Raw genomic sequence first — 250732 nt, forward strand, 5'->3', positions numbered from 1 at the left:
CACAGCTGGTCATTCACAACTAAACGCTCTAATGAAATAACACATACTCTTTTTAAAAAATAGGTATAGTTCTAAGAAATGTATGTTTGTGGCAAAAAAAAAGAAGAGAAAAAAGCGGTTGAATCTTGCTGCGATGCACAAATACTGCTCAAACACACACATGGCATCACTTCACACTGTCTGCGCGTGTTTATGTGTGGAGGTTCAGCGGAGCGGGGAGGAGGTATTTTGTCACTGTCACACTGGAATTTCCATCTGGAGATTAAAAACCACAGTGCCAGGATTACACCTCTGTAATCCAGTTTGGTCACCTAGTAATATTGTCTGAAAGTCTAAAGCTCAAATTTAAGTAGAACAGATTTCTGCAGAGGTAGATATTTTATTGCAATGGCAAAGGTGCAGAGGCAGATGAGGGCCTTCACAGACCGCAGACCTCCGCCAAGACCGGTAATCCACTCTTCTATGACTAATGCATCCACGATATAAATATATATATCTGTATGTGTGCGTGTGTGTGTGTGTGTGTGTGTGTCAAAATATGGTTGTGCCTAGCTGAGGTCTTATTATCTAAGCTGTGACTTGACATCGGAAATATTTCACAGACATTTGTGAAAACCAGAAAACGTGTACGCAGTTGTTAGTTTGATAGGGAAAAGTATTTAAAGTCATTAGTAATTAATAAGTTAATGAACGTCAGCTTTGATGGAGTATTAAAAAAGATGTAAGCGTGTCAGACTTTAGCAAGAAGGAACGGCGGTGTGTTATGTTTGGTCCTTGTGGTTGGGACCCCTGGTGGTTTACAGGCTGAAGTACACCCTTGGTATGACATTTCCTATATTTGCAATGAACGGCACTGCTGGTTTAAAAAAAAAAGTGTTGTCATTAGATTCTCCTTGGTCCAACTGAATGAGCTCTGCGCTGGTCTGAACCCCCCCCCCCCCCCCCCCCCCCCCCCGCTTCACTGTGGCTTTATTTATAGCACTCGTAATAAAAACACTCACACGTGTCTGTTGATCATTTTGCACCGACAGACCTCCAATGCGAGTTGTTAAAAGGGCATTGACGAATTAAAGTGGGTGGAGCGGCTATCAGGAAGGCTCTAGAAAAGCAAACCCTGGTCTTTTGCCCTGACTGGATGTCCTGAGAAAACACCAGTGGTCTCCATCATTGTAAAATATCCCCCAAATACTTTTCACCTCAGCTCTGTGTCTCTGAGTGTCGGGAGGACAGATCCGGCCCTCCTTCTGTCTCTGAGCTCTGCCCCGAGTGTGAAACACATAATCTGCCTTCTGGAGGCTCCAGTTACCTTAAAGAAGCTCATCTCTGTTTCCCTAAATGTATATTTAGAAGTACATCACATACTCTGCAACTCACATGGCACATTCCAAAAATCAGTCTGTTGCCCTTGTCAATGCACGGTGACACGACTTATTATTACTCACAGCACTAATTATGATGGCAAATTTAGTCTCTGTGTTTAAACATACGAAATGTCCTATCCGCAATCTGGTTTGTACTTTTGAGAGTTTTCTTTGAAGCACTGTCTGCAAAAACTCTGGTCCGCAGACACTCTCACACTCTCCAGCCGTTGAGTTGGCAAGGCTCCACTGTATGTTCCAAAACCCTGGACGCATAGAACTGCACACCAGGGCCGCAGCTAACGATTATTTTCATTATCGGTTCATCCGCAGATTATTTTGGCAGTTTGGTCTATAAAGCGTCACAGAAAAATGTGAAAAAATGCTCTTCACAATATCCTAAAGCTCAAAGTGAACTCTTCAAGTTGCTTCCCTTTGTCCAACCAACACTCCAATGACGAGGACGAGCAGCACAATCCTTATATTTTTTTCGAGGCTGAAAACCAGCAAATGGTGACAGAATTATCAAGAAGAAACCATCACAGTAATCTTACAATCTTTTATATCAACTATTACAATCTGTAACATGTTTTTTTGCACGTCTATTGGAGATGTATGGAAGAAAAGCAGCACATGGTCTCATTGTTGCCCACGCTGATGCTCGAAATACCGTCATATACCTGCCTGGCATCGCTGCAGATATTTGTGGCCTAATGATCATGATGATGGTTATTGAGGGTGACCGGAGTGTGACTTGACGTCCTGGTTTTTTAGTAGCTTCCCAGCTGCTGTGTAATCCGAGCCATGGATAGCGACAGCCGGGGTGGGCGACAGTCGGGGTGTTTGGTGGAGGGATTTAGGGCTCTTCCTCTCTGTCTTTACTCCCTCTCTTTCTCTCAGACTTAATATTTAAATATAGTGCAGTGCTGTGCGGTGGAGAGGTCTTGGAACATGATGGCAGCGCACGGTTTTGGGATATTTCTTGGAGTTGTGGCTATTCTCGGGACTTTGGTGGTTCAGGGTAAGTGGCGCAGTGGCAAACTTTTGGCACACCCTCATCGACTGGCTGAACGCCTTCTTGTCTGTCAAAATGATCTTATGCATGTCCTGTGCAAGGGCAGCTTGAAAAAGCACAACAGTAAGTTGCCATGCCAGATAAAACTTACTATACTTTAGAACTTCTTAAGACTTGCAAAAACAAGTGCAAACTCACGGCTGTATATTAGCAAATTAATGTTGATTATTTGAATTCTTTCCTACTACTGTTGACAGCATATCTACAATTATACAAACAGTATATCTACTAAATATATATATAGCAGGGCTGGGCAGTGATTTTCCCTGTCTGACCTCTAAAGATAGGAAATAAATGTGTTAAAACAATGCAAACAATTCTTGTTTTTTGTCCACTTTATTAGTTCTCACAATTATTAAACATGACAGTTAAGCAGTATTATTATAATTGTTAAGTGTTAAGCGCAGGACGGGGGAATCAGTGCACCTTTTAAATCTTAGAAGTAGGATGTCAGTTTGATTATTTGAACAGCCTGGGTTTGAATGTTCATGGTGAAATTTCTGCACTTGGCAACGACTAAATATTGATCAATGGGCCACAAAAAGGCTGTTGAAGGGCCACATCCTGCCCACAGGCTGCCTGCTGAATAGGTCTAATATATTGTATACATGTCCAGTAAATGCTGCTTCACTTAAAGTTTGCCGGGGTTTTTTCAATTTGGTACTGAACCCATTACAAAGCATTTTGTGGTTTTGTCTGCTTGTATACACTAAGTGCACATGTCGATGCTGAGGAGGATCATCTGTTCCCCAGACTGTCCCATGATTTAGTGCTACTCTGAGTGTAGTGATGTGTTTTATAAGATGGGCACAGAAGTGTGAGTCAGCATGAAGCAAGGCAGGAGGTCGTCGGTGCCGACAGTCACGACAGCATGTTAAGCTGTTCTGGTGGGCAGGAAGGCCACAACTGCAGTGGAGGTAGAAGTAAAAGCTTGTGATAAGATTATAAAAAAAATATGATTTGTGTGTGCTTAAACGAGTCTGCAAATCCATTTGGCCACTAATACCTCTCCTCTCCCTGTGCGACCGGTCGATCTCAACAGTTGTGGGGAAACACTTCTTCGTTCCATCTCCTTGGTAGAGGTCACCGTGGGGTAGTTTATAATCGCTCGTCGGCAAGGTCTTAAGCATTACCTCCTCACTTGAATATCATATAGATATTCCAAGAGGAACAGCACTCTCTCTCTGATTTTAACACACTTACTGACAAACACAGCGGGACAATTATACAAAGTCAGCACAGGGAACAATCACTCCACAGTCGCTACCTATAACAATTTTGTTTGACATTATGTCCGTCATCATCATCATCAAGTTATGATGATCAGAATGTGAGCTGGAATGCAGATGGCTGATAATAGGAAGGACGGTGTTGTGGGGCTGAAAGAAAAAGGATGCATGTCATGTTCAGAGTGGTCAGAGTGAGCTGGACGAAGGGGCACGGTCAACTGGGGTTAGCTTGGCTCGCTTTCAGCCCGGTCAAATAGAGATGGTGCAATGTTTACCTGTGTGGCCATGTTGCTCTGACCCATGATACCAACTGGTCACTTTAAAGGGTCAACTCAGCTGTATCACAAAAAAAAACAAAACTCTTTATTTTCACTGTTGGCCAGCGCTATCTAGTGACATAAAGATCAGAGTCCACATGCCTGCAGTGGTCACTTGCAGCTCTGCCGCTAGTGTCCAATCATCACTCTCCTGCTCCCCTCATAACATTATCTGTACTTTGTATCCACAGGATAATAAAACTTATCCACTTAAGTTGCTTGACAGGACTTTATTTAGAATAACATGGCACACAAAAAGTTGCCACTTTAAAAGTATGTTGTAAAAAATGTGTATTGGGTATTTCTTGCTTGTGTGTTTGTTTAAAATGAAACCCCTAATCTCACTGCACTCTCACTTTCTAGGTGATTGTGTCTTACATTAAGTGTACTGAAATATATGCAAAGATTTTGAGTTTCTGTTCAACTGACATGGCACACTTCAAGGATGCATTGTGTGAGAATTTAAGTAGAAAAAAAAAGAAGAAGAATGAACTCAAATTCTAAACAGAATGTGAACAAATAGGAGTTTTGACATCACATCAAAGAGGTCAAAGAATTGTGTTTGTCAGGATGTCTACAGAAGTAAGCATGCCATAACAAGCCAGCCCAGACCCGTCCTGTCTCGTGATACCACACTGAGCTCCCAGTCTGGACCGCTAACTGCTGTTAGCTGCAGCTGCTGCTGTTAGCTGGTTAGCTCAGGTAGCCATGCAGCTAGTTGTTACTATGATAATATGCAGCCTCGTATTAGTTTGGAGTACAGTCTGAGTCAGCGTATTTCTTTCTGTGTTGCAACACGACTTACTTGTTTGAATTCTGGTACGAAAAATATGCAACACCATTATTGTTTGCAGCCAAATATCCTACCCTAATATCTTGATAATTATCTTAATAATAATTAGTAGATGAATACAGTGTGCTATTCCTATTTTTTGGAAATACTGCAGTATAGCCGAAGAGACACAGTGTGCAGGGTGTCATGAGGTCAGCAACTGCAGCGTTACGAGCCTCATGTTGATTTTTCATAGTTTATTTTAGCAGGGCTTGCTGTCAGTGTGCAGTCTCCGTTTCAAGATTTATATTCTACGGGATCTTTTTATACCCCCGTCATATAATCGCCCTATTATAAGTCTTTGTTTTCCCCTGTGATGAAACTGGAGGAAGTACTACCGATCTGTTTACAAACAGATCAGAAGGGGAGGACACGCGGCATACCGCTGCATTCTCACGCTTCAAATTTCCATGGCTGTCATACAGTTTTTCTCATCCGTGCGTTCAGTGTAATATTTGAGGACAATTGATTAACAATTGACAAAACCTTGGGAAGTGAGGCATCGACAGTGTTGCCATTACACAGCCTACAACAGGTATTGTCCAGTGGGAGAATTATGATTGCAGCTCACATCTATGTGACACATTGGACCCGGCAGACCTGGAAACGAGTCGATCATGGGAGACGACATCTTTACTGCTGTGGAGTTCATGCTACTGTCACCCTTTTTGCATGATGGCGATATTGATGATTATTGTAGATGACCTGACTGTGACTTGAAGTGCGAGCGTAGAGTTTCCCAGTTGCTGTGTAATCTGAGCTATGGATCGTGACAGCTGGGGAGGGAAGAGGCAACAAGTTCGGAAATAAACCGCTGCCTTTCCCTCTCTTAGTCTCTCTTGGAGTTTATACTGACATAAAGGGCAACCAAGGAGGACGGCGTGATGACAACAGGCTGTGAATGTGAGGTTTTGGGTTGGTTGTTATTTTTTTTAGACTACTGGAATAACTTCATGGATATCTGCGATAAAATCAAATGAAATGTTTAAGACAGAAAATGCTACACCGTCTTAGGAAAGATTAACCATTGGTTACAGGAAAAAAAAAAAAAAATTGAAATGTTGCAAAGCTTGTTATCCCTCATGGAATGCCTCGTGGGAATTTAAATTCATCTGGCACAGCGTCCACTTGGACTTAAGGATGAACTGATTCGAATTTGGTGATTAAAGGGCAAAGGTCACAAGTCACTGTGACCTCACATAACTCGAGGATTCATACGCTGATTACACACAAATAGAGATACAGCGGACCAAGATCAACAAAACTTGATAAAGTCAAATTATTTATACAAACATATACAGCCATGAGCCAGTAGTTGTAGCAGTTGGCACAGTTGAGCCTATTTCCAATGTTTCTCCCGCTCCTGTTGGGAAATATCAATCAGGCAAAATTCCTCACTAACTCCATTTCTCGTCTATGTTTCCATGCAGTGCGGTGTAATGAGGAGAAACACCTGATGAAAGACTTGTTCACGGGCTACAGCAAGAATATTCGCCCGGTGGTTCATCCTGAAGACAAGGTGCAGGTTCAGATCAAGATGACCCTCACTAACCTCATCTCTCTGGTGAGGGCTCAACTCGTACAACGTTTGGCTGGAACTGCTCCGAACAGCAAATACACACATTTTTAAGATAGGTGCATGACCGCAAGTTCACCATTAATTCCCACAGGACGATAGCGTTAATCGTGATTCCTGGTGGGTTTAGATACGACGATGATCACGCTGTTAGCTCACTGCAGGATTAACTTAGCAGTGCTTCTTCTTAACTTATACCACAGAATGAAAAGGAGGAGACGCTTACGACCAATGTGTGGATTGAGATTGTGAGTTTTTCCTCTCTTTATATTTTGTTGTTGTGTATTTTGGTATTGATGGAGACTTATTATGCTTTTTTGTTTATTTCCCTTTCCTTAATTATTATCATTTATTTTTTTTTACATTGGTTTCTATGCATGTAAAAGGTTTTGTTAAAAAGCCCAAAGTCGGTGTGTTGTGTCGGGTGTGTGTAAACTGACCAATAAGTGCAGACTGGGCTGCAGCACAGGACAGTGTGAGAAACCTGATGTGTTTTTGAGATTTAAAGCTTGTGAATTATATTATGAACCTGAATATGAGCATAATATGTCTCCCTTAAAGACTCAGCCCCTCTCACTTTTTCAGCCTTCAGTTGTGTCTAGCTTTCACGACACAGGTGACCTTTCTCTCAAATGTCATCCACAGCAATGGATTGATTATCGTCTTGCCTGGAACGCATCCGATTATTATGGAATTGAGATTATTCGTGTCCCGTGCAACACTGTTTGGCTTCCTGACATTGTCCTTGAGAACAAGTAAGGCTGCAACAAAGAGCCATTACATCGTTTTTTTGTTGTTGTCCGGCATTAACAGTTTCTGTTCCTTATCCTCACTCTCTGCAGCATTGATGGCAAGTTTGATGTGGCTTACTATGCCAATGTGTTGGTAAGCAACAATGGCGGGATGTACTGGCTGCCACCTGCTATCTATCGAAGCACATGTGCCATAGAGATCACCTACTTCCCGTTCGATTACCAGAACTGCACGCTAGCTTTCAGGTGTGGTACAATTCCATCATTTCTTAATATATGTACTATATATAATTGCCGATTTATTAGTTTGTGCTATTTCGTACATTCCTCGTCCTATGATGGGCTTCTCTGGTGATTTAAAGGCAAGACACCTGCTCATAGAACTGGAGTTACATCCAGGTTGCCACTTTTTTCTGTTCTAATCCATCCTCATTGCCACGACCTCCAGATCCCAGACATACAGTGCCAATGAGGTTGACCTCATCTTGGCTGTTGGAGAGACAGAGGAGACTATCGAGTGGGTGGACATCGATCCGGAGGCTTTCACAGGTACAGTTCATCCGCGATCATTAAACTCCAATATTCAAACACGCAATTCATCTACAGCTTCCGATGTTCCCACCCTTCAGAGAACGGTGAGTGGGCCATCGTCCATCGTCCAGGCAGGAAGATGATCAACAAACGGTATTCCCCGGATGACCTAGAGTACCAGGAGATCCTGTTCAATCTGATCATCCAAAGGAAGCCCCTCTTCTACGTCATCAACATCATCCTGCCCTGCTCCCTCATCTCTTCACTGGTCGTACTGGCCTACTTTCTACCTGCACAAGGTCTTCAGTAGTTTTTTTTTAATACCCTACAACTATTATTCATAGAGTGGTGTTTCAAAAAGGGCATTATTATTGAACTAGCTTCTGAAGTGCCTGAAATGCCTCATCCTAGCCCCGCCTTTCATTCCGTGTCTTCGTGACATCACGCTATGTCACTATGTCATACATTTGCATAATTTGTGCCTAGCTGATAGTTTGGCATGTAAGAACTGATTTTGACGGTTGCTCTATTGTTGGTGATGGTACTGGCTCAGGCATGTGTGAGCTGACCAATCAGAGCAGACCGGGTATTCAGGAAGGGGGGGGGGGCTTAAAGAGACAGAGCATTTCAGATGAAGGGGGGAATAGAGTATTGCTGCACTGAACAGTGTGAGTAAACTGGTGTGTTTTTTGAACGTTAAAGCATGTTAACGTATTCTAGTAGTAACCCAACATAAAACTATTCACCTGAATATTACTATAATACTGTATAGTGTGCGTACAGGGAATGTGCTCAAAGTATTGGGTCCTTAAACTGGTTTGATTATTGCATTTGGTTTGGTCCTTCTCCTAAGTCTCTATTGTCGTCTTCACAGCTGGGGGACAAAAGCTGACTGTGTCCATCTCTGTCTTGCTGGCTCAGACTGTCTTCCTCTTTCTTATTGCTCAAAAGATCCCTGAGACATCTCTCTCTGTTCCTCTCATTGGCAAGTGAGTCAGTGTGTGTTCAATGCTGACCTCTGCTGGGGGTATCTGGTCTTTAATAATTACGTCTTCAGCCCCCTGTCCAACACAGATCTCCTCTGATGTCCTCCTCAGGTACCTGATCTTTGTCATGAGTGTCACGACCCTCATTGCCACTAATCAAATTGTGGTGCTGAACTTCTCCCTGCGCAGCCCAAACACTCATACCATGTCCTACAGCATCAAACATGTAAGTACACTATGTTCAGTTGAGTCATGTGTATTCAGGAGTTACTTGAGGTGAACTAACTACTGCTATCTTCTCTGCCCTGTGTTTCAGTTGTTCCTGGAAATGGTACCTCGCTTCCTGGGCATGTCCCCTCTGCTGGAAGAGGGTGAGGTGACAGCAGAGGTAAATGGAGTGAGGGAGCGGCGGCGCAGCTCCTTTGGCCTCATGCAGAGAGCAGAGGAATATGTGCTGAAACAACCTCGCAGTGAGATGATGTTTGACAAACAGAGAGAGAGGCACGGTCTCACCAGATCAGTTGGTAAGACATGTATTTTAAAAACTATTTTTTACCACTTTGCACTCAGGGTACATTAATAAACTGTTAGTTAATACAGTAGTAGGCGGATAGCTGGCTAACCTTTGGTCAGCACAGTTGGCTGTAGAACCATTTTTACATTTTCCTTTTTTTTTTACAGATCTTATAAATAATTTTATGTGTAGTTTGTGTCACATCACTGTGAGCCATGTCCCTTTTATTAGCCATTCATGTGTGTAGTACATGCATATTGTGTGTCGTTCAGCACCTTTTATGGTGCCCGTGTTTGCTTTAGATAATGCAGTGGCATACTGTCGACTAATTGTCTGTGTTTCCTCCCCCCCCCTAGTGGATAACATCGATGTCAGCAGCACAGCCAACTTGTATAAGAGTTTGGCCCAAGCTGCACCTGAGATCAAGCAATGTGTGGATGCCTGCAACTTCATTGCCGAGAGTACAAGACAACAAAATGATATTGGATCTGTGAGTGTTAAACATTATCTGTCCACTTATTACATATATCTATATTTTTCTAGGCAAGTTGTCATCTTAGTAAGTTTTTATCTCAAATCACTTTATTTCTGTCTAAAGGAAATTGAAAGCTGGGTCCTGATCGGGAAGATGATTGACAAGGTTTGCTTCTGGGCTGCCATTCTCCTCTTCATCATTGGCACAGTGGGGATCTTCTTAACAGGACACTTCAACCAGGCGCCTGATTTTCCATTTCCTGGGGAGAACAAAAAATATGTCCCTAGTTAAATTAAATCTACTTGCCGTAAGGAAACATTACCAAGGGTCACTGTGCCTCATGCTGTCCCTACAGCTGAGAGGTCTTGCTCATTGAGTCCAAGGCTCCGATTAAGGGTTGAGTTAACAGAGACGTAACAACAAATCTATCTGTGTTCACACTCGAGGCTCAGACTTGCCTTTATGAGCACTCGTCAAGCAGCTGAAGGTTTTCATTCAAACTCACAAGTTAGTTCTGAGTTTTCTGTGTTAATGTATGTTCTTTGGATGTGTGCATTGAATGGGTGGACCAGGTGTAGTTAACGTACTTGTGTTTTAAATCATTGCCATCATCATCATCATCTAAATCATACCAAGTTTCATTATATTTATCTATTTTGGGCTATAAAACAATGTTCGGGTCAAGGCAAGTCAGCACCATGCTGAGAAAGAAAGTCATTGCTGTTGCACTGAAGAACTTTTCAGATTAAAACTGCTGCAGCGTCATTTTGCCATAAGCACACATACACTGTGTGTATTCATACATAGCAAAAAAGAATAAACTGATGATCTGATTTCATTTACACGTGGTCTGCACAACTTGTTCATCGCTCATGGGCTCACAAGAATCGTCCACATATCACACTGAGAAACACATCTGCTGATGTCTGGATAGGTTTCCCTGCATGTACTATGTCTTATATGAAGAAACTGTGCATGTAACTTGAGCCAGTGACTCTGAATCAAAGCCTTATTCTTCTTACTATGACTTATTTATTAGGAAGTCTTGTTAGGGTTAGACGGCTCAGAGGCATATTGTCTTTATTCATTGTGCCATGTTTTTTAAATAAATATTTTATTTTGTGCACTGAGACTTGCTTAATCAATTTATTTCAAGTGTGAGCTGTGTGAAAGCCCCCACACAAAACTTGAATTGAGTGTTAGAACACATGTTTTACGTCTGATTGACACCGTACACATCTCAGAAATGTTTTCAAAGAGAGGAAACAATCATCTGCTGATCTTTGATGAAGAACCTTTTCAAGTTCATCATCTCCACTTTCTTTGTGTCCAGCTGTGGTCAAAGCTACATCAGTGGAAACTTGAGAGAGACATTCTTAGAAAATGCTACCACAGTCTGTTTATGTGAGAATCATAAGCTTACATGCACTGAATGAATTTGGATTTGTTTCCAGGTTATATAATTTTTTATTATGTGTATATAAAATATATAAAATAGATACTTAACAAATATTTTTCATGGTAAGTGCAACACAACATAAGGTTAATTATCTTTAGGTCAACACAAGCAAAATAAATAATAATAATAACACATAATGACTTCATGATGACATAATATAATAATAACAATATATCCTCAGAAAAAGACACACTGGACACCTAAAAGGTAAATAAAGAAAACACAGAGAAAACATTCATTTTTCTCATGAGGATCTTGATTTAAGTCCATAGAGCTTTTGTGAAAAGTGTTGTGGTAGTTGAGCATCCCCATGTGGTGGGAGAAGGTACTGCACCAAAGTAGGGCTTACTTCCTTATTTCATAACCGGTGTAATTGTACATTGTCTGGGGGTCTGAATTGTCACCAAACTGTTCAGTTTTTGCTTATATCATGTAAGTGTTTTCTCATATCTAGTGAATGTTCACACAGTTTCTCGCTCAAAAATAAGTCAGTTTGTCTGAATAGTCTAAAATATTGCAATAGAAATAAAATAAAATAATTAAATTAAATTAAAAACTCATTAAGAGGAAGGGGTAAAAAAGCTCACTCAACAATAAAATTTGATCAGATAAGGAAATAAGTCAGGAAGATTAGATATATCATGTTCAATAAAATAAGAAAGAGAGTCCCAGAAAATAGTTGTACTAATGCAGTCAAAGATCAAACATGTAATAGTCACAGTACTTCACTGGTAATCTGTGAAGCAATTAAAATGTATGAAAAATCCTTTGTAACCACGCTCTGCAGTGGTCTTGATAAGGGTATGGTTGGATGTGATAAGACTGGTGACATGCAAATCACGACCCAGATTTCGGCCAGTTTGCATGTGTCACCGCGACAGACCACTTATCAGTCTGCTCTCTCTTGTCTGTGCGTGGTGATTAAATAAATACGCTCACTGATGTACGTCTCGTATTACATAAGAATCGCTACAGTCCTTTCTACTTAGATATTTCTTCTATCTTGAGAGTTTACCAAGAGTCAGAAAAGAAGTCAGCGTACCTGAAGTTAGCGCGACATGTACTTCCGGTGTGTCCACTTCCTACTACTTTAAAAGCCTCGAATGGCGGTGTCGTCTACTTTTAATCAGGGATTGTGGGTCACGTTTATGAAAATATATCGGCACAAAACATGTGTCTGTTTCCACAAAGATATACCAGAGGTGAGCTCGGTGTTTAAACAAAAAAATCCGCGACATCTTCGCGAACACGAGTTTTATTTAGAAAAAAAAAAGCTGACCGGAGATCTCGTGATACGTTGCGTGATTCCCGCTTGCTCTTTCAACCACCCTCTCTACTCCCCAGCGTGTCTACATTCCTACATGTGTGATGAACCGGATGGCGGCCCAGTCTGGACTTGTCTTGTCCCCTTGAAAACAAAAGTTGATGTTTTCGTGTGGTGGCAGACCATATGAACACAAACAGCCATTAACCTCACCTGTTCACCTGCTTTCTGATATACAGCTGCGCTATTTTAGCAAACGACATTACTGACTATAACACCTCTTGATTTTGTAAGCAACACAATGTGATTTTTAAAGACGAGAATTGAACATGCCGGGCACGACCTGCCTCTAGCGACTAAACTGCGACATTTCCTGAGTTTCTCTTTTCCTGCATACTGTCCCACTGGACACCCGGTGGGAGGGACTTAAGTGCACATCACCTACGGGGAATACAAATGAGCTCCTCCGGCTGGAATACGATGAAACAGTAGTATTAACCCGGATTTATGTGTTATCTTCCTGTCTAACGGGTGGAATAGCTGTGCGTGAGGAGCCTCGGTGCTGCTTGAACTGAGAGTAAGTATTTTTAAGGCGTAACTTTGACGCATATTTCTCTCCTCAATGTCGCAGCACTGCCGACCGAAGACTTGTCCATCAGCAGATTTTAACATCCCTGAGGCACGGACACACCACCAAGCTGCCGGGGACGTTTACACGTTTTGTTACGTTGTCGCCTTTTGTGGCTTTTTTTCTTTTTTTTATATTCAGGTGTAGTTTTCGTTGTGACATGCGCCACTTTAGCAAACCAGAAGATGGGTGGAGACGACTGAACTTAGCCTTCAGCATTTGTTAACCTCCGCAGCGAGCAAAACTTTGACATTTAGGGTTTTTTAAAGCTACATTTAAGAAAATGGCTCATACATTACAATATGTATATATATATATATATATACATTTTTTTTAAAAAACGTGTCCTGATGGAGCAGCGCGCCACACAATCCATCACGTTATCCAAACTTCCACCAACTCTCAAAAACGTGCGGGTCAAGTCTCTAAATGTGTCTCAAACATTACAAAACTAGTATATGTTCACTTAATGGGTTAATAGCCTAATGTCGTGAAACGTTGAAACAATGAGGGAGAATTCCCTATTTTGGGCGACAATTCAGTGCACATTTGGGGAAATCCGCTGGGGACCAGCGCAGGCAGGGGTTGAGTCAGCAGTGTTGTTTTAGTCATGTAGGAATTTATGACACACTCAGATCCTGTCATTTAGCACGTTTTAGAGTCTAGTGCCAAATGTTCTGCTGTCTTTCAAAGCCCTCCCCGTGAAAGACTGCTATGTTGTATGGTAAAGATCATAACTTTTTTCCTTACAGCTGGGAACATAAATCCAAGTCTAGGTCAAGATAATCCTTTTAAATCTGTGGTGCACCGCTCGTACCACGTTTCCTCTACAAGAATGTGCAAACAGAGCAGTCACCTACATGTATTACCATTTTACAACTAGAACAATGAATGAATCAGATCATATTCAGATCTCTGACATGTCAAATAAAGCACGTTTTGTGATGGTTAGACCCACAGAAACACAATCCTCTATGCAGCAGTGTTACTGACATCTTGTGTGACGCATTGTCAGAGGTGCTCAGTTTCACCTGTAACCCAGCAGTGGTGTAAAGGTGTACTAACCACACCCTGAGTGCACATCTACATCATTGAGAACAACTATTAGAGATCTTTTCAGCAGTAAAAAAAAAAAACAAACTAAATCTTCAGCTGCTGTCAAATTCCTCTTGAAAGCCCCTATGTGTTGTACTTTCATGTTATTATAGCAACCTCTAATTGTCATGGTGGTTTCGCTTCTTGTTTGTTGAAAAAATAGATAGATCACGATGAAAACAGGTCAGTCCGTGCGTTGCTTGACCATTTTCATATCTGTCTAAAGGTCGCCATCTGTATTCCCTCCGTGTCAGTCGGGTATCTAAGTGTGAAGTCATCAAATTCTTCATAAAGGGGCTTTAAATCTCTCACGGCCTCGTCAGTCTCGCAGCATAAAGTGGTAACTGATCCACACACACAAAATTTGCACTCATGTGACTATCTGGTGTGTAAGGTGTGGCTTGCAGTGATAGAACTCCCTCTTGGCAGTTTGGCCTGTGTTGTGGAGGGACCCTGGGTGGATGTAGTGCAGTATTACACAGGTAGGACACCTGAGTGAGCAGAGAAGACAAAAGAGTTTCACACCAAAAAAAAACCAAAAAACAAGAACATCTTATCAGGTCAAAGGGTAAAAGTATATTATCTCCGGATTAATCTCACTTGGTTGTGGTCCGTACGAAGACATCGGCCTCATCTTTTTTATTTGATTGTATTTGACATTATCTCTGCTCAGTGGCACATAGCCTTTCATCAGACAGTAAAGATGGATCAGGGATAAAAGTGTTCATTATATTTAACAAACCAAAGAGCCTGATTGGAAGAATACTGTTTTGCCAACATATCTGCCTCACCAAACAGCTGCGAGTGAGGGTTTTAAGGTCACCTCACATGGCTGCATGGCCTGAAAAGATCCAGCATTATAAGCGGAAGCAGCAACAAAAACACAGAGCCGTGACCCATTACAAACTTATAGCTGCACAGGTCATAAGTTCAGTGCTTTATTATGTGCAGTGTATTCACTAAGACATCATTCAATGGAATTATGTTGTTATCTGAGATCTGAATGTACAAAGTGTGAAGGCGAGCCTCCTGTTATTGAGCTGCTGCACATTATCTGAGCTTATTAAAGGCCGCCAACCCAAAGAGTCGCTATTTGACAACCTGGGAATGAGACTTTAACTGAAATCCCTGACGTCCAGAAAGACCCTGAACACAGCAAAATGTAATGTTGATTAATCTTTCCATTATTTTCTCAACCAGTCAATCAGTTTTTTTTGTCTATAAATTGTGACAGTGGTGAAAAAACGTCGATCGGTGTTTCCCAAAGCCCAGCGTGACGTCCTCAAATGTCTTTTCTTGTCCATATCCTAAATATGTACAGTTTACTGTCACAGAGAAGTATAGTAAACACAAAGCAGTGAACACGCTGATTTATTTAATAGTTCACAACTGTTTGAAGAAAAGTGTGATATGTAAGATACTTAATTGTTAAGTCTCATCTCCAGGATGTCACATACCGACATTTTTAATTGGCGGCTGGCACGACCTACACGCAGCATCAATATTTGATGACCTGGGAATGAGACTCAGCAATCAGCGATCTTTCTTTAGTTTTAGGACCTTGTTGCTTCTCAAAAGATCCAGAATTTTTCCCCAAAACTCTCCATTGATGTTTTTTAAACTCGGCTCAAGGTTGTGATCATTTACGGTACACCAGCAAGGAGCTGGGAGGAAGCATTCGGGATTCGTGGTCACCATAGGGTGCGATAACAACAACAAAAAAAACATTCGTAGTGAGATTTATGTGTTTACAATGACTGATGATTGTTTCATTGCAGTCTGTTTTCATTGCCACTCCTTGAGTCTTTAGATGCTGCCAATAGCCTTTGGCTCGTACAGTACAGGTGAAGTACCCACCCATCATTCAGGCCCTTGTGTAGTTGCTCCTGCATGCTGTGTGCAGCTGGGAAACACTCTGGAAAGGCAGCATAAAGTCTGAATTAATATGTGCCTATATGCACGGTAGTAGCTCCGGTGAAGCCTTGGTTTGCTGACATGTTTGAGATTCTGTTCCTTATCTTTGTAATGTACGTGACATGATTTTGGCAAGCACTTCTCAAACCTTTCTCACTGTTTGACGATTATTCAGTGTTGCACTGACAAATGTCACACATCTCGACCCAGAGCTCCACCACTAAAATTAGGAAGTTTCAGTCAGACGTGTTAGTAGAAGTTCCACCAGGCAGGTTCAGTGATAATGCTGACGTTAAATGGAAACGTTATAAAGTGCAAATAGATGTAACAGTTTTCTTTTTTAACATTAAAGACATTGAAATTTGCTCAGTTGTTTTCAGAAACTATTACTGCCTCAAATTACTGGGTGCTTTCAATTTTCAATATCTGTCCCTCTCCCTCTCCTTTTCTCTCTCTCTCCTTCACTCACTCACACACACACACACACACACACTCACCCTCCTCCTTTTACTCGTTTCCTAGGAGACATTCAGCAATTCATTCAAATGCTTACCAGCGCACTATACAAAAGGGTTTACACACAAACACACACACACACACACACACACCCTTTTCTCTCACCGGTCGCCGTCTCCCAGACTTCTCGTATGTCGCAATGTCGATGATCTGTTCAACAGGTAAACAGCACAAGACGCCTGCAGTGTGTGAAAGCTCTCTCTGTGTGTGGCATTTTATCAGCGGTACTACTGACAGTACATCGTCTGTTTTTGAGTGCCGTGATATGTCGCTTTCCTCGAGGATAAGCAGAAACCTGCTCGTCTGCTTATTGTTTCACTGACTCTTCCGCTTTCTCAGACACTCTAACTGAATCTCGAGACTATGCTGTATTATTATTATTATTATTAAATCTGATTCTTGTATTGTCTTAATAATTGTACCGCTGCTGCTTTTACAACTACTGGTACTCAGTGCAGCAAATGCAACTGATGCTGCAGCTGCTGCTGATACTAACACAGCTAATGCAAGTACTGCTGTGGCTGCTGATTATGCAAGTAGGCATGAGATGGTATGAAGATTTCATGTCACGATTATCCTGGTAATCATCAGCTATGGCACTAAAACATACGGGGACACCTTTTTATTGCATCACAGACAGGACGTACATGGTTTGAACATCTTCACATCCCTATTTGCAAAAACTGACACACCTGCATCTGCACAAAGTACCACTAGGCGTGTCATGATGATTATGCTATCGACTTATTTTGCATGTCTTATCAACTTATCAGTCAACAGTTTACAAACACTAAAGAAAATGTATATCATGGCAGTCTTCATTTTTCCATTGATTTCTACAGCTCCCCTTTTTTCTGCGATGAAATGAGAGGAACACACAAAATCATTCATGAAGTTTGCTTTAAATCTGAATTCATGTATGGGTCCTCTGATAATGTGGCAGAATCTGCTGGCTCAGAAATAAACATCAGTAGTTGTAGTATTTGGTTCTGGCAGGCCTCTGGCTGAATTTTTAACAACTCATGACAGAATTGGTGTTCAACCAGATTTGTTGGCTTCCCGGCATGGACTTGTTTCAAATCAGAACTTGGACATGACCCAAAATTAACCTATTGTCCACTGACAGAATGGTTTCTGAATTGTCAAATGTTGCCACCCATACTATACATCGTCACCGGTTTTTGTTTTGGCTGGTGAGTCCAGTAAATTTGTCAGCCATTTTCATATTATAACAGCGTTTGGCTGGTGGCTGGTGCTACTTTTGAGGCCAGTATTAATTAATTGTAAACAGAATCTTCATTATGAAACCATTGTAGATTTAATATAATCGTATTATTTAATGCACCTGATACTTTGTACATTCAGTCTATTGAGTGGTTGTTATAAGTTGCCTTGCTGCCTGCAAACTGAGGCACGTTTGCCTTTACTGGAACAATAAAGCACTTTCTTTGTTGTCTGATGTTTGCTGAGGTGATGGAATACTGTGAACTCCAAGTTCAGTGCTCTAAAATCCCGATCTGCTGTGGTGGTTGTGAAGAGATTGGTCGCAGTTAAACGTCTGTTTGATCCCTACTTTTCTCATGCATACCACTGTGGTGCACATTATGTATGTTCAGTGGTGAGAAGGCGTGCAAACTCTGGGCTGTGAGTGTAAACCCCCTTTATCTTTTGTCTTTGCAGAAGGAAAGAGTGGCATTTGTAGCAACCGTGCGATGGACAGTCCAGAGGATGTGATTGAGCCAGTGGCTCAAAGCTCGACAGCCCAAAACCTGGGCAGACGGCGTTTTATGAAAGACCTCAACGATCTGACTCCAGACGAGCTAGATGGGCTCATGTCCAGCAGTGGTAAGAACGCAGTCCCTTTTATAGATTCATTTACTTAAAGTTATGGGCTGCCAATTGAAACTGTAATAGCTGTATCATAAAAATGTAATTGCAATGTTTTAATCTCCCAAATCGCAGATGGCCGTCCTTTCCTTGTGGTGCATCGTCTTCCTGAACTAAAGGAGCAGGGTGTACCTTACTTAATACCTGGCATTCCTGTTACATGCAGAGTGGACAACACAGAGAAATACACTACTCGCTCGAAGGTACATCAGTTTATCTTAACTCTGTATATAGAAAATCAATTTCATTCAGCCTCTTGGTGCTTGTAAAGGATTGCGATATTAACAGAAAGCTTCAGGTGACACGTTAACTTTATTAGTCACTCTCTATGATCATGTCTTACTTCAGTTGTATTTGCAATCTTGGCTAAAAAAAACCCTTGAAGTTAAACTCTACTGCCCTTTCCCATGATGACACTTATCATATTGTCATATTGAAACTGTGCAGGTCCTGAAATATGCATGTCACACCGCTCAGCATTATTGTGGTTTTTATAGTGATGATTTGTCATTTTAAACTGCTAGGCTCAGCTGTTTTTTTAGCCTGTAGTTCAGGTAGAGACATGTTTAGATTCTTTGTGTTGAGTTTAAGTATAAACTGGTGAGTGTAGTGTTTAGAGCAGCGATCCTCAATAGGCGCCCCCCGGGCCGCATCCGGCCTGCCGGCCTCCTGTTTGTGGCCCCCGAACTTGTATTCCTTCACCATGGGTTTTGGTTGGGTCAGCACGTGTGCACCGGGACTTGTCTCCATGCCAACGATACAGAGACAGCTGGGTCACTCACCGCTGCCAGCGCAACTTTTAACTTTCACTTTCGTTTTCGGAGCAGTTCGCGTATTCACTTTTTGCCGGTGGTAAAAGATTGAAAATGGCGTGTTTCCAAGTAAACTGCTATTACAAATTGGACAGTGAAAATCCGGGAATCAGAGAAGTTGGGATTTAAAATTTGCATTCATTCTCCCTCTGACCAGGACAAGCCCCACATATTTTACAGTGCAGCAGTAACAAAGGCCAGACATAGTTTAAGTAGTTCTACCCCATTTCGTCATGTAATATTAATCACGCAAACATTGTAACGGACAGGGAGTTTCTCCCAGAAAACACCCTTTCACTCACTGTGCCAAAATGTTCATCATCCTTGTTAAAACTCAACTCCATTTAATCAAAGAACAAATGACGTGAATTAACCCACAACCATCTTACATATCATCTTATTCACAAACACATTCACGAACCATAATTACACCAACACCAGCAGAATACCCATGAGTCATTGCGCCACAGTCCACAAGGGGCGTTACAATATGCCAAGAGAAGCTGTGATGAAGATTTCCAATTTGAAACGGCATTATGAGACGAGGCATAGGAATTTTGAAGAGACATTTCCTCAAAATTCAGAGATAAGCACAACACAAATAAATGCACTGAAATCCTCATATCAAGCTGCAAGCAGGATGCTTGTCACATCTATGTCACAATGAAATAAAATAATGCATGACTGAAGTGATGGACACAATGTTTGAAGGCAAACAAAAAGAGGAAATATTCAACTATCTATTTCAATTTATGTTAAAATGGAAATTAAATTTTATTTTAGTTCGTATTTTGTTGTTTAGAATGAAAAGGACATTTTGTTTTGAATATTACAGTATTATTGCATGTGGCCTGACCGACCTCAATACATGGACCTTTGAGTCATTGAAAAAAATCTTTGTGGCCCTTTAAGATTTGTATTTGAGTACCCCTGGTTTAGAGGGTCAGAGGAAATTGGTGTTTCAGGGATGCCAGGTTTTACTGCAGGGGCCTCTGAAGGTCTGTGAGTTTTCAGGAGCACACTTTATAACTACGACACATTAAAGCTGTCAAAAAGTATCGATACTTCCAATCCTTTTTCAATACAGTGTGATTTGAATCAATGTGATATGCACATTCTATAGAAAGCAATAATGCTTTCAACCTATGGCTGCAGTAACCACTGACATTATTAAACATATGTTGGTGTGTTCAGTGACATTTACTCAACCAGCAATGTGTACTGTGTCTTCTTACTAAAAGGCTTGCCTTATTATGTTTGCCTAGCGCCTGTTTTTGCTATCGAAAGACAGTAATTCCAGTATTGTATCCCAAGTTCTAAAGGTGTAGTATTGTGACAACCTCCTGACACATCGACATTCACACAGTCTCTCTTCTCACCATTTCATGCTATATATATACATGAGTATTTACACAAACAAACAAGATCATGTGTAACGGTATCCAGCATGGAGCCAGAGAAGCACCACACGTTGTGCTTTTTACGTCTCTCACGGAAGAATGTGCGCTAATTGGTAACAGCTGAGATAAATATGCAGTAGCTCAGTCGGTTTTTATGTCCGTCCTCCATCTTTGTTCTCCATTTGTTTCTCCCGCAGTCCAAAAACCAAAGGCATGTCAGGGAAATTGGTAACCTAGAAATATCCCCATGTGCTTGTGTTCTTAACCAGTCTGCATGCTAACAATATTGGCTAAACAACTACTGTAAATAAAATGTTACTGAAACTGCTCAGTATAAGTGCCCATTAGCTCTGGAAGAACTATAGTTCATGACTGCTCAACCCTGATCCACTGCCTTCACTATACGCTGGTTTACAGAGCAGCAGACAGCTGTATAACTGACTCTTTGGGTGTGTTAGCTTCATTTCTAACTCTTAAAGAAGTTATTTAGAGATAAAACCACCTGGCTTTCTGAACTCTTCCCTTATCGGTGTTGAGGTCAAGCTGTGGCTGCTGATGTTACCCAACCAAACACTGAAGAAAAATGTGCCCATAACTGATAAGAAGGAAAGCAGAATAACATGAAAGTAATACCCAGGTTCATTAGATAAGGGTTGAAATAACAATTTAAAATCCTGTGAATTCTATTCTGTCCTTTGATTTTCTTCAAAACTAGTTTTATTTCACATCCTTTCAATAATACCCCTCCAGGTCCACGTGGGCACCCTGTACACAGTGCGGCTAACACACGGCCACTTCCACTGGACAGTGAAGAGGAAGTACAAGCACTTCCAGGAGCTGCATCGAGACCTTTACAAGCACAAGATGATGCTTCACCTGCTGCCTCTGGCAAGGTCTGTGCACAGGCCTGTTTGTCGTAATCGTGCAAATAAACCTCTCAATCTCTCTTAGGGATGCGTGATCCAATCTCTCAGGTTGCATTGAGTTTTTCATGGTCAGTATTCATGTTATTTGAATATTCAAATTTTCTCTCATAGGTTTTCAAAGGAGAGGCAGCAGCTGAGAGCCATGTCGGAGGAAATGCCCAGCCTGCACGGGACTGAACGGACCAGAAGGACCTCCAGCAAAATGGTATCAAACAAACCAGTCCAATACATATAAAGTACATACAGTACATACTTTTATTTTTAAAATTATATAGTGTATTTTCTCAGATAAAGAAAAAAAGGGTTCTTTAATGTAAATAATAATAGTTTTGAATTATATCATGAATATATTGTAACAGATCAGCTCTACACAGCAACACAATTAACTGGTAACTGACCGTTCTGTGATGAAAATTGTAAAACTACAAACTGCTTTTCTACTGCAGAAATACCTCGAGGAGTACCTGAATGGCCTGCTGGAGAATTCGTTCTGCAGGAATGATCACAGCATGGTAACAGCTTTAAAACAAAGACGCGCACAAAGTGGACGTCACAAAGCATAATAACATTTTCTCATCTCCTTCTCTTTCAGCTGGAATTCCTCTCTGTCGGTGCTCTCTCCTTCGTCACCGATCTGGGACCCAAAGGCCTGTAAGCAAACCTTTTTAGAGCATATGAGACTCGAGGAAAAGTAGATCGTAAGGTGTGTGATAGATTTTTATTGTGTCAACTTGTCTCAGGGAGGGACCAATCTTCAAGAGGTCAGGGGGCCATCGGATCCAAGGGCTGAATTGCATTGGCCATCATCAGTTCTGTTTCCGCTGGTCACGGCGCTGGTTGGTGGTGAAAGACTCCTTCCTGATGTATATGAACCGAGACAACGGCAGGATCAACTTTGTGCTGCTGTTCGACCCGGAGTTCAAAGTGAAAGTGGGCCGCGCTTACACAGACACCAGATATGGAGTCTGCATCGAGAACTTCACTCGGTAGGTCAGCTGTGTGTTTGCCTACGCGCTCACAGCTCCGGAGTATGATTTATGCCCGGGGTTATTTTGTGTTTGTGATGCATGCGTGGTCTGCTTGTTGTTCAGGAGTCTGATCATCAAGTGCAGCAGCTACAGACAGGCTCATTGGTGGAGCCATGAAATCAACCGGCTTGCAGAAACTTGTGACTTCCTCAAAGTTCAACGCTTTGACGGATTTGCACCACCACGTGAGAACATTCTCACCAAATGGTAAGAAATAAAGTCTAACTCAGAGATACAGCTTTCTGTCTACAGGTGTCATTCTCGTTTACTAACATTTTATGGTTCATGATTGTTGTTTTGAAGGTATGTGAATGGAAAAGGCTACTTTGCGGACCTGGCTGATGCTCTCGAACAAGCCAGGGAGGAAATCTTCATCACAGATTGGTGGTAAGTGTAATGTGGTGATGAAGTGGCTTAATTTTAGCAAACAGAGGGTTGCTCCGTTGACATATTTAAGCTACATATAAAGTGTTGATAATGTCAACAACAAAAAAATATGAAAGAATATTTGTCCTTCCTCGTAGGCTCAGCCCTGAAGTGTTCCTAAAGAGACCAGCGACTGAGAACTACTGGCGCCTGGATGAGATACTCAAACGCAAAGCAGTAATGATTCTCTCTTTCTTTTAGTCGATTTGAATTGAATTACAACTTAAATTTCACATCATCAGTGCTGATCATTTTTGTCTCTCTAAACCTTTTTCCTGGCAGGAACAAGGAGTCAAAGTGTGCATTCTGCTGTATAAAGAAGTAGAGCTGGCACTCGGCATCAATAGTGAGCACAGCAAGAGGACGCTTATGGATATGCACCCAAACATCAAGGTCTGTCTGTGATTTGATATACAAGCTACTTCTGCACAATTAACAGAGGCCTTGTATTGTGTTTTAACACTGACTCCCACCCCCTTTGCCCATCAGGTGATGCGACACCCTGACCACGTGTCGGCCGTGGTGTTCCTGTGGGCTCACCATGAAAAGATGGTGGCCATTGACCAAACAGTAGCCTTTGTGGGGGGGATCGACCTGGCCTTTGGGAGGTGGGATGACAGCGACTACCGGCTAACTGATCTGGGTTTGAAAGAGATGGCCAACGGTGTAACCGAGGAGGTGCCCAAAGGAGATACAGTAGTAAGAATATGTTCCTTTTAGTCATTTCATTGCCACGATTAAAATGTTCACAGGGTTCATACAAAGTTTGGAAAATGCTCAATCGTAACCAGTATGTTGACTCAGTGGTGGTTCTAGACCAGTTTTAATAGGGGGGCCAGATTGGGGCCGGCTTTTTTGTAAGGGGAACCCGGGAAAAAGGATAAATCCCTCATTCAGACAAAGCAGTGTTTACATTTCAGCAATTTTGATTGGGTAGTAAACTGCTGAGACACTTTATTTCTGCCTTTCCCTTCAAAACAAAATCATTGCAAGAAATCTGTCATTATGTTATTAATACAGACTCCCTGTCAGGGGGGCCACAGGGGGGTCCAGACTCAGAGTCACTGGGGCACTGGCCCCTGTTGGCCCCCCCCCCCTAGAACCGCCCCTGTGAATATTCAACATAGTCTGGTGGGTCTTCTTTACAATCAAAACAAAATCTTGAATTGTTTTAAATTAATCGAACCCATCGTCATATTTGTTTGTAGCTTGGCAGCAGCTGGTAACCATTTCTATTAATATAAAAATTATAAAGGAATATAAATGGGTTTCTTTTGTTTCACTATTGCATGTACAGTAACAGTCTAGATTTGATGATAAAGGCTTTGGCCTTTGATTTAGGTGCCTTGAAAGTGCTTGAAAAGTGCTTGAATTTGACTCTTAAGAAGCGTTTTACAGGCGGTCATGAACCAGTGTGCTTTGAATATGTCACACTGCCAGCAAAAGCTAACAGATAACTGTGTCGACCAGGACAACGGTGTGGCTGATGGTCCAAAACCGTCAGATCCAGACACACAAGCAGAGCCGGAGTCTGATAATCTGACTGCCAACACTAAACTGTGGCTTGGCAAAGACTACAGCAACTTCATCAGGAAAGACTGGGTCCAACTAGACAAACCGTTTGAAGGTATATTATCTAAATCTCCTTCAGTATCACACACACTCATGCGGATAAACAGAGAGGCTGTGTATGCAGAGCTGAGCGGATCGCTTTTTATATTCTTTCAGATAACATCGACCGTACTCAAGTTCCTCGCATGCCTTGGCGTGATCTGTCTGCAGCTGTTCATGGCCCTGCTGCCAGAGATGTAGCCCGCCACTTTATCCAGCGCTGGAACTTCACCAAGGTAAGACTCGACTGTTGAGTCTTTTTTAAGCTACTGTACCTAGGTTTTATTTTCACTGTTTTGTTAGCACGGTGTTCCCCATAATTTAAGAGGCTGTAACATGAGTGGTCTGATCTAATTAGCTTAGAAAATATGTTGCCATGGCCCTGTTGGAATTTGTAGGCCCTTGTCCACATTATCTATCATGTTATGCTAACCTGTTTTAGCCACAACTACAACAATATGTCTCAGGTAGGAAGCAGTAAGGTAATCTTATTTGAACTTTTAGATGAGTTTTCTGTAGGAAACATGAGTTAAAGGAAGGTCTGAAATCTGGCTACAATTCATTCATTTTGTCTCCTCTAGATCTTCAAAAACAAGTACAAGGACGAGTTCTACCCTTACCTTCTCCCCAAGTCTCACTGCACAGTTGACTCGCTGTCATACACTGTGCCTGGGTCCACGAAGGCTAAAGTGCAGGTATTTATGCACACACATTCACCACAAAGGCTTTTATGTCATTTGGAAAAAATGAAAAACAGTTATGTTTATCTCACAGTCAGTTAATACTGGACAATGTGCATGCTAAATAATGCTATTTAAAGGGACAGTTTCAAAACAAAAACAAGTCACCAAGCTTCCAAGCTTGCCGAGCTTCAGAGGTTACTGCCATCTCTCAGTCATCATAGAACCAAGTGGACATTCGTCTTGTGGTGCTTAAAGCACCAGAAATACAACTTCAGCAGCAATGTTTCTTTCCAGAAATCATGACCGGTTACTAAAGATGGATTATCTTGATTTCCTTGACCTTGTTGTGAGCAATTCCATGTGGGAACTACTTTCTTTCCACCAAACTACAACTGCCAACTATATCACTGTACAGAAGAAAATGCATTTACTCAAGGATGAGAGGCTGTCATGTTCATCCTCCTTGGCAAGGTGTAAAGTAAGCTAAGTAAGACAAGTTCGCTAGCCTTTCCTCCATGAGTAGGTGCTTACTTCTGCGCAGTGATATTGAAAGAATATAGTTTCACATGAAACTGCCCACAACAAGGTTTGTGTATTATCTTAAGTAACCAAATCATTATTTCAGTATTTTAGCACTATCTCATTTAGCACAAATGTGAGTTAGTGACAGCAATCTGAATATGTCTATATCATCTACAACCCGACATGATTGGAAACATGCCTTTGAGCCAGATCAAAGTTTAGAGGTTGTTGTAAGTCAAAGTTATTTTCTTGGTATAGAACTATACTATTATTTGAGATAACGTGCTTTTTAGCCTTCACACATACAGAACGTACCGTCTCTTATACCAAGGCTGTTCCCACGTGATGTTAGTGTTCCGGATAAATCAGACTCTCTCTCTACTCTCCGTGGGCGGCAGCTTTGCCAAAGAACAGTGACCAGTTGTGAAACAAGCTCAGCAAACATTAAAGAGAACGCCAGAGATAGGCTTCACATTAGAGACAGCCAGATACCTGTGCCGCATAGAGAAATCAACCTTTTACACACATGATGACAACACAGAAGTATTTATGGATCTTTAAAGTGGCTGTTCAGTGTATTCACACACTTTGCATTCATAAAAGAAATCACACTGCTGGTCACCTCCGTGTTAATTTAGAGGAATTAGTAAAACGTAATTACTGTAAACAAACAAGACCACTGCCAGGAGGATTGAAAGCCCCACTGGCTTCTGCACTGCGTTTACATTGTGTGACACCAAGTCAGATGTAGCAGGAAATCAGATGGATTTCTCTCCAGTACAACAAAGAGACACTGTTCTGGCTCTTGAAGTGGAGTTTTTTTGCAATGGCAGATGGTGGAACAAGAGTGAAGCCTGTGGTGAAAGAAAAAATCACTTCCAACATGTTTGTCCTGTTTAGTAAAGCCAGAGAAAACAAACGGCCTGCCAAAGACGAGAAGGGAAGACAAGTAGTAGCATAGTATTTGCAACAGGCTTCATGGGAAATGTGGTCCATCCTCTTTGAGTATCGTATGCTATGTCTCTGAAGTGATCTGACAGTGAGCGTTGGGTTGCTGTGCCTATTTCTTATTCTATCACGGGCGGTGGCCTGTAACCCTAACCAGCCCTCGCTCTCTATTGTGCTGTAGCTTTCCTATCGGGTGTTGTTGGTCCCTTGTTAAGGCTACAGGGACAGTGCCTCAGTTGTCACACTGTGATAGAGCTTTAAGTGAAGCACCACTTTAAAAAAACCTTCATTTATTGCAAAAATGATGGCAGCAGCTTCAGGTTTCTTTTTTGTTGCAAGTATGAAATGCAGCTGAAGCTTTAAAAAAATCACTAATAATAGACTGTATTTATATCAAGTGATAACGTGTGTTAAACCCTTCACAAAAAAATACCATAAATAGTTAACTACATTTCACTTAGATTGTTGCTTATTTAGCCATGAATATGTAGCATTACAGAGGCAGATTCACTTCAGATTTACTTCAGGAAACAATTAAGAGTTGAAAGACACTCCCAAACTGTGGTTGTTTAACTACATTTTCCAATAGTGAGATATATGCATGACCTGTACGTGCAAGTTGAAGTGGTGGGAAATGCTTTTTCTGAGGACCGCCTGTGGCTCAGCAGGTAGAGCGGTCGACCAATCGGAAGGTCGGTGGTTGGATGATGACGATGGTTAAGATACTGAACTCCAAACTGCTTCCAGGGTTCTTCTAAATGTGTATGAATGGTTATCACTCTTGCTGAGCGGTGGCATGGTAGCCTCTGCCACCAGTGTATGAATGTGTGTGTGAATGCTGACTTGAGCTATAATGCGCTTTGAGTGGTTGCTAAGACTAGAAAAGTTCTGTACAGTTACAGTCCGTTTACTATTTAGTCCATTTAAGTAGCTTAAGTTAACCAAATTAGATTTATCCTTTGGGTAGCTTTGCATTAATTCTTCCAAATTAGCTTCCACAACACAAGGGCAGAAACTGTAGGAAAGGCAAAACTATAGGATATTTAATTTTAAATGTGGTGAAATGATTCACCATAATTGTATTTTTTTTTCAGGTGTTGCGCTCTGCTGATCGTTGGTCCACCGGAACGTGTGAAAGCTCGATCCATAACGCCTACGTACACACCATCGAGAACAGCGAGCATTACATCTACATCGAGGTAACGCAGGAATGACACCGTCGGTTAAAGACAAATATGCACCTTTTTAGTATAGAATGAACTTTGCTTTAACATATAAGCTTTTAATGATTTAATTTACATTTCAACAAGTAAACAGTCAAATCTAGTTTAAACCATTTGAGTCTGCCCTGTGTAAATCTCCCATAGTCCTCCTCATGATAGAACCGATACATTAAAAGAGCAGACATGGCATAAACTGTCATTGTGACCTTGAAATGTTTTAGTTGCAACACCCAAGATGGCACTTCCTTTATTTCTGATATTTCAGCATGTGATTCTTACTTACTTACACGCCATTTGACTCATTAATTTCATACTTCACTAAGAAATTCTGTAGACAGTGTGTGTTATCATGAGGATTCATGAGTCTGAATGCAATCCCAGCTCCATCCCTTGCCAGCTACCTACCTAACCTGTTTTAGCCCTCGCCTCATGCCGAGCCACCATCTGCCTTCTCTCTGCCCTCAGAACCAGTTCTTCATCAGCTGTGCTGATGGAAAGACCGTCCACAATGGGATTGGTGATGCAATTGTGAACCGAATCCTGCGTGCACACAGGTCTGGTTTCAGTGTAGTAGCCAGACTTATGTGGCTTATTATTTATTTTTTTTACACACATTCTTTAACCTTGAAGCAACAGAGCACCCATTCATGAAACCTGTGCTCAAAATGTGTTTTTTTTAAAACAAAATATGAAAATGAATAGAAATATGAGTGAAAGGAATAGTCCACTCCTAGACAATGTGCATGTTGAAATTGTGTCTCATTGCAGAGAGCAGAAGAAGTACAGGGTGTTTGTGGTGATTCCTCTGCTTCCTGGGTTTGAGGGAGACATCAGCGCAGGAGGTGGAAATGCCATCCAAGCCATTCTGCACTTCACTTACAGGTGAGAGCCTTTTCCTGCCATTACTATTTTTCACTCAGCCCACAGACCAGAACAAACACGACAAATTATGACAGCCGTTGGATAACTCAACCAGTCACAGATTTCCTTTGCATCCGTCAGATTTCCAGGTGTAATGTCACTGAAGACACTCATCATTAATGTTTCATTCTTTCTATAATTTCTTGTTATGTCACTGTCCTCATTTTAAATGTCATTTTAATGTCTAAGGACCATGTGCCGAGGAGAGCACTCCATCCTGTCAAGACTGCGCGAACGTGAGTTTTTTTCGGCATCTATCACATCTCAACAAAAATCCACCTGAAGTCACATAATTCCACCTGTTTCCTCTCTGACATGTGTGTCTTTCTCTCTCCTTATTTTGCTCCTTTAAACTGAAGCCACTGGTACTAGGTATCTTCCCAGTCTCCCTTTTCATCCTTTACTCGGCCATCTTCTTTTCACATCTATTCTGACAGGCTACATGTTAATGTGAGATTTTTAATAAATCTTCACTCTATTTCTGTGTTGCCTCTTGTTAATAAATGTGGGTCTGGTTTTTCCTCCCCAGTTGAGGACAAGTGGACAGAATACATCACACTCTGCGGTCTCAGAACACACTCTCAGCTCTCCGAGTCGCTTGTCACGGAGCTCATCTATGTTCACAGCAAGACCCTAATTGCTGACGACCGTTGCTATATCATTGGTGAGTCACCTTGAATCATCATCGGGCGCCATGGCGAAATAGCTCATCCGCATCGACAGCACCGCATCGACTTGCTCGACAGGAGTACAGACTCCTGTTGAAATATTTTAATTGATGTATTATAATCTACTCCATGCTTCTAATGAAACCATGAAATTACATCAGTACATTCTAGCACCGTTAAAAACAGACGGATATACCTGTGGGTAAATTAATTGCATGCAAGTCAACAAACGCATGGACATTAATTTATAAGAATTTATCATTAAGAGTATGACGTTTGATATTTACAAGTACAAGCTCCTTAAGTAAGGTGAACTAAAGCACAGTGGCGGAGGGCAGTAGATCAAGTGGTTAATGACAGAGTATGAATATTGAAAAACTAATACGAGGGAAGATTCTGTCGTTATTATAAGTATTTAATTAACCGTAAAGTTATGATAGTAAAGATTTTAGATTTTGTGTAGTTTTTGTCAGCAAGGCATGCAATGTATTTGCAACTTTCGGAATTATTTTATAGTAATCCATTTTTACTGGCGGGGTTGAGTTTCCTATGCAGAATACTTTCAGTATCATTTGTTATTTCATTCTGATAATTGCTCCATGATTGCTGGTTAGACGAGAATGATGCCTCTGAAAAGGACAGATCATAAATGTTTGTGCTTTCCTCGTGTGCTCCAGGATCAGCCAACATCAATGACCGCAGCATGCTGGGCAGTAGAGACAGCGAGATGGCAGTGTTTGTGGAAGACGAAGAGCGGGTACCATCCGTCATGGGAGGGGAGGAGTACCAGGCAGGACCTCTAACACTCGCTCTGCGCAAAGAGTGTTTCCGGTCAGCACAAAATATACAACTCTTGAAATGACGTTGTGTTAATATAAGATTACTGTACCTCTAGATGTGATACAGGAGTTTATCACCCATCTTGTGAAAAACCTATATAGTTTCCTTTTTGCTTAAGAACTGATAAGAACCATATTATGATGGTCTACAAGAACAGAGCCTTTGTGTTGTTACAATGCACTGTCACTGCTACACTTACGGCCGTTTATTTTCCCTTCCAGTGTTCTTGTTGGAGCTTCTTCAGACCCCAGTATCAGTGTTGATGATCCAATCAGCGACGAGTTCTTCTTCTTGGGCTGGAACGCAGCTGCTCAACTGAATGCCACCATTTATGACAAGGTATAATCTAAACCAGAAATGGTGTATCAAACAGTTACTTGTCACATTTAAGGATTATTCCCTACCGCTGAAATGTGTACGTTTCAAGTGTTCTCACCACTCCTGTGTTCTGGATGCAGGTTTTCAAATGTCTCCCCTTCGACTCTGTGCACAACATGCGAGAGCTGAAGGAGTACTCTGCCGAGGAACGCCTCTGCGACACCGACCCCGAGCAGGCCATAGAGGAGCTGAAGGCCGTCCGAGGTCTGCTGGTCTACTTCCCCCTGAAGTTCCTGTGTGAGGAAAACCTGCTGCCTCCACTGGCCACTAAAGAAGGCATGGCTCCTGTAGGGCTGTGGACATAACCGCACATCAGCCCAGATCAGGCCACTACGTAGCAGCTGAAGGGCTGCTGAACCACATTCTCCTTCCTGTAGTTCCAGTTCACCCAATGTTCAGCACAGTGAAAGCCCTGACGCTCCATTGGTGAGGGAAAGACATCACTTTAACACAATCTATTTGTCACACATTGATGTTTTTATATTGTCTTTTTTGACTGACAATGAGATAGTCGAAGCATTACCACTGAAATCTAGATTTTATGATGACTATCTGTCAGAACAGTACACGAACCAGCACAGGCCAGTTTATTCACAATAGCAGAGTCTGCAACACGACGTGAATGTATGAGTCAGGAGAGGATTGCGATGTTGTATTGGAAATCAAGCATCTCACATGATCTGGGAACATAGTGTACAGTTATTGGTGCAAGGTTTTTGGGTGGGTGGGTGGCTCTCTCTGTCTCTCTCTCACGCTCGCTCTCACTCTCTCCCTCTGAGGCTTCACCTCTCACTGCAGTGCCAGCAAATCTGTCAGAACATTGTGGTTGTTATGGTGACGGGATATAAAGAGATGACTGGATCATAGCTGAAATAAAGACTGGATGGGGCAGAGAAGGGAGGGTACTGATAAGAGGGATAAGTTACTAAATCAGGATGTTGTAGAGGGGGATAGAAGGTGATATGTTGAAAGAGGACTGGCTGTCTTCTTTCTCCGGAAGTCAGTCATTTTTAATAGTTTCTGATAAGTGATCAGGTGGGAAAAGTGTGGGAGGGAAAAAAAAAGGAGGACAAGATAATTCCAGGGTGTTATGTTGATTTACTGTTAATTGTTGCTTTTTTTTTTTTAAGTCACCATGACAACCAAGTGAATTATTATTTGTCAGCAGTCGAGAACAGAACATTCGACTATCCACTTGGCTTAGAAAAAGCTGTGTGAAGCAGAGACACAGACTGTTTGACCACTGCATATTTCCATGTGGGCTTTACAATTCTGTATCCAGGTGCCATGAATGTTTTCCATATCTGTACTATGTTGACGTCCCTTGCAGTTGTACAGACACATTACATTCAGCCATAACACTGTGACTGAGAAGTGATATAATCAGGCTTTTGTTCGTGCTGCAGATATCATAATCAAGTCATATCTTGAACATAAGATGCAAAGAATTTTAGGTGTAGTTTGATATAAACCCACATCAGTTACTCTCTTGACACCTGTTAATTCCCTTCGCTGAGCCGCAAGGAACTGAGTGACTACTATTGAGCAATCTAAAAAAGTCTTGCGTTAGACAAATATGTAGCACAGGTGGTGGATGTAGACTGGCAACTACTGATTTGGAAATATCATGAAATAATTCAAAGGAGCGTAAAAGAAGATGCAACATTCCTCGTGTTAAACAAAATGAGTTATTTTTATGCAATAACAAAATGTTCTAAGATCCTTAGTTGTAAGAGATGGATGACTGGAATGGAGTTTGACCTAGATGAGGGGAAATAATTAATTATCTAACCCGACACTTGGGCTAAATGGTTTTACTCAAAGCATTTTTACATCTTTGAAGGTTTCTCACGTTGCACAAGTTTAACAGTGCCTTTGTAAAGCACCGGTGTCGTGCCAAAGCTTTTAGAAAGCAGCCAGCAGAGAAGCATCAATAGGCATCATGTGATGCTCCTGGACCTAATGTTTTATATTCTTAGCCTTTCAGAGGTGTTCTCATTGGATAATGCAAGTTGGGGGAAAAAAACCTTGTCCCTTCTATTTTAAAGAGACCTGCATGTTGACGGATAAAATTGTACGGACTGCCTCATAAGTAGTTTCTTTGCAACTTGTCTGTGAATGTGACAGACAATGAGTGTCCCACATGATCACCACCTCGCCCTACATGCAGCACCTTTTGACGATGAGCTAGTAAAACCATCTGTGTTTAGAAATCATGCATTGCTGACTTCAGAATGATCCAGACTTTCCTTTGGAGGATATTAAAAAAACACGATGAGCCCTTGCACACTAGAAGCTGGGAATATAGCACAAAATGGTCGCCTTGAGTGATATTCTTTGTTTAAAGATTCTGCTGAATTGTCTTTGATGTACTGAGAAGTGACCTTAAACTGTTTTTTATCATGAATTTTATTTTTATGAGACCACTGAACAGCATTATCAATATATTTGTATGTATATATTATTAATATTCTAATTTCTAATTTTGTGTTTTTAACTCATCCCTATAATCCCTAACATTCACCATGTGAAAGCCTGTGTGTATGCAGATCTGTAGATGTAGGTCATCAGCTTAAAGTTTCTGATGTATAAGTTACTAACACTCAGGGGTAGAGAGATCATGAATATTCTTGCTGAACTGCTTGACAACAGTTGTGGACAACTTGTACTTAAACGCATGTTACTTCTCTTGTTTCCTTAATAAACTTGTTTTTTTAATAGAGTTTCGAATTAGCTTTGGTTTAACAAAGGTTAATCAGTCAAAATATCAAACTGTGTAAAACATGTAGTGTTTTTGTAAGACTACAGTAAAATTGTAATGCTTGTGGGTAAATATATAAACATGATCAAAGGCAATTAAATATCAAGTATGGAAATAAGGATGAATTTCCATGTAATGGTATGTCTACTTTCAAACAATACATAGATAATTATAATGATATTCATGATGTTCCTAAGATCTTGACAGTAGCATCTGTAAAAATTCCTCACTGCCAGAAAACACTGATATCATCTGCTGAGAATTTCCGAGAGAAAAACAAATCTCTGTTATTGTACTCAATCATGAGGTGAATATCCTCTGTTAACCTGTGACTATCACTATTCTTGTAAATTACTGCAACCATCCTTTGCTGTTTGTATAATCCTGGATAATAAAAAACAAAAATCTTCTTTCAGAGAACAAATTGGAGAACACAGAGACTAAACATTTTACAGGAAGTGAACATTATTCAAAACAAAAATGAAATGAAATCCATGTTTTCATATACTGAAATGTTTATTACAACTCCATTGTGATCCCCAGGTTATTGCCATATACTAGCTTCAGTTTTCTTATGACATACCGGATTGTCCTCTTGAGCTCATGGTGAACAAGCGTCATGATCTACTGGAGATAAGGAAGGCCTGTCTTAATGGAAAAATTAGTATAGCATAGTTAAAGCTGTAAGGGTGGAAGGCACATGAGGGCAAAAAGCAAAAACAGGAAGTAAGCAACTCTAAACTGAGATGAGGTGACAAAAGACTTATGAGTAATCTTATATTGCAGTGATTTTTTTAAATTTATTTATTTTTATTTCGATTGAACTTTATCATGGTGTGCGTTGACTGATCACGTAGGTCAATGCAGGACAGGTATGTGAGAGGATGACCTCAGCGGTGCAGCTCAGAGCAGACAGGCAGTTGCGTAGGTTGAGTCCACTGTACATTTTTCAGGTAATTTGTCCCATATGAAGCACCGTAGCCCTCCAAGAGGCGAAACCACTTGAGGAGTGTTTCGTGCAGCCAATCGTCAGTACCAACCCCGCAAGACTACAACAAGGCTGGGAGTGGGAGGGAGGACTTGGGAAGCAAAACATGGCGAAATAACAAGTTTGGCTGTCAGCTGCAGTTTGAAATTGCACCTTATCTGTCGGGTTGGAACTACAACTACAAGTTCATACAAATCTGGACGCTGGGGAACGAAAACAACGTTTATCTTTAAATAGTCGAGGGCCACAGTTTACAAGTATTACGGTGGCTGGAGAGAACATAGTCCCTGCCTGTCTGCCTGTGTTTTCCCCGGAAGGTTGGCGGTGCTAGGCGCGACTGTCAACAGAAAATGGATGAAGACGGAAAGTTTATTCTTGAAAAGACAATTTAGTCCGCTAGCTTAGCTGCGTTAGCTAGCCAGTTACCGTTGGACCGATCACGCGCACCTGACTCGGAATTCGGATTACAGCGCTCTCGAGCCAAAAATTTAGGAATATTTAAGTCGTGTTAACAAGTTTGACAACTGAGGTCACGAAGAAATATATTTCAAACGAGGACATAATTTTCATTTTCCTCACTTACCCCACAGTAATATTCAGGTAGGACTTAATTAGAGGCGAGTAATGAGAGCCTGACGGTTGGTTCTGGTGCGGTGCGGACGGACCCGGACGCCATCACATCAGACATTGCGTTCTCCTCAAAAACAACCGCTGCGTTTGCTGTGCTGTAAATGATATTTTACACCACATCAGTCCAACAAGGATTTTTTCCGGTGGCACACCAGACGTATGTGGTAGTTTTTTTTTTTCCCGCGACACGCATCTTTTTTATCAACATAAGATTAGCTGGGATGGTGTTCAGCAGCAGAGCCGCGGCGTCTTGTCAAAATGAACGCAGCAAGGTGTTCAACAACAGTGGAGGTGCAGCGCATTGAAAACCTGCCAGCTGTTAGAACAGCACCGATGACCGGCTAACGGTGACGTTAACTGTCTGCTGAAATCTTTTGTTTTTAAGTTGAATGTGTTATGCTCACGTATTGCTGCCGGCATTTCTGTAAAACAACTGCGGATAACATAGCTCTCGGCCGGAGTTGACGTGAGCTAGTCAGCTGGGTGCGTCTGTGGCAGCTCTATCTGCGATGTGTTTGCTAATCTAAGTGCTACCGTGTTGTTCCGCAACAGTTTCATCATACAGGACTGCCCGCTTGCTATATTTTTACTCTATAGATAAGCCCGCACAGGCTCGTTTTAGCAGCCACTCAGCCCAAGTACTTCTTATCAAATCACGGGCTAACTTGTTAGCTAACGTACCAAGTTTCGCCAGCTATGTCTGAAAACGCCCCCACACGAAGCCTGGATGACATAGACCTCGCAGCTCTCAGGGTGAGTATTGTTATTACAAGATAAGTGTGCTGCACTCTATTCATGTAAAATGATGGCAGACAAACGCAGTAGATGTTATGTCATATGAACCGGAGTGTTAGTTTGTCTCTGATACAAGCACGACCACATTACACCCACGCAACAAAGTTGAGGTGGGATAAACATCCCTTGGCCTGGCCTTAGCACACATTCCCATCAAAGAAATTGTCTCATTTCTCCATCTAACAAAGAGCCAAATTGTCCAGTATTGCCAACTTTTCGTGATTCGTGTGTTAATATCACAATAAATGAATGAAATCATGGCTGCTCCTGTATGCAGGGCTATAGGCTAACACTTTGTGATTGCCATGTCGTTATTTTTTATTATGTACACAAACATGCTAAACATTTTTTTGTTTCAATCGGCTGTGTTTTTTTCTATTTTTTAGAGATAGCAATGCACAAACACGGTCTCCTTTGTTTAAATGGTTGTTGTTTTGGAAGTGCTTTTTCATATGGGGACCTGACAGATCCCAACTTGAATGAGAAATCCTGTAAATATCCCTTTGGAAAACTGGATCTGGTCTTTCAGGTTTAGTTGAGTTTGGTTTGGATTACTGTCAGCATTCTCATGCTGCATGATGCTGTATGTAACAAATCAAACTTTGTCAAGGTTAGAACAAAAAGGTCCTGGACTTTGTCCCCTATGATTTCAGTGGTCAACCTTGAAAGCCTGAGTCTAAAGAAATCTACCTGGCTCTTTTGACCACCTTCCTCTAACATTAGAACAGCTTTGCCTGACAGGAAATGAAGTCAGATGGAAAAAAACAAACATGCTCATACTATTCCCATTTGCTGTAAAAGGGTAGAGTTTCTGAATCAAGGCCACAGATCTTTTACTCCCTTTTGATGTATCTCTACATTTCAAAGGCAGGTGTCAAAAAAAAAATTTTTTTTTGCAGCAGTCAGTTCCCTTAAGACAGACCCATATTAGCATTATAAAGACATGTTTTATGCATTCAGTCACTGTTTTTTTTTTTTTGCATGGATTACAGCCCTGTCCCTTTTTTCTTATCTACAGCTTTTTAACATAACCATAGTATTCACTTTTATATTAGAGGGCCTTTATAAATCTCTTGTCTAGATTTAAAGAGACCAAAATATTTCTGAAAATATGCATCTGGCACCATTAAAACTCTAATGTAAGAACTAAGAATACGAGTTCATAACTGTGACAACATCACTAACATAAGGAAATCTCAGGTAGAAATTGTGCTGTTGAAATTAAAAACATATTTGAAAATACAAGCTATTCCAAGAAATATACCAGAGGAAAAGTGAAATTCCCTGTACCCTTCGAAAATATCACGAAACCTGGCAGCACTTTGGTGTAGCCTTAACAGATTTGTGAGGCTTAACAGGAGATCAGGGGTAGTTTATCCAAATCCTAGTTTGTTGGGTCGGTGTTGCCTCTTTCCTTGACTCAGAGGAGAGCTCACCTGAGAATCCCTCAATTTTTAAAATCCGAGTTCTTTATAATAAATCTGTATAAAGTGGCAAGTTGTGAATATAGCCCACATTGTATGAGTGTGTTTATCTTCAATGGAAGAACATTCACTTGATTGAATTTTGAAATTGGATTATCAGTCTGGAATCTCACTGTAACACTGTTTTGTTGTGGATATTTTGGCGCAAGTGACTGCATTTTTTTAGTGACTGTTGTCAAATGGCATTGCAGTTTATGTACTGCTGTATTGTACATTGTCTTGGAATTATGTTTGAATATAATTTCTATTGGTTAACAATATGCCCATAGGGTAGGCAATGGTACAGGGTTAGATACTCTATAGTGTCATTGGCGGCTTGGCTGAACAGTCCACTGAACACAATTGAATGTGTATGTGTTTGAGAAACAAGTTAGAGATCTTGTCCTCATCGCTACACTGGCAAATCCTGATTTGTTGAGACTGTTGAGTTAAAGAAATCCTTTTACCTCCTCTTAATATTGAGGTGGCAAAAGAGTCCATGCCAGAATATGCATGGCCAGCAACTGCTAGAGATAAGTGTGAAACTGTCTTTGTGATGTGGGTGAACTGACCATTTAAAGGTGCTCTATGGAGTTTTCTTGTAAAAAAAACAAACTTATGTTTATTTTAAGTGTTACTCAAAAAAATGCATCGTACTCTATTGAGCACTAATAAATGTGTCTAATTAATTTCCCTCACATTTGCAATGGTAATTTTATAAATTTAAATCCTGTGTTTACGTCCATGAGCGGGCAGCCTTCTTCTTCTCCATCTTTGTTGGTGCAAATCTTGGCTGTTACTGCCACCTGTTGATCAGTGGAATAGTGTGAAACCATTTGCAGGACTGTGCACCATATCACCTACGTGTGCATGTATGCATGTGCGTCTTTGTGCGCGCACCTGAGATAAACAAAATGGAGACCCACCAGAGTAAAACAATTCCATAGCACTAAAAGAGTACAAAAACTCCTCAGGGAACCTTTAAATGGCTCAATCACAGCATTTCTCAAGTTTGCTAAAGAGTGCAGAAGGACTCCAGCATTACATAACGCCAGTCAACAGAAGACAGGCAGCAACAAATAATTTGTGCAGACACTTTGTTCTTATGCCAGTAGAATTGGATAAAACCAAACCACCTACACGATTGTAGTGATTACAGATGGCCTAATAAGCCCTCTAGGACTAAAACACAAGTGAAAAGGTCATAGTCCAATAAAAATGTCTGCTGAATTTCACAGTGTTGTTGTAAATTTGCAACAAAAGGAAAGTTACTTCTGCGATTATTTTAGTTTAAAATAGAAACTTTGAGAGTGTGATGAATTTTGAATGCTCCTCAGTGGTCACTAGCCCTCTGGAAATAAACCTCATGAGAAATTGAGTCTTGTGATTTTGTTTTATTGCAGTGAAACAGCCTATCCTTGCTGGTGCACTATGGTGTAATATTAAGAGAAGCTCTGACTAGAATTTACAGCTTCACTGTAAATACAAGTAAAACATTGGATATTAAATACCTACAACTACCTTTCTAACACGTTAGCTTTATTTCACATTGACGAACTGTGAATGTTATCATGTAGGCCCAAACTGTTTGGATGGGTGAAATGTAGGCCATTTGCTGACACAAGGCCCATAAAGGAAGCATAATTCAACTACGGCAGTCTTGATAAATTTAAAAATGTAAAATGTATGTGAGGTTGCTGGAAAACTGACATACTGTTGGGGTTAGTTTGTTGAATTCGACTTTTGACCTCTTCTCCAACATAAGCCCACGTTTTATTGTTATATTAGTAAAATACTTGTTATGGAGGCATAAAAGAAAGGTCCACAGAAAATTATTCTCTGATGATATACAGGGAATGCTTTGTTTGAGTTTTGATTTAGACGATTGTTGCAGCTGTGTAACCACAGATAGGGTAGGCTTTTTTTAAAAGACTTCCTCTGTTAGCTAAGTTGACACCCCTGCAGGAAATGTGTGGTCAGCGTCCCCGTGGACTATTGCCAGTGTCTTTTAGAGTTCATACCTCGTTGAACTGACAGGCATGCTGGACATTTTTTGAATGTTCATAGCATTATTCCCCAATGTTCTCTAATATATTGAGTTAACACATTAACACAGCAGCATGATATCCACAAGAAGTGTCAGAGCTGCCACTTTGATAATTTAGGCAGGCTGCCTGTGGATTTGTCCTCCAGCCGTTTTACTGATTCTTTGCGTTTTTTGCAATCATCGCTGATGATTGGTTTGACTGCTGATGCTGTGTTTCTCCTGTAACATAACTGTACCCTTCCCCTTCTCTCACTTCATTCCTCTCATCCCACTCTCAGCGCTGGACGTGGGTGAAGCTCCCGCCCCTGCCTCGCCACCCACACTATCATTACATTATTCTCTTCATACCATCATTCTCCTGCCTCCTACTTGACGTCACGGTCCCCCCTCTTTTGTGTCCTTCTACATAACATGCTTCAATATGTTGCCAGTGTGTTTATTTCATCATATGAGCAAAAGTGTGGCCATTTCCCACTTTTACTGCCGGACTTAACACAAATATATAAGTGCTTTTTTCCTATACGTTTTCCTTGGCTCAAAGGAATGTTTCCCCTCCTTGTTGAAAGCAGAAAACCCATCATTGGAAACAGATGAAAGCAGGATAGGTCATGCTGTACATTCTAAACCTAAAGCTGCAGTCTCACCACCCACACATCTTCGTAAAGCCATATTGAAATTGCATGAAAGTGAACTGCTTGTCATTTTCCCCTGTCTCTTGGGGGAGGGGGTTGCATAATTATGTCAAAGCAACCTGCTCATTATTAAAGTAATATGTGTTCAGTGCATTGAAATGTCAAATGAACAAATCTGGAAAAGGCCAGATGTTGTTTCAATGTTGTCAGAATTCATCATTGTATATCTGATGTACTATCAACGTTTAGTGTATCTGCTTGTCTGTTTCTTGTCTTGAGGGTGGGCGGTAAGTCTGTGAGTAGGTGGGCGGCTAGGAGGATTGAGTTCAGATGATTTGTATGGAAATTCAGAATAGTAGTATTGGATAAAAATTTGCTTAGGAACGGTTGCTATTTCTTGTTTTTATGTATGATTTATATTCTACTGAAGCTGATGTTTATCTTTTTGTATCTATGTAACAGTGTTCTTGAGGGAGTCTATAGATATTTAGGGCGGCTATCCTGTAATGATGTTAACATCTGTTGCACAGAATAATTCTAAATGCAACAGTTTGTCTTACTAAATACTGTATTAGATCAAAATAATATACAAATATTTTGAAAGAAAATGAAAGAAAAATTACTCAAACTATCTTGGCCTGTTTTTTTTTGTTTGTGTGTGTCCTCAACAGTTTTTTTCGATTCAGACTTTAATTTAGCCATAGTGCTGAATTAACATTACGGAAGCCAGATTGCAGCAACAGGTGCAGTCCAGTTGGATTTTAGTAGTCAGGGACCACTCTTAACTGAAGAAACATGAGTGTAACAACATGAAATACGACCTCCACTTAGGGTTGGCATTGAAGTGTAGATGTGTAGGATTCAAAAAAGAACAAAGCATCATCACCCACTTGAAAACAAAAATAAATATGGTGTGCTTTTGAGTGTAGTCTTTTTAATTTCACCCCCCAAATCTGCAAAAAAAAGACAAAATGAAATGCTGTTTTTGTATGCAGCGTTTTGTTTCATGTAAACGTTGAGCTGATGTGACATAGCAAGACGGAAATCATCAATGTCCTTGTGTATTTGACCCTCTTCTGTCTCCTCTCTCTCTATCTCTCTCTCTCCCTATCAAAGGATCCAGCAGGAATCTTTGAGCTGGTCGAGGTTGTCGGCAATGGGACATATGGACAGGTGTACAAGGTGAGACCTGATGTATGCGTCACATCTGGATGATGTAGGACTTTTATCAAACACATATTTTTTCACTTGGTGATGTGTTGCTGTAAAACTAAGCAGGCTGGAGTGTGGCTATAAAGCCCACTCTAGCGTCTGCTCTTTTGTTAAATGTTCTGTGCATTAATTTCTCAGATTACAACAGATTTATCTCCCTGCTATGTCAGTCATTTTTCAGGTGGCTGGGTCAGAAAGATGAGAGACTCCAGTTAAAGAAATTGTAATATATGAAGGGTGAAATGTGGTGATAAAACAATTAGCCACACTTAACAGGCAAAACTCAAAGAGTTTCAGAAATGGTCCCAGGTTAATTTTAAACTGCTGACCACTGTAACCATGATCCAAATTGTTGTTGAATCAGGGCCGTCACGTGAAGACAGGCCAGCTGGCGGCCATCAAGGTGATGGATGTTACAGAGGAGGAAGAAGAGGAGATCAAAGCAGAAATCAACATGCTAAAAAAATACAGCCACCACCGCAACATTGCCACATACTACGGTGCCTTTGTCAAGAAGAGTCCACCAGGACATGATGACCAACTTTGGGTCTGTCTACTCTTATGCCTGGTTTGATCATGTTAAACCAATACGCCTGATTGATTGTGCTCACTAAGTTTGCGTTTGTCTGCATATAGCTGGTGATGGAGTTCTGTGGGGCGGGATCAGTGACCGACCTTGTGAAGAACACTAAGGGCAGCTCTCTAAAGGAGGACTGGATTGCTTACATCTGCAGAGAGATCCTAAGGGTGAGAAATCTTCACTCAAACGGAATCTGATGAAAAGATTGCCTTTTACTGACCAATTTTTTGTCTCGCAGGGCCTTTCTCACCTCCACGCCCATAAAGTTATCCACAGAGACATCAAGGGCCAGAACGTGCTACTAACAGAGAATGCAGAGGTCAAACTTGGTATGTTGAAGGTCTTGTGTTGTTTCGTTGCAAAATGCATGCTATCCCTCACTGTCTCACACCCTTTCCTTTTGTCTGATCCTTTGTCGACTCTCAGTTGATTTTGGGGTGAGTGCTCAGTTGGACAGAACCGTTGGGCGTAGGAACACCTTCATCGGCACACCGTACTGGATGGCACCTGAGGTTATTGCCTGTGATGAGAACCCTGACTCTACCTATGACTACAGGGTAACAGCAGCACTGTGTTTGTGTGTGAGAGCACTATGCTGTGAGACCATATGAAAGACAGACTGACCTGGCTCCTTGTGTGTGTGTTACAGAGTGATATCTGGTCCTTGGGGATAACAGCGATTGAGATGGCTGAGGGAGCTCCTCGTAAGTGTGCCTGTTTTACTTGTTCTTGGTTATACCATACATTTTTTGTACTCAGCAACAGATCATGCCTCATCCTTTCAAAATTCATTCTGAAAGACCTCATGAATGAGTCCTGTCTTGCATATGCAGCCTTGTTGTCTGTGCCTTCAGATGGACAGCTGACTCACTGTAATCAAGGTAGTGTAGTCGTGAGCTGGCAGTTATCGTGTGGAGGCTGATTGCACAGATCTCTCTCTGGTCTGTCTGCCTTGGGATTTGGTGTCAAACCTGACTAAGAAACAGAAAATCTCACTTAAGAGTAGAGGCAAAATACATTACCTCAGCTGCGGTAAGGAAAATTCATTTAAACAGTGGTTCACCATCAGTGAGTTATCATGCTTGGTATACTGCTACATTTGACCAGCTGGCCGTTGTTATAAAAAGACTGTTATAACCCTCCCTGCAGCAAGATTCGACTTACACTCTTTACCTATTGGTTTACTAAGTATTGTATTTGAGTTAAAAGTAGTAGTAGAAAAACACTTGCAATATGGAGCTGACGTTTATGAGCTCTGCATTGCTACAAAATGTGTCACGCTGTCTGAATTTTACAGACGCCTGCAGCTAATTGTTGAATTGGGGACATGGTGATCTTTTTTTAACAGAAACTAAGATAAAGTCAGATTGATATTCCTCCTCCACTTAAATCTTTCAAAACCTTTGCTTTTTTATATTTTACAGTGTAGAATGATATATTTGCAAGGATTAAGACTTAAAGACTGTTTTTGCATTATTTTGTTGAAGGAGGAAAGTTAACTTCAGTGTCAGTTGAAGGCATCAGCCCACAGATATGATAAACTGGTTTGGAAGCCAATCATGTTCCAATATGCAAGTGTGATGCTGAAACTTGTTGCCCTCATGTAACATACACTGAGACACTTCTATGTAGTAGTTAAACTTAATAAAAAAATATATCTATTTGCCTAGATTATAGATTTCTCATTGAGTGAAAAGGGGTAAATGTATTTTTAAGAATTCTTAAGGGAATGGGAAAAAACATAACAGACACAAATCATTGTTCCAAGCAGTGAGTATTTTTATATTCCTCAGAGGGGACCTTTAAGCTTAAAGGTCAAGTGGAGTCTGGTTTTCTGAGTCAGAATAAATTTCTACTAGTGGCACAACATATTAATGTTCTTTTTTTGACCATGTTGATGCTGCTGTGAATGACATAAGGCATACAGGCCAACTGTCAAGCTGTCATTGATGTGTCATTATGAATTATGCAGTGTTAGTTACTCACGCTATCAGTCTCATTACTAAAGTATGTTTCTGCTAAGTTACAATGTTTGTTGTTTTTGGACGTGCTTTTCCCCCCATTGGTAATGTTGGTACCATTTGCCAATCGATAGATCAACTATCAACAGAAAACAATGGAAAACAGTTCCTGTTCAATAAAATAGGCAATGTCCAGAAACCACGTGTCAGATAACTGGCTGATTATTTGTCATTAACTACATAAAGTCCGTACATAGATGTTTTGACTTTTTTAAATTAGTTAATCAGTTTAATGCTTACAATCATTATTAGGTGCAAACTTAGTTGTTGCCTCTCTTGTGTTTATTAATTTTATCACCATGATGACAATGATAACAACCAGTAGATGTTTTTTATTGAGTGTATAGTTACAGCATTAGTCAGTTTTCAATAAACAACTGCAATTGAAATTTGCTGTCAAATCATTCCTGAGAATGTCTGTATTCCTCCTACATATGAAACTTCCTTTGTGTCCTCCATGATGGAATTGGGGAAGGTGTCAGTTTATCTATAGAAAAGAAAAAGACAGGACTGAACAAAATGTAAAAGTGATATCTGTCATAATTTAATTAAGATGTGTTATTGTACCAGTTCCAATAATGTATTAATTAGCCTTACAGTTATGCATCAACATTGCTTGCTTGTCAGCAGGTCACATGAAATCTCATCTTATCAGATATTATAGTATATTTCTGCTTGACTTTTGAAAAAAATGTTTGTATATCACACACAGCAGGTTTTATGTATTTTAAATTTGACGATGTGTTTTTGATTAATTTGTCCAGTTGTTTTGTATCAGTTTTCTCAAAATGGCATTATTTAACCAAAGGTGTTAGTGCAACACTGTTTTGAATATGTGACTTAAAAGTATGAGGACACATATTTCCTACCGAGCCACATATCATTTGCACAACAAGCTCAAAAAATAGACTTAAACATTTGTAACATGTGAATTATTAGCATTTTTCAAACACGTTTGAGCTTTCCGTTCATTTGCAGTTCCAGCACTTGCTGTCCAAATCTTGTCTGTTTATTCAGCTAAGGTCCATGAATCCTTTCCAAAAACAAAAACAAATAGCCGTCAGTACAGTAAGATAAAGCTTTTGGACTCTGTACAATTGAACTGCTAAAATCTAAACAAACTGAATAATTAACCGTTTAATGAAACATTAAATGAAACGGCAGTACAGTATATAACTCTGTGTACATTTTAAAATAGCCCTCTGTTTTAATGTGGCTTTTTTTAAAATGCTGAAATGAAATTTCCTCTTGTCTTTGGCTCTCTCAGTCACGTTGCATATGGCCTAAAGACTGCGTTATAAAAGCCTATTCACTGTCAAAGTGTAAAGCTAACCAGTCAGGTTTAGCTACCTACGCTGGGAACACAGTGACTCACAGGCCTTGCTCTTACATTCAATGCAACATAAGCCTGGGGCACCAGGAAATATTGGGTAACAGCATGTTTGATACAAAGAATATGTATAATGGTGGATAGTATTACAAACTGCCATGTGTGGGTATATATTGTATTCTGTCTAACATATAATTTATTTTGATGTTCCAGTTTTTTCTTCTTAGTGCTGTAGCTCTAAGCATGGGTAGGTGGATTTAATAATACCTAACAGCTCTCACTATCTCGTTATCTCTGTAGCCTTGTGTGACATGCATCCGATGAGAGCCCTCTTCCTGATTCCCAGGAATCCCCCTCCCAAACTTAAATCGAAAAAATGGTGAGTTATCAATCAACCTGCTGTCTCATTATGCCCAAAGTCTTATTTACATGTATAATAACATAGACATATAACGGGCTTCCTTCACATGATATTAAATGTGTTCATACATATCTGCTCTGCAAAATACACATCCAGTGGGAGTAATTTCTATTTCAAATACTTTGGTTTTCTGATGGCGTTCCCTAATTCTGCATTAATTCAGGCGATTACCATTAACTATCCATCGATGCCCATCAAGACCTTATTTTGATTCAGCCAATCAAATCTTGCATGCAACAGTATTGTCCACCTTCTGTCATAGTCGGAGCAGACGGTGGCATTAAGCCAGACCACAAACCTTCAACCATCAACGCACGTCTTGCTCTGCAGCTTAGCTTGTTGCAACATACAGATGAGCAAACATATAAGGTTCACAGCTAACACCACTTTGTACTCCTAGTACACTTCAATACAAAAACAGGCCCACGATATGTAGCTGCAACACAAGCTTGTTAATTTTGTCACTCATTTCCTACAGTGTAGCAAAGGCTCTCGACTGGCCGCCTGCCAGCCTCTGTCAATAAAACACAGTCTGCAACACGCCCCTCAAGGTGGCCGAGAGAAAAAGGAGCTTTTCCAGGGTCTTGTCAAAAACACCCAGTTTTGCTACCAAAAACACTGCTGGAGATGTATCAACTTTTTGTCAAAATTATCTGGTTTCATCGACACAAACACAACTCCATAAATATATCCAATGTTGTCACGCTTACAAATGTTGAAGCACAGCCTTGAACTGCAGTCAATTCTCACTTTCCCCTCCACCTCCCGATATGAAATTCAAGTCATATACATGTGATGTCAACGTGATATGGCGTGCTTTGTAATAATGCCAGTATCGTCCATTGGCCCACAACAAGTACAAATGTGACTTTTTCTTAAAATAAAAATATTCAGTTTTGACTACAAACAGATATGGCTAAATGTGATAAGTAAGACTTTAATTCAATGATGAATGTATAATTTTCACTGTCTGGTACTGTGAAGTTCATTACATACTGTAGTAGATAAGTTCTGATCCAGTGTTTATCCCTATCACATCAAATGGAAACATTTGCATGTGATGCATCAGACGAACATTTGAACAAAATGATTCTTTGTATTAAAATAAAACATTTTCTGCAATAATCAGTTAGCTAAATCTATCAAAAACATGCTGTATACAAAAGTGGAAAAAATCAGGTCATGGCTGGAGAGCACACTTACAAGCAGTGTAGTGACTTGGTTGCTCTGTTTACTTGATGTTTGAGAAAACGGGTTACTGCAGAGCAACAACAACCAGGCTATGTGGATATAAAAAAAAAAGATGCTTAATGAGAGCAGCGCTGAATGTAAAGAAAGCTACGTCAACAAGAACCAATGCAAAATGTGTGAGTGTGACGGGTTACTTTGGTTGTATTTGTCCATCGATTAGCAAAGACATCTGAGTCTGCTGTCCCTCACTTAGTATGAGAGGTCGTGTGCTTTGTTCCAGTATGGAGACACATATGATTGTGAGAAAGACAAGAAGCTGTTGACATTTTAAACTAATTTGTCATATTCTTTCTCCTACCCTGTGTTGTTGCTCCTATTACTCTCCCTGCTACTCGTTAATGGACCCACTTAGTAGAGTTTATGCTCCCACTGCATTCAGAATACATTGTTTCTTTCACAGTGATTTATGTAATTCTAATCCTAAAGAAATGAACAATTATTCAAATACATAAGTCTAAGTAAGAGATGGACACAATAACATGAACACAAAAGAACATTATTGAACTCATACAGGTGATATTCTTGCATGATTATTGTAATGCATTGAATTGTATTTGGTGGTGATGAGTTGCTCACATTCTAGTTTCAGAGAAATTAAGTGAGAAGAAAGTAGCAGATTGGAGTGAAGTACTTCAGATTGTTAATGTACTATTCACTCAGTTTACTTGAGTCTGCTGGCAGCTTCTAGCTCCCCTGTCAATCAAATAATTTCCATAAAGACATTACCAGATAAAAAGGGTCAGTGCAGAATGTTGTGATTTTATTTCTCAGTTCGACACAAGACTGTGAGCAAGAACTGGGAACCTTAATGACTTTAGTTCACACCTGTATTTCCTACAAATGTCACACACAACATTCCTCATGTAAGAGTGGCTAAAGACAGACGTTGTCCCACTTTAATCTCTCTGGTTGTTGTTGGATAAGGGTTCTGGGCAATCACAGCCCAGCTGCCAACTGTTCCATGCCTCCCAACCCTCCCACTATCCCTCACTAGTTTATCATCCTCTAAACTTCCCCTTCATCCCAGGTCCAAGAAATTCATTGACTTTATAGAGGGCTGTCTCGTGAAGACATATCCCAGCCGACCATCCACAGAGCAGCTGCTCAAGCACTCCTTCATCAGAGATCAGCCCACTGAGCGCCAGGTCCGAATCCAGCTCAAAGACCATATTGACCGTACACGCAAGAAAAGAGGAGAGAAAGGTAAGAAAAAATTTGATTGAAAGCCATCTTATATTTTCTTGTCATGGACAGTGATCAACTGGAGCATATTGTTGTTTTTTTTTTCGTATAGAAGAGACAGAGTATGAGTACAGCGGTAGTGATGAAGAGGATGAAAATCGCGGAGATGACAGAGAGTCAAGGTAATTACAATTTATTGTCTCTATCACAGAAGTATGAATCGTTGACATGAGTTCTCTTGTGCTAATCAATGTCCCAAAATCCTTTCCCTCATTAGTTCAATCCTCAATGTACCTGGTGAGTCCACCCTGAGGCGGGACTTCCAGCGTCTGCAGCAGGAGAACAAAGAGCGCTCGGAGGCTCACAAGAGGCAGCAGGCCCAACTGGCTGCTCAGCGTAGGGACCCCGAGGAACACAAGAGGCAACTGTTGCATGACCGACAGAAACGCATTGAAGAGCAGAAGGAACAGCGTCGTCGACTTGAAGAGGTATGAATCAGCCAGGGAATTCATATTATTTCTGTGTACTAATTATCAAGGTAGAGCTCATGCGCACTTCATAATAATATCAGCTACTACATTTACCCCACATTTCTCAAAGCTTATTGTCTTGGTTCGTGTTTTCGTTTCCTGTTGTTGGTTTCCATACACTTATTAAAAACAAGCGTATGTGATTTTGCCAGATAGATCAGTGGTGTTGTCGACCTTATTCCCATCGTTGACCTTGTTTTTGTAATTAACTATAATCCTGCACATTTTGCCAGAGGCTCATTATACTACTACATAATGCAACACGACAGTACATTTTTAGTTCAAAGCAAAGCTCTACCAAGCAACCAAAATCTCAGGTTCCTTGTCCGTAATGTGTCTGCTGTTGTCCTACCTTCAGCCACTATTTGCTCTTGCCCTTTAGATTGACCTTCATCAACTCTCTTGTCTTGTCAGTTTTGTACACAGCATTTATGATTCTATTGTGTGCTCTAGTAAACCTTTTAATATAAGATAATGTGAATGTTAAAACTATGACTGTAAATATTCAAGTAATAGTAATTGTAGCTTGTAGAAGTCACAATGTTTACGTAGCTTAGATTGTGAAATTTGGTAATAAATTAATAGTTAGTTGACAGCCCAAAGATGTAAACAGAGATTTTTTTAGGGAAAGACACCTTTATTTGAAAGTAGAAAGACAGGAAATGGGAGAAGAGGAGAATGTGACATGGACCAAAGGTCCTCTGGCCAGGATTCGAACTGGGTTCCACTGCATATGTGGCATGCGCTCTTAACCACCTGCGCACACGGTTTTACCTTTTAAGGAGTACAGAGATTAGTGAGTTGTATTAGATTCCTACTTTCTCCAAACTAAGACCACGTATCTTTTTGTTTTGAGGCTGTGAACCAGCACTGCAGACTAAATATAATAATTTGACGACAAAATGCATAACAACTATATGACATTATTATATTGTAGAATAAAGCATGCTAAGTAATGTTTTTAAGGTAGTCTGTACAATGTGTAACACCGTTTGCACCCCACTGTATAGATGAATACAAATTCCCACTGACTTTCATAAGTAAAATGCTTTCAAAGTACAATTATTGGTGAAACAGTTAACATGAAGTCATAATGTATACTTAAAATGATGCTGATATTTCACCACCCCTGAATATTAACATGTCATATTCTCTGCCCAGAAGGAAACTGAACTGTCTTTGAAGTTGTATCTAATATATAGCTGACAAGAAAGGTTTCATCATAGTGACAAATGGGGAGGAAAACAGCCCTGTTTAAAGCTCTGCTGTACTGATCCTTCAAAGGTGGTTCTCAACACTTGTGTATGGAGGAAGGATATTTTGCAGTAAACTTATAATGGTGCTAGAAACAGTTTACATCGTGGGAATTTAAAAGTTATTCACTAAAGCAACTTTTTGTGCGTAAGAATCTATTAAAAAAGACAGCATTCATATCAGCAAATATTGGGCAACATATACACCAATACTGATGTATATGTGATAAGGTTCGGGTTATGATAGTGATTTCCCTGCAGAATTACATGATTCTGATCATATTGCCACATGCATCAAACAAACAAACTTTACAACAATGTCACTCTCCAAATCTTACTTTATATTGATGCAGAAGTGAAGACAATGAAAATAGATAAAGATGTTGCATTTGTGCTGTGATTTAAATGTTAGGATTGAAGTAACACATCAAAACATGCTTTTAGACATTATTTAAGTAAAGGTTTTTCAATGTTGCTGAAGATTTTGAAAGACATACGGTACCTATATAACTCAGCTCATTGGTGCAGCTGTGAAGTGTTTGAGGAGTTGTAGGTAATTTGAGTGAAGCGTACGCTATTGCAAGTATTGTGCCGTATCGGTAAGGTATTATACTGCAGTGAGACTGAACTCCCCTAATATACCTCCACCTCCTCTTCGATCTTCTCTGGCTCCTGCTCATCTGCAAATTGCCAACAGCAGTTGAGTGAACTCAATAGAGCTGAGTGTTTTGTGTCACTACCAAGTGGGACGTTCTCATTTCACCACTAAGGAGAAACTGTTGTTTCCATGTCCCTTAAAACGGCATATAAAAACTGTTCCATGCCAAAAGCGAAAAACTGTGATCAGTTTGAGTTTTAATCAAAGCAGCACAGTCAGAAGATAATTAGTGTGTGTGTGTTTGTGTGTATATGTGTGTGTGTGTGTGTGTGTGTGTGTGCGCGCGCGCGCGTGCGTGTGACTCACAGCCCTGCAGCCCTGCTTCCTTCCTTTATTTTTTTTATTTATTTTTTTTACAGCTCTTACAGCACAGAAAACAAGGGAAGGTTTGCTTTTAAGCAGGCTATCCATTATAAATTCCCCAGTGCATTATAGCATCTGTGCTCATTTCTCTTTTTCCTGTCACCCTTCTCTCCCAGCAACAGAGAAAAGAACGAGAGATGGTGAGGCAGCAAGAAAAGGGTCCCCATCGGAGACTCGACGATATGAGACGGGAGGAAGATAGAAGGTTGGCTGAGAGGGAGCAGGTAACCAACCACAGGAGACGTGGGGCTACAATCAGCCTATCAGTGTGAAGTGTGGGTGTGTCCACTGGCAACACTGTGCAAGTTGCTCTGGTGGTGAAATTCCACGAGTAGGTTGCCATAGCAGCAAGGGTCTAAATTAGTGTATTTATTCAGAGATGAGTTTTTCTGTGGGTGAGCTCTCTGCGTCTCTAATGCTCTGTTTCCAGTCTCCCCTCAGTAACACAAGAGTCTGGCGTCAGAGCACCATTACCTGTAGTGCAAAATACTGATTTTATGTTAGTATATTAGCTTATTATAATCTCAATGTACAGCTACACATTAGAATTATTCTTAATGTAGTAATGTCTCACAAGTTCTATGTAGTGTTGGGCAGTTATGTTGTTTATAATGTTACTTTTATTTGTCTCTCTTGTACTTCTAAACAGGGATGATGTCTGTCTTGTCAGGAAATTTCAGTGTTCGAGTGCTGATTGTTATCAGGGCAACACATAGTTTCTGTTGTTTACTGGAATGACATTACATAACTGTACATAACAACCCTTATCATCTTCCCCTCCCCTGTATATTTTCATTTCCCTTTTTCCACCTTCATATCTGTCATTCCTGCCTTCTTACCTTTCCACAGGAGTTTATCAGACATAAGTTAGAAGAAGAGCAGCGGCAGTTAGAAATCCTCCAGCAGCAGCTACTTCAGGAGCAAGCACTGCTTATGGTAACGAGTCCTAACTACTCCTCTATCATTTCTTGCTTTAACTACAGAAACATCCATGTCCTATAGGTTATTATAACTCTTCTGTAAAGGAGAACACTGTGTGTACTCACAACAATATGCTTGTTCAAACCAAGGTATGATGCAACAAGATGAATACTTTTGCAGCACTTAATTGTATCGTTACAAAATAAAGCAGATTCAGGTTGTAGATGTGCAGCCTCTTGATGTAGATATGTTCTACATTTTGCAGAGTGTGGGTGCATATCCCACAATATTGCATATCTTGGAAAGGCATGCACTGACCTAGATTTATGGGGCAGTTTTGGGCTGACTTCAGAGGAATTTCCACACTCCAGTCATCTATGTTTGAGCTAGCTCCTGTGGAGCATGGAAGTTGCTATCATTAGAATTGAGCCATAGCATAAGTTGTTCACTTATCATTCCTAGAGGTTTGTAACAGATACACATAATCTCTGTGTATATGCATATCTGCATTAAGACCAGAGCACACTCACAAGGCAGTATCCCTGGAGTAGTTTATGGGGTTCAGTGCCATGCTAAATTTGGACATTTTCTGGTATTGCTGTCTGTGAGGCAATAAGTTCATTTCAAGACAATGAGGCTACTGTATGGCCATAATCTTTCAATAGAAACCTTGGAGTTCAACACAAAAAGGAGAATTTGGGCCTTCCTTTTGATTGATTAATTTTGACATGAAAAAAGTTAATAAAATCACTAGCCTGTGCTTTGCTGCTTCCCTTTGCTGCGTGTCACTCCCCCTCTCTCTCACCCTGTTTCCTGTCATATCTTCAGCTGTACTATCAATAAAGCCATAAAAGGCCAAAAAAATACTTAGAAAAAAAAAAAAAAAGAAATTGAATATATCCATGTTGTACAGCAGGGCAGTAAGCTTTTATCTCCTTTTCCACAGGAGCTTATTCAGTGTCCCTCTGAGAGATATACCTTACTGTAATCCGTCAATTGTATCCTCGGTCAAGTCTTAAGTCTCCTCCTACACAGGGAAGCACCTGGTTGAGGTATCCTTACCAGGTGCCAGACGGTGCTGTCTCACTGTGGAGGAACACCACTGTGGTTTCTCGAAAAAGATCCTTTTCTAAAAAAACAGAACAAACATATTTTTGTTGTTTTTAACCACAGTCATTTGCTTTTGCTCACCACCCAGACCATGTGTGCCATATGTGAGCATCAACATGAAGATTGACTTTGAAATCTAGTGCTTGCTTTCTGGCCCACAGTGATTTGCAATCTAAGCAGTGAAGAAGAAGAGCAAATGACAAGTATTGCACTTTCTGTAAACCCAATCTCTGCTGTTAGATAAAACAATGTGAAATGAATCTACATGTTAGGGACTCGTGGTTAAAGCCATTTTCAATTTTTTTAGATTTCTTGTCTCCTTACAAACGCAGTTTGCCTACGACTAACATGAAACAAGATTATATGTCAACTGACTCACTTTAACACTGTTTAATATACAGCACAATATGGTAGACGCGATCAATATTCCTTTATGTGGGTTGGTAATTGACCGCTGCACTAAAAATAGGAGTACACTAGAGATGATAAAATCTGCCCAAAACAGTTATTACTTCACTGGATGAAATCGGTGTTAGGTCAGCTAAATATGCAACCCTCTGCCTCCATTTTCACTGAATGCAGACTTGCTGTTTTGCAGATGTAATAGTTCATTTTTGACCAGCCTGACCTGCCTGTTGTCCAGTCTTCACAGCTGTGTCTTGCTTTTCTCAGGAATATAAGCGGAAGCAGTTGGAGGAACAACGTCAGTCAGAGCGGCTGCAGAGGCAGCTGCAGCAGGAGCATGCCTACCTGGTGTCTCTGCAGCAACAGCAGCAAGAAAAGAAGCCCCAGCTCTACCACTATAACAAAAACCTGGAGCCCAACAACAAACCGACTTGGGCCCGTGAGGTAACAATGCTGTCTACATTTAAAGCACACACCACAATGAAACTTCCACGCACCAGCCTTACAGAGCAATCCCTCCTTTACTGTCACCCTTATTTCAGGTGGAGGAGCGAAGTAAGCTCAACAGACAGGGCTCACCCAAGATCTGCACCACTGTCTCTGACACTGCCATCCAGTCACGCTCTGACTCAATCAGCCAATCAGGAGTGGTCCAGTCTGCTCAGACCCCACCGATGCAGAGGCCTGTTGAACCCCAAGGAGGGCAGGGCAAGGTGGGTGTTAACAAGTGTTTAAAAGTCTGTTTAGTTAAACCTCCTAAATATAGGAGAGAAGACACAACAGCTTGTGCGTTTCTACCCCTAATTTTTAAGCTGCTTTACCCTTTATTGTCTATGCTACCTTATTCACTCCTTCTTTTTCTTTTCTGTCCTCCTACTGTGTCTCCTTTCCCTCTCCTCCCATTTCAAATCGCTTATAACTGGGGGGAAAAAAAACCCAACAAACATCACCTTGGAATACAAAACAACCTTGCATTCTTCTCCACTTTGGCCTGTTCCTCCAACTGTCTTGCGCCTTCTTCCTTCTGCTCGGCTGCTCCTCCTTCCTGGTGTGCTGCTGCTGTCCTCTGCAGTTCCAGATGGCTCACTTGGTTCCACTGAAGCCTTACGCTGCCCCTGTCCCTCGCTCCCAGTCCCTCTGTGACCAGCCCACTAAGACCATGTCTGCCTTCCCCACCCAGGATCCCTCGCTTACCCCCACACCCCGTCCCATTCACTCTAGAGAGCTAGTTCGTCAAAACTCAGATCCTACTTCTGAAACCCCTGCCCCACAGGCACACCAAATCAGAGAGGATCGTGGCCCCTGGATACGCCTGCCAGATGTGGAACTCCCACCCAAGGTGAGATCTGATGACTGGTTTGGAATTGGCCGTAAGTGCATGTGTGTTTTAAACAGTTCTCCCATATCTTCACACAGATAGAAAGATAGCTAAACTACAGTAAGTAAACTGATATTGAGGTCTAATTTTATAGGTCTCATGTTCCAGTCATTTACAGGTTCCTACTTTTATTTTTGGTGTGTACTAGAAATGTTAAAAAAACAATGTAATATATTGTATAATACCACCTATTGCTGCAGCACCTCTATTCAGCCCCTGCTGAAAATCTCAGTTTTTTGTTTTTTTTTCTTTGAAGCAAAACACATGTTTCGTCACTCTGAGGTACTGTTTTTATAAAATACTGGCAAATGTAAGACTATGACATTGCTCTTTTAGATTCCTCAGAGGACAGCATCCATCGCTACAGCTCTCAACACCAACCTGTCCTCGGGCATAAGGCATCCAGTAAGAGCCAGGTATTAAAGAGAGAGCTGAATTATTTGATCAGATATTTCCTTAAATTAATGCCTCCTAAATGGCAGTAGATTTTAATGACAACCTGGGCTAATTCCTCAAATGTATCCTCATGGCAGCAATCCAGATCTCAGCCGCAATGATCGCTGGGAGAGAGGAGACAGTATGAGCATCATATCTAATCTGCCCCAGACTGGCTCTCTAGAGAGGCATCGCATCATCAGTGAGTCCCTGCTTCCTCAGTGCTATTTCTCTGCAGACTGCTGTCGCAGTAAGTCTGATTTCAGAATTATAACTACACTCTACAATATTGCTATTTGCAGGTTCCTCCAAAATGGATTCACCCATTCTTTCCCATGATAGCCGTCATAAGCCAGGGGAGTCTCGCACATCCTCACGCCCTGGGCGCCCTGCTGTAAGTGGTTCTCTGAAACAGACAGTATGTTGGCTTTGCTCAAGGGCTGCATGCAATACATAATATTGATCAGATTAAAGAAGTTGCACACTGAAAAGCACTAACTTACTGTACTCAAACCCACCTGTTACTAACTGAAGGTTTTCTCCTGACGTTACTTTTCCTTTATGTACTATATGTACTCCACACGTTCACTGTTTCCCTTCATGTTTCTACTCTTCTCAAATCCCTGTTTGTTGACTTTACCGCAAAAAAATGCAGAGTTACAAGAGAGCTATAGGGGAGGTCAGTATCAATGTGTCTTCCTCTTTGACTTCTGCATGACTTTCGACTGAACTGCATGCTCTACACTTTCCGTTTACATTTGTTGGGTTAATCATGCTTTGTCTTTAAATTAAATTCCGATCCTTCTGAATGCATTTACATTGGTTCTGTTACAATGTGGACATCCTACACCCAACACAGGCCTTTTAACGATGCCTCAAAATCATCCCAGAATATCATCAGGCAACAGGCTCTGAATTCTGACAGTATTCAGTCTCTGAGCCCATCCATCCTTCGCCTTCAGTTGTGTTTGGATTGTTTTAAAAATTAGTTTTTCATAAATGTTTTGGCTACTTTCTAAAGTTGATTAGATGGTGTTTACAACTTTTAGGGAATTCTTTCTTAAAGTAAATGGTGTGTTTGTGTGTAGGACCATGGCCTCTTTGCCAAAGAGCGTGCTGAGGAGCAGCCAAGGCCCCCAGTCAAGGCAAATGATTACTCCTCCTCCTCAGAGAGCAGTGAGAGCAGTGAGGAGAGCGAGAGTGGTGAGGGAGCAGAGGAGGAAGAAAGCCCCACAGATCGGTAACATCTACAAACACTAACAATTCAGGAAGAAAATATATATTTTTATATATGAACTCTTCTTTAAATTAAATATTCAATACTTCCCATGACACTTGAGGTCCTGCTGTATGTCATCCGTGATGTCTCTTCATCTTTTGATCTCAGTCACAGGGATGCAGACACTGACTCGGTCAACACCATGGTGGTTCATGAAGATGAAGGCGAAGGGGGAGAGGCAGAACAAGCTGGAGGCTATGGGGATCAGACCATGCTGGTGCAGAGGGTGAGTCATCTGTATACATAATGATGCTTAAAATGCATTGTGACTTGATGGGGAAATCAACGCAACACATGTAAGAGCAGAAAGTGACTAAGCACCAATTTTTGGTGCCAATTTTTATGCATGCTCGATGAATCAAGATGTCAATCGCACTGTCACTCCACTGAACGTCACAAAACAGATTCAACACTTTGCACCAATGTTCAATGTTTGTGTGAGAATTTAGCTGAAGCAACATTCACATGAAGATCTGAGTTTGGAATTTCCTCCCATTTTGGCTGTGTGGCTGAAAACAGGACTGGGCAAATCATAGGAACTCAGCCCAAGGTTGACCATGAGAAATTTTTGCAAGCTTGTCATACATAGTTGCACTGTAAATGTGTGTGAGTCAGTAATGCTGCAGCTGAATATTGTTTTTATTTTGTGAGCTGCCTGAAACCACCCTGTGATGGGCTGGCATAAATCTTTGATATTTCGGAGACACAGTAATATGATTCAGTGACAGACGGCAAGCATTTTGCAGGTGGCTCATGATTAGTTGAGTGTGGGAAGTGTCACCTTCACTGAAGTGCAATTGCAAGTGTGTGTGTTTGTGTGTGTACATTATGGAATATCAAAAAGATATGGAGTTATTAATTTATCTGCCATGATTATACAGTACATACAAAGAAGAGGAATTTTGATTACTTTCACACATACAGTAAATATGCCGTCTGTCTTTCAAGCAAGTCTTCAAACATGTCTCGATGACAGCACACACATTCAGGTGCATGACATTAGAACAGCGGCAGTCCTAAATTTATGTCATCCACTTAATAGGAAAATTAATATTATCTTCAGGGGGGCATGCGTAATGGCACTGTACAAATGAGATAAATGCCATTTACCACTTAGTAGTGTAGCAACAAAGATTATTTTCATAGTCGATTAATCTGCTGATTATTTTGTCATACAATCAGTTAGTTTTCTGGCTTACAGAATGTCAGAAAAAAATGTCAATCAGTGTTTCCCAAAGCCCAAGATGACTTCCTCAAAATGCCTTCCTTTGTCCACAACCCAAAAGCATTTAGTTGACTGTAACAGAGGATAAGCCTAGAATCAGATACATTATATTTTTTTTATTAAATAAATACTCAGAACAAATTATTTAATTATCAAAATAGTTGTTAATTAATTTACTAGTTGACAACTGATCAGCTTTATCTCTACCACTAAGTTAACCTGACGTGGTTTTAAGGGAGACAAATCGACAGGTATAAATTATCATTAGGAAATTCAGAATATCATATACTGTGGGCACATAAATCATTCCAACATTTTGCCTGTTCAGTTTTCGTTATATATGTGGCTGGGAAGTATCCACTGACATTAGTTTGTGCGCAGCAAGGGAAGTATACCAAGGACTGGTGCTTTTTGGTACCAGCTCCTAATTGGGTCAGTACCAGGGTACCGTTAAGATTCTGGACAAACGGTACTGTTATCTGTATTTTTTAAAAACTTTTTTTTGATGATTTTTTTAATCATTCTTTGACGTGGATGGTTTTTGAACTTCTACCCAACTGTAATGACTACAAACTTAACAACAAACTCTGTGACTTGACGTCACAGAAATGAAACCAGGTGCCGCTGCCAGGGTGCTGCAGTCTTTAGCTTCATACTAGGCGCGCACCCCAAGTGTTTGGTGATGTTGCTTACCCCAAATTTCCACTGGATACTGTCCGCTGCGTTATGGCTCCGATCCGGTTTTCGTCCGCTGTCCGGTAACCCCCACCGGTTGCATTTTGAGTCCACCAAGGCGCAGTACGGTAGACAGCTGGCGTCACGAGGCCAAAGAGTTTCCGCAGGAAGTGTTCCCGACCGAATGATTAGCAGAAGAGCTTGTGTTTGTCTCTTTTTAGAGATTTGTGTGCTGGTCTCAACACGGAGTGTTTTATTTTGAAAAGTAATCGGATATTATATTGTTATTTCATTGCTTGACTTCCTGCCTGCTCGGTGCTAAATTCAGCTGAACTGCTGCATCGTGCTCCTGCATCCGCCAGATATAAAAGTCCTGGTTATCTGTTCCGGAGTATTTGTAATTGCATAGCTTCTGTTCTGTTGAAGCTTTATTATTACCTTGTGGTGATAAAAAGAAGGTTGAATCTTTTAACATCTTGTTTTTTTACACAAAATTACATGTTGTAGTATCGATAAGAGTATCAATAAGTATTGGTGCCAATAAGGAGTATCGGTATCGGTATCGATAAAATCCTAACGATATACATACCTATGCGCAGCAAATGAAGCCTGGACAAGTCAAATACGTTTTGGGAGTCCTCAAGACAATGGTGACAGAAAGCGGAACCAAATTCTGCTGTGTGCAAATCAATAGTGAAGCATCAGTGACATTTGACACAAGTAGCTGGTTTCCCAGTGTTTAATGGAGGTACTGCTGTGGAGGAGGTTGGCAGTAAAACAGCAGATGCACTACATCTAGAATATTTTCACCCTTTTAACTTGCCGTCAGACAGCTCTCTGCGATGTGAAACTGAGCCCTTATATCGCTCTCTCCAAAACCACCAGCCCTTTTTTTTATAAATCCATTAATTTTACCTTGCATAACATGGGAGTTTTAGGTCTGCTGCTGCCTCAAATAGCTTGTTTGTGTAATAATGCGACTTTGGCAAAATTTGAACTAGCCCTTTAAAACATAAATTGAAATAATAATACAAACTAACTCATCAAAGCAGTGGTAGACCAGTAATTCCTGTCTTTTGCAAGGTAAAATGTCGAATGAGTCAAATGTGGCTTTGAGAGACAATAGATGGATACAACGCCTTCAGGTTCCCATCATAAAGGGCTGTCTGATGGCAAGGTAAAGTGGTGAATATATTCTAAATATAGCGTGCACTTAACCTGATATCCATGTGTTTCTTACGTGGGCCTTTTTTAAGGTGGCTAAAACAGATTTTGCTGCTGCCCCCATCGACAGCAGTACATAGCGGTGCTTCTATCTGCTTCTCCAAACTGCAGGCGTTCCGGTACACCGACTGTGGATACCCCATACAACCCTACTTCAAAACACCCAAACTATCCCTTTAACAACACAAACTTGACTTTTTAAAGCAAGTTTGCTCACAACTGTCACTTTACTTCTCGTGGTTACTGTGGCATTTTAACCAAAGAGGTCATACCCTGGTAATTAGTGCAGCAGATTGGCCTAGATCCAAGTACGTCATTGACGTTATGTAATACGTGTTTGTGTGTTTGTGTGTGTGTGTGTCTTTTACCTGAAAGACCCCAGAGAAGAGGAGCCATAATGGGTACACTAACTTGCCAGATGTGGTTCAGCCCTCCCACTCCCCCACTGATTCAGCCACTCACTCCTCCCCTGGGAAGGACTCTGTTTATGATGTGAGTTTTACTGATGCTAAGTATATCAGTCCTGAATTCCTAGTTTATTTTTATGTGTTCCCTATCTGCCATCTTTCCAGCCAAACAGTCCAGTAACAGCACACTATAACACCATAAGAAAAAACACAGATTTTAGAACTGCTAAATGCCACATAAGCAGATAAAATATCAGTATTTAACATATTTTCTGATAAACTAAAAACTCCATAGACATGATGTTGACTTAAACTACACTGTACAACTCATACACCCTCTCTGCTCCACCAGTATCAGTCCAGAGGTTTGGTTAAAGCATCTGGCAAGTCCTCCTTCACCACCTTTGTGGATCTGGGCATGTACCAGTCACCAGGAAGTACAGGGGATAACATGTCCATCACTGGTGAGTCAGAATCTTTTTCCAACTTGCAGCAGCGTCTGGAACATTCTTGAACATTTAACAAAGGGAACTACATCTAACTCCAAAAGTATTAAGAATCTTAAGCTTTGACATTATTCTTGTACAGTGAAAATACTTCATAAAAAATTGAATTCTACAGTTTTTTGCTCAAGAATAACAGAATATTTTCTCTTACACAACAACTTGAATTATATACAGTTCATGTGTTACACAAAAAAATAATGAATGAGAGATTTGTGTCTAGTTCCAGAACTTTTGCCATATGTTGCCGTGGTTGTGTTTTCCTTTGTCATCAATATAAGAACAGAGTCTGCATACCAGATAATGCTCCCACAAATATTTATCGCCTCCACTTGTGATGTTTTGGAATCTGAAGAAGAGCTTGAGCTCAAATCGTCACATGTGAATGTAATTAATATTCATGGGAGCATTATTTAGTGTGCACACTCTGTATTTATATTTTTTTCTTTTAGCTTCTGTTCAGCACAGAGTGTTTACATTTTTGGGTGTGTGTGCTTTGTGCTTTCATCAACTTTGTGCATTCCTTCCTACTCAAGAGATTTCTGTTGTTACCTCTCTATGTAGGCTCCAGGTTTGAACAGCTGAAGATGGAGGTGAGGAAAGGATCCATGGTGAATGTCAATCCCACCAACACACGCCCTCCCAATGACACACCTGAGATCCGCAAATACAAGAAGAGGTTCAACTCTGAGATCCTGTGTGCTGCACTCTGGGGTGAGAACAGATTCGATACTAGAGTGTAAATGCCAAAAATAAGAAACACCAAGCAAGATTAGATACCTAAAGCTAACTTATTACTCAAAATATGATTTATCTTTGGAGTTGCCATACTCTGATTTCTATGTACTCTTAGTTTTCAACCAGTCAGATTCCTGATTTTTTTTAACCTTTCTTGTCTCTGGTTCAACATCCTGACAAATGTCCACTCCAGCAGGCTTCTGGTTGCAAATATGACCAAAACTGAAAACCTGTCACATAGAAATTAAATTTGAGTCTTCTGCTGTTCCTTCAATTACATTAATAACTCTTCACGAGAGAACATAGTGTCTCTGCTTTGATTATTAAAGCTACTTTTGTCAAATCAATTGCTGCTCTTCAAGTCTTTTCTCACAAGGTGTCTTTGCATCATGAATGAGGGAAAAAGTTAAAGTTTTCATGTGCCAAACAGCATCTTTTAGTCAATGGATGACATCATAAGATTACAACATTACAGTTTTTTCTTATTTCTCCCCCAAAGAAAATGAAATGTCATGGCGTTAGAGTTCTGATGTGGAAATAATATTGGAAAATTAAAGCACGTATACTACATATATATGTAGCTGTGGCTCATTTAATTGTGTGTATGTGTGCCCCCAGGTGTGAACCTGTTGGTGGGCACAGAGAACGGTTTGAAGCTGCTGGACCGCAGTGGTCAGGGCAAGGTTTACCCCCTCATCAACTCTCGCAGGTTCCAACAGATGGACGTCCTAGAGGGTCTCAACCTGCTCATCACCATATCAGGTCATTACTGCTGCTCATTGCCAGTCTGCTCTCACTACTACAGTTGGTTAAAGCTGTCTCTGCTTTTGGCAAAAGTCTACTGTCTTTAATGGGATGCCAAACACTAGATGCCAAATTATGCTCATGCCTTTAGAGGGATTACTTTGCATCACAGGTTGACTTTGGACTTCAAAAACCTCTTTTTCAACAGGGTGTCAAGCCAATTGAGCTCTAAAAATGGGACAGAATATAAATTGCAATACACTGTATTACCACAGATGATATTGGATATTTTCTGAGGAAATCCTGCATATTATATATTTATTATGGTTAAACCTGCAAGGATGAACCATATAAATGACGTATTGATATGATACATTTAAATAATTATTGAACGGGGACCCTTTGTATTTGATCATTCACTGTGTCTATGAAGGCAAGAAAAACAAAGTGCGTGTCTACTACCTGGCCTGGCTGAGGAATAAGATCCTCCACAATGACCCCGAGGTGGAGAAGAAGCAAGGCTGGACCACTGTTGGGGAGATGGAGGGCTGTGTGCACTACAAAGTTGGTGAGTGACAGATGATGTCTGTTTATTGCCGCTGTCTATTCCATGACAGATCAACTCTCATAAATGCATCTGGCCCAGTGAATTATTGATTACAAGTATCTGATGTCAGATGGCCTTGTGGTTGTTCTGTCTAGTGAAATATGAGAGGATAAAGTTCCTGGTGATTGCTTTGAAGAATGCGGTGGAAGTGTATGCTTGGGCGCCTAAGCCTTATCACAAATTCATGGCCTTCAAGGTAAGTCTCCCCTTTCCCGCGAGCTGGATTACTTATGCAAGATCAGTCAACCAGTCAAGCATTCAAGTCGATTATCTTCTCACGCTCACTTTCGGCCCGCACCCCCCTCCCCTTCTTTAAAACCAGTCTTTTGCAGACCTGCCACACAGGCCTGTGCTTGTCGACCTGACAGTGGAGGAGGGTCAGAGGTTGAAGGTCATCTACGGCTCTTGTGCTGGCTTCCATGCCATCGACGTGGACTCTGGAAACAACTATGACATTTATATCCCCGTTCATGTAAGTTGTGCAGCTGTCAGATGGCAGTGTTTTGTGTGATGTGAAGCCTACGGGAGCTCATCCCTTCTGTTTTTGTATCAAACAGATCCAGAGCCATGTGACACCGCACGCAATTGTGTTCCTGCCCAGCTCAGATGGCATGGAGATGCTGCTATGCTACGAGGACGAGGGTGTCTATGTCAACACCTATGGACGTATCATCAAGGATGTGGTCCTGCAGTGGGGCGAGATGCCCACATCTGTTGGTGGGGGTCTAATCCAAAAACAGATAATAATTAGGGCTGTCAAAATGAACGCGTTAATAACATGTTAACGCAATATCCTCTTAACGTCGTTAATTTTTTTTAATGTGCGATTAACGCTCAGTATTAAAAAAAAAAGAAACGCGCATTGTTTGATTTACGGCCATCAATGGCACCTGTAGTCTTGATCCAGAGGGTGGCAGAAGAATAAGAAAGGGAATCAGAGGAAGAAGAAGCAGGGTTGGCATTAGGGAAAAACACGGTGGACTGAAAAGCGAAAGCGAAAGGAAATGGAGAAAGGACTTATGAACGGCAAATTTACTTTCAAAACACTGCCAGATGGTTCGGTCGATAGGACAAAAGTTATCTGCACGTACTGTCGACATGAAATGAATACCATTGAAGTATGTCGAGTCTCAAATATCATTTGCAAGCCAAACACACGGCAGATGCAGAGAGCCCACCGTCCACCCCCTCACCAAAAGCAGACATCACCATGTTTTGATCCCATTTAGGGTGAGGTTATATTTTTTGAGCCTTTTATTTTCCTGCATGATTTGAAGTGTTGAATAAACATTTTCATAAAGCAAGCATATTTGCCCTTTCTTATGTTGCTTAAAGTATTAAGAACATGAAAAAAATACATTAAGGTACATTTAGAACAGAAAAAAATGTGCCGAAAAGATTGCTATTAATTTGTGATTAATCGCAAGTTAACTATGGACAAAATGCGCTTAATCGCGATTAAAAAATGTTATCTTTTTGACAGCCCTAATAATAATACATAAAAGTGGATGTGTTATGTGTTGAAGCTGTCGGGATGCGCCAATTTATCAGCCGACATTGGTATAAGAAGTCATTTTCCTTTTTGGCTGCTAACAGCAAGAAAGTTTGACATTAATTGGTAGCAGTTGCCAATGTTTATCTGTCACATCGCATCAGTTTTGTGCTGGCAGATTGCTACTGGCTCATGACATCCCTGCCATCAGTTTCTAAGTCTACAGAAGTACTGAAATTGTTTTATCAATGTTTATATTAGGTTATTAGGTTATATAGGTCATTTCATAAGAGCAAATCTGTGTTATTTCAAATATGGTGTGTGGAGGCCTGAATGACTTTAAACAGATGGTTATTTTGTTATAATGAAAACATGTCTTTGTGTCACTGGCACAAATCGGGGAATAACTGAGATAAACAATGAAATCAACAACAGCAAAAAACATTGGTACCAGCATTGGCTAAAGGTCAAATTGTTTCATAAATCTGGGTACCGGCCCTGGATCGCACAGTCAATGCATCTCTGATAAACTGTAATCAGCATGCCTAATGCTAATATTAATAATACTATTTTGCCTTGCAGCTCATATCTGCTCAAATCAGATAATGGGATGGGGAGAAAAGGCCATTGAGATCCGTTCTGTGGAGACTGGTCACCTGGATGGTGTCTTCATGCACAAAAGAGCTCAGAGGCTGAAGTTCCTTTGTGAAAGAAATGACAAGGTAAGAGAGATGCAGGACAGTCAGGTCAGTCATAGCAGGTGGATTTAAAAATGTTACTGACACATATGTCCTTGGTGTCCGTGCTGTTCCTCAGGTGTTCTTTGCCTCAGTTCGGTCCGGAGGCAGCAGCCAGGTGTACTTCATGACCTTGAACAGAAACTGCATCATGAACTGGTGAAGGAACAGCTGCTCTGGTCAGTGTGTGGAACCCCGCACGGTTTGGATAACGAAGTGCATCCGAAATTCTCACAAAACGCATGCACACAAATGTGAACAGCTCTTATCTTTCTCCCCAGCTCCCCCCTTACTCACTCAAACACTCATAGACAAACACACACACATACGCAAACACAAACAATGTCTAAATCCATTCCAGCCTGCACTCCTTAAAGATACAGTTTCTACTGAGGCCCCGCTGATAACATTCTCCCCTGAATCATCATGAAAAATCACTGATGAGCTTCACATGTTAATACCATCTCTTAATTTGTACTGTAAATATCCTTGTCTTGATTTACTTTACTTGGTGGACATGTGTTCAGTTGTGACTATTTAGTTCCTAATTGTGAAGTTCGTTAAAAACATTCCGTGATGGTTCTACAGTAGGTTTTGAAGAAGGCATTATTTACCAATACTGTATGTTGAAATGAAGCTGTAAATAGGTAGCACCTTACACTTAGATCTGAATCATTTCCAGGCCTCTTATATAGCCTCCATTCAGTGTGCTGCCACCTGACACGTGGACTTCAAATAAGGAAATGCTGGAATGTCCATCGGCAGTGGCTTGTAGACCCCCTTATTGTTTTGTTTCAGTGGAGGCTTAAAGGAAGGATTTAGTGCAGAAAAACATTACAAAGGGATGCTGAAGTCAGGACAAAGTAGCTTGTTTAAATATTTTTAGTTATCTAGACAGTAACCTGAAGTCCTGCTTTTTGCTAACTTTTCCTGACATGAATGGCAAATGATGTTGCAACTCTTAATCACAGCAAGTGAATGCTTCAAAATAAAAATTTGAAAATGAATAAATAATGAAAAAAACAAAAACAATCAGACGTCACATACATTTGCAGTACGCATAATCAGTACTGTGAAATCTTCTGCTTTGCCTTTTTTTCTATGGTTCAAGTGAAAACCATCAGGCTTGTATCTAAACTTTGTTTTCATAGATTTACAGAATACAAAAATTTGTTATTTATATGTAGTGATTCTGTATTGGTATTAGCCTACTGCTATCCTTAATTTTACTGTAATTATATTGCTATTATATTGCAATATACGCTATTCTTGTGGAGTCTTTGTTTGAAGAGGGGAGTTCATGTTTTCGGCTGTTAGTGATGATGTATGGGGACGTAAGGAAAACATGAAAGTAGGGTGTCTCTGAGATTATAGTGATTAAGGGGGATCACCTTCAGGGGGCCTTTCACCCTCTTACCACAGTGATCTACTCTACTGTATTATATTTCAGTTCTTAGACTATTTCACTGGTGTGGATATTTCTGTGAGACGTGTTTGTCCAGGGGATTACAGTAGAACAGCTCTTAGTGTGGAACAGTTCATATTGGTCTCGGGCCAGTGGAAAGATTTTAATGTACAGTCAGTACGGTGACTCTGCAATACCACAGAGGGCTCCATCTCATCAGGCACTTTGGAGAACATGGCTGGAAACATGAGACTTAATATATTTTGTATCTATACATTCTGCCAAAGTTCACAGCATTAATCTGCAGCGGGGAGTATTAGTGTAAGCCAAAGGGGACAGTAGAGATTTGAGAACTCTTCCTACAGATCGCCAACCAATGATCCTTTCAATGTATACATCCAAAATTCAGCTGACTGCTTTTTTTTTTTTATAGCTTCTTTGGATTTCCTATAGATTACTTGTTCTGAGTTGTTTGAGTAGTTTGTGGGTTTCACCCCCCTTTTTAGGGGAATTCTGCTGTGTCCTCATACACTAGGCAGTACGGTACAAGTATAAGGCAGCGTTATCAGGAAGGAGCTTCTGTCAGCAGTGGATAGGTCAACACATGATTCACTCCACTACAACAACATGCTGCCACAGCACTTTTATATGAACAGTCAGGATGGTTTTTCTTCACTCATATCAGTGTGAAGTTAGTTCATCTGCTTATAAATAAATGCTGACATGTTGATGTTGAGAGAATGCCTGAGTGGTATTCCAGTTAAACTGCGAGTATGACAAGCTTTTGTATTTTTGAAAGGAATCTTGGTTGGTGATCAGTGGTGAAGTCTCCTGAAAGACGCTTTTTGAGCTAAGGAGGTATATTTTATATAGTTCAAAGGAAAGCTATTAAGAGTGCCGTATATATAGTCAGAGCAGAGAGCAATTAATCAAAGATGATATAAAGAGATGGCTAATTTTATGGTGAGATTATAAAAAAAAAACGTAGATGGGCATGGAGAGCACTTTCACGTCAGTAAACATACATTTACAGATAGATCTCGAGCAGATCCTTTTGGTGTGCATGTAAGCCATTGAAATAGAGTATATAGTACTGTATCAAAGTTGTTTCTCCCCTTTAGCGAATGTGTTTTTATGCTTAGATATCTGTTATGTGCCATGACGTCACAGTTACAATCCACCGGGAGCTCTGGCACTCATGCTTTTTATGCTCAAATCATCATTTTTTATCAATCTGCCATGTTTACAGTTTAAGCAGTGCCTTGGAGTTGGAAAGGCGAAAGTTTTGAGGATGGGTTATTAGCCCCCCCCCCCCCACACTCACACTCACACACACACACACACACACACACACACACATGTACACACATACACATACGTATACAAACACACACACACACACACGTCTCTTACTTGAAATCTCACATAGAAGAGGCATGAACCATATTTTGCTCCCTCATTCTGATCATGTGATTTATGTCCTGTGCCAGTTAAGTGCACTTAAGTCAAATCCAGAATATCCCTGTTGTTGGACTTGAAATGCTTTTTTGGCACCACATAAATAACCACAAATGATCAACGGACGATAATCTCATTTAGAAAGTTGCAATAACAAAGAAGTTAATATGCATCCGACTAATCCAGAGTGATATGTAAAAGGATCTACTGACAGTGGGAGCCAGCATAGAGAAAAGCCATACATATAAAACGTGTTTGTAGAGAAAACTTAGTACAGATCAAATCTTGTGTGTGACGTCTGCTCAGAAAAATGTAGGTTCTTGCAGCAAAGATGAGGTAAGCGCTTCTTCTTAAACGATGTTGATTGTGTGATCTTAGTAGTGAGGAAATTAGCTTGACATATTCTGAGAAGCCTATTTTATAAAATATGTAAATTAGTCTATATTGAGAAATAAAAAGTGAATGTACATCTATAAGACAGATTTGTATTTATATAAAAATGTGTACCGCTCTATTAATCAAAGCACAATGTATTTCATGGCAGAGAGATCAGAGTAATAAGTGAGCGTAACAGAGGTGGAGTTTCTTTTTCCTCATTCACGCGGTATGTAATCAGTCCAAGTCGTAGGTTGTGGTGAATCGAGTCGTCCGCTGAGACAGCTGCCTGTATGTGGACGGTGCAAACATTACTGCAACATTACAGTAAAGTAGACCAGACTGTCCTCTCGTAAGAAGAGTCGACTGCGGCTGTGATTCAGACACACGTGGTGACTCACAGTTTGGTGTTTGATCTCGCCTCGGGTGTAAATTGCCTGTGTGGGGTTTGACAGGCTGCTAATATGCTCAGGTGATGCAGTGGTGATGTGAGGTCATTGGCTCTTGGCTTTTTGGTATCAAAAATAGAGCCCGACCGATGTATCAGTTGGTCGATATTATGGGCCAATATTGGTCTGACTCAGATATATCAGTGTCGGCCTAGGTGTTGTGCGATTTGCGCTGATAGGAAAACTTTACTTTTTTAATTATAAAGCTGAAAAAGACGCCTGGGGCAATTTATAACCATAAACTACCAAGAAAAGTTAATTATCTCAGTGTATTGATAAAGTTACTCGTTTAATAACCACATTTTAAGGGATAATTGTGCGTATCAGCTCATATATTGATATCAGAACATTTTACTCCTTAGTGTCGGTAGTAACGTCGGCCTCCAGACATCAAGTCTGCGTCGGGCTCTAATCAAAGACGACATTGTTAAAGTGAAAAGTGCATTGATCGATTAGTGATAATTCCAGAATATGAAGACATTTAGTCAGCTATCATTTCTTTAGAAGTTTAAGTTTGATGCACTTTTGTCACCAGGTATAAAAGTCTGTTAAGGGGAACTCCACCGATTTAGAACTGTTCTTGTACAACATGGTCGGATTCTCGAGTAGTTTGAAAGCAAAAACTGGCGCCTACATTACCCACAATGCAACTTGACTTCTGACTTCAGAGGTTTGGCTGTGTTTTGTGCGTAGCAGCTGTTGTAGCCCCAGTCTTCTAACAGATGAGAAACGACCAGTGGTCTTATAGAGTCAACACCTCCAGATGTTTTTTCCAAACTTGTAGCCATCAGCTCCTAACGACACTGCCTTAAGTGACATCACATGAGGCAGACATCCAGCAGCTCTGTCTGGAGCCACAAAAGACTTCATGTACAGTAGTACTTCCTGAAAACAGACTTTTGATGTGTAAAGATCAGTGGAGTTCTCCTTTAACACACATATTTGCATAATAAGTTTCATAATACCAAATTTACTTGGAATACTTAAATGTATTTCTACCTCAGCTGTACTGCTCAGGCTCAGTGCGGCACATCAGACTACTACATTTGCAGTTAAAGAAGATAAGATGTCTGAAATACACAGGCGATATTCAAATGTTCATTAAAAACAATGATATAATAAATAGCAGGACATCGGAATTATTTAATCGTCGTTATTGGCTTGATTGGATTTGTGTAAACAGTTGAGTGGCATTGAAAGCAGATCATTTGATTTAGTTAAAACAGTTTATTTTAAAGAATACACTCATTTTACTAATCTAATAAAAATGTATCTCAAAGCCTTGTGATAAGTCCTCTGCCTCTGGTGTCTGGATGAGGTCAACATCGGTCACTCCCAAATATTAAGCTTGTTGTCAAATGTTATGCGGCAGAAACTCCGATAATGGGGTCTTTGTATCACAGTAGAGCAGTTATGGGTGGTTATTTCTCTAAAAGCACCTTAAGGTGTAAAAGTGCTATTTAATTTTTTTCTGCCAAGAGCCATTAAAAGACCTGAACCTCACAACTCATGAGGGAAACTTTGTGTCATGAACACATTCGATAGCTGAATTTATGTAACTCGAGTAACACAAAGTTTATCAGACAAGAGGAGGCACCACTGAGTCGCAGGTGGATCGCTGAAGGTGTAGTGCATCGCCCTGAGAGACAGCTGTCTTGTAACACGATGACGTGTAGTTTTTTTTTAGAAGCAATACAAGCATTTGAACAAATCTTCTCAGCGAGACTTGCATGAGGCGATTCTTCAGTGGCCTTTGGCAGACTGAATGTCGGCAGGTTTTCGTGTCGCTCGCTACAGAAATTGTTCTGTACTTCTTCGACTTGTAATCGCAAGAAAGAATGGCGTCTCTCTGTCGGTTTAACGCGATCACCTGTGGGGATGCTTCTTCTTGTTTGGCTGTAGTGAAATCCCGGAATCTGCCTTTCTGAGCTATCGATACACAGATAATAGATATTCTGACAGGCACTCCTCTCTCATAGCTTGCATTTCTAATCACTGACGTATGAATGGATTAGCAGCTGTAGCTGGGAGTGAGGCAGATCAAACTTGGGGAGCTCTAAAGCGACGGAATCTTTGGAAAGGACTACAATATCTATTATTCTTTTTTCAATAACTTTTTTTTTGTTTGTTTTTTTTAAGACGGTGAACATCTTTTGCAATGTTTTAGTGTGTGTGCGCGCGTCTGTGTTACTTGTGAGAGATTAACTCCAGATTGTATTTCATAGACTGATAAACTTTAAACTTTCAAAAGATTGTGTTGGATGAATTCATGTCTTAATACAGAATTGTTTGAAAAATAAAATACGTTGATCTCAGTCTTGTCTGTTTCATTTCTTTGTATTCTAAATGACGTTTCTTGAACATGTTGTTACTGGGGGGGTCTGAGTTCGACACTCCAAAATCATTGTCCCCATACTTTTTAAAGGGCATGCATGAAACCCCCAGGTTCTCCTTCTGATCAGATCTATGCTCAGGATGAAGGTGGGCCGAGCTGCTGGGATTAAGTTTGGTCACTGGACTCCGATGTACTAATATGATGAATGATAAAGGTGTTTTGGTAAAGGTTAAAAGAAATATCAATCCTGAGAAGAGGCAGACTAATTAAAATCACCTGTATGGGTTCAACATGACTATGTATCCATTAAATATTAAACATTTTGTGAGCACATTAAAAATAAGACCGTGTTCGACCACATGATGGTGCTAAAATCTGGTTGTCCCTGTTTCCATGTTCCATATATGACACTACTTCGCTTTTCTTTAAAAGTCACAATTGTTATTTCACATGAAACATAAGTTAAACGTTGATCAATAAATAGATATTACTAAAAGGTAATCGATTGGGAGGATCCTGTCATCATTTTGTGAACCTGAGATGCCGGCTGAGCTGCTCCCCCTAGTGGCTGAAGGCAGAAACACACAAGGTACATCTCTTCATGTGAGGCGGTGCGTTACAGTCCTGTGCCTTGTGGCCTGCTGCCTTTCATGTGTGCGATGTTTCCCTGCTCCAACACACCTGATGCAAATGAGCACTGATGTAAGGTACAATTTAAATGTGTGGAACTGTGAATGTGTTAAAAAAAACAAAAAAACATTGCTTTTTGGGGGCCTTCATCAGAAACCAATTTAAGTTAAAGGGGAGTACCTTTAATCAGAAAATAAAGATCTTCGACAGTTTTTTCATCCCTAAACAAACTAAATGAAAAAAACAAAGCTATTTGTTTTGATGACTGAATGAATCTCATAAAGAATCTGAGCTGAAAGGACAACGCAATGTCATACTGTTTTACTTTGTTTATATGTGGCGGACCCTGCCACCTTTCTAGCTTCAAACAGTGTTCTGGGAACCTTATTTTCCTCTGAGAACAGCTTGTTTATTCACTTACGTAAATAATAAATAGTTTGGATCATTACCTCATTAATGTTGTAAATATTACCTTTCCTAGTTTCTATTTTTTTGTTTCTTTAACTCTTTTGCTTAATGTTCGATAGTAAATTAAGTATAATAAAGTAGATTTCTGCTAAAAATGTACCTAAGCCATTAAGAGTTACCATACCATACCATACCATACTAGACCATCTTTAACTGAACAGTGTAGGTGGGTGTATGTGTTGCCACTCAGTACCTGAAAAGACATTTTGTTAAGTCATATACCAAGTGTATGAAAAAATATCCCATCATCTTCAACAGTGCTTTAAAGAAAGAAACCACAATCACTGGCAGGAGAGGCTATTATTTATTAATATTATGTACAATTATACCGTCGTAATGTCCAGATAATACATTGACAGAATCAAAGTATGAATACTGGCTCCTGCTTCATTAAGATGTGTCTTATAATGCTTTTATTTTCCACCCGACCTCCTGAATCTCAGATTCTTCATTTTAATTGTTTGGTTGGTTTTTTTTTGTTGTTGTTTTTTTTTTTTTTTTTTGTTAATTTAACTTCATCAATATTCTCTATTAATAATCCTTAAAGTGTATCTGAGGCACACAGGGAGAAACATGAATAAAATAAGTGTAAAAAACTGAATGAAACTAAAGCTTAAGAACAGATGCACTGAACTGTATGCGGGGGTACGTATCTATAAAAACAGTGACTGCATGATGTGTGGAGCCAGATGAAAATAAGAGCTGATATTTTCCTCCGACTCTGTCCATCAGCGGTCCATCCTGCCTGTCAGTGGTTATTTGTTTTTCAGTATTAATGGACTCACATGATTCTCTTCAGCGGCCGCTCTTCCTTTCACATTAGCATCACTGAGATATGTGTGGTACCGAGACAAAAATAGTACAGAAATATTTGTCTGAAGTGCATTTTGGACTTCATTGTAAACAAAGACAGAATTGTCCAATAACGTCTTCCCTCCCCTGTTTTAACTCGAGGAGCAGTGTCTCTCAGGAAAAAGTGTGTGTGTGTGTGTGTCTGTGTGTGTGTGTGTGTGTGAGCGTGTGTGTGCGTATGTGCGTGCGTGCGTGCGTGTGTGTTAGACGTGTTAAAAGGCTTTAGGTTATAGTGGCATTTGTGTGTTTCTTTTTATTTCAGCAGCTGACGATCCAACTGTATTTGGTCACATTTTTACATTTGACAGATCGTGTGTGTGCAGTGTGTGTTTGCGTGTGTGTTTGCATGTGTGTGTGTGTGTGTGTGTGCGCGTGTATGTACTGTAGGCTCGCTGCTGTGCACTTAAATCAGCTGTAGGTAGTGTGTGTGCGTGTGTTCAGCTTGTGTCGTCTTGTCCTGCATACAGCGTGTGTGTGTGTGTGTGTGCGTGTGTGAGTGTGTGAACTCATACCTCATACCTAAGTCATATATATTATGTACAGTACAATGTTGCAGTTTGTCTGTTGAATCTTACATACAGTGAATACAGGGTGCAAACTGTGGCCCAAGATGGGAGCGGTGTCTGTCTGTCGAACGCGCGTGTTTGTGTGTGTGTGTGTGTGTGTGTGTTTGCGGTTTTATGTGCATGGCTCAGTTCCAGATCTTCAGGAAGCTATCCCAGGACCCGGTGGACACCGCCATGCCGTCATCCGTCACGCCCAGACAGCTCACACGATTGTCATGGCCGGCCAGGACTCCTGCAGGAGGGACGGGGACGAACAAAAGAAGACTTGTTACCGTCAAATGTTTCGCTCTCCAGGCTGTGAGGAGAAGTTTTTTTTTTTTTTTTAAAAACCACTCGGAACACAGCGACCTAGTGTTCATCACGGCTTTAACTCGCAACAAAACAAGGCATGAGGCGAGCGGATTCATCGCTAAGTCCAGTTAAAAATTCCCCCCAAAATAAATCATGATGAAATAGTTATGGTTATTTTATGTTGTATTTTGTCAGCACGACTTGCAGTTACAAATCACAGTTGTTTTTTTGCGCGCACCACCAGACAACTCTGGAACCATTAGGAGGATTATTGTGGGTTTTTTTTGGTCTTTGTCTCGTAGGAGTGTGTTTGACTCACAGCTGCTTCCTTTCTGACTGTGACTTATTGTAACGTTTTCAGTGACATTTAGTGATTTCTACACTCTTATTAAAGGCTTGCATTTGGTTTTTCTTCTTCTCCAACAGTGAAATGTCTTTTTGCTTCCAGTTACAATTCCCTTTTTAGATACATAAATCCACACGGCTTACGCTGATGAGTTCATTTGCAGGAAAGCAGAGCTCCACAGTGCTCAGCGGAGGGATATTTTCGTATCACCTCCATCTTCTGGCGGTTTAACCAGATATATTGCAGTGATCTACATTACCCAGAGATTCGTTTGAAAATGCATGATATAACTGCAATTCTTTTTTTATTCATGCACACATTTTTGGAATTCCTTTTAGAGGTAAATGACGGGTACCAACCGATATATGAGCTGGACATCAGCATCAGCCGATATTCAGCAAAACAATGACTTCAACAGATGTGTTTCTGAGGTGGCACATCCTTGTTGTGCTGACAAACTTGTGAGAAGTCTTTTCATGCACTAGGCAGGTGAATAGCGGGCTAAGAAGGCTTTTGAAGCAGTCACTTTAAAAAATAAAGGATCTTTCACACCAGCAGCACCTGTCGGCTGAATTGTCATTTCAAATATTGGTATCACTGCATCCCCAGTAAATCAGCCGCTGGATTGGATTTTTCAAATCAAACATCACGTCTTAATCAAATTCCGTGTCGCATGAGCTATGTAACAAATCTGAGAAAGCAAATCATGTTGGGTTTTTTTTCAGTCACTTATTTTGTAACTTGGTTTTTGAGCAGAATTTAGCAGCTGAAGGTCAGACACGAGTCAGTCTCACTCTGCAGGGACAAATACGGTTCTGTGTGGGAATACAGATATTTTTAAACCTCACTTAAAGCCTGTCTATCCAGTCTGGCTGTTATGTGCTGTTTTATAATGTGGGTTTCAGTGTTTATACATGTTTAACTAAAGTTCTGTCATCATTGTTAAATTATATATGTATCAACATTTTACTGTCTACCATTATGATTACAATAATATTTCATTTTAAGAATACTTTTCTGCGTAGTTAGTTAGAATTTCACTGGTATTGATAATTCATCTTGCTTATTTGTAGTTTACTATAATACCAACCCACATTGTATTGCTGTCTTGGTGTGCATTAGTCTCAAAATCCATTCTTTATTGTTACACATCCCATCTTTTTTCAATCTTTCGTGAAGCATTTGCATTTTCTTTGGTTTTAAAGTTGCTGCATAATTGAAGGCCTGTTTGAGTTGATGGTGAAGTGTATAGGCTGCGCACTCGCACCGAAAACTACAAATCAAAGCTCCAGACATATGAAAAGACTTGTGGTGTCGCCTCGTAATGAATCCAAACCTCACGTGAGCTTCAGGTTGACCCTTTTTTTTTCCCGTTCCACCCACCTGCTCTGTCTCCCTTCATGGCATCCCAGATGTTGCAGTTGAAGTCGTCGTATCCGGCCAGCAGCAAGCGGCCGGAGCGTGAGAAAGCCACGGAGGTGATGCCGCAGATGATGTTGTCATGGCAGTAGAGGCTGAGCTCCTGGTCTGCACGTAGGTCGAACAGCCTGCAGGTGGCGTCGTCGGAGCCTGTGGCGAAGGCGCTGCCGTTGGGGAAGAACTTTGGGGAGGAGCAGAGGAAGATGGATGAGAGAGGCAGGAAGCTCCAACTACACTGAGAAACAGAAACTAATAGAGAGGGTGTAAAATGACTCCTATTGGCTCTGCTCTTGGACTGATCGGTCTGAGTGATGCTCCCCGTATCTACATACCGAATGTGTCCCACGGTCAGACAACCTGTGCGGTGCATCAGTCCAGACTCCACCTGGAGACCGTCTCGGTCGGCGTCGGGACTGATGCAGGATGCTCAGATATGGTGTTAATTGATAATCTTGTTAATCCTCTAGCTTGCTCCCAGTTTTAAATCCCTCCCAAAGCTGGAGACAAGACAGCGCGTGACGTCACCGAGACAAATCCCAGAGCTGCTCTGTGGAGAGTGTATTAGACAGCACACGGGGGGGCAGACTGCCACTTAAGATGCCAGCTGGGTTGACGACTGGTGAGTTATATGGAATTTAAATTTCTAATAGGTCTGTTAACAGACAGCACATCATAATCACCGGGTTTACGTCGGCAGAGTTATTACTGGGATTACAAACCATGTCGTGGTTGTTTATCTATTTTCTTTCGAGTTGCACGCTTTACCATCCACTAGTTAGCGAGGCCATGAATAATTTGTATTGACACAGATAAGAGCATTGTGTGGTTTATACATTGTTATCAAAATATGTCCATCCACAAGTTTCCTGGCGACGTTTCTGGGGAAAAGATAATGGCTGATGCATCCGGTCTTAATAACTGACTCACCAGCAGCACTTTCAAGGTTTCAGAGGCATTAGCTAAGTGGGCTAAAGCAATAAAAATTAGTGTTTGTGGTATTCGCTCAATGAAGTCGCTAACCTAGATGTTCATGAATGAATGATACACTGTACTAATCGCTCTAGGAGACGGAATAAGCGTCCGGTTACCATAGAAAAATGTTGGTTCCGGTAAAGTGACTGGACGCGCCAGTAGTGGCACACATAATTTGTGTTGTCAGTTATCATGGGGGCTCAAAAAAGGTGGATTAAAAGTAATATTCCAACAAAAAGAAAAAAGAAATGATTCAGGTTTCGCTTCAGTGTCCTGCACTTCATGTGTAAAAATAGACGGAGCGCCCCTTTAAACTGTGATTCCATTTGATAACAGTATGGGTGGAGCTACATATTCGGCACCCTGTCGTTGCCCTGAGCACACTCACACAGATGGCGTTGATGTCCGACTCGTGGCCTGTGAAGGTCTGCCGGCACATGCTGTCCCTGATGTCCCACAGTTTGACCGAAGCGTCGCAGGCTCCTGACACAAAGGTGCGGAGGTCGGGCGACAGGGACAGACTCATGACGTCGCCGCTGTGGCCCGAGAAAACTGTAGTCTGCTGACTCGTCTCGATGTCCCACAGTGCACTGGGGCAGAGAGCGCAGGGTTAAAGACACTGATCGGGCTCAGATAAAAAAACATGTTTGCACATCTGTGTCTGGATCTGCGCGGCTCACCATGTGGTGTCTCCTGAACTCGTGATGATTTGATTGTCATCGATGAAGCGGCAACATGACAGGTAACCTGAGAGGAGAGAAAGCACAGGTGTTGAGTTTCTGTCATGGAGCCGGATGAAACTTGAATATCAAAGGTGAGTAGGTGATGGTGGAGTGGTATTACTCACATCTACTGTAACACAATAGGGACAAAAAAGGCATATTTTTCTGACCGTTAACCGACGCACAAAACACCAGAGTGCGGGCGGAGAATGAGCATCTTCTGTCTGGATCAGTAGCTGATCAGTACACGGACTTTGTTTAGAGGGATTTTAATGTGAGAGGGACATGTTCTTTCAACCCACGGTGGAAATTACAGTCCGACATACAAGACATCTTTATATTAATTTGTGTCTCATTTGGAAAAATTGACATCGTAATTGCCTATTCATTGTTGTTGGTCGATATATGGAAGCTCACCGCCGCCAATGTGGTGAGAAAAATAAAGATTCTGTAAGTCATCATAATGAGAAACTTTATCTAAATAATAATTTACTATCCCAAAATAACTACTCACCTAATTCAAAATCATGACTTAGTATCCCAAAATAATGACTTGGTTTCCCAAAAGTATGACTTAGTATCCCAAAATAATGACTTGGTATCTCAAAAGTATGACTTAGTATCCCAAAATAATGACTTGGTATCTCAAAAGTATGACTTAGTATCCCAAAATAATGACTTGGTATCCCAAAAGTATGACTTAGTATCCCAAAATAATGACTTGGTATCCCAAAATAATAACTTAGTATCCCAATAATGAGAAACCTTCCAAAAATAGTCACTTTACTCAAAATAATGACTCCCAAAGAAGTCACTTAGTATCACAAAATGTATATCAAAGCGTTAAGAATCATAATAGTCATAAAATTGAGAGATACTTAGTCATTATTCCCTGAAGGTTCCTCATCCCAAAGACTTTCTGGTTCTTATGTTTCATCAGATTGGCAGAAAAGGGCTTCCATGGCTTAAATTATAGCGAGGAGACTGTAAATGACGTGTCCTTGCGCTCATTCACAGAAAAAAAAAAAAAAAAAAACTTCCAGTCACATGAATGAATTAATTTAGCACAGAATTGTGTTCAATCTAATAACGTACAGCAGCACAGCAGCTACAGTGTCACAAATCAGAGTCTCACAGGCAAGAGTTGATGTCTCAGCTCATTAAGACAGTGTTGCCCTGCGATTAATTAACCATGTAAATGAAATCTTCATTGTTTAGCGGTTTGGGAGCCGAGCTTTCCCACGAGGCAGGGGGTGGGGGGGGGGGGCTGGTACATGCTCGTTGGAAATGTCTCATCGGTTCGACTCGCAGAGAGGAGTCGCACAGAAATAGCTGAGAGTGTCGAGGTTCTCTCACCTGTGTGGCCAGGTAGTTCCCTGCTGACCCTGACGTTGCCCTCGCGAGTCTTCAAGCAGTAGATGGAGCAGATATTATCGAGGCCTCCGCAGGCTACGTAGTTCCCAGAGGGGGCGTATGCGCAGGTCATCACCCAGGAGGAGCGCAGGGGGATGGCATGTATCTACGAAGGGAGAGATATTTTAGGCAGCAGACATTAAAGTTCTGGAGTAGAAGCCCCAATCCAAACCCTTCATAAGAGCGGAAAAGTGGGTTAGTGCCACCACTTAAAAATCTGATGCTAATGCCACTGTAAATGTTACAGTAAGCCACGGCTGTAAAGGAAGCAGTTATGAGTCAACCACCCTCACACTACAAGAGAAAGACTTCACTCCACTTTCACTTCCAGTTCAGACGGAGGCCAAGGGTGACGAGGCTGAGGAGGATAGTTATTCGGCTAACTCTACCTTGTTGGTGGTGTAGCTGTCCCAGACGATCAGTTTTCCATCTTGAGAGGCGCTCACCAGAAGCCTGCCGAGACAAACATCCAAACATCGATGGACCTTAATTTAGGCTCGGTGTCAAAAAGCATGCGTTAACGCAAAGCGAGTGAAACCGTCAAATGCCTCAACCGCAATCAAAGTCGCCAATATGAAACGTTTGGTGCAGCGTAGGCTCACCTTGAGTCTGTACCCCAGTGCATGGCGTAGATCTTAGCGAGGTGGCCCCGGAGGGTGCGTCTTGTCCTCATCTGAATCCTCCCCACAGGATCCAAGCCAGCAGTAATCTGGGTTAGAGAGGAGAGGTTAATCAAAGTTCAATTCGTTCTAATGAAATCCACCCTTTTTTTTGCTAATAATAACTGTGTGTGATACGGGAGGTTCCACAGGGAAGTTTCTTTAAATGTTAACAGAATGGAAGCTAAGACGAGAACAACACGGGAATAGCTAACATCCCGTGTCAAATTAGATTATATGAATACATTTATATTGAAAAATATATTTAAAACATTATATTATTTGGGAATTTGGAGAAGATGTTCACTTATGGTGAAAAAATGGGTATAAAACATCAATTTGTCATAACATTTTTGTGTAAAACAGATTTTAAGTAGTTGCTCTGCTTTTTACACTCACAGGCCTTCAAAACCTGCCAAGTTTCTCCCATGAACTGACGGTCATTCAGCGATGGCAAACACCAGAATCGAGACCCCCAAAAAAGATTCATAGACATGTATAACCTTTGCCTTTGTTGGTTGGTTGGTTTGTGGGCAGGATAACACAAAAACTACTCAACAGATCTCCGTGAGACTTGGATGGGGGCTGAGTCTTGGCCCATAATAGTCCCCACCAAGTTTTGGTATGGATCCGGATACAGGGACAGAATTTTTTTCTAACTCCTTTTAACATTGTGTGGTGGAGTTGTTTTTTGCCATTGCTATTACTTTCTCAGGGTATAATGCATAGATCGTAAAATCTGGCGTATTTAAATGTCCGGTATCTATGAGTAAGTACAATTTAACGTGCCTCGTAATTAAAATCAGGCAGATAAATGTTCTATTTGATAGTGTGTTAGGCCTGATTGAATTAAAGGAAACTGTTGGGCCTTGGCGGAGGTATGCGCTCTACTTGGTCCCATCCCGGTATCATCTACATCTCACATTCCTGGTACATGTGACGGCACTTACCTGTGTCAGGGTTGAATCCCCGCATGCTTTCCTGGCATCCTAAAGGACATAAAAATGAAGTCATTACACAACAGCTAAAAATATCCGCACCATTCTGCTAAAAGGTGAACTACAGGAATGTTTGACTTACTCTAATCTGGTTCCTTAGCTGCTCGGCCTCCTGGCGAAGCTGCTCCAGCTCACTCATTTTGGATTTGTCCAAGCCTGTTCAAACATCACACTGTGATTAACATAAAGTATCATCTGAAGAAATGCATAAAAATGACCGCCCCTGTGTGTATATTAGGGAGGCCCGCCCGCTGAGATTAACATAGTTTTGTGCATTCGTAATCCGGTAATCCAGGAATCCGCTCTCATCTAAAAGTGAATCAATTAGGCAAAATAATTTACTTAAAAATACTGCTTGTGGCAGGAAAGAGATATTAATAAACACACATTTTAATCTCCGAGGTTTACTGAACCCACACAGTGCGAAAAAACCTTGTAATCTGTCTATGCCTGGTTTAACTGAGGAGAATAATCTGAAATGACTGAACTGCTATCGAGCAGCCGGCATCGCAGATACTGACGCGAACACTCCCTTCAAAGCTGGGGGGGGGGGCTCATCACACTGTGCACTTACAGGTCGTGTATCAAGTCAGAACTTGTGCTAATGCTAAACACAGTAATCTTTATTTCCTGTCATCTGTGGTTCCAACACTGGCAGGAGATGTATCCTTCAGCTGTGGGCCAACTGGGGTCACACACACACACACACACACACACACACACACACACACTGTACAGTACATCACATCACGCTTTCAGTAGGAATAGGAGCACAGTTACACATGCAAACAGCCTCCCGACACAGGGAGCTTTTTATTTGCATTTTTGAGAAGATTCAAATCCGACGCTCTGCAGCAAACATGCACATACAGTGCACGCTGCAGAGGAAGAGCAATTAGCTACAGTAGGTCACTGTTCCCTGGAGGGACCTGCGACCAGATGGATCACACGGCGCTAATGGAAGCCAAAAGGGGTGCATCATGGGTCTCAGTCTCCTGGCACAGCTGCTCATTTAGCCAATGAGGAGGAGAAATGCTGAAGGGGGGGAGGGGGGAGGGGGGGGATCGGGGGTTGGGGTGTGGAGGGGGTGATGCATCAGAGAGATCAGGCCTGGATGGGTCCAGCCAGATGCTCGGATGTGGATGCTTTTTCGTTGCCCTGTGAGCATCAACCGGGAGGACGTGCAAAGGGAAAGGGTGTCAGAAAGGCTCGCATATCACCACACATCAGGCACACACACACACACACACACACACACACACACACTCCACCAGGCTGAACCCCCCTTCACGCTGATGATGCCGGCTGGCAAAGCGAGCGAGGTTAATACATGGGCGTCTATGACAAGCATGTGTTATAACAGAAGCAAGGCAAGAAAAACTCAAAAGAGAAACAGGATGCCAAGTGTGAGTGGGGCCCCACCCCTCTGGATGCACATCTGATGTGCAGCTCCACCAAACATGGCATGGCTACATCTGCATCTGGAGGAGGAGGATGAGCGGAGACTGTGCATGTTAGGAGGGGGTAAAATGTTAATGGGAAAAAAAAAAAAAAAAACAACCGAGAGGCTCTGGTTAACACATGCAGCAGGCCAGGGCTGGAAATAAAAAAAAAAAAAAAAGCCGCAGTAGAGGAAACAAAGATGCAGGATTTTTTTTTTTTTTTTTTTCCTCCAACACCACTGTGTGCAGGATTCAGATAAGGCACACAGGCCCCTAACCAATGCAGGCTACATCACATATTGATCAGCAGCACAAGAGGAGTGCTCGCTGCTGAAGGCCCCGGCCACATCTCGTTTCAGAGATCGGCTCCTAGAATGCGGATGTAGCTAAGTTAATTTAGTCGAAAATGATGCCATGAATAGGCGCATCATCACCCAGCCATCTTACGCTCAGCGAGGGCCGGCCTACAGCGGCTGTCACAGCATTGATAATGGGCGGCTACCTGTTAATTCTCCCGATGATTTTGGCTGCTTCCTTTTTTTGTCCTCCTTTTTTCCTCTCTCCCTCTCTCTCTCTCTCTCTTTCTCTTTCTCTCTCTGCTCCTGAAGGCAACGTCTCCAAGTCACACCAACCAAAAAAAAAATGAGGAAAAAAAAAGAAGAAAAATCCCACTATGTGTCTTTTTCACGCATTTAGAACAAGAAAAAAAGAAAAAAAAACACACACACACAAAGGGGAAAGAGATGCAGCAGGAGGAGATCCACTTCAGGCTCCGTGTGTCACGATGAAGGCTTGCCTCCAAAAAATCCTTCAGCAAACAGGCGAACGGAGGAGGAGGAGGAGGAGGAGGGCTCCGCACATTTCCATTTCTCTGCTTTAGCGGAGCTCCTGAAAAAAGATGAGATCTGCTGCTGCTGCTGCTGCCGTCTCTTCTCCTCTCTTCTCGTCTCTTCGTCTCTTTCCTTCCCTCTTGTCTTTTTTTTTTTCACACCAGGCGAGTCAACAAAAACATATCCGTCCGCGTAAACAAACACGATGGTTGAGCCCAGCTCGGTGCCCCGGCCCGCATCAAGGACTGTCCATTAAAACACCGCTCGGTCCGGGCGCTAAATTTTTTTATTTTTTTTTTACTCCGACTCTGCTTCTCGTGACGTTATCCTCGTTTCCTTCCTCTCTCTCTCTCTCTCTCTCTCTCTCTCTCTCTCTGGTTTCCTCCTCCCTCTTCTGCCACCGACACTTCATCAGGACACAGTCAGCACTGAATTAGGCTGCTGCGAGAGAGAGAAAAAAAATGTGCGAAGTCTCGTTTCGTTTATAGAATTCGATTTAAAAAAATAAATAAAATTAAAAAAAAAAGAAAGAAAAGAAATCAGGCCTGCAAAGAAATCAAGCCATTAGCACACGATTCCTGATTCTTTCTTTCTTTCTTTGTTTTTTTTCTCTCTCTCTCTCTCTCTCTCTCTTCTGAATATCATCATTCAGAAACAGGCTGCCAGATCACGCGGTGCGCTCTTTCGCAAAGGGGAAGGATCCTCTAAAAAAATCCGGGCATGGAGCATGTTTCAACCACACCCATCTCTTAAATACTGCTAAATCCCATGACCCCCCTCTGATCAGACCACTGTGCAGCCAGGCTTACACACACACACACACACACACACACACACACACACATACACACACACACACACACACACACACACACACACACACACACACACCCTAACCCTGAGTAAAAAGGGAAGATTTTGTGTCCAAACATGAATTTGTTGAAGGCGTCACCTGCTGGAGTTGAGTGTAGTAAAGTGGGCCTGTCTGATATTAAAGGGTAAGTTCAGCCCAAAATGATGTCAGTCGGTTGAAGTTTCGTAGTCCGCGAACACATTTTCAGGAGCGGCAGTGTTGCAGTATTCTCCTAAACAAATGATGTAGACGGGGACTTTAAACGGATCCATACGGGCAGAATCCGAGTCTCCCAAGATCCAAAAACCTCCACCTGTGGTTCAGCCCGTGCTCCCACTTCAGATCAGGTGCAGCAAGATTTCACCTTTAAAAACAAAAAAAGGTGTAAATAATGTCTTGACAAATCAATCTGGGATCTCAAAACCTCCAGCTACTTGGATTGCATCATTTCTTTTTTTTTCTTTTTTTTCCGTTTTGAAACAAGTCCCCATCTACTTCCGCTGTTTAGGAAAATGATGCAGCGCCGTTTGTTTCCTGGTTCCACCAGAATTTATCTGACTTTTTGATCTGCATGGAGCTGAATAGACAATGACAAAATGTTTATTTCAGGGTGAACTCATCCTTTAATCTGTACTTTAGAATAAAAAGTAGTTTTCTGACAGTACAGATACTCAATCAAAGTAGGTTACAAGTAAAGATTAGTTTCTACACATACTTAAAGGTTTATGTACACTGTGGGTTGGATCCACTATTCGGCATTTCTCTGATTATCAGTGTTTTGTTTTCTAATTTATTGCCAATAAAGTAAGAGTATAAAAACAGTACAGTATTACTCCATAATGTAGTGAAGTGGCAGTACAAGTAGCAGAAAACGGAATTACTTGAGTACCTCAACACTGTACTTAAGTACAGTAGTTGAGTAGATATACCTACTGGAAAGCCGGGCGCGTGCACGTTCATCCTCTCTGCTTTGAATGGGAAATTTCCATAGGCCAACAGATAAGCTGCACATCTCCCTGAACGAGACATCAGAGCATCAAGAGCTGAACTGAAGGATGGCTCATGTGACATTTTCACATTTGTCCGCTGAGACTGATTGAGTTAGTGAGACTGAGGACTCATAGAGATTTAGCACAGGGTGTTAAAAATAACTTGTGACTCAGAATTCCCCCCAAAATTGTATTAAAATCCAACATCGCTGTGACTGTGTCCTGAGTTCTGCCATTGGTCTGTCTGAGGATGAAGGATTTGTCACAACATTTAAAAGTCCTCCCCCTCAACATGTGTCCAGCTTTTTGTTACTTCACATGACAGGTCGACCATTATTGTGCAGCAGGATGTACAGTATGCTTGCATTACGCTCATTCACTACTCATCTTAAATCTGCAATCTGCAGTGTAAGCAGTCAAACTTTTAGAAATTAAACCCCTACAATAATTTTCAGTGAGGGAGAAGGAGCAGATGTAATTTTTGAATGTGTTTTACTTTGGATCTTTTTTTAAAAAGTTTTTACACTGACTATTGTTTGAATATTATTTTACATGGTAGATGTCAAATTCAAGAAAGAAACATTTACATTTGCTCTTTGGCCCATTTTGAAATGGCTAAATCTTTTACAAATTGAGTAAAAATGACTTAATTCAGTTCTTACAGTCCAGCAGGTTTATTATAACAGGTTAAATATATGGAAATTAAATGTCAAACAGTGGAAACAGTGTGATTATAAAAAATATGAATTGAATTATTGCTTTTTGTGTTAATTTTCACTCAAATAACTAACTGACGTATGGAAAACAACATTGCTAATGTAGAATAAAATTGTGATTTTCAAGTTTACATCCCTATTTTTAAAAAGTCCTCTGTAAGCTTCCATACTAATGCTTCTGTATTTCTTTATAGGTGACTTTTGTTGTTATGTTTTTGTCTGCTAAGATGTAGCTACAGTATTATGAACCATCTGTTGAAGTAATGGGAGCTTGTGATGTCTCCTGGAGGAGATGCTGCACGTCCAACAAGTGGTTGACTGACATTGTAGAGACACCACCCTGCTTTTTTTCTCTAATAATCCTCCTCATGCAATCTCTTCTTTTAACACGCGACTCTAGTTGTATGATGTATGTTTTTATATTGTTGCCTGTGTTGATTTTATGATATTTGTTTCTAATGTGTATGCCTTTATGTTCCCATGTAAAGTGTCTTTGAGTCTCACGAAAAGCCCTATACAGATGAAATATATTATTATTATCTTTATTATTATAACCTCTTTGTTATTTTTGTATGTGTTCTCTGCTGGGTCATTACGTATGCTTTGATTATAGCTCTTCTGTGGATAAATGTAATTTTTTGTATTTTAAAACTTTTTTTTATTTACAAGATTCTAATTTACAGACGGTAAGGTAACAAATAATGACAGTTTTAGAGTAAACAGATGCTTCTTAAGACGAAACAAGACAATGGATGGATAAAACAGTGACCCAGAGACAATAACAAAGGGGTAAAAACATGGGGAACATGTAAAACTAATAAAGAATAAAACATAAAATAAAATCAAGGCCTTACATTGGTGATATCATCTAATAATACAATGGATGGAGATGTTTCCTGCAGCATGACGATCCCTCACTGAGTCTGCACGTCATCTCTGTCGCAGCAGTGACCCCTGGTGGACGGAAGTGTCATTACACTCCAGCCTGCAGCGCAACTTTACATCAAGATGCCCGTTTACAGTCTGTGTGTGCATTAAAGTTTCCTCCTGGTTCGTACAACAGACTCAAACAACCCTATATGTCCTGTTATCTGAAGTCATTTATAATTCACTGGTGATGTTTCACAGGGTTTGAACATCAGGGGCGTGGTTATATTTTAGGACAGGCACCACCTTTGCTCATATTCGCGGAGTTTCTGCCTCAGCCCTCCCTCTCTGACAGTCACATGGCCGCCTTCTGCGCTCCCGTGACACTTTTGAACAAATAATAGGGGAACGAGGCGTGCCATGGCTGCCGTGTTGTTATTGGGCAGCGCATCGTTTTCACAGCAGCATCCAACTCTCGGGACAGCTCGGCTCAGCCCCGGTCCTCCCCTCCTTCACCGGTCACAGTCCAGCGTCCAGCGCATCTGACCCGGGACATCTTTTCAACCAGAGCCGGGAGGAGTCGGTGAAGAAGGGGTTCAGAAGGGGTTCTGAAGCCGGAAGTGGGTGAAGCCGTCTGGAGGAGACTCTCAGCTGGGTGAGTTTGACTGCCCCACTCGGTGTTCCGGGGGTTTTGAGTCTCAGCTTCTGGTTCTGAATGTCCTGCATGTTTTGCCTCTTTGAATGACACCGTGCAGAAGAACTTCACCCGGGCGGTATTTGCGTCATGACAGCCGGCGTGTCCACTTCCTGCCGCGAGACACCCGTAAACAGACATTTTACCCAGGATGCAGCGGCAGATGTGGCGCATTATGCATCCAGTCTTTCACCTTTTTCCGGCCCTGTAAACACGTAAAGTTTTCATGCCGCAGCTGCTCCACCCTCCTGCAACGTACATGTGACGGAAACGGGCATTTATTTTGGTATCCGATTTGTTTCAAAAGTAAGGTCCGCGGACCCCGAGAGGGCCTTTTTCTGTAAAGGTGCTTTGAAGCTGCACATCAGCTTAGTGCTTTCCTAACAGCATCGTGCTGAGTGGACCTTTCAGCACCAGCTACAGAGCATTTCATTACCTGATGTGGGTCTGTGTCTGGGCTCAGTTCCCACGGAACTGTTCAACTTCCTCTTAACCGCTCAGTCAGCTCACCATGATGCCGCTGAGAGAAGATCTCAGCAGGCTAAAAATGTTACTCACAGACAACTAAATGTTGTGCAACTGTATTGAAAATAGCTAACTCACCAACTGCTGTGAAAGTGCCTCTATTTAGCCAGTGGTGGATCAGAAAGCCTTTACAGTGTTGCATCAGAGAAATGCATAAATCAGTCAGATCGGCCTGCAGAAGTCCTCTCAAAAGCACTTCATAAATGTTGGGACTGCGCAACAAAGTCAAATATCACAGTATTTAGGCCCTACTATGATACGGATACTTCCACAGTATGGTAGCGAGGATTATTGGGACTTAAACGAAATACTAACATCTTGGGATTTCTGAGCAATTATCTTCAGTAGTGTGAATATAATGATTTTTTATTGATTAATCATCTTATTCAGATTATTTAGTAATTTGCAATTTTCTAGAGACCTTCAGATGGTGTGTTTACAGATTGCAACCAACTGAATACTCCTCGTCTTATACTTCCCTACGGTGGTTAAAGTGTTTCGGTGTTTGGTTACTGTAGAAATGTGGCAGTGCAATATGGCGGACCTCATGGAGGAGCGCCAATCAAGCCCCCAGGAAGTGCGCCACACTTTGAAACCAATTTGACATAGTGGCCAAACCGTATAGCTACAATGTCATCTGATGCACAATGGTCCGCAAAGCAACAGTGACGGTGGGTCAATTTGCACGAAATGGCCTTCTTCACGATCAGAATTTGAGCATTTCAGTCTGATAATATTAGGAAAATCTACAAGAGCCACATGATTAAACCATTTCATCTTCTTTCAAGTAAGCAGAAGGCAGAACGAGGAGTTAGCTGCTCAGCTGATCTGTCTCTATGGGCTGTACAATGAGGAAGATCCAAGTAATTTTACACCAGGGGAGTTTTTTAGCTTCACGTGCCACTGAGCAGCTTTCATAGGAATGAACGGGGCTCCACCTCCAACGCTGTATCCAGATTTGACTTATTACATCAAATTCTCACGTCTGAGAACCAGTGAGTGTGTGACTTTTTTGCTTGAAATAGGACATTTGTGATAAACCATTTATCAAAAAACACAAACAAAAGCTGCTTCATTATTTCGGTCAAAACAATGTGTAAATATTACATAACAGCAGTTACAGGGTGTGGTCGCTGTGATTATTGAGAGCTTTTTGTCCTTCATGTCCCGTCAGGTTTTGTTGTGTCAAACTCATGTGCTAGTTTCCGATTATGTAATTCCTGTAGATGATCTAATGGCAGGTGGAGAGGGGGAGTCTTGAGGCTTGTCTCAAGAGGGACAATGCTTGCTTGCTTGTGGAGACAGAAGATGATCGCCGGCAACAGAAAACAACCAAGGTCAACCGCACGCGGGGAGTCATGCTCCGGTTGCTCAGCTGGGATTTGTTGTCCGCTCTTTGGTTTGAGTTTCGTGTAAAAACAGACAAGCAGCTGTGAATCAGCTGACTGCAAATACCAGCCTGAGGTGTGAGCAGCCAGAAGCTCTCATTAAGAGTCCCAAACTTCACTCCCCTCTTCTCCTTGGTGGTGTGCCAGTCAGGGGCGGTTCTGGGGGGGGGGGGGCCAACAGGGGCCAGTGCCCCCGTGACTCTGAGTCTGGACCCCCCTGTGGCCCCCCTGACAGTGAGTCTGCATTAATAATACAATGACAGATTTCTTGCAATGATTTTGTTCTGAAGGGAAAGGCAGAAATAAAGTGTCTCAGCAGTTTACTACCCAATCAAAATTGCTGAAATTGTAAACACTGCTTTGTCTGAATGAGGGATTTATCCTTTTTTCCGGGTTGTATGTGCCCCCTAACAAAAAAGCCGGCCCCAACCTGGCCCCCCTATTAAAACTGGTCTAGAACTGCCACTGGTGCCAGTGCTGGATCTTTGATGTACGGTGTAGTTGAAAAAATCTCTTCCCCGTCACGAGGGTGTGCAACAAAGAGAAATCGCTGTCATGTGGTTAAAAGTTACATAAGCAAATAGAATAAATAAAATAAATAATCCGGCACTGTGGCACCAGGTGATCATGCGGCACCTGCTGATGAACCGAATCTGACTCTTTAGAGGAAACTGTGTATCTGACACAAACAACGCAATGCAAAACGATTGCTACTGAGCACATGATAATGCTCATTTTAAGGAAGCGCCAGGAGGGGTTGTGTGTGCGTAAGTGTGAGATGGCAAATGCCTGATTGTGTGTGTGTGTGTGTGCGTGTGTGTGTGTTTGTTTATTTGACTTGTTGCTACGTTTGAAACAGAGAACAATGCATCAAAAAATCAAAAGAGGAAGAAGTGCTTAACACACACTGGGCACAACCACCTAAAGTGAGTATGGACGTCAGTGAAGCCACACCTTAAACATACCCCACTTTATCATCTGTTATACTCTCAATGGAACCATCATTTATGACTAGGAGGCTCTGTTCATAGTTTTTCTAGTCAGTGCCCCATTGTGAAGCAGGAGAGCTGTGCATTAGAGATAAATTAAAAGATAGCTGCCCGTGGGTCTGTTTGAAACCTATCCTCATTGATTTCTCTTCCCACAGGACGAGCAGACCAACTCCTCTCCCCAGCCATGTCAAACGAACGCACCCCTCTGATCAACTCGGGGGTATGCTGTCTGGCCGGGACCGCAGTGGCGTGCGGCGGCGAGTCGGACGCCACACCAGAATCCGGCCAGGGGTCGCCGAGCAAAGACCCCCGGAAACTGAACACCTTTTTCGGGGTGATGGTGCCGACCATCCTCTCTATGTTCAGCATCATTCTGTTCCTGAGAACAGGTGAGCCAATTGTGTGAAGGGATGAGGAAACTAAAAAAGCTGTTCAGGGTTTTGCAGACAGTGGAGGCTTACAGTATGACTGAGTCATTGTGCTGTGGTGACTAACACTGACGTCATCTCTCCTGCAGGGTTTGTGGTGGGTCACGCGGGACTGTTACAGGGTCTGTTGATGCTGATTGTTGCCTACACTATTATAGCTCTCACTATACTCTCCATCTGTGCCATTTCCACCAACGGAGCTATACAAGGAGGTGGAGCCTACTGTATCCTTACAGACAAAAAACAAATGGTCAGGATGTTGTTTATTTTATTCTTCACGCAAACCTGATGAGCCTCGTGTGCCTTCCGAACTAAACAACGTATTGAATGCAGTGGGGAAGTAGATGTGACTTGTGTTGACTGGTTCGAGTTGAAACATCGACCTTAACCTGAACCCAGACATGATCAGTCGCTCTCTGGGCCCAGAGTTCGGAGGTAGCATTGGTCTGATGTTCTTCCTGGCCAAAGTGTGTGCGTGTGGAGAGTACGTTCTTGGTCTTGTGGAGGCGATTCTTGACGTGTTTGGTTCAGACCCTGGTACGTTTCTGGTCCTGTTTGTCATGTGAAGTTTTCTAGCCGACTGAACTTCTCCACTTCCTCAGTTTTTTCGACCTGCTCTCCTCCTGCTATAGAGTCGCCTGTCTCTGGGGGGATACGCGCGCTCCCTCAGGGTTACTGGTACACGGTGCTGTACTCCTCAGTAGTCCTTCTGCTGTGTCTGCTTGTGTGTCTGGTGGGCGCCCACATCTATTCCCGCACCGCCTTTGTCATCCTGTTGGTGGTCACCGTCTCCTTGCTGTCCATCTTCATCAGTTCAGTGGCGGTCAAACCTCGCGATTTTGTCATCACACACAAGGGAGCGGGCAACCAGACGGTCCACTACAACGCCAGCTACACCGGCTACAACGCCACCACTCTGAGGCACAACCTGGGCTGTGAGTGCTGGGGGCAAGAGGATGTGAAAGTACAATTCACACATAAAGCCGCATGGTGCTTGTAAATTTAGCAGCGTCTTTTAATTGTCTCGTTGTTGTTCCTCTTTTTTTTTTTTGTCGCTGCAGCTGGTTACTCTTTGGACTACAGCACCAACTCTGTCATGTCTTTTGCCACCGTGTTCGCCGTCATGTTCACCAGCTGCACAGGGATCATGGCCGGGGCCAACATGTCAGGTTAAAGCTCAGTTTGATTACCTTCAAGTCATGCACACGACATCAAGCAGTATCATTTCAAAACACGAGGGCTGTTTATACACGTCACTGCTCAGTAAATCATTGTGTGTGTTGCACAAACACGAAACACACCCTGATGTTTGTTCTTCCTCCACGTGTCTCTGAAGGGGAGCTGAGGACTCCGAGTGTTTCCATCCCTAAAGGCACCATCGTAGCCGTTTTTTACACTTTCACCGTCTACGTCCTCCTCTTCATCCTGGTCAGCGCCACCTGTGACAGGTATGAAATGCTTCATAATAGTGTTTGATATTAATACTTAAAGGGTAGGGCCACCAATTTTACTCATAAAGTGTGTTTACAGGTCTTGGGGAGTACGTTGCATATCTGAAAAATGATAGTTCAAAACCTTTTGTGGCTCCAGAAGAAGCTGCATGTAATCTGATAAATTGCCTCCAGAGATGTCACTCAGTGACTGTTGCATTGTGGGTAACGAGGCACCATGTTTTCAAAAGCAGCCCACTGTCGGACTCATCATGGACAGTTTAAAAACAAATGACTTGAACAGCAGAAACAGAGATATTGCCTTTGTTATTCGAAACGCATTTGTCTTCCTTTTCGAAAACCTGGTGCCTACATTACCCACAATGCAACTTAGCCACTGAGTGACATCACTAGAGGTTATTTATCACACACAAAATCCACATAAAATTGGTGGAGTTAGCCTTAAAGGAGAAGTTGACAAGCAAATAAGCAATTGACGTTATGATACAATTCAGTAGGCTTCTTCTTCTTCAGGACCCTGTTGATTCAGGATTACGGGTTCCTCCAGAAAATAAGCATCTGGTCTCCGTTCATCACCATCGGGATTTACTGCGCCTCTCTCTCAGCTGCCATGTGCGCCATGATCGGGGCTTCCCGTATCCTCCACGCTCTTGCTCTGGATGACCTCTTTGGTAGGTTTTATTCTTATATCAGTGCCTTTTTTTTAGTACACAAATTGTTTTTCTCAGAGACGTTGGTTTTCTTCGCAGGTTTGCCGTTAGCCCCAGCAGCTGTCACATCGAGCTCGGGGAATCCCTGGGTGGCGGTGCTGTACACCTGGGGTCTGGCACAGGTGGGTTTCTGTGGTGTGTGTGGTTGTGTATTTTCAGAATTACAACAACATGTCCTGAGCTGTGGTTTGTGGTGTGTTTTTGTGTTTCAGTGTGTAGTGTTTGCGGGCCAGCTCAATTCTATAGCGAGTTTGGTGACTGTTTTCTACTTGCTTGCCTACGCTGCAGTCGACCTGGCCTGTTTGGCTCTTGAGTGGGCGTCCGCTCCAAATTTCAGGTAATATGAGATCAATTGCTATTGATAGAAATTAGATAAGAAGTCAGTGAAGTTTGCTGACCTCAATCAGTGGCACACATGCATTGTGATAATATTTTTCAATGGCCTGTAATTGAATCCAACAGCGAAGTCCACATTTTTTAATATAATCGCAAAAAACAGCTACTTTTGGGGTGAAATATCACAATTGAGATACATTTTCAGTTTAACCTCAAAGGAGGGCGCCAGGATTTTTTCTCTGCTGGTGCTAAGGTGCGGCTTGACCAATACACAGGGAGCTTAGAAAATACAACCTTTTCTTGACTTCAGAGTCACTTATATAGAAATATTTGTTTTTTCAATAAAAGATTCAACATAAATGTAGTGTATAATTGAAATTAGCAAAAGAATATACAAAGAAAATATTTATAGTGCTGCCAGAGCTAATAACAACAAAATACATTCAAACTCCTACAGTAAAAAGTGAATTTGTGTAATCAGACAGCTATACTGTTTTGGATGGTGGATATCACAACGCAAGAAACTACACTGAAGTGCAGCCGCAGTGAGAAGTGCATGCAGCACTACATCTCTTGTGACGAAAATATGAATTCGTACAGTCCTACATTACCTGCGGTGATCCTCCAGCAGCAGAAACTGTTCCCCCTTCGTGCTTTTACGCACACTTTTAGTCGAGTCTAATCCTATTTTGGATACATTTAAAAAAAAAAAAAAAAAAGAACACCTCACACTAACATTAAAGCACACCCTCGACACGCTTAAGTGCCGTCTCTGCTTCCTCACCCCTCAAAAATGACATCAGTGCAAATTTGGCATCTGAAACATGTGTTTAAAGTGTACTATTACTGAAGGCACAATGTACCCTACACATCGAAATGTGCTTAAGTCTCAAGATGTTGGTGTAATATATGTAACACTAAAATCATGGATATTGACAATCCCATTAGAAAATCTAGACATAGCTCTCGAAAGTGTTTTGCATGACCCTGGAAGATGGTTTCCTCCATCTCTATATCACCATGGATATCAGAAATACTTTATTGTATGAGCAATATTAGAGAAAATCACCTGCATTCTAGGGCTTGATGAATTATAAAGATCTGGAAGCCTCTCATTGAAAGTATTGGAAATGTTAGCTCGATCAACTGCGGAGTCCCTTTAACATTTGAACCAGCTGTCATGTATCCTGATGCTAACATCCAGATGTAAACATGAGGTATCAACTACTGCACAGTTTGATTGTTCATGGTATCACTGATTAATCAGCAGGAATAAGTTATACTGTTCCTGCATATTTTAAAACTCCTACATTTTCCAAATAAAAAGCTGAAAACACAAGATGTTTCCTGGTGGTCAATACATGAGATTTCGAACTAAGCCAGAAATGTTCACACCAGTCGTCACATCATATAGATTTATAACCTTCTCAGCCTCACTTGGGTATATCACTGTCGTATATTTCACGGGACAATAAACGTGATGTTTATCGCCTCTCTGCGCTTCTGTTTTTTTCCTCGTCTCTGTGTGTTTAACAGACCGACGTTCCAGCTCTTCTCCTGGCACACCTGCCTGCTGGGGATTGTGAGCTGTTTAGTGATGATGTTCGTCATCAACCCCGTGTACTCCTCAGGCAGCATCGTCCTCCTGTTGCTGCTGCTGCTTTTCCTCCACTTCAGATCGCCCACCAGCAGCTGGGGCTACATCAGCCAGGCTCTCATTTTCCATCAGGTATCTGGACTCCTGCAGACAACACACTTGCACACACACACATTTATCAGACACACAGTTAGACAACAGTGCCGTGTCCCTTTTTTCTTTTTTTTTGGTTTAGGTGCGCAAGTATCTGTTGATGCTGGATGTGAGGAAAGACCACGTGAAGTTCTGGAGGCCGCAGGTGTTGCTGATGGTGGCCAATCCTCGCTCTTCCTGTCAGCTCATCCTGTTTGTCAACCAGCTGAAGAAGGGAGGGCTGTTTGTGTTGGGCCACGTGCAGCTGGGAGACCTGGGTAATTCTCTGCCTGCGATGGCCATCTGCAGCTCACAGTATTGAATTATTCTTATCTTTGAATCATTTTCCTCTATGGTTTCATCACCGCCGCTGGAGCTGAACTCTCTTTTACCTGAAGTCCACTGGCTCCATCATAGACGGGCAACCTGTTGGGGCTTTCACTTCCCATCTGCTGCCTCTCTTGCATTATTGATCAAAGAACACGTTTTCTCTACACCACTGTTGCGTCACGCCTGAGAGTTAAAACCAGCCAGATGTGTAGCTCATTGATTATTTTTACTAAATAGACACATATTCTTTCCAAACCATATGACAATACATTATGTGATTCACCCCAAGTATACAGAGAGAGTCATGCACTAACACTAATACTCACACAATCTGCCCCCTGGTGACCGTTGAGACACATTACAAAGTCATCAAGTTCGTAATTAATAGATCATTTACTTGCAGGGGTGGGACATAAGTAAGTACATCTGCTCAAGTACTGTTTTTAGATACAAATGTGGGTTTTATGCTACCTTATACTCCACTACATTACATTATTACTTATATTTCAGATTAAGAAAAAAAAAAAAAAGAAACAGGACAAATGATACAAAAAAATTATGACAACAGTTTATTTCCTTTCAATAGCAAAATTCATTACATTATTTAAAAGCCAACCAGGGGTTACCAGTTCTCCTTTTTGGCCCAGGACAGCTTTCATAGAGGTCAAATTATCCAGTTTTTCGGAAAAAAATAAATGAATCAGAATTTCTGTTTTTCTCCTTTAGTAATCTAATCAGTATTTTGCCTACTTTCTGAGGTGTCATCTTTCATTTTTCTGGAAGCATTTCTTCACCAGAAGTCATACGACATAGATTTGTTGGGTTTAGTGTGTTTTGCCCTACATCTCCCATTGACCTCAATACATCTGACACCAGTCTTGTGTCGTAATGACTTTTCCCTCTTCTTTGAGATTACTGGTCTGATGAGAAAATGTATGGTCCCCCTTCCTTTCATCACTGCCCCCAACATATGCAACCCTGTGCGTCCAACGACTGCCAAAATGAAACTGCATAATGTATCAAAACAAAACATTATAATGTGCCAACAATAAACATAAATGGCTCCACAAACTGTACAAAAAGTGATCGGAACTGGTTCCACCTCAACAAGCAACCACAGTGAAAGGTTACTTATGCAACAATTCGGACTAGTGACCTAATGATGTGATGTATAATAATAGATCAGATCTCAGGAACATTTTACTACAGATTGAATATTGTTACTTTCAGTAGTACTTCATCTACCACTGTCTACTTGCGTCCTTTCCACAGTTCTGCTGAAATGTGTTCTGCAGTATTGCATCTCTTAAATGAAGCCCTGCATTGAAAGACTGCTTGTATTATTCAGATCTATGCAGTAATCTGATTTCTGCCTGTCCTGTGTTTCAGACTCTCTGCCAGCAGACCCGGTCCAGCAGCAGTACAACTTCTGGCTGAGCCTCGTCGATAAACTCGGGGTGAAGGCCTTTGTGGACCTGACGCTGTCTCCCTCTGTCAGACAGGGGACACAGCATCTGCTGCGCATCACAGGCCTCGGTAAACTCTACGTGCTCACAGTCACAGGTACAGATAATGTTGTTGCTTTTAACCTGCACCCTCTGACTCTTGTACTCCTCTCTTCAAGGTGGCATGAAGCCAAACACGCTGGTTTTGGGTTTCTACGACAGCTGCACTCCTGAGGACTTCTTCCTACAAGATACCGCCTTCTGTGACTCTTCACTGGGACGAACGAATGAGGGAGAATACAATTTCGGGGTCGACTTGCCTTCATTACAGGCGCATTTCCCTCCTGTGCGACATGTGGAGAGCCCACGGTGGCTATCACCGGAGGAGTACGTAGGGATTATTTCCGACGCCCTTAAAATGAGCAAGAACGTGTGCCTCGCCCGATATTTCTTCCAGTTAGAGGGAGAGGGTAAAGACAGCAAGGTGGACGGTTCAGAGCGGACTCTAGATGTGTGGCCTCTCAACCTGCTCCAGCCAGGCAGCCGCGATTATGAGGACGTGTGCAGCCTCTTTCTGCTGCAGATGGCCTGCGTGCTCAACATGTCCAGCAAGTGGCGCAATGCGAGGATGAGAATCTTCCTGAACGTGGAGACTGAGTCCAGCGACCAGGGCTGGGTGGTGAACGAAGAAACGTTCCGAGAGCTGCTGAAGAAGTTGAGGATCAGGGCGTCGATAAAGATCGTGCCGTGGGACTCGGTAGTGCAGCACCACAGTCAGGAGGACGTGGAGCCAACGCGAGCTCTGTCCGAGGACTTCCTGTCTGCAGTGAACTGTATGTTGATGGAGCACAGCTCGCAAGCTGCTGTTCGCTTCCTGTATTTGCCCCGACCCCCCGCTCATCACAGCCAGGCGCAGCAGTACCTGGCTCAGATGGAAGCAGTCACCAATAATTTAGGGCCGACGCTCCTGATTCACGGTGTCACACCTGTCACTTACACTGACTTGTGAGCATGAGTTTTGTTCATATTGTGTCATGCAGTAACATAAGTTAAACCTCTAGTTCCATGTTAAATTAACACATAATGTAATGAAAAGTGGATCCAAAGTACAGTTTGTAGCGCCAGTGACTAGACTTTCACCTAATGCAGCTTTCTTTGTTGTTTTACTGAAGCTTAGAGAAAGTTCCAGGTGTTTTTGAAATATGCCACGTGAGGTTTTTGCATTCAAATAGGATATCTTCCTTTTGTCATGTACTTGAACTGGCTGGAGCCAACAAATGGGAGAATACTAACATTTGCAGATATGATTTATGTTGATATAACCTCTTGTTTGCATTAGCTTTAGGCCTGTCTTTTGAGGTAAGGCAGAAGTCAAAATGTGTCAAAGACACCTCAGAACAAAAAAACTGTTTGTTTTTGAGTAATACGGGTTGTTAAGGACATTGAATATAGAAATGTCTATATATGATTTCAGGAATGAAATGATGAATTTGTGGTGTTTTATAATAACCACTGACCATAGTTACAACTTACTTTTGTGGTTCCATTTCTGAATGCTAATGTGTCGATGCATCACAACTGTTTGTTTTCTTTTTGCTGCTTCCTTTTCCCCACATTTCTGCTGGTTACCGGACCAATTGATCCAAAGACTTTTTGAATCTGAGCTGAGTTCTGATTTTTGTCTTCCACGCACCTAAAACACGTTTGTTTTTACTGTTGCCTGTGTATCATGTCTTCACAAAAGGGAACCATTTAGTGTGTTTCACCTCCTGATAAACAGCATTTGTTGCTGTTGTATGTGCTTATTTAAAAAAGAGTGTTGGATTTCTGTTAAAAAAGGGTACCAGTGATGGTGGTTCGGTCAAGAGTTGTCACATTTTTACAACATTTAAAGCAACGTGATGTAGAGGTTGTGCAATTTGGCGCTCCCCACATTTTCTGAGTGCAACACCACTGTCGTAAATACAAATCACAAGTCTGTACAAATTTGTCAGACATCACAATGTTATGTGTTGAAAACTTGTACGTTGAACTAAACATGTATGAAACAAGTGGTAGAGGGGCGGAGTGGCTGAGACAGGCGCTGTACCATCAAAACTGTTATTTTAAGGAAGAAAAAGTTACATAATGAAGCCTTAATTTGCCATATTTACAAAATACGGAATTAACTTTTACTGCAGGCTTGACCTGTTTAGTTATACATGGTTGATCATGCACATTTTAAACAAAAACACAGGTCAGAAGTTGCTAAAAAAAGCCATTTGCTGGACTTTGCTTTGCCCTTTTGACATGTTCCATGTTGAGCTGTGGTTAATGGGTCACTGAGAAAGCCTTAAAAGACTGACACGTGTCTACTAACGGTCCGTAGTTGTACATATTTAATCGCTGTGTGTCACAGGAGAAATGCCAAATGTACTGTGCATTGTTACCTTTGTAACTGTAATAATGTAAAATGAACAGAACATATGTATTTAAAAGATGACTTTAATGCAAACAGAGATTGTGTTTGTAATGTAAATATGAATATAAAAAAGACACTCTGGTATGCTGCCCTACTGATACAATCATTGAGAATAAATAAATACAGTTTAACAGTTTTTACTTGTATAATATGTCCTATGCATTACAGAAACCTTGCTATGGTATTACATTTAATGTATGTGAAAAGTGAGTAATGCCTATATTGAGCTCTAAAAGTCACAATCATGTGAGTAATCTTCCTTCCCTGCAGATGGAGGCAGACGACTACTCCTCCTTTTCTCTCTGCCTCTCCATTTTTCTTTGATATTCACTGACTTCTGCGAGTTTGCTAAGCTTTTTGATGACGGGTGTGGACATACGCAGCCAGTCAGGCAGGAGTATTGAGATCGCTGCATCCTGTAGAATGACAGGAAGGGAAGAGGGAGGCATTAAAGACGCTGCAGCAGCTGGTAATGTGTAACGTCACGCAGCACTCCGTCGTATCTCTGACCTGGAGGGCGTGGGACAGACAGCCGCTGGTGTGGCTGGAGTAACCCACGGTGTTCAAGGCGTCTCGGACGAATCCTGGAGCGCTCTTCACGAAGCTGTTGACCGGCATGTTGTGCGTCATGTTGGTGGACACCAGGAGAGGGCTGACACACTGGGGAAAGATGGTTGGACAGTTTGAACCTCCCTTTAAGTCATTTCAAGGTAAGACACAGGTGAGCACAGTAAAAAATGCATTACCAAGAAACTTTCCCAGTTTACTCAAATAGACGAAGACAAACTGAGTTGGTGAGAGCAGCAGCTGGGGGGTAAAGGTTCATTTAATAACCTGCATGTTTGTTCAACCAATAAAATCACAATAAAAACTGCTTATTTTCCACCTGTTTAGAACGCTTAAGAAAGGTCAATAAATAAAATCAAAATGAATAAACCAGAAGATACTTGGGCATTCAGATTGATGGGGGTTGGTCTGGATAAGATCTGGTAAATTCTGTCATTGTACCTGTCACATCTGGCTCATATACCTCTACATCATCATACATCATACACATCATCACTGTTACTCAGTGTTGGTGCATTAAGTGTTAGACTTTGTTCTTCTGGGAATAAGAGTTAGACCGAAAACAATAAAGGCTGATATTGTTGGACAATTTATTTATTATACTGGCCTAAATGTTAGCAGCTAGGTAACAAAAGGAGAAAGAAAGCTATAAGCTATGTGTTTTTAGAAAATGTCCTCATTTCACGGTTTGTCCACCAGAGAGCACTGACAAGTTTTGGTTTAAGTTTTTTCTTTTGATAAATAAAATTCTCATTCACAAAATAATTTAATGTATTTGTTTTTTTAACACAAGAATTGGCCTAAAAAATTACAGTCAATCATCCTTGAAATGTGGCTGAGAAAATATTAATGACACTGACATTATTTTTAAGAAATCTTGTTATAGGTTGTTTTAGTGATTTAAAGGTAAATGATTACTTCATAATATGATGACTTGGTAGTATTTTGAATCCCCTCCAGCTTGAGTACATGCGAATGAGCTTTGTAATTTTGAGAATTCAGTGTCAAAAAATTTACCTGAACCGTGATTCCCTTCGACTTGTACTCCGCGTGCAGACAGTGAGAGAGATGTGTCACAAAAGCCTGAAATACAGAAAGAGAGTCGGTCATAAAAACAAGCAGAACCAGCTGACGAATGTTGTCATGAACTTGTGCACCTATCACTGAAGATGTAGGAGGGATCTGGTCGGCATGTGTTAAAATGAATGTATGCGTGTGATTAACAGGATATCTGGACGAGAAAGTACCTTTGTGGCAGAATAAAGGGACAACAAAGGCTGTGGATGGATGCCCGCTTCAGATGAGATATTAATGATCAGCCCCATCCCTCTAGCAAGGAGATGGAAGACAACAATCAATAAACACATCCTATGTTCTTATTACTTCATATCAGTCATTAACATCTGGAGCTTTGTGACGATACCTTTCAACCATGCCCGGGAGAACAAGTCTGGTCATCTGAGGGAAGACAATATAAATAATTTCTTTTTTTTTCATGAAGGCAAAAAGACCAAACTGTGTTCAGATACAGTGGAGAAGGTGACTGAACAAATACGCAATGTAAATATTCAGAGATCTCTCACCTGAGGGACCGACAGCATGTTACAGTTGATAACCTGGGTAATTTTCTGGTGAGTAAAAACACGCAAGAAACTGAGTTACAAGTCAGACACAGACGTGAACAGCCTCAGTCAGGAGAAATAAATCATGCAGTGTTTTGTCTTCAGAAAACTGACATTTGAAGACGCAAAAACGTACCTGTTCAATATTTGGTATTTCCAGGAAATAGGCAAAATGATCAGAATAGGTCATCCCCACATTGTTAACTGTAAGACACAAACAACAAGAACCTTTGTTAGTGAACACTGAGCTCATTAGAATCTTGGGAACACATAACCATGGGTGCATCTTGGGAACATATGGGAACATGGGACTTCGTGAGCATAGGGCTCAGGGAACATATGCCCTGGGAACAAAGGACCCTGGGAACATAAGACATAGCATATGAGACTGGGAATGTAAAATCTTGGGAACGCATAACCATGGTTGCAAAAGCCCTCGGGAACATAGTACACTGGGAACTTAGATCTTGGGGAACAAAGGACACTTGGAACAAAGTAACTTGGGAACATAGGACCCTTAGAACATACTTCGGAATTTGGGAACATAGTACGCTGGGAACAAAGGACCCTGGGAACATAAGACATAGCTTATGACACTAGGAACGTAAAATCTTGGGAACGCTTAACCATGGTTGCAAAAGCCCTCAGGAACATAGTACACTGGGAACATAGATCTTGGGGAACAAAGGACACTGGGAACAAAGTAACTTGGGAACAGAGTAACTTGGGAACATAGGACCCTCAGAACATACTTAAGAATTTGGGAACATAGTACGCTGGGACCAAAGGACCCTGGGAACATAAGACATAGCTTATGACACTAGGAACACAAAATCTTGGGAACGCTTAACCATGGTTGCAAAAGCCCTCAGGAACATAGCACATTGGGAATATAGATCTTGGGGAACAAAGGACACTGGGAACAAAGTAACTTGGGAACAGAGTAACTTGGGAACATAGGACCCTCAGAACATACTTGAGAATTTGGGAACATAGTACACCGGGACCAAATGTTCTTTCAAGTTTGAAGCTGTCACCTCCTTTTTTTCAACTATTTCTAAACTTAGAAAGCATCTGAATAACTTCACAAGCTTGTTATTTCTCATTACCCAGAATTCCGATCTCTAGTCCTTGCAGTCCTTTGGCTATAGCAGGGTAGATACTGTGGCCGTCTGTGAAGTCGACTTGGATGGTGCGAGTCTTTCGTCCATACTGATCCTCTGAAGGAGACAAAGAGCACTTTGGATTAAATCTGCCCCAGAACAGCACAATAAATGACACATGCATCTATTGTGATGGGAACATTGCTGTAGCACACTAGTATTTTTTACATTTGACTCACCTATCTCTTTGGCAACCATTTGAAGCTTATCATGACATCTGCCCACCAGTACAACATCCAGGCCTCTACGCGCCAGCTGGAAGAATACATGCAGGCAAACAGGGTCGGTGGCATTCAAAACTCTGCAAGACTCTTTGAAACAAATTTGAACTACCTCTTTCCATCCTAACATGAAATTTGGACCAAATAATGGATCTGTTTTTAAAAAAAGGGAATTGGAGACTCACCTCTGTGGCATAAGCTTTACCAATGCCAGATGTGGCACCAGTGACAACTGCACGAGGGAGAAGGCACATGTCAGGAATCCATTTTATAATCATGAAAAACAAAATTATTTACATTTGTTTTATGATTTTTACATCAAGTCGTGATGGAAGTTCACAAGATATGTACTTTGCAACCAAGACACATTGCTGCCACATTCTTATGTAGCCATTAAGGCTGGTGCAATATTTCCTCTGGTGTAAAAAAAATGTGTAATCTAGAACTTTTGACACAGTGACCGCAAGCTCTTCAGCCACTTGTGCAAAAATATAAACACATCAGTGCTAAAAAAAACGCTGATGGCAAATGTGAGCCACATGGATGCAAAATATTCTAAGTGTAAACCAGAGTCAACTGTAGTCTAAGTGTTTAGGCTCCTAAGAGCACATGGGAGAGGAACAGTGAGAGGAAAACATCCCCTGTTGCTTCGCCAGAGGAAAAACACTCCCTTCTGCAGTATGTGAATAAGATCCTGGTCATTCAGACGCCAGAGACGCATCTTCTTCTGCGTGTGCTGTTGGGACCCCAAATTAGTTTTTCCAACAGCAAAAATGTCAGAAACAAATAAAAAATGTACTCTACATTTAAACTGGTGCTGATGTCTATCTGCAGAGTATTAAAATGCTTGCAGGCAATGAGACGGAAATGTCCCATCAAGCAGGAATGCGAACAGCTCCTTTACAGGCAGGAGGTCCGTTTTTTGCTGCTGATGGCAATTAACGTTCCGAGAGAATATTCCCAGAACCATTCTGCCCTCTGTCATTTACTAACAGTCTTTTAATAAGATTAGCAATCATACACCTGTGCTCTTGTCTGCACTTGGCCCTTCACATTCACACACACACACACACACACACACACACAGAGAGAGAGAGATTTAGTGGCTATGAAGGCATAATGCATTAAAAAACCTTTTCTTTTACGTTACCTGCCCATTGCCCATATGTTCTTAAATCCACTTGCCAGCGCTCTGACAGAATATACTCTCTGAATCCACACCAACATCTCCAGGCCAGTCTCAGCAGGTGGAAAACAACAACGAATCCTCCAACAATGGTCAGTGCATCAGTGAATGACATTTTGCAGCAGAGCTCCGGACTGAGCAGAACCGCCTCATAGCACGCGTTTAAAAAGGTGGTCAATCCTAATTTTATGTCAGAGGATATGACAGCTCTTACATGTAGTGCTCCTCCTTCACTGCTCCACCCCTCCCTCTGTGTGTGTGTGTGTGTGTGTGTGTGTGTGTGTGTATGTGTGCGTGCTGCTGTCATGAGGGTAAAACTTGAGCAACACCCCCGTAGGCCACATGCTGCACCTGAGTCTTGCAAGCACCAGACTCAGCTGAAATCAAGAAGATATTTTACCTTAACAGGACACTTCAGAAATTTAGCATTTCACCTCCGCAAAGTTGGACAACTCACAGAGAGCAAAATGTTGATAACAGATCATTGAAAGCCATCACCAAAGCAAGTAAGCTGAACTCGGGGTGTACAACTAGAGGGATGCTCCTTTAACGCGCTATAGGATATAGCGTGGGGGCCACAAGAGAACATTCACTCAAATAAACGCATCGTCATTGCTCGCATCTAATCACTAAAAGCCAAGACAAAATTGTGACTCCTCCAGCAGCTGCAGTGCAGATAATAACGTAGTTGTGAACATGGCACAGTCATTGTGTCAGCTGATAAGTCTTCACCGCGTCGCAATCTGTCAGGAATGAGCATCCGCAGAAACAGTCCTATCCTTTTTCATTCAAAACAGAGTCTGTACTCTGATAAACTGAAAAATGCTCTTGATTATAAGCCCGAGGGATAATGTTTGAGATAGTGCACAAATTCTAGCAATACATAAATCATTCAGTCAGTTTGGTTGCGTGCTTTAGTTTGTCTCGGGTGCGTTGTTTTCTTGACCTTGAGCACTGAACAACGTAAATAACCTGAAAGACACAAAACATTTTCCCAGCCTCTGATGTCACCAGCAGATGTATGGTGATGTCAGATGAATGGAAGTAATTGTGTTGTTATAGTGTGGATTATATGTCTGACATAAGGGAGCACTGTGGCCAAACACCCCTTAGTTTCTTACACGTAAATAGGATCTTAACATGTGTGCATTTAGTACTTAGGTGAAGAAACACGGAGCCATGTCAAGCTGGGGGTGAAGTGACAAAGTGAGCACAGTCTCTCACTCCTGTGGTGTTATGTGAGCAGCATGTCTTGCATTGTGTTAAAGGAACAGTTCATCCAAAAATGACATTTCACTCACTATCTACTCGTAAAAAAAAAGCTTGAAAAATCATATAAAATGGCTCCATACAGTTTGTCCAGTGAAGTCAAAGCCTCCGGGACCCTCAAGATTGGAATTCTGATTTGAAAAGATATCATGTACACCCTTTCTCTAAAGCCTAAATCTTCACCGCTGTCAAGCTAAATGAGCCAAATTGGGTGCTTGAGCTTGGTCTCGGTGCTTCCGGAGATTAAGCGGGACTGGCCGTGTGCTGCCATTTAGCTAATTTGTTTTATTTTCCAGCTGTTTTCTTTTACATTCCAGCACATATTCCCTATCCACTTCTGTTGTCTTGTCTCAGCTGAGCCTGTCCTTAAATGCCTTCTCTATTTCTAAGCAGGTTGTGCCCACTAAGCCCTCTAAATACTAACTAACGGGGTAATTTTTGTTTTGACAAGCTGGCTAATCCGGTGGCCAGGTGTTTTTTTCTGATGCAAGTTTAACAGAGAAAAACTAGCAGCATTCACAGATGAAAAATCTAAATGTGAAATATCAGTACATTCATTTGTTCTTCCTTGTCACAGCCAGCTGCACCTGCGCTCTTAGAGCAAACAGAAGAGCGAACATAGGAGATGGTAAAAACTACTTTACAGAAATGTCTTTTAATGCCCGCTGTCAAAGAGAGAGGGCTGTTTAAAGGGTCGTTAGTTTATATAATCAGACTCAATTTCTGAACTAAAATTAGCTGATGTTGCTCCCTGTCACATCTTCTGGACTGTCGAGACTCGAGCCCTTCACAAAGAACTCCACCTATCAGGAGGAAACAACTTAAGCACATCGTCCGCAGGTTTGTAAAGGCAGCAGAGTGAGACGGGGACGGTCTCGTTTTTCATATCACAATGTCACAATTTGCTCACGTGAAATTGACTGATGTGCGTAAATGGCTACAAATTATGACATGGGTCCCCTTTAAACTGATAGTGTCTGCGGTCAAATAGCTGTGAACCAGCAGAGGGTGCTGCAAGCTCCCCTACAGTCCACGACTACACCTGGACGACACCAACACACAGACATCGACAGTGGGACATGATGGTTCGCCCAGGAAACACATGATGTCTGGAGGGTGTGGAGGTATACACGATGGGACTTGAGGGAAATAAGCCTCACTCATTTACTCTAGTTTGGGTACATTCACATGTGATTTCTCTTTTATTCTTTTAAATTGCACTTTGTAGGAAGACCATCCCATGTGTCTGCGAACACAGACAGGAGGTTTCCTTGATACCTACTTGCACAGTTAAATAACCCCTATCAAATGCTTTTCAGGGAAGGTCCAGGGAATCCGGCGATCCTGGAGCGATTTAGTGACGTCACACGGCGGAGGCAGCCAATTTCATTTGCACGATCACTTATATGAGGTCACCGAGGAGTCAAGCCTCTAAGCTCCTACATTTTCCCCCCCACGGGGTGTTTTCCCGCATTCGATTGATTAACGCTGACATATGGCTTCACAGAAGAAAGTTAAGAATTCCAGGACAGATGTATTTATAAGTCAGCAAATCGCATGAAGCTTTAAAATGTCATGTGACCAACACGTGCCAGTCTCACACTGTCTGCTGAGGAGGGAGGTCATTAAAATGTAGATCGAGCGCATTTGGACGGATGCAGCAAGTCTACAAACACATTTTGTCACATTGTTCAACAGATACTGAGCGCCCCGTCTCTTTACACGGCTATATGGCTGTGTTTCGGTAGTTTAGGCTACAGATTAATAACAACAATAAAAAGAGAACGACAGATCAGCAGTGTTGGTCCTCCTCCTCTCAGTGCTGTGCAACATTACTGTAGCATCCTAGCTCTTTTCTCAACTTGGCCAGCTCTACGTCTGACCTTGCTTTGAAGTGATCTCTGTCAGTGCCGTTAGCCATGTCGCTAAGAGGCTTGCAGGCAGCAGATCAGTTTAGCACAGCCTCACCTGTCTAATCTGATTACTTCAACAAGGGTGCAATCAATGCGCAAGGCAGGGCAAACAAGTACACACACATCGTCACACTTAACGGAGACCATCTTCATGTTTATTAAGCTTGGCAGAGGTGACCGAAGCTGTGACGGATGTTTCTGCTGTATCATCTCCATAGTTAAATGTTTTCTCAGTGTGAGGGTTACTTGTCCCTTGATAAGCTTAAATTCCAGCTGTAGACCTGCAGTGTACTCGACATAGTGCGGGGTCAACAGAGCAACAGCAGACTTTCAGTGGCTTACCATGAGATATTTTCGGCCCTCGGCTCCGGCTCACATAGTTCTTATGCTTTTATTAGCACCGCTCCCCGTATGCGAGATGCTCATGTCGATCTTTGCTCTGTGACTCTTATCATGCCCAGTATTTGAAGCTTAACCTCAAGAAGGGGAGGGAGGCTGTGGAGATGTCAGCAGGGTCATGAAGCCTCGGATGATGTGAAGAAATATGGACGTGTTAAAGATGCCTTGACATATTTTAATGAATGTGACAAAAGCTTTATTCACTGTGAACATTTTCTGGTATTTTATCAGGTGTGATGTTCAGATTAGTGAGGAATGATTTATGCAACCTAAAACAAACTCTGAGCATCGTCAGATTTATTTGATTGATGCACTGAACTGCTATTTTAGTAGTCAGAGCTTCGAACAACTAAGTCCCTCCTCTACAGTGGCGGTTCTAGACCAGTTTTAATAGGGGGGCCAGGTTGGGGCCGGCTTTTTTGTAAGGGGGGCACATACAACCCGGAAAAAGGATAAATCCCTCATTCAGACAAAACAGTGTTTACAATTTCCGCAATTTTGATTGGGTATTAAACTGCCGAGACACTTTATTCCTGCCTTTCCCTTCAACACAAAATCATTGCAAGAAATCTTTCATAGTATTAATAATGCAGACTCCCTGTCAGGGGGGCCAAAGGGGGTCCAGACTCAGAGTTACGGGGGCACTGGCCCCTGTTGGCCCCCCCTAGAACCGCCCCTGCTCCTCGACGTACCCAGAACTGCTATTTAATGAAAGAGAGTACCTCAGATATCTGCTGTCTTATCCATTATGGAAAAACAGGACCACAAAAAGGATTTCATCTTGTGTGAAACTCATCATTCATTTCAAGAACCTAACCCTTCCAGAACTTCATTTCGGGTTTCACTTCCTTGTCGTCTGCCATCATTCACAAAACTCCCTACTTTATTCCTCTCAGCTTTGAATGTGCCCAAAGTAAAGAATATAATTAATTTAATGAAGCTCCTCACACAAAGCCGACTATCACTGATGGCTACCTTGAATTAAAGGATTGCATTTAAGAACCCAGGCAGGTGCTATGATCAAGGCACCTGTCGCCTCATATAACCCTGCTGCAGCAGTTTAAATGCTCTGCAGACCCTCACTCCCGCTCTTTCCTGTTCCCCTAATCTTACAGTAGAGATGCTAAAGATGCTGACTGAACTTCAGCATGGCTCAAACACCAATAAATGGTTCATTTACCCCATTATTTTTTGCCAATTACAGCTCAAATTGGTTGTAAAGTGGTTTTGAAGATTTATAGATGTTTTCTAGGCTACATTGGCACCAGAGTCTCTACTTTCACCTTCTTAAACATCTCCTCCAGCCCTCCCCCTACACACACTCTTCCCACACTAGTATGGATTAAAAGCTAAAGAGGGCTGAGAAGTCAAAGCTTACCAGTCCTCCCCACTCCTCCCTTTCCTTTTACCTGTTACCTCTCCCCAGCTCTCTGCCAAGCTATTTTTTACCAATCCGAACTGGTTCAGGCTTGCGCCTCTTCTCACGCATCGTCCCATGCTCTGTGGTTTGGGGTAGGTCCCAGTCCAAAAACAGGGACTGCAAGAACTGAAGACCAAACCACTGGAATGAGGAGATCTTTCATTTCTGAGGAACTTAGATGCAAGGGGAGATAATTTTATTCTATTTTCATTTTTTTTTTTACTTGTTATGCCATTCGGATTACCTATGATATTTTTTCCCGATGGACGAATAAAGATAACTGCTCCTGCTGTATACTTCTGTATACTTATTCCATCTGGAATTTGAATGGTGCTATTCGACAACAGGCTCCAGCGCTGACATGGCACCCATGTAGAAAAGCTACTTCAGGTCTGAATTGCTTCTTATCAAATATATATTCACTGTGACTTTTTTAGTATTGTGGGTTGTAGAGGTATGATTTTGTTAATGTCAATAGTTCATCCATCATTCTGTGTCATTGTAAGCTTGTTTAAATCTGTTGCAGCCGACCTATCCGCTCCAGAAATGTTGGGATGTCCCTTTATACCTTATCCCTTCATGCAATTCTTAGAGACCTTCAGAACATTGCTCTGTACATTTAAGGTAAAAGGGGCTTTGAGGGATTAGCATAATTTGACCTATTTATTATTTTCAGAGAAGTAGTTAGTGTGAGACTAGAATATTCGCCAGTGCTCCTCTTAACCTATTAGCAACTAATAAGCCAAGGTGAGTATTAGCCACTTTAGGAGGCTTGTCAGTCGTCACTGTCTTGCTGCATCTCAGCTTGACAACGAGGAAAAAATTCAGGCCAGGTTGTATTTAGTGGAGTTAATATGTCATATCTGACCCCCAAGTGAATTTACAAGAGCCAGACTGTTAAATCGTCCAGGCCTTACACGGGCCAATATCAGCTTATGCAGATATATACTGTACATCGGTATAAGCGTGTGTGACGGCTCACAAGTAAAGAGAAGTTACAGGATGTAAATGCCACAGTGATTGAGTCCATTTAGGAACGTTATCACACACAGACTGCCAGAATGGTCCCTTTATGTATCTATGGTATATACTGTGATAACTGTGATTCATGATGTCATCCCAATAAGCAACCAAATGTTTTGTTCGGAAACACATTTTTTTATTGCATCACCTGACACTACAGTGTTTCTTAGTGAAAAACAAACAAAGAATGTTAATTGAGTCATCATAAATCATAAGGTCCACCTGCACAAATGGGTACAATGTGCAGGCCATGCCCTCATTTATGGTGACAGGCTCAGACAATTGAAAACAAATCACCTTTTGAAGTTGTCTTCATAAACCAACATTGTATTGGCTGGAGAAGCTGAGCTTACAATGATCTGAATTTTAGAATCAGCTACAATAAAAATCCTCCTCACCACAGGTAGGTTGGTCAAGTCATTTGCCAAGATGTCATGTCAATACTTTTGACATGGGCAGCCATTTTTAAAAAGCATGTCTCTGAATACAGACTGAAGCTTCGGCTGTTTTTTTTTAGTAAGTTATGAACAGGATTTAGAAGTAGGTTTTCAAACATAAAATCATGTCAGTTCCCATGGTTACATGATTATTTTTTGTGGTAAGAGTAAGAAATGCACAATATTCTTGTTCTAGTAGTCTGGTCCAGTAGTTATCATGTATTATTTTTTCAGCTGTTTTCAGTGTCCTTACCTTTTAAAAATACAGTCTCCAAATTCAGTTAATCTTTGAACACTGATAGGACCTGACTGTCTTTTTTCTTTTTTATCTAACATGAACACCAGTGTTATCTTAATTATACTCTGATTTAGTTTTGAGATATTTCTAGCAGGTAACAATAACTTAGATAATGTTTTCAAGAATCCCAGGGGTGACTTGACTTGAAGAAGAGGAATCATCCAGAAACTGAGACCTGGTCAACTGAGAAGATGTCAAAAGATTGACTTTAGAAGGGAAATGAGACCAAATAGTGACACAGAGGCCAGATTTAGTCCCACGTTACCTTGCACTTGATTTTATAAACTCTGTGGTCCCAGCAGAGCTAATCAGCTTGCCACACACATGCCATTAATTCCCTTGGCAGGAGCACTGGGCATTCTGGGCAACTCTGTCCTAGGCGACAGATGGAGGTTGATAAGATTCAACATCACATTCTGTTAAACAAAACAGATCAGCAAGAAGCAAGTTGAGGTCAGGCATCGTGTCTGTGTTCTGAAGACAGTTGAAGCCCTGAGACTTCACAGAAACAGAACACACTGAGTTGTCACGCTACTAATTTTCTTTCTCTCCCCCTTTTTTTTCTTATTTTCTGGAGGTAGTGATGGCTTGGGGTCGTTTCGTCAGCTGTCCAGTTTTGGACTAGAAGTCTGCGTGCCAAGGGAGACAGTCTCATCCATAAAGACACACTCACTGTCACACCAATCACCATAAACTCTGCACTCCTCTTCGGTGTCCAAAGCATCAGAATAGCAGTGTGAGGAAATGGCAAGTCACAGAGACCCTCGCTTTCTGCACAACCTGTCCTACCATCCACGATGGCAGCATGACTCAATTAAAGTGAAGAGAAAAAGACATATGCGGACAGTGGCTACAAACAGTTCCAGTGAATATAGTCTGTCTAAATCAATAGAAGCTTCATCATCATTGTCATCAGGACCATCTAAACCACAGTTGCCATCATCCAAATGCTTTCGGAGCTGCTGGGGAAACTGGTTTCTTTTGCCCTTAGTCCTATTCTTAATTCTGCCCTGTCAAGCTTGGGCGACCACTTTCAAGGTGGCCCTGGTAGGACCGTGGACGTGTGACCTGTTATACTCAAAAGCCCTCCCTGACTTGGCAGCCCGCCTTGCCACCAGCCGCATCAACAAGGACCCCTACCTCAACAAAGGCTACTGGTATGACTACACGCTGATCAATGAAGATTGCAAGTCCTCCCGTGCCCTTGCTCGCTTTGCTGAGCTGGATGGTTATGGTGCTGCTTTCCTGGGCCCCGCAAACCCGGGCTACTGCTCATCAGCTGCCCTGTACACAAAGGAGTGGGATCTTGGGATTCTTTCCTGGGGTTGCCTCAAACCTAACATGAACAAAGGAGGGATGTATCCGACATTTCTGCGGCCGCTGCCACTTTCATCCCGTGTCCTCTTCTCTGTGTTGCGGTACTTTCATTGGGCCCATGTGGCCATAATCTCAGAGGAGACAGACCTGTGGGAAGCCACAGGGCAGGAGCTGGCCTCATCCTTGAGGGACCTTGGCCTACCTGTCAACCCTGTGGTCACGATGGGGGACGACAAGGAGGGGCCTCGGAGAGCCCTGACATTGGTGCGGGAAGCAGACCGGGTTAGAGGTGAGTTAAAGAGTTAAAGATTTAAAGATGATTGAAAGACTTTTATTCCACATCGATCAAACAAATGAGTGAGCTTTATATCGTTCTTTTCTCCAACAGTGATCATTATGTGCATGCCTTCTGTCCTGATTGGTGGTCAGTCGCAGTACCAACTTCTGACAACAGCCTTGGCCATGCGTATGATTGACCGTGGTTACGTGTTCATCCCATATGACACCCTACTTTACGCACTACCCTACAAGGATGCACATTACTATTCATTAGGCAATGACACCAAGCTGCGGAAAGCCTATGACGGGGTCCTCACCATCACTATGGATTCTGGAGAACGCAATTTCCAGGAAGCCTTTAGAGATGCTCAAGACAGCTACGAAATCCGCAGCAGCACCCCACCAGAGCAGGTGAGACTCTACCGAATATTGTGATGATTAAGTGATATAGAAAAAGATCTTAAACAAACTAATACAAACATCACATCACTATCTTTTCTGTCAGGTTTCTCCATTCTTTGGCACCATCTACAACATGATATACTACATAGCTATGGCAGCTGAGCAGGCCCGTGCCAATGGAGGCCGTTGGGTAACTGGTCAGATCCTGGCTGACAGCAAGGGCGGCTTTGATTTTGAAGGCTTCAATCAGCCCTTGAAGGCTGGCAGGAACGGTGAAGGCATGCAAGCTCCCTATGTAGTGCTCGACTACAGCGGCATCGGCAGCACGCTTTATTCCACTCATACTCTGCAGGCTATTCATACAGATGGCAGGACTGGGAGCTTGAAATATATTCAATCGATCCATTTCGCAGGCAGCACGCCCTACACAGACTCAGGCTGTTGGTTCAGCCCATACTTTGCCTGTACTGGAGGTGAGTGCACCAGATGTTGGTAGGAGCTCTTGCTGTGTACGTTGCTGGATTTTGTTCATGCAAATCAATTAAAATTCTGTTGTTTCTTCTCTTCTTCTCTTCTTAAAGGCATGGATTCAGTGACAATTTTATTTTTTTCCCTTTTGTTCATCTCATTGATTGGATTTGGGGTGAACTTCTTTGGTAGTCTCAGGTATGTACAGCAGAATATCAAAGAACGATATCTCATCCAGTTCAATCTTTCTGAATTTCTCTAAATATTGGAAAAAATTGTGATCGTTTTCTTGTCGTTGTTTCAGGAGAGGTGGCAAAATTGGGTTCAGCTTTGGAGGTGGTGATGGATCATCGAAAGTAGTTTTGACCCTGGATGACCTGGTCTTCATCAACACTCAGATCAGCAAACGGGTCAGTGTCTCCTAGAAAACTGAAAGTATTCTTTACCTGTTAACTGAACTCTGTTCGCCTGTAAAAGATCATCTGATTGAAGTTGCCCTTTCCTCTTTTGAACTGTGTGTGTGAGCAGAAGCTCAATGACGAAAGTATCTTGAGAAGCCAGCTGGACATGAAGACGCCTCACCATTCAGTGTCTGGCCGCAGCTACTTGGCCTCCACACCAGACAGTTCGAATGTTGCTGTGTTTGAGGTGAGGCGAGTTTATCTTGACACATTCAATGAACTCCTGTTTTACCACTTTGGCGCCTTTGGATGCTGTTGGTCTCACAAAGTTGTGAAACATCTCAGGGTGACTGGGTTTGGTTGAAGAAATGCCCCGCTGGAGTTGTATCAGGTGTTAACAGCAGCACGGAGAACCTCTTTGTCAAGGTAAGTGAAAATACAACAACTGACAAAGTGTACCGACAGTGTACCGTTCTGTGATCACACATGATGTACTTCCATCTGAATTTGAAGCTAAAGGGATGTTGAAAAACATATCAAGCTGAGTGATATTCCTTTTGCAACATGTAGTAACATCCATGACACAAACCTGATACAGCCTCTGTGATTTTTTCATCTTCCCATCAGCTCAGAGACATGAGGCACGAGAACATCAATCTGTTCTTGGGCCTTTTCTTTGACTCTGGGATCTTTGGTATTGTGACCGAGCACTGCAGCAGGGGCAGCTTGGAGGATCTGCTGAGCAGCGAGGAAGTGCGTCTTGACTGGATGTTCAAGTCTTCCCTGTTAATGGATCTGATTCGGGTAAAGACAGACAAAACGACCTACTGTTGTTTAATTTCCCATCGTGTCATGTTTTTCTTTACTTAAATGTTTCCCACAATCTATCATCAGGGAATTAAGTACCTGCACAACCGCGACATCATCCATGGTCGGCTCAAATCCCGTAACTGTGTGGTAGACGGGCGCTTTGTGTTGAAGGTGACGGATTATGGGTACAATGAAATCTTGATTGCCCAGAGCATTGACACAGAAGAGGAAAAGCCTGAAGGTGAATTCATGCACACCCACAAACGGAATTTAGCCATTTTTCTGTGACATTTTTGATGTTCAGGGTGGAAAGCTCACATGTCGTACTGCAGTGTTTTAGCTTGCAAGTAAAGGTAACATGGGGAATCTGACAATCGGACCCATTAGCTATCATAACAATTCAACCACTTTCTAAAATTGCTGTTTGATTACATCTAATGAACCTTACATCAAGACTTAAATAAATGTGTATAAGATTTGTGTTGATATTTTAGAAATTAATTTAGCCTTTCCTATTGTATCATGTAACACTATCAAAAAAGAATATTAGCCAGGAAGTGGCTGAACGTTAACGTTAGCCAGAAGCTAAAAGGTAATTAGAATATGTGGTTTTACCTTGAAATAGGGCCGGAAGTCCCTCCAGATGTTCCCTATCGAACCTCATTTCAGTTGCCGTTCAATCAGTCACAGTGAAATGATAATAATTTGTCAGATTCTCTATTTTCATGCAACTTACAACTTGGAACAGGAATTTGACAGACATTTGTGCTTCCCATTCTGAGCATGGAGTCAGTGGAAAATGGCCACCGTGTGACTATGGTCTACTGTGCACCTTTTTCTAAATAAAGATCTGCTTTGGACGGCTCCTGAGCTGCTGCGGAATCCTGGTCAGAGGAGGAGAGGCACCTACGCGGGAGATGTCTACAGCTTTTCCATCGTCTCTCAGGAGGTCATCTGCCGCTCCTCACCTTTCTGCATGCTGGATATGCCTCCCAAGGGTGAGTGATGTGGCTTCAATAACCCCAAAGATAACCCAGAGAAAAAAAAAACGTGGAAGATGCTGGGGCCGTGTGCATTTTCTGAATACTTTTGGAATATCTGTGTTGCTAACTGATGTGTTTGCCCTGGACTTCATGCTCCCCACCCGAGAGCTTTTTTATTCCAAATTACGCAAAATTGCACAAAGTCACATTATAAACAATTGATTTTTTTAGTTTAACGTTTTCTGTTTGTGCCTCATGTATGTGTGTCCCCTTCTGTATGGTCGTGATCGTATGTGTGTGTTGACAGAGATCGTCAGCAAGGTCAAAGATCCTCCTCCATTGTGTCGGCCTGTTTTGTCAGTGGACGAGGCCCCGGTAGACGTGATACAAGTCATGAAACAGTGCTGGAGCGAAGAGCCGGAGAAGAGGCCGACCTTTGAGGAGATTTTCAAACAGGTGAAAACACTGTAAACACGCTTTGATCCAGATCTACTCCTCTTTATACAGTATGGTGAGATGACGTCTCTGTTCTGTCCTTCTCGTGTGACAGTTCAAGAACATCACCAAGGGAAAGAAGACCAACATCATCGACTCTATGCTGCGCATGTTGGAGCAGTACTCATCCAACTTGGAGGATCTGATCAGAGAGAGGACCGAGGAGCTGGAGGTGGAGAGACAGAAGACAGACAAACTGTTGGCTCAGATGTTGCCCAAGTGAGTGTCCAGCAACGTAAATTGTCACATAACAGAGATGATAAAACTGTGGCGTCAGGCTCTTATTCATCAGGCATCAGCACAATTACAATAGAATAAATACATGATGCTCTTTTTACTTCCTCAGGCAGGTCAAAGTTCAGAGACAGCATATTTATGCATCATGGAGGCTGCTTCTTGACATATAGGAGTGGTACTAAGGTCTTCTGCAGAAAGTTTACAGTACTTCTCATGAAATGTGGAGATCAGACCAGCTGTGGCAAATGCAGCAGAGTCGAGGTCGCAGAGAAATCATTTTAAGATTGTTATAAAATTAAGTTTTCTTTATGTTTTTGTCTCAATGTAGCCGTTGTTCTAATGCATTGAGCAACTGTCGGAATATTTTCTGGCTCATATTGGTTATATTCTATTTCACACATAACAAAAAATAACGAAATATACTGGAAGTGGTGTTTAACCTCAAATTCTCTGTATAAAATCACCACATTAAATCAACAAACTGTGTCCTGTTTTAAGATATTATCCTATAATATTGCTCACGTTTAATTTTCATAATGAATCAGTAACCAATTTATGTCCTAAATAAAATATACGTTTACAGTAATGTGTGTACGAATGAGCAACTGATCACTAAAACTGTTTCTGTCTCAGATCAGAATTGTCCTCATCTAAAAGACCATTGTGTTTACATTAACTGTGAATCCAGTTGAATCTGATTTAATTTAATAAATATTATATCAGATCTAATTTAAAATGCTTTCCTGTATTACGCCACTCACTGCATATTGAGAGGGGAGAGTCATTGCACTTTAAGAGACTTCATTTTGTCTTTTTGCAATCAATAATAACAGTAAAAGTGCTAATTAGATTGAATCTCTGATGACCGTCGTCCACTCATCATCTTCCTCCCTCAGGTCTGTGGCTCAGGCACTGAAGACAGGCAAGCCCGTCAAACCCGAGCATTTCAGCGAGGTCACTCTGTACTTCAGTGACATCGTGGGCTTCACCACCATCTCAGCTCTCAGCGAACCCATCGAGGTGGTCGACTTGCTCAATGACCTCTACACACTCTTTGATGCTATCATTGGACTGCATGATGTCTACAAGGTGACTGCTATTTTTGGGGGTTTTTGGTTGAATGTCTTTAAATCATTTTTCAGTTGATTGAATATAACAGACAAACAGACATTTTTTTAAAAATTTCAACTGTTAATTCTATAAATCAATAAGTTCTTGTTTCAAGTTTTTGATTTTTTAATCGATGCACCCAACATTTATTAAATTCCCTTTTTTTTGTGTGGTGGCCAGTACTTTCAAAATTTGCAGTGCTGGACTACTGAGAAAAAAAAAACACCTTGTGTGTATTGAACCCCTGTTTTTTTTCTGTATCTAAGGTGGAAACTATCGGAGATGCCTACATGGTAGCCTCAGGAGTTCCCAATAGGAACGGCACCCGTCACGCAGCTGAGATGGCCAACATGTCTCTGGACATCCTCCATTGCATCGGGACCTTCAAGATGAGGCACATGCCTGATCTCAAAGTCAGAATCCGTATTGGTCTGCACTCCGGTGAGCAATATGTTCATCCTTTCTGTGCTGTGATAAACTTTGCTCTAATCATCGCGATCTACACCAGCATGCTGCGGATGTATATTTCTTTGCTTTAAAGCAACATTATGCAACTCTTGCCAATGACCAGCTGTTCATGCACTATGTAACTTGAGTTGAGGGGGTATTTAACTCCTGCGAGAAGTGTGTAGATAAAAACAAACTGTGTGACTTACGTGACGGACAGAAAGCCTTCCTTTTTGTTAAAGTAACCGCTAACTGTTGCGACCTTTAGCTGCCTTTAGCTAGTTAGCTTCGTTAGCTGTGCAGCTAGTGGTCCTACTAGCAGACTCTGCTTGGATTGGGGGCTTATATCACCGTGGGAGTGTTGGTGTTTACGCCCCTAGCACAGCAGCTTTTAACGCTGGAGGGGGAGTGCGGCAGTGGAAAAGCAGGCGGGGAGCGATTAGACAGGGGGAGTCACCTTATAGGACTGCGAACTGCACCATTATCCGTCACCTAGGCATCAGGTAAAGCTACCTGTCCATAAGGAAGTTCCTTAAATCCCCAGCCATAGAACATCAGAGGGAAAACATAAAAACTTCTTCTACTAAACTATGATCCAGTGACCAAATGCCTTTGAGCCAGTCACTAGCCACAATTTCACCCATTTAGAGCAGCTTCTCTGCTATTTGTGCCGTTTGTTACTGTTTTTCAGACATATTCTCGATTAGAAGTGGCTATATTAGTGAAAGTGGTGTGGAGAAAGCATTGCTTTGTACAATTTTTCTGGCCACTGACTGTGGTCGTTGCTTTGTATTCAAGTGCAACTTTCTGTAGGAGACACAGGCAACGTGAGGCAAAGCAGTAGTTTGCTGGCCATTTTCACTGCTAGTTCTTTTGAGGTCATTCTGCAGTGTCTGAGCCTTGAGCCTACAGTGGTGGAAAAAGTGAATACCACTTTTTAAGGGGGTGCCAAATCTACCAATTCTTGCATAATGTTGCTTTAAGAGCCACTTGTATGTGCGTTATAATGAAAAAAGTCAATGCAGGGGAACAAGAATCCAGGAACCCAAGCCTTTAAGACAAGGAGGTATTTTTACCTCCTTTATCCTTGTCTGGAACTTATTCCTGGAACAGTGAAACACTATCCACTTAGAGCGCTGTCATCCAATTAAAACACTGCATACGCTGGATTTCTAATTCTTTGACTTTCTTTATGCACGCAGAAGTGGCAGTGCACTCTCGTGTGGTCAGAAAAGTGCACAAAATGGTTTATAATGTCATACATTGCTTGCGAAATAGATGTGTCCTGCTCAGACCTTCTTTCACACTCTGTTTGCAGGCCCAGTGGTAGCAGGAGTCGTGGGTCTTACAATGCCTCGGTACTGTCTGTTTGGAGACACTGTCAACACAGCATCTCGAATGGAGTCCACAGGGTTGCGTGAGTATCTCGAATATCATTCTATACATCAGAGTAGTTGCTGTACCTGTTCTTTTTTTTCACATTTTGACTAAGTGAGGACGCCGGGGAAGTTGGTGTGCACACTGCTTGAGGCTAAACAGGGCTTTGAGAGAGCAGTCCTCACTAATCCTTTAAGGCTATCAGCAGAATTAGAGGCCAATTGGAACTTTCAGTGTAAATGTCGTCAATAACTAAGTTTGCCTCAGGTCCCCTCTGCATTTGGTCTAAATCAGGTATTCTATGAACTCCTCCTACTTGCGTTTGGAAAATAAAACTCTCACATTTGATGTGCGTCACCGACACAAAGGCCTAATCCGTTACAGTCAGATGGCAGAGATGACTCCACTTCTGTCAACGGATATAAAGTCCTGCGCAATCCTGCTGGATAACATAAGAAACAACTGAAAATAAACATTAAACAGCTCCATACAAATCTTCCTGCCATAATCCAAGTCTCCAGAAGCCAAGAGATCCAGAATTGATTCACAGAGACATTATTTACACCCGTGACAGGCAGTCGAGCTCATGCCTGGATCTCAGGGCTTCTGGGTACTTGGGTTACTCAGGGCGAGCTGTATGGAGTTATTGTAATGTTTTGTTTATGTTCATTTGCAGTAGTGTGTTTGTTTGTTTTTTTACCTTTTCAAACAAGTCCCCATCTACTTCAGCTGTTAAGGAGAAATGATGCAACTCTGTTTTGCTGTGAAGCTCCAGAAATGTTTTGTCGACTACGAAACTTCGCCTGACTTTGCATGAGCAGATACAGGCTGAACTTTCAATTATTTTGCTGAACTTATCCTTTAATAATAAAGACTGGTGTCAGTCTAGGGTTAACGCAATTGGAACTGGATCACAGAGTATCAGCGGACATACTATATACTGACAAATTACTTTGAACCCTTTCGATCTAAAAACTGAGCAGACTGCAGAGGGCACAAAGAAAAATGGGTTCCCAAAACATTTAGAGACAAAATGCATCATTGCGTTTCAATCATTGATTTCAGTAACTTTCACTTTTCACAGAATCAATCAAACACTGGCTACAGCATCGTTTTCCCCTGACGTGTTACACCATGGGACTGTGGCTTTCTTAGCTTGATTATTCTTCCTATTTCAAGTTTAAATAATACATTTGGTGTCTGAATTATTGATGAATTGTTTTTTCATACTAAAATAGCCATTATTGAGGAAATGAAGAGAAACAAACTGCTGGATACTTGTGCAGCTCCCTGAAGATCATACTGTAATAAATCAAACTATTTATATTTAATGAAAGCTGCAAAAACTTAAAACGTTTCTAATTAACAGTTGTGCATTTTCTGCATGAGTGTACTGATTATGAGGGATAAAGCAATCATGAGTGGTCTACTACCACCCAGTGGCTTCATACAGAATGACAGCCTGACTTACACATTTCTCAGTTAGAATCACTTTAAACGTTGGAAAAGTCCCACAGCCAGAACAGATTTGTCAAGTACACCTGATGTCAAAGCGATGTCAGCGCGCACATGCTGAGGATGTTTCTTTTACTTGCTTCCACAGCTTACAGGATCCATGTCAACCAAAGCACAGTTGATGTCCTGAACAGCTTGAAGCTGGGATACAAGATTCAAACCAGAGGCATGACCGAGTTAAAGGTAAATAAAAATTGATATGACTGTTATATGCACCAAAAAAAGGCAATGTACCTACTGTGGCACAGCATCGTAACACTTGCTAATGAATGCTAATGATAATTCTTTTAGGGAAAAGGCATTGAGAACACATACTGGTTGGTAGGGAGGGATGACTTCACCAAGCCTCTGCCTATACCTCCAGACCTTCAAGGGTAAGTGACGGCTTTCTCCGTTTTTCTGTTATCTCCTCCACATGTGCGTAAATGTGATTTGCCTGATTGAATCTTTGCAATTGAACTGTGTGATCTGAGATTATTATATCAGAAGTTAAAGGTCCGATGTGTAGGATTTAGGGGGGGGATTTGGGGAAGAAGTGGAAAAGAATAGTATAGACCTTAAAGTAAGATCACTGTGTTTTTGTTACCTTTGAATGAGCCTTCAGAGGGAGAGGGTCCTCTTCCACGGCTTTGAAAGGACAAAACTTACTCTGGCTCTAGAGACGGCGTCTCGTGTTTCTGTATTTTTTGCAGTTTTTAGCGACTAGGTTCGTTTGGTTCCAAATCTGCAATCGCACCACTACAATCCTACTCACTGGACCCACTGGACCCCAAATGTAACAGTATTATGTTTGTGTTGTACTCCGAGTCACAGTATATAAAAAGCTGCATTTCTTATTACAGGGGAAGCAATCACGGCATTTCATTAGAGGAGGTACCTCCCGACAGAAGACAGAAGTTCCTGGATCGACAGAAGAAGATGGGCTAGCCTCATGTTTTTGTTGTTTTGTGTTTTTTTTAACTGGTGTTCCAGAATGAAATGTGAGATTTTTCCACCGTGAAAGAATACAAAGAGAGAGCTGTGCGAATGGCAATGTTGAACATCGCAACATTCAGCTACAGTCTACTACAGTCTACTACAAATTTGCGCGACGCTCAACATGAAATTCAGCAGCAGTAACATGTGAATTCACACTTTTTCCAAATGTTGAAATCTTTTTTTTTTAATACCAATATAATCTCGGAGATTCTCTCAGTTCATAGTTTTAGCACATCGGTGCCACAATATAAAACCTGGCGCCAAGATGCAAAAAATAAGAACTGGAAAGAGGCTTCTGTCTATATTATACTTGTTCAACAGTTGTTTTTTATACTGAAAATCAAGGTAATCACACAACACAATGAGCATACTAAGCCTGGATACAGGTGTTGGTTTAGAGGACAGTAATCACCCAACAAGAAAAAGATTGTGATTGATGTCTGTTGCATGTACTGTATGTATTTGTACTGATCTTTGTGCTTCGTAGAGATAAAAGAGGGATTTTTTTCATGAGCACTCCCCACACTGCTTCACTCCACTTTTCATACAATGACACAGACATCTCTATTGTAATTAAAGCCGGAGAGCAGCAGGCAGGTCAGTGTAGGGTTGAGAGCTCAGGTCAAACTGGACGAACGCAGCTATATTTTACAAAAAAAGACCAGTCAAACTATTTTAAACAAAGCATCTGTTTTATTCATTAAATGTTAGATTTAATCATTAATGTAAAACTTAAAAAAAAGAAAAAAAATGCACTATCTACTTTTATTAACACTAACACCCATTACTATGATAGGAGTGTTGATTTGACTGATAAGACCGATCTCACATTAACTTATCGATTCAATTGAACGGATCTCAAAACAAGAATGTGCTTTAAAATTTAGTTAAGGTGACATGTTCCGAAGATGATGATAAAAAAAAAAACCAACAGACCGAAACAAAAAAAATTCCAGCATGTAGTAACAAATCAGCACAAAACACAGTATAGATTTCGAAAGATTTATGTGCATCCACAGTGTGTTTCTCTCCCTGATCGTGGTAGAGATACTGCATACAGTATGTATTGTTTTTAACGATGTGTGTATTGCTTTTAAACATCATGCTGACATGTTCTACCGAAACATAGAAGACGTACCCAACATACAAACGAGACCCAAACCATTGCTCGCTAACGGCAGCGTGGCTTCACCTCCGGTACATTCCTACCGTAGCCCATTACTGAAACACGCTGCATGCATGGCTGAATGTGTTTTTAATAGGACAGCAATAGGACGACCTGATTGCTGTGTATCTGCAGAATGTCTGATACAATTGACTGGAAAATGATCATCTCTGATAATGTGCTCCGGCAGATTGAGCCTTTTCATGTGTGTCTTTTCAAGGGAAATGTCTGGCTGTGTCTGAGTTTTTCAGCCATTATCTTAATTTTTTGGGGGGGGCTCTCCTGGACCCCAAACAGCAGCTGTGTCTGAACGTCCTCTGAGAAACAAACAAATGTTGAATTGAACACAACCTATGGGGGGGGGTTGCATTCAAAAAAAGGGAGGATAAAGTCTTCTGAGTCGTTTCTCTGCAGCCTGGGGGTGTGTATATACTGTATATTTGTACAAAGTTAGTTTGTCTTTGTGTCCTGTGCAGGGTTAGGGAGTTTTTCTTTCTTGCTTGGCTTCCCTGAATCCCTGACACAAAAGGAGATATCAACAAAACACAAGGGTTTAATCACAGTGCACACAAAAAAGCAAGCAGCCGCATTGTTCGCTCACTCTCCGTCGGCTCGCTAATTGTCTGCCGCAGCACTGATATTGAAGCAACAATAGGCGGGCAGTGTCAGGGTGTGATTTCCCTCTGACAGCACTTTCAGTCTGTGGACATTTTTTTTAAATTTCGGTTTCTCGCTGCTGACCACTTCTAGCACACGCCGGCTTATCACAGTAGCTCCCCATATTGACAAACCAAATGGACACCTGATGACTTGATCATCAGGTTGTCAGGGCTTTTGGTGGAGTCTTTCACACCATTGAGTGTTTATCCCCGGCTCCCAAAAAAAAAAAAAAAGCCGTCTTAATGTTTCTTTGATGGGTTATCTAAGGAACAAAAATGAGTTATTCTATTGCAAAGGTAGGAACTAATTATTTTAGATTTTTAATCAATTTGCCAAATAGATAGATGCCATCAAAACTGAATGGACTGTACTGTTAATCATGAAAAGTGATCTCAACACGAGTCTGTAAATAAATTATGGTTTTAGTGACGATTGTGTCTTTGTGTGTTTGTCCTATTGCCTGCTCTTGAGCATGTATGTGTTGGTGGTGCCCTGACAGCACACTGAATTATGATTCGGAGGAAGTGGAACAATAAATCGCAAGTTCAGTAAAGGTCAGTTAATCACACTGTAGACAACAGGTAAAGCATTTAAGGCTTTAGGCAGTGCTGTAAACAGGCAGGGCGCTAGAAAGGATTCAAGCATCAGCTACGTTAAAGGATGAGTTCACTCAGAAACTACTCACCCCCATGCCGACGGGAAAGTCATGTAAAGTTTCGTAGTGCGCAAATTAGTCCTGGAGCTTCACAGCAAAGCAGCGTTTCAGAATTCTGATAAACAACAGATGGGGACTTGTTTCAAAATGCACAAAAAGGAAAACATAAAATGGCTCCATGCAGCTTGTCCAGCGTAATCCAAGTCTCCGGAAGCCCAGAGATCCCAAATTGATTTGGGAAAAGAAGTTATTTACACCCTAGCCTCAAGCCTTAGACCCACTTTGGATGAGCTGCTTGCTGAAGCTTTAAGCCTAAAATGGGAGCAAATACAACTTTTCGAATCAGTTTGGGATCATAGGGCTTTGAACTTCTTCTTTTTTTAACTCTCTTAAACAAGTCCCCATCTACTTCACTTGTTTAGGAGAAGGCTGCAACAGTGTTTTGCTGCAAAAAACTCCAGACATGTTTTTGTGGACTTCAACGTTCTGTTTGCAGGGGGGTTAGAAGATGATGACTGGATTTTCATGTTTCAGTGAACGTATCCTTTAAAAGAAGAGACAACACCTCACAGGAAGTCTTACCTCGCCATTTCGCCATAAATCCGAGTCACGGCAAAGCTAACAAGCTTTTGGATTTGGTTTTTACTTAACTTAGGCTGGTGTGACTTCTGCAGTGGAACAATCCAATGAAAAATGTAAGGATGGCTTTACATAATGCAACGTCTGTGCAACATAAACAGAAGTGTCACAGTTCCATCCTGAACATCTGATTCATGATGTTTACTGAGTGGATTTCCTGCTGAAACACAGTCTCCATGGAGCTGAAGCTGCACCTTACAATAACTTGACAATTTGCTTACATTTTGATAAAAATAAAATAAAATGAAGGTACTTTTCAAAGAAATCCAGAGACAAAATGATTTACAATCAGACACGGAGTATATTTGTGTTATGGGATCTTTACGTTCACAAATGTCTCCTGGTGCTACCAAACACAATAAGGTCCTATTTTTGAATGTGACTTGGTGAAATGATTAAAATGTTATCGTTCACATCAGGATTGGAACCGATCTTGTCTACGCTGTCATATCATGATATCGGCGCCCTGAGGGACGATGTCAGCTCTGAAGCAATTCTTATTTCTGCCACTAACAGGGGTTGCTATGAGGACAATTTAATCAGTTTGACAGCTTGCTATGCCAAATCTTTATTTTGTTTTTTTGTGTTGGCACATTTGTGGCACAATCACACCTCTGGGATTTCACCACACACTGCATCAACTTCAGTGTGAGAGACTCTGCCTCTAAACTCCTGTTGTTTGTGTTTTTGTGTCGTTGTTGTTGCTCGAGGTATGAATTAGTCAATCATTACCATATGAACGCCATGGTATGTAGCATTATCCAGATAATGTTCTGTCTGCATGTGTGTGTCACAATAAATATGATCATACAAATAGCTCAGTCCACATTAAAAGTGGCCATACTGTGTGCCAGCTTCGGTCCTGTTATTATCTTTGGTGCTCTGATGCCCATTATAATGGCAACAGGGGAAATAATTTAAAATGTGAAAGGGTATGGTCCGCTGTTGAGCATGCCATACTATCACACATTTAATTGGATTAAGCATGTTATCACGACCTCAGCCCGGAATTCTCCTCACTATAACATTACACTAATTGCCTAAATCTCTGCAGTAGTGTCTCTATAGGGAGTTATTTTATCATATGCACGCTGTGTCTATGCGGTTTTTTTTTTTTTTTTTTTTTTCCTGCAGCTGCATACATAAGCCCTGACCTCTCAGACATGAGCATGTTCTGCAGTTGTTTTTCCTCCAGTCTGCGTAAAGCCAGTGGGGGTGAAAACTCCCACCAACCACTGATGAATTACGCGACATGGACTGTGTGATCGTCCACATGATCAGAAGCAAAGCGCTCCTCGGCTGAACACCGTGTTCCTCCGTGCACCTCATCAGTCCTCCGCCTCCCCCTGGCATTTGACTGGCACCGGCTTGGAAGTGCCAGTCTAGCAGAGGCTGCGTCAAGTCAGCCCGCGATACCCGGAGGGAGACCGGAAACTGGGGGGGAGGCTGTGCTTTCACAATTAAAGCACGTGCAGTAGTCTCAGCAACCCACAGAGATTACGACCTCATGAACCTGTAGGTGATAAGTGGACACTGTTAGGGTTGTTAAAGCAGCATCAACTCTTTAAGATGTTCCTGCAGGAATGTGACAATATGGAAGATTACATTTGACAGCATTTATTGAGTGATGCTGCAGTAATGTCTGCGATTTGTGTCTGAATATAAGTGATTACAGCCTACTTATCGTAACTGATCATGAGATTAAACAGTCAAGATACAATTGAAATGTCATTATACGACCTTAATTATACAACTTTGTGATGGCGGCGTGGTGGCTGTGCCTCAGAGGTAGAGCCGGCGTAGTGTTATCAGAAGGTTGCTGGTTCAATTCCCCTGGTCTGAATGTCAAAGTGTCCTTGGGCAAGATACTGAACCCCAAACTGCTCCTGATGTGCTGGTCAGCAGTGATGTGCACAAGGGGGGGCCCGATTGTTGAAAAACGCGCGCTAAAGTGCCCTCCTGAGAGCCAAAACGCCCGCTAAAGTGCCCTCCTGAGAGCCAAAACGCGCGCTAAAGTGCCCTCCTGAGAGCCAAAAAAGCATGCTAAAGTGCCTTCTTGGTTGGCAAAACACACTAAACTGCCCCCTTGGCTGGTTAAAACATGATAAACTGCCCTCTTGGGGGCCAAAACACGCGCTAAAGTGGCCTCTTGGGAGCCAAAACGCGCGCTAAAGTGTCCTCTTGGGAGCCAAAATGCGTGCTTAAGTGCCCTTCTTTTCGCCCCTGCCCTTCAAAAAGTCTGCGCACGCCACTGCTGGTCAGCACCTTGCATGGCAGCCATCGCCATCAGTGTATGAATGTACGTATATGAATTACTGTAAGTCACTCTGTCCTCGCTGCAGCAGCCCTCCCTCCCATCCCGCTTCCTGTCAACTCTGAAGCTGTCCTATCAATAAAGTCATACAAAAATAAATAGATTATTATCACAGCTGAGGAAAGAGGCTGCTCTATAGTCTGGTGGTACGGCAGTGGATACTTGTGTATCGCTTGCCAGACGACAGCAGGATGAACAGACTGTTTTTCAGGTATGTATTATATCAGTTTTAAGGTGCTTTTCTTTATTCCATTATATTGGTTTTAAATTTGCCTGCACCTTTATCAAACTTGTCCATATTGTTATTCATCTTACCTGTTTTTTCGTTTTTATTTTTTGCCTGTAAAGCACTGTGAATAACCACTTTGTGCGATAAGATGCTATACAAATAAATGGGCCTCGCCTTGTCTTATCTTTCTTTTTGAGCTCTGGCCAGCAAAAATGTGACTAAATGGTGTTTAAAGTCCTCTCGTGTCAAACTTTAGGAAGACACCGGACACTGACGAGGCTGTCGAGGGAAAAGAATATACTCAGCATTTCAACCCTTTGTTCTTTACCAAGATAAGCGATGAAAATTGCAGAACTGGACAAGCAGATGTGTAGAAGGCCTTAGTAAAGACGACGCGCGTTTTATTTTGAAAATTCGTGCAGGAAGTTTAGTGTTTATTCACCCCTACTTGACAGTGGAGGGTTTCGACTGACTGTGGGCAACCTCAGACAGGTGGAGGAGACGTCCTCAAGCAGCAGAACTGCACCGTGGTCGGACCTGATCGGGCAGGACTGGGCTGGGCTGCAGGACGCTGCTGTGCGCGCTCGGTGCGCGGACCCTCCTGCAGCTGCTGGATCCACAGCATGATAGACTACAGCATCCAAAACATGGTCTGGCTGATTTTCCCATCCTGAGCTCCCCTCGCACACATGCTGGACACTTAAATGTGGACGCGGGGAGGACGAGGCGATGGGGATGTAGTCGGAGGGGTACACATGGGCTTCGATTTTTTCCCTGAGATCATCGTCGGCTTGTAATATTCATCACCCTGCCTCGGCCATGGAGAACCAAGCAGCAGCCGAGCCGCACAACTATGAAGATGTACAGAAGAGCGGCTATCTCCGCAAGCATAAATCAATGCACCGGCGGTTCTTCGTGCTGAGGGCGGCCTCGGAGCATGGTCCCGCTCGCCTCGAGTATTACGAGAACGAGAAGAAATTCCGCAGTAAATCACCTGTGCCCAAGAAAGTCCTGAACCTGGAGACTTGCTTCAACATCAACAAGCGGGCAGATTCCAAGAACAAGCACATGATCGTCCTTTATACCCGCAGCGAGAGCTTTGCCATCGCTGCAGACAGCGAGGAGATCCAGAACGAGTGGTACCAGGCGATGCTGGACCTCCAGTGCAACTGTAAGATATGAGAAGTGTGACATGATTCCCACTGTCTGTTTCTGCATCAGGCCCGTCCTGCCCTAGGCTGTTTGTTCTCCATACACTATTTGGCTCGGCCATTCCTGATTGTTCATTGCAACATCGCTTGGCTCGGATGTGTTTAATGTATGTTCCCCATGCAGGTCTGCTGTGTCGACCCAATCTACTCTCAGTAAATCAGCCCGAATGATGCGATTCGGACGGTGTGTTTTTTCTTTTTTTTTTTTTAAACCGAGAGGCAGGTGGATCCGACTGAACGGGGGTAGACCGACACGCTATGGGCGGCATGTGCTGTGTTTGTGCTGCACAATCTCCAATAAGCCTTAACACAGTTGTAACCTGCGGATCATTCCCATCTCCTCAGCTAAATCTAATTCGATGCATCAAACAGCAATCTGTGCGTGTGATCATATTCAGAGGGGTCGATCGCGTTTTGGTGGATGCAAATGCAGCGCGTTTTTCATACGACGGTGTGTTTTTGCATGGCGCAGTGGGCATATAGCAACCATCCGACGGATGCATCATATAGTAGTAGCCTATCGCGGTGCACTCCGCTGGAGCCTGCTGCCTGTGTTTTTGTTTTTCTGCACAGCTCCGGCTGCCGCTCGCCTAACCTACATTTGCGCTGGTGGTTGGGGAGGAGATGGCACCGTCAGTGCGCGCTCACTGGAAAAATGCGTTTCTGTTGGTTCTCCTCGTGTTTACGTTGTTATCTTTATGCTGGAGCCCGAGCAACCACCACCACCACCACCTCCCTCCCTGTTATCCTTTGCATTTCACTTGAGCTGAGACTGATGGGCTTGCCCGGCTCTAATGTTGTCATGTTGTGGAACCCCGAAATAGAGAGTCACATCATCATCAGACCGCAGACCCCCATTTTGTTGAAATCTCACAATAATAATAATAAAAAAATCCTGCTCCTAGATTTTAATCTAATTTAACTGCATGCATGCTCGTAAGAGATTAAGGAAAAGATTGAAACACATTAATACATGTGTTAAAGCGATTCTCATGGGAATCATCTCTAATAAATTGAATATCTTCTTCACGGGGATGGGAGGCAAAACCATTTCAGCAGTCAGAAGAAAAAAAAAATCCAAAATTATAATTCTGTAATATTTCAAGCGATTGGCATTAAACTGGACTACGATGCATCACTTGGCATCTGAGCATGGTGCATTTTAGCAGATGTATTGTAAAACTCATAAGACTTAATTATAGCCGCAGCTTAGAAGTGATGGTGATGAATTAGCTGCAGCACAGTTGCCTGGCAGACACAGTGGAAAGTCTTGCATGTAGCAGTTTAGGAAACAAAATGAGATTTATTAAATTTCACCTACACTGGTTTGTCATTTTGCCTTCGATCGGTGTTCATCATGTGTTTTTTCGTGAATGTTGACATTTAGTCAATTATTCCAAGTCTCAAGTAAAGTCCAAGCATGGATACGAGAACTAGGGGTTCTGAGGGGGATACAGCACCGCCTAAAAGGAGGCGATAACATAGCTGAATTGACAAGACGGCCCAAATGATTGAAATATTGTCAGAAACAGTGCTGCACACTGTTTATAAAGTTCCTCCTAACTCTGCAACTCTCAAAATATAGAGAATTTATAATGGAGTCTGGGGAGTTTCACTCCCTCTTCGTCTCATTGCTGTTATTGACTGTAGTTGTTGTGTCTGCTTTGACCTTATAATATGTTGGTGTTCGCCGTCTGCTGCAGTGCAAAATGTCCTGTAAATGTTTAGTAAATGATGTGTTAATATCGATCAGTTACATGTTATCCTGGCCATTCAAATTAAGACAAAAAAACAAAAATTTGATGTCACTACATAGACTAACCCCTCAGCACCCCCAACTGTGACTGACTTCCCATGTCCCTTTTCCAAAGTAATTTTAACTTGGACAATTCAAGTCAAGTCAGAAGACAAGTCATTTTTTTCCTATTCAAGAAAGATCAAGCCTTACCTGCAGCATCCAGTCTTTATTTATTTTTAAATGTATTTTAATGGCTTTATTGGATAGGACAGCCTGAAGTAAAGATGACATGTGGCAAAGAGCCACAGGTTAGAATTGAACAATGGGCTGCAGTGGTGAGGTAATAAAGAAAAAAAGATAATAACAACAATAATTACATTATTGACCAATTTATCGCACCTGTTCAAAAATGTCCAACAATGAACTGAAATTGTTTATTGTGTACAAGTCATCAAAATAAGAAGCTGACTCAAATCCAAGTCACGTTGACTCGAGTCTGTTTTTTAGCGTTTTTCCATAAACGTGTGATGATGATGTTTAGTCATTCAATGCTTTAATAGTTTTTATTTATTCTGTATTTTTCCAGGTAAGACGCCTGAAGACTACGGCAGTAGTGGAGAGTGCAGCTCTCCGTCTCCTGTCCCAACCTTCAAGGAAGTGTGGCAGGTTAAGGTTTGGCCTAAAGGTCTTGGACATGCCAGGAACTTGGTGGGCATCTACCGGCTGTGCCTAACTGACAAGACAGTCAACTTTGTCAAACTCAACTCTGACGTGGCAGCTGTGGTGTTGCAGCTGATGAATGTTCGCAGGTGTGGCCATTCAGAGAACTTTTTCTTCATCGAGGTGGGTCGCTCAGCAATTACTGGCCCTGGAGAGTTCTGGATGCAGGTGGACGACTCTGTGGTGGCTCAGAACATGCACGAGACGCTGCTAGAGGCCATGAAGGCCCTAAGCGAGGAGTTCCGTCAGCGCAGTAAATCTCAGTCTGTGGGAACGTCGTGTGGAGGTGGTACTGCTTCAAACCCCATCAGTGTCCCTAGCCGTCGTCATCATCCTAATCTGCCACCGAGCCAGGTGGGCTTCTCCAGACGGGCCCGCACAGAGACTCCTGGAACTGGAGGGAGCAGCACGAGCACTTCACCTACGTCACGCCACGGATTCCCAAGGGCCCGAACTGCCAGCATCGGGGCCAGGTCGGAGGAGAGCGGAGCGAGTGCCAAAGGGACATGGGCCAGCTCCAGCCCGAGTCTTAATGGGTCCTGCTCAACCACGCCGACACTGAGGCCCAAACCCACCAGGGCCCCAACTCCTGCTAAGATAACCCTCAGCCTTGCACGTTACACGCCTAACCCTGCTCCCTCTCCTGCGCCGAGTCTCTCCTCCAGCTCTGGGCATGGCTCAGAGTGTGGCCTGGTGGGGGCGGCGGTGGGAGGCATGACAATCTGCTCCTACCCTCGCGTTTCTCAGAGAGTTTCAGTTTCAGGTTCACCGAGCGACTACGGCTCATCAGATGAATATGGCTCCAGTCCTGGGGAACACTCTCTGCTCGTACCCAGTCTGTCCGGACATCATGTACATGGAGAGGGCTCCTCCAGCTATATAGTGATGGGGCAGCGAGAAGGGCTCCTTGGATCTCATCATCGCTCAAAAGGCCGTCGGATTCTACGGCGTGCATCCAGTCGGGAATCTGAGGCCGAACGCAGACTGCTAAGTAAGAGGGCCTCCCTGCCTTTGGCAGCCCATGAACGACTAGCCCCACATAGAAAAGATGAAGACGATGAAGATGATGAAGAATATGCCATCATGAGTGCTAACCGAGAGAGAGCAGTTGGGGGTGGGCAGCATGATGTAGTAGGGGAGAATAGGAAGAGGGCTGAAAAAAGCAGGGGAGAGGTGGAGGCGGGAGCAGCGCTAGATAGCGGCTATATGTCAATGTTGCCTGGAGTGACGTCTCCTCCTGTTTCACTCTCTCTCTCGATAGGTATGTCTGAAGCCAGTGCTAAACCTGGGGCAGATGATGAATACATGGCCATGACCCCCAACAATAGTGTGTCCCCCCCTCAGCACATCCACCAGCCCAGCTCAGAGGGCTACATGGTCATGTCTCCCAATAGCAGCAGCTCCACAGACCTGCACAGACTGGGCATGTGGGATAGCAGGGGCAGCATGGAAAGCCGGGCTGCCAGCGACTACATGAACATCTCACCTGTCTGCAGCCGCTCTGCCTGCAGCACACCACCCTCCCACCCCGAGCAGCACCAACTGCAACCAAAAATGTTCAATTCCTACTTCTCCCTGCCACGGGCATATCAACACACTCTCTATACTCGCTTTGAGGAGGACTTAAATAAGGGGGAGGGAAAAAAGGAAGGCGGTGGGCATGATAGTGCTGGAAGGGGAGGGGGAGTAGGATACAGCAAGAGGAACAAAATTACAGTGGGCTCTGCAGGAGGCTGTCAACTCTCCATGTCTTCCTCTTCTTTCTCCTCCAGCTCAGCCAGCAGTGAAAGCCTGGAAGACAAGTCCATATCAGCAGGGAGGGGGTTAAGTTTATTAAGAACTGGGGCGGAGTACAAGAGTGCGGGAACATGCACAAAGGATGGGCGTCACCATCAAAAACGTGGATCAAGTAGTAAGAGCCCAAAACAGCAAAGAAGGGGCCGTCCCCTCAGCGTGTCCTCAGACATTACTAAAGCCAACACCCTGCCCAGGGTGAAGGAGAATCTGATGCCATCAGTGTCTCAAAACGTTGGTGATTATGTCAGTATTGTGTTCAAGGAGGACAGTAAGTATGACGGAGGTGGACGCGCAGGGTCTAAACGAGGACAACCTGTCATCCATGGAACCCTCCGGCCTGTAAATCAACCACTCCTCTGCCACGATAACCCTGCCAACCTTCCCCGCAGCTTCTCCGCTCCGTTGTCCACCTCTGCCGAATACGTCAGCATGGATTTAGGGAAGACCTCGATGCCCCTGACTCCAGTTAGGACCACATTCAGCACTCCACAGGGCCCACCAGCCGTTGCCCCCAAGGCCCGCCACGAACACGGCACGTCCTCTCCTCTGGCAGCAGAGGGCAATGCCGGGTACAGAACAAAAGTAAAGATGGCAGGAATGCCAGCAGACACCCCTACTCCATTTGTGGACAGCAAAGGTTCAGATCCCAGCATTTCAGCAAGACCTGCCATCCACTCTGGTCAACCCTTATCCGCGGAGCAGGAGACCGGCTTGGGCTTTTCTCCAGTCAAGTCCTTCCAGTCCCCTGATCGGAGCAGCAGACTGGTCCGAGGTGACCCGCAAGGACGGCAGAGCCACCGATCAGAGACATTTAACTCACCTCCCTCCCTACCACGCCACCCACCCTCTTCTACCTCCCTCTTCCCAGAGGGCAGCCAGGCAGCGAGCCATCGGCATGGTTTGGATTGCTCACTGTGGGAGAACCGACAGGCAGCTACTTTATCTGCCACACCTCCACCACAAGCCTCCACCTCATCAGCTGAACAAGGCCTTAACTATATTGACCTTGACTTGGCCATTAAAGAGAGCCCTCAAGCTGGAGTGGAGCATACCTCTGCCGCCTACAACATCGGAGGAAGCGCTATGGGCAGCAGTGCTGGCTCCAGCCTCAACACTTATGCCAGTATTGATTTCTATAAGTCAGAAGAACTGAGAGCACACCAGAGCAGTAGAAAGGATGGTCAAGGTAAGTGCAACTGGAACAGATCTTAAAATATCTATTAAACATTGGATGGGTGAAGATCTGACTGAGGCATGTTTTATGCTCAGAAAATGCATTATATGAAATCATCTTTTCTGATATGCACACGGCTGCAGTATTTGTACTGGCGCATCCATTTGTTCACCTTGTAGACAATCAGGTTACTGATTTCTGTTCTGGCCTTTCAATGAAAAGACACAGTGGATAAACAAGGGAGAGGGCGAGACAGTATCAGCAAGGCTATTAAAAAACGTATCGACATGGCAGCTAATAAAAAAAATTAAATCAGTCGTAAAGGTTGCATTAGGAGGAAAACACTGATTCATTCTGATTGTTTGACTTGTTATAACTGATTGAAAAGAGTTTGGATTACAAACATTATTTGTATTTTTACATTGTCATTTTTCAAGCAGAACTGCCAAATCTCTGTGAGGATTTGCTTGTCATATATGATAGTAACATGAATACAGCTGCAAATAATGAATATTTCCATTATAGATGAATCTGTTGTTTGTTTTCTCAATTAAGTCTATAAAATCTATAAAATCTATAAAATGTCAACAACAACAAAAATTCAAGTAGTGCTTGTCACAATTTCTCAGAGCCCAAAGTGATGATAAGAAACGATTCTCTTGTCAAAAACCTGACGACAATATTTCACACTTTTGCTTGAAAAATGACTGAAAAGATTAATGGATTATCAAATAGTTGCCAATCAATTTTCTTTCAACCAACTAATTGATTAATAAACTAATTGGTGTAGCTCAAAGCATGAATGTCTTTGTTTTTTTTGGACTGGTGGTTTGATAAAAAAATTAAATTGAAGACGCCCCTTCAGTCGCTGATAAATTATACAGGGTGTTTTTTGATTTTCAATATTACGTATACAAAATGATCGGCTGATTAATCAAGAAAATAATCAGCAGTAATGACAATAATTAAAATACTTCCTAGTTGCAGACAGTTACAAAAAATGTATTAATTGCAAAACAGGTTGATTAATTTTGATAATTGATTCATTGTTTTCATCGTTTTTTAAGCAAAAATGCCAAAAAGTTGTTTATTCAAGACTTTCACATGCAAATATTCGCTGCCTTTCTTATTCCTTTATGATAGTAAACTGAATGTCTCTGCTTTATAGAGTATTGGTCCAACAAAACAAGCCCTTTGATTTTCCCAACTTGAGCTTTCAAAGTTTTATAGACCAGATGATTAAAAGCTGAATCAAGAAAACGATTGCTTGATAGAACAACAATAATTAAATTAACCATAACGTGCAGCTCTAATTGCTGTTCATTTTTCAAAAAAAACAAGCAAATGCGAAAGAAACATTTCAAAAAATATTCCTGGTAATATTTGTCTGGCTGTGTGTAAGCTTTTTTATGTTAATGTGCATAATCCACAGACAAAACTCATGTCTGGGTCTTAGTCACTCTCCTTTTCATCCTTTACTGATGTGTACCTTTGCTTCAAGCTGGAGGGCAGCACCGTGTTTCCAGGCTGTGGGTTGTCTGTAGAGTCTCTTATTATCACAAGTGGGTGTTCAGAGAGCAAAGCCAATTGATTTGTCTGCTGGTAATGAGCCATTTCACATAAATGGAGGTAGAGGGGACAGAACGCGGGCCAGGTGTTTATGTGCATGTGTGGGAGTTAGGTATCGGCTGCAGGATGTCACATGGCAGCTCTGAGGTTTCCCTCACGTTGCACTGATGACAATTTTTTAATGGTTAATGTCGATGGCTGAAGCACATTCTTAATTGATGCGCTCTGAAATACATAAGAGATCCATTCCCTTTTTAAAGTCACGAAATAAAAGCCGCGGAGGCAGTGTGTTAAAATTAGATATACAGGAACACATAAATATTAATCAGAGCCTAAATGAAACAAACAACTCGTGCACCTTATTTATTCGGAGCAGCTACAAACATTTACATGATTGCTTCACCTAATGCTTTACGATCTCTACGTGTACATGCATAATCATAATAATTGCCTAATGATTTAGATTGGGGACGGTTTATTTGTGCATTTAACATTCATAGCAAGGGGAAAGAAGGCTCTCTTAATATTCCGTAAATTGCTCATTCACGTCCTTTTTCACACTGCGTTGAACGATTGAGCGCGCCTCTCCTCCTATAAGCTACGAGCATTGTTCATCCCGCTGTCATTAACCGCCGGCGTATTCTAATAATGGAAGTCAATATATGACGCCTGGACGTAAAGGGAGGATGGAGGCGGCGGCATTGCAGTTAATAAACCCTCAAACAAACATTCAGATGATTTTGCTTATTATTACATTACTCTGCCCGTTTTAATTAGATGTTCCAATTAAATCCTTATTAAAATATCAGAATTGATTAAGATGTTTATTTGTACCCCTGGTTTTATTTGCCGTATTGTCACATCGGCTTTATGAGCAAAGTGTGCGTGTGCATGAAAACACAACCGAAGACTTTTATGTCTTAATCAATGATGTATCTTAAAACCTTCCAGGCTGTGAACGGTTAATTATCTTTATTAGTGGTTATTCGATGAACAACATTAGCGGCCCACCCGTGTTCTAGCTGTGAAGAACCTTATACGTTCCTGGTGAATAGGAACCATCAGCAGTAGTCATCCTTTAATTATTTAACACAGTATAGAACTGTATTAATGGATATCAAGGAGACACTTTCTATGAAGCACAAAGCGTGTCTACATTACATTTTAACGCATTGTGAACATGACTTCAATGCATAATATTGTGTCTCTAGCCACCACATTATCATAGTTAAAAGCAGTCATGCATGATTTTATTCAGTTATGGGATGCTATTCATCAAATAAATATTTCTGAGTTTGCGTTATTACCTTATTAATATTGTATATATTCCCTTTCTGAGTTTTAATTCTGTCTCCAAAGCTACATGGCTACACAGGGATTTCATTACTTTACTCCAAGCAGCTAATGGCCACTTATAGAAAATTCACTTTATAATGCATTATATTGTATGTATAATGGTTCTGATGTTAATAATGGATTACAGACATGGGCTTTATAGAAAGTGTCACCAATATGTGCACTAAAAACCAGACAATACAAAGCATAGAAACCGTATATTCAAGCAAACTCATTGTAGTCAGCTGCTTGTAGTGAGGTTGCAGTCGATCATTTGACCGTTAAAGATGATGGAGCGTGTGTTGGCTTGGTCTGATATCACCGTGTTGGTTTTGTTTCTGGAACATCGTAATTATTGTTGCTTCAGGACCATCATTAAAACTGACCAATCACTTTCTTGTACTGTCATAGCTAGGCGACTCAGGGAAAAAGAATGGAAAAATACAAGTTGTCCATTCAACAATGTGTTAATGTTGTGAAAGCGTTTATATTTAACCCAAACCAATGTTTGCCAAACAACCTTTTTTAGTTCCCTCAACCTAACCGAGTATATTAGTTCCATACACCTAACCAAACAGCCTCAAAAACCTGTAAAGACACCCACGTAATAAGACCTTTTTTGTCGCTTTCCTCAAATTTAACGATGATGTTCCAGGAACAGAGCTGTGACATCACAACAGCGTGATCGATAAAGTTCAATAGTGGCCCCGGAACAACTTAATTATGATGTTAAAGGAACAACACCAGCAGTGATATCAGATACACCGTCCAGGCGTCAGGCTGACTCAGAGCTACTCAAACCACAGGGTGATTTATCGACCCTTTGGTCTGAGCCTCCCATGATGTACAACTATGTTTTTTTCTTTAATTAAGTTATTTTATAAGGCAGTTTTTCTCTCCAGTAGACCTCAAGAGAAAATCCATCTTTATGTAGCAATGAGCTCTTTGTGTTGTTCAGGCAGCTCATTAAAAGAGACGAACGGCTCAAAAATCCCTGACTCAAGGACAAGACATAATATTGACATCTGCAACAGTGTGCATAACACTCCAATCAGAAAATCCATTTCAGGGAGATATCATGGGTCATGTGATATTTACACAATGAGGCCAGCAGGAGCTTTAGATTCAACAAGAGCAACATGCTTTAAAGAATGAACTGCCTTACCTCCTGCAACATTTTTTGTGCGGAGACTTAAATTCGATGTGCTGTGAATAAACATGTAAACTATAACAACGGACTTTAAACAACTTTAAAAACACCAATTACTGCGAACAGAAGAACCTTTGTGTCGGAAAAAAAATGTATCGCAATGGCTTTAAAATTCCTGCCTGCTTTTGATTCTTCTCTTCCAGATTGTTGATCTCAGTCTTGGTTTTTCGGATCTGAGCGTGACGGCGGCGTGACAGCTCCACACACACTCAGTCTGTTAGGGGGGGACAGTCGGCGGCCCGATCTGTTGCCACAACAGAACTGTACACTGGAGTCTGAATGCTGGAAACCCTGGAAAAACTCATCCCCATCCCGTCTGCTGTTTTCTGTCAACCAAATGTGTGCCAAACACACACACACACACACACACACACACACACACATAAACACACACAGGGGTAAGGAAAATGCTCTGTTTTTGCCTTTATTTTGAATTAAAATGACATTTCATCATCATTCTACTTAATATAGGTGAAGGATGACGATGTGATACGTGATTGTGTATGAGTGCTCATTGTGTTAATCATGGCGGCATCGTCGTACGCTAACAATCATGCGGGCAAAGTCACAGATTTACAAGACCTTCAGGGAATCCCACAAACGGCAGATAAAGTCCATCTGTCTATCGATCTGAATCGACACAAACCCAGCTGTGCTAATTTAAACTGGAATCCTCCAGATTTATGTCTTTATATATCCTCACATCATCCTTTGTCCATATTTGAAAAGGTAAATGATCATCTGGTGTCATTTTTGCTCAGAATAAGAAAGGAAATGCAGCTCGGCAGAGGTCTCATACACTCACACACGCTGTCACTGTAAACGTATTTGATTTATTATATACAGTTGCCTGAAAAAAGTCTTTATGCTTCTCGATCTTTTTTTTTTTTTTTGGTGCTACTGAGGGGCTCAAAATGTGCTTCATTTCTGAGGGAAAGTACGGTTTATGAAATTGGCAATGAGGATTATGATAAACAAATTAAAGTTAGACATAGATTTTCGTGTTGTCTGAGTGTAAACGGCATTAAATAACTAGGATGTCGTATCTTTAGGTTGTAGTTGAGGGTTGAGTACAATGGCTCCCTTTTTTATCCATTCAAAATTGTCCTACCGTAACTCTGTTTTCAGAATTAAATCTTATCCCTTAATCTCCAGATGCAAACACACACAGACACGGGACACATGTTTATACAGCCCCAGCTTTGATTATGCATAAACTAAACATGTCTTTTCCTGCGGCTGATTCTCAAACTGGTGCCAGTATGATGCCTCGCTGGTTTATATGGCGTTTGAAGAGAAAGTTAACTGATCACCTATCTGCTGCATGTAAACACACAGTGGGATGCTCCGTCCTATAAAACTACATTTAGTATTATTTCATCCCAAAACACAATTGACCGTTCATCAGTTTGTTGGATTCTTATGTGCTGCGGGGAAATGTCCCACCAGAGCCGCAGCATTCATGCAGCATGACGGCGTTTTATGGAAAACGTTTGATGTCACACAGATCCTGTGGCAAAAGCTGCCGCGTAGATTCACAACAGTGCATTTATTTAATAATCACTGCATCCAGCATCGCATAGAAACGGCCAAATTAACATAACATTCTTCTGCTGTGCATGTAAACTGCGTAATCAAATTGGCTTCAAACACGCAGTAGGGACAATAATTATACTGTATGTATGTAAATTGAGATGTGCTGAAGGGACCTGATAACGGACTTGTTAGCGAGGGAAGCTGAATGCTACAGTGTGAAGAAAGAAAACATTTAGAAACGGGTCAGGGACTGTACAAAAATGATTGTGGTGGTGTCGGGAGGTCAGTCGTTATTTTTTCATTTCATTTTTAATAAAAAAGCACCATTGGATTCCACTTCGTAATGAGACATTAGATGAAGCTGACAGACGACTGACAAATCAGTTCCCCTTACGCCTGACGTGCAGGAACAGATGTAGGCACGGGAAGATATGAGCATTTCATGTCACGATTATTCTGGCGATGATAGTAAATGCGATTCACGATATTACCCCGATGATCATCGTAAGCAATGCTTTAAACTCGGGAAGTGTATCTAAAACCTGGAATTACTTTACCTTACAAATATTTTTATGGCATCATAGATAGGACACTTATTTTTCCGTTAGCTTCCTTTGTAATGATTAAAAAGAACAGATTGTTCAGACCTCATAGAGAGAGGATTGCAAATCAGTGACAGGCTTAGCATTTCGGAATGTCTTTTGACAATTTTTAAATAAATCCGGATGTTGTAGAACTGTACATCAACGAGCGAGGATTTTTTTTGTTTAAGTCGACTAATGAGGATATTCACACTTATTGTTATAATGGAATTTCACCACAATCAGCCAGTCCCTGGTGTTTGTTATCCTGTTAAGATCTTTAATTGTCCTCATTCCCCAGCCAGGCGTGTTAGAGATGTCACAGAGCGCAGTGTTTAATATCAAAACGTCAGCCGTCTTTGTCAGCCATCTGTCATAATTCTCCTTGATGGTGACACACCACCTCCTTCTTTGACCCTCTCGACCCCTATAATAAAAACACGTTTGTACAGACCCTAACTGCAGCCTACATTTTACACAAGTGCACGCTGTCCATTTAAAAGCTGACTTTACTTTGAAAAGGTCAGGAAACCGATAACCTCAGAATTACAAAGCAAAGTAGGCAATTAAATTAAAGGCGTTCAAGTTGAAAAGTTTTTGCACCTTAAAAGTATTACTCTACTTTACTTGGTAAAATTGAGGAAACAGATTTCATCGATTTTTTTTAAATAAAAATCTCTTTTACCTTGTCAGCATACATTTTAGTTGATTAGGACCAAATAAGATCAAACATTAATACATTTTGAACCAACGTGTAGCATAAAATCTTTGAGAAGTGTGAATGCTTTTTTGGCAACTGAGCTTGTTCTATTTCAACTGTATATTATACTATAGTATATACTACAGTACACAAGTAGAAGGTCAGAAACTATAGTACATACTGTAGTTTGTTTTCAGTCAACACGATTCTAATATAAAGTGACACATTACAATGGTATATAAAATATACAGTATACATATAATGATTAATACTATATAGCCTAGATATCTATATACTCTTTTATAAAGTGCCTCATTTTTGATTGTAGCTGTTTTTACACAGGTAATCTGAAAATGGGTTGTGAAAATGGACAAAAACAAAGAAAAAAAAAAGGTGTTGTTTCTCTCCTGAGTCTAAATTGTGAACACGTTGATCTTTGCAGAGGACAGAACCGGAAAACTTCTACTGCTATCAGTCAGCCATAATCAAATTGCCTTACTGTGTTTATCAGAAGAAAAAAAAAAATCTCATTTTTTCGTATTATTTTTGCAGTGCCTAACACTTCAGCCACAATGTAAGCACTCCCTCGCTCTTTTTTGTTTTGGCTTCGTCAAGCTGAGGTTTGGCCAGAAAAAAAAAAAATTCTTTCTTTCTTTCTTTCTTTCTTTCTTTCTTTCTTTCTTTCTTTCTTTCTTTCTTTCTTTCTTTCTCAGTAGTTCACACCCTGGGATATCTCCACTTCAGGCCACATTGTCCATTTTCTTTACTCTTGGCCTCGATCCGATGGCCGGTTGCAGATAGGAAACTGATTATTAGTTGACAAAAATAAAGATTGACTTTCTGCGTAATATATACTTTAATGTCAAATTATGTTTTAATAACTTTCCCTGTTTTTACACCCAAGAACAATAGAACAATACCGTTCCTCTATGGAAGCCCTGAGGGGCAAGAGAAGTGTTTTTCTTTTGTTTGATATTTAAGGATAATCTTTCTAATTTGCTTAATTTCTTTCCATCTGTGCAAACATGTGGGGAAATAAAAGTCTTCTCAGGAGAATGTGTGAGACTGAGGGAAAAACGTAACTTAGAAGTATTATCCTGGCAAAAAATATTTTTCCATACATTTTTTTTTTTAAAATGTCCTCACTCGCCCTTTACGTTTAGTTTACCATATCTTGTACATAAAATTTTGCTCACTCATAAAACAAGCTCTTAACATGTGCACTGTTTTACTTATCAGTATATTTTGAATGCCAAAAACAAACGTAAAAAAAAAAAAGAAAGAGGTGATTTTAACCCCCTGACCGCTTCTCTGGTCTGAAACAGTATTAACACACTCGTGTATTGTTCTCATTTTTTGGATGTGGATTCTCTGGACGTGGTTTTAGCTCCCAGAAGGTGTGAATAGTGCTGCTTCTCTCTCTCTCTCTCTTTTCTCTCTACACTTGGTGGTCAAAACTATGAGACGCTCCTGCTCACACTTCATGGCTTTCTAACACTCTGCTGCTGTCAAACAAATTGCCAAAAAAACAGAAAAAAAAACACCAAGTCTGACAATTCAAAAGGTCTATTAGAGTATTAAAAGTTGGACGCAAATCAGTCATAGATCTGATTTTTTTAACATTTCTTTTAAACTCTCTTTTTCACTTGACAGCCACTGGGCCAAAAAAAAAACAAACAAAAAAAAAACTAGTTGTTGACATTGAAAATGGAGTTCTTTTTTGATAAGCAGTGTTTTTTCTTAAGGTAGTGTGAGTTATAGTTGATGACTGGTTGCGTACTGTATCCAGAGCCTCTGACGGAGAGTTAGGTCATGTTAATGTTAAAAAAAATAAAAGAAAGAAAGAAATCAAACTTCACTGATGACCAAACTCGGGTCTGTCCAGGCTCTGGCTGTGTGTATACAGGGTACAGATGGAGAAGGCTTTCTTGACGTATTTTTGACACTGGTAGCTTTTCCCACATTTAGATTGAGTTGCTAACCAACAGTTTTGACCCTGTTGCAGGTGTTAAATGCTTCACTGCACTTGCACGCTGTTACACAAAAAACGATTTGAGTGTTTTAATCCTAGGGGTGAAAAAAAAAGAGAAAGGAAAGTTCCAGATATCTGGAGAGATTCCTCGCAATGACCGACCCCGGCCCCTCAACTCACATCTGAAAGGACGCTCAAGTGCCTGGCTGTGATTTACTGGTCATAAATCAGTTCTGTTTTGAGTTACCTCAACGCATAGGTAGAAATTCAAACCAGCTCCTGGAAGTCTTCCACACATTGTTCTTCAGTGTTCAGTTGGAGATGTGCGCAAACACCTGGCCCACATTTCCTTTTTTGCGAAAAAGGTCTCCGGTGCCAAAGTTTTATGTGTGATGGTGATCTGTGACACCGAAACTGATACAAAGTCTGGTTTTTACAAAATTTGTGAGGCACTTAATAGTCACTGTTTTTAATTCTATGAAATAAATTTCTGTATATCGACTGAGCACAGCCCACTACTGCCAACAGTTTGTGCTCATTACTGAGAACTTTATTGCCAAACTCTTGTATAACAAATCCATGCAGACACACGGACTAGTTCCACTTTTATAACTTGTGTTGCTCTTTTGTTGAAGTGATCTTTTATAATCTCTTTGTTATTCCGTCAGTGTTACTCTTCTAATTGGGGATTACCAAGATTCTCTGACTTTGCCTCATAATCTCGAGTTCGAGCAGACGTAACAGTTGGTAGTAAAGCCCCTTGGAGTGTCTCAGAAGGGTTTTCCGGATATTACTGACGTCAAAATAGGAGGAAGGCATAAGTAAAAAGCTGTGTATTTGGATAAATATCATTTATTGTATTGTGTATTTCAAAACTGCTTCAACGGCGTGAGGCTCTCTGCAGTGTTTCCATTCTCATGACACGCCGCGGTCGTGCAGAAAAAAAAAAAAGCTTCTCATCTACGAATCACCGGAAGACGCGCGTCGCCTCTACGGGACATTTTGTAACAGAGTGTTGAAAAAAAACGAGGCACGTGAACTGCTCACCAGACTCTAACTGTGGGAAATGATACTGTATGTACAATCAGGATAGCTATTATAATTACAATGGAAAGAGCATTGTATGTATTTTAAAGCTATTGATACTACTTTGATAATGATGTAAAATGCAAAAAGACTGAACAGGATCTATAGGTATGTAAAGTATACTGTGTATAGAGGAGTTTGCTCCAGGGGAGGGACGGGCATGGGGTTCATTCTGTTCATGGCGAAAAATTGTTTAAAAACAGAATATTGATGATTCTTGTCTGTGATGTAGACAACGTCAATGTTTTTTTTTTTTGATAAAAGGCAAAGTGATATGAAAAAAACAAACAAAAAAGGAACATCTTGTGTCTTTTCATTGACTCGGAGAGCGAACTGATGATGACGTCATCATACAACATGTGGACATTTGAGTCTAGACGGCTGTAAGCCAGCGCTGGGATAAGTTTTTGGAGGATAAGCCAGTGGACAGAGGGCACATGTATTTAATCCCAGGCCACTCTGTCGAAACAGATGGTACTTTGGCAGCATTTAAGTTCATACTGTCTGTGATTAACTACATTGTGGCTTTTGAGGGATTTTCTGTCGTTTCAGGAGCGTATTTAACCAGAAAATCACCCCTGAGTCTACAGGTGGGGAGAAAAATACTGGAAGATGTGGTTTGTTATCTGTGATGGAATGTAGCTAAATACATTTACTATTGTTACAACTAGGTATTTCTGACACATCACAGTTCTACAAGTCAAGTCACTTTTATTAATATAGCCCAACATTTAAAAAATCACTTTGTACATCATCCTCTGTCTTTAGACCCTTGATTCAAATGAGGAAAAACTCCCTGAAAAAACCCTTTTATGGGAAAAAGAAAGTGGAAGAAACCCCAAGAAGAGCTGCAGAGGAGGGATTCCTCTCCCAGGACATGCAACGGGTCGTGCATACAGAGCTGAGCAACAAAATAGTATACAGATTACACTGACAAAAGAGGATCCAGTGTATGAAGAACATTTAAAACACGATGATAAAGATGAAGTTCATAAAATTCGAGCTCAAAAAATGTATCTTCATCTGTTTAAAGTCTTGTCAGGTGATTTTTATGTTTTTGTCTGGATTGTCAATGTTTGTTTTTGTAGTACTCGTGTCGGCCACAAGAGGCTGAAGAGCACGACTACACCGTGTTCAAAATAGGATTCCAAACAGGTTTCCTCCAAGTGTACAATCAGTGACAGGCTGTCACTTTTACTCACATGCTGTCCTTAAGTACAATTTTGAGGTAGGTTTATATTGATTTTTGGTGTAGTGAGATTTAAAAGAACCCATTGCTCTTCTAGAAGTGCTACAGTTTAACAATATAAGTCTTAAAAAAAAGGTTACATACTGCACCTTTAAGTAAATAATCTGAGTACTACTCTGAGTACACCGCTGACAACTACCCAGCTGAATTCAAAATCCATATAATTCATCAACATGTAGGGATATGAATTCTTGACCTCTAAAGCTCCAGACTCCTCTGTGGTGCCTTTGCTTTTCCTCCAAACCAAGCAGAGAAATGAAAGAAAAAATCTAACTGAGCATTTCCCAACCGATTAATGCTGGAAATGAATGAGATAAAGGAAATCACGTTTCCAAACATTCATATGTACCTGAAGGGACTCAACAAAGCAGATAAAACTAAATGTGAAAAGCTATTAAACCTGACAGGGAATGATTAAACACCTTTTTTTAATATATACTTTTCTTTAAAAATATAATTCAACCCACCAACGTTGAGTCATCTGCGGTATCGTCGACAGGGCATATTTGTTGGAGACAGTTATTGTGAATAAGGACAATAATCACGTACAAATAGCTCAGCGTCTCACTGGTAGTCTTGTTTGCTAATGTAGTTCACACAGAAGCATCAGTGTTAAATCGAAGCTGTTTTCATAACCGGTTCTTGTAGTACTTTTAATATTGATATTGCGGGAGGGTTAAACAGCCTCAACAGAGGTGGTAGTTTGTTGTTGTGTGGGGGAAAAGTACTGTCATTGATTAGCTGTCTTGACCTTTGTCAGCCACATGATTCACATCACACAAGTTCTGCTGTTGTTCTTGAAATCCTCTACACAACATTTCCTCATCTGAACTTTATAAGATTATCAAACAGTTGTTAGGGAGTGATGAGGAGTGCTTCCATTTTTGTTTTTTGTAGATGAACACATCAGCTCTGTTGACGAGGTTCAAACATCCTGATCAACACGGCTGTTTGTGATCCTTTAAAGGGTCATTCGGCTCAATTCAAGATTGATGTTCATTATAATCTAGTTACACCCAGTTACATTTTTCTGTTTAGTAAATGACAAAGATGACAAGTGCCTCAAGATGCAAGGAACTCTGTTTTGGAAGAGCCACTATGACTGAAAAGCACATGCAGACTTGTGTTTAATGAAGTTTCTGCACTATTCTGCTGGAGGAACAGAAGGAAAAATACCGTCAGACGCTCCTAGTGATAGTTAAGATGTAATTTTGCACAAAGATGTTTGCAAAGTCGAGAGCACAGAACTCCCATGGTGGCTCTGATCGAGAACATTATGCTCTGAGAAATTATCCTATTCGTACAAATTAGATGTTTTTATTATGCTTGTTTTTGAAAATGTTAAACTGGGCTTGGTGTGTTCTTGTACCCTCATTGCAGAAACTGCATCCCACCTGCAGACCTTTATTAGTTAGCATGGACCTAATAAGATGTGGCGGGCTTGATAATAAAACATCAGGTATAAGAAAGATGCTTCTTAAAATAAAGAAATGATTCCCTCTCCTGTTGTTTCACCTTGATCTACATGTTAGATCACGTTATGCAGTTATGAGATGGTGTTTGATGTCAAGTTACTTTACTCTGCATGCTTTTTGTTCCTGTTCCAAGAATTGAGTTTTGAAAAGAAAACTACCAGCAGGGGGCGCTGCACCACTCTCACTTTCTGATGATTTTATTTTGAAAAACAAAACAAAAAAACGTGTACCGGAAGCTTTAACGTCCATGCCGCTTCATATCATAGATCGTAAATTTAGAAGATGACTCGGTGGCTAGTACTCGATGTAATTGCATTTGAGCATTTCTGTGTCTCATATTTTATCCGATACTACAATATTATCTTATCACGGTGATAATTGATTTAGTGAAATAATGTTGACAACAATGGTTGAGTAGGAAAGAGGATGTTCGAGGGCGATGTTGACACCTGGATTTTAAAGCAGTGAGAGCTCTTCGCTCTTCCGCATATCACACACACACAACCTAGCTTGCCCTCGTCCGCACCGTTAGCCTATCTCTGCTGGTCGATCCATTCATTGACAATAGTGAGTGACAACAGGGTCAGCTACATGTTGCAGATGAGATAACATTAAACTTTGGATGTCTGAGCTGGTTGCGTAAGCTAGCGATGCTGTCACCTGTGGACGATGTTAGCTTTGGTCAGCAGCTCACTAGGTTAACGCTACAGTTCGCCGTATGTGCCACACAAACGGACTTTAACGTCACCTCGACAGCAGCGACACTCTGATGCTCCGAGGTGACCCCGACTGTAGCCTGTAAGGTTTGTACACTCAATTGTTTTGTTCTTGTTCACTTCATTAGCTTTTACACTCACAAAGGTAACATTTGTTTGCAGAAGACGACTACTTTCCTCTTGTATTCGCTGAATGTCAACTTACTTGACCAACCAGTTTTGTTAATGTACGTTTTTGCTAACTGGCTCCAACTGTTAGCTGCCTGAGAGACCTGCTAGCTTAAAGGAAAAACGCTGTTTGACGTTTTCTTTCTCATATTTTGTGTTCAGACGACAGAGAAAGATTCTGTGTCGTTCAGACCTGATGTTTGAATTACAAATTGCAGCATCTTGTCTCCCTCTGGTGGTAAGGTTGTGTCACACATGCTATATTTCAGTAGAATTTAAAGCACTGGAGTTAAATGAATATATTTTCGAGTACGTTGCCAACTTAAAGGAACACTGTGTTGTTTCTGGTGAGAACTTTTAAGTTGTTCAGCAGAGAATAATCTTTGTTGACTTGAATATTGTAGTTATGCCTAAACAAAGTAAATAAGACTTTATCATATGGTTTAACTTTGTTTATATGTGGCGGACCCTGCCACCTTTCTAACTTCAGACATTTTCATTTCTTGGGACCTTTTTTCCCTCTGAGAACAGCTTGTATGTCAAGTTATGGGAAAGAGTTTACTTTATTACTTCATTAATGTTGTTAGTATAAGATATCCTCCCCAAAACTACGTAGTGCCCCTTTAAAAACATCCTAGGGGTTTTGAGACTGGAGGCCACCGTTTTATCTGAGAACACACAGTTTGAAGCCTAACTCTTTTTGGAAATGACACATTACATTAAAAGGTACTTCATAGTTGTCCAGTTTGTTAATGCAAACTTGTAATTTTTGTACTACCTTATCTTTACTACCATTGCATTTTTTCTAATTGCATGACAGTCTCTAAACAAGCCCACTCTTTGCTCACTGTCAGTACTTATGTTGCCATAAATGACGAAAGGTTTATTGTGGTGAACTTTATAACCCAGCTGCTTGCTGCTGCTGCTTGTATTGGGCCCTGATCCATCTGTGGAAATACGCACATAATTACTGTCTCAGGGAAATGCCTGAATAAACAATGTTGGATTATAATCTTTGTGTGTTTATCGTCCTGAAAGTGCTTGATTTAAGATAAACCAGTGTCTTCTTTGACGTGTCATTTACTATTTTTTTTTTTTTTCAGGTAGCTGAGAGAAAGAGAAACCTCCTCTGACAACTTCCTAGACACTATGGCCCCACACCCGGTGGTGCAGGCCATCATTGACCTCTCTGCAGGAGCCGTAGGTAAATAAACACAGTGCTTTGTCTCTCAGAAACGGCACCCAAACCAAACAAACAATATTACAGTGTACTCAAACGGCAGTAATTAGTCCCTCTGAAATAATCACACCGCTTTTCCACTGCTTTACCCAACGACTCGCTGGCTTTGTCTGACGTAGCAGGAGATTTCGATGACTGTTGTGTTTTTACGGCTCGTTTCTCGCTGTGCTCCCGTTGACTCTTCATTGTGTTCAGTGGAGTGAAGCTCTCTCTGATTCTTATCTCTCCTCACTGCACAAACTTTGATTTTCCTGTAGTTTGTCGAACAACCATGCTCTGTCTGTTGTTGACAATTTTCTAACTTTCTCTCTCCAAGGGGGAGCTGCATGTGTCTTCAGTGGGCAACCGTTGGACACGGCAAAGGTCAAGATGCAGACCTTTCCTACCATGTACCGGGGTTTTATCCACTGCGTCACGTCCACCTACAAACAAGTGGGCCTGCGTGGGCTCTACCAGGGCACCACGCCGGCACTGATGGCCAACATTGCCGAGAACTCTGTGCTGTTTATGAGCTACGGCTTCTGCCAGCAGGTCATCCGCTTCACAGCTGGACTGCACAGTGAAGCTGTGCTGAGGTAGAGAGGGTGTTAGCCAGGCTGTCCTTTTTTATTAACATGATGCCAACTTTACCCTAAATATAGACGTGAAACTTCTAATTGTCTTCTGTTTATCCTCCCCTCTGTTTTAGTGACGTGCAGAAAGCCTGTGCTGGCTCAGTAGCGTCCATCTTCTCCTCGCTAGTACTCTGCCCCACTGAGCTCGTCAAGTGTCGGCTGCAAGCCATGTATGAGATGGAGGCTTCAGGAAAAATAGCTAAGAGCCAGAAGTAAGTGTGTTGTAAATAGCCACACATGTTGGATAATGGTTTATAAGTCACTTACTCTTGCAATATTCAAATCTTATGACTATATATTGGCTAATATATCAGTCGTTATTTTATAAATACATTATTCATTTAATTAATGCATTTGAAATCACTAAAAAAAGTTTAAATTAATTTTACTTATTTATTTTAAAACTCTTCTTGAAGTGCCCTTGACCTATTGCGTGACAACTTTGTCCTCCAGTGTGACAGTAACAGGTGTCACATTTCGGTCACACTGAAAGATATTTCGGTCTTTTTGTGTCACTTTATGACCTTGCTATTTCAAGCTAACCTTTCATTAGCAGAAGGCAAGACACACTTGCGCAGTTTTACATGATTATGTCATTTAACATAGTTTTGAGTTAAAAAAAACAAAAGGTTCTTCAGGACCATGGCCCCGAGGAAGGTCCTTCACCTAAATAAAGTTATCCATGGAATTGCCGGATTTAAAATCAAGATATGGTGTGACAAAGGAGGAAATGGTTTTCAGTGAAATAATGTATCAGGTATCGCAGGGTTTTAGAAATGTGTAGTTGAAAAGTTATTATTTGTGAACCATGCTTGAGACGGTCAAACCAGAGGACAATTTTGATATTTGGCTCAAAAATTAAAAAATTCTATCGACAAAGGAGTTTTACTAACAACAGGCCTGTAACACAAAGAAATGTTAAACCATCTGCTGCATTATAAATAATGACAATAAGTACCACAGTGAACATGCCGCGCCACGTCAACGATGTATTTCTTAGTTGGTGTTGTGTGAGTGCATTGACCGAGCCGTACGTCCCTCTGCTCTGACTGAAGCACAGTGTGGTCGGTGGTGAAATCCATCATGAGGAATGAGGGACCACAGGGCTTCTTCCAGGGCCTGACCACCACCATAGCCCGAGAAGTCCCCGGTTACTTCTGCTTTTTCGGTGCCTACGAGTTCTCCCGCTCTGCCTTTGCAGACTACATGAAATGTGACAAAGACGACATAGGTACTGGCAAAATGTCTGTCAACCACATAGCACCACATATTTCAAATGTCTGTTTTCAATGATGATTAAATATTTACTGTATATGTCTATTAAAATTTGTATTTAAAAATCTTTACAACTACATTAGTCAGTGATATTACAGTTGTTTGACTTTGACTTAGAACTAGAGGAAGCGTGAAGAAATTATGGTGTGAACGCTGGATATCGAAAGTTTGACCTTAAATTGCATTTCTGGCTTTTTCAAGTTTAATAGTGTGATAATATCAGTATTAAAGTGGAACATAATAAGATTTGATTGTAGTTCCTGGCTCCAAGTACAGAATGCGTAAATAAAAGTGAGAAGACAATAGCTGGAAAAATTGAAAAAGGGATCAAGGATGCTAAATACTGTGTTAGCTGCATGCTAAACTCTGCTTCATACTGACATTGTGTTCCAGTCTAACTGGCGTAACTGTGTACGTGGCAGGTGTGGCTCCAATAGTGTTCAGCGGTGGTCTCGGGGGGGCGTGCCTGTGGCTGGTCGTCTATCCTATGGACTGCGTCAAGTCTCGGATCCAGGTGATGTCTATGACGGGCAAACAGGCAGGGTTCTTCAAAACGTTCACGACCATTGCACGTGCTGAAGGTAAAAGTGGGGTTGGCTTCATTTGTCGCTTTTGTCTTCAGACTGCTGTTCGCACAGTCAAAGCAGGATATAATATTTGTTGTTTCTCTTGTTTAGGTATGAGGGCACTCTACTCGGGTCTCACTCCCACCATGATCCGCACATTCCCTGCAAACGGAGCTCTTTTCCTGGGTTACGAGGCCAGCCGCAAGCTCATGATGAAACAGTTTGATTGACAAAAATATGCATAAACACAAATGAAAGGGCGGTGAAATGGGGGCAAGTATTATAGCCATACAACCCAGTCCATACATCAGTTGAGGCTCTGAAGCTCATTATGTGTGGGGTCTGGTTTTTTCGCTATCTGCTGCTTTTGCTAAGCTCACCTAAAAACTACCACACTCCATCTCTCAACGTCTGACACAGTAATTACATTTTTAAATCCTACTATTGATATATTTTTTAGATTTACATAGTTTTTTTCAACACTCTGAAAATGCTACGGCCGTCATACAACATACCTATATTTCATATGTATGATATAGTATGTGAAGCACAGTACTGAACCATTTTAAGCAGCCTTGCCACAAGAGACTGTCAACACTCCAGTTATGTTTTATGTCTACCTCAACAAAGCAGTGTTCGCACAAATGCATTTCTCTGCCAATCATTTAAAATCAGTCTTTCCTTGCTCCGTAAACAGCTATATGGGTAAGAAAAGCACTCCGTTACGCTCATTGCTTAAAGATTTTTATTATAAAATGTGTAGTGGCATATACTAATTCTTCTCAGCTGCCTAAGACGTCTTGTAATGGCTTGTGTTTTCAATCATGGAATCACTCTCAGCTTAGAATGCGTCTTTTTTTTAAGTATGAAATGTTTTTAACAAATACACTATGACATTAGATTACTTGCATTAGGCAGCTTGAGATTTCAAACAGCCTTGACTGAGGTCTTACAGGTGTCATCATCCTCGAAATAAACATCAAACACAGCCAGCAGATGTTTTATATTTGAGTCAAATCTTATTTTCCATCTTACTGACTGTTTTTGTATGAACATGTAATATTCCACTCCTGTTGTGATTGAGTTTTTGAACCCAGTGTTTTGCCTTTTAATCCACTGCATTTTGCCTTTTTTGTTGTTTTACCTTTGTTGTTATGTCGTGGAGAAAATATCAACTGCCTACTATAATGTGCCATTTGCACACTGCATTCCCTGTGCAGGGTTGTTCTCCTTCGCTTAGAGGTCGGCAGCTCAGAATTCTGAGTCATATTCATTTAATGTTAATTGGGAAATGTAGGTATTTTAGAATGCTAACAATTTAAGATGACACTGAAATGTTTGTATAAATAACAATCCTGATATTTCCTGTACATCCTACATGCATACAACCTGCATTAAAGGTGTCGTTGAGGAACAACTGCGCCCTGTGTTTTATTTGACCGACATTGTCCTGACTTAGCTGAAAACAAACAAAAAAAGCTGAAATTATGAACAGAATGTGAATAAACAGCAGTACTGACATTATAGTGTCTTAATTTTAGCATGCTAACCATCTAGCCCCAGCCAGTCCTAGTCCAGAGCTCCTGTGCTAGCGGGGTAAACACCAACACTTTTCTCCTCCCCAAGCTCTCAGTGTGAACCAGTAGATGCACGGCTAACCGAGCTAATTAGCTAAGTGCCGTTACACTTTAGTTTGGTCACATGCTGGCCCCCCTTTTGTGTTGAGTATACATTTGAAAGGAGCACATTGTAGTTTTAAAGACATTTTAATCAAAAGAGACATATCTTCATTAACACTCTTTTTAATGCCTGAACAAATTAAACTCTTCATTTTCATGACCAAATAAACTGAATAAACAAGCTGACATATCTAGCTTCATACAATGTTCTGAGGACATTATTGTCCTCTGAGAACAGCTTGTTTATTCAGTTATGGAAAAATTAAATATTTCTCAGTTTGTATTGTGTCATTAATATCGTAAATATGACAGTTCTGAATTTGAATTTCTTCTGTAGTGCAAAATGTGTTACAATGCAGTGTCTGATGTGACACAGCTGCAGCAGCTGATATCTCAAACCAGTTTATCAAAAATCAATCGATATTTTGCATGATTTATCTCTAAAACTTTGCCATTTTCACAACTTACATTACAAACATGTCTATGTGTTAGTACAATGAACTTATAAGCATCAGGAAACACGCATAAAAAGTACAAAAGAATCTCTCAACAAAGACAACAAGAGGTGAATATTTTTTATGCAGCCGCAGCCGTGAACACTGCTCTCAATCTTCCAGAAGGGGGCGCCAGTCGAATGTCGGGAAATCACAGCGGCTGCAAGAAAAAAAAAAAAAAGTGTTTGGATTAAGGTATCCTCACAACACACATAACTGAATGTGTTTTCATGTCTATCTCCGGCTCAGCTTCATCTCACCCCTTTCTCGCCGCAGGTCCCGCACAGGCAGCCGAAGAGCCCGTTGATCATCTGGATGGCGCAGAGAATCACCTCCAGGCCGGCCGTGGCCAGAAGAGTAGCAAACAGCCCGATGTTGAACTGCACGATGTTCTTGGGCTCTGTGCATTTTATCCACCAGGTGTCGTCAGTCAGGTAACTGTGGTCACTGCGCAAAAGAGGATCTGCATGGAGGGTCAGGACTTCAAGGAAACCTAAAAAATGTCGCCAGATAAGTTACTCACCCGTTTTTGAAAGGTGTGCTCCAGATCAGAACGGTTTTGCAGAGGGGCCCATTCTGCAAGCCCAGCACTGCCACAGTGAAACTGTAAAGGGCACCGGCCACGCCCACTGCAGCAAATGCAATTGATAAGAACATCTGCAGAAGGTAAATAATAAGCCAAGGTCAGTAACGTTTCTGCTGCAGTTGAAGACATAGTCTATTCATACTGAATTATCCCCCACGCTTACCCTCCCACACACATTTCCCTGCGCTATTGATTAATGAGCAATGTACGAGTTTCAGGAGGAACAGGCTCTCAGTTGTCCTTTCACTCCTCACATTCCTCACATTTATTGTGTCAAACTGTGTTTTCTCTCAGTGGTAGGTAGAAAAACTTGCAGGCCAAACCCAGCAGGCTGAAACATGTTTCTTATCTTCCTGCTGTAAATACTCTCAGAGAGGGCCCATACTTTATTTACTGGCCTGCTATCGTTGTGCTGCGCCTATACGTGACATCAAACAGCCACATCAAAACCTCCCCCGACAACCACAGGAAACACTCGTCAACGAGAATACATCTCACGGCTTGATGTTGCTTAAGAATGTCATATGGTCATTTGTATCAGTAGGACTGGGAGTTTCAAACACATATCAGTCAGCGTTTTTTTGCACTTTTAAAACCATTATGTATTGTTCGAATCATTTCAGAGCTTGTTACAAGACATGAAGAGCAGAACTGTTCAGCATATTTATCTTTTTAAGTAATTCATAAACTCGGTGTGCCTCTATTAAATACAAGGATTTGCAGTGAAAGGCCAAACAGACATGGCTGAAATCTTAATTTACTGTAGTGTGTAATTAACTATAATCTCGTTTCTGTGGCACATGTTTTAATCAGACCGTGGCGTACGTGAGCATACAAGAGTTTTCCATCAGCTGATTTAATTTGTCTCTACTACTTCCTGACTATTCAAAATTCTAATTAAATTTAGTTGGAAGTGTGTATAGTTGTGTAGTCTATATTGTTAATCATTTGAATTCAAGCAAGCGTCCACTGAGCACCCGGAACATTTTGTGTGTATTTACAGACGGACTCACCCCACATCGGTTCCCACAGCACCCCTGTTTTCCAGTCAGGTGGATGTAAAGCGCCGGGAGCAACACCTGCACGAGGACAGGTGGGGTTACAGGAGTTCACATCCAGTTCAACATAGTCAAATCAATTCAGTATTTTCACTTGAAGCTTGTAGAATATGTAAAAAAAAAAAATCATTGTAGAGTTGCAACGTTTGAGGCACCTCATAAAACGACATTAAGCTCAGATGTCTGAAAACGTTTCCTCAGTCAGAATTTAAGGCGTACTGTGCCGTTTTGTTTTTGGAGAAAGATCTTTAGTGACTGATTTCTTTTACACCCAATCAAACTAAATAAACAGACTCATTTTCTTCCCATGACTGAATAAACTGAACATATGAGCTGACCTCAAAGGACCACATCATTTCACACGGTTTTATTTCTTTGATATACAATCAAACTAAATGAACCGACTCAGTTTCTTCTCATGACTGAATAAACTGAACACATGAGCTGACCTCAAAGGACCACATCATTTCACACAGTTTTATTTCTTTTATACCCAAACTAACTAAATGAACCGACTCAGTTTCTTCTCATGACTGAATAAACTGAACACATGAGCTGACCTAAAAGGACCACATAATTTCACACGGTTTTACTTTGTTTATATGCGGCTCTCTATCTTAAAACCGTTCCCCGGGGACCTCATCTCCCCCCTGAGAACAGCTTGTTTATTCAGTTATGGAAAACATAAAGGCTCCAGATTTTAGTTTGATTAGTTTGTTTGAATGTCAATATTCTCCAAAACGACATAGTGCCCCTTGAAATGTACAATGAAAGCGAATGTAAAGTAAAAAGCCTTTTCTTTAGTTTAAGCTTTAAGTGACTCGTATCTTTCCGAGGCTGCACATATTTCACCAAGGAATTTACAGCGGCGTTTCAGTCCAGAGTCACACCCTTCGGCAACACGCTAGAGAAGACACAACTTACCATTAAACCCCCTCCGACCAGTCCTCCCATGTACTTCACCTCCTCAGTAATATGTCCATCTTTGGCATACTTGATGTCCCCGCCAGGAAAGAACAAAACTATGTTGCAGATGATGGATATGAGCGCCAGCGGGTACAGAGTAACGGCGATGCAACGGGAGCATTTTCCAGTACACATGTTGTCAGAGTGAAGATTTACTAGCTGCTGTAAAACGTCTCCTTTGGTAAGCTCAAACCCCTTGCCTGTTGTCAGAGAGAGGTTCCAACTAAAACTAACCCAAACAGGGAAGTGACGGTAGGAACTTAATATGGTGAGTGATGTTAGGGTGTAGGAGGTGTACTGACAACCAGATAACATGGACAAACAGAGCCTGGGATAGGCCATGGAAGCACGCGTGACTCATACTGTGGTAGCCGTTGAGAAACAACGCTCCGTCTGTTGAGTTAATGAGTAGAGGCCCTTTTTTTTTTCTTTTTGGTCGAAGATGGGAATTAATTAAAGTCATCTGAGTGTCTGAGTCAGAAGCAGAGATTTACCCTGACAGACACCTCCAACTCCACCTACTCTAAACAGCGAGCTGCTACTGATGTATTGACATTGGGACTGCGGGATCACAGCACGGTTGGACTTTAGACCCGTGGCAGCAAGCTGGGCCGAGCGAGGAGCAATGTGTCATTGGCATCAACTGCAAAAAAAAAAAGGCTGATAAATGACCACGCTGTGACAGTTTGTACACTGACCGGACAGGCCACATATTTTAGTTTCTCTTGTGAGCTGATGACTTCTGCAGCCGTTTACGTGTTGTAATAAGCTGAGTAAAAGTGGAAAAAAAAAAAAAGAAAGAATGAGGGGGGCGTGCTTCCCAAAATATGAGCTGTCTCCAAGCAACGCTGGGGCGAGGTCGTGTTCCTCAGCAGAGGGAGAGGTTGCACATGATCCGTGGCTTGAGTGTTTTTTCCTTCCTCACATTAAAAATAGTATCGATTTGTTATTAAATGTGACACACAAACGCCGTCACTGACAGCAGACTGAACGCTTTTTTGATCCATTGTGTATTATTTTTTTTTAATTCATTGAAAACATGCTGTGATGAGGATTATACAGCACACGTGCACTGATGCTCTGACCCAATGCACGATGTACATGATGCGTAATCTAAAGCTTTAACTGGGTCCGTAAAACATGCAGATAAAACAAGCGAGTGTCAGATAGAGGTAGATGATTAGTTCTGCATCGACCGAGGTGGCGATGAAACAAAGATGTGAGTGATGATTCACCGGTATCATAAAATGTCCTGGCAGGAACCGGCGTAATAAATGATTGACTTTTTATTATCGATATATGGCTGGGTATCTCTGGGTGCCTCATGATGAGTATACTACACTCTTGGGTCAAAGCAAGAGCATCATGTATGTGTCCTAATCATCAGGCAGTAAACACAGGATGTTTTGGTTTTGATTTCTCAAATATCAGTAAACAGCAGGTTGTGTATAACCTTTTTTTTAGATTATTTTGAACACTGTGTCTCGTCACAACATAACTCAAGATCCCCTCCACACGTATATTAAGGCATAAAAGAGTTCTCTAATGTGTGTCTGGTGAAAAGTATAATTACCACATTAAAAAGCCTTTAAAGGGCTCCCATTCCTTGTCCCTCAATAAAACTGCTAGAATATATTAACATGCAAATAGTCTTAATTTGAAGTTTAACTACTTCTTATTTCCCGTGAAGTCCATTCTCAGTTCTCAGCTCCCAACCCAACCCCCACACGGGGACAGCCCTCCATTCCGACACACCTCCATGGCGAAACCCCTCCATTCCGAAACACCCCCACTCCGAAACACCGCTGTTCCGACCCTCCCCCCAAAACACCGCTGTTCCGAAATTAATCACCGCTATCCGTGGTGCTGAAATCCCCACTTCCAGCCGCACTCGCACAATTCTGAAGTGGGTTAAGGTTAGGGTTAGTTCGGAGTGGAGGGGTTTCCCCAATAGCCTTTTCGGAATAGCGGGGTCTTTGAAAAAAAGGGAAACCCCGCCATTACGATGAATTGAAGTCGTTGGCTTCCAAACTGTTTATGATGTCAACAATCCTGCTTATCGGCCCGTCTTTTTAAAAGTGCAATATGTAAGAATACTCAAAGAGAGGAGAGGAAGCAGATCATCTCTCGTCAGCCAGTTAGCACAGTTAGCCACACGGCTAGTGCTTCTAGCTTTGAGAGTGTCGGTGTTGTATAGAATCAGAACAAAGCGGCTAGCTCAGCACGCTAACTTCACAAGATATCTCGGCAGCTCAATACAAAGACCGCTTAGTCAAGTCGTGTTATTACTTCGCATTCTATTGATGATATTAGCTAATTTGTTATTGATTTCAATTCCCACACATTGCACCTTTGAATCAGATTTTCCTTGTGTGTATGTGAACATGGCCTTCTCTTGTCAAACTCTGCACATTCATCATTCTACACAGCGGAGCTCAAACATTCAACTGTGGGAACAAGAAGAGAAACACATTTTTGACTGAAAGTGGAATTTAATGCATTGCAGCACATTAAAAACTTTAAAATCTGTTAGCAAGAATTTCAAAGGGAGTGTTTTTAATCCAGGAACGAGATGCTCAGCTGTTTATCGGTGGATGGCAGTCGACTCTCCAAATGAGGAATGCAAATATTTAATTAATGGTCGCTGTCTGTTAAAAAAAAAAAAAAAAAAAAGCAAAAGAGAGAGGGGGACTGACGTTAAGATCCCATCAAATTACATAAATATTTTGGTTTGGACCAAATGAAGAACTAGAGTGTGACTTCTTCAGCTTTACCTCGGATTTGTTGCAGGTTCCACCCAGGCAGCCGAAGAGGCCGTTGATGGTCTGAATGGCGCAGAGAATCACCTGCAGACAGCTGACTGCGATCAGGGTGCCGAAGAGTCCGGTGTTGAACTGCACCACGTTCTTCGGCTCGGTGCACACTGCCCACTTCTTGGAGTCAGATATGTAGCTCGCATTGCTTGGTAAAAGAAGAGGCTTGTAAATAACTGGAACGTCGTGAGAGCGTCACCAATGCCAACGGGACAGTTCTGCTCGTCACCTGTCTTTGAAGGGTCTGGTCCATTCCCCGTTGGAGAAGCAGAGTGGCCCGTTACCGATGCCTGCAACTGCCACAATGAAACTGTACAGGGCGCCTGCCACACCCTCTGCGGCGAATCCAATCGAGAAGAACATCTGCAGAAGTTCAGCGAGTCAAAAAATCTGAACTTGTTTAAATACATTTAACAACTCACAAAACACTTGTCTGTTTAGACACATTCCAAGGAGGCCGATGCCGCACAGATCTTGAATGTATAAATAATTATTCTCTTTCAGAAACAGAAAAGGAGAACCAGAGCTGTGGTGTGGCTGATGGAGCTGCATTATCTTATCTATCTCAAGTACACCAAAGTGTTGTGCAACGGTGATGCAGCACCGAGTGGCATATTTCTTCTTCTTTTTTCTTTTTTTTTTATCAGCACAACCGGCTTCCATAAAACATTAATATTTAGCTGAGTGTGGAACCAGCTCTTCCTAATCTTGAAAATAACACTTTGACGGAATAATCCTTTATCTCTTACTGGGTGCATGAACTGTCTGACTGACTCACCCCACAGCGGTTTCCACAGCATCCATCTTCTCCGGTCAAGCTGATGAAGAGTGCTGGGATCAACACCTTGAACAGCCCAAAACATACAAAAACAGTAGCAATCCAGTGTTCTTCATGCACATTGTACTTCAGAAATAGAGTCACAGCTCTCTGTAAAAGTTCTAAAAAAAAAAGAAAAGAAAAAAAGAAAACTTACCATCAAACCCCCTCCAATGAGCCCCCCCAGGTATTTCACCTCATCAGTAAGGTGTCCCTCTTTGGAATACTTGACACTCCCCTCAGGAAAGAACAATATTATGTTACAGAGCATGGACATGAACACTAACGGGTACAGAGCACACGCAATGCAACGGGAACATTTCCCAGTACACATGTTGTCAGAGTGGAAACCGACGGACTGATGTGAAACCTCACGACCGTTCGTTGGTTTTTTTTGCTCAAATCCTTCCTGTTTCCAGCCAATGTGAAGCTCGCAGAGAGAGAGAGAGAGAGAGAGAGAGAGAGAGAGAGAGTGGTGAACTGGTGAAGAAAGTGTAATTAGGCGATTAATAACAGGCCTACATACTTTGTTACTTTTTTTATGTAGATTGTACTTGTTGAAGTCGTTTTAATCTAGCGTGATGCCTGTTTATTACCAGACCTGTTCTGAATAATCAAGGACTTCACAGTTGGTTCAGTTCAGTTCAGTTCAGAAAACTTTATTTATCCCATACGGGCAATTCAGTTTACAGCTCCCAGTTATATTAAGTTAGAAAAGAAAGAAAGAAAAAACAAAACAAAACAAAACAAAACAACCACCGTTGGGAAAACAATCTCGGGATGAAAGCTCATGAAAACATGTGAATTGTCTTTTATTGACATAAAACCCACTGTCGTTGGCAAGTTTATTTCACGGTTGCATACAGCTAGACATCTGTATGTATATAAATAGGCCTACTCCTGAACTATTTAATGCCAGAAAAAATGTTATTAAGAGTGTTTTTTGTTAACATTACTCCATTTATGGTACCATAACTATAAGAAATTGTGAAGTTTTGTTCTTGGAGAGTTTTTTATTTTATGTTATAATATGTAAGGCATGTAAATGATTCATTTTACCCTCCACTAATAATGTGTCTTGCTTTTTGTTTGGTTACTTGGATGGTTTGACCTCCGCTGTGCAGAATGTGCCAAGTTTGACACTAGAAGACTGTTTTCACCTCTGAGGGGGAGGAAGTTTATCTGTCCTCGCCTTAAATCTGAGTTTAAAAAGTTCAATATGTGCAAACTTTGCTTTAATTCATGTTTTGTCTTTATTTTTAATTAAAGGTCCAATCTGTAAAAAAAACAAAAACAAAACAAGAACTATGATTATCAACAGAATCTGAAGAAATAAGTGTATTGATGACAATTTAACATCTATGTACACACCTAGTCTGGACCACTAACTGCACGGCTCACAGAGCTAACTACCTATCGGTGGCTACAGTTACCAGCAGTTAATTGCTTTGGTGATATGCTGCCTCTTTATTGGTTTGGAGTGGCCTTGCTTTGACAGGTAGCCAGTTCTTACGTATTGCACCTTTAAGATGTTTACCTTCATTTTGTGACATCACAAGTTCGGACGCCAGTCTGGCCCAATAAAGTGTTTTGTTCATATTTACCACAATAATAACCCAAAAATGTATCATGTAATCATATAAGATGATTTGATATTAATATTCTGCTATTTCCCGTTGAGCAGTTCACAACCAGCCAGCCAGTTTTTTAATATATAATTTTTTGGCCTTTTATGGCTTTATTGATAGGTCAACTGAAGATATGACAGGAAACAGGGAGAGAGAGAGAGGGAGTGACACGCAGCAAAGGGACCCGGGCCGGGTCCGCTGCAGAGCCTCGGCACATGGGGCGCGCGCTCTACCAACTGAGCTAAACGGCGCCCCGCCTCCAGCTGTTTCTGACTAACTTCTGCGGATGACGCAATTTTGATTTCCAAAGAAAAAAGCCTCCCGCTGTTTATTAACTGCTTAGTGGCAAACAGCAGAATGTTATTGAATATAATATTGGGTTGATTTTCAAAAAGGTAGTTTTTGCAAGTTAATTATTGTACACATTTGGGATCATTTCATAGAAACTAAGAATTTATATGTTTCTAAGGATTTTTTATATGTTTTTAAGGATCTGAAAAGTGAATTAGAGAGTGTCTTTACATGCTGAGGCCTACAGTCTGACATAAAACCAGTCAGGAGGAGATCTTTAAGTCCACCAGCTCTGTGAACTTGCGGTGAACTTGTGCAGTGTTTGCCTCTCGGGTATCCACATGGGTGCATGTTTGTCCAACAGAGTATAAAAAGGAGTTTTTTTAATGCAACTTCCGGGCCACACGCTTGTGATGTCAGAGCGACCCTCCGAGATAAGAGTCCACTGTCCCGGCCCTGTGTCCTCTCCTTGTAAACATTTGGGGGATCTTTGCGCGCTCCCCCAGTCTGCTGCTCCTGTGACCGCGCAGCGGCCTGGCTGTAGCAGCTGGACCACCATGGCCACGTCTCCCGTCCGACACTTCTTGGTTTCCTTTGTAATGCCCAAAAAATGTTACGAGGAGATCTTCGTCCATCTTCACATGCACGGTGAGGCTTCTTCTTTGTCACGTATCGATCAAATATTGCGTAAAACTCATTTCCAGATGTGCAGGCGGTGAGGGGGGAGGCTCGCCACTCCCGATTATAGTTGAACGGCGTAAACACTTTAGGAAACTAAAACTGGAAATGTTTTTGTGTGATCTGGGATATTCTTTCTGTTTAATAATTTCAGAAATCACGTCCAGCCAACTGCTCACTGTGTTATCCAGCTGCAGTGACGACATGTAAACATCTGCTGCAGCCTGAATGTTTTCATATTTTTATTTTATTTATTTATTTGTGTCGCAGTGCCGTGCCTGAAGTTTATCCTGAATAAGATTTTTGGATTCTGGATCCTGCTGGAAACTTTCCTGGGTAAGAACTTCTCCTCGGCCTCTCTGATTGAATCACGTGACAGCAGCAGGTCATCAGCAGGTCATTAGCAGGGTCAGCACTGACAAACAAACAACAGGCAAAGATGTTGGGTCACAGGTTTCTCTGGTAAAGGTGCATGTAGCCTAGTATGAATCCTACAGTCAAAAGGTCCCTGCCAGTGTTTTACAATTTGCATTCATGTGTATTTTGCATTTTACTACTTTTGATGGTTAAGGGTCAACGGCTATGCATGATGTTGGCAGAAGAGCCGGTTTGATGCATCGGGGTTGGACGATACTGTCCCATCACAGACATCAGTGCACATGTTGTCCATATCGGCTAAACTTTTTGATTCGAGGAGAAGTAAGACAGTAAAGTTTATTGTTATTCTGTGAAGTATCCTGCCTCCGTGACATGTTTTTTGACGCAAATGTGAGGGAATCGCTGCAAATAATATGTATATTTGGCGATATATCGATATCCCGTTTTTTTGCACCCCAAAAACTGCGTATTCATCGGGGCGTAGTTGGCAGCAGGGTTGTTGAACAGGGTTCAGGCGGTAAAATCATCCCCTATGTTTGCAAAATGACATAAATGCATGCATCGTGTTTAACCTCCCATCCTCCCTCTTCTTCCCCTAGGAGCAGAGAGCATGTAAGGACAAAGAGTGTCTGTTTGGTTCAATATCTAGCCTTGCCTGTCTCATCGATCCTGTGTCTGACTGAAGTTCATGCAAGTTAGAATCAGCCCCCACAGTGGTTTTAATACCAAAAGGAAAACCAAAAGAGAGCCTACTGACTGTCGGGTCATTCAGTGTTGTTCAGTGCAACATATTCTATGAGATAGAAAACTACAGTAATGGCTCTGAAATGTAGTATCAAAATATATCTGAAATTCGTACTCAAGTGCAGCAGGCTACTTGAAGAGTAAATGTTAGTTTAGTTACATTCCATCAGCACTAACAGATGAGATTAGTCGAGCCTTTTGTTTCCACTGTCATGATTGATCACTGTTGATTGTGTCTGTGAGCCCAGTGATCACACCACGACAACCGATAAGTGTTCTGGTGAACGGCTATGAAATACCTGTTAACAGTGAATCATGATTACATCAGGCCTGATGACGACGATGATGATGACATCACAAAGCCACTTCCCTAACGTGTCATCCACGCAGACGCGAAGTGAATCTGGGAAGCTGAATCACAACCGCAGCGCAATGACGTACACAATGCATATTCTTTTCTTTTTTTTCTTCACATAACCGCAGTTGGTTGTTTACATACATTACTGACTTGGTGTTGGTTGTGTTCAGTGACGCAGCGCCTCCTCCACCCCGCCCTCACCTCCCTTGTGTGTCGTCTCACCCGCAGCTCAGCCACCTCAGCTGGTGAAGATACTGTGGAGAAGAAGTGCTGCCGGCATCAGTCTGACCTCCGCCCTGCTGCAGCTTTATGCCTTCTCATGGCCCGTCGTGTACGCCATGGCGCACAACTTCCCCCTCTTGTACGTATTCAACCAGAGTACAGAAGCCTGCGAGCACCCAGCCTAATGCTGATTCACGGGCAGATGAGGTCGTGAGTCCTTCGGTGGCTATCGGTGATATCAGTGTTTCACAACCGTGTTGCGATATAGCCAATGCTTCGCCATAGAAACCGAGAGTTGTTGTAAACAAACGGTAACCTAGACTGATCTTATAGCTTATATATGACCAGACGTTTTACTCAGATCACTCAGGCTGTGTAAGTATGTGACTCACTGACTTTAACAGTAGGTCGTCTTCACGCCCCTGAGTGCACACATGACATCACTGAATTCTTGTTTGACAGATGAAGCACGTTCTGTCAGATTTAAAGACTTTGAGTCCGTTAGTTTACATATCCTGCAGCGAATTATCTGAGTGGAGAGTACTGATCTGTATGTATCTGCAGTTTTCATCATAGATCTGAGCCGCCTTACATGTGTTTTTCTTGTTCTGCTCTACAGTGCCTACGCTGAGAAGCTCCTCGCACTGGCCCAGACAGCGGCGATTGTCTTCCTTATCCTGCATTATCGTGGCGATACCCTCAGAGGTACGGGCACATTTTTCCAACTTCGCATTCCAAATGATCTATATTGTTTCAAGATAACTCGGGCATCACTCTCTTTTTTTTCTCAGTGTCAAGAAATCTGAAGAAAAAGACCTAAACCAATAATGTGTTAGTCAATCTCTAATAGTCAATTTAAAAAACAAAATGCACTGTTTCTAAGTTTAGCAAAAAAAAAACACCCAAATACAAACTCCAAGAAGGCAAGTAGAAGTATAAAAGTGAGCTTTATGAACCAAGCTGGATCTAAAAACAAAAGGCAGGCAGCAAAAGCAGGGATCCAGGTGCATAAAAACACAGTACAAACTAATTTTACACAAGGAACTGAGGCAGCAAACGCAGGACTGGGGAACAGATGAGGAAACGCTGAAGAAGAAAGAGGGAAAAACACAGAATCAAATACACAAGGGAGGAAAGGCTGATAAAGGACACATGAAACTAAAGGTAGCACAGGTTTCCTCAGGATCCGTCGTTCTCATGCGTCCCATTTATTGTCGATGAAGGAGGCCTCGCAATGCATTCTGGTAGTGTTGTTGGCATAAATTTGAGTTCTGGCAGCTTTATGCAAACAGGAGGTGTCGGGCGTGACTCACCGTTTTTGGAAACTCCTGAACGACTCTAAAAACGTAGCATTATCAAGCTAAAATGAAGACAGTGTCAGCAACTGCACGGCTTATTTCTCCCTTAAAATGTCTCCAGGCACTCAGAAGTCATCTCGTGACCATAATTGTTGATACATGTACAGACGCGCAACATTTTCCCCACGAGCAAGCACACCGCTGGCCGTCTGCTGAGACGGACACCGAGCTTACGTAACAGAAAGTTTCCAAACGGGGCCGCCATGTTGGTCTGGTGCGAAATCCCGCCGCACACGGCCCCCACGAGTAGCTTTCGTCCAATCAGGTGCATCCAGTGAGCGTTTACGTGACTGTTGTGGGGCGCGTCCTGTTTTGGTCGGATATACAAAGCGGGCAGAGTTGGGAAGCGCTGTGTGGCCTCGCATCAAACGAGCCCCTGTGGACACTTAACCTTAACAGGGTGGTCCAGAAAGATAAAGGAAGGACACAGACAGGAAGTGGAAGATAGAACCTGACACAAGAGGATAAGACCCAAAGACCACGACAGTAGTATTTATCTTTTGTGTTATTATTTATCTCGCCTTGAATCAGTCTAGTTACTGATTAGTTCCTCTACGAGGAACTGTACGTATGCACTATAAACTGAATGGCTGTTTTCGGCAACAGAGAACTTCCTGTTTACACACTGAGAGTGGATTCAGATAACAGACTCAGATAATTATCGTTTTTGGCAACAGGCAAGCTGGTAACATTAACAAGGAGGCACTAGACAGATACCACCCACGACGGCCACGCTTTCATCAAACCGCTTGCTCTAAAGAACGTCGCCTCCCACTGATGAAACCATTGACGACGAAGATCCTCGGTGCCAAATGTCAGCACTGAGACCATTTCAGAAAGCATTAAGTACCGAATGAGATTAAAAAAAAAAAACTCTTTGTTGCACAGAAGTGAAACCTATGTGAGATATTTAAGGGATTCATTAGTGGAACTTAATATCACAGAGGACTTAAACGTTACATTTCCCAGCAGTAAATATGTCTATCAGGTCTCAGTTTATCAGATCTCCAGGTGACTGTCTTCCTGTTCACCCCCCTGTGGTCACACTGACAACATTTAAAACACATTGACAGAGAGCAGGTTTTAGTTTTAAAGGTTGAGACCATTATTCAACAAGCCTATTTTGACATTTGTCAGACTATTGATTTCATTGGTGACCATTATCATGAAATTTCGTGGTTACAAATGTTCCTCGTGTCTTTGTTTTTTTCATTTCTGTGGCAGGGGCGCTGTTCCTCTCGGCGTACGGCGGTGTGATATTCCTTCTGGGCTCCTACGCGGTGGCAGCAGTCACCTCAGCAATGCAGGCCTCCAGTGTGGCTGCTTTAATTGGAAGCAAGGTAGCAACTCGAAGGCTTATCTTACAAACCAGGACACAGACTCTGTTCCAAACTTAAGTTTTACACTGGTTGCACCGGTGGACCTGACTTTTTTTTTTCATTTAGACGCACCAACACATACTGTAGGTGCACTCAGTAATTAATTACTAATTAATTTTATTTATTTATTTTTTTTACTTTTATGTGTTTTTGCTAATGTTTTCTCTTTTGCTGTTGCTTTTCCTGTAGCACTTTGAGATTTGTTTAAATGTAAAGTGCATTACAAATTAAATTTATTATTATTATTGTTATTATTATTATTATTATTAACATTATTATTATTATTTAGTTTCTTGGCACACTGTGTAAATTACTGTCAACAGGAGACAGTTGCAAATACCAATTGTTCTTAATTTAAATCACAGCACACACAACAAGAAATGGCGATAACCTCAATCATTTAGAAAATAAGCCGCTCAATTTCAGGTGCACCAGTGAATCAATTCAGCGGTTCAGTTTCTGAGTTTCTTTTATTAATAAGACTTGTGAACTGTGACAAGATTGTGCCCAAATTTACCAGAGCGAACGTATTTGCTTGATTTTTTTGTTTTTGTTTCCAGGCTCTTCAGGCCCGAACGAACCACCACAACGGTCACACGGGCCAGCTGTCCACTCTGTCTGTGTTACTGTCGTGCGCAGGTTCTCTGGGTGTTGCCGTCATGTCTCTACAGGTAATACAAACAAACACATCTGCACAACTTCACACTCTGCACTTCTCTAATCTGCCACTAACTGAGAGTGCCTCAAACTTTATTTTGTAGGAGACCGGAGGCTCATTTACCACACTGTCACACATGCTGTCGGCCTGTCTCAGCTGCGTCCTCGTGGTCCAGGTCCTCTGCTACAGCAGCGCTGAGACGCCACGAAAAAGAAACGCAAGTAAATGTTGGAGGACGGTGACGAACACTGATGTCGTGCGCAGATTCTTCCTGCGGTTCAAAAAAAGTTTTGAGCCAAAGTTATAATGTTTACAAAGTCTATTCGTACAAATATTCCTGTGTGTTACACTCAGATCTACTTAAAAAGGTCATAGTGATGTTAATTAATAATTTTATACATTTTGAATGTTATTTCTGAAGCCATCTTTTTTTTATGTTATTTTAAGGGGGAGCGAATAAAAAGATCTTTGTCGCCCCCTGGTGATTCAAATAAACATTACTTTATTCTGAAGGGTAAATGGCAATGGCATCTCCAGATGTCCGTCAAAATAAAACTGTGAGCTCTGTGGTGTGTTTCTCAGAGAGCTAGCTGCTTTTAATTCAAATACAAACATGGCTCACAGTCTGTCTAGGGGTAGGAAGAGTAAGGCAAACATAACCCAGAATTTCGCTGAGTATTTCCAAAGCACACACAGGGTTTAACACTGGAGAAGAAGAGCAGTCGGTCAGTAAACATGAGCGAAAGCATGAGTTCCCATCAGATCGGGTAGAAACATCCTGCTGATGATGCATTACGTCCTGTCAGATGCACTGTTCACTGTTCACAGGAAAACAATATTTATGTCACAGTGCCATCAAGATCATTCCAGCAGGACTACTTTTGTGGTGGCTGCTTTTGTTGTTTTTTTTCTAATATAAATAATATTTCTTCCAACCGTTTTTGAAAGAAATTGTGACATCTGTCAAAAAAAGTAATCATTAAACTCAACGAGTGAAGGTTTCTTTTTTCATATATTATCTCGGTCACCAGGTCACTGGAGCAGCGGTAAAGAGGTTTTTAGGGATGATTGTTGGTTAGTCACAACCAGATGATCATTGCCGTCACAATAAGAACAACTAAGGGGAACTGTCATGAAAGAGAAGTGTGGTAACCACAGTGAGCCCTGTCAAAGGAGGAACTTTCTTCCAAAGCAGGAATCACAACCTTTCCATGAACAGGCCCCTGAGCTTCAACTAAAACCAGCCACCGTGAACAAGGTGTCCAGTGTTGTTCAGTAACACTCAAGATATTAGCAGGAACTCTGCCAAGACTCTCTGAATCGCACACTGCAGCTCGTGTGCACCAACGACACATTAACCTTCTTAGTTTTGGCAGCTTCTTTGTTTGTTTCCACGCGACAGGACACAAGAAACTAGTGACCACGCACCAGGTGCTGTAGACCGCTCTTTATGGCTTCTACATTTCATATCGTATGGATTTTCTTACTGTCGTGCCTGTTGAACTGTACTGTGAACTGTGAATTTAATGATGCTGTGAATTATTATTATTATTATTACTATTATCTCTTGACATTCAGCAATGAAATAAAACTTTGCCACGGAATGACGTATATTTAAGTGAAAGCAAACAGAGTTATCAGAGCCGACACCTTCAGTCACCCTTACATCAGGACTGTGAACGGCACAATCAAACATTATCTGTGTGTACATATTAATCTTGGCTTGTTATGTACAACTGATGCATTTTCACACAGCTGACTTTCTGAACAACCCTTTTATTCCCCCCACCCCCCCAGGCACAGAGGTTTTTTTTTATTTTTTAACTTTAGTTTTTAATGTTATTTTCATTTACAAACATTGAAAGAACAACACTGACAATAATCCCCCACCACCCCCCAAAAAACTAAACAAAACAAACAGTAAAGGGAGTCACTTTCTTGAATATTTCAGTCTTCGTTTCCCAGGTCCTCGTGTCTATCGCTGTTTGAGTTCTTGTATATAGTCCATTTCTCCCATTTTTGTTCACCCTGCACCTCTTGTAGTCTCATACGAAATGTCATCTTCTCCATTATGTATATTTGCTCGACAATTGCATCCACTGATCCTGGTTAGGTGGGTCTACCTTACACCAATTTCTAGTTATAGCTTTCTTACTCGCAATCAATAGTATCTTTACCAAATATCTATCTCCAATATGCATATGTCCTTCATTCAGGTTACACATGTACAGAGTCTCACAGTTCATGGGGATATTATATCCCAGTATCTTCTGCATGACATTGTGTGCCATTCCCCAAAACCTTACAATTTTATTACATTTCCCAAAAATATGAGCATGGCCTGCTTCTAATTCGCCACATTCTCTCCAACACAAGTAATTGGTTTTTGAATATTTATTTTTTATTTTAGGCGTAATAAAGAATCGTATCAGGTTTTTCCACGAGAATTCCCTCCATGACTGTGAGCTGGTGGTGGTTTGATGTGTTTTCCACATCTCTTGCCATTGTTGATCCATGATGTCTATGCTGAGTTCCGATTCCCATTTTTCTTTTACATATTTGGTTGAATTTTTATTTACTGTCAATGCTTTATATATAATGCCGATATAATTCTAAAAGAAATTCCTGCGTATGATTTGATTAGAAGTTGAGTTACACCCCACACTTCCATGGAGGGATCTCTTCTGATTTTCTTCTTGTAATAATCCCTTAGTTGTAGATATCTATGAAAGTCATGTTTCCCCAGATCGTGTTTATCCTTCATATTTTGAAAACTCTGCAGCTCCCCTTTCTCCTCTAAAGTGCGCCATGCCGTGATTCCCTTAGTTAACCATGTTTTGAATCCCCTGTCATATTCGTTTGGTTTGAAACTACTATCAACTGCCAGCCACAGGCACAGAGGTTTTGAAACTGCTTGTTAGCTCTGTGAGGTGCACGCGCCCCGGGCCAAACTGTAGCCGCCCTGCTAACATGAGACACACCCAGTGTACAAATCCTGTATGAGAGGCAAACTGGTCTCTACACATCAGCATATATATTTTTAGTGCATACAAGCTGATTAATGGACAACAGACTAGATTTTTACTAGAGGCTTCAAATAAATGATAATCACAGCCTGTCCTTTGAATTTCAGTTTTAGTTTCTGATAGCAGGGCGAATTAGCAAATGATAGCATACTAACGTGCTGAACTAACATGCTGAGCAATGTGAACATTATACTAAATGCTAAACATCACATAGGTGTGCCATTGTAAGCATGTTAGCATCCTGACGTTAGCTTCTCTTATTCGACTCATTAAACTTTCTCCTTTGATTTTTACATTTAGGTTTGAAGTGACCAATATTCAACATTTAAATTCAAATAAGCTTTATTGACAAAAGAAAACTTTTACAGGGCTTCTTTTTTTTTTCTTTCACATGTCAGAACATTATTTTCTCTTTTTCTTTCTGTTTCCAATAATAATAAAAAAATCCTTTCAAGTCATTCTACAGTCCGTCATCTTGAAATGACGTGTGGTCACCTGATAATGTTAGACATATTGTGAAACTACAATATTAATCGCTGCACTTTCTGTTCTCTAATTATTCAAGCAGCCAGTGGGGAAATTCATCACTTGGTCAATTTCAAACATACCGGTGAGATAAACCTCAGCTGAATGAAGTCGACACCTCACGATCCAATTTAAATTGTGCAAGGCGTTAGTACTAAAGGCAGAGTATAATTTGAAGTATAATATGGTAGAAGATTAACTTAATTGAGCCTGTATAAAAGAAACTGAGTCACACCACAATGTCCTTCAATAAAAAGTCTGATAGTTTATTTGCTCTTCAAGTCCATTTCACTGACACATTACTGCCCATAACAGGAAGCGTTCTGTGATACAATCATGAAACATTGCCAAGCTGCTGTACGTAACATTCATTTATACTGCTCAACGCTCAGAACAACCTTCATGAGGTTTAATGACACACAAATCATCGGAGACTTTACACTGAAACCATCTGCCATGTCCAAACGAAAAATATCTAAACTTGATCAAGCATTTGTGTGTTTTTTGACATCAGTCCTTCCCCAATCTGCGTATACGTCTAGATTTGTTAGATACTTCAATTAATCAGGCTCAACTAACCGGTAAGTTTTTAATTTGTACTCATTGTAGACAAGATTTCCATTCATACTGCACAAATTACTGTTAAAAGTGGTGGACAGCATACCATGTTTAAAGGTCCAGTGTGTAGAATTTATGGGGTCTATTGGCAGAAATGGAATATAACAGTCATCGTGTTCATTTGTGTATAATCCTCTGAAACTAACAACCATTATATTTTCATCACCTAAGAATGAGCCTATTGACAGAGGGAGCAGAGCCCGCTTCCACAGAGCCCGCCGCTTTTTAGCAGCCACTGTGCGGGGAAAGGTGAGGCGAGGAGTACTCAGTTGGTCGCACTAAATCCTGCACACTGGACCTTTAAGGGTCAGACGTAGTGTGTCTGGTTTCTGTTTGAAGGAGTAATCATGTGCCAGTTTAGTTTGGTAACTTAGGTACTTTTTTGGTGCCTGAACCGTTGAAAATGTGTTCAGCCGGATCGATGTGAACAACACAAATGGCAAAAGGTTCAACACAAAGTTTCTGGTCAGATGTGCTTGAGCTAATATTTTAAAGACAACTTTTCTAGACTAGTAATGTGGTCGATGGAAGACTATCACAGTCTGTTAGATCTGCCCTGTCCTGACCCACTTGGACCCTTCAAAATAAATTCACTTGTTGTATTTAACAGACTTAAGAATGCCCCATAATAAACCACATACATAGTTTATAGTACAAATAAGCGTCATCAAGAAGTTGCTCCAAAGTATAAAAAAAATGGCAATGGCAAGGTAAGGAGACCAAAACTTCAACTTCATAATACAAAATAAACTCAAGTAACATCCGTCTCCTGTGTTATATCATGGAAACCAATAGGACATATGCGTGTTCTTAAAGCTACAGTACAAACACATTGTGTTTTAAAGTTGCAAACTTGTTCACTCACTATTGAAATGACTTATGACTAATAATGGATCATTCAGTTCTCGACACTTTGCAAAGTATCATGCACTTTGTGAAGAAAGCACCAGATCTGGCTCACACATTAGAAAGGAGTTTTGTACAAAATGTACCAGCAGCATCCATGTCATGGTAATGGACCCACTGGGCTGAACTGTACAGGCCTCACAGAACCTGAAGTCTACTGCAGACTGGTGCAGCGACACTAATGGCACTGAGCTGTGGGTCAGTGGGACGTATCATCATTTCATCTGCCTGTTGGCCTATTTTAAGCTACTCAGTAACACTGACTTATGCTCATGATGAGCTGGAGGACGTAACTTACCATATGTACACAATGTTAATGCTAAATGATCTCTCCCTAACACCCAAAGGCAAACCGCAAATTATTGTCAATGATCATTTGAGGAGAGACTTCAACTGTGGTTCTTTTTCAAAGTCGTAATCAATAACGAGTTACCGTGTGTGTCAAATAACGCTTACAAAATAAATATTAGTGGCATGATTGTCATAAATGACTTATGTGATATACAAGTATTAATTTAGATGATTTTAATATAATTTGATTAGATATCACACAAAAAGAAACTTAAATAAAACTTCAAAAAAAATTATAATCATAAAATGTCATCAAAATCAAACTGCCGAATAACTTACAAAAACTCCCCAGTAACAAGTTTATCTTTTATATTTCCTTTTGAATAATGACTTAAGCACACCACTTTGTCATATCACTGTGTCACTTTAGCAGCTACAATTGTAAAAAAAAAGGTTTTTGGGCGCTTTCGATTGATGGTCATGATACACTAAAGGTCAATGATTTCATGAATATTATTTGTGGGACAGGAAGCAAGTTTCTCAAAAAACACACACGGTAAACTTTAGACTTTACTTCCTACACTGATGAGCTGCTCCTCTTATAGAGGACGGAGTTTGTTTCTAAAGGACGAAGAAATGTAAATGCTGATTATTACATCTGAGGGTTCATACAGGCAAAGAAAAGCCATGTAGCACACACATACATACGTGTACTTAGAGGCAACCAGGTGAGTTTTTAGTTAAAACTCAATGACAAATAGTAACAGGTAAGCTTGCCACCAGCTACATGGAAGAAATTTACTTCATTACACCTGTAAATGTATAACTGCTGTCCTAAAGTGTTTCTGGCTCTGTCAGACCATGTGCATTCACAAGAAGTTGTAAATCACAATTTCCTGCCTACTTTTACTGCAGCTTTTCTGGATTTGACATCTATTTATTATATTATATATATATATATATATATATATATATATATATATATATACATATATATATATATATTTGTATTTGTATTTCACTGTACATTCATCCTTCTAGAGAAGCTCATCGAGGCATTAAGCGATGCAAATGAGCTCAGGGTGTGGTGAAACATAACACAGTATGACATGAGTCAGTTCAGTAACAACTGTAGGTTTGTAACTTTCCCTATAAAAAAATAAATAACAAATAAGTAAGTCAGACAATAAAGATGCACTAAACTGTGCTTGCATTTGTCAGTATGCTGGTTTCTGGTTCAAAAGTTAGAAATCAGTGTGTAGAAAATTAAGAAGAACCTGGAGGTAGTCTTATCCTGATGAAGACAGCAGTTTTCCTGCCAGTTTTTCTAGACAAGCTGGGTCTTCTGTTTATGTGGTCAAAACTAAGTCCTTTTTCTGAAGACTTTGGAGGATTCTTGCCTGCCTCGGATGATGCTCTTCATAAAAGGTCTTTTCAAAACTTTCCGTCAACGTCAAATAAAGTTAAACAAAGCAAAAATGTATCATGAGCAGATTTTTTACTTCTGTTGCTTCATCATCGTTTGCATCACCTCCCGCCAACACGATGCTAACGCAGCTCATTTGTGTGATTGGCACATTTTCATCTGTGCTGCTTCTCTACTAACGTGTGATGAGAATAAACGGAGGCATTTACTTCTATCTTTGTTTCACCAGAGTCATCATAGTTGTACGATGGAGAACAGCTGCTACTGTAGAGCACGGAGCTGCTACCACCTGTCATCAATTCATATAAAACTTCATGTGCAGCTGTTGTTGGCACGATCGCTTCGTGTTCTCGTAACAGTGGGCCACATTTGATGCTTTCTCCAGAAAAATACAGAGCTGTGTCCAGTGCATGACTTCTATATGTCTTGGAATGGCATGACTGATGAGTTTATAAAAAGAGTCCCTACACCTGATAGCCCAGAGGACATACATGAGCTAGCTGGCTAGCTTTTAAGCTATGTCTCATTATATCTGTGCACACGTCACCAAAACAAATCCAAGTATGTGTCTGTCAGAATTGCCTCAAGCTCCTGACTGCAGTTTTGAAATTTCCTCCTTCTTCCTGTCTCATTTTGTCAGTTCTAATACGTTTTCTTAATGGAGTGTAAAATGTTACCTTTGCTCCTTCTCTTTCCCATAAAAAAGGGAAAAGAGCACATCCTGTTTTTTCTTTCACCTTATAATAACAAACTCATTAAATGAGGAGTCATTTAACCTGCGCACTCAGAGCTTAATGAGTTACCCATTTTCCATTTCCTTGTCCCTGGTGTTATCTGAACTGCCGGTACAGTTTTCGCAGTTCATCCCAAAAGAGCAACGACAGGATGGTGTGTGGACCGAGTCGGAAATAAGAGGCTCCCAAGCCTTTGTAGAGTCCCAACAAGCCCTCCTTTCTCAGCGTCTTCGAAAAGCAGTCAGCGAATCCTTTATAGAGCTGCCCCTAAGAGATGAGGAGATGAAGGTCAGCCTGGGACTGATCAGCTGAACGTTCCCTTTTGATCAGTCACTACTCTTAAATTATAATCCTTAAATCCCAAAACCTGTAGCCTTCAGACCCAACCAATGCTGACATCACTTTTTAAGGAATGTTAGGAATGTTTTCTACCTTACTTCAGCATCAGAGAAAGGGCGTTTTTGACATTTTCATTCATTTCTGACAGGCTGAGTACAATTTGATGAAGAGCCTACTTAAAATCCGGATCCAGCAGATTTAAATATGTTTTTTTATATAACATTTGGTTTGACTGATTCAAAGGGGCCTGTTGTTAAATAAGCACAATTCCCCTTTAAGATTTTACTTCCTGTGAAACCCTTGTGCACTGGTAAATCATTAGGCCTAGGAATGGCAGACCCCAGTTACAATAATAAATAATATCTAGCGAGGCATGTTAAGAATGCAAGTGCGTTTAACAAGTGAGTTCTGAAAAATGTCAGCCATACATAACATCAATAATTAAGTTTGATATGATGAAAACCTAAAGCAGTGAACCTTTTAACACATTGATCCGTCTCCTCACCTTGCCCAAATTATCCACAGGCTGGTTGTAGAGCCGTGTGCTCACTACATCGAAAGGTGTCATTGCCAGCACCACCACCACGCTGCTGATCATGCCGGCACTTAGGGCCACCAGAAAGCTGTCCTTAGGGAACATCTGGGGAGGAAGAAGAGGAAAATAACAATGTGGTGAGGCGACAACCTTAAAGCAGCTACAAGGAACTTTGATTTTCCTGTTGATTCTGGCGCCCCCTGTGGATAAAAGCGGTAAGAGCATCAGAGCCTTGTGGCTAAACATCTTACTCTAGCTATAATAACTATCATAACCATATACAAACAGTCAATCTTCTTGCTGAAGGTGCTGTTTGCTTATGAAGGCATTAAACTGAGACTCTTTCATAACAGTTAAAAGTTCCTTGTGATATGTTAATAAGTAATAATTAAAGCTGTGAGCGGCTTAAGCTGCAGTATGACAGAAGGGAGAAATGACAGGATGTAGCACCGGTGCAGTGATACTAGACTAATGTATGTTCATCAAGGTACCACCACGTGTGAAGCCATTTCTAATTTTAACGGGTCATGATCTCCCACAGGCAGCGAGACAGAAGAATGTATTATTAATAGCGCGACATACAACACACTCTGCAGTAGCTAAGGCCTAAACCTGCTGTTTTAACAACACACAAAAAAATATAAAAGTGAGTTTATTATGTGCTGGAGACTAGAGTTGAATTGCCTTGGACGATCACACAACAATAAAATAATAAACATAGCAGTAGTTCAACTTTTATGTTTGAAAGTAGGCCACCTGAACATAATGGAGTTCCATAGGTGGGAGCTGAAGCTACACTTCAACAGTCATACAGCAGCTTATGTAAGAGCGAGTGGGAGTGTCGCATACCCCAGACGTTGGGAGGTGTGGACAGACCCGACTCCAGCCTCACTAACCCACCGACAAGTAAAGTACACATAAGAACATCATGATTCTTGTCTGGTCGGTCAGTTGGATACGACACTGTTTCATGATGGTATCGGTTCTGGCATTTAGTATGAAAGCCCTTTTTTTTTTAAAGTAGAGCTGGGTCAGCAGCAAGTAAACCAGTGCAGTGGTTGTGTAAGCTACATGTTTTCAGCCGGGGGGGCCAATGATGGGTGTCGAATTTCTGTTCCACTGCCTGGCGCTTTGTCAGAGCCACAATGACTGCTTTTGTAACCTGCACACAGCTACTGACTACAAATGATCCCTTTCTGAAGTCCGCATTTTCTAAACTTCAGAGTTTTTTAAGTCCCCAACTGATGATAATTGTCACAAACAATGGATCTGCTGATTATTTTCTCAATAAATCAGTCTAAAATGTGAGCAAATATAGACTACGGACCCAAACTTTTGCCCTTGGGAGGCAAAAACCAAAACTTAATGGTGGGCCACGGGCCAAATGTAAACACATACTTTATTATGTTTCATGAAAAATGGTACAAGGTTCCCTTAACTGACTGACTACTGTAAACACGAAACCCTGCCTGCCATGTTCAACGGTGACTTATATTATATCTTTCTTTAAATTAAGTTTGTGTTGTTTATTCTAAATATCTGCCAGGCCAAACAGAAACTTAGGGATAGTAAATAATAAGAGATGCCCCGGCACAGACGCACAGATCCTTTTGAACTGGTACTAAATTGTCATATGCAGGAATGGCAGACCCCGCCAGTTACGCCAACCACTACCATACAGAGAGGCTATCTCAGAATGCAGCTTCAAACACTGTTCAGGGGACCCTATTCTGCTCTGAGCTCTGAGTTTGTATTATCACCCCATTAACATTGTAAATGTTAAAGTCCAGAGTTTGAATTTCTTCTCCAAACCAACATAATGCTCCCACGAATTCCTGCCTAATCCTCCCAGCTCATCTCATCATAGAAGATCTATACGAGTTATGCAAGAACCCCCCAAAACAGTCATGTTTATTCTTGAACTGTGCGGTCATCCGGAAGGTGTGCACGTATGCTGGACGGCTGAGGAAACAACATTCCTCCTTTGCGCCTCGTTTCCACTCGTGATCGAACCGAGAGGAGTGTCAAATTAAAAAATCTAACCTGTAGGTCGGTCACAAGCTCCTTGGAGGAGGAGAAGGTGGAAAGCTGTGCAGCTGACCCCACGCTGACCCTGGGCACGGCAGCACTGGAGCCCCTCCACAGTCCCAGAATGCCGTGCTGCTTGTAGATGGCTGCCAGAGCGTGGATCATCCCCTGACAGGAAGAGGAGGAACACGTGAGGAAGAAGATGATGATTATGCCTGTCCTGCCTCAGCAGCACCATCAGTGTGGGGTTACATTATGTTACCTGGTGTTTATACTGATGTCCAACTGCGATGGAGGAGGTGGACTGACTCTGCAGATGAGTCTTGACCTGTCAGTGGAGACGAGTCGTTTAAGTGACAGCTCACCTTGAAATGTCACAGCTGATGGACCTTAAAGGGGCAGTACACAGAAAAACTGGTGTCAAGTCAAACTCACCAAGTACACGGGGCTGCCCATGACAGCTCCCACCACTCCGGCCACAGCCCCTGCTACCGTGGTTTTGAGCGCATTGACTCTCCCGTTCGTGTGGATGTAACCGGAGGATTCGATGACAGCGTACGAACCGAGCCGCACTCCATTCATAAAAAACTGATAGACGAGCCCGGGCATCAGTCCCTTCTGTAAGCCGGCCAGGCCGTCCACTTTTCCGATGGTGTAAAAGGCATGAAACACGTTACGGTAGTAGACCTGGTAGGTGCCGCGGCTCTGGAGCTCTCCCTGTAGCTGCATCCGAGTCTTGACGACCTCCAGCGGGTTGGTGAACAGACACGCTCCGCACGCCGCCGCTCCGCTCAGCACGAAGTCCATCGCGACTGTCCGCCGGCCCGAGGACAGATGTGGAGTTCAGGCCCGCTGCCGGTCCGACCTGCCCTTCATGACGGGGAGTTTCTGCCCAGAGGCGTCCCCTCCTCTCCGAATATGATTACATACACACTCACACTAGTGTGCCACCGTGAGGCGCATCCGTGCGCAGCCATATGAGTACTTCAAGAGCGCCCTCGTGAGCTCGTAATTCTGACAAACGAAGTGGTAGATGTGGTTGTTGAAGGGGCACTAAGTGGAGAAATTCAAACTCAGAATAATGAGGTAATAGTGCAAATTCAGAAATGTAAATTTTTTTCCATAAATTGATATAAAACTGTTGTCAGAGGAAAAATAAGGTCCCCAGAACACTATTTGAAGCTAGAAAGGTGGCAGGGTCCGCCACATACAGTATATCCAAGGTAACAGTATTAAGTTGTGATGTCCTCTCAGGTCAGTTTGTTTAAATGTATCCAGTCATGAAACCGGGGGAGTTTGTTTATATAGTTTTCGTTTAGTAAAAACTGTCAGTGAGGATCTTTCTCTTCTGATTAAAAAAATGTCTTCCACCAAACTACATAGCGTTGCTTTAATCGACACAAACTAACACATAAATTCCAAGCAGAAATATTTCTAATTTAATTCTCTGAGTCAGTAAATTTCTTTTCTGTGTGTTTTATTTTACTTTGTAATTTTTATTGTGGAAAAAATGTGTTGTATCATTCATTATATCATTTTAGTCTACTAGTCTATTATTTGCATTTTTTTAGTTTTGGTTGACGTTAATAGTTTTTTTCTGTTGATTGTGTACCAAAATGACATAAATTTAAATTATCATTTGTAGAAACATGTCTTCTCCTAATGCACAGTATTGTGATGGCCATAACGGACTTACATCACTTTTAAAATCGTGTTAATGACAGAAGACAAACAAGGACTACTGCATATTTATTGCTAACACTATGTATTGTCTTGTAATTGAATACTTCATCACAACACTATGTGTCGCTGTTATACATACTGTGTTTCTCCCAAAGTTTTTCAATACAGTTTTGGCAAGTAGAATACAATGACTAACATGTGTTGCTTTTCCATGATCAGCATCCCTTTTGCAATTCATACATTTATATTAGAAAAACAATGGACAATCATAAAACCCCAGAAAGAATGACGGCATGCTTCCTAGGCAACCTGCTAATTTAATACACACTAAAACTGAATATGATAAAACTTTCATTGAATATAAATAGAAATACTAACCTACTATTTCCAGTGGTGATTTGGCCTACACTCTTTTTGTCACCTAAACATATCATCTTGGAGAACAGTACCAAAGCATGCGTTACGTCTGTACGTACTTATCTTCTCAGCCAATGAAAGCGAATCTTTATCTTTGGTTTGTCGACGTCAATTACGTAGTGCGTTCAGATAGGTTCGGATGAAGTGGCGGCCATATTGCAGAATCATATCGGTTCATAGCCCGGTGCAGATACAGTGAGAGCCGAGGCTGACATCACATTTGATTCTGTTGCGCATCTTAGTGGCGAAAAGGAGAATTATACAGGTTATTTTATTCATTGTTATTGTTTTGTATCTTCGTACTATTAAAAAGGCAAATCATAATCATATTTTTGGGAATAATGAATGCAATTATATTGAAAAACAGAATTTGTTCTCTGAGGAATGTGTACCAAAAAAAAAAAAGTTTAAGCATCTGATTCAATCCCTGTTCAGCCACATTATCACAACTCTGCAATACAAAAAAACAAATCTGTCACCACATTAACTGTCTGGATTGCTTTATCTAATTAAAAGCACTAACCTTCCCATTGCACGTTATTGTGCAGAAATGTTTTTGATGTGTAAATGATGTTCAAATGACATTAAATAGATTTTCATTAGGATGAGCGGGTGGTTAATGTAACCACACACTCCAAATCCAAACCGAGAAAATCCATCTTCGCATAGCCAACAAACTCAAGCCAATTAACTCCTGTCTGAATAAAAATAACTTTTGACGCACAGGTTGGATTTAATGGGTTGACCTGGTCAGTGCTGCTGCATCTACGGAAGCAGTAATTAAGCGAGCCAGTTCATTTATCCTTAATTACAAAGATGTAGATCAAAGGTCAGCACACCGCAGAGAGGAGGGAGACTGTCTTGGTGAAAAACTGATTATCTGCATTATTTATTATCGCGATCTCCGAGCTTCTCTGGGGGTTCATTTTTCTCACTTCATCCACATGTTTTTAGATTTTGAACATAAATGTGCAGTTCTTGACATGAAGCTCCGCCTCCTCCGTGACCTGAGGTGGATCTGGGTACAGTCAATATTGGGTACCAGGACGGCAGCATCACTCTCAATTAGATTAATGTCGAGGGAGAGAACATGGACTTCCAGCGCTGTTTATAACCACATCTCTGTTTAATCAGCTGGAGAGCACTTACAAGCCCAGCTGCTCTGGGATCACACACATATTGACAACTCTGATGTGTGTGCAAATGTAATGGGATTTCTACTTTACACTGAATTAATTAAACAGGAAAAGCTGATCCACCGGCCTTGAAAGCAGCATCAAACAGCCGCTAGTCTCTCGTCAATGAACGATGAAGTTGTAGCAGTGTAATCGTGGTAAAAATGTATGTAATGTTGATCAGTGTGTCTGACAACGATGTATTTCCAGGTGATTAAAGGTATAGTGACGCTACTTCTGAGCTACAGACTAAACATGTCTGGGTTGGTGGGTTTTGTTCATCGTCACTGAGCTGGATTAGACTTGAACGTAAAATCTGTTTCACCTCTACCCCCGTCAAATAGGATTTGTGCTCAGGATCTTTTGGGCTTAAACCCTCCTAAATAGGACTGCATTTCATGTCTTGGTTCGAGCGTTTCTTCTGTTGGGCCACCTATTCATTTCATGCATTTCTCACAGCACCGCAGGCCTGTCTGGCCCCCCGCCAAAAAATCCCAGCTACCTTTCTATTGCTAACTATAGCAGTTGGAAAGGTTTAATCCTGTGAAGTTAATTAAAACTTGGCCGTCAATGGTGGGTGTAGATCAGATCAGGAAGCTGAAATGCTGTATTATCCTAACACCAAAAGCTGAAGCTCCTATAATGCTGAACACATTTATTTGTTTGCACTTGAGTGTGATCGTGATAAACCTGCACATATTGACACATTTTAATGTATAGTTACCATCATGGATTTCGTCTTATGCAAATTTAAACTGTTGTAGCAGTTGTAAAATACTGACCATCGACCAGCTGGCTCATTATGTCCTTATCTGCCTATGCAAACCACCACCAGTGTGACAGTACAGCGTCCCTCAGCCTCTTTCCCTTCATAATTAACTTGCCTGTTTCCAGCAGCAACATGACTGCGAGCGGATGTTTCTTTGTGATCATAGATGACCAGTAATTTCATCTTTAACAACCTGCTCTCAAGATACTTTCTCTGCTACTAGGTATTGTTTCTGCGCTCTTTGGCTGCATTATCTAAATCCCCCTTCTCCGTTTCAACCAGCCGCCAAATCCGCTCACTTTGTAATGTACCTGCTTAATGTCTTTCTTGCCTGTTTGCGCACGGATGGACGTCTTTGTAAAGATATGGAGAATCCGGACTATTTTCTCTCACAGCTAAGCTCAGAAAGTAGTTCAGAGGTTAAAGACTTTGGGCAGTGTTGTGCTCTTTGGCCCATAAAGGAGACAATCCACTTTTGGGATCTGCAGCCTGTTTCAGGGCCATCACTTAACAAATTGTGTGGCCAAATGAAGGGAAAATTTGTGGTGATGTTACTCACAATTCTCTTATGATGGTCTGGCTCAAAACACAGTAGTTTAGTCACAGAAAATAGACAATGATCGTCCAAGGTTAGTGTTAATCCCAAACCAAGGATCATATTTTTTTCCCATTTATATATGAAATATGCCCTCCATGAAACCAAACATGAGTTCTGTGATGAACAGTCAAAAGGATGTCTTCTAAACTAGTGCGGGATTCCTCATCAGTAATCACTCCTGCTGCTGAGTTACACTAATAGCATCTGTCAAGTTGCTCCCTCCAATAACGTTAGGGTGTAATCCTCGCAAGCTAATGAACGTCCAAGTAGGATTTCAGGGGCAGGGTAAAACCTTCACCTGATGCCCCAACCTTTTCAACACACCACACTGCGGGAAGCAAGGAAAAGGCCCTGCCGCCTGGAAAGCAAGTAAAGCGTTCTGGAAAACGTTTGTTGTAGACCCTGAAGGATGGAGATCATTTCTGTTTGTTGTGGTTGATGGAGAAGAACAGGAAGCAAAGACGAGAAGAAAATATATGCTTGATGCGCCCCAGTTGGATTTAATCTATTGCTTTCAAGACTTCATTTGACTCCCTGATACAGCAAGAAGGTACAGTGAGTACTGCACGGTCAATATTAATTGTACATGGTATCAACTGTGATGTAAAATACTGTCTTTCTTAACAAAATCAGCTGTTTAGTGATACAGCTATGCGAGGTAAATCATTTCTTTCATGCCGGACCACAGTTCATTATCTACAGGTAAAAACTAAACCCTAACATCATCTTAACTTTTACAAATGTCCCTTTATTCTGTAGATTCTGGTGACAGGGGCGGTTCTAGGGGGGGGCCAACAGGGGCCAGTGCCCCCGTAACTCTGAGTCCGGACCCCCCTGTGGCCCCCCCGACAGGGAGTCTGCATCAATAATACAATGACAGATTTCTTGCACTGATTTTTTACTGAAGGGAAAGGACGAAATAAAGTGTCTCAGCAGTTTACTACCCAATCAAAGTTGTTGAAAATATAAACATTGTTTGAAGTCTCATGTATCCCTTATCTGAATGAGGGATTTGTCTTTTCCCGGGTTGTATGTGCCCCCTAACAAAAAAGCCGGCCCCCCTATTAAAACCGGTCTAGAACCGCCACTGTCTGGTGATAATAACTTATTTCGATGAGTAAGAGCTGCAATCCACGTGGACCAGCAATAACATTTACCCGCGATGATATCATCACGTGTTCACTGAAGCGTATAAAAATGAGTGTAAAAATGTAGGCACATTAACAAGCAGGTCAATCATGTCTACGTAAATCTGTTGGTATCAACAGTCGGTGTCAATTGGATTATGTCGAGTCAGGAAAGCAAAGCCAACAGTATCACTTTCAGGTCTACATGTTGCAGGTCAAGACAGATGAGCTTATACACATGAGATATTCACCAACAAAGACTCCATTCAGCCAAACGGATGCTCCACTTTACATTTCCTGTTCCACTTTGTTGCATGCAGATGTATATTTCTGCATGCTGCACTGCAATGAGTAGGACGAAGCAGGAGATATTGCAGCACAGATTAATAATGTTTAGCTGCAGAGGTTATCCTCTGCCCAGTCTAATGCATGCATGGGCCATGTTTTTTTTTTGCTTTTTTTGTCTCTCAGGGTTAGCAAATGAAAGCTTCTTTCTTCAGTTGCCCTTTTTGCACCCATATTTAATAATACAACAATAAATCTATACCGAGATGCAAATCGGCAGTTTAAACAGACAAGAATCTGGCCGAGGAGTAAAACATTTCTTCCTTTAACAATATATTTAAGCGTTTGGAAACATTTAAAATTAGGTAATGCACAGAACTGAGGACAGGGAAAGGAACCAGGTGGAGGAAGTGAAGGGACTCCAGGCTGCTCAGTGTGAAGTAATGCTATCCTTCCTGATGCTGCATCTCCCCAAAATCCCTCCCCTTGCATGAGTGTGCGCACATGTCAATGCACGCAAGCTTCATTTCTCACCCTGTCTGTAGCATCCTAAATAAAAAGCCAAAGCTGCGGTGACTTTTGTCTTTTGAACAGAAGGGGGCAGCATATCCCAACTTTGCTCCTTCTCCACCTTTAATGAATTTTATTCCGCTGATGATATCATCCTCTGTAGCTGTAAGTGCACCGAGATAGGCTTTGTAGGTAGACTCAGGGGAAATTATGATATTGAAATGACACAAAACAACCCCTGGAATGCACATTGACTGATAACGTACATTATAAAAATGTCAACACAATGTTAGATTCAACGGAGCCATAACTGCTACTGAAAATATAAAAAGGAGCAAAAAAGATTTTAAAGGTCCTGTATTGCAGCAAGTGGGGTGTTGTCTTTCTTTACTTGTTGCAGATGTAGGTGTTATACGAATGCATTTAAAGTCAAAATCAAAATGCTAAATCAACTGAGAAATCGAGAGAAAAAGAAAACATGGTCAGAGGCTGTGCCTTCAAATGAGCCGACATGGCTTCCATAGGGTTGTGATGTCACAACTATACAATCAGTCACTGCCCATAGCCACGGTCATATGAGCATCCTTTGAAATTCAGTGCAAAATAGGCCTTTTTTTGCACATTCAGCAGCTTCATTCCTAGTTTTGTGTGTGCCACACTAAGGTGCAGCCATGGACATCGGTGGTCTGGAGACGGTGGTGGCAAACTCTGCCTATGTCTCAGCCCGAGGCAGCGTGGACGGGGCTGCAGCGGCCAGCATGCGGGACAAGAAGATGCGCGCCAGGCTGAAACTCCCACACATCAGAGACTGTGAGCACATGAAGACAACGGTAGACACAACCTTCGACAGCATGTGCATCAAACAGCCCATCGGCAAGCGCCTGTTCCAACAGTTCCTGGAGACTGACGCCACCCACAAAAATGCTGGTGAGCTGTGGAAGGACATAGGAGACTACATCACATGCCAAGAGAAAGACAGAGTTCAGAAGGCCCAAAAATTAGTCAATAAATACTATGAGTCAGCTTCAAAGAATTTTTGCAGCTTTCTGGAGGAGAAGGCCATCGCTCGAGTGAAGGAGGACTACAAGAACGTCCGTGGCGACCTGTTTAAAGAGAGTGAGAAGCAGCTGCACAAACACCTGGAGAAGAACGCCGTAGCGGGCTTCAAGAACAGCATGTACTTCCTGCGTTTTGTCCAGTTCAAGTGGCTGGAGAGCCAGCCCGTCGATGAGGAGTGGTTCATGGACTTCAGGGTCCTGGGGAAGGGAGGTTTCGGGGAAGTGTTTGCTTGTCAGGCAAAGGCGACGGGCAAAATGTACGCCAACAAGAAGCTGGAGAAGAAGAGGCTGAAGAAACGCAAAGGCTACGAGGTAAAGTGCTGATGTGATGTTTAATGTCCAACCCACAGCTATTCATAATCTATCAAAAGTGAACTCATTGTACTGGCACTGTCATGGTCTACAGAACAGGTTTAGGGAGAATATTAGCCAGGGAGTGTAGAGGTTTAGTTTTAATGGCTCAATGCATAGAAGTTTGCAACTCTCTTCATGGCCTCAAAAGCAGCTCAGAGGGAGATACAGACACATAACTGGACTGAAACCCACTGCTTCTAAAAGCGCAAGTGGGATTACACGAGATCTTTCTAACTTCAAACAGGGTTCTGGGTACCTTTTTATTTCCTCTGAGAACAGCTTGTTTATTCAGTTATGGAAAAAATGTGTTTGTATTATTACTTCATTTCTTCTCCAAAACCAAATAGTGCCTCTTTAAAACAAAACCATGACGAGGCATCACTAACAAACGTGAGTTATTAAGACTGGAAAAGAAAAAAAAGCACAGGTGTAACTAAATAGCTTCAACGAAGTCTCTTTGCATGTGTCATGGCGGGTCTGCAGATTTTCATACTAACCAAAGTTTCTGCCTGATCAGCATTTACTGAAAACGGTTGCTAAGTTTAGACCTCATCATGGCACATGGTTGGCCCTAAATGTATGGACAGCCGCCAATGAAAATACCAGGCCCCGAAAAGCGCGGACACCCAACTTGAATGCAGCTATTTTGAATCAGTTGCACCTGAGCTTTGTCAATGTGTGTGGCTGGACGGCAGGTGTGTATTTGTTGACGCTGTACATTTCTTCTTTGCTCACGCTCTGATGTTTGGTTCGTGTTTAGGGAGCCATTGTGGAGAAGCGCATCCTCGCAAAAGTTCACAGTCGCTTCATTGTGACGCTGGCCTACGCCTTCCAGACCAAGACCGACCTCTGCCTAGTCATGACCATCATGAACGGTGGAGATCTCAGGTGCTCGATACAAGTACTGACATGTATAGAGGCACTATAGCTATAACACACTGCTGCATACTGGTTTCTGTACTTAACAACATGGGAACAGTGTACTCTAATCTCTACTAATCAGCCTAAGGTAGATAAAGCTCACAGCTGATATACAGACTCGGCCCTCAGGTGTATCATGCTATACGTCAGAGAATCTTTTAATCTCTTCTTGATTTCACTTCAGAAAGTAACATAACGTGCTACACCTTTGTTCCACAGGTTTCATATGTATAATGTGGATGAAAAGAATCCTGGTTTCGATGAGAAGAGAGCGTGTTTCTACACAGCTCAGATCATCTGCGGGCTGGAGCACCTGCACCAGCACAGGATCATCTACAGAGACCTGAAACCAGAGAACGTGCTGCTGGATGACGAAGGTGAGCGATTCCCTACTGCAGCTTTTCATGCATCTATATACTTGCACCGATGCTGCAGCTCCAAAGCCGCGATCACTGTCGTAACACAATCACAGCCGCTCTAGATCTGGGAGCCCAAAGCAAAATTAGTGGGGTAACAAGGTAATTGGCTTTACTAATGCTTTGGCGCTAACACGCCCTGGCACAGGTTCAGTTCAGTGGATCTGATCAGACCGCACACCATGCAACCAAGGTTATTATAGTTAACTAAAACTAAATTAAAAACTAGGTGAGAAAGTTGACTGAAATGCAAATAAATACTAGACTGAAAATGATATCGCACACTTACAGAATACATGAAATATACAGGCAGTGTCTCCAGTTTCAGTCTTTGGTCTAATTTGTCAACACAACAAGCGCGAGGAGGCGTTTGTGCGAATGTTTGTCGAGACTCCTGCGTCAACATGAATGAGTCAACTGCCTTCACAAAGAGTTGTGCTTTTATTAACTAATTCAGAACATCTTAAATCCTGCCCCTGACAAATAACCCTCATCCTACAATGAAAAAAAGTAAAACTGATACCAAAACTCATAAAAAAATAATCTAAAATTAAACTAAAACGAGCAAACGGATTCAGAAACCTAGCTAAAACTAAACTGAATCGCAAACAAAAATAAAAAACGAAAAATAAAACTACAAACGAATGAAAGATATAAGTTGCTGATCAAATGCATCCAGTATCTAAAAAACAATAATACGAATAAATGTGATCAATTTATACATAACAAACACAAAGTGAGACATTATAAAGAGTATAGAGTGACATTATTAGAGATCAGAAAAGTAACTAAGACGGCTAATAGTAGGTTTCGGTAATGAATTACTTTCTGGTTGCTTATTCTGGCGTAGACATACTGTGAAAGTATCAAAATACTCAATCCTCAGAGAAATGTACATATCCCTTATTCAGAAAGTGATGTGGATACAGGAAGGGCAGGACCTGCTCAAGCCCGTTAGAGCTGACCAATCACAGAAGACTGGGCTTTTTCGGGATGAGGGTCTTAAAGAGACAGGAGCTTAAACTCAAACAAACTCACTCAAATGGACTTTATCTAGCATTAATCAGTTGTTCTATTAATGGTCCTAACAGATCGTCATCTGTTCGTAAGCCATGTTTCTAAACCAAACCTCTTCACTCAGGACACGTCCGTCTGTCAGATTTGGGTCTGGCTGTCGAACTCCCACCAGGAAAAGACAACACTACTGGATATGCTGGAACTCCAGGTAAGAGAACAAATCCAATATTTTAAGGTAAAGTCAAACAAAGACTGGCCCAGTGAAAAGAAAATGCTCAAATTCAGGTCAATGTTACAGTCTACTGTGTGTGAAATCATGCTGTCTATGCATTACAGGTTTCATGGCTCCCGAGCTGATCCAGAAGAAGGAGTACGACTACACAGTGGACTATTTCACTCTGGGTGTCACCCTCTTTGAGATGGTTGCTGCCAAAGGGCCTTTTAGAGTACGAGGAGAGAAGGTACAAATACTTTTATGGACAAAAATATCCTCACTTTGACTTTTCTCTGCTGCCAAATACAAAATGTTTTCTGTCCTCAGGTTGAGAATGATGAGGTAGCCCGCAGGATCATCAACGATCCAGTCGAATATACACCAAAGTTCAGCAAAGAGTGCCAGGATCTTTGTGAAGGCCTGATGATGAAGGACCCAGCCAAACGCCTTGGGTTTAAAAATAATGAATGCGAGGAGCTCAAGAATCAGCCCTTCTTCAAAGATATTAACTGGGGCCGTCTGGAAGCAGGTGGGCAATGGCTACAAAAACACATCAGTTGAAGAAAGAAGTAAAAATAAAAGGGATTAGAAATATGCAGTACTTACATTTGTATACCTCCTCTGTTTTCCATCCAAAGGTATGCTCCCTCCACCATTCATCCCCGATCCTCGGATGGTCTACGCCAAAGATATCGACGATGTGGGCGCATTCAGCACGATCAAAGGCGTGGTCCTGGACAACACGGACACTGAGTTCTACAATGACTTTTCCTCTGGCAATGTCCCGATCCCCTGGCAGGAGGAGATGATCGAGACAGGCGTGTTTGGAGAGATGAACATCTGGGGAGAGAACGGCAAGCTACCCAACGACCTTGACCCGAACTACGTTGAAACCAAAGGTGGAGGATGTGTGCTCCTTTGAAAGAGAGGAAGAAGGAAGGAAATAATGAATTGAAATTAAACATATAGATTTGGTGTGTGCTCATTTGGTGCCAGTTACTCCTAATCTGTATTATGTGCAATTTGAACGATAACGTGTTATCATTGTAATGAATATTATAAATGTATTTACATATTTAAATCCATATTATTATGTACTTATGTTGTAACATTTATAGTGTTCCTATAAAAGTAGCATCAGCATTAAAATAACATTGAAATATGTGAAAAAAATGTAAATATCTCTGCACTGCTACTGCCTACAGTAATCTCACTGCGTGTTAATATTTGTGTTCAGTAATGACAGACAAATTAAATTCTATTTGATAAGTACATAAATCAGGTCATTTATCTGTCATTATACAACACAGCACTGCATGACAAAATGAACGTTTGCAAACTCCCTAATGCTACACAAACTACAGAACACACAAAGTTACTATGTATAAATATACAAAAACATATGTAGTGAATCTTTTTGATCTGTGTTAAGGTGTATGTATGCAGCAGCAACAAGACGGGGATGATTATGTCGTCAGCATCTTCATATCAAAAGCTTGACGTCTTGGAAACACTGTTCTTCAACTTTGACCGTGTGTGAGCACCAAAGCATCAAAGTTGTAAACACAGCGTCCTTATCTCTCGTCCATCAACAACTTGATCCTCTTCCAATTTCACATTGTTTGGATCCCATTTTTTCGATTTCCTTTTCCCGTGACCGGACATTGGCCAGGAGCAGCTGTTGTTGTGTTGTGTATGTTGTGTATATAATAAATGTTATCACTATTTATTTATTTATTTATTATATAACAAATAGTAACGTTATTATTGTTGGCAGATACTGTAGATAGAAGAGTACAGCAATCAATAAAATCTTGCAAAGCAAAAAAATGTATTGAGTCCCCTTTCCATGGCTTCAGCGGCCGCAGAGTTTTTGAAAGGGATGTTGAGCCTCGCCTTCAAGTCATATTATATGTATTGGAAAGAAAATAAATACTCACAAAATGTCGAAACTACAATCACCTTCATTCATCATTTTCAATTAGGTATCAGGACTGTTTTGGACTTTTCATTTTGCAGTTACTCGTAGGCAAATAAACATAGTACTAAATCTATACTATATAAAAACATACAAAACCAATCATTGGGTATCTTCAGAGTTCATCAAACCTCTTGAATAAAGCAGCAAGAATTTTACACGATGATGTGTGACATGCACTGCCAATAAAGCTTAGTTTAATGCATTATTATATGACTTTATGACCTCAACATAACATCTTCAAAATCACTTTGATAGGACAGCGTCTTGTCAGATACATGTTGACTTCGAGATACAAGTTTTACATTGTTACGACGTGATGAATTTAGTTTGTAGTTAGCACTTTCATTACGTTTGTCTAACGGTTAAAGACCTGGGATTTGTGTTTTTATATTTGACAGTGGTGTCGCACTCAGAAACTGCAGGGCCAAATCACACAAAATGCAAATAAAATATCTTCATTAGCATGTTAGTATGACCCCTAAATGTGTCAGGCTACTCTTAAGACCTTAAAAATCTTTGTTTTCTGTAATTTTGAAAATGCTGAGCACAGTGAGCGAGCAACAGCCATGTCTGCACACAGTACATAAAATGTATGCACTGAACCCATTTTATAGCATATATAAAAGTGATGCTGTGGTTTTATCTTTGATGCTTGTCGGTAACATAACTGATTTCTATAGTGATACAAACAATAACTAAAACCGTCATGTTTGTTTAAATTGCCTTGAGGTGTTTTAGGTTACAGTAGGGTAAATGATTAAATAACAGCTCATCTAACTTTCGTCTTAACCTTAAATTAAGAGCAATTCAGCAGTAGCCTAAACCTTAATGTGGGATTAGATGTAATTACATTACTGCATCGGTTATACTGTAGCCTATATCCCACTGGTAGATAAAGATATGAATCTGAAGAACAGCCCTTTTACTTTTTCATCATTTCAACAAAAGTGACAAACAGGTATGTTCTAACTTATCACTTTATATAAGGACTTATAATGGCCTTATTTCATATAAACTAGTACTTACAAAGATTTTAATAAAAAGTATCACCATATATCATTTATCACTGTCATCATATTAGTTTAGCATGCAAACACTTGATAATTAGCACTAAACACTAATTTTCGCTGAGGCTGATGGGATTATCTTTAGTTTTGTAGATATTTGTGCTTAAAGACGCATAAAAAGTCAATTTAAACCTCATGGCGGCCCTGAAGGAAAAGTCAGGGGGTTATTAAAGTCACTTGGATTCATCATCTGGACACCATGACTGTCTGTACAAGATTTCATGACAACTCATCCAATAGTTGTTCACATATTTGAATTTGAACTAAAGTGGTGGACCAACCAACAGATTTAATAATATATTTAATTTAATTTGTAAAGCCCTTTACATTTAAAAAAAACTCAAAGTGCTACAGGAAAAGCACCAATTAAAGAGAAAACATTAGTAAAAGAAAAACACCTGAAAGTCAAAGCCAACTTAGAGGTCATAGGATCTGCTAAAAAGGAAAGTTTTAAGTCCTTTTTTAAAACATTCAACAGTCTATGGTGCCCTCAGGTATTCAGGGAGGCTGTTCCATAGACGAGGGGCGGCAGAACAGAATGCTCGGTCCCCTAAGGTGCGGAACTTAGTCCTGGGGGGGGTGGAGACTTAGGGAGTTGGTTTTTTGATTTCACCATTTATAGAGCCTTGCCATTCCAGTAATGGTCTGTCATGCAAATCAAGGATTGTTCAAGCTTCTCTGAGTGTGTGTTTGAGAGAGACAAAGACATACTAGGACTGTAATCTTTGCTATCGATCATATTGATTTATAAGGCCATATTCAACGAGTGACTTTACCGAAACTCCGTTACACAGAGTACACAAATCCTGACTGTTCCGAGTTAAACAAACATTACATTATTTAAACAGCTTTTGCTGAGAGCACATTACTGAACCCACACATGAATCATCATCTCCATTTAGCTCAGTGGAAAGGTTTGTTCAAATTTCCTAATATTTTAAATGATAAAAGTAATCTCAATGGATTACCAAGAGATGGTTTTATTTACTGATCAGTTCCATTTGTATCTGACTGCAGTTATTGTTGCTGATGTTATGCAGCATCCTGGTCAATCCCATCACCATGTCACCTATTCTACATTTGATTTTTTTTCAAATCTGAAGATTTTAAGGTTTAAAATGTTGAGGCACAGCACATATGTTTCAAATATACTGTATATTCACTTTCTCTTCATTTCACACACATAACAGCAGGAAGATTCTAATTTTTCCATTTTTTTTATTTTTTGAAGTAATCATGGGAATAGGTCAATTTGTTGAGTCACATAAAAACGCTGATGTCTAAATCAAGCCACAGAAGTTTACTCATCTAATCAACTTAACCTAAATAGTAATAATTATGTTGATTAGGACAGAATTAAAATTTCTCTACATCCAACATTTCTGTAAGGAAAGTAAGGAATACAGGAAATATTCACTCTCAGGAAATGCACAGTGGATAAAGATTTTAAAAGTTTAAAATGTTACAACAAATTGAAATAATTCTTAAAGCAGGATCCTATAGGTTGCTAAAATATGAAATCACCCATCACCTCAAAGTTCAAAGTGAATGATTGAAAATCCCCCCAATTACAATAAAAACATGTGTTTAATGGTAAACAGTATCTAGTGCACTTATCAAATTACTTCAACTTTCCGATAAGTTATACCTGTAAATATTGCTAACTAAATCTAGTTGACAACTGTATTCATTTCTATATATTTTGCAGAGTTTAATACAGTAATACAAAATACAACCAACAAATACATCATGATGTGCTATCATAGATTGAAATAAAACTGTATTTATCCCAGGGGGGAAATTCAAAGACCTATCCAGCTAATAAGCTACAGAAAGTAGTTGAACCAACTTCAACATTAGAGTGATGAACACATTCATGCATCAATAATTGTAATACAATATAATTTTCTGAAACATGTCATTTTGCATAGTAAGTACTTTTAATTGTGTAAAAATGAAAATACATGACTCTTACTTGCTACTCTTACTTAAGTAGTGCAGACTTTAGGTTCAAGCCAGTCTCAGAGCCTGAAAACCACTTCAGGCTTGTATTCGGCGAGCTATCCCTTTAAGCAGGGAGGTCAAAGCGGACACAGCTAATTAAATACTTTAGCTGACTGAAGGGCAAGGGAATAAATTATTAACAGACGAAAGATTATGACTTAAAGCCTGAATGTCTATTCAATACTGTAAGTATATGATGGTACTTTGAACCGTGCTTCTGATTACTGGTTGTGAATAGAGAATTCACATTTGATAAGATACAGACGTGTAAGTGGTGAGTTTGAAGTTTGCCATAAACAAAGGGTAAACATCTGTGTTTACATTTAAAAGTCATCTGCATGGCCAACTTGGCGGGTTTACACAGAACATGTATAGAAAAGAGGACAGAATTGTGCTGTATATACATCACAACTTCTAAATCTTGCATTTCTGCACACTTCCATATGTTAATCTATAGAGAAAAAACTATTCATCACAAGGGTGTGCTTTAACAGCCTGGTCTTTTGCCTACTTATTTTAGGTGACAGCACTGTACTAAGTCAACACAACCTTTCCAAAGAAACAGACATCAGTGTTAAATGTATACACGGCGCTATAAAAAATGGATCTACAAAGAGCAGGGATTTTATCTTTTGTCTCGCTGCACACGCGTTAATGCTTAACCAGCGCTGAAATAGACACTTTCTTCCCTTTAATAAATCACCCACCACCAGCGTTTGCTCTGCCTTCTATTCAGTATTTCTACATTAGTATTTGCTTACGGAAACTTGGAGTGACCTCCATACAATGACAAGCTACCAGCTCTTCAAAAAAAGGGCATACAGACAGGAGGACAAGATGATGTGAGCGACCCAAAAAAAAAAAAAGATGCAGAGTAAAATCCTACTGTACATTATAATCATCACTTCATAAGATGTTATTTAGCACATCATTAAACGATTCTTTGATTAGCTTATACCAGCCAGCAGTGTTACAATACGTTTTGCGATCATGACGAAAATGCTCCTGAGAGGCTTGTACAACAGATACTACAAAAAAAAATGAACTGTCATCTTAAGTGTCTCCTAAAGACGCTTCAAAGCAATCCGTGCCAAATGTCTCCCGTCTTTTTAAACTTTCAGCTCATGGATTATCTCTTCCTCCAGTGCCAATCAGAAGAGAAACAGAGAGAAAAAAAAAGCTCATTGTGAACTTACATTTCTATGGTAACATGCGAGGCTGTCATCGATTTTGGGCGGGAATAGCAGACTTATAATGTAGCTACAGCCGACAAATCAAATGTTCAAATTAGTCCAGGTTTGAATGCATGAGAAAAAAAAATCCAGAGTCACTTCTCACACCCCCAAAATGTATATCAGATACAGAAGTCGTGAATAGAGCACGCCACAGAGGTAATATCTGTTAGTTTTGCTAATTATTAATAGCAAATTACTTTCAAGATGAAAGAGATCCTCGAGATTATAGCACTTTTTCTAGGTTTTGCTGGCTGGATAATGATTTTCGTATCACTCCAAGATCAGTATTGGAAAGAATCCACCACAGATGGCAGCGTAATTACAACCTCCACAATCTATGAGAACCTCTGGATGTCTTGTGCAAGTGATTCAACAGGGATCTACAACTGTCGTGACTTTCCATCTCTTTTTGCTCTCCCAGGTAAGTAAAAACGATTACAATTTTATTAGCCTGTTCATAATCTTAAATGTATTCATTACAGGGTCCTCGACAAGCAATTTGTATCTGCTGTTAACAGAAAAAGAAACATGACTGCTGCTGTTAATTCATAGCAACTGGCTTGACCTTCTATTACTATTTTCATTTACACTAATTTTTTTTCTGATGATTCAGCTTTATATAATAGCTGAGTTTGCATTTTCTTATCTACATCAGAATGAAAAATAGGAAGAGCTTTATATTCAAAGATTGATTGAGGTGCGCACTTTTTCTTCTTAGGAGTCTAAACTATCATGCACTATACATACATTCTTAACATAAAGAAAGAGAATATAGTGTACGTATGTATATGTAAAGCAATGCCTGCTGTGATCAACAGTGGTTTGACAAAAAGCAGCAGCTGTGCAATTCAATACAATAGATCGGCAAAGTTGGCTTGTAAAGGTTTGTTGGGGTTGTCTAAGTTCAAATACACTTCATTGGCATTGCAAAGACACATGCTGTACTTTACATTATGTATTATAGGTGTGCACAGACTCAATAAAAGGAAACACCATCATAAACCTTGCAAACATTATTATATGACTATAGGATTATCATCACATTGTATGGATGTTGAATGCAATGCTTGTTGGATCTTCACTGAGCACTGCTTGGTAACTGCATGCTGTGTGAGCAGTTAAATCAAGCTGCTCTCTGTTCTTGCGAAATGGTGATATATTCTTGTTGAGACTGTGTAATCCAGTAGGGAAACTACTAAAACTCTGTCAAGAAATGTCCACAAACTTCAGGTTGTTAGGGCAAAACCAGAATTACACAATCTTGGATATTGCGGTGAAGAAATACAGAAATCTCCCTCAGATAATATGTAGATCTATTTGATAATTAATCATTTTAGAATGATTGATGAGTGATGTTGTAGAGGTGATTGATGAGTGATGTTGTAGAGGAGTGCATTTTATCAAACAACCAAAGAATAAAAACGCTGTCTTTGATAAATTGATCAAAAATGATTGTGGTTTGCTGTCTATGTAGAGCCTTCATGTCGTTCACCAACAACAAACTACCATGTATCCAAGAAAATCAGACTAAATAAAGACATCTCTTATAGATTAGTCACGGGTAATGAGAAATGTGTGAGTTTAATTTTGTATCAAGCATTTAAAAGATGTTTGAGTTCATTTAAAAGGTCTAACTTGTAAAAAAGTTGCTTTTTAGTCTCATTCCCAACTCATCAAATACTGAGGCACTGGGATTGTAGGTCTGGTTGGTTATAAACTGGATCTAACTTGACACTGCACATCCTGCAATGTTAATATTGTACATGTGCACATTGGGATGTTGATGTCGAAAGGATGTATTGTTCAGCTCAAGATCCAACCATAGGAAATAAAGTAAAATGTTTTTTGTATGTGTGGCCAAAAAGCCACATTGGTACTTCATCACCATGACAATAAAGGCCTGGTAGTGAACTATTTGTTAAACTAATGAAGACGAGTCTTCTGGGATTGTTTGTTGGGCAAACAAACTTTATCTGTGGGACATTTAATCTGTCCATTCGTGGGTCGGTATGTGGTGATGCACCTCTCACCCCTTTCTTATCATCCCTTAGACGAGGGGTGAAGTGAGGAGCCTGAGCTGAATCCCATCAATAACGGTTTCATATTATTGACACAGTGTTCAAAGCTAACGTCAAAAGGTGACAAATAGCTTGAAGTCTATAGACGTTAGTGAGCAGGTTGCAAGGTTGGACTTCACCTCTCTGTTGTCACTTGAGTTGGGTAAACATTTGGAGTCTTTGAAAAGGTTCAATAGAGTTGAGAAGAATAGGGGAAATCATAAGTGGGGTATTGGAATTAATCATTGATTAGCAGTTTTCTTTAGCATCTCAGCATGGGCGTTGGTGGGAAAGGGTCGGGCACACTGAAACATTGGGGACAACTAATCTACACGTTTGTGAGGAGATAACTTGGAGAGTCAACGTTTGAATTGAATTTGAGTATATCTCACTTTGGATAACTCCACACGGGTCAGACAGAAGAAATAAGGAAATATGAATGCCATAGTGGAAGCTTTTGCCTTCTTCCTGGGGTTTCTGGCCTGGCTGATGGTTGGGGTCGCCCTACCTAATCGATACTGGAAGGTTTCTTCAGTGGATGGTAACGTTATCACCACATCAACCATCTATGAAAACCTATGGATGTCCTGTGCAACTGACTCTACGGGAGTTCACAACTGCAGGGATTTTCCATCTTTGCTCGCACTTAATGGTATGTTGCCAAACCAGCAATTGTTTTATTAGTTTTGATTACTACTTATATGGTTTGAATAATAATCCGCCCACTCAAGGAATCAGATTATGAAGATTGTCAGGTAGACAAACAAAGACGTTTCTCTTCAGGCAACTTAGTATTAAAAACGTTTTGATTTTATTACAGATATCTTAAAGAAACAAAACAAAACATTGTCGTTCAACTCCATAAGATTCACACTAAAGTCAGCTGAACCATTAACAGTGGATCAAAGGCAGCAGTAGATAAATGCGTGTCCTCATTTGCCATCCTCTACCTTGATCTAGACAGTATCTTAGTGTACTTATAAAGCCTATCAGTACCGTTCTACTGAAGTGGCTGCAATATGCAGTGAAGAGGGGTAATATAAGATACAATAAGAGGAAAGAGATAAGCAAGGACAACCACAGTGAACCTAGAGAAACAGGTACTAATAAAAACTGATTTAAACTATTTTGGCCCAAACTATCCCTTCAGGTATCAATTTAAACACATTAATGTAAACATGGACCCTTAACAAAATGTTACAATAGACAAGTCTCACGTATTCAGTATCACGTTTTGTAGTTTTTGTATTTATTCATGTGCATCATTTTGTATTTATATGAACTGAAACGCTCTTACAATATAATCTTTTACTACATGCCTTGGGTCACACCTCCTTCATTAGGATAGGCCATTTATTGCTGCTCATTCACGTGAGGAAACTATCACGCAATTATGTTTCTAGTTTTATGACCGGTGTTTAAAATGTGTTTGTTTTGTCCACAATGAATAAGGACAGTATTTATTGGAGCTGTGTGTTTGTAGGCCCTTATGTTTACCAGTTCACACACACATATACTGTGTCTATACATTTTATTTCTTGTTTTTTTTAGATGGAGGATTAAAAGGGTTGGTTTATCAGTCGAAATAGAACCTGTGTTCTCACAGCTAATGAGGCTAACTGTGTATTCTCTCACTGAAACTGCAGAACTACATACAATTATGTCAGCTCTGTCTGTCGGAAAATGCTCGATCAGTTAAATAAAGCATTTTTGGTTTAGTGTTGTGGTTGAAGTTGAAGTTTGTATAGGCTTTGCCCTCTAAAAATGTCTGTTTTCATAGGATCAGGGTTACTGTCAGTCAGCCTCTAGAAGGCTCACACCTGCATCAACAATAGTCTGGTATTGTTGTTACAGTGGACGTCATCTCTGTGGCTAAAGCAGGCATTTTGTACACTATAAGAAACACGTGGTGGTTTCTTTCTAATGAAACTATGCAGTTGATGTGTTTTCATGCTTATGTTATAGACATATTGAAACAGTGTGTATGGAAGAGACAGAATTGTGTCATTATGACTTGGGCCCAAGTTGACTTGAGACACTGTTATGATGACTTGCAACTCGACTTGAACTTTAGTTGAAAACTAAATTAGTCAAGACCCAACTTGGACTTGGAAGTTAAAGACTTGCGACTCGGATGACTTGTCTGCGTTCATTATATGTTTTCAGTTTAGTGTTCTTTTAGTCTGGCCGTCATTGATTCAATTATTCACCCTAAAGGTGATGGGGAGGGAATATTTTTGATTCAAAGTGTGTGACTAAGGACCCTACTCGACACAACCTATGACTTAACTTGCTCAAGAAAAAATAGCTTTGGACTTGCTTGAGACATGGACCAAATGGCTTGAGTCACATATCTGCAAACACATGTTATTATAAATAACTGTATCATTTCGTGTTTGCACACAGGGTACATTCAGGCCTCCCGGGCACTCATGATCGCTGCCATTGTGTTTGGGACGTTCGGGCTCGTGGCTACTCTCGTAGGAATGAAGTGCTCAAAAATAGGAGGAGAAAACTACATCTTGAAGGGAAGGATCGCTGCAATCGGTGGAGTGTTCTTTCTACTGCAGGGTAAAGACCTCAGGACGGATGTAATGGCCATGTAACATAACGAGAATGAGAGCATGTGTGGTCAGAAATCACTTCAATTTCACAGAGTTTATATTACTTTACAAGGGACAGTTCCAAAATACATATTTTTCCTCTTACCCGTATCGCTATTTATCCATCCAGATTGGATGACATCCAACAACTACATCACTGTGCAGAAGGAAGCATGAATTTACTCATGGATAAGAGGCTAGCTAACTACACTTGGTAACGTTACAGCTCAGCTTAGGATGACACCATTAATGTTTACATCCTGCACTGTCACCAAGGTCTAAATCCCAGGGAGAACAGACAGGATGCCTACAAGCTTACTACTCGTTGATATGTGTACATCAGTAAGAAGAAAATAGTTCCTGCATAAAACTGCTCACAGCAATGTATGTGGATTATCTCAAGTAACTGGGTCCTGATATGTGGATAGAGACATTGTTGGTGAGTTGTTTTTTGTTTAGGTATTTTGTTGCCACTTTGAGCACCACAACCACACCGCACCAGCAGCCGAGATCCACCTAGTTCCATTATATGTGACAGAAAGCAGGTTTTGCGGCCAATAGTTCCAAAATTCGGCAACTCACACCAAAACAATCTAGATAGATAAATAGTGCTACAGGTAGGAGGAAAAATATGTATTTTTGATTTTGGGTTGAACTGTCTTATTAAAAAGACAAAAAATGTCCAGTCCAGGAGGAAAAACATTAGAAATATAGTCTATACACTTCTTTTAACATGTGAGACTCATGAGAAGTTGATTTAAGATAAAGAATCTCACCTCATCCTAATATAGACAGAAAGTTAAATCATGTCTGGTGCTCCAATCTCTGTGTACAGAAGACAAGCTATCAGAAAATGGCTTACTAGTTCAAAGGGTTATCCTTATTCTAACAAATCTGTACAAAAGTCTACTTTTACCAACGTTTGGATTGTGAGAATGGATGTCACTATGTAAAAAACACAAACATTGTTGAAGTGAGAAGAAGAGGATTAATTACTCCTTGCAATTCATGCAGTTATTAGCAGACACCTTTGCATCACACGACTTGCCTAATAAATCACCTTATTATATTGTACGAAATGTTTTAAGCACCATTAGGTTCTGTAAACTCTTGTTAAAACTCCAAAAATACTTTTCTCATTTTATCTCAGTGTGTAACTGTGTTGTTTGCATTGAAAAACATGCCACTTGTCTAAAGTAAACAATGTTTTGTAGGGATTTGCACCATGATTGCTGTGTCTTGGTATGCAGCCAACATCACGCAGCAGTTCTTTGACCAGTTTTATCCCGGGACAAAGTAAGTTGATAGAGTCTGCATCAGAAATACAGCAGTGCCACAGCCGAATGTAACATTGTTGGTTACAGTGGATTCAATAAGAATACAAAATAAGTTACACTCTCTGTGATGCCCATGTCTATAATGCATTGCGACACATTAGGACATTAACATACCTATAATGGATTATAATGCACCTATAGTGCTGTATAATCATAGTTTTAAGCACTTGTGAATTTATATTAAACTCATGACTTATTACACCAACGTCTATCATGCATTATAAACATTACATAAACAGAGGTGGAGTGTAAAATTGGGGTCATCCATTCATTGCATGTTAGCACATGTTAAGAAAAAATGTTTACAGTATTTTCTTTGCTTTCTTTGTATTGACCACTTACAGTATTTCCAACCAGCTTGTAATGTATTACATCTGCCTATAATAAAGGGAGTTTGTTACTTTACCTAAAGACTCAATGACCACTTACAGTAAATTATAATTGTACAATCATTTAATTATAATTACATTATAATAATGATTATAATGTGTTATGAAATTATAATTATGTACTACAACTATGAGAATGTTAATATGCTATGATTCTTGCAAAAATAATTAGTTACCAGAAATTATGAAGAATGGACACTTGACCATATCGTTCATTGCAAATGCGTTATGGTTGTTAAAAATGTACATTTATCAGCGCTTGCAACTATAGGCACACTATAACGCACTAAAAATGCTCATAATGCATTACAGACATTTGCGTAATGAGTAATGATTGTTATTGGAGAGCATTATGAAGATTAATAAGTGCTTCTAACTATCGACGTGCATTATAAATGTTAATAATGCATTCTAGACATTGGTACTGCCATACTAATTTGTGGTAATTGTTGTAAATTCATATTTATGAGTTCTATAACTGATTATGAAGCACTATATTTGCACTGTAATACACCGTAAGTATGTTCATAATGTGTTAAAATGGATTATAGACATGGGCTTCATTGAAAGTGTTACCAAAAAAGGTATGTTAAATGTCATTGTGTCACAGGTATGAGATTGGAGAGGGCTTGTACATCGGTTGGGCTTCAGCCACACTCGCCATCTGTGGAGGTTCGTGCCTATTGTGTGCCTGCAAAGTCCAAACACCCAATGAAAAGATGTGAGTATTTGTCGCTGAAATATCTGGTATTCAATCACTGGATAAGATGGTGGAGGAAGTGGTGCATGTTCTCCCGACTGAAACGTGAATTTTTTGTTTTAGACCGTATCCGTACCAGCCGACCTCCAGAGGACATGTGCTGTCTACGGTGGAATCGTCTCAGACTGTCCCAAGCAACTATGGAAGAAATGCATATGTCTGAGAGGTTATTGTTGAGGAGGGAGAGCGAGCAGGATTGGAGTCAGTTCATCAGATAGACGAACAATGTTTATTACTGTCGGACATGATGATCAAATATATATTCGACCCTCAGATCACTTTGAGCTGTTATACAATTGTGCTCAAGTTTCTGAAGTTTGTGATATCAAGTGTTGTAATCATTTGTTATACCCATGTATCCTCAAACCTGCCTCAGCTTTTCTGGCTGAGAAAGATGCGAGTTGCACCTCTTCCACAAAATGTTTTGTGGCTGTGCTACAAGCACAAATCCTCTTACGTAGGAGTATCCAATATCTGTTGAGACACATCTGAGATTAGAAGCAAAAAGGGATGATCAAAGAACTTACATCGACTCATCTCTGAACCAGAACACTCGAGTAACAGGGTTGAAATAAATGTAGCTTTTGTAGGTTTTGTGCATTTGAATCTTTTTTGGCATATAGGTCTATAAGCATGAAGTATTTGTGTATATTTTAAATGTTGTGTCAGTTTTCTTCTGGCTGATTTGTTTCTGGTGTGTTCCTGTGGATTTTGGTATGTTTTATACACTAATAAATATCATTTTCAGTGATGAATTGTATAAGAATTTTAATGACATTTTAATGAAAATTATAGCTGATGAACATGATTTACCATTATTAATTAAAAAAAAAAAATAATCATCCTCTCCTTCAACTCCTTTAACCAAAGCAGAAAATTATACTCATGACACAGAGCTGTATGTGTGACCCATTAAGCCACAACATTTCTTGAATGTCCATTCACAAATTTCAGACAGTTGTATATGTATAATTGCACATAAACGTAACTCACATAGGACGGCTAAATTTCAAGCGAGTCAAAATCTTGTACACATTTGCTGGTTAAATATGCCACCTACTGGAATTAAATGGTGTCACATCTGGGACTGGATTGTCTCAAATAAGATTATATCGTGCTGCTGGAAAAATAACCATCATCAGAAAATGAATGTACATTCTTTGCGCTGAAAGGTGATTAAGCTTAGTCATATTCAACCACCCCTTCAAACTGAAGGTACTTACATGCAATCCAAGTAGCTCCTGGTAGATATAAAAGGCTTTAAATCAGGGCGTGATTTTGTTAAAACAGTAGAAAAACAAGGTAGTGAAGAACCAGGTACAGCTAATTTCCAACTTGGTGGTAATTATGTCATTTTTGAATGTTGTGGACGTTTATTATTCAGGGTAGTGCGGGTTACCAGTCACATTTTTCGTGGGAAAAATTCTAATCTTCAGGTGCTTCATTTGCTAAATTGTCCAGGTTTTGTCCGTCAAAACGTATAAAATGCCAGCCTTCGCTGTCTGTGAGGTCCCGAGCTCCTTTAGCAGCGTAGAAGTCTCGAGAGGGAGTGTTCCAGTCCAACACAGACAGATTCAGCCGCACACACCGCTTCTTTTTCCCCACCTGAACAAACAGAACAGTCCTCTGGTTATTCATGCACTTTGACCTCTTCACCATGCAGGAAAGCTGATCTCCACCTTTCAAAGTGATTAAAGTAGTTTTCAAACTTTAAAAGATGACCATTGTTAGAAAAATACAAAAAATAAAACACACTCACCTGAGCAACTTTGCTCAGTAAACCCTTGCCAATGCCATTTCCTGTATAGGATATCAATAAAAAAACAAAAACACAAGGTTACACATATTTTTAACAGGGGACATCATTAACAGAGAGGCAACATTAAGACAGTTTAGTAGGTTCCTAAGTCGCTAAAAAATGCACATTTTACACATCAGTTTCTTCTCTGACTTTGTTGACAACAGTTCAATATATATATACATATATATATATCTTACCTCTGAATTCTGGCATCACATACAGGTCCTCCAGATACACTGTGCGTCCTTCCCATGTACTGTAATTGTAAAAGTAGAGGCCGTATCCGACAACTGTGAATCCTGTAAGAACAAAGGAAAGCAAGCCATCAAAATGGGAGCCTAACGGTGTTTCATTAGTAAATTGTCACAAATGTCCATGGATTATTAATATGACAGTCTCTGCATTTGAGGCCAAAAGTTGAGAATTTTAACAGAAACCTAAATATTAACTGATAATTGAGATGACACTATTCATGAACAGTAAGTACCTTTAGTTTTAGCTCTGAAAAGAATGGATGAATATCTGAAACTGTTGATTTACAGCACTGCAGTATCCATCATGATTTGTTAGACACTAAATGGCCAGATCTGAGCAACAATGGCACAGACTTTTAGTCATCTGCATACGCTGCTGACAAGTTCAAAGCTGTCTGACGAGTAAGAGTACAATGGGAAAGGCCTGGATCTACACTTTACCTTCTGTAGACTTATGCTCCTCAGGTACTTCTGCAACGAGGCATTCAAAGAAGGGATTCTGGCAGAAACCGTCACGCTCCAGGTCTAACACAAGACAGATTATTTACCCAAATTTCTAACATTTCATCCATGTGCTCTTAGTGTGCTAGCAGAACGCAGGCTACAAACAAATCAGGGACTAGCTTGTCACTCTTGGTCAAAAACTCAACAAGATACATTCAAAAGAACTGTCAGTATTGTATACATCTACAGTTGCGATGTTAAATTGATGACACGACTCAAAAACAATCAATTACCAATTATTTCAATAATCAATAATCATTCTAGTCCTTTTTAAGCAAAAATGTCTAAAATTCTGCTGGTTCCAGCTTCTTTAATTTGTCATTCATGAAAATACATAGTTTTGGACTGTTGATTGGACAAAAGACGGCAACATGAAAACATTATTTTGGGTTCTGTGAAATAGTGATGAGTATTTTTCATAATTTATTTGACATTTTATCAACAAAATGATTGATTAAGAAAATAATCTTCAAATTAATTGATGACTTAAAAGATAAAGTCACATGTGTATTTGTATTAAGAGTAACTGATACAGAAATGCAACTTTCATGGCGAATGATAAAAGGAAAGAGTAGTTTATGGTAACTAAATGGTAAGTGGCTACATTATGTAACATTTCCATCCAAAGCACTTTGCAGTTCATTCACCCACTTAAGCCAAACTGACATTACTGTTTACTGATTACTGTACTTCCTGTTATAATTCACAGAACTGGTCACAAAGTCTTCCACTTATTTGTCTATGATAACAGATCTCATACTGCACACTGTACCCTGTAGACACAAATGTGCATATCCAGTACCACTTTAATTGGCTGCCCTGGTGGTACCAACAACCTTTTTCACAGCTGACATAGAAAATGTCAAAGCATGAAAATCACAGCATTGGTCAACCAATTTTGTTTGGCATAGTGATACTGTTCATGTTTAAAGGTGCAGTATGTGAGAACTGGCCACCTGTTGAATACATACTCAGAACAAACCAGAGTTACCGCTAACTGCTGCCAGCTTTAGCTGCCTTTAGCTAGTTAGCTGTGCAGCTAGCTGTCCATACCACAGACCTATAACTAGTGGATACAGCCCTCAAGTCGGTGACCCGTTCATTCCTATGATAGGCTGCTCAGTGGCGCATAAAGCCAAAAAAGCACTAGACTTCCGCCAAGGAAACCGTCTAACTTGCTGTTTGGTGCTTGGCTAACTTGATTGAGAATGAAATAATTTAATCGTGCGGCTCTTCTAGACTTAACAAATGTTATTGGACTGTATGGCTGAAATTATGACAGTTTATCGACTCATTTAGCGGAAGTTGTAACGCTGAAAAAAAATTATCCACCATTACACAGCACAGTTTTTTTCACAACGTTAGCCTATCTGTCTTTTTCCAGGCGGCAGGGCATCACGTGACGCTGTAGTTACAGGGTTCAGCCACTGCAAAAATTGGCTTCAAAGCCCCGACCCACTTCCTGGGGGCTTGGTCCAGACAGTTCTAAGCACTGAGAAAGTGTTGGTATTGACTGTGCCTTCATGTGCTGTCAGAATTATTAGAAAAACGTTTTTTTTCCATCACTGGTACAGCAGCTGTGGCCTGGGGGTGGGCACAAGCTAGCTGGTTAGCATGCTAACGATGCCTAGCAACACAACACATAGACGGCATAAGGTCAAAACTGCTTCTCTCCACATATTGTTGATTTTAATGAAGTTGTATATGTTTTTGAACCAAAATTCTTACATATTGCAACTGCTGCTGTTCAAAAATGTCAGCTGTGACAATCCAGCAATTTCATATGTATTCGTTTCCTGCAGCTTGTCTGTTTTCTGGATAATAAGTGTGTGTGGTGTTGTATGCAGGTAATTTATGTCTTTAAACTTTCAAACGTTTCAATTAAAAGCTTGTGGGAAAAAAAGGTCATTAAACATTATCACATAATCTGCACGTCAGCCTATATTGTATCTTTCTGTACTCTTAAGGAGTTTACCACGTTTTTGTGTCATTCTTGTAACTGCATAACTTTTTCTGTATTCTTTACATGTAGTGCAAAATTACCTTCATGAGTGATCTTCACTTGGTCAGGCATTTTTTCATAAACCGCCAATTCCTTAGAAAAAAAAAGGTGATTAGAAAACGTGAGCTGTGAATATATGTCGACTGTCATTGATTAACTGCAATATAACTGTGTTGCATGGGCACTGAACACAATTTTTAAGAGAGATAGCTTAGTTAAAACAACCACGACTCTCAATACTCTCACCATTATCATCCTCGATATTTCTTTGCAGTCTTCTTTGGTTGCAGGTCGTATTTTAAACTTCATGTTTGCAGCTGCAGAGACACGCGGCAGAGTACAACTGGCTGACTTGCTGCTTTCTCAGAGAGAAGTTCCTACAAATCTGATCCGCGTTCAGCCGCAAGATGTATACACTGGATGCATGGGAAGTACTTCCGGTGTTGCAACTACGTCTTCAAAATAAAAGTTTACCAATGAAAACGGGGAGGTTTTTACGATGTTATTATGAAAGTTTCATTTCTGTTTATAAGTTTATCATGACTTATGAATTTGTGTTCACTTCATGTACTACAAATGGTTTTGTTTTTAGTAATCTTATCTGTTTCTACAAATTGAAACTTCAATATATTGTTTTGTTTTGTTATTTTTTTAGAAACCAATATCAGGCATGAAAACCACTGTTGGCCTTCATCAAATACTACTACAAAAACCAAAAAATATTTGCACATAAACGGAATTCGCATAGGACGGTTACATTTCAAGTGAGTCAAAATCTTCTGAACATTTACTGGTTAAATATCCCACCTACAAGGATTAAAGGTGGGACTGGATTCTCTCAAATAAAATGATATGCTGCTGAAAAAAAATAATCATCATCAGATCCTAAGAGGATTAAAGGGTGTCTAATTTTCTAATGAAGGCAATCTGTTGTTTTTCTAAACATTCACAAGTAATGATATATGAGATGCAAACACTCAGGAAACTGAATTTACACTCTGCGCTGAAAGGTGATAAGGCCTAGTCATATTCAACCACCCCTTCAAAATGAAGGGAGGTTAAAAATACTTTCATGGAGTCCAAGTATCCAAGTAGCTCCTGCTGAATATAAAAGGCTTTAAATCAAGACATGATTTTGTTAAAACAGTAGAAAGACAGTGGTTGTTGTTGAAGCTTAATTTTAAACTTTCTTAGAAAGTGTGAATGTTTACGGCAGAAATCAAGCCAATGAAAAGAAGAGGCCGTATCCGACGACTGTGAATCCTGTAAGAACGAAGGAAAACAAGCCATCAAAAACAGAGCCTAACAACGTTTCATTAGTAAATTGTCACAAATGTCCATGGATTATTAATATGACAGTCTCTGCATTTGAGGCCAAAAGTTGAGAATTTTAACAGAAATCTGAATATTAACTGATAATTGAGATGACACTATTTATGAACAGTAAGTACCTTTAGTTTTAGCTCTGAAAAGAATGGATGAATATCTGAAACTGTTGATTTACTGCACTGCAGTATCCATCATGATTTGTTAGACACTAAATGGCCAGATCTGAGCAACAATGGCACAGACTTTTAGTCATCTGCATACGCTGCTGACAAGTTCAAAGCTGTCTGACGAGTAAGAGTACAATGGGAAAGGCCTGGATCAACACTTTACCTTCTGTAGACTTATGCTCCTCAGGTACTCCTGCAACGAGGCATTCAAAGAAGGGATTCTGGCAGAAACCGTCATGCTCCAGGTCTAACACAAGACAGATTATTTACCCAGATTTCTAACATGTCATCCATGTGCCTTTGGTGTGCTAGCAGAATGCGGGCTACAAACAAATCAGGGACTAGCTCGTCACTCTTGGTCAAAAACTCAACAAGATACATTCAAAAGAACTGTCAGTATTGTATACATCTACAGTTGCAATGTTAAGTTGATGACACCACTGAAAGACAATCAATTACCAATTATTCATTTTTCCAGCTTCTTTAATTCAACGATTTACTGCTTTTCTTTGTCATTTATAAGGATAAATAGTTTTGGACTGCTGTTTGGACAAAAGACACATTTTGGGCTCTGTGAAATAGTGATGAGTATTTTTCACTGGTTTTTCTTTACATTTTAATCGACAAAACAATTGATTAAGAAAATAATCTATAAATGAATTGATTAGTCACAGCTTTATTAAAGATAAGGTCACATGGGTGACATGTCATTCCATGACAAATGATAAAAGGAAAGAGTAGTTTATGGTAAGTACATGGTAAGTGGCTACATTATGTAACATTGCCATCCAAAGCACTTTGCAGCTCATTCGCCCACTCAAGCCAAACTGACATTACTGTTTGCTGATTACTGCACTTCCTGTTATAATTTACACAACCTGTTACAAAGTCTTACACTGATTTGTCTATAATAACAGATCTCATACTGTACACTGTACGCTTTAGACACAAAGATGCATATCCAGTACTACTTTTATTGACTGCCCTGGTGGTACCAACAACCTTTTTCACAGCTGACATAGAACATGTAAAAGCATGAAAATCACAGCATTGGTCAACCAATTTTGTTTGGCATGGTGATACTGGTAGTGTTTAAAGGTGCAGTATGTGATAATTGATCACCTGAGTTACCGCTAACAGCTGCTATCTTTAGCTACCGTTAGCTAGTTAACTGTGCAGCTAGCAGTCCAAACCACACACCTATAACTAGTGAACACAGCCCTCAAGGCAGTGCGCCATTCACTCCTATAATAAGCTGCTCAGTGGCGCATGAAGCCAAAAGTGCACTACTTCTGGCCAGGGCTCTTCCGCATAGCCTCCGCATTGTGTGTCCCACAGAGCGTGCGCACTACAGACTTCTGCCAGGTGAACCGTCTTACTTCCTGTTTAGCGCCCGGCTAACTTGAATGAGAATAAGATAATCTAATCATGTGGCTCTTCTAGACTTTCCAAATGTTATTGGACTGAATTATGACGATTGCGGTTGTGACGCTGAAAAAAATTTCCACTGTTACCCCTTTTTTCGTAATCTTAGCCTATTTGTCTTTTTTCAGGCAGCAGGGCATCACGTGACGCTGTAGTTACAGGGTTCAGCCACTGCGAAAATTGGCCTAAACCCCCAACCCACTTTGTGGGGGCTCGGTCCCGACTGGGAGTTCTAAGCACTGAGAAAGTGTTGGTATTGACTGTGCATTCATGTGCTGTCAGAATTATGGGAAAAAAAAAAAAAAATTTCCATCACTGACAGGAGCTGTGGCCTGGGGGCGGGCACAAGCTAGCTGGTTAGCATGCTAACAATGCCTAGCATCACAACACATAGACGGCATAAGGTCAAAACTGTTTCTCTCCACATATTGTTGATTTTAAATAAGTTTTATATTTTTTTAATCCTAAATTATTACATATTGCACCTGCTCCTACTCCAAAATGTCAGCTGTGAAAATCCAGCAATTTCATATGTATTCGTTTCCTGCAGCTTGTCTGTAGTCTGGATAATAAGTGTGTGGTGTTGTAGCAGGTAATTTGTCTTTGAACGTTCAAACTTTTTAATTAAAAGTTTGTGGAAAAAAAAGAGGTCATTAAACATTCTCACATAATCTGCACGTTGGCCTATATTGTATCTTTCTGTACTCTTAAGGAGTTTACCACGTTTTAGTGTCATTCTTTTAACAGCATAACTTTCTCTGTATTCTTTACATGTAGTGCAAAATTACCTTCCTGAGAGATCTTCACTTGGTCAGGCATTATTACGTAAACAGCCAATTCCTATGAAAAAGGTGATTTAAAGTGTGAGCTGTGAATGTATGTCGTCTGTCCTTGATTAACTGCAATATAACTGTGTTGCATGGGCACTGAACACCATTTTTAAGAGAGTTAGCTAAGTTAAAACAACCACGACTCTCAATACTCTCACCATTATCATCCTCAATATTTCTTTGCAGTCTTCTTTGGTTGCAGGTCGTATTTTAAACTTCATGTTTGCAGCTGCAGACAATCTCAACTGGCAAGTGACAACTGGCTTACTTTCTTCTTCCCCAGAGAAGTTCCTAGGGGTGGGCGGATCGATCCAAATATCGATAATATCGATACCAGCGTTCGTATTGATATTGAACGATACCAGTGTAATGAGATCGATACTTTAGTTTCAGTTTCTCTCCTGTATGCACTGCGGCGGTTTTATTAAAGTGACCACCTGGATGTCAGTCTTTGCTGCTTTCAAGTGCTGCTCCTCACAGAGCGGAGCAGCGCACTTTGCTACTCCTCCCCCCTCTTATGATTGGATGTTGTACCGTCACGTGACTCAGCAGCGCCACGCAAACAAGGAAGCGGGCTCAGCCAGAAGCACACAAGCAACAACAGATGGAGCTGAGGAATGTTGGAGAGGAAGAGGAGCGCCGTGTGGTTATATTTTCAGGCTGAAAATGACACAACGGTGACCTGTATCATTTGTAAGAAGGGATTAAAATACAGTGGTAACACTACAATTGTGTTCAAGCACATGAAAAATCATGCAAAAGAAAAGGAGGAACTAAAGAAACGGAGAGAGGAGGAAAGAAATCCCCCACCCCTTGACTCGACAGACCCAGACCCCTGAACCAGAGGCAGAGACATGACAGGACATTAGAGGCCTTTCAGTCCAGCAGAGAATATCCAGGTAGACAATAGTGGTGAAAATAATATTTTAGTCATCTTCAGCATTAGTTAATATAAATTTCTTAAAATGCAACTGGTCATTTGTAATTTGCTAGCCAACTCAGAAAGTATAAATTAGGCTAAGGCCATGATAATAATAACAAGGTTAATAACCTCGATACGTTTATCCCATTGAACTGGATGAATTTACTGGAATTGAAACAAATATACTGAATATGATATGTATAATATAATTTTTGTATTTTTGATAATTTTGTTACTGTTCTGTTCTTAACAAAAATGTTTGATAACAAAGTATTTTCTGTTTACATATAAACTTTGCCCAAATCTTTTTGAATTCATTACTAATTTAAAGGAAAAATCACAAAAGGTCATGAAAATTCATTCAGATTTAGCAATTTCATGATGCATCCACCTTAATTATTAAGAAGTATCGGTATTTGGCCCTGTATTTACTTGGTATTGGATCGATACCAAATTTTGCAGTATCGCCAACCCCTAAGGGTATGAACTGCAAGGACATTACTGTGTTTTGTCATCTTTTTCACAAAACTTTAACTTGTGATTAGTGATGACACCAAATCAGTTGCATTTTTCTTTCGAGCCATTGCTGACAGTGATTTGGTCTTCAGATATTTGGTGATGAAAGCTTTAAATAAAAAATAAATATAATGGTAAATACAAAAGTAAAATTTGCTCAAGGCATAGAAACTGAATTAAATCAAATTAAATTATAAGACATATAAACAACACATCCAGATAAAGGATTTCATACAAAATCTGATTTATTTTAGAGTAAAAAAAGAACATGAAATCAATTAGAATATAAGCTGAAACATAACAGATCTCACAGATGGACCTTAGTTTTCATTGGGCATTAACATATTTACAATGTCACATTTGCTCTTTATAAGTCAAGAGTTCAGATACTCCCCTTCATGCCTTTAAGTTCAGCCCAAACAAACCTTCCTTGTGTGTTCATCTGCACCAACATGGTAAAAAAATTTCCACTACCTATACAAGTCTCAGTGTGGCGACTGTGTGCTCGCTCCAGGAGACTCAGACCTGTCTAGCTTCATCCCTGCTTCTATTGGGGTTGAGGAAATTGAGGTTGGTAGCACAGAACTCTTATTCTCCAAGGAGGAAGAGGCAGACGAGGGCAGAGATACCACAATGTACTTCTGCATAGGGCGTGAACCTGTCAGTCCGGGGCCACTGCCAGACTCCAGTTTTACCAAAGGCTGCAAGGTCGAAGTGGCGCTGGGAACAGTGCTTGTGACTGGTGAGGCTGACTGGGAAGAGCTGAGGGTGATTACCTGGAGGGAGGACAGACAGACAGACAGATGTAAATTCAGCTCAGACTTTATAGAAATAACATTAACTCTGAGACCTGTGGCAGTTTTTTATTAATCACAATGTTAACTACTAAAAATACGTGCATACATACATTTTTCATGTCTCATTCGTTTTGTTTTTCTCGTTCACTTTTATATTGTATTATTTGTGGTTTGTACATTAGACATATGTTGTTATAATATATGTCTTTACTGATCATGCTTACGTTATCACCAAAGTTGTTCTACTGAATTGGCAAAAAGAAAAGGGTTATGTATATCATTTTAAAAAGTTCAATCATTAAAATCAAGGCACCTGCTGAGTTGAGGCAGGTCCTGCACTGGTTGCCATGACGATGTACTTTGTTGCTGGGGGAGATGGCTGCGATGGAGTCCCCGGCCGAGGGGACATAAGGGTGAGGGAGCTTGGAACCTTAATGATGCTGGGAGTGCGAGGCCCTGCTGACCCACTTAACCCACTTTGTGAGACCGTGAGAGTGGGACGAGGCTGCAAGACAGGGTCGTCATACATTATTGAACAGCTGTGTGTCATTCTGAAATGTTTGTATGCTTTTGCGCAATTTATGTATTCTTCAAACATTTTTTTCATCAAGTATTAGCTCTACCTGTGTGATTGTAAGCGTGGTTCTGTTGACTTGTTGAGCTTGCAGTGCTGCTTGAGTCCTGGCTTTCATAACATGGGAGCACAGCATGGGCCCGAGGTAACCGTAGTCTATCCGATACTGTTCCACATTGTCAGGCTGGGGTCGTATCTTGGCGATAACACTTGCACAGTGTTTCTTTAAAAAGACACATTTTGTACAAATGAAAGTACTGGCAAATGTCACATTTTGTAAAAAAGCTTTGACTGTTCTCAAATGTATTCATCTGTAGGGGTAAGTCTACTTTCAAAATGTATTATAATCAAAGAGCTTAATTTTTTTACCAGTAGGAGGCTTTGAACATGGTCGGCTCCTATCTTATCAATATTGGAGACCACTGGTCCTTCCATCACTGCTTTGATGCGAGCACCCTCTACAGTAAGCCGAGGAAGGATCAACGTCTTTATCACCTACAAAAAGGAGAAAACAAGGAGGTTGGTGTTCATCCAAAGCACTAAACACAATTAAGACCTGAGGAAAACAGCATCACACTCACATCGGCTCCTAGTTCAGCGAGTCCAGCGATGCAGCCGTAACGTGTCGTCCACTGGGTTTTTTCATCCAACCAACTCTGAAGGAAACATGTCAGTCTGGTTTAGTTTGTGTTCCAGTTAAACAGCAGTGTCAAAGTAACATTCAAAGCGAGAATTACTCAAGATTTTCAAGTTATTAGCATTATAACTTTTTTCCTGTATTCTTTGCCTGGATATTTTTGGGAAGAAAATAAGCAACACAAAAACACACCTTAGTGAAAGTCTTGGTAATACGGGACTGGATGTTGTTGGTCGTAGTACTGAAGGTTTTACAGCTTTGGGCCATGAGGCGAGCAGCAAAGTCTCGCAAGGCCCAGTGGTTGTCAACATCTGGTCGCAAACACAGCTGCTTACTCACGATACACGTCACCACAGCTGGGATGAGCTCATGCAGCTGCAAATACAGATTGAAAAATTATAAGATTAGAATGCAATTGTTGAGATTATTACCTTCATAACACAAAACAGTGATTGTTGTTTTTTTCTTCACTCACATATTTCTCCAAATACAGGGTGGGGTTGTCCATAAGAGCTTTGACCATCCGCATTAGATAAATCAGTAGTGCCAAGTTGTTTTGCACCACATTTACACGAACCTTTGAGGAGAGATTAATGTCAGTACTTTTAGCAGAGTAACACTTGGGTATTTTTTCAGTTTCATTTCAGAGCAGTTAAAAAGAAGTTGGAAAAGATGCTCACTCCTTCAGAAATAAATGTGCTGAATCTTGGAAGCATCTGATACAGTCCAGGATCTGTAGCAATGCTCTGTAGAGCCTCCTGAATGAGATAAGAGTAGACGTTTCTCATTCAAATGTGACATGACAAATACAACAAAAAAAATGGGACAATTTCCTCTTAGCTGTGTGTTGCCATACTTTACGGCTGATTAATAAACATGTACTTCTTGTCAAAACAAGTAAAGGTAAAGACTCACAGCTCTCTTGGCTTCACAGGAGCCAACACACGCTTCTGTGATTTCCTTGTAGTAGAGCTGCTGTTCCACAGACAACTCGTGAGTGCTGCGTGGGAGTTCTAAGCACTGAGAAAGTGTTGGTATTGACTGTGCATTCATGTGCTGTCAGAATTATTGGAGAAAAAAAAAATAAATTTCCATCACTGACAGGAGCTGTGGCCTGGGGGCGGGCACAAGCTAGCTGGTTAGCATGCTAACAATGCCTAGCATCACAACACATAGACGGCATAAGGTCAAAACTGTTTCTCTCCACATATTGTTGATTTTAAATAAGTTTTATATTTTTTTAATCCTAAATTATTACATATTGCACCTGCTCCTACTCCAAAATGTCAGCTGTGAAAATCCAGCAATTTCATATGTATTCGTTTCCTGCAGCTTGTCTGTAGTCTGGATAATAAGTGTGTGGTGTTGTAGCAGGTAATTTGTCTTTGAACGTTCAAACTTTTTAATTAAAAGTTTGTGGAAAAAAAAAGAGGTCATTAAACATTCTCACATAATCTGCACGTTGGCCTATATTGTATCTTTCTGTACTCTTAAGGAGTTTACCACGTTTTAGTGTCATTCTTTTAACAGCATAACTTTCTCTGTATTCTTTACATGTAGTGCAAAATTACCTTCCTGAGAGATCTTCACTTGGTCAGGCATTATTACGTAAACAGCCAATTCCTATGAAAAAGGTGATTTAAAGTGTGAGCTGTGAATGTATGTCGTCTGTCCTTGATTAACTGCAATATAACTGTGTTGCATGGGCACTGAACACCATTTTTAAGAGAGTTAGCTAAGTTAAAACAACCACGACTCTCAATACTCTCACCATTATCATCCTCAATATTTCTTTGCAGTCTTCTTTGGTTGCAGGTCGTATTTTAAACTTCATGTTTGCAGCTGCAGACAATCTCAACTGGCAAGTGACAACTGGCTTACTTTCTTCTTCCCCAGAGAAGTTCCTAGGGGTGGGCGGATCGATCCAAATATCGATAATATCGATACCAGCGTTCGTATTGATATTGAACGATACCAGTGTAATGAGATCGATACTTTAGTTTCAGTTTCTCTCCTGTATGCACTGCGGCGGTTTTATTAAAGTGGCCACCTGGATGTCAGTCTTTGCTGCTTTCAAGTGCTGCTCCTCACAGAGCGGAGCAGCGCACTTTGCTACTCCTCCCCCCTCTTATGATTGGATGTTGTACCGTCACGTGACTCAGCAGCGCCACGCAAACAAGGAAGCGGGCTCAGCCAGAAGCACACAAGCAACAACAGATGGAGCTGAGGAATGTTGGAGAGGAAGAGGAGCGCCGTGTGGTTATATTTTCAGGCTGAAAATGACACAACGGTGACCTGTATCATTTGTAAGAAGGGATTAAAATACAGTGGTAACACTACAATTGTGTTCAAGCACATGAAAAATCATGTAAAAGAAAAGGAGGAACTAAAGAAACGGAGAGAGGAGGAAAGAAATCCCCCACCCCTTGACTCGACAGACCCAGACCCCTGAACCAGAGGCAGAGACATGACAGGACATTAGAGGCCTTTCAGTCCAGCAGAGAATATCCAGGTAGACAATAGTGGTGAAAATAATATTTTAGTCATCTTCAGCATTAGTTAATATAAATTTCTTAAAATGCAACTGGTCATTTGTAATTTGCTAGCCAACTCAGAAAGTATAAATTAGGCTAAGGCCATGATAATAATAACAAGGTTAATAACCTCGATACGTTTATCCCATTGAACTGGATGAATTTACTGGAATTGAAACAAATATACTGAATATGATATGTATAATATAATTTTTGTATTTTTGATAATTTTGTTACTGTTCTGTTCTTAACAAAAATGTTTGATAACAAAGTATTTTCTGTTTACATATAAACTTTGCCCAAATCTTGTCCTGGTTTTTGAATTCATTACTAATTTAAAGGAAAAATCACAAAAGGTCATGAAAATTCATTCAGATTTAGCAATTTCATGATGCATCCACCTTAATTATTAAGAAGTATCGGTATTTGGCCCTGTATTTACTTGGTATTGGATCGATACCAAATTTTGCAGTATCGCCAACCCCTAAGGGTATGAACTGCAAGGACATTACTGTGTTTTGTCATCTTTTTCACAAAACTTTAACTTGTGATTAGTGATGACACCAAATCAGTTGCATTTTTCTTTCGAGCCATTGCTGACAGTGATTTGGTCTTCAGATATTTGGTGATGAAAGCTTTAAATAAAAAATAAATATAATGGTAAATACAAAAGTAAAATTTGCTCAAGGCATAGAAACTGAATTAAATCAAATTAAATTATAAGACATATAAACAACACATCCAGATAAAGGATTTCATACAAAATCTGATTTATTTTAGAGTAAAAAAAGAACATGAAATCAATTAGAATATAAGCTGAAACATAACAGATCTCACAGATGGACCTTAGTTTTCATTGGGCATTAACATATTTACAATGTCACATTTGCTCTTTATAAGTCAAGAGTTCAGATACTCCCCTTCATGCCTTTAAGTTCAGCCCAAACAAACCTCCTTGTGTGTTCATCTGCACCAACATGGTAAAAAAATTTCCACTACCTATACAAGTCTCAGTGTGGCGACTGTGTGCTCGCTCCAGGAGACTCAGACCTGTCTAGCTTCATCCCTGCTTCTATTGGGGTTGAGGAAATTGAGGTTGGTAGCACAGAACTCTTATTCTCCAAGGAGGAAGAGGCAGACGAGGGCAGAGATACCACAATGTACTTCTGCATAGGGCGTGAACCTGTCAGTCCGGGGCCACTGCCAGACTCCAGTTTTACCAAAGGCTGCAAGGTCGAAGTGGCGCTGGGAACAGTGCTTGTGACTGGTGAGGCTGACTGGGAAGAGCTGAGGGTGATTACCTGGAGGGAGGACAGACAGACAGACAGATGTAAATTCAGCTCAGACTTTATAGAAATAACATTAACTCTGAGACCTGTGGCAGTTTTTTATTAATCACAATGTTAACTACTAAAAATACGTGCATACATACATTTTTCATGTCTCATTCGTTTTGTTTTTCTCGTTCACTTTTATATTGTATTATTTGTGGTTTGTACATTAGACATATGTTGTTATAATATATGTCTTTACTGATCATGCTTACGTTATCACCAAAGTTGTTCTACTGAATTGGCAAAAAGAAAAGGGTTATGTATATCATTTTAAAAAGTTCAATCATTAAAATCAAGGCACCTGCTGAGTTGAGGCAGGTCCTGCACTGGTTGCCATGACGATGTACTTTGTTGCTGGGGGAGATGGCTGCGATGGAGTCCCCGGCCGAGGGGACATAAGGGTGAGGGAGCTTGGAACCTTAATGATGCTGGGAGTGCGAGGCCCTGCTGACCCACTTAACCCACTTTGTGAGACCGTGAGAGTGGGACGAGGCTGCAAGACAGGGTCGTCATACATTATTGAACAGCTGTGTGTCATTCTGAAATGTTTGTATGCTTTTGCGCAATTTATGTATTCTTCAAACATTTTTTTCATCAAGTATTAGCTCTACCTGTGTGATTGTAAGCGTGGTTCTGTTGACTTGTTGAGCTTGCAGTGCTGCTTGAGTCCTGGCTTTCATAACATGGGAGCACAGCATGGGCCCGAGGTAACCGTAGTCTATCCGATACTGTTCCACATTGTCAGGCTGGGGTCGTATCTTGGCGATAACACTTGCACAGTGTTTCTTTAAAAAGACACATTTTGTACAAATGAAAGTACTGGCAAATGTCACATTTTGTAAAAAAGCTTTGACTGTTCTCAAATGTATTCATCTGTAGGGGTAAGTCTACTTTCAAAATGTATTATAATCAAAGAGCTTAATTTTTTTACCAGTAGGAGGCTTTGAACATGGTCGGCTCCTATCTTATCAATATTGGAGACCACTGGTCCTTCCATCACTGCTTTGATGCGAGCACCCTCTACAGTAAGCCGAGGAAGGATCAACGTCTTTATCACCTACAAAAAGGAGAAAACAAGGAGGTTGGTGTTCATCCAAAGCACTAAACACAATTAAGACCTGAGGAAAACAGCATCACACTCACATCGGCTCCTAGTTCAGCGAGTCCAGCGATGCAGCCGTAACGTGTCGTCCACTGGGTTTTTTCATCCAACCAACTCTGAAGGAAACATGTCAGTCTGGTTTAGTTTGTGTTCCAGTTAAACAGCAGTGTCAAAGTAACATTCAAAGCGAGAATTACTCAAGATTTTCAAGTTATTAGCATTATAACTTTTTTCCTGTATTCTTTACCTGGATATTTTTGGGAAGAAAATAAGCAACACAAAAACACACCTTAGTGAAAGTCTTGGTAATACGGGACTGGATGTTGTTGGTCGTAGTACTGAAGGTTTTACAGCTTTGGGCCATGAGGCGAGCAGCAAAGTCTCGCAAGGCCCAGTGGTTGTCAACATCTGGTCGCAAACACAGCTGCTTACTCACGATACACGTCACCACAGCTGGGATGAGCTCATGCAGCTGCAAATACAGATTGAAAAATTATAAGATTAGAATGCAATTGTTGAGATTATTACCTTCATAACACAAAACAGTGATTGTTGTTTTTTTCTTCACTCACATATTTCTCCAAATACAGGGTGGGGTTGTCCATAAGAGCTTTGACCATCCGCATTAGATAAATCAGTAGTGCCAAGTTGTTTTGCACCACATTTACACGAACCTTTGAGGAGAGATTAATGTCAGTACTTTTAGCAGAGTAACACTTGGGTATTTTTTCAGTTTCATTTCAGAGCAGTTAAAAAGAAGTTGGAAAAGATGCTCACTCCTTCAGAAATAAATGTGCTGAATCTTGGAAGCATCTGATACAGTCCAGGATCTGTAGCAATGCTCTGTAGAGCCTCCTGAATGAGATAAGAGTAGACGTTTCTCATTCAAATGTGACATGACAAATACAACAAAAAAAATGGGACAATTTCCTCTTAGCTGTGTGTTGCCATACTTTACGGCTGATTAATAAACATGTACTTCTTGTCAAAACAAGTAAAGGTAAAGACTCACAGCTCTCTTGGCTTCACAGGAGCCAACACACGCTTCTGTGATTTCCTTGTAGTAGAGCTGCTGTTCCACAGACAACTCGTGAGTGCTGCGTGGTTTCAACCGTATTAGACCCTTCTCCTTTCCTGAAAGAGAAAGTTATAAAGTTCAAATGAAGGAGACAAACATAATCACAAATCATTATGAATGGAGGAAGTAAGCAAGGTAACAGGAGGAGAAACAGAGAAAGTTTAATTTAATGAAACACAAGTTACTGACCTTTGCCATCAGCAGCCGTTGCCCCCTGACCCTTGCCTTGAACTGTACCATCCTCCTCCTGACCAGGTTTGACAACTTTAAGGGGCTCTGTAGATTCAACCTTTTGTTGCTCTTTAGGTGCTGAAATGCAGTCAAATCAAAACAAATTACAGCTTTTTCTACAAAGTATGTGTTTTGGGAGAAGCTAGATGTAAACTTGACTTACCTGGTGGGGGATTTTCTGGAATAGAAGGCTGCACCCCCTCAATACTTAACCAGTGGGCTGTGGTTAACAAACAAGCATAATGTTGAAGATAACAAACCATAGTCAAAACAAGATCTTAGAATATCCTGGAGTAGAATGGCACGTTGTACTGATTATGCAGGTACCTTTCAGAGACACATCTAGTGGAACTCTTGGGAGCGGTGTGTTGATAATGTCACTGAGGTCAACTTCCTTTTCCTCGTAGAAATGAAGCTCTCTTCCTCCACCGCTTGCAAAGCGAAAAGGGATGAACTCTTGCGACTGGAACCCATACAGGGGCTATAACGTGAGGAATTACACAGAGAGCAGAATTTAGAAAGAAAGCAGACCAGAAGACCCACTTAATGCCATCCTTCAACTAACGTCATCAAGTGGTTTCATTAACCAATAAAAAAAGTCTTCTTTGAGTCAATGTGTGTAAGTTCTTCCTTACCTCTACATTCTTGAGTTTGAGAGCGTTATCTATGTCATTTGTGGTTAATTTACGCCTCTTCCCATGATGCATGAATTTGAGAGCATCCTACGTAAGAAAAGAGACAGAAGTAAAGCATTATATTCAAGAATGAGGTTTCAGAGCAATTTACAGACTCCTATACAAACTATCTTCTTCAATAATTTATGATTTACCTGGGCAATTTCTTTTATTCTGTAGCTGACTTCTTCGCTCAGAGCAACACAGCTCTCCTCCTGCAGCTGCCCCACTCCGATGGACTCTGCCATGGCCTTCATGGACTCTGTGGGAAGGACTACAGTACACTGCTTCGGCCGACGTTCCTCCGCCATGGCTAACAAAATACAAGGGTCTGTTAATATCTCCTCGCACATTTACACACACGAAAAAATCTAATACCAACAGATGTTTTCCACTGCAGCCTTAATTTTTTGGTGACATTTTGGGTCACCACAATCCAAAATTTCACTGCCCATAATAGACACTCAATGGGTCTGAAGTTAACATCACAACATCCTGGTATAATATGGACAGGACTGATTAAGCGATGGCGTAGCAAGCAATATACAGCCCTATAACCTGCTTCTGTAGACATATATCTGCTAAAAGTACATTGTCATTATTCCATTTCCCCAAATGTAGTTATGAGAAAGAGGTCTAGTCTCTAATTGCAGCTTATCATTTTGATATTTTTCAGCAATATGAGACAGCTACAGTACATATCTTGCGAGATCAGCCTGTCAACACCACTGAGCAAGTCCAGACCTAAATGTGATGAATGCAAATGTGGAGTTTTTGCAATACAGTTTCATTTGTGGCAGAACTCGTGCAGCTTGACAAGAGTTTCCGCAAGAAAAGGTACCAAGATGTGCAAATTCCTCCGGATCAGTAAAAGAATACAGAATACAGAAAATGCTGCATTACAAAGGTTGATGTCTGAGGGGTGAATACTTTTAAAAGAGGGTTTTTTGATGATGTTACTTCATGTGTGTAAACAAACACACTGAGCTCCACAGAAAGCGGGTTAACCACGGAGCAACACCCGAACAGCGAACTACATACAACACACACGTCGCACCAGCAATATATTCATGCAAATACAACAACCCCATTGTAAAGTTAAACAAGGTTAATTTTGAGCTACGTAGCGATTGTATATCGCTTCAATATTAACTTACAGTGAGCGGAATTTGTTGTATGTTAGCTTGCATGCTAGTAACTTAGCTTCCGTTGACGTTTTTACCTGTGTGAAGTTTCCGTCTCCTTTCCGAGTTTAAGCAGGAACTTGTGCGAATAAAAACAGTCAATGTTGAGATTTGCGACAATAATTATTTCGCAAAGCTAATTCTTTTCTATGAATATCCATCTCTTGATATAAATAAGTAACTAATACACGGATTGCAGCAGAGATCTCCGTTCGTGAATTAGCGCTAGTATTCCATCGCCATTTTGAGTCACGTTCCGGTTGTGATATCGCGAGACTATAATTGAGGCACTCAGAGTAGCTGTTAATCGAAATGTAACGTCCTACAAATCAATTGAGTAAATGTGTTTCAAATGGCAAAATAACCAATAACACATTTGTATATTTCTTACATTATGACTGAGTGAAATATCGGTGTCCCCACGGAGAGTAATGCTTATTTACACAAGGTTTCTAGCAAATTCTACCTACCCTGCTGGCCGGAACCATTGTTATCCTCGAGTTTACGGGGGTGACTTCATATTGTAGCAACGGAGACAAATGTCAGGAGCGTGGAAGGACATTGCAAGAAGCAAACATGTTTAGATTATTGTTCCGGACTGTGTACACTGCTCGAAACTCTTCAGTTAATGTCAATGAATCGTTATCGTTGCTAGCTAAATGTGACAAGGCTAACTGTACAGTTCCAGCATTAAGGTGAGTTTGACTGTGACTGACCAACACATTATGTCACACAGAGCGACTTAGTGATGTCAGTTGTCAGTTTACAGTTGACGTGATATTTACACTAACAACAGTGAACACTGTAAATGGCTTCTTTGAATAATAGATACGTAATTTAGAGCTAACTGTTAGCTTGTAGCTTACTAAACGTGCACTGACGGGGCGGGACGTTTTGATTGACTTTTCTTCGAGCGGAAGGTCGTTTCCATGGTAACGTGAATCAAGAGAAGATGGTCCCATCTACAGCCCTGTGATCCCTAAAGATAACTGTCAGCCATTGGTATTGTATGTTGCAATAATAATGATGCTTATGACGATTAACTCTGTTTTGATCCCACACAGGGTTTCAAATGGAGGTGGCCTCAGAGCCCTCAGCACAAATTCAGTCAGGCTCTGTGAAAAGAAAAATGAATCTGTTACCGCTAATCAAGATGAAGAAACAAAAACAGATGCAGAGGCCGACCCTAAAGAAACTAAGACTTTGGTCACACAGGAGGCAGACGAGGACAGCAAAGTCATCAAAATGGCGGAGCAAAGTGAGGAGCCACTGGTGTCAAAGGCAGATGATGGAGGTAGCACTACGCAGCAGCACCAGGTGGATGTTACAACTGAACAGGACGTGGTCACGCCAGAAAAAGTAGAGACCGACGCAGCTATGAGTGGGAAAGAGAGTCTCCTTTCCCTCCTTGGAGCCATGAAGGTGGACGTAACCAGTAAAAGGAAGCCCAAAATCGTAAAAGTGAAGCAAAGTGAGTTTACCCCCATGTCTAGACCACCAGCCATGGAGAGCACAATCAGCATGTTTCAGCAGGCTACAGCGGAGGCTTCATCACAGAGGTGAGAGGGGGAGTGAAAAATGAGAAGTTATTCATCAGGTTGTATTGCCTTTTTAAAGTGCAAGTCTGTCCACAACATTAAAACACTTGTTTGTTTGTGCCTGTAAATTTGTTACGTACGCTGCACTCTTATCTTGGGAGGATGTCTCGAGCCCCGGTCTCTCTTGGTTTATCTGCCTCTCCCACTGTGTTCTTCAGTGAAAAACTGGATCCTGAACTGGTAGCAGCTGCATCTGCCGCAGCCTCCACTCTTCCTAACAGCAGCCAGGCCGAGTCTCAGTTGCTCAAGCAGCTGAGGCAGCACGAGGCTGTCACTGAGGCTCAGAAGAAAGGTGACGTGACCAAAGACCTTGGGTATGTGCTTATATATGTCTCCAATAGATCCCCATTTGTGGGATGTTTTTGATGGGTTTTCATTCTGTGTAATAGAAAATTCACATGTAATAACCATTAATCCAACAATATTTTTTCAGACTAATCATCGCTGACATGAAAATAGGAAAGCATTCAAACCGACAGAACGCTCGGCCATCGAATCAGATCCGGTTTGATGAGGACGGGCAGGGATACACACATGACAGAGGAATCACATCTGAGCTGGACAGTGTTCGGAGAAAGTAAATACTTTCATCACATTTTGAATCAGATTGTTGTTGAGATGGCCCACATGTTTATTGTTTGTTTTCAGTATTAGGAGGAACTTGTTCTCAGGGAAAAGACTAAACATCTTCGCCCGCAAGACTGATGACGGAGCTGACTCAGCAGTTGGTAATGAGGAATTTCATTTTTTTTTTTTTTTTTTTTAAACTTCTACTGTTATTGTGAATGTGTTTGCTTATAAAGGATGATTTATGATGGTGGTTATTGAGATTACTTTTAGACCATGCAGTCAGTTTTTCTTTCTCCATATCAGATTTAATTCCACATTGTAACAGGGCTGCAATTAACAGTTTTTTGTATATTGTTTAATTTGCAGAATATTTTCTTGATTAATCAATTGGATTTTCTAGAGCCCAAAGTGACGCCTTCAAATGGCTCCTTTTGTCAAAAGCAACAGTCCAAAATCCAAAGACTCCTCAATTACTGCTAGAAATGACAAAGAAAAGCAGCGTCTCCTTATATTTAAGAAGCTTGAACCAGCAAATCATTTACATTATTTCTTGATAAATGACTGAAATGATTAGTTATCAGAATAGTTGCAACAACTTTTCTTTCAGTCGACTAAACATTGCAGCTCTGCATTGCAAAAGCTTTTTGTTTTTTTACCTCACTGGGACATTTTGCTCATAATGCTGCTGTCATATTTTCAGCACGGCCTACTTTATGGGACATGGACTTTGCTCATCAGTTGTCTGAAGTGACCAACCAAATGCCCCGCAACGGGCTAGAGGAAATGATCCAGTGGACCAAAGAGGGCAAAATGTGGCAGTACCCAATCAACAATGAAATTGGTGAGTAGTAGTTGTATTCTAGTTAAATGTATAGGGAATGAAAAGATTAATCTTGGCTAAGGGACAATATGACTTTGTCCCTTTTCTCTATGTTAGGCCTTGAGGAGGAAGCCAGTGTCTCGTTCCATGAGCACATCTTCTTGGAGAAACACTTAGCGGAGGGTTTCCCCCAGAAGGGACCCGTGCGTCACTTCATGGAGCTCGTGGTGGGCGGCCTGTCCAAAAACCCTTATCTGACAGTCCAGCAGAAGAAGGAACACATTTCCTGGTTCAGAGACTACTTCCACCAAAAAGAGGAAGTCCTCAAGGAGGCTGATGTTTACCTCAACTAAGCTTAAGACGAATTAAATATGATTTGTGGACTAGGACCCCTTTACTCAGTGGGGGTTGCAACTGTGATCATCTTCCTCCACAAGGTTCAACAGGTTGTTGCTCGGATTTCTTAACTCCTCCATGAGGCCTGTTTAGATTGGACTGGTGTCAAGTCTGTGTCCTGGTGTCATCGCACAGCATCTACTGTTTCTAAACAATGTTGCTCGAGACTGCAGAACCCCTGTTTAATCACTTCAGTGTTGACTTATCACATAATGGAGAAAAGTGAAATGTTGCTGATACAAGTGCTTGTACAAAGTATACAAACAATATAAAGAAGCAAAAGTTCTGTCATGTTTTTTTTTTTAGCTTGTTTCATTTTCTGCCAGTTACTCCTTTACATTTTACTGATCGTTTGGTCACACAGGCATCTAACTGACTATATGGATTGTCTTTTTCTGCAATGTTCAACATTTTGTAGTATGCTCTATCAGTTGAGTAGGTTTAGTGACATGATGCACAAGAATAGTTGCGGTGAATTATGCTGGTAAACATTATTAATGTATTGAATTAAAGTTTTGTTACCGAGGCACGTTTGCGGATGAGTTGCATGAAAACAAAAACAGTGATGTTAATTTTGTTATATTGTTAAAGACCTTCCCATTCAAAGAAAATACGCTTGGTGAAAATATTTTTGTATTTTTGTGTCAAGGATCGCACAAACATCATGATTAATGGTGTTTTCCCTGGCAGGTTGTGAAAGTAGTATAAACTTTGCAGCATCTAGGATCAGATTTACAGCGGGGGCGTAATGAGTCCTTGAACCTGGTGGCCTTTGAAGGGAAGTGCTTTTACAGTCAAGAACATGTTAACAATGTACCACACAGATTCCTCCTGGTCTAAAAACACCCGCTGAAATCTATTGTCTGAGGAAGTGTGGAAAGTGAGAGGTTGAGACTTGAAAGTGCCTCATTTCCACATTTTGTTCACTTTTCCTTAAACACAGTCAAGATTGGCGAGATAGGATGTTGGCAATCAAACCTGTAGTTGTATGTTTATGGGCCATAGAAAGTGTGTTTGTGTGGAAAGACACGGCTCTATCAAAGAGTTCTTGTATGCAAATTAGCCACTAGGTGGCACCACTGATGGCTGTGGCTCTATATTAAAATTGGGATTCCAAACAAGTTTACAGCAGGGCTGGAAAGGAGATATTTAAACAGAAAACTTCCCAACAAAACTGGATATGATCAACCAACTTATAATTAAAATGGTGTCTTAGCTTTTTATGAAGTGACAGCAGTGTTTTGGACATTCTAATCTTAAATAACCTGCTGAAATCACCAACTCTTGTCGCTATACATATGACATATGTCAAAAGTTTTTAGTTAGAAAACCAAAAGTGACAAGGAGGGTTATTCAGAAAAACTCTGGTGGCTGGTCAGATGGGTACAGTGTCTGTCGAACTGCTGCATTTAGGTGTCGTCAGCCCAAGAATTTGCAACAACAGTTTGCAGATTGTTAAAAATCACTTTATTATATTGTTATATAATAAATGAAGAAGACGCCTACTGTATTTTGAGCCTAGTTCACTTTTGCCAAAACAGATTTGAATTTGTGTGTAGATGGCTTTTGTGCAGAACATTTAATACCCTCACTCAGTTTCTCCCGATGAAGAATATAAATGTGTGCTAATTCATGATTGTCAAGTGACTAAGGTCGTCTGCAAAGTTTACAGAAAAGAAAATGTAAATAAAATGCACTTTCAATTACAAATAGGGTGAAATCAGATTAAGACTAAAGTGCACCTGAATGCACCATCAAGTTGTAGCGCTTAGAAGGCGGAGCCTGTGAGTGGGCCGTGAAGGCAGCACCAGGCTGTACTGGTGTTTCTACAGACAGAGCGGCAGACTTGAGAGTTGCAACTAGCGGGTGCAGGATGGTTTGAACTTCACTGAAGACCTTGAACTTAACACTTTTCCGAACCTCTGGTGTGTGAACGCAGCATTTTCTCTTTTTTCCCCCTCCTTTTAATTAATATTTGTTTTGTATGTGAGCCTCTGTGTGACAGTGAGAGACGGTTTGACCCTGACATGGCCGAGGTACCAACACCACCACCACAGGTCGAGATAGACCCGGAATTTGAGCCTCTCTCCCGCCCGCGGTCCTGTACCTGGCCGCTGCCCCGACCGGAGCTCAACGACCCGGCCAGCTCCAACACATCCTCCCCGGCCCCGTCGGTGCAGCAGGAGCCGGGAGGCAACGCCGAGTTCATCAGTAACCTCTGCCTGTTGGAGGAGGACTTTGAAGAGTACGCGGAGCAGAAACCGCCTGTGCCCTGCAATGACTTCCAGTGTCGGGACGGAACCTGTGCGCACCTCCATCACCAGCACCAGCAGCAGCAGCACCGTCACCTCCAGCAGCAGCAGCCGCAGCCGCAGCAGCAGCAGCAGCCGCTCCCGAGTCCCCAGCTGCCGCCTCAGCAACAGGTGCCTCCTCCTGGTGTCGCACCCCAGAGGAAGAGCAGCTCGTCCCGCCGCAACGCCTGGGGCAACATGTCGTACGCCGACCTGATCACCAAGGCGATAGACAGCTCACCTGAGAAGAGGCTGACGCTGTCTCAGATCTACGACTGGATGGTGAAGAGTGTGCCTTACTTCAAGGATAAAGGAGACAGCAACAGCTCCGCGGGCTGGAAGGTGAGTGGCCGCGTGCACGCGAGGGCTTGGCGGTGTGAGCGCGCGAGCAGGTGAGCGTCCCAGGTGTTCAGGGGTGAACCTGCAAAGTGACCTGTAACACTGAAAACACCATCTAAAACAAAACACACACACACACACACACACACACGGGGCGTATTCTTGTTCGCATTTGCTGCGAGGAAGAACTTTAAAGAGAGCAGTGAATGACTCCTGTCTTATATTGTGAGTGAGGAACAGTGTTGATGTCAGAGTGCAGGTATATCAGGAGGCAAACATTGTGACTCCAGAGCTTCATCAGCATCTGACTGCGCTGATGCACTTTTCTGCACATGACAGTAAGCAGAGAGGGCAAACTTTCCTTTTCTTAAAGGTGCACTGTGTGGTTTTTGGAGTAAGACATTGTAATCAGAAGACAAAGATCTTCATAGACGGATTTTTTAAAGAAACTTAATAAACAAGCTCTCTTTTGTTTTCCTAACTCTGAAACAGAATAAACACACTGACCTTAGGCAACATAAATTCATACTGTTTAACTTTGTTTACATGTGGTGGACCCTGCCACTTTTCTAGCTCTGGAGACTTTATTTTCCTTCTATGCAGTTATGGAAAATATAAATGTTTCTGTGTTTGAATCATTACCTCATTGATATTTGGAAATATTAAGTTTGAATTTCTTCTCCAAAACTGCACAATGCCCATTTTAATTCTTTTGTCCATGAAGTAGCGGACTCCGTAGCCCTGCTTTAAAAAAACAGCGCAGGATCACTTAAATCTCTCTGTGTCAATAAGCTCTTTTCAAGACATTTCGACGTGCAGAGAAATCACAGGCATACAATTACAGATGGCTGCGCTCCGTTTTACTCCACACCTTTCTCACTTGTATGCATAATGTATCCTTTGATCCCATCTAGGCGAAAAGTATGTTAACCTGGGCTGGGAGAGGGAGGGAACAGTTCAGCCTTAATATTACCGGCCCAGAAATAGACACAGCTTGGTTTTACATTCAAAACATACCACTTACAGCAACCTGTCATCTTTACCAGAACCTACGTTTAGCTCCAACCAGTTACCTTCATTTAAATGGATGCTGCTTTTGAGTTGAAAAATTGAATTTCAGGCGAAAATTGCGTGCACATGTAGCGGTCAGTGTCGGTTATTCATTAAAATGATTAATAATAACACTTTTTCTTCCATTTCATCCCTCTGATGGAGACGGGGTGAAATATTTTACTTGCATAAAAAGGTTAAATGATGCAGGACCTGATAGTTTGTACCACCGCGTGACAGCTAACGATTATTTGCCCACAAGAAACTGAATTCTGCCGCATTATTGTCATTAAAACAAATAACAGGTCAAGCTTTCATCAAGTTTCATGTCAAGTCATACAAAATAAAAGCGTTTGTTTTCAGTCGAGGAACCCTTCTGTTTTCATTCTGCTAATTGTGTGATACAGCGAAACCGTGTTATTGTTTGAGACTGTAATCCTGCTGTGACAGCCTCACAGAGTCCACGAACACGATGCTCACAGTTAGTCTTGAATCTGGCTGCAGAGCTTTGGCACGTCAGTTACCTTTGAGGTTTTGGAGTGGCTTCCTCTGTCAGCGGCAGCACACGCCTCGTTTGCTGTGCCAGCGAGGAAACGTACACCTCGAACATCCAGCGTGTCTGACTGTAAACATCCTATACGTGAGCCTGAGAACATTTCTCTCTCTGTAACGCCCTGAAGCAGAAGCTCAGTAATAATGGTTTCAATTTTGGGGTGGGGTGGGGTGGGGTGGGGTGGGGGGGGGGGGGTTGCTGGTTTTATTTTACACCTGTGAACTAGATGTTTGAGAATAAAGCCTTGGCTGAGATTCCAGATATACCTTTCTCCTATTGATGAGCAAACCTTACCGGGAACAATCTAGTCCAGCTTGACCACAAAACACAATGACTCATGGTCTGTGCAGCGTTTCCCAAGTCATGGAAAATCTGGTACACTCCAGAAATTTGAAAAGCTTTGCTGTCCGGCCTGGATCTGTGTTGGAAATATTTAGTACAAGGTAAGAAGTTGGAAAAGCGTTTGCGTAACGCCTGCACAAACACGTTAATGCAGGTCTCATTATTGTCTCGCCGGGTGAGGAAGTTACTCAGCCGCGATGGACAGAAAAGAACAGAGGACAATGGCAGAGAGTTAAGGACGTACCCCAACCGAGAGAAATCTGCACATCCCCCCCACCAAAAAAAAAAAATCTAATTCACATTTCAGCTACGGTTCCTCTAACTCCTGCATCCCCGTGAGACGTCAGTTCAGTTATGTCAGGAAATGCCTCTGTGAACCTCAATCAAATATAGCTTTCATTGTTCAACACCCCCTCGTGAAAAACCCTGATCGCAGCTTGAATTGTGACTTATGGCTCTGCTAAACCTCCCCTTCCTCCTTTTCTTCATCTTTCTGCAGCTCTTCAGCTTCACTTGGTCGCACACGCTGTAGGTGCACCAGCCAGTGGGAACGCACGCAGAGCTTTGCCAGCCTGAACAAATTTTGTTCGGAGCTCTTTTGCGACAATAACAGGAGGCGACACAAACAGCTCAATCAGTGTTGGGGAGTGTGTCGGAGGGGAAGGGGCTGGGAGAAGGGAATGCTGGGAACAACGTCAAACATCCTCCATTCCTGAGCCGTGCGCTCATATCTCTGTGTCCCTGTCTTCTAGAGTTTCCTCAGCGGATGCTGCAGCTTGGAGAAAGGGATTTCTGCTTTTTATCCCATCACTTCCTCCTCTGCCCTCTCTCAGGCCTTCTGTTGAAGGTGTTTGTGTGTGTTCAAGTGGGCCAACCGTGCTTTCAGCGCCAAGATCTGTAAATGTTGGGCAGTGGTCCCCAAAGCTTTTTTGGATCAAAGGCCTTCTAATAACTGCTTCTTTTATTTTTACTTGTATTGATTTTAGTATTAGCAGTTCAATCAGCCAGCAGCCCAGTGTCTTTACTCGTCATCCAGTTCTAGTGAAAGAGGCCGGTCACTTCACTTCTGTCCATCGGTCCAACACTTTTGTCCAAACTCAAATATCTCATCAACTTTTGGATGGATTCCCATTACATTTAATACAGGTATACATGTTCCCCAGAGGAGTCCTTTTCATCACTTTGGCGATACTTCACCTTTTAATCAATACCACCATCAACACTGTTGGTGTTTTCCCTTAAAGGTGCACTCTGTAGTTTTTGGAGGGAAAATAATCAGAAGAGAAAGATCCTCATTGACTGATTTATTTATGGCTAAACAAACTAAATAAACAAACTCTCTTTGTTCTCGTGATTGAATAAACAAACTGATAACACAATTTCATACTCATTTACATTGTTTATATCTGGCGGACCCTGCCACCCAACTGTGTTCTGGAGACCTTATTTTCCTCTGAGAACAGCTCGTTTATTCACTTACGGAAAAGATCAATATTTCTGAGTTTGTATTATGACCTCATTAATATTGTAATTATTGAAATTCTGAGCTGGAATTTCTTCTCCAAAACTACGCAGCGCCCCACAAAGACCCTCTGGACCCTCGACTTCAACCCCGCTGCCCCTGATGTTGCATTTGCTTTTTTGATATCCAAATGAAAAAACTTTTCGTTATTTTCATTATTGCTCAAAGTAAACATTTAACTAGTTTACTACCTAGCTCAAAGGTAAACGGCCTCATGGACAGTCGTGAAGAACAATAGCTCCAGCTTGTTAATCTTTAATATTAAATAAACACATCTCTACCTCAGCCTCTGCATTCCTGAATGTTGGCACACTCGCCGGGCCTTGGAACCACCGGCTGATAGTTATTTTTACACTCTTCCTGTTAAAAAAACACCACGGTCCCCCCACAATGAACTATGATGCATTTCCTGCAGAGTGGATGGAAAACAGTGCCATGTGTTAACATCCCCGCCCTGCAAAACACGAGGGTCAGGGCTGGAAAAAGAGGAGGGACCAATCGGAGAGAAGGCCATATATGGATCATGTTTGTGCATCTAATCGCGCGTGAAGCCGTTTTATTCCATTCCGGCATTCCCGCCACACGCGAAAAGAAATCACAACCTGCTTTATTATTATGGTTTTTTATTCATATGCTGTTCTATGTGTTGACTTTAGAGCCCACAGGCGTTACCGTACGTGATTGTAATGACAGATAGAGATAAGCCTGCGACCTCATGGTGGGTGGAGGGCGTTGAGTTTGTACCTCGCAGCTCCACCTAGAAAAAAACTGAAGGTGGGTGGAGGGCAGGACGAGGGCGATGCTGCCGCTAGAGCTTCCTGTCTCCCCCGTGTCATGGTGATTTCTTTGTTTTCCCTCCAAAAAAAAAAATTGTCAGTGATCATGGCGCCTTCACCGCAAGGGAGGCCCGCAGACAACTGGGAGGGCTGGTTCCCCCTGGGATGTCGGTCGGCCTATGAGTGGCAGTGTGCAGCGTGGAAGGTACTTTACCACTTTACTGATACTGCCACTGTTTTTCTCAGTGAACCGTGAGATTAAATAATGGAACAGGAAGTTAGCAGCGTTGAGTTTAACTGGAACAGAAGTTGCGTGGTCATTTATAAAGCATGTGAAAATGGCAAGAGAGCATTTTACCTCCAGGTTTTGAGAACTTTTAAAGTAATGGAGTGTGTAAAAGAAATGGGTTTTTAGGACAGTATTGGTGGAAGAGTGCAGTCGCCGCCTGTTGTGAAATGTTTTTTTCTTACTGTCTCATTTAACACAGGTGTAAAATCAAAAGCGGATCGCATACTGTAGAAAGTAGTAACAGACAATACTGGCTTATTTTTTTATTATTATTCAGAATGAGATAAATGGAAAATCTCACTCCTCTACCTCAATTTGAACACCTTCAGATCAAGTGTCAGCTTATGAGAAGTGCCAACTGGCAGAAGTGCAGGTCGAGTACAAGTGACATGCGAGATTGTTGGTGACTGAGGCTGGACCAGTGCACTTACAGTAAACTTCACTGGTACTTTAAAGTAACCCAGGATTGTGGAATCCGGCTGCCAAAACCATCCAACCAACAAGCAAACAGACAACACAAACTCCCGGCAGAGGTAATTAATAAATACTACAAGAACATTTTAATTTATTCTACAGATAAACCAGGTAGAGGAGCATCATCGGACAGGGATGCCCACAGCTTTGGTCCAGACTGAAAGAAGCTCAAACACACCAAGTTTGTCCCACACATCGTGCCCCCCCTCAGCTTGAATAGTTAATATCTAAACTTTTGATCGTGAGAAAAGGTCAACATTATCATTGTGAGCATGATAGCATGCTAACATTAAGCTCAAAGCACCACTCTTCCTTCAAGTTTAGCCTTCCAGAGACATTTCAAAGTAGCCTATAATATCAATGTAGACTGACATTTCTAATAATTTGGTTTAGTTTCCACTTTGTTATTAGTAAATGGTCAATTTTAAAATGAATCGCCCTCGATAAAGGGGTTGTATGAACTCAGTTTGAGGACACAGGGCCAGACAGGAGATAACAGCCACTAAAGGAGGCGAGAAAAAAAAAAAGACTGAATAACTGCCAGCTATTTGTCTCGGGATCACAAGGTTAAAAAGGGAGGTCTGCCCTGAACTTAAGAGGCCCACTGAAAGCTTCAAGTAACCCCATGAAGAAAGGGAGGCTCGGGGCAGGGGCTTTCACAGAGGAGCGACGGCAGCTCGAGGGAAGGAGGGGAGCAGTCAGCTGACTGGCTGGCTGCGAGGCTGATGCCTGTGTACAGTCTGCCAGCTGCACACATGTGAGTCTGAGGAATCTGCGGCATGTGGGTTACTGCATTGTCCTCCAGCCTGCGCAGGACAATAATCCCCGTCTATATTATGTTCACAAAGAGAACCTGGCCTCAAGTCCATTATGCAAAATATAAAGGACGCGGGTGCCGAGGGGAAGCAAAGAAAATATGGTGTGAAGAAAGAGAAACGGGATCAAGAGTAATTGAGATTAGTGTCCAGTCCTGCTCACGACAACTTTTTCCTAGGCCGTAAAAGTGTGCGAAGAATGTCATTCTCAGGATTAGGTTGAGAAAAGATTAGAGATCAACTTTAATCACTTTGGTATTTCTGAAATATGATAGCATGTGTTTTGGTTTTTTTTTATAATCAATAGGACCGCCTTAGTGAGATATACGTGTGGGAAACATGGGTTTAACTGTTTCGTTCTCCTTTGCCCCCCTCCTTGTTTATCTACATCTGAACTCACACAAAGCTCCCCACTCCTTTTCATGGTCCCACTTTGAAGCCATTGCAGAAGTAGGTCACTCAGTTTGATGCTCAGTGTTAATGAAGTAGCCTACATTGTGCCTGGCAGTCGGGGAGAGAGCGACATTGGTCTCCACACTGAGCTGGAGGGCTCTTCTTCTTCTTCTTCTTCTTCTTCTGCCACCCTTACCTTTCTTACCGCCCCTGTAACAGAAGACTCGGGCCCCACCCTCATTTTTATTTTTTATTTTTTCTAAACTCCACTTGTGCTTCCTGGGTCAGAAGAGAAAAGGGGGAGGGGTGCACAGGAAGACACTGACAGGAAGTGGCTTCTCCTTTTACTGTAATCTCTGCAAGTGCTATGCTTTCTTGTTTACCCCAGAGCGCTTTGGAGTGGTAGTAACGTGACAGCAGTTAAGATCCAAGTTCTGATTATTATTATTTTTTTTTATTATTTAATTGTTTTTCCAATAAAATCATGCAGTATAAGATGAAGAAGCAGCGTGTAGTCATTATTGGGAAGCCACTCAGTGCGTTAACACTGAGAGCGATCAGCTAGTTAGAAGTCAGCAGAAGAAAGCAGAAGAATTTAGTTCTTACATGGCTGAGAACTTAACATGCACATTCGGCTGGGTACCAAACGGGTCAAGAAGTTTGCCACGGCCGAACCAGTCAATGGCAGCCAAAAAGATTAGCATACTTCCTTATTTCACTGTGTTTTATGATTTATGGACAATTGTTCCACGTGTTTCCTCTTTCTCTACAACTTTTGTTTCTGCAGCACCAGCACAGAGGCTGCTCTGAGGTCAGTGAAGCTCTGATTAGAAGAAGGAAAACAAAAGAGGTTATACAACACTAAATCACGCCAACATAAATCAGATGCGGGAATGTACAGTAGAGCTTAAAGTGAGACTATGCGACTTTATAAAAAACAAAAAGAGCAGCACATTATACAAATGTACAGTTACATTCAATGGCATGCTATAGGGCTGGAGCATTTTGTAGCCTAGCCCAGAAGCTAGCATCGCTAGTCTGAAAAATACAACTCCTGCTACAGCCTGACTTGGTCTGGTATTGCTGGCGGCTAACGGTGGCTAATACGAGCTGATGTTAGCTAACTTTAAGCAGCTAACATTAGCTCATATTAGACTTTTCTGTGTGACTGTTTTACCCTAAAGTACTTTACTGACTGACTGAAATGTTTTACAGTTTAGCGTCTCAAAATGATGTTATCTCAAGAACGTTTCAGTCTCACTTGAATATTTTGACAGTGGCTGTGTGAGTCTGCGGCACGTAGATGCAAATTCAAACCGATTCTTATTTTCCTGCCGGTCTTTCATTACAAACTCAACACGAGGCCTCATCATTGATATAAAGCGAGTACTGATTTGAGTAGCAGCTGCTCTCCAGCAGCCGGTCTCCTGGGGGATACTCCTTGTCCTGTCTGTGGTCGTGTCTGCCGCTGTATGTAAAAGCGCTTTCGACCGGTTGCAATTGAGTCCACTTTCACTGCGGCTGCACCTGTCCCTGCAACCGGGCCCTGTTTGTTTACTTATCCTGCGACCGTTACTGCGAGCCTCATGCTTCAGTACACAAGGGACAGCAGCTGTGTCAGTTCGATTGTTTTGAAGTCTGGTAGGAGGAGTCATCTTGTGCTGCAGCAGTTTGTTTTGATGAAGCTGATCACAGTTGATGATCGTTCGGCACATCTGAAGAGGTGCTAGAATCTGGATGGTTCTTCTAATTGATACCATGAGCTGGGTCGCAGTGAGTGGACTGCAGAGAGACAACTGGTTTCTCTGTCTGGTGTCCTTGCAGCAGCTGACCTGGGGGCAGTGTGACATTAAAACTCAGTTATTCTTCAGTGTAGCGCCGGTCTGCATCAGATGGGAAAGAGAACAGTATATTTTCTTTGCACTTAAAATCCGAAGCTAGGGCTGATGCAGAATTGACCGAAAATGCATTTTAGGCAATCAGCATTCAAACTCTTAATATTTACACGTTTTAATGAGGTAATAATACAAACCTAGAAACATTCATCTTTTCTATAACTGAATAAACGAGCTGTTCTCAGGGGAAGCTTGAAGCCATTTCTCCTCTGATAAAAAACTCCCCAAATCTATATCGTGCACCTTTAAATACGACAGATCTTTTTCTCTTTAACGTTTTTGTCACGTATAGGCCCTCATAATCTGTGTGTGGGAACTTCCCACTGGTGCCAAGAAAGGTCACCCAATATTTCTTGTCACACATTCACAAGAGCAGTGCAGGTGCACATATTTTTAGACTTCAAAGTGGGTTAAAATTGAGGACCATAACAGTCTGCTTTTATAGAGTTTAGCAACAATGATACATGTAGGCCACCTTGGGTCAGGCTTTCAGAGACATAATGTGTGTGTGGGGCACCTCCTGAACTAGTGAGGCAGGACATGTCTTTTGTTCTCTTTGGGTTGAGGTGAGGTCTGTCTGAGACAAGGATTATCCCAGGCCGAGGAGAGAATAGTCCTTCACAGGGCCCAGTCATGCAGCCCTGCCATCTATTGTTGGCTCTAATCAGAGGCTGTAGACATTTGCATATCACTAGCGATCTCAGCCGTGTGTAGGCAAGACATGTCTTTTGGTTAGGCGAATAAAAGTTAATTTACAGACTGAGTCTGTGCAGCACCATGCTCGGATCGCAGGTCCTCCGCTAATGACTCATTTCCTGTCTTCGGTTACAGATTGAGATCATGTCAAAAGCGAAAAAAAAAAAAAAAAGTGAGAAAAGGTCATGAATCAAATGAACATGAGTAGATTGAGCATTGCTTTTTGTGGCCATGCAGACAATGTTAACTTCAGTCCTGCATGTGCAGGATGTCCTCTGTCACAGGAAGCCTTATTTAAAAGTCAGTGGAAGATAAGGGAGGTGTCTAGCATAACAGAGGTGGGGGGTTGTGTTGTGGTCAGTCAGACAGTGGACAGTCCGCCGCAGCCCGTCACTTCTGATGCTTCTCCTGCTCTCCCTGTTTCTGCTCCATGATCAAACCTGTTTGCATGTCTCTGTCAGCGCCGGCTGAGGAGCTCGTGTTCAGCACGCAGTGAACTCATTGACCTCAGCTCTGCCGGCAGCAACAACATCTCATTCTGTCGCACTCCCCAGCCCTGCTGCGAACTCCGTAACCTCCCCTCGCTTTCTTCTTCACTAAAAATGTGTCATTCATGCACAGCCGGCTGCCCCCGCTCTTATGATCGGGCTTCAAAAGGCTGCTTTGGGTGTGTAGTTTGAGGTTAAACTTGGTGTGGTTCAGTGCCTTTGTTTGGGGACAGTCATTCAAAAAGGCTCTCAAAATGTGTCACTCTGGTAATGCAGTTTCATAAAAAGTGTATTTAATAACTTTATAGAGCCATCCTCAACATGAAACTATCCTTTAAAGTTGTTTTTTTTCAGTTCAAAAGTTATAGATATTAAAAATCTTTCAAATATCAGAAGAGAAAGATCTGCGTTGATTGTTTTTTTTATACTTAAACAAACTAAATACACAAACTCCTCAGTTTTCATGACTGAATAAAATGAATAAACAAACTGACCCTAAAGGACGACACAGTTTCATACTGTTTTGCTGTGTTTATGTTTGGCGGACCCTGCCACCCTTCTAGCTTCAAACAGTGTTCTGGCGACCTTATTTTCCTCTGAGAACAGCTTGTTTATTCAGTTATGGAAAAAAAAATATTATTTCAAAGTTTGTATCATTACCTCAGTTGTGTTGTTAACGTTAAAATGTCTGAGTTTGAATTTCTTCTCCAAAACGACATATAGTGTCCCTTTAAATTAATGTGTGATAAAGACAAATGTAAATGATGGGATACGAGTCATATTCCGATGATTAATATGCACTGAATGCATTCGCCCAAAGCCCAAAACTTTGCAGAGACACACTCAGACAATCCGTCTATTGTTTTGAATGTGTGTGTCTTCATCTCCATGCTTTGTGTATCCCTGCTGAATCCTGTGGTTGGGGACATCTGGCTTCACTAACTGCAGGGAGTTGCTTTTGCATTCATATGGGTATTCAGGGGAAATTCCCTGCTAGTACATCTTGTGTTGCACTTTGCTCTTTCACTGTACCCACCATCCAGCGCATGCAATTTTATCATATCGGGAAGATTTTTGTCCAGAGCGACCGGGCTGTGCAGTTTTGTCGCTCTTCTCGTCGACTGTCGATGTTTTTCTTTCTGACAGAGTTACCGCAGGAGGCGCCTCTGCATCCCTCTTAGGGTTCGCAACATAGCATTAGAGAGAAAAAGACTGAATGAGGCTTTTAGGTGTATACAAGTTAGCACAAGGACAAAATGTGACCACATAGAAAAAAAAAGTGCAGGTTGGTGAAGCCCAAAGTAATACAGCCTGTCTTATTCAGCAGAGGTCTTTGAATGTGCCCTTTCTGTTTGTCAGCTTACTGGAGGAATATTTATGGTAGCGTAAGAGACGTTAAATATATTCGCTCACACAGCCACTAAAATTGGCCACTTTTCTTGTTTTCTTTGTGCTGCTTTTTCAGTTTGGTGGGGCAGAGCTGCTGCCGGTTGAAGGGTGGTATTGGGCAATGCAGATGAAACTTGTTGGAAATCCCAGGAAACACATGATTGTGGCCTACAGGGAGGAGGGAGAGGCATTACCACCCTAATAAACTCTAATATGGGACTATTTAAAGCAAGCATCGCGACTGCATTCCTTAAAACAATGCATTGTATACTCATACAAAATACCATCAACAGGTATAATTTCACTTCTCCAACCCGATATTTGATGCATTTTCTCAAAAGATTTCACCTGGAGGAATTTCCACCTTAAACTAGTCTAAATAGTCAAGAAGTGCTAACTTTAAAAGAGACATATGATGCTAATTTTCAGGTTCATACTTTTATTTTGGGTAACTGAATACCTGGTCTGCTCTGATTGGTCAGCTCACACACACCTGAGCCAGTACCATTAACAACAACAATAATGGCAACAGAGCAGCTGTGCCAAATCAATTCTCACTTGCCAAAATTATGCAGATGTGTGACATGGTGAGGTAGTGTGATGTCACAAAGTCACAGAAAAAGGCAAGGCTACTAACGAGGTGTTTCATGAGCAGTGTTTTCTGTGGAAGAAAGGAGCTTCTGTTGGTGCGAAGATCTTTTATATGCACAAGAACACATATAAAACACTGAAGGACAGTGAAAAAAACGAAAAAGCATATTCCGTCTCCTTTAAATAAACGGTGCTCTGCTGGTTGTGGTACTAGTGCATACTGTTTGTATTCTCTGTAAAATGTCCTTTTAGTATAGTAAACTCTTCTAATAGGCTGTTGTGCATTTATCCTGTATGATGCCATCTTATATTTTTGTCTGTCATCATATTCAGTAACAGATACTGTATCCTGACTTCTTCCTACGTCCATCCTGCAAGGGTACCAAATATTTATTTAGTGTAAAATAAGTGACCTCATGTACCCCAGCCATCCCTCGCTCTGTCGTGCCAAAGTAACCAATGTCTTACGCTGCAGAGCGTGAGAAGGGAGTGTAAAAGGCTTGGTAGACATAATATTGTTAACGGAGGATATTGACGTGTGAGTACTTCCTGTTCATGTGCCGGCTTTGACATCACACTCGACTACCAGCTTCTTCTCTGCCCTGTATGGAAAATGACAAATGTTTCCCCTGCAGCAATGCACCGAAAAGCAACCAGGGATAACTCACAGAGGCTTCTGTTTGCAGCATATTTGCACAACATGACTCCCATGCCTTTACACAACACTTTATAGACACACAATATTTTGACATCATTCATAAAAAATAGAAAAATATTGACCCACATGTTGCCCAATATCATAAAGTCAAAATCCTTATTTTTTTAGTTATTTTAATGCGACCTCCACAGATCACTTACAAGTCACTCTCTTTTTCCCCACCCAGAACTCCATCAGACACAACCTGTCCCTGCACAGCCGCTTTGTGCGCATACAGAACGAGGGGACGGGAAAAAGCTCCTGGTGGATGCTGAACCCAGAGGGGGGGAAGAACGGAAAGTCACCCCGACGCAGAGCTGCCTCGATGGACAACAACAGTAAGCTGGCAAAGAGCAGAGGACGGGCCACAAAGAAAAAGGTACAGTCCCCGTTTCATTGCCATTATTCTATTGATTTAACATAATCTGTATAAATTTGGATATTCATATTTTTTCTCACAATCCTGATGAATCTATGTTAAAGAAAGTCTGACATTTTACAAAATACTGTTCTTTGCTTTCTTGCCAACAGTTAGATGAGAATATTAATGGCATTAAGCTGATAATGTTAATTGTTGGCATAAAATGTTTTATGTTTTCAACTAAAATTCTTACATATCGCACCTTTTAAATATGAATGTACAGCCTGCCAGTTAGCTTATCTTAGCTTAGCATAAAGACTGGAAATGGGAGGCAACAGCGTGAGCTTATGGGCAGGAATGTTTCAGCAATCAGACGTAGTGACTGTGTCTCCGCTGGTTGCCTGGCACCCTCAAAGCGATGACAAGACTCCAGGAAGTCAAGCCAATTGTGTTACCTTTGGACAGACTAGCTGTTTCCCTCAGTTTCCAGTGTTATGCTAAGCCGATCTAACCGGTCGCCTCAGATATGAGACGGGTATGGATGTTCTCATATATCTCTCTGCAGGAAAGCAAAAAGAGTGTTTTCCCCAAAGTGTCAAACTATGTGGATTGTTTTGATGTAAGTTAATAATGCACAGGTATTTTTTTTATGGCAGCCTGTGTAAGCACTCAATGTTTTTCTCTCCTTAGATGGCTCTACAGGAAGGGGTTGAGGGTGGAGCAGGCAGCCCTGGTTCCCAGTACTCCAACTGGTTGGGAAGCCCAAACTCCCACAGCAATGAGGACTTTGAAGCCTGGAGTTCCTTTAGGACACGCGCCAGCTCTGACGCCAGCACCCTGAGTGGTCGCCACTCACCATTCCCGTCTGAGCAGGATGACCTGGGAGAGGCTGACGGCCACATGATGTATCCTGGAGCGGCAGGGACGCTGCCCAGCCTGTCTGAGGTGACTGGATCAATGGGCCAACGAGGCTCAGAGAAAGTTATGGAGAGCCTGTTGGATAACCTGAACCTGCTGTCTCCTAAACCTCCTCAGCTGGACTCCTCGCATTCCCCAAATGCTGCTTTGCTTCACAGTGGCCCCTACAGCGCCACTGGCTTGACCCCACACCCACAGCAGGACTACCGTAAGTGCATGTACAGCCAGGTGAGGATGAACTCTCTGTCCCCTGCTCCCATGCAGACACTCCCAGAGACAAAGCCAGGCTTTGGGGCTTATGAGAACCAATATATCTGCCCCGCTGGCCTCCTCAAAGAGCTGCTGACCGCAGATGCCAGTAGGGACATGATGCCCTCTCGTGACACTCAGGTTGGGAGGGGAGTTTCCCTAATGCCACCTTACAGCAGCCAGAGCCACGTTTGGGTTCATAATGGAGTAAAAATGATGAATCCTCTGCAGAGACACCCAGTTCCTCATGTAAATCCACAAGTCATACATAGCCGGGGTGCTTCAACACCGCGAGACTTGAATAGCTGTAACATGATCCCCCTGACTAGTCTTTCAGGGGCCCCTCCTCGAATGACCAGCCTGAGGACATGCATGCAGCTGCCACGTGCACACCCCGCACACACTAACGACGTGTCGGCAAGCAACGGCAGCAACAGCGTCTACAGGGAGCTTAACTTGGTTCACCCGCACAGTCATCATCAGGAGCGGCTGCCCAGTGACCTGGACAACATGTCGATTGAGAGGTTTGAATGTGACATGGAGACTGTCCTCCATGACACCCTCATGGAAGACGGGGCGCTGGACTTCAACTTTGACCCTGCAGCTGCATCTCACGGGTTTCCCCAGAGGGTTAAGACGACCACACATAGCTGGGTGTCAGGATGAGATGGATGGTGGATCAAAAACAGAGAAGAATGATATTTAGTCTGGCAGAAAGTACATCCATTAAAGGTATAACAAATCAAATGTTTCATGAGCATTTTCCATTCTCCCTTACAGATTTTTTCTCAGTATCACCTTCATTCAGAGACTGGACGATGTAAATCCAAAAAAAGGCAGCACGCCGATCTTTACACAGCATTGGACATAAAAGCTGCGTTTCAACAGCATTGAATATTCATAAAAAACTTTTTTTTTTAAGAGCACTGAAGAGAGAAAATTAACGAGAGTCAAGCCTGTATTTGCAAACTATCCTTGTTTACAATTGCCTGTCAAAACTGGACATATGTATATATAAGTAAAGTTTATAACATAAGACAGAACACTGTATCGCAGTGTCTAACAAATAAATATAGCTTAAATAATTTCTCAAATGTTTTTATTTGTGTCCAGTCTGACATTGCGTCAACACTTGTAAATCATCTTTTGTTTGAAGACTGAACTTGCATCTCAGTAATAAATTAGTGCTTGACCGCACACTTTGCTGTGGGTGAGGAGCTGGTTTAGGAGGTGTTCAGGCCCAACGCAGCAGTGGCAACAATATATTTTTATATTGATATTTGGTCCAGTGCTTACAGTAAATGTCAATTGTAATTTGATAAAGGCACTGAAGTCTTTAAAGGGGTACTTACATTGAGTCGAAAAAAAAACCCTGACTAAGTGTTTATAGACTGACGTCGGTGTCAAATTCAAGTTGAATATAAGCCATATTTCCTAGTTATTAGATGGTATTATGAGCTGCATCTCTCACTGCAATCAATCCATCATTCATATTCTGTATGAAGGTATTTATTTATGTTTTTATTTGAACTGTAGCTGATGGAACATTCCTTTGAAATGTGTGTGCTTGTAAATATGTGCACCTATAATGTGTACAATGTATATACTGTACGGAGTTCCATATTGTTATGCTGTGTTTAGATTTATTAAACTTATATGGCAAGGACTTGCAGCTACATTAGACACGTTGCCTTCTGAAAACAGTTTACTGACATACTGTCAAAGCCACGTTAGATAAAGTGAAGAAAGCATGTTGATCAAGTTGAAATCAGAGCTGTTTTAATCACATTCTGTAAAAGGGACATTTTGGAGATTCTGTGGATTTTGGGAGACGTGGGAGACGCAGATACAGTTTTTATGCACCAAAGTTGTCTACTCTGACACATTTCATACAGATTTTGCCAATTCATTCTGCCTACATGGTCTCACAGACTTTTAATGTTGTACATATTATCTTCTTTAGAGTACATTTTTGTATATGAAGGGTTTACATGACTGTGATTATACTCAAGTATTATACTTTATGTATGATTGTGTCAGAAATGGTTGTGTACAGATCTCAGTCCAAACTATACCAATAAATATATGAACACTCGTACCTCAAAATATTTTACCTCTGAAGTGTTGAAGGGATTTTTCCTGCCATTTACCTCAGTGAGTAATGTATTGCATTTGTCTAATTTCCGACATACATTATTTTGTACATATTTTCTTTGTTGTATTCGATTAATGCTGTTTGGACCTGTTCAAAGTGACGTACCGTCTGACTTTGTATTTCTAATGTTTCCTTGTGTTTCAGGATCATAGCCATTAGTTTCTAGGAAGTATTTTGTGACAGAAGAGTTAAGAATTTTAAATTAAACATGAATTTGTGTGAATTTTTTTGGTTGAAAGATTTGTAAAAAAAAAAAAAAAAAAATACTATTAATTTGATCAGTCAAAACTTCAATTGTTTTGTGGAGTGAAATTGCTACTACTTTAGTTACAAAAACTTAAACTAAATGTCTTATTGGGCCATTTCAATAGTGTGTCCAGGCCCAAATGAGATTTCTTTTTAACCTCATAAAAGCTGTTATATTTCATTATAAAAAAAAGAGTATAATGCCGTCTTATTTTGTCTTTGATATCCACATGCAGGTATTTTGAAACAATGCAGTTTTTCTATGTAAAACATTTCATGCATAAATCAATAAATGAACTTGCAATAAAAGGAAGAAAAACAAGATGTTGTTTGTGTCGTGGCGTCTTTGTCATCGTAGCATTTTAAGGCGATATAATGATGACTAAAGTCATGAGCACATATATGGCATTTGACAATGATGTAGTTAGAGTGTGCCTGTGTATGTAACTCCCATCAATAGGACACATTAAAGTGTGTTTACAGGTCTTGGGGAGTACTAATGTACATGTGAAAGTAGTACTGTAAAGCCTTTTGTGGCTCCAGAGGAAGCTGCACTTAAACTGATAAATTTCCTTCCATTGATTGTCAGTCAGTGGTTGAGTTGCATTGTGGGTAATGTAGGTGCCTGGTCTTGAGAAGCAGTTCACTGGTTAGCATTGTGGTCTTCTGACACTGGCAGACTCATTATGGACAGTTTGAAAAAGTACAATCACAATCGATACCATGAAACAGAGATATCACTTTTTCGATTCCGCACAATTTTCTTCCATTTTACCAGATTACATGTGGCTTCCTCTCAAGCCACAAAAGGCTTTATCCCTCTTTTTTCACTTAATCATTTCATTCAGAGAACTTTGTTTACCTGACAAAGTATTTTATATATTTTTCTCCTCTTTCTTTATTTAGTCTGTAACGTTCTAAAAAAAAACAATTTGACCTAGCGTGCCTTGAAGTTATCATGCAACCCCAGTGCGACCACAGAGCACCTTGAGCAGTGCAGATAGCTGCGAGCAATGAGGCTCGTGCAGGACCGACACCCGTCATTAAGCACACATGCAGCCCACATGCTCTCAATGAGGTCCTCGCAGGTCATGTCAGGTCACGCAGGCCAGTGAGCGCTTCAGTTCAACGTCACTTACATTTGGGATATTTCAGATGTGAAGTGATAAAACAATAGATACGGCCAGATCAAACATGAACCTCACACAGCCACGTAGAGTGCGGCATTGGTCGGCCATCTTCAAACAGTCCTTAGCAACGTTTTCTCTGACATGTGAGACAATTATTAGTCACCATTACAGACCACATCTCGCTGCAAGTTTCAATAAGTGCATCATCCAGGAAGTCAAGTTTAACACCTTCTCACGTCACCTCACTTAAACCAACCTAAGCGCCTCTAACCCTGCTTCTTTCGTTCAGATACTGGCAAAGATAAAAACTCAGTAAGGCTGGTGATGTGACCATTGTCGATTTCCCAAACCGGCAAGCGTCACTCACTTCGACAGTTTCTGTATTAAGTGTGTGCATGTGCAAGTCTTTCTGCAAGTACAAGCGAGCCACAGAGTCACACGGCCGCTATCTTAAATTACCTCTGAGCCATTTACTTGTGGTTAAGTGCAGTGAATGAATGAAACGAGTTGTTGTGGATTCACATTAGCTCAGCGAAGAAAAACATGTTGTACCTCCAACACACCACCTACAAATAGTTTCCAGGCTATCGGTCCAGGACAGGCTGCCCAGTTAAAAGCTCCCCGGCTTCTCCACAACTTTTGATCGCTATCAGGGCACATTTTCCCTCCGCTGCACTGTGGCTCCCTCCCTCTCCACAGTGTCTTGACCAAATTGAACTGAGTGAGCTGTGACCTGGTTTCCTGTTTTTTGGGGCAGTGGATTAATTGTTTTACATTAGTTTAAACAGATTGAGATTCTCTTAAAGGGGCATTCTGGTATTTTTAAACCTGGGCCATATATTCAAATATTTGGTGTGCAAATGACTTATAAGTGTAAAAGGTTTTTGAAATTGGTCCAGTAGAGCGCCTCAGTGGATTAGATGTTTGCCTGTCTGTTGGGTGCTCGAGATTAATTTGCGGTCAATAGATTAATGTAGCTTCTTATCAAAGACGGACAAGAGATACATTTTTATGAAGAAAGCAATCTTCAAAGGTTGATGGTGTCAACTTTTGCCTACAATTTCCTCTAACTTCAGCAAAATAAGTCTTATGAATTACATTAACATATATTCTGAAGGAAAAGCAACTCATTGATGTCAAAGATTGCAGGTTTTTTTTGTTCAGAACTGACTATTTTTGCACTTAAATGATCCACAATCATAAATCCATAGCTGATGAAACAACTTTAAAAGATGATGCAGTACCCATGAAGAAAAATGCAAAGCAATAAAAATCAGACACGGATGACAATTAAGAACCGTTGTCGCCGTCATCTAACGGGGTTGTCGCTGATCATCTGTGACATTTAGCTGCTGGCTAAGCTGAGCACTCAGAGCACGAACAGGCTTGCAACCCATGACAAGCCACAAATGCCGAATCACTTCCAGGAAACTGATAAGATTTTTATAGTTGCAAATGTGAAGAATCATCTTCCATGTTCTGTGTTAACCTCAAGCTTTTTTCTCTGTAATACATAAAAAAAAACTGTTAAATGCCAAGTGACATAGGACAGAACGCACGCCATTCTAATTTCTCAACATCTATTCATGCTTTGGTTCTTGTGAAACGTGACAAACTTGATGTCCATGATAAGAGTCATTTCCTGTAAGAGATGAGGCCACATTACAGCTACAGTACGAGCCATGTGCGTGCGTACAGGAGCGATGTTTAGTGTCTACAACATGATCTGATCAGGCTGATCCATATAAAAGCAGAATAACTTAAAAAGATGAGAATTATTTACATTATAAACCATCAATAATTTGTTTTTCAGCAATTATTACACCATTTTATCCTTTGCTTGGTCATTATGAGTCCGTTTGAATACACAGCAGCACATCTGAAAGGCCTTGCTGTCATGGGGGATATGTGCATTTGTATCCCCATCGCTCCCGTCGTCCAACGTGTTCTCTTGATATCTAGTGTAACACACACAGCCTGCCCTGCTTCACACACAATTAATCCCACAATGAGAGGCATTCAAGGGGAGGCACATCACAAAGACGCTAAAGTGGTTGTTTCCAGAGCCGTCGGGTCACGTCTGCTGCCTGACTGGTCAATAAGGTGTATTAGGAGAAGCTAAGTGGGCGGCTGAGTGGGGTTAAAGGGATACCCGCTGTCAAATATTTGTTTGACCGGGTCACGTCTCTTTAGCCTCGACGGTCTCCAAACGTACTCTCTAACATATATATGACCAAACATACACTGAATATCAAGTAGTGAGGATTACAATGCCCATACCTTCTTTTTCCTCGCTGTGTGCTCGGACAGAAGGCAAAGCCTGAATTCCTGGGTTTTATGAATCCGAGTCATAAACATACAGAGATTAAAAAAGAGAGAGGCTTGAGGTAACATAACGTAGAGAAGTAGAAAGTCCTCCACACACGAGGCCAGCACATCTTTTTGTTGGCTTACTCACAGTACGGTTAGGTGGTAGCTGTTAGCCTAGCTGACACGAGGCAAACATTTGCGTAACTTTCTCTCTGAGCAAGGTGTAAAGATTGACGCCACCCCAATTTACTCTAATGCTAGAAACTACAGCTAGATAGCTTATAAGCTGGAAGCAGTGGGAAACAGCAAGCTAGCCAAGCTCAGAGGTAAAAGAATAAATCAATATAAAATAACATGTTTACTAGCTCCTTTTAAAATACAACTTGTCGCTTTTATATTTTTGTTCATTCAGGAATTAAACAAACTAGTCATGTCAATGAGTACGCTTTCAAGTTCAGATTGTTTTTACATTTGGACAGAACCAGGGTAACAGTTTCCACGCTTGTCAGTCTTTAAACCAAGCTAAACTAAGCTAAGCTAATCACTCCAGACATATATAAGAATGGTTTACGTCTTCTATTCCAAAGATTTACTCAGAGAGAGTAAAGCCCGATAATCTGGGCTTGCATTGGTAGCGCCAGTTTGACTGCCGGCACCAAACGGCCAACGTAGCTAGCTGTTAGCTATTAGCTCAAAACTCACCCACCGACTGCTTCGTGTTAGCACAGTGGAGTCAATCGCCTCAACTGTCAGCACAAAATAGTTAAAGGAAATGTTAAACCTCCTTTTCTTTTAAACTTTTTTGGTACATAAAACACTTTGCTAGTAAACATGATCATCAATGACATGAAACTCAATGTTCATTAATACGTTACACCTGTGGTTTGTGAAGGATGATACGACTCTTCCCTCCGTCTTAAATGTAAAATGCTGAGACTACAGTATTGTCTGTGAGTAACCTATAGTTATACTCCATCACTAATGATCCGTTAACATAAAGAAAGATATGCTGTTTGTTCCACTACCATTACCTCACGACACAGATGTGGTGGAAAGGTGTCCTTCTGTGCTACCACTCCTGCTTTGACGATCCTAATTGGCTCATATAAAAAGCAGCAGAGCCCCCATTAACATCTGCATGGAGCGGAAGATGAACGCCTGTTTAACGCATATCAGAGACGATGGAGATGATTCCTGCCATGCTTGTATAAATAAGATGGACCTTTTGATGATAGCTTCTCCCAAAGGGGGGTGATGGCCTGGAGGAGCGTCACAGCGAGCCGGGGCAGGGCTAATTTATCAGCACGGCCCCGGCACAAAGCCAGGAAATTAGGGGGTTTGGACCACTGGAGCTGTGCTAATATAAAAGGCAATATGCACACGCACGCCCAGCGTCAGGCCTGCGATGGGTCTCTGCATCTGGCCAGGATGAAGATTAATTCATGATCAGATTAACCTGTCAACAGCTGATCAGCCCCGTCACGTGATCCTTGAACGGTAAACAGGAAATCCGGTTGGTCAGGATTTTATAAACTTCTCCAATAAAATGCTCCTACAAAAAGGAAGTTACAGTGTGTTTAGCTTGGTCGACAGGCAAAAACAGTAGAAGTGCTTTAAACCTTGAGAAGGTGGCTGATAAAATGGTAAAATACAACTCCTGCAAGTCCATTTACCATTTAAAATTTGATATTTGAATGGTTTCGGTAGCTGAAGGCATACAGAACTAGTAGTTGACCGATTAACGTATGTAACGGGATAAAATTAAGGATTACAATTTGGATCCTGGGGCCATTTTTGCCTTTTAACTACAACACAAAAACACATTTTATCTCAAGGTAACAAAATAACAAACTAATACATTGTTAATTATTTTGTTACCTCGACGTCTCATCTTGACATGTTTCTAAAGAAATGTTTGCAAAGTATTCCTTATCTCCATCATACAGTAATAGTTCATACTCCACTTGAACTACAAACTACGATAAGAGCAGATTTTGGTGCTCACAGCGGTGACGTTGGACTCGAAGGTTGTTTATAAGGACAGGAAGCCGAGCGCAGCATTCTTATTTGTTCCTTCGGACAAAGAGCTTGATGTTATTTTCATATTCCAGCGGTTTATCTGATGTGCACTGTTCTTATTATCACAGGTAGTGACATCAGCTGGTGTTCACGCTACTCTTTCAAACCTCTTTTTGGACATTCACACCTTCTTACATAAATATAACTCCAACAACATCGAGACACCTGAAAAGCATCACATCCAATCATTTTTTTATGCAACCTGAGGCGCCAGCTTCTCCAACATTACAGTTAGTGTGTGTGTGTGTGTGTGTGTGTGTGAGTGAGAGAGAGAGAGAGAGAGTATGGAAGACACACAGAGAACATTAAGCACTGCGCTGCTTGAGAGTTTTCCTCACCTTACCTGGATTCCTGCCCAAAACATCTCGAGGCAACTGAACCGATCTGGTTTCAGCTTTTACTACAGAGGTATCATCAGCAAAAAGTGTGTGCGCCGCACCAAAACTAAAATTACCATCATAATTTACGGTTATGCCAAGGTGGAGCTAAATAAAACTTTTTTTAACTCTTGCTAGAGACTGATCGATGACAGATCACCATACAAGTTGACCTTTTGTTTAGGGTGACCAGTTTTTAATATACTGGAGGTGTAAGATGGTGAAGTTAAGTAAATAAATAAGAATACCAGCAGCACGACACTGAACAGACTCGGAGCTCAATTCTATAACCTCTATATCATTCATTTACTGCACTTTTTTGGTGGGCTGTCCAAATGGTGGGTGCAAATCAAGAGTTCCCTCTGCAGGGCGAAAGCTGGAAGCGCCACCACCAGCAGACACTAAGTACTGTGATGCCATCTAGTGTTAAAGGGAAGTTGTGCTCGATACACAAACAGAGCTTAAGGTTTGAGAGTAAGGCTCTTGGGGAGTGTTTATCCCAACATGCATAAGGCAAGAGGTTATGGATTACTTTACTTTACTCATATATTTCAGTTGTCCTTAATAAAATCAGATTATGTTATTAGCAACAGGAGTGTGTTGAGAAAAAAGACAAGAAACCTTTACTGTGCATAACCTTTATTCGTTACTATAGTTCTGCTATAGCTCTTCATACACCTTTGGTGGGAGGATAACAGAAACCAAACAAGCTGACTTCTCTATTTGAAAAAATATAAAGACATCTTTATTACAAGTAAAACACTACTTGGCAAATAATACTGATCAGAACATAAAAACAGAGAAGAAATGCAATGTGGACGCAATTATTGTTGAAAAATGTGACATAAATGTAAAAAAACAATAGCAGGTTGAATGAAGTAAGCAGCATTGTTTAAGCAGTGTATGTTTAGGCTGCATGTGGAAGGCGTGCACACTGCAAACATGAAGTGTTCAACATAAAGCTACGATATTCTTTCATACTGCACACAGACTGTCTACGTTATGTGGGCGTACATTGAGACATGCGTACTTGTGTAAGAGGAGAGCAGCGTCTGTTTTAAATCTCCTCTCCAGTCAGACATGTTTGTTCCTTCGTGTTCCTACGGTTGAATGTTAGAGCTTCACTGTGTGGAGTGACGTACGCGCCAAGATTGACACCAGTCGCCTGTCTTTACATTCATCCGCTCACACTGTATATTTTTTCTCTCAGAGTTTAAGGGGCAAGCATGATTTGTGACATCACAAATAGTTTGGAAGTCTGTCCCGCCCCCAATATTCAGCTACCACAAGTGTGGTGTGGAAAACCTGAAGCCTCCAAGTGCACAAACACTGAGAGTGGACTTAACAGTGACATAGGAGACGTATTGTGTTCAGTGGTTGTTTTGTTTAACTCCTTGTAACAATTCTAACAAGATTTGTCAGCCAGCAGCGGAACAACGGCGCTATCACGTGGAATCTGTGTTTTGTCCGTGTCGAGAGTCTTGGTCGTTGCCAGTTTGTGGAAGAAAAAAACAACAACATAAAAACATACTACACTGCACTGACATTAGCTAGCTAGCGTTTGATACTTTAACTTTTGCAATGTTAACATCAGCTTGCTAGCGTGAGTGTTGTTATCGTTAGCTAGTGTTGGCAACGTTAACAATTGCTAGCTAGTGTAAACAATGTTAAAGTTTGCTAGCTAGTGTAAGCAACGTTAATGTTTGCTTGCTAGCTAGCATTAGCATTAGCTTGAGGGCAGCAGTTGATTAGAACAACAGCAGGGGCGTGACTTCAATGCAAAGGCAGGGGAGCTGGAAGGCTGTGTCAGCTGGCTCAGCGTTAGCGACAACACCTTTAAACTTTTAAGTTGAGCGGGAGGGAGATGGAATGGATGGAATTTTAAGGATTTTAAAAGCTAATAGATAGATTTTTTGGAAACACATAAACAGTCAATGTAGGGTGTTTTAGATACTGTACATCAGAAAACATTTCTGGATCTAATTCTTTAACATGCCAGGATTATAACAGTAAATATTTACTGTTCTCATCATGAACTCTCTTGGCAATAACTGTCCGTCAGTTATTACTTGAACTGCATAAGAAACTCATTCAGCTGCATTATAACTCTCACTATAAGGCTCCAGAGCTAAAGCCTGCACCTTTTAACATTCTTTGCAAGCTAGCGGCTAACACATCCGCACATCCAAACACTTATATGTCTTTAGAGGCTATAGGGCAGATAAGCATCAGAGCACCGAGTGAAAATGA

At 41.2% G+C, this 250732-nt stretch overlaps 20 protein-coding genes across 34 annotated transcripts; 12 read left to right on the forward strand and 8 right to left on the reverse strand.

The window, feature by feature from the left end:
• Nucleotides 1–2159: 2159 nt before the first annotated feature.
• On the forward strand, nucleotides 2160–10769 carry chrne (cholinergic receptor, nicotinic, epsilon). Of its 3 annotated transcripts, none has more exons than XM_030438135.1 (12): nucleotides 2160–2379; nucleotides 6242–6375; nucleotides 6591–6635; nucleotides 7033–7142; nucleotides 7230–7385; nucleotides 7588–7688; nucleotides 7769–7969; nucleotides 8545–8659; nucleotides 8768–8882; nucleotides 8973–9180; nucleotides 9527–9660; nucleotides 9769–10769. In XM_030438135.1, exons 1-12 carry the CDS (start codon nucleotides 2310–2312, stop codon nucleotides 9934–9936), a joined length of 1557 nt encoding a protein of 518 aa, XP_030293995.1. In that variant the 5' UTR covers nucleotides 2160–2309; the 3' UTR covers nucleotides 9937–10769. The 3 variants fall into 3 exon arrangements, with proteins under 3 accessions (XP_030293995.1, XP_030293997.1, XP_030293996.1); XM_030438137.1 differs by lacking the exon at nucleotides 2160–2379 and adding an exon at nucleotides 4589–4681; XM_030438136.1 differs by lacking the exon at nucleotides 2160–2379 and adding an exon at nucleotides 5666–5714.
• Nucleotides 10770–12502: 1733 nt separating this feature from the next.
• pld2 (phospholipase D2) lies at nucleotides 12503–33673 on the forward strand. 3 transcript variants are annotated; one of them, XM_030438140.1, is made up of 24 exons: nucleotides 12503–12945; nucleotides 18202–18366; nucleotides 18484–18611; nucleotides 21371–21513; nucleotides 21658–21751; nucleotides 21993–22058; nucleotides 22139–22197; nucleotides 22287–22532; nucleotides 22638–22781; nucleotides 22878–22961; nucleotides 23099–23177; nucleotides 23283–23393; nucleotides 23490–23699; nucleotides 24471–24627; nucleotides 24729–24847; nucleotides 25193–25306; nucleotides 27859–27963; nucleotides 28453–28541; nucleotides 28756–28869; nucleotides 29098–29144; nucleotides 29438–29572; nucleotides 30254–30407; nucleotides 30638–30755; nucleotides 30875–31099. In XM_030438140.1, exons 2-24 carry the CDS (start codon nucleotides 18234–18236, stop codon nucleotides 31097–31099), a joined length of 2874 nt encoding a protein of 957 aa, XP_030294000.1. In that variant the 5' UTR covers nucleotides 12503–12945; nucleotides 18202–18233. The 3 variants fall into 3 exon arrangements, with proteins under 3 accessions (XP_030294000.1, XP_030294001.1, XP_030293999.1); XM_030438139.1 differs by lacking the exon at nucleotides 12503–12945 and adding an exon at nucleotides 16553–16682 and having other exon boundaries at nucleotides 30875–33673; XM_030438141.1 differs by lacking the exons at nucleotides 12503–12945; nucleotides 29438–29572; nucleotides 30254–30407; nucleotides 30638–30755; nucleotides 30875–31099 and adding exons at nucleotides 16550–16682; nucleotides 29268–29431.
• Nucleotides 33674–34539: 866 nt separating this feature from the next.
• mink1 (misshapen-like kinase 1) lies at nucleotides 34540–70793 on the forward strand. Of its 5 annotated transcripts, none has more exons than XM_030437105.1 (32): nucleotides 34541–35926; nucleotides 41227–41292; nucleotides 41687–41869; nucleotides 41959–42069; nucleotides 42141–42231; nucleotides 42329–42459; nucleotides 42552–42606; nucleotides 45554–45632; nucleotides 47953–48128; nucleotides 48220–48289; nucleotides 48385–48595; nucleotides 51028–51135; nucleotides 51761–51847; nucleotides 53615–53791; nucleotides 53890–54060; nucleotides 54420–54686; nucleotides 55062–55141; nucleotides 55259–55362; nucleotides 55463–55554; nucleotides 55816–55839; nucleotides 56249–56400; nucleotides 56548–56665; nucleotides 59939–60055; nucleotides 60323–60434; nucleotides 61038–61187; nucleotides 61830–61973; nucleotides 62389–62523; nucleotides 62658–62758; nucleotides 62885–63034; nucleotides 63120–63279; nucleotides 64637–64776; nucleotides 64871–70793. In XM_030437105.1, the coding sequence occupies exons 1-32, from the start codon at nucleotides 35870–35872 to the stop codon at nucleotides 64952–64954; spliced, it is 3903 nt and encodes a 1300-aa protein (XP_030292965.1). In that variant the 5' UTR covers nucleotides 34541–35869; the 3' UTR covers nucleotides 64955–70793. The 5 variants fall into 5 exon arrangements, with proteins under 5 accessions (XP_030292967.1, XP_030292965.1, XP_030292968.1 ...); XM_030437108.1 differs by having other exon boundaries at nucleotides 54621–54686; XM_030437107.1 differs by lacking the exon at nucleotides 59939–60055 and having other exon boundaries at nucleotides 34540–35926.
• Nucleotides 70794–72196: 1403 nt separating this feature from the next.
• gnb2 (guanine nucleotide binding protein (G protein), beta polypeptide 2) lies at nucleotides 72197–83120 on the reverse strand. The gene is made up of 10 exons (XM_030438432.1): nucleotides 82094–83120; nucleotides 80232–80305; nucleotides 80102–80140; nucleotides 79095–79201; nucleotides 78882–78945; nucleotides 78436–78598; nucleotides 77038–77104; nucleotides 76746–76947; nucleotides 75350–75566; nucleotides 72197–73561 (listed from the first exon to the last, which is right to left on the reverse strand). The coding sequence occupies exons 2-10, from the start codon at nucleotides 80286–80288 to the stop codon at nucleotides 73455–73457; spliced, it is 1023 nt and encodes a 340-aa protein (XP_030294292.1). The 5' UTR covers nucleotides 80289–80305; nucleotides 82094–83120; the 3' UTR covers nucleotides 72197–73454.
• A 3152-nt stretch (nucleotides 83121–86272) lies between these two features.
• On the forward strand, nucleotides 86273–98466 carry slc12a9 (solute carrier family 12 member 9). The gene is made up of 14 exons (XM_030438470.1): nucleotides 86273–86501; nucleotides 89601–89834; nucleotides 89963–90097; nucleotides 90273–90410; nucleotides 90506–90808; nucleotides 90935–91042; nucleotides 91210–91321; nucleotides 91838–91995; nucleotides 92074–92156; nucleotides 92247–92371; nucleotides 93907–94099; nucleotides 94203–94377; nucleotides 95819–95965; nucleotides 96054–98466. The coding sequence occupies exons 2-14, from the start codon at nucleotides 89630–89632 to the stop codon at nucleotides 96881–96883; spliced, it is 2712 nt and encodes a 903-aa protein (XP_030294330.1). The 5' UTR covers nucleotides 86273–86501; nucleotides 89601–89629; the 3' UTR covers nucleotides 96884–98466.
• Nucleotides 98343–103343, reverse strand: hsd20b2 (hydroxysteroid (20-beta) dehydrogenase 2). Its single transcript, XM_030438471.1, has 11 exons — nucleotides 103059–103343; nucleotides 102094–102140; nucleotides 101867–101942; nucleotides 101634–101744; nucleotides 100661–100728; nucleotides 100486–100530; nucleotides 100326–100360; nucleotides 100150–100231; nucleotides 99920–99985; nucleotides 98846–98995; nucleotides 98343–98751 (listed from the first exon to the last, which is right to left on the reverse strand). Exons 1-11 carry the CDS (start codon nucleotides 103207–103209, stop codon nucleotides 98620–98622), a joined length of 963 nt encoding a protein of 320 aa, XP_030294331.1. The 5' UTR covers nucleotides 103210–103343; the 3' UTR covers nucleotides 98343–98619.
• Nucleotides 103344–108092: 4749 nt separating this feature from the next.
• Nucleotides 108093–122926, forward strand: gucy2d (guanylate cyclase 2D, retinal). Its single transcript, XM_030439126.1, has 19 exons — nucleotides 108093–108485; nucleotides 110435–111459; nucleotides 111559–111860; nucleotides 111955–112324; nucleotides 112433–112517; nucleotides 112624–112729; nucleotides 112848–112967; nucleotides 113066–113146; nucleotides 113348–113524; nucleotides 113615–113771; nucleotides 114379–114528; nucleotides 114821–114969; nucleotides 115064–115227; nucleotides 116142–116334; nucleotides 116622–116796; nucleotides 118121–118219; nucleotides 119783–119877; nucleotides 119986–120068; nucleotides 120537–122926. Exons 2-19 carry the CDS (start codon nucleotides 110598–110600, stop codon nucleotides 120619–120621), a joined length of 3453 nt encoding a protein of 1150 aa, XP_030294986.1. The 5' UTR covers nucleotides 108093–108485; nucleotides 110435–110597; the 3' UTR covers nucleotides 120622–122926.
• Nucleotides 122927–126772: 3846 nt separating this feature from the next.
• Nucleotides 126773–143247, forward strand: LOC115594554 (insulin receptor substrate 1-B). 2 transcript variants are annotated; one of them, XM_030438691.1, is made up of 4 exons: nucleotides 126773–127505; nucleotides 129870–131900; nucleotides 131967–132986; nucleotides 137232–143247. In XM_030438691.1, the coding sequence occupies exons 1-4, from the start codon at nucleotides 127154–127156 to the stop codon at nucleotides 137237–137239; spliced, it is 3411 nt and encodes a 1136-aa protein (XP_030294551.1). In that variant the 5' UTR covers nucleotides 126773–127153; the 3' UTR covers nucleotides 137240–143247. The 2 variants fall into 2 exon arrangements, with proteins under 2 accessions (XP_030294551.1, XP_030294550.1); XM_030438690.1 differs by having other exon boundaries at nucleotides 129870–132986.
• Nucleotides 143248–145967: 2720 nt separating this feature from the next.
• slc25a15b (solute carrier family 25 member 15b) lies at nucleotides 145968–151680 on the forward strand. 3 transcript variants are annotated; one of them, XM_030438727.1, is made up of 7 exons: nucleotides 145968–146490; nucleotides 147679–147775; nucleotides 148128–148386; nucleotides 148500–148637; nucleotides 149481–149656; nucleotides 150123–150281; nucleotides 150378–151680. In XM_030438727.1, the coding sequence occupies exons 2-7, from the start codon at nucleotides 147721–147723 to the stop codon at nucleotides 150494–150496; spliced, it is 906 nt and encodes a 301-aa protein (XP_030294587.1). In that variant the 5' UTR covers nucleotides 145968–146490; nucleotides 147679–147720; the 3' UTR covers nucleotides 150497–151680. The 3 variants fall into 3 exon arrangements, with proteins under 3 accessions (XP_030294587.1, XP_030294588.1, XP_030294586.1); XM_030438728.1 differs by having other exon boundaries at nucleotides 145968–146485; nucleotides 147675–147775; XM_030438726.1 differs by having other exon boundaries at nucleotides 145969–146490; nucleotides 147675–147775.
• A 333-nt stretch (nucleotides 151681–152013) lies between these two features.
• LOC115594576 (transmembrane 4 L6 family member 1-like) lies at nucleotides 152014–155367 on the reverse strand. The gene is made up of 5 exons (XM_030438729.1): nucleotides 155008–155367; nucleotides 154039–154104; nucleotides 152963–153096; nucleotides 152700–152886; nucleotides 152014–152599 (listed from the first exon to the last, which is right to left on the reverse strand). The coding sequence occupies exons 1-5, from the start codon at nucleotides 155362–155364 to the stop codon at nucleotides 152591–152593; spliced, it is 753 nt and encodes a 250-aa protein (XP_030294589.1). The 5' UTR covers nucleotides 155365–155367; the 3' UTR covers nucleotides 152014–152590.
• A 2154-nt stretch (nucleotides 155368–157521) lies between these two features.
• Nucleotides 157522–159077, reverse strand: LOC115594860 (transmembrane 4 L6 family member 4-like). Its single transcript, XM_030439142.1, has 5 exons — nucleotides 158837–159077; nucleotides 158641–158706; nucleotides 158092–158225; nucleotides 157824–158010; nucleotides 157522–157697 (listed from the first exon to the last, which is right to left on the reverse strand). The coding sequence occupies exons 1-5, from the start codon at nucleotides 159011–159013 to the stop codon at nucleotides 157680–157682; spliced, it is 582 nt and encodes a 193-aa protein (XP_030295002.1). The 5' UTR covers nucleotides 159014–159077; the 3' UTR covers nucleotides 157522–157679.
• A 14-nt stretch (nucleotides 159078–159091) lies between these two features.
• LOC115594859 (mannose-P-dolichol utilization defect 1 protein-like) lies at nucleotides 159092–167977 on the forward strand. Its single transcript, XM_030439141.1, has 7 exons — nucleotides 159092–161246; nucleotides 161547–161612; nucleotides 162985–163117; nucleotides 163598–163683; nucleotides 165561–165676; nucleotides 166276–166386; nucleotides 166477–167977. Exons 1-7 carry the CDS (start codon nucleotides 160985–160987, stop codon nucleotides 166678–166680), a joined length of 978 nt encoding a protein of 325 aa, XP_030295001.1. The 5' UTR covers nucleotides 159092–160984; the 3' UTR covers nucleotides 166681–167977.
• A 2189-nt stretch (nucleotides 167978–170166) lies between these two features.
• Nucleotides 170167–177852, reverse strand: slc25a35 (solute carrier family 25 member 35). Its single transcript, XM_030438297.1, has 5 exons — nucleotides 177237–177852; nucleotides 177064–177129; nucleotides 176817–176969; nucleotides 174744–174878; nucleotides 170167–174166 (listed from the first exon to the last, which is right to left on the reverse strand). The coding sequence occupies exons 1-5, from the start codon at nucleotides 177606–177608 to the stop codon at nucleotides 173996–173998; spliced, it is 897 nt and encodes a 298-aa protein (XP_030294157.1). The 5' UTR covers nucleotides 177609–177852; the 3' UTR covers nucleotides 170167–173995.
• A 3923-nt stretch (nucleotides 177853–181775) lies between these two features.
• Nucleotides 181776–189278, forward strand: grk1b (G protein-coupled receptor kinase 1 b). 2 transcript variants are annotated; one of them, XM_030438296.1, is made up of 8 exons: nucleotides 181776–181998; nucleotides 184029–184735; nucleotides 185538–185665; nucleotides 185918–186075; nucleotides 187256–187339; nucleotides 187468–187592; nucleotides 187673–187874; nucleotides 187984–189278. In XM_030438296.1, the coding sequence occupies exons 2-8, from the start codon at nucleotides 184037–184039 to the stop codon at nucleotides 188265–188267; spliced, it is 1680 nt and encodes a 559-aa protein (XP_030294156.1). In that variant the 5' UTR covers nucleotides 181776–181998; nucleotides 184029–184036; the 3' UTR covers nucleotides 188268–189278. The 2 variants fall into 2 exon arrangements, with proteins under 2 accessions (XP_030294156.1, XP_030294155.1); XM_030438295.1 differs by having other exon boundaries at nucleotides 181776–181993.
• A 4448-nt stretch (nucleotides 189279–193726) lies between these two features.
• LOC115593453 (claudin-15-like) lies at nucleotides 193727–201482 on the forward strand. 2 transcript variants are annotated; one of them, XM_030436969.1, is made up of 5 exons: nucleotides 193727–194053; nucleotides 198096–198260; nucleotides 199507–199588; nucleotides 200629–200739; nucleotides 200842–201482. In XM_030436969.1, the coding sequence occupies exons 1-5, from the start codon at nucleotides 193837–193839 to the stop codon at nucleotides 200939–200941; spliced, it is 675 nt and encodes a 224-aa protein (XP_030292829.1). In that variant the 5' UTR covers nucleotides 193727–193836; the 3' UTR covers nucleotides 200942–201482. The 2 variants fall into 2 exon arrangements, with proteins under 2 accessions (XP_030292829.1, XP_030292828.1); XM_030436968.1 differs by lacking the exon at nucleotides 193727–194053 and adding an exon at nucleotides 196005–196341.
• A 47-nt stretch (nucleotides 201483–201529) lies between these two features.
• On the reverse strand, nucleotides 201530–205772 carry LOC115593454 (diamine acetyltransferase 2-like). The gene is made up of 6 exons (XM_030436970.1): nucleotides 205586–205772; nucleotides 205381–205432; nucleotides 203275–203358; nucleotides 202777–202878; nucleotides 202538–202578; nucleotides 201530–202383 (listed from the first exon to the last, which is right to left on the reverse strand). The coding sequence occupies exons 1-6, from the start codon at nucleotides 205646–205648 to the stop codon at nucleotides 202204–202206; spliced, it is 522 nt and encodes a 173-aa protein (XP_030292830.1). The 5' UTR covers nucleotides 205649–205772; the 3' UTR covers nucleotides 201530–202203.
• A 4976-nt stretch (nucleotides 205773–210748) lies between these two features.
• Nucleotides 210749–213589, reverse strand: LOC115594702 (transcription initiation factor TFIID subunit 6-like). Its single transcript, XM_030438908.1, has 9 exons — nucleotides 213452–213589; nucleotides 213217–213294; nucleotides 213012–213113; nucleotides 212729–212911; nucleotides 212481–212555; nucleotides 212269–212394; nucleotides 211949–212122; nucleotides 211639–211830; nucleotides 210749–211304 (listed from the first exon to the last, which is right to left on the reverse strand). Exons 1-9 carry the CDS (start codon nucleotides 213587–213589, stop codon nucleotides 211014–211016), a joined length of 1359 nt encoding a protein of 452 aa, XP_030294768.1. The 3' UTR covers nucleotides 210749–211013.
• A 2227-nt stretch (nucleotides 213590–215816) lies between these two features.
• LOC115594120 (transcription initiation factor TFIID subunit 6) lies at nucleotides 215817–220952 on the reverse strand. The gene is made up of 15 exons (XM_030437931.1): nucleotides 220712–220952; nucleotides 219645–219802; nucleotides 219451–219537; nucleotides 219143–219296; nucleotides 218979–219035; nucleotides 218774–218893; nucleotides 218519–218640; nucleotides 218284–218361; nucleotides 218079–218180; nucleotides 217796–217978; nucleotides 217548–217622; nucleotides 217336–217461; nucleotides 217016–217189; nucleotides 216706–216897; nucleotides 215817–216371 (listed from the first exon to the last, which is right to left on the reverse strand). The coding sequence occupies exons 2-15, from the start codon at nucleotides 219798–219800 to the stop codon at nucleotides 216081–216083; spliced, it is 1917 nt and encodes a 638-aa protein (XP_030293791.1). The 5' UTR covers nucleotides 219801–219802; nucleotides 220712–220952; the 3' UTR covers nucleotides 215817–216080.
• Nucleotides 220953–221023: 71 nt separating this feature from the next.
• mrps31 (mitochondrial ribosomal protein S31) lies at nucleotides 221024–224583 on the forward strand. 2 transcript variants are annotated; one of them, XM_030437932.1, is made up of 7 exons: nucleotides 221024–221368; nucleotides 221738–222232; nucleotides 222370–222585; nucleotides 222705–222848; nucleotides 222920–222999; nucleotides 223542–223682; nucleotides 223779–224583. In XM_030437932.1, exons 1-7 carry the CDS (start codon nucleotides 221250–221252, stop codon nucleotides 224012–224014), a joined length of 1431 nt encoding a protein of 476 aa, XP_030293792.1. In that variant the 5' UTR covers nucleotides 221024–221249; the 3' UTR covers nucleotides 224015–224583. The 2 variants fall into 2 exon arrangements, with proteins under 2 accessions (XP_030293792.1, XP_030293793.1); XM_030437933.1 differs by having other exon boundaries at nucleotides 221141–221368; nucleotides 222430–222585.
• Nucleotides 224584–225901: 1318 nt separating this feature from the next.
• On the forward strand, nucleotides 225902–242910 carry LOC115594119 (forkhead box protein O1-A-like). Its single transcript, XM_030437930.1, has 3 exons — nucleotides 225902–226690; nucleotides 238845–239036; nucleotides 239709–242910. Exons 1-3 carry the CDS (start codon nucleotides 226085–226087, stop codon nucleotides 240849–240851), a joined length of 1941 nt encoding a protein of 646 aa, XP_030293790.1. The 5' UTR covers nucleotides 225902–226084; the 3' UTR covers nucleotides 240852–242910.
• Nucleotides 242911–250732: the final 7822 nt, after the last annotated feature.

Source organism: Sparus aurata, chromosome 13 (assembly GCF_900880675.1).
Source record: "Sparus aurata chromosome 13, fSpaAur1.1, whole genome shotgun sequence".
NCBI classification, from domain to species: Eukaryota; Metazoa; Chordata; class Actinopteri; order Spariformes; family Sparidae; genus Sparus; species Sparus aurata.

Bases quoted from the DNA above. Each gene is read 5' to 3' on its own strand.
- chrne (XM_030438135.1), top strand. From the start codon at position 2,310: ATGATGGCAGCGCACGGTTTTGGGATATTTCTTGGAGTTGTGGCTATT. The intron at 7,386-7,587 runs GTGTGGTACAAT...CACGACCTCCAG, and splicing joins AACTGCACGCTAGCTTTCAG to ATCCCAGACATACAGTGCCA. The intron at 7,689-7,768 runs GTACAGTTCATC...CCCACCCTTCAG, and splicing joins CGATCCGGAGGCTTTCACAG to AGAACGGTGAGTGGGCCATC.
- pld2 (XM_030438139.1), top strand. From the start codon at position 16,661: ATGTCGATGATCTGTTCAACAG. The intron at 21,514-21,657 runs GTCTGTGCACAG...TTTCTCTCATAG, and splicing joins CACCTGCTGCCTCTGGCAAG to GTTTTCAAAGGAGAGGCAGC. The intron at 23,700-24,470 runs GTAAGAATATGT...TGTGTCGACCAG, and splicing joins TGCCCAAAGGAGATACAGTA to GACAACGGTGTGGCTGATGG.
- mink1 (XM_030437105.1), top strand. From the start codon at position 35,870: ATGTCTGAAAACGCCCCCACACGAAGCCTGGATGACATAGACCTCGCA. The intron at 42,070-42,140 runs GTGAGAAATCTT...TTTGTCTCGCAG, and splicing joins TCTGCAGAGAGATCCTAAGG to GGCCTTTCTCACCTCCACGC. The intron at 63,035-63,119 runs GTAAGTTGTGCA...TGTATCAAACAG, and splicing joins ACATTTATATCCCCGTTCAT to ATCCAGAGCCATGTGACACC.
- gnb2 (XM_030438432.1), bottom strand. From the start codon at position 80,288: ATGAGTGAGCTGGAGCAGCTTCGCCAGGAGGCCGAGCAGCTAAGGAAC. The intron at 78,599-78,881 runs GTAGAGTTAGCC...CTCCCTTCGTAG, and splicing joins ACAGCTACACCACCAACAAG to ATACATGCCATCCCCCTGCG. The intron at 76,948-77,037 runs GTGAGCCGCGCA...TCTCTGCCCCAG, and splicing joins AGTTCAGGAGACACCACATG to TGCACTGTGGGACATCGAGA.
- slc12a9 (XM_030438470.1), top strand. From the start codon at position 89,630: ATGTCAAACGAACGCACCCCTCTGATCAACTCGGGGGTATGCTGTCTG. The intron at 89,835-89,962 runs GTGAGCCAATTG...TCTCTCCTGCAG, and splicing joins CATTCTGTTCCTGAGAACAG to GGTTTGTGGTGGGTCACGCG. The intron at 94,100-94,202 runs GTATCTGGACTC...TTTTTGGTTTAG, and splicing joins AGGCTCTCATTTTCCATCAG to GTGCGCAAGTATCTGTTGAT.
- hsd20b2 (XM_030438471.1), bottom strand. From the start codon at position 103,209: ATGTCATTCACTGATGCACTGACCATTGTTGGAGGATTCGTTGTTGTT. The intron at 100,531-100,660 runs GTACGTTTTTGC...TTTACTCACCAG, and splicing joins AAATACCAAATATTGAACAG to AAAATTACCCAGGTTATCAA. The intron at 98,996-99,919 runs GTAAATTTTTTG...ATCTTTCCCCAG, and splicing joins CGAAGGGAATCACGGTTCAG to TGTGTCAGCCCTCTCCTGGT.
- gucy2d (XM_030439126.1), top strand. From the start codon at position 110,598: ATGGCAAGTCACAGAGACCCTCGCTTTCTGCACAACCTGTCCTACCAT. The intron at 112,968-113,065 runs GTGAGGCGAGTT...GAAACATCTCAG, and splicing joins CGAATGTTGCTGTGTTTGAG to GGTGACTGGGTTTGGTTGAA. The intron at 116,797-118,120 runs GTGAGCAATATG...CTCTGTTTGCAG, and splicing joins CCGTATTGGTCTGCACTCCG to GCCCAGTGGTAGCAGGAGTC.
- LOC115594554 (XM_030438690.1), top strand. From the start codon at position 127,154: ATGGAGAACCAAGCAGCAGCCGAGCCGCACAACTATGAAGATGTACAG. The intron at 127,506-129,869 runs GTAAGATATGAG...GTATTTTTCCAG, and splicing joins GCTGGACCTCCAGTGCAACT to GTAAGACGCCTGAAGACTAC.
- slc25a15b (XM_030438727.1), top strand. From the start codon at position 147,721: ATGGCCCCACACCCGGTGGTGCAGGCCATCATTGACCTCTCTGCAGGA. The intron at 148,638-149,480 runs GTAAGTGTGTTG...CTCTGACTGAAG, and splicing joins AAAATAGCTAAGAGCCAGAA to CACAGTGTGGTCGGTGGTGA. The intron at 149,657-150,122 runs GTACTGGCAAAA...TGTACGTGGCAG, and splicing joins ATGTGACAAAGACGACATAG to GTGTGGCTCCAATAGTGTTC.
- LOC115594576 (XM_030438729.1), bottom strand. From the start codon at position 155,364: ATGTTATCTGGTTGTCAGTACACCTCCTACACCCTAACATCACTCACC. The intron at 154,105-155,007 runs GTAAGTTGTGTC...GTCCTCGTGCAG, and splicing joins TGGTCGGAGGGGGTTTAATG to GTGTTGCTCCCGGCGCTTTA. The intron at 152,887-152,962 runs GTGAGTAACTTA...TCTTTTGCGCAG, and splicing joins AGCACACCTTTCAAAAACGG to TGACCACAGTTACCTGACTG.
- LOC115594860 (XM_030439142.1), bottom strand. From the start codon at position 159,013: ATGTGTACTGGGAAATGTTCCCGTTGCATTGCGTGTGCTCTGTACCCG. The intron at 158,707-158,836 runs GTAAGTTTTCTT...GGGCTGTTCAAG, and splicing joins TCATTGGAGGGGGTTTGATG to GTGTTGATCCCAGCACTCTT. The intron at 158,011-158,091 runs GTGACGAGCAGA...TCTTTTACCAAG, and splicing joins ACCAGACCCTTCAAAGACAG to CAATGCGAGCTACATATCTG.
- LOC115594859 (XM_030439141.1), top strand. From the start codon at position 160,985: ATGCAACTTCCGGGCCACACGCTTGTGATGTCAGAGCGACCCTCCGAG. The intron at 161,247-161,546 runs GTGAGGCTTCTT...TTTGTGTCGCAG, and splicing joins CGTCCATCTTCACATGCACG to TGCCGTGCCTGAAGTTTATC. The intron at 165,677-166,275 runs GTAGCAACTCGA...TTTTGTTTCCAG, and splicing joins CTGCTTTAATTGGAAGCAAG to GCTCTTCAGGCCCGAACGAA.
- slc25a35 (XM_030438297.1), bottom strand. From the start codon at position 177,608: ATGGACTTCGTGCTGAGCGGAGCGGCGGCGTGCGGAGCGTGTCTGTTC. The intron at 177,130-177,236 runs GTGAGTTTGACT...CTCCACTGACAG, and splicing joins TGGGCAGCCCCGTGTACTTG to GTCAAGACTCATCTGCAGAG. The intron at 176,970-177,063 runs GTAACATAATGT...TCTTCCTGTCAG, and splicing joins GACATCAGTATAAACACCAG to GGGATGATCCACGCTCTGGC.
- grk1b (XM_030438296.1), top strand. From the start codon at position 184,037: ATGGACATCGGTGGTCTGGAGACGGTGGTGGCAAACTCTGCCTATGTC. The intron at 184,736-185,537 runs GTAAAGTGCTGA...GTTCGTGTTTAG, and splicing joins AGAAACGCAAAGGCTACGAG to GGAGCCATTGTGGAGAAGCG. The intron at 187,593-187,672 runs GTACAAATACTT...TTCTGTCCTCAG, and splicing joins TTAGAGTACGAGGAGAGAAG to GTTGAGAATGATGAGGTAGC.
- LOC115593453 (XM_030436969.1), top strand. From the start codon at position 193,837: ATGAAAGAGATCCTCGAGATTATAGCACTTTTTCTAGGTTTTGCTGGC. The intron at 198,261-199,506 runs GTAAAGACCTCA...AATGTTTTGTAG, and splicing joins AGTGTTCTTTCTACTGCAGG to GGATTTGCACCATGATTGCT. The intron at 200,740-200,841 runs GTGAGTATTTGT...TTTTTGTTTTAG, and splicing joins CAAACACCCAATGAAAAGAT to ACCGTATCCGTACCAGCCGA.
- LOC115593454 (XM_030436970.1), bottom strand. From the start codon at position 205,648: ATGAAGTTTAAAATACGACCTGCAACCAAAGAAGACTGCAAAGAAATA. The intron at 205,433-205,585 runs GTGAGAGTATTG...TTTTTTTCTAAG, and splicing joins AAATATCGAGGATGATAATG to GAATTGGCGGTTTATGAAAA. The intron at 202,384-202,537 runs GTGAGTGTGTTT...CTGTTTGTTCAG, and splicing joins TACTGAGCAAAGTTGCTCAG to GTGGGGAAAAAGAAGCGGTG.
- LOC115594702 (XM_030438908.1), bottom strand. From the start codon at position 213,589: ATGAATGCACAGTCAATACCAACACTTTCTCAGTGCTTAGAACTCCCA. The intron at 213,114-213,216 runs GTGAGCATCTTT...CTCTCCTCAAAG, and splicing joins GCACATTTATTTCTGAAGGA to GTTCGTGTAAATGTGGTGCA. The intron at 212,395-212,480 runs GTGAGTGTGATG...TCCTTTTTGTAG, and splicing joins TCGCTGAACTAGGAGCCGAT to GTGATAAAGACGTTGATCCT.
- LOC115594120 (XM_030437931.1), bottom strand. From the start codon at position 219,800: ATGGCGGAGGAACGTCGGCCGAAGCAGTGTACTGTAGTCCTTCCCACA. The intron at 219,036-219,142 runs GTACCTGCATAA...TGTTAACCACAG, and splicing joins ACTAGATGTGTCTCTGAAAG to CCCACTGGTTAAGTATTGAG. The intron at 216,898-217,015 runs GTAGAGCTAATA...CCTGTCTTGCAG, and splicing joins CCACGCTTACAATCACACAG to CCTCGTCCCACTCTCACGGT.
- mrps31 (XM_030437932.1), top strand. From the start codon at position 221,250: ATGTTTAGATTATTGTTCCGGACTGTGTACACTGCTCGAAACTCTTCA. The intron at 221,369-221,737 runs GTGAGTTTGACT...GATCCCACACAG, and splicing joins TGTACAGTTCCAGCATTAAG to GGTTTCAAATGGAGGTGGCC. The intron at 222,233-222,369 runs GTGAGAGGGGGA...CTCTTATCTTGG, and splicing joins GCGGAGGCTTCATCACAGAG to GAGGATGTCTCGAGCCCCGG.
- LOC115594119 (XM_030437930.1), top strand. From the start codon at position 226,085: ATGGCCGAGGTACCAACACCACCACCACAGGTCGAGATAGACCCGGAA. The intron at 226,691-238,844 runs GTGAGTGGCCGC...TTCCCCACCCAG, and splicing joins ACAGCTCCGCGGGCTGGAAG to AACTCCATCAGACACAACCT. The intron at 239,037-239,708 runs GTACAGTCCCCG...TTCTCTCCTTAG, and splicing joins GACGGGCCACAAAGAAAAAG to ATGGCTCTACAGGAAGGGGT.